This window comes from Mytilus edulis, chromosome 12, assembly GCF_963676685.1.
Source record: "Mytilus edulis chromosome 12, xbMytEdul2.2, whole genome shotgun sequence".
Lineage (NCBI taxonomy): Eukaryota > Metazoa > Mollusca > Bivalvia > Mytilida > Mytilidae > Mytilus > Mytilus edulis.
The window spans coordinates 2,418,623-2,706,980 of record NC_092355.1 but is presented as its reverse complement, the minus strand read 5'-3'; the positions used below and the strand labels follow the sequence as shown (position 1 = coordinate 2,706,980).

Below are 288,358 nucleotides of genomic sequence, written 5' to 3'. Positions count from 1 at the left end.
AAATAAATCTAAAGAACTTCTGGGTAATTTCATTTCTCGATCTATTACAGATATTTGTTCTACCAAAAATTTTGATTTTTTTAACCCTGTATACCGTCATTCCCCATGTGAAATTGAAAAATCGTCGAAATAATCCACAATGCTTTTCAACATTGAAATCATAGCAAAATTTGGAAATCTGTACTACATATTGTTATAATAGTTAACAAAAAGTTAAAACATGCTACACAGAGGAACACGTGATCAGTATACTGGAGTTCTTTCATTTAATTTTATATTCAAATATATCGATGATGTTCTTTCTATTTGCGTTCCAAACTTGTTTGATTGGATTCAATAAATTTGTATCGACGAACTAGAAATTAAACAAACAACAAATACGGCTTCCTCTGTCTTTTTTACTTAAACATCGAATTTAAAATACGCGGTCATCTAAGTACCAGAATCTATGATACAAGAGACGATTTTAATTTTGAAATAATCAATTTCCCTAATTAGGTCTTTCCACTTTTCTGTGGAAAGACCTATTGTTTTTCTTCTGATTATTAGGTCTTTCCATTTTTCTGTGGAAAGACTTATTGTTTTTCTTCTGATTATTAGGTCTTTCCACTTTTCTGTGGAAAGACCTATTGTTTTTCTTCTGATTATTTTTTTTTCTTCCGCCAAATTTTGTTCTTGCGATAAACATTTGTTTCGCAATATGTCGCTTAGATATTTGGTATATGATATCGAACAGTTTATGCGCTTTTGAAATTTACCCTGCGTAACCGAATACTTTTCTTTGTAGGAGTTATCTCCTCAAACACTGTTTTCCTTGTGATCACAACTCCTTCGCAACCGTGAAAGATTACGACAAATTTATTTTATAAAATTGCTCGTTATATTCTTCGCATGATTTGTCCAATTTTGACCGAAGCAATATGAACGCTCCATATGAGAGTTATTTCCCTTTTTGTATTTGAAATTTTGAAATGTATTTTAAACTGGAACACCATAAGTGATAGAGATCTAGGATCTTTTGATTTGAGGTCCTTGGTCCAAAAAAAAATGAAATTTAGGTCAAGGTCAAGGTCATATTCTATTTTTTGAATTTGTCTTATTTTCACTCATTTTCATTAACCTTATAAGACATCGACAAATTATTTTGTATAAATTGTTAGTTGCGACATGTTGTAACTAAATAATTTTAGTCTCTGAACAATTGGTTTAGAGAACAATTGGTTTTTAATTTATATTGATATTGTTATATTTATAAATTAACTGTTTACAAAATTTTGAATTTTTTGAAATGCTAAGGCTTTTCTACCTCAGGCATAGATTACTTTAGCTGTATTTGTCAACACTTTTAGGAATTTGGGATCTCAATGCTCTTCAACTTCGTACTTTATTTGGCTTTGTTTAACTTTTTTGGATTCGAGCGTCACTGATGAGTCTTTTGTAGACGAAACTCGCGTCTGGTGTATATATAAAATTTAGTCCTGGTATCTATGATGAGTTTATTTAGTAGCAATACACCGACTTCACCATCATCTAGGAAATATATTTCCAAACTAATTCGATATTCAAGAGCTTGCAGCTGCTACTCAGACCTTATTAAACCGGTTTTTTTTGTAAATGTATATTACTGTTTACCGTTTAGTCTGGGTTTTTGTGATATCCAGTTGGCGTGGCTCTCTACTTATACATCCCGTCATTGTGTTATTATGCTATGGTACAATTGTGTATTCTTGTTTTTCTTTTTTGCTAATATGCTTTGTATATATGGTTGGGTTTTTTTGGTGTCAACTGTCATGATTATCCTTCAATAGTCGCAGATGAAGAGATATTGGTACATAATGTATCTTTAATGTCCAGGATTGTAAACATGTTGGTCTTTTTTGTATATGAAGAAAGCATAGAACACAGTTTTTCTTTATCAATATATGGTGGTATGATTGCCAATGAGACAACCCTCAACTAGAGAACAAATGACATAGAAGTCAAAACCATGTGTCATTGTTCGGCCTTCAACGATTATCAACACTCATAATATATAGTAATCTTTTCCAGTCCCTAAATTGACAAATTTAAAACAATTCAAATGAACCTTTGTGGTTACTCGTCCAAACAAAATATGTGTAACGTTTGGAGGACGTGTTTTGCAACAGACTGTGGGCATTCAAATGTTAACCAATTGTGCCCCTCTTCTTGCCGACGTGTTCCTTTATCAATATGAGGCTGACTTTATACAGGAACTTCTTCGGAAGAAAGATAAAAAGTTAGCAATATCCTTTAACTTTACGTTCGCTATATAGATGATGTTTTCTCGCTAAATGATTCAAAATTGTGTAACTATGTTGAACGCATCTCTCCCATCGAGATAAATGATACAACATATACAGTAAATACATATAGGAAGTTGTGGTATGAGTATAAATGAGATAACTCTACATTCAAGTTGCAATTTATAAAAGTAAAGCATTATAGGTCAAGGTACGGCATTCAATACGGAACAGTGGCTTATATCGAACAGCAAGCTATAAAGAGCCACAAAAAAATACTTGTTTAAAACCATTCAAACGGAACAACCAAATACAGTTACGTCTGCCTCATTTCCTGATATATATATGCAGAAATTGACAATGAGGGTAGATTGAAAACAAAAGGGATGATTTTAGCTGCATAAGTGTGAACTTTCCATTTTAATGTAGCACCATTCCATACCAACAGCGCCTGCATTCGGAGAATATATCTCCCAATTGATACGATATTCACGGGCTTGTAATTTCTATCATGATGTCCTTGAAAGCGGGTTGTTGCTCACAAGAAAGCTATTAAACCAGGAGTTCCAATTGGTGAAGTTGAAATCATTCCTTCGTAAATTTTATTGACGCCATTTCTAGCTGTTGACTGTTGTGAAATAACCGTTTCACAGATGATATCGGATATGTTGCTCATGTCGTTACTTCAATTCCTTTGACGTTTTACGAATGTGACCTGCCGAATTGAATTATATACCGGTTTTCCAATAACATGAGCACAACGACGGGTGCCACATGTGGAGCAGGATCTCATTACCCTTCTGGAGCACCTGAGATCAACTCTGGTTTTTAGTGGGGTTTGTGTTGCTTAGTTTTTAGTTGTCTATGTTGTGTCTTGTGTAATATTGTTGGCCTGTTTGTCTTTTTCTTATTTTAGCCATGACGTTGTCAGTTTTTTCTCGATCTTTGATTGTCCCTCTGATATTTTAAGCCACGCTTTCATATTAACTTCCATCCACAATATAACCATATGGGAATTACCTATAATATGCCATATAGTTACAATCAATTATTTCATGCATTGTAATGATATCAACAGTTATGGGTCAATATCCCATACGCACTTACATCATAGCTATAAGACGATGTGGTATGAGTGCAAAACAGACTGCACTTGTCTGTACTTCACCGAGCGTAACCATTTAAAATTATTTGAAGGGAAGGAAACTTTATATTAATGATGTAAAAACTTTGAACTGGTTTGTGAAGATTTATATTTCCATAAAAATGTTTACCGCATTGAGAAAAGGTATTAGTGTTGAAGTCAGTGAAAATGCATATCTAAGTCCACAATATGAATAGAAGGCGTGACAGACTGCCATTGTCTTCTACCTGAAAGCAATTGTTCCAATTTGTGTACCTACAATTAGAGATTGTTTGTTTCATAGGCAAATGTTTCCAATTACCTCATCATAATTAGAAATTCAAGATTTGTTTATTTTCATAAATTCCATTACATTTGGGAATATTCTTTATGTTCATGGATTAATACCTTTAATTATCTTTAAAACCAGGTTTCATTTACCATTTTTTACATAAGAAAGTTCCTGTAGCAATTCGGGACAATGACACATGTTATCAAGATGCTGGATTTCTTGATTGACAACATATTTGTAACGTTCGGAGGACGTGTTTTTCAACAGACTGTCGGCATCCCAATGGGAACAAACTGTGCCCCTCTGCTTGCCGACTTGTTTCTTTATTATTATGAGGCTGACTTCATGCAGGAACTTCTTAGGAAGAAAGATAAGAAGTTAGCAATATCCTTTAACTCTACTTTCCGCTATATAGATGACGTTCTTTCACTAAACAATGCAAAATTTGGTGACTATGTGGAACGCATCTATCCCATCGAATTGGAGATAAAGGATACTACAGATACAGTTAAGTCGGCTTCATATCTTGACTTACATCTAGAAATTAACAATGAGGGTCGGTTGAAAACAAAACTTTACGACAAAAGAGATGATTTCAGCTTTCCAATTGTGAACTTTCCATTTCTAAGTAGCAACATTCCAGCAGCACCTGCATACGGGGTATATATCTCCCAATTGATACGATATCCCTGCTTGCATTTCCTATCATGATTTTCTTGATAGAGGGTTACTGCCAACAAGGAAGCTATTAAACCAAGAGTTCCAAATGGTGAAGTTGAAATCATCCCTTCATAAATTTTACGGACGCCATCACGAGTTGGTTGACCGTTATGGAATAACCGTTTCACAAATGATATCGGATATGTTCCTAACGTCGTAACTACAATCCCCTTCCCTTTCATGAATGTGACCTACCGAATTAGACTATTTACCGGATTTGTAATCACATAAGCAACACGACGGGTGCCACATGTGGAGCAGGATCTGCTTACCCTTCCGAAGCACCTGAGATCACCCCTAGTTTTTGGTGGGGTTCGTGTTGTTTATTTTTTAGTTTTCTATGTTGTGTCATGTGTACTATTGTTTTTCTGTTTGTCTTTTTCATTTTTAGCCATGGCGTTGTCAGTTTGTTTTAGATTTACGAGTTTGACTGTCCCTTTGGTATCTTTCGTCCCTCTTTTATCCATTCGTTTGGTGTGTTTGATCTTTTGATCGGAGTTCAGTTTTTTGTGATTTTACTTTTTATCAAATACCTTTCAACCCCGACAAATGAGACTGTAAAAATTGGGGCCCCCTTAGTTGCTTCCCTGGGCAACTGAGGGTTGATGTAACAGGTGATTGTTAATAAAATATGTTTAATATTAAAAAAAAAAAAAAAAAAAAAAACCTTTCAACCAAAAGTTGTTCCATACCGATATTTTCACTGATGTTAGCCTCTGTACAAAGCAAGAGTAAGGGTCAAAGTTAATCATAAGGAGACACTTTGAAAGCATTCGGCATTAATATTATGGAAAGTAGTAGCCTCACATATCATGCAACAATTTGAGAATGTTACATTTTAAGTGTATATGGCATAACAAGTACATAAATATGCCCCCATAATACAAAAAAGTAAAAATCAAAACATATTGAACTCTGAAGAAATTCAAAACGGGAAGTCCATAATCAAATGGCATATGGTAAAACACATCAAATGGATAGACAACAACTGTCATAGTTCTGAATTGGTAAGGGACAATTGAAAAATAAAATGAAGTATTCCGTAAAAGTATCCTACATTATAACGAATTAAATAGACAATTGTGATCAATTATAAGTAGCCAGACACTTAAACTAAGAAACAAACTAAACAATCATACAAATAAAGGTTGGGATTGTTTCAATGATTTATTTCCTACTTTAAGAACAAGCAACATTAGCACGATCTCCCAGTGGGGACTTCATAACAATACATGCGCACAATGGATCAAACATCTCTTCCATGTGTCCTACACAGCTTCCATCAGGATTCATACATTCTGTTAAATAGAAAAGATAACATAGCATTCAAATCATCATAAATACCCAGTCAAATAAATGGTATAAAGTCTGACGTTTTACTTCGTATGTTTTTATGGACATTCACTTTTTGAATGGTTTGTGAAAATACGGGGAAAACATATGGCAAAATCAAAGGTACTTTATTCAAATGATTTGCACCACGAACCTTTGTCCCTTTTGATCGAATAACTTCCCTTCGCTTAAGATTGAAAATATAAATATAATTTATTTTAGATTTGCGGATAATTCAGTCCTTTTCCGTCATGTAACTAAAACTAATGTATCTTTAAAAACTTCCTTTGGCGGATATTTTCAAAAATGTTTGTTTAATTCTAAGGGCAAATGCTTAAAATTGAGAAAGTTGAAATCATCAAGTTTTTTAAAGAAATTTGGCCGAAAACTTTAGAAAGCAGGTAAGTCAAAAGTTATTTAACTTTAAAATTCAAACTACAAGGTGTTTTCGTATATTCGCATAAATCATGATCAATATCTTCTTGCATATGTATTTCTGTTTGAATCTTGCTATTTTACGATTTTCCGGTATTTTATATGATGTTATATAGCAATCATACTATGGTTACGTTTCCGATTTTTAAACTAAAAAGGCCGAAAGATATCACAGTAGACAATGTTCATTTGTACACAGACAGAAGCCTAAAAACATGTACAATTCACCTATATGCAAACAAATTGTTCATTCGACATAGGTATTGGCATATTGACATTTTTATTGTAGGGGCTTTGTATAATCCTATTGTAATGGCTGCCGTTATGATGAAGCAAAATGGCCGCTATTCAAATTAGATTGCAATATGACAAAAATTGGCAGTTTAGCAAAAGCGCTTCGTTTTTTGCCATATTTTACCTCGGACTTGTTCTTTTGTCGCTGTTTTATTACTCATTTTCGTTCAAGACGAAAATTACGGTAGAGGTGAACCCGTAGTTATATCTGCAAACGTTCAAGCTTCATGATTAGTATCTATTATCATAGGACAAATACAGCAATTTTTTGGGATGGAAGCGATTGAGGTGAGGACAAACATATGTTTCTCCCGTTCATATACCCATTATATTCTAGACAAGATGCTTTAGTATTGAATACATTTTAAAATTATCCCAGTCATAGATGACCTTAGCCGTATTTGGCACAACTTTTTGGAATTTTTGATACTCAATGCTCTTCAACTTTGTCCTTTTTTGGCTTTATAAATATTTTGATATGAGCGTCACTGATGAGTCTTAAGTGTATAAAACGCGCGTCTGGCGTACTAAATTATAATCCTGGTACCTTTAATAACTATAGACAAGGAATTCGGTGTAAATTTCTGATGTTTTAAAGATAAATTTGTAATATATAATTCAGTCTTTGGACAATCATGTAAAAAATAGTGTTATATATTTATTTTTCGTACATAAATTAGGCCGTTAGTTTTCTCGTTTGAATTGTTTAACATTGTAATTTCGGGGCTTTTTATAGCAGACTATGCGGTATGGGCTTTGTATGTGGTTGGAGGCCGTTCGGTGGGCGTAATGTCTGAGTCATTTGGTCCTTTGTGAAGAGTTGTTGCATGGGCAATTATACCATATCTTCTTTTTTATATGTCAACATTGGCAAATAATTCTTTTATGAATGACTATGCGGTATGGGTTTTGCTCGTTGTTGAAGGCCGTATGGTGCCCGTAACTGTGTCATTTAATCCCTTGAGAAGAGTTGTCTCAGGGCAATTATATCATATCTTCTTTTTTAATAAGTAAACATTGGCAAATAATCTTTGTTGATACATACTTGCTTCCACAACTTTAGCCGAATAACCACTACAAGTCATTCGATTACAATTGTCCGTCCACACTTCTCCGTATGGTTTACATTCGTTTTCATAGCTACAACCAGAAGGTACGCAAGTACCATTGAAGTCTTCGCATCCAGAACATGCACCACTTTGGCAAGGCAGACAAGCTGTAAAATGATAATAAATTATTTCTATATAACTCAGACTTAATGTACATCGATGCTCGTTGCTGTTTAACTGCGAAGTTTATTTGGCCGTTTTACCTTTTAGTTCGAACATAACTGGGGAGCCTTATGTAGAGTCTCAAGTCGTGATTTGGTGTAGAAAATTATACGTTTGATATCGTGATTAGTTATCTTGTAGGAAAATTTAATTAACCATTTTAACAAGACTCCAAACAAACACAGAACATGTTAACATTACAGGCTTCTGATTGGATGACTTTTAGTTTGATATGCATATTCAAAATATCATAGGAATTATTACATTTATTAATAACACGGAAATTCGTCAAATCTTACCATGAGGCAACAATGGCATTGACCTTGTGAGCACTTCCGGAACAATCAGTACAGTCAAAACAGTCAATAAAACAAAGTAAGTCATCTACAATATATAAGATATATTCCTTTGAGTACAATGTCATAGTTTTGTATTTCAAAGAAAAACATAGGTACATGTAAACATATTATGGTTTGATTTATTGTTAGACCTAAGGAATTGCAGTATTTTTCTCAGTCGTCTTATTCTGACGCAAGAGGCTTTTTATGCCACTCGTGGGAGTATCAAATAAATGACATAATCACAACTTTTGTTGCCACCAGAATGACGTAATTTTGTTTTAAACAAGGTATTCATATAATCAAGTCTTAGATGATTAAATATTTATGCAATGGTTGGTCAGGTTATCAAATAATCGCTATAGAATAACTGCTAGGCTACCACAAAATCAAAACACCAATGTAGAGGCGCTTTCTGTTGACTGTGTTGATTTGATTATGTTAACCCTTCAATATCATGTAGATGACAAGCATAAGTAATCATTAAATTGCAAACGTAATGGAATATTGATCATAAAAAAAGACATGTTTTGCCAAATTGAAATCTATAGAAGATGTTACTGTACTTGTTTGGCTATATAAATAATTTGATAAGAGGGTCACTGATGATTCTTATGAAGACGAAACGCGCGTTTGGCGTACTTAATTAGAATCCTGGTACCTTTGATAACTATTTACATGACTGGTACCTTTGATATCTATTTACATGACTGGTACCTTTGATAACTATTTACATGACTGGTACCTTTGATAACTATTTACATGACTGGTACCTTTGATAACTATTTACATGACTGGTACCTTTGATAACTATTTGCATGAAGCTAAACCTGAAGATTGTCATGAACAATTTACAATAATTTCTTATAAGTTCAAACGTAAAATGAATGAAAGCATTTTGTAGAATTAATTAATTTCATATATGCAGGGAAAACATACAGCAGTCATTTGAACATGCTTAAATCATTTTAACAAGAACAATTATACAAAAAACAAGTCCTAAAAGAACGCAAATAACGATTTAAGGGTACTTTCCGTTATGAAAATTTAAAGCCTAATTTTAAACAAAAGATATTCGAAAATTTCATAAACAATAAGTCAAGAATTTCATTTCACAGTTTTTTTCTAAATAAAAATAAAAACACACGAAATATGAGCCGTAGCTATTTAAGGTCATAAGTTGAATATTGGAACGTAGACAATGCTGAAAGTGTTTGCAGTTTTTTCCTAAAATATAAAATACAAAAAATAGATTAAATTTGATATTGTTAGACTGTTTTTTGCTCTAATACATTTATACATTCATAAACCCTATATCATGTGTATATGATCGCCAATTTACGAAATGTTCCCTTAGTCTATCTGAGTGATAATTTCCTTTCTCAGCACAACAAAAGTGATATGAAAAATCATCGCTAGAAACTAAAGGTACACATGCCGTTATCAATGTAATTAACAACGACGTCATAGCTAAATAAACTCATAATAGATACCAGGACTAAATTTTGTATATACACCAGACGCGCGTTTCGTCTACAAAAGACTCATCAGTGACGCTCGAATCAAGGCCAAAAAAAGTACAAAGTTGAAGAGCATTGAGGACCAATATTCTCAAAAGTTTTGCCAAATTCAGCTAAGGTAAAATAGCGATAAAAAGATTGTCACTGTTCATCTCAACTCGATTGCTTTTCTCACTTTCTCCGGACCTGTTCAAGCGAGAAAATCAATCTTGTTGAGATGACCAACAATAATATATAAGTATCTGCATCTGTCAATACATCTTTCATTGTTTTTACTAATTGATTCACAACTGAAAATGATAAAAAAAAATAAAAAAAAAATATGTTACTTCACATACCTTCAACCGTTTATTTTCCTACTTGAAGACTGGAAATTTTCCCATAAGCCTTTTATATGAAATATGACAGGATATTAAATATCACAATGAACCATAATTACGAAAATTATTCTGGTTTATTTTTTTCAAAATCAATTACATGTACATTACAAAATATCACAATTACATAATCTGATTATAATATGTTGAAAAACAACCCAAAGTGCTGATATTTATAATAATGAATGTGTCAATAGGACAATTATATGAATAAAGGTTGATATTCATGTAAGGCTATAGGAAAAAACGGTACTATTACATTTCCCAGAATTAGGTTGCCTTTGTGTACCCAAGGCAGGTGAAGATAGTCAACTTAGGAGGGCTGTGATTGGATGTAAGGGTATAATATATGTTTTGATTTATCTATGAATAACTGCAACTGTGTATATTTACAATATAGATTTTTAAACCTATTGAAATATTTTCTAGAGAATTATTCGAAAAGACTTCCAAAATTTCATAAATTTGGTGTAAAATGACGTAGGGCATAGATAACATAAACAAACTCCGTTGGAAGTTGGTCATGATACTATATGGCTTCAATTTTTAAAACAGAATAATAAAGTTCTAACACCACGCATCTGTTTTATCCAGGTTTCGTGTTGAAGTCCGTACCTTGACCTATAATGGGTTACTTTTATAAATTGTTATTTGAATGGAGAGTTGTCTCATTGGCACTCATACCACATGTTCCTAATTCTATTTTTAGTACAAAAAGTGGTAAATTTAAAACATGTTAGTATTGTCGCCTATTTGAGAATACTTAGCACCGTTTTCCCTATATGGCAATGCAAATGTAACAAAACAACGAAAACGTATTTGATGTTAGTCAAAACAAATATAAGTGTTCCATTGGACTAAGTGCAATAACCATATTTATCAACTTATATACATTGTGAATACAATTGTAATTGAATTATATTTTAAATGGTATATATGCAGTAAATAAAGGCAACAGTAGTATACCGCTGTTCAAAACTCATAAATCCAGGGACAAAAAACAAAATCGGGGTAACAAACTACAACCGAGGGAAACGCATTAAATATGAGAGGAGAACAACGACATAACACCGAAACGTAACACACAGAAACGGACCAAGCATCAGACAAAACACCACGAGAATAACAAATATAACATGAAAACCAAATACATGAATTTGTGATAGACAAGTACCGTGCCACGTCTGATCTCAATATCTCAAAAATAAGAGAAAACACAAACGACTCAACGTTAAAATGCAACACACACAGAAACGAACAATAATATAACAATGGCCATCTTCCTGACTTGGTACAGGACACTTTTAAAGGGGAATAAAAGTGGTGGGTTGAACCTGGTTTTGTGGCATGCCAAACCTGGCACTTTAATGGCAAAGTTAAATATAACATTGAAATGACAACATAATATTACAGGACTACAATACAAATAAATAGGAGAACATATTAGACAAAGAAAAACATGATTAATAGATAACAAAAAGCATCAGGTTTAAAATTCAATACGCCAAAAACGCGCCTTGTCCACACAGGACTTACAAGTGACGCCCAGATATAAAAGATCGAAAGTGAAAAAAGTACAAAGTTGTACAGCACTGGAGATAAAAAGTTGAAAAGGTTTCGCCAAATACGGCATTGTTTTTATGCCCGGGATAAGAACATTCTTATTATATAGAACAATTCATGCTATTGCAAACAGTAAATTTTATCAAATGAATATGAAAGAGATATACATAAAGAAACTGAAGTATTAACTAATTACAGAAAACTAAACCCGAATACATAACGCCCAGATATAAAAGATCGAAAGTGAAAAAGGTACAAAGTTGTACAGCACTGAAGATCAAAAGTTGAAAAGGTTTTGCCAAATACGGCATTGTTTTTATGCCCGGGATAAAACAAAGCACTTTATCAAGGTAGGTTTTAAATTCACAAGTTGTTTACTATATGCCTGTGGATAGTCTCATTATGTAAAAATAGGGTGGATTAAACCAAGGTTTATAGCAAGCTAAAAGCTCGCACTTGTTTGACAATTGATTATAGTTATGTAACATTAACAAAATCAAGAGAGCAAACCCAATCAGATATGAAAGATTAATGTGACAAAAATTAGGATCGAACAAAGATTAGTGGTTTATCTACAAATGACTCAACAGTTTTTGTAAAGTAACTCATCATGGCTACCAGAACTGAAAATTTGCATCTACGCCAAATGCACGTTTCGTCTACCAGAAACTCATAATTGACGCTCATATAAAAAACAAAAGATAAAAAGGCCAAATAAGGCACAAAGTTGAAGAGCATTGTGAACCAAAACATCTTAAAGGTATTGCGAAATACAGACTATGTGTCACAATACCAATATATGTGAGTGATGATAGTTCATACCGTATATAACATACACTATCTCGATAAAGTAAAAACTTTGTAAACATTCCTTTTTTATATAAACAAGGCCGTTCGTTTTCTCGTTTGAATTGTTTTACATTGTCATATCAGGATCTTTTATAACTGACTATTCGGTATCGGCTTTGCTCATCGGCCGTAAGTTGTTAATGTCTGTGTCATTTTGATCTCTTTTGGACAGTTGTCTCATTGGCAATTATACCTCATCTTCGTTTTTATATTAATACCAGTGTAATTAAAAAAATACAAATAACACTGAGAAAGCCGTTTGTGTTTGAATCTCTCTTCATGCACCAGTAATGTCCAAAGTTATATCCTAGAAAAACCTGATGGTGGGATACCTAAATACTGCTTTCAAAAAGTTACGTCAAAGACATATGATTAAAAAAAAGCAAACTTGATTATTTAACAATAATTTAATTTTGGATGTAACGCGTTCTCTGATTGTCTGAAGTTGTTTTGTTTATCAGCTCATAGACATTATTTTGTCATGTGAACGTGACGTCATCAACGTTTTTTCATTATTTACTCAAGTTTAAAATGGAATAAGGAATTTAATTATAAGGAATGACTGCATATTTTTTCTGCCTATTCAAAATAACATGACAAATGTGGCGCTATGTGGGTTATTCAGTGTGCACAACATTTTTGATGTCATTTCTACATAGACAGAAAAAAATATTACAGTCATTCCTTAAATAAATAAAATTCCGCAAAACTTTATGATTGATGTTAGAGCAGATAGGAAATGGCCGAACGTATGTGACGTCATGCAAATGAAACCTACCAACATAGAATACTATTACGTTAATATTCTATTAAATACCGAGTTTATCATATCCACATGGTATGGAAGTTTAAAATAAAAATGATAGAATGTGTTCATACTTTGCCTAAACGTAGTATATATAGATATATTATTTGTTCAAAAATATACTCAAAATGAAAGGTCACCGCGCATTTTCTCAAGCTACAGGTTGTGACAAAATAACACATTTTGTATGGATTATACAGAAAAATACACCATTTTGTGATTAGAAACTAAACAAAATGATAGAATTGTAAAATAAATAAGGAAAAGATAGCTTTCAAACAATGCTTTGAGAATATCGAAAGAAAAGATGAGGTCACCTTACGTTTTTTCCCGCCTAAAATACAAAATAGGAAAATTCGATGAAGATACCTTCAGAAAATGTACTGTTTTAGAGTTATCTACCCTTAAAATGCCAATTTGAAGATATTTTAAATCAACCAAAAATAATCTACACTTGTACAAATATTAATGTTTATAAGTTATATTCTTCTAAATTGATTCTTTTAAATGAAAATTCACATTAAATATCTGCATTTCTTTATCAAATTTTGCTAACTTAATAGAAAATCTGGACCTTCTATTCTCTGTTTTTTACAATCCAAGATGGCGAAAGACACCCATACCTCCTTAATGTATTTTTTTTTAATCATATTGTAGAGAATGTACATCCAAGCAATTTTTATTGCTCATTCCTCATACGGCATATCATTTATGAATATTTTCAGAAAGTATATGTTACAAAGTTAGGAATATGGCAGTTGTTTTCACTTGTTCTTGGGAGTTAATAGCGTTGGATTTTGTCATTTCGTATGCCATTTCTCTTTTTGTATTTCAAATTTCATTATATTTTTGTTTAACCTTTATGAAGTTTGAACTGAGCAAATGGAAAAATACATTGTTACATCAAAACTGCACGACAACTGTAAAAACTGTTGTTTTTTTTTATGTTATTCATTATTTTGAAGGTCGATCCTGTGTATTTCTACGGCGTATAAAACAGAATTATATGGTTTATGATAAAACGTATTTTATTTTAATGTCAAATGTAATATTCAACATGGATTGGTTGTAGGATATGGCCCTTTGATGATTAGTACACAATGCGATTACAATAATAACTAGTACTCATAGGTAATAATGTCATCATTTTTTTTTAAATCTTTTCAGAATAATTGTTTTATCTCTTATTCCTGTCAATACAATAATTTCTACAAAAATTATGAGAAAGATTCAAATATCCTTCATCTAAAATAAGAACATTTTGTCATTTAACTGTATTTATTTTACCAGAATAAACGAAGGACAGGATTGGTTCTGTCTAAACAATGTTTAAGATAGAAAGCTGTACAGAAAAAACTTAATTGGTAACAACTCACGTATTTAACATGGTCTAGTTTTTTGTAGTTTTCTTTTTAATTATGGTACCAAACGACCTTACGTAGGTCACATTATTTTGTTTATTAGTACAAAGTTTAAATACTCTATAAAAACTTTATACTTTAATGTAGAATACAGAAAACGTGTAAATGGTAATATGACTGAATGGTTAAACGTTGATTCCCGGGTTGAAACAAAATTATATTTTGTCATCTATAACATTTAATATATAAATACGTAATTTGGTTGATGATATTAAGGCGTTGAATGTGGGTTTTAACATAGATAAAGAAAGATGTATTACAAGGAATTCATTTCAACATCAGTGAAAATTGTACTTCCGGAGAGACAATCAAGCATCAGAACGAATAAATTTACATTGGCAAAAAATATATCATTGAAAAATGCGATTAAAAAAAAAATAATTGAATTATATACCTTTACTAATATTATCAAAACTGGGTAAAACGGAACAGCCAAAACAGTATCGTAGTTATAGGGCTTTCGTTGTAAACAAAATTACCGAATTTGTCTGATTAGAGTCGAAGTAATTCATGGCAGCCGTAGATTTGTTTTTATTTAACCATGGGTTTGGAATTTATATTCGAATTTTACCCCTCCTTAACGCTCAGGGTGAAATACTCGAATATAAATGCCTTACCTATGGTTAAATGAAAAAAATCTACGGCTGTCATGTATTAGTTCTTAAGAAAGCTATAACTATCTCTCTTCTACATTAGCATATGAAGAAGCCGATGATCATCGTCGAACACTAACACACACTATTTGCCTCCAATATAGTTCTTGTGTTCTCCTATTTATTTATATTGTAGTCCTGTAATGTTGTTTTGTCATTTTAATGTTTTATTTCACATGGCCATAAGAGAGGGAGGTTTGGCATGCTACAAAACCATATTCAATCCACTGTTTTCCTTTAAAAATGTCCTGTACCAAGTCAGATATATAGCCATTGTTATATTAAATTTCGTTACTGTGTGTGTTACATTTTAACGTTTTGTTTCCGTTGTGCGTGACGTAATATTGTGCCTTTTCACCACTTCGTATGTAACGTCAGGCCTGGACTGAGTCGGGTGTGTCTATTTTCTGTGTTGGTCTCCAATGTATTATGTATTCGGGTTTTGTTTTCTGTAATTAGTTAAGACGTCAGTTTTATCATGTAAATCTTTTATATTCATTTGATAAAATTTACTGTTTGCAATAGCATAAATTGTTCTATATAATAAGGATGTTCTCATCACAAGCAGAAAATCCTAGCCGTATTTGGCACAACCTTTTTCAACTTTTGATCCTCAGAGCTGTACAACTTTGTACCCTTTTTTTGACTTTCGAACTTTTATATCTGGGCGTCACTGGTATGTCTTGTGTGGACGAGGCGCGTTTTTGACGTATTTAATTTTAAACCTGATGCCTTTTGTTATCTATTCTTCATGTGTTTCTTTGCCTAATACGTTCTCCTATTTATTTGTATTGTAGTCCTGTATTATTATGTTGTCATTTTAATGTTATATTTAACAATGCCATCAAAGTGCGAGGTTTGGCATGCCACAAAACCAGGTTCAACCCACCATTTTTTCTTTAAAAATGTCCTGTACCAAGTCAGGAAAATGGCCATTGTTATATCATAGTTCGTTTCTGTGTGTGTAACATTTTTACGTTATGTTTCCGTTGTGTCGTTTGTTTTCTCCTATATTTAAGTGTGAATTCACATTAATAAAAGACGTGTCACGGTACTTTTCTATCCCTAATTCATGTATTTGGTTTTGATGTTATATTGGTTATTCTCATCGGATTTTGTCTAATGCTTAGTCCATTGCTGTGTGTGTTACATTTTAATGTTGTGTCGTTGTTTTCCTCCAATATTTAATGCGTTTCCTTCAGTTTTAGTTTGTTACCCCGATTTTGGTTTTTGTCCATAGATTTATGAGTTTTGAACAGCGGTATACTACTATTGCCTTTATTTGAATAGCGGTATACTACTGTTGCCTTTATTTGCCAGAAAGAAGGATAACATACCTTGACATTTTCCTCAATATTGACACAGATGGACGACTTTACACGAAAATCTATGATAAACACGACGATTCCAACTTCACAATTTTCAATTTCCCATTGTTCAGCAGTAACATACCCTCTGCCCCTTGTATGGTGTTTACAATTTACATTTCTCAATAAATACGTTATTTTCGTGCATGTTCACAATATACGGACTTCATATACAGGACTGTGCACCTAACGCATAAACTGCTCCAAAAAAATTATGAGGAGGACAGATTAAACATGACACTCCGTAAACTTTACGGACACCATCACGAATTGGTTGATCCATACAATGTATCTTTGTTTAAACTAACTATGGACATTTTTACCACGTGGTAGATTACAGTTTGGCATTAAGTCGTCTGATCGTTTTATTACCGAACGTGAATTCTTCCCGATTGTGACTCTTTTACACCGACATAGCTGAATGATACAATTAATTATCAATTTACTACTACAATTTGATATCAATTAGTATTGTAATTTTTACTGTTTATAATAATCGTTAGAGAAGTCATACAAATCTAATCTTGAACTCCATCTAAATTCTTTCTTTATTTTAGGAAGTCGTTTTAGAAAATCACTGAACGTAACACTGGTTATGGCTAACAAGGCTGTGAATTCTGTAGACCACTTCGGTTTGGTCGTGTATATCTATTTGCAAAGGGATGTATTGTTCTAAATGGTAGGGATGTTCTTGTCTAAGATGGATAAACTTGTCCGTATTGGTCACAGCTTTTTGGAACTCTTGGTGGTGCTTTTTGGCTGTGTGCTTGTTTTGGCTTTCAGACTTTTCTCGTCTGGGCGTCACTTTTTTGTCTTGTCTGGACGTGGCGCGCGTCTGACGTATTAATTTTAAAACTAGGTACCTGTTGTTGGCTTTTATTAATCGTTTGTATCTCTGTCCTGTATTTTCTCTCATTTGTTTGTGTTGTAGTCCTGTCATGTAATATTCTCATTTTATTGTTATAAGTGACATTGCCATTGGGGCAGGAGGTTTGGCGTGCCACAAAACTAGGTACAACCCACCATTTTTGTCTTAAAATGCCATGTGCCAGGTCAGGGAAATGGCCATTGTTGTATTATGGTTCGTTTTTGTGTGTGTTGTATTTTGGTGTTGTGTTTCGTTTGTGTCGTACATGGAGTTCTCTTGTGTTTGATACGTTTTCCTCCGTTTTGGTTTGTATTGTCTCTATAGGTTAATTTCGAACAACGGTATAGGACTGTTTGGTAATTGCCCAAATAATTAGAAATTAGGGGAATAAAAGAAGCCAAAAACAAGAATTTTTCTAGTTTCCAGACGATAACTTATTGAACTCCTTCATCAAGTAGTTCATCTGTTTATATGCTCTGTGTAATCTTTTTCTGCTCAGTGATGTAAGTAATTTCCTTTTCAGATCGTATCTTGTTGAAGGTTCTGATTCGACTAATTTTTGCAGTTTTGGTTATTGTCTTGAATATTATAAAAGATATATTATAAAAGATAAACTGTGAACAGCAAAATTGTTTAGCAAAGTAAGATCTCAGTTTCAGTTTTAAGTATTTATCTACAAATAAGTCAACATGATCACAATGGTAATCTCATTAAGAGTTATTGCCATTTAAAGACGACTTTGCACGACTTATCGTCAATTTTTAAAAGTTTTTACAAAAATGTTCTCCTGTGAAACCATCCGGTCAAATCTAACTCAACTGTGCCTAAATCGAGATAAAATAAAATGTATCCAATAATAATATAAAAATAAGGAGATATAAATTATATTAATTGAACCACACGAGTCAAAGGTTCAATTCACAAACTAATCAGATTTGAACATGTTGAAGTCATTATAACAACCGATCAATTACTGTTTTCGTAATCTCTTTGGAAGGGTATATAAACCTTTATGATTGGATTGACAAATATAATATTATTGTGTCACATTTAACATCAATTTATTTTACTGCTCGAAACAGCGTCCTCTTTTCCAATAAAGAAATCAACATATGATGATGATGATTAGTGATTTTTTGGCTGCTATAATTTGTCTTTTTTATGTCTTCTTTCTATTTGAGTCATAATGTTGTCGGGTTTTCTGTGTTTTGATAGCTGTTATTTTTCTTTTTTGTGTCTTTTGTCTTCATTTTAGTCAAAATGTTGGCTTTTTTATTTATTTCTTCCTTTGTATATTATCTAGGTTCGTGTAGTAAGTACAGTAAATACAAAAGTATTGTTAAGATTTCTTGTTGTCATCATTAGTGATTGAAATGTCCACTCTTGAACTTTTATTTTTCGGGAAACAACACATAAATGGAGCAGAAAGGTAAGCAGGATTTGTATCTGTATATCCAAGTCATGAATATGTCAATTGTTATCCATTCGTTTGAACGTGTTTTGATCTTTTCATTTTGCCATTCTATTACGGACTATCCGTTTTGACTTCTCCTCTGAGTTCGGTATTTTTGTTTTATTACGTTTTGCTGACTGTACATGAAGCTGTAACTAAGTTTAATAATAACTTATTTTCAGGTTGATAATTATTCAGTACAATTAATACAATATTTTATTTTGAGTGAAATAGAATTGGTTATGTAGAATGTTCTATGTATGACAAATTACACATAATTTGTCATACACATTTTGTATGATATTTTGTTATGAAGATTTCTTTTCTAGATAGTTCAAACCTAAGGACGCTTATTTTCAAAACTTGTTTGTATGTTATTGTCACTACATTTATAAAAACGTTTAGCTACCGCTTTACAAGCAGAACCTTACAAATATAGATTTATTTCGTCTTCAAGCCATTGTTCCACTACTAAATTGTCTATTATGTTTACCAGTACACTTGGTAAAATCAAAAACCTGATAATAAATTGTTCAAATAAGGCCTTCGAAAATAGTGGTTTTAATTACTTTTGGAGTGTCAAGAACTCGTTGGAAGTACTTGATAAATTGAATACTTATGTTGGTGATTTTGAATCTGTTCAAAGTTTGATTTTTCTACCCTATATACCACATTGCATCACATTCTCATTAAGAAAAAAATCACACACCTAATTGAATGGCTATTTTAAAAGTCAGAATGTGAATATATATGTTCAAACTCTTTTCGGTAATTTTTAGTAGCAATAAACAAAAGAACTATGTCGATTGGACATGCTTTGATACTATAGCTGCCCTTGAATTTTTACTAGATAACATTTGTGTTCGCGCTTTGGAGATTCCGTATATCGTCAGGTTATCGGAATTCCAATGGGGACTAACTGTGCACCACTTATTGATATTTTGGCGTTAATGTTGAATTACTTATAGGGTCTTTGCATCGAAACTAAACACCTTTATTTAAAAACCAGTGGTTGGCATGATACAGGTTACTTAACTCTCATATATGTTATGATGGTATGATACTGAACCCCTAAAGGGAAGGATTGTGCCTTATATTTTTATGATGAAGACAAAATCTTTCAATCAGTTTAATTGAGGTCTGGAGCTGGCATGTCAGTTAAATTCAGTAACTTTACAAAAATAAATCTGTTTTTGATAAAGTTCTTAAAAACGCTGGTAAAATTCTGATAAAAACAAAAAGATAATTATAAACATGACTCATAACATATCTGATTAAAACAAATAAATGTCCAAGTATGTACTAATGACTCTGTATATATTATATATATGTAAGAATATATTCTAAATCTTCTAAATATTTCTATCGTGGATCTGTAGTGTGACCTTCTGTGCAGGTGAAGTAAAAGTACGGTGAACTGTTTTAATCTCTGATACTCCAGGTGGCATTGAAATCTCAAAGTTTTGAATAATCTGTAAAAACAATAAGACAGACAATTATTTATCCAAGTATAATATACACGGAATATATTCCCCTGGAAACTTTCATCAGGTATAATATACACGGAATATATTCCCCTGGAAACTTTCATCAGGTATAATATACACGGAATATATTCCCCCTGGAAACTTTCATCAGGTATAATATACACGGAATATATTCCCCTGGAAACTTTCATCAGGTATAATATACACGGAATATGTTCCCCTGGAAACTTTCATTAGGTGTAATATACACGGAATATATTCCCCTGGAAACTTTCATCAGGTATAATATACACGGAATATATTCCCCTGGAAACTTTCATCAGGTATAATATACACGGAATATATTCCCCCGGAAACTTTCATCAAGTATAATATACACTAGTCTCGATCATCCAGCCGCTTTATTTTTCAAAGTAGAGCGTCTGGATGAGAAGTGATATAAAAATGGTAATTTATAACATTCGGAATAGTATCGGGTTTTTTAACTTGTTATTAGAGATAATGTCCAAGACGAATAACCAAGAAGTTGGTTATTGACTTCGGAAGAAATGACAATACGATAATATTATTTCAAACCCCGAGTGTACCGATTGTTGTTGAATGCTATTTATATATTTTTGTGACGACATACAATTCATGGAAAACACCATACAGCATGGCTCACATGGGCATGGACGCGAAGGAAAAACCAGCACATCCAACCTTGGTAAGATGTTATAACAACACACATTGTAACATAAATTGCAATTCAACCTGATACACCGAGTAGTTATATTCTTTCATGCATGTCCGTGCAACGAAAACGAGTGTATAATTATACAATAAATGTCAATTGTTATGGGACCACTCGAACAGTCGTATACGTTATAAATACATTTTGGGCTGATGTGTAGTATCGTTCACTTTATAAATACTTGATGGAAAACTGCTATGACGCCGAAATATCACATTCATCCAAGATAAGTTCGTTGTTTCTATGTAAAAAAGGGGATTTGCATCTTGATATGTGTAAAAAAAAAGGGGGGGGGAGATACATAATGATGTACACATTCAAAGAAAAACAAAGACTAAGTGTATCTAGAAGATACCAGTTTTTACATAGTACACTAAACGGTCAAAATGAATAAAACATTCGATTTTCTGAAAAACAAGACAATTAAACAATATATTCAGCATCAATGAAAAGAGGTGTCAATGAGGCAGCAACCAGTGAATGACATAAATTACGAAAAGTAGACATCATCATGATTAAGAGTTTATCATGTAGACTAAAACAAAAATTGAAGATAAAATTGCTAAAAGCTCAACATTACACAAATTAGGAGATGCGGTATGAATACCAATGAGAACTATCCATCAAAGTTCAAATGAATTGAATGTGAGAAATTATAAGCAACTGTATGGCCTTCAACAATGAGAAAAATCCATGCATGTTATGGATAAAGAATAAAAACAGGGAATGTGTCAAAGAGATACTGGGCAACCCAACCAAAGAGCAGTAAACAGCCCAATGTCACCAATGGGTCGGGTCTTCAACGCAGCGAGATAATCTTGCACCCTGAATCTGGATTCAGCTTTCCCCAGGACAATAATTTATACAATATATTTCTATGATGTTTTTTTAAACAATTTGTTTTTCATATATATGCTATGCTGGTGACTAAAATTGATATGATTTTAATATTTACTTTCTTTTGTAGACAAACCAATGATGATTTATGGACACAGATTTTATGTGTAAAATGTGAAAATTTTAAAAAATGTATATACTCAGAATTTTAATTGTCTCATGAACATAAACAAGATTCAAACTGAAAGATTTTTTTTAATTACTGAAGCATTAATCAGTATAAATAGATCACAGTACCAAAAATGTTGGGTATACTTTATTTTGACAGCCGCCACAAAACGAGAAAAAAAAACACAGACGTATACTGATTAAATGTAACAAATATCAAGAAACTCATTGTTGTCAGATATGTTAGGGAAATTAGATTTGCATTAACAAATTAATAAAAATCATATGAACAATTAAACAGTTAGTGTTTACGGTTGAATTGTATCTCATTTTCATGTCGGGCCCTTTTATAGTTGACTATATGGTAGGGAGTTTTCTTAATATTGAAGGTCATGCAGTGATCACATTTGCGTATATCCATGTTATTTGAACTCTGCTGGGTTGTTGCCTTGTGAGCAATCATACCAATTTCCTTATTTTTTTATATAAAAGGTTCACAGTTATTGTTCTTGTGAAGCTGTCCTTTATTGCATGCTTATACATGATGGAAATTAGAAGAGTTGGAGAAGTAGAATACACTTTTGATCATGAGTTATTATCTTTTTTTACAAGTTACTATGCAGTGTGGGATCAATCCCATTCCATCTTTTCCATGTGAATGATTCAAACATGCATTCAAAGAGTTTTAGGTTTCATGACTGACTGGTTAAGTTCTGTATTTCTCCATGGACACGGGCTACACTGGCAAAGTTGTTTTGTGTGAAGGTTGGTTCCTTAATATTTTCTTCCCAAAAGGCAGTTATTAGTGTAATAGCTAAGAAACATTCAGACTATTCTGTCGTTTGCAGTTTTAAGATCAGTTAATTTTGTAAATGGAAATTGAGTTGACTCATTGTGTGATCTCGCTGATATGCCAGTTATACTTGTTAAGGGAGTTTTCTACATATATGCAATCTTAGTATTTGTATGAGATGTTTTTCTTTACATAGACGTAGCTTGGTGTGTGCTTTTTTGTAAAGTAAGTGCGTCAGATATATATATAAAAAAAAGGAACTGAGAATAATGAGACAAAATAATAGATAAATGGATAAAAAAAAAATAAGAATAGAGACTAACGGTGACACAATATACGGATGGTTGGTTGCTTAACGTCCAGTGACAAATATTTCATGCATGTTTAGGACGATGTGATACAGTAAAAAGAACAGAATAGAAGCTGGAGAATGGTGGTATTTCATAGTATGAAGATAAGCGAGTGGACAGGTGTGCAATAATATAAGAATAGTTTGATCTTGTGGTAAATAATGGTAATGTTCAGGACGAAAAGAAATTAACAATAATTATAAAAAGTAGGTCCTAATTTATAGTTCGTTCGGGATACACTGAGGTTGGAGAAATTACGACTCACTAAAAAATAAGGGTATATTGTATTGAAGCAGAAATATAGATTTAAGTATAACGGTCTACCTATGACGAGTGCTATAGCCGGGCCGTAACTAGGCCTCAAAATAAAACGAGGCAGGCGTTTGGGTGTCGCCGTCTGCGGTACCCAGGTAATGGGGAAACCAGGGGTGACACAACCGGCCGAAAACTAGAAAAGTATAGTTAATGATCAATAAAAAATTAGATAAAAACATGACAAAAAAAAAGAGTAAAACTTATATAAAGTACTTTTAATAAACGAAAAAAATATCAAAAGTACGGCCAATTAAAGCTTAATTTTGACTAGATCTTTATTACATGTTTATAAATCATTCAGTTTCAGCTGTTCAGACAAGAACTCTGAGAACATGAATACGTGTGAAATGTTTTTTTAAGCAGTTCTATTTATTTGACTTCACGTTTGTATTAAAATTCCCCATCAGCAAGTTGGCCAACATAGATCAACATAGAGTGAGCTACAAGATATATTGGGGATAACTGAAGTGCTATTTATATTATGATCTATATTTAATCATTTGTTACGCCCCCTATAAATATTTTACCAGTCCGGTTAATCACCCCAGACGCTATATTTAAATATGCGTCTGGGTAATCGAGACTAAATATACACGGAATATATTCCCCTGGAAACTTTCATCAGGTATTAAGGTGGTATCTAACACTACAGGGAGATAACTCTGTAAAGTCAGCTAAACGTTTTAATTACGTTGTGTTGTAAAGGGAATAATAAGCTTCTCAAAGATCAAAATTGGTGTTTGTCAAACTGCTATATAACCAGTGTAATTTTTCTGACAAAACGGTTGGTTCAAAATCTTTGAAATTTTTATATTTTTATTAAAGGGTCAAAGTAAGTACTTTGTTAAAATCTTATCAAAATTAAAAGAGCCAAATTAATTTTAGTGAAAGTGTTAGGTACATGTACCACCTTAACAGGTGTTAAGGATGTTGCTACGTTTACTAAAGAAATCTATAATTTAGAATTGATGTTAGTCAGAAGAGCAATAGTTGAGGAATCAAACAACCGAAAAGAAATGATAGGTTAAGGAACTCAATTTTTTTGAGATATTCGATTGTTTTTACTTTATTTAGCATTGGCTTTATTTAGGTCTCAAATCGTAAGAAAAAATCCAGAATGTGTTTATATTTTGGTAATTACCTTTTTATGACCGTTTTAAGTTTTCTAAGAAAGTATAGTGAGCGATATGGAGGATAGATTTTATGCTGTATCAAAGGAAAACCGAGTGTAAATATTTAAAAGAAATACAAAAGATGACATGCCAGCTTAAAAGTCGTGAATAAACTCATAACGCCATGCCATAAAAGGAAAAGACAAACAGACACCCAACAGTTAACAAACACAAGAAAAAGAATCGATGATACCTTTTTGCTTGGTTAAGAATTATCTATACATGATATATGCAACTATATTTTCAGATGTTTGCATTCCTTTTTCAATTGAAATAGTATTCGAGCTTATTGTAATAAATTCTTCTACTCATTGTGACTGTGAGATGAAAAACTGCAAAAAAAAAGTGGCATTTTCTCATATGTTTTAGTAGATTAAGCAACATTTGTGTCATAATAAAATAATAAACAATATTCATTTTCTCATTGGTGAAACTACAGTGTAACCTGTGTAATTCGACACATGGGTACCAGAAAAAAATTGATTGAGCAGGGTGTCGGAATACTCAGGTTTTTTCTACAGGGACCACGAAAAAATGTCGGTTAAAGCAGGATGTTCGAAAAATCATGTGTCAGATAAGTGAGGTTGCCCTGTACCTTTGTTATTCCTATTTGCATCTCCATTTCAGCAAATCTTTGACCAATGCAACCCCTTGGTCCAAATCCAAATGGCTTAAAAGCGAAAGGGAACTCCTGGCCTTTAGTGATATCATCATTGACATTTCTTAGCCATCTCTCTGGGATATATTCTTTCGCCTTCGGAAAAAATCGTTCGTCCTTCACCATGGCTGCCATATCAGGACTTACCAAAGTCTGTAATGAAAATTAAGTTCAAATTCTTCTTTGGTAAATAAACATATTTTTCTTTCAGTAAAAGTTACATCGTAGCATTTCATATTTTATATCATAATTCACTTAATAATAGGTTAAACCCGATTTTAAAGATAGATTCACATCCTACTTGTATGACAGTTGTAAATGTTGTCTTTATATCTACAAACCAATTCGAGCAACGATAACAAACATAAGTGGTGACTTCCGGTTTAATTTTTGTTGTTTTGTAAATGTTTACTAATCAACCTTTGATCAAAACAACATTTTAATGTGAATCATTCTTCCTTTAAATGTTTACCTCGTTCGCAATATTTTTTTGGCAAAACATAAAACAATGACTGGGCACTTTATTTTCCTTTTGACTTTCACATGAATTCATCTTTTCATATGTATCCAGGAAGTCAACTTTTTATTCCACTTTTAATATTTATGTAACATTTTATTCATGTACAAATGGTTTTTTTATGGTAAGGGATAATACCAATTCAAGTTTTTGATAGCAAATGTTAAATATATAGTTGACAGATCAGATTTACTATAACTATATCTGATCCGTTAGTTCAATGTTCAATTAGAAACAAATATAGAAATTATGTTAAGGGCCTATTGCTTAGAAACGGTGAGATACTCGTTTCCTTATGTGTCGGTATGTCTTGAAGAAACCAATTGGTCTGACAAAAATGCACGCTCAAAAGTTACAAAAGGTTTTTCAAAATTGAGAATTATTGTGGAAGTCTAAGTTAGTAAACATTTTGCCAAAATTTGAGCACCATCTGTTTTTTATGAAATCATTGTATTTTTTTTCATTTAAAAAATTAAGTTATTCTACGAAAAAGAGAAAACATTCATGTAGCAATTTTGCTAACATAAACCATAATGCATAACATAACCTTAAGGTTGGTCACTTATGCAGGTTCTATGCATTTAAATTTGGCGTCCATATAAATAGTGCAAATTACACAAATCAGAAACGGAATTTAAGTTTCACTGTGATTTTAATTTTTTACAACAACTAATCATCCAATATCATTAAAATTTCTACAAATAATCTTCGGTATGTTCGGCCAATTTAATGATAATATTTGAGTCAATAATATGTGTAACCCCTCTCTACCGGTCCAGTTCCATAACACGGAGTCTCATACTCTGTGCAAGCATTCTGAATTTAAGTTGAGAAAATCTGTTTCATTCATCAACAATTGCCACATTGGTGGATCTCTGAGATTGAGATTTCTGCCAATAGCATCAAACACATGTTCGATTGGATTCATGTCTGGAGACATGGAAGGTCAAAAGACTGTGTCAATGGCCTTTTTCTTTTTATACTAGGTTACTTTCCTTGCCCTGTGTGGTCTAGCGATGTCACCTGTATATGGGGCTTGCCGCAAGTGGATGATTGTCAAATGAGGGACTATATTTTTCTAAGCACTCAATACCAGTATGGCTGTCCGTTCCTTAAACCCTGCAGAATATGCTTACCGAGCTTACAACGATATGAGAATCAATCCCAAACCGCCTGCCGGTTGGAAAAGAAAAAGACTCTCATGTGACCAATGTTATTTTTTTTGTCAGATTTTCATGTTCCAGCGTTGGTGGTCATTAGCCCTAGAAACTTGATTATACTGTGCCTGGTTGGAAGGACAGGTCTCTTGACAACACTACATGCTCATAGGTTGCCTCTATGAAATCGATGGACCAATGTTCGAAACTAACACGACCACCTGAATCGGGGCAGAAGTAAATGGGCTGGCTTTAGCACGAAGAATAAGTTATCTGTCATCACGACTGGTTGTTAAACGGGGTCTTCCGGACCTTGGTCTATCATTTACAGTGCTTGTGTGGGGTCTTTCGGACCTTGGTCTATCATTTACAGTTGTTGTGTCAACATGATTAACATTGAAATTGTTACCTATGCTTCTAGTACTCCTACCCGAACTTAACATGCCAATTGCTTGCCAAGGTTCAACCGCAGACATCTAACGCCTTCCTATATTACACAATGACAAGATGAAGGTCAAATTTTACCTGTACGCGTGACATTAGGAATATGATTTAAAGGTATCGAATAAAGGCAACAGTAGTATACCGATGTTCAAAACAGTGTATTTTTAAAAGTGCAGATGACATTTAATAGAAAGTTGCAAGACGGGTTTATCGGAGTACATTTTTTTTGTCGCAATGAATTTTCTTAGTGTATGTTAAATGCGATTCCTAGCACCACACATTAAATATTTCTTAGTCAATTGTTTAAAAAATATTGTAAGATATATTTTATGGTCCTTAAATTTTGGCGGACTGAATATAATGTAAAATGGTACGTGCAAAAAAATTACACTTTATAATTATGTGTTGAAATTTGTTGAAATTTCATTTCATTTCTTTTTTTTTTATCACACGATGTCAAATTGACAGATAGATGTCGAAAAAAAGTGACAAAAATGAAGCAGTTTTAAATTAATCTTATAAACTCTATATCAAAATATTAGATGCAGGTGATTGGCTTTTTGCAATATACTGTGGATTCACTTATTTTCGTTGGTACCAATGTTCGTGGATAAATGAAAACTTTCATTTTTGTGGACATTTATTTAATGTTGTGGTTATGACGAAGTTTGACTGTCCCTTTGGTATCTTTCGTCCATCTTGCATACAGGCCTATAAGAAATTAGTCATTCGTTGATCATTTAATTTCGTGGTTCACCTATACCCATGAAATCAACGAAAATTGATATGATACTATCCAACAAATAAAAATAAATTGGCACAATAGTACCCCATATGCATTGAAATTTTAAATGACGGGTAGATGGTAATGATAAAGATAAATCGTTTTGCGATGTAAATAGACATTCTATTGCATACTTTTAAAAACATCAGATCTAATTTTTCTGTAAAATAAAAAAATAATAACCTTTCTTGGTATAGTGTAACCACCAACAACTGTGTCCCATTCCATATACCTTGCAGGTCCTGTCATTATGGGAAACGTTAGCCTGCGCATACATATATTTTACAGTATATACAAACAATAATTATGATATAAATGTTATGAAAATTGTTCATACATCTGAAAATGTTTAAGTAAAAACGCTGTGATTCATTGTTGGTGTATTTATGTTTGATGTAATTCTTTGATGATTCATTGGCGTATGTTTAAGATTTGATTATAAAGATGGAAAGATAAAACGTCGCCAGTTAGCTTAATTTGCGACCATCAAGTTCCAAAGTGATGGCGTCGGTGCTTAAATAAAGGCAGCAGTAGTATACCGCTTTTCGAAATTCATACATCGATTGAGAGAAAACTAATCCGGGTTACAAACTAAAAATGAGGGAATTACATCCAATATAAGTGGAAAATAACAACCCAACAGCAACACTTAAATGCAACAAACACAGAAACGGAACTATACTATAACAATGGCCATTTTCCTGACTTGGTACATGACATTTAAAGAAATATGGTGGGTTGAACCTGGTTTTGTTGCTAGCCAAACCTCCCGCTTGCATTGCAATGTTAGATATAATATTAAAATGACAACATTACATGACAGGACTACAATACAAATAAATGGAAGATCATAAAGGACAGAGAAACACAGAAATAAACAATACAATTATCTCCAAAATGGTTCATTGTGTATCATAATATATTATATATGTTTATGTTCAGTATTTTCAGCATTTTCAGTCTTAAGGTCTTACATGAACATTAACTCTTTAATTCTTTGATGGTGGATTGATGTGTGGTGTGATCGTGCTTGATGTTAAAAATCAAACAAAAATACCCAATTTCAAGTAAAATAACTTAAGTAATTCATCAGCAGAATGAGTGAAAAACAACTGTCATATTCCTGACTTGGTAGAAGAATTTTTCAGAAGAACATGGTGGGTAGTACCTTGTTTAATAGTTACCTAAATCTCTAACCTGTATGACAGTCTTAAGTAGTAAATAGTTCCGTTATATTGGAAAATTTGGGTAATCAACCCAAACAGACATGATAGTTAAATGGGACAATGTTTCCGAAAGTTTACCTCCTTCAATGACTTTTAACTATTCCCTCTAGCCCTCCTTGATGTTGTAATGGTTAGGTGTGCTGTATTGTTTAAGGGTTTAAAAGGTACGTTGGAAGTCTACACAGATCAAGGACTTTATTAAACCATTACCTCTGTGATTCTTTGATGCACGCCTTTAGAAATGACATTTGAGCTAAATGTTCTTTGGTTAAATGTTTGCTATCTCCAACAACAGTCTGAATTTCCTGGTACAATTTCTGCTGCTTTTCTTGATGAAAGGCTAAATCACTCAGGGCAAATAACATACTGTTGGCAGTCTGAAAACAAAAACATTGTTTTCAAATTTATGAATGTAATTCTTATTTTCTTATACTGGGTCAGAGGAAATTTTCATTTCGTAGTATTGGGTCAAGACCTTTTCTGATGGTCTGGGTTTTTTTTCGAGTGTATCAACACTTTTATAGTCAGTGAATCGGTTTTAATTTTAGTTTCTTGTGTACAATTTGGAAATTAGTATGGCGTTTATTATCACTGAACTAGTATATATTTGTTTAGGGGCCAGCTGAAGGACGCCTCCGGGTGCGGGAATTTCTCGCTACATTGAAGACCTGTTGGTGACCTTCTGCTGTTGTTTTTTTTTCTATGGTCGGGTTGTTGTCTCTTTGGCACATTCCACATTTCCATTCTCAATTTTATTTAGACTATAATATTGCTGATAAACTTCTAGTTTCCTCGTGTATCATTACCTTAGGTGGTCAGTGATTAAGTAGCTACGTCACTCATAAAAAAAAAATTGAAAAACTTATGTAATAGGTGTTAGCAACTATGGTTGACCTAAGTAATCTTTTGCTGTGTGGACTGTTGACATAAAGCTGCTATCGCGGATCGTGAACTTTGATCTCTGATAAAAAGTCGTCTCATTTGCATCTCATTATTTCTAAATATAACAGACATTTGAAGAAAATTTAAAAACACTCAAGATTCCTATAAAGAAAGTACTAGAAGATATATTTTAATAAATTCATCATAGATACCAGGAGTAAAATTTTGTAGAGCGCAGCTTCGAAGTCACAGCAAGGAATTGAATTCTGCCGAGGAAGTAAGCCATCGGTAACCAGATGAAAAAAAACTTTCCAGTAAATTTATCCCATTCTATGTGTATAAATAAACTCATCATAGATACGTGTGTAGGTATTTTTTGGAGTCTATTTGAATGATTCGATAGTGCGTGTGTTAAAAACATAAACGGTACCATTTTTTCTTCTCCTAATGCGAAATTCGATAATTGTAATGGCCTGACCATTAAGTATAACCGACGATTGGGCTCAAGGAGAAAAGACTATCAGGTGCTGATACTTTAATTATGAACCAATCTGACATATGGTAAAAAGCTGAAAAACAAATAAAATACAACTTTACAATGTGTTCAATTAATGTTATTAAAACGAAATGTCAAAGGTAATAGATAGCACAGTCCGTTGAATCCGAGAAAATGTTGTACTTTCAAGAGCAGTTAAATTTCCAGTGTTTCACGGAGAGAATGTTCAAATATGTATAGAGTAATTTGAAGGCTTCAAAAACAATGTTGTAAAGTTAACTCACTCTGTGGTTAGCCACGAATTGTGTCCTAGATGACGTTTGTCCTTTGAAAAGTTCTCCAGAACTGGTATGACCTTGCAATGTTCGGTTTGAGATTTTTGTGAGCAGGGGAAAGGTAGCGATGATACGATGTTTTAATGTTCTTATGAGGTTAAAGATGAATAATTCTCCTAGACTGGAACACATAAATAGATTAAGAATTTAATCAAACGAACTATATAAATTACGGAACGGTGTAACAGAATACTCCCCGTCTGATGTCTATCTGATATCACTTTTCCATAAATTTTCCGAATATGTATACAAGATTTACACAAATGAATTAATCCCAATATAAATTGAATATATACAGGTGAAATGTCCACTATTTCGTGTGAGAAATATCAGATCTCAACGATTTTTCACTATAAAGGTTCCTAATAAGTACGTTCCACGTGATACTGGGTAGGCACAGTTGTTTGTCCTTTAGAAGAAGGGTGTCTCGGACGACATTGTTGTGTTCTGTAGAATGTTCTATTACTGCTGTATCGATAATGGGAACTGTTTTCTCCAACGTAGTTAGACGGCGATGACGATCGAAGATAGATCGAAGTATAACAAGAGTTAGTAGTTGGTTGTCTTCCGATTTGGCGATATGACACATCTTTGTGAGTATCAGACGAAATTAGGCGTTTCGTCATAACGTCCAATCCTGCAGATCTAGTCGCTCTATCTGTAGAGTGGCGTTCTCTATGTTTGATTTTGTCGTAGTAATGTCCAAGAAAAGCTGTTACTCTGTGACGATGTCCATATAAGACTACTGGTTCCTTTTCACTTATATTCAAGTCAGATTTGACAATACTGCTTCCTCCTCGTAGTAGACGTTGCTCATGCAATGGCAGATTGAGATTGGCAAGATGTCCTTCTTTCGGAATAGGTTTGTGAATGCTATTGATTTCCTCTCCATGAACTTTAGGTTCTGTTGATTTCGGATTGAAACTTTCTTTATCTATAGATTTTTCTATAGAAGTCACAGATTTTGCTTTTAGTGACGCGAGTGATGTCCCTTTAGATGAATTTGTGCGTTTACCAGGCTTGGTACTAGGTCCTGTACATTCAAGGGATTGCATTGAATGCGATTTAGCGACCTTGGCATTCGAATGAAAGTTTGTGTCGTTATACTGAACAACAATTGGATTCTTGTCCTTGACGGCTATTTCCGGTCTTGAGGCAAGACGTTGTTCTGATTCCGTGATTGAAACATTAGTTATCTTTGTGTTGACTTGAATAGGAGAAGTTTGCTTGTCAATGTATGTATTTCCAATTATGACCCAACCAAGTCTCAACTTTTGGGCAAATGGAGTTCGGGATGGTCCTAGGCGTTGTTCAGGGACGTGTTGTGCCTCTATAAGGTCCCTTCCAATAAGGAGAAGAATTTGACAACGTTCCTCTATTTGTGGAATGCTTCCTCTGAGTTCTTTCAGATGAGGATGATGCATTGCAACTTCAGGAGTAGGAATTTCGTCTCGATGATTGGGAATATTATTACATTCAATTAATGTAGGCAGATCAAATTGTACGTCACTATGTACAGATTTTATGACGAAATCTTTTCCTCTTTTCCCGGAAGTAGCTACTCTGCCGGAGCATGTCGTAAGAGAGTAGTTTTCAGGTTTCTCCCGAACGTTAAACAGACTGAAGAATTCAGGCGAGGCAAGAGACCGGTTGCTTTGGTCGTCAATAATGGCGTACATCCTGATAATTTTGTTTGTCTTGTCCTTGTGGTACACGTCCACAGGTAATATCTTGGCATAAGATTTCTCGCTCTTATGATCTTTGTAGATCTCTGTGCAGATCGAACTTACAGAGGTTAACTTTGTTTCAGCTGACTCTGTCTGCTCCCCGCCGTAGGCTTGTCTGGGTGAGCTAAACTGGGAACTTTCAGATTGTTGTGGTCTAGTGATGTGAAGTGCTGTGGTATGTCGTTCACTTCCACACTCGTTACAACTGATACTTGCGTTGCAGTCCCGACTTCTGTGTGTGGTTGACTCACAACACTTGTAGCACACATTGTTTTGTCTTAACAGTTCCTTGCGTTCTTCGATTGGTTTGGCTCGGAATGCTCGGCATTCATTCAAGGTATGCTTCGTCTTGTGTAGGATACACAGATTTTGTTGTTGACTGCTGTCTTCAGTTTGCTGTTCAACAGCCGTCTTATGGACGTTGACTTTAGAGTACGTCTGAGGTGTGAACCTTGGCGTAGAGTCTTTTGTATTTGGTGTTACTTTTGATCCAAAGATGAACCCAGGATCGTTCTTAATTTTGCTCATTTCCCTGATGAAGGCAGAGAATTCTGTGAATGGCGGAAAGGCAACTTCATATTTGGACTTGTATCTTGAAGCCCTTGTTATCCACTTTTCTTGGAGTCCGTATGGTAGTTTTTCCACAATAGGATTTATACCGGACGAAGAATCGAAATAAGCAAGCAAACATCCCAGCTTGGGATTTTCCTTGTGATATTCGATTTCTGATAGAATATCAGACAAGTCATAAAGACGTGCGTTATCTTTGTTCGTCAAGGTAGGAAAATTGACGAGTTTACTCGTGATAGAGGCTTCCAACATTTCTGGAGCACCATATCGCTCATCCAGTCTTTGCCATAACCTCTGTAAGCCTCTAGTAGGGTTGTTGGCATTTGATGCCCTAATACTCATGGCATGTTTACCAGACTCTGGCCCTAGCCACTTTATCAGTAGGTCTATTTGTTCCGAGTCAGAAACTTGTAATTCGTCTATGACGTTTTTGAAGCTAGATTTCCATGTATGGAAGGATTCTGCCTGGTCATTAAAATTTGTTAGCCTGGAGAATAATAGGTCTTTGCGTAAAAGAAATCTAGTTATCTCCGACGTGGGATTGATTTGTTGCTGGTATGCTACAGGGTTCTCTTCTATTACGCCTTGTTTTGGGTGTGAAACAGGGATCTCTTCTATGACGCCTTGATTTTGGTGTAAGACAGGGATCATTTCTGAAACGCCCTGTTTTCCTATGTTAGTTATTGTTCCCAGATCTGGGAATGCATTAACATCTGGTGACTTAGCACGTGTAGGCAAGACCTTAGGTGTTTGTGATGGCAAGTTCAGTGCCATAGATGGCACGAACGCTGGTGCTTCATGACTCAGCTCAATTTTAACAGGAATTTGTTTTTTCTTTTGAGGTCCTGTTACTTCCTTTACAGCAGTTGATACAGGAAGTTTATTGACGAAATCTTGCACACGCTGGAGCGGGTCTTCCTTTTCGTCAGGGAGATCGCTATACGCTTGGCTATCATCGTATTCCAGGATACGAGCCTCGGCTTCTGCGGCTGCAGCTTCTCTCTGTGCTTCAAGAAGATTAAATTTGGCTTTAAGCTCGGCCTTTTCCCGGCTTACTCGTGCGGCTTCTTGTTGCATTTGAGCCTTCCTGCGCATAGCCTCTTGTTCTAATTGCGTTTTTCTGTGAGCGGCCTCCTGTTCTAGCTGAACTGTTCTCTGTGCGGCCTCATGTTTACGTTGAGCGACTTCTTGCTCCATTTCAGCTTTTTTGCGTGCTGCTTCCTGTTCCATTTCAGCTTTTTTGCGTGCTGCTTCCTGTTCCATTTCATTTTGTCTGAACAGGGCTTGTTCTTCTAACATTGCTTCCTGTTGTAGGATAAGGGCATGTTTTTCGACAAATGCTATCTTAGACTTTGCAGCCTCTGCCTTGGCTCGCTTTCTCCGTGCCAGGCTTGACATGTCTGACACGTTAGAGCTACCGCTGTGCGAGGTTTTCTTACCCCTTGAGGTCTTTGTTTTAGTGGATTTGGCCTTTGTTAGAGCGAGGCGATGCTCGTGTAAAGAGTCCATGGCCAGTTCCACTTTGGACAGACGGAGATCCAATGTAAGGTTACATGCGTCTATGTCTTTTTGACTGTCCAACGTTCTGGTCCTTTTTAGAAAGTCCAGATATTCGTCTGTGAGCCTACGATAATTTGTACAGGCTTTTACAAGATTGTCCTGGGCTGTTAAGACTTGCTGAAGTTCATTGGGAGGTGTGGTGATTTCCAATAACTGGGTCGTTATATCTGACCAAAGGACCTCTAATTCCTCACAGAACTTGTTACGTTTTTCTGTGTAGGCTCCTTTACCTTTTTCGGTGAGATCCCGTACTCGCCTAGTCTCGGGATTTTCATCTAAATGTGTGGTCTTAGACGGATTTTGTAAGAGTTCTAGATCTGGGACATTTCCCTCTGGGGCATGTATCTCTTCTTGTTGTTCCACATGACTTGGATCCATGTTGACTCAACGTTGTTGGGTTGCTGCCGAGTACGCACAAGCTGTGTTGCGTAGTGTCAAGGTAACAGCTACGAACGATGCTCCGTTGTATTTCCTGTTCAGGAGATGGGTAGACAAGTTGTTGTCAATTTACTGTACGTCAAGGGATGACGCGTACATGCAGGGCTCAACAGGTAGGTTGTTATGTAGCTGTATAACTAACGTGGAGTGGCGTTATCTGTGAGACACAACAGGCAAGTCACAGACTTTTTACTGTAATGGCCTGACCATTAAGTATAACCGACGATTGGGCTCAAGGAGAAAAGACTATCAGGTGCTGATACTTTAATTATGAACCAATCTGACATATGGTAAAAAGCTGAAAAACAAATAAAATACAACTTTACAATGTGTTCAATTAATGTTATTAAAACGAAATGTCAAAGGTAATAGATAGCACAGTCCGTTGAATCCGAGAAAATGTTGTACTTTCAAGAGCAGTTAAATTTCCAGTGTTTCACGGAGAGAATGTTCAAATATGTATAGAGTAATTTGAAGGCTTCAAAAACAATGTTGTAAAGTTAACTCACTGTGGTTAGCCACGAATTGTGTCCTAGATGACGTTTGTCCTTTGAAAAGTTCTCCAGAACTGGTATGACCTTGCAATGTTCGGTTTGAGATTTTTGTGAGCAGGGGAAAGGTAGCGATGATACGATGTTTTAATGTTCTTATGAGGTTAAAGATGAATAATTCTCCTAGACTGGAACACATAAATAGATTAAGAATTTAATCAAACGAACTATATAAATTACGGAACGGTGTAACAGAATAATAATCAATACTTGTTTTTAATGAATATATTCTTATGTAAGATGTTTTCGTTGAATTAAGTTCAATATTTCCACATGCAAAACTTTAAAATAAAGGGGCTTAAATACTTACAGAGTCTATCCCTGCATTGATTAACGTTGTCACTATACTAGTAATTTTCCCAAGTGTCATTCTAGAGTCTGCCAACAATGAGTACATAAAGTTGGGATCTTTTTGTAAGTAATCATCTAACTGATTTTCTTTTTTCAGCTCATTCAAGACATCAAGCTGTGCTTTCAACTCTTTTTCTACAATACTGAATAAGATCAATATAAGTATTGTATATATCGTCGAACACTTTGCATACAATTAAGTTAGTTTGAAATAAGTGTAGCTGTAATTATTTCAGAATAATCAAATTGATTATATAATGACAACTTAAAATCATATAAATGATAATTTCATATTTCCAATTATAAATTTAACTGAGGATTGATTTGCATGGTTAGTGATACATAACAGGAAAATCTCATACCAGGTTCGACCCACCATTTTTTCCTTAAATTGATGCATAACAGGCAGGTTCGACCCACCATTTTTTCTTTAAATGTCCTGTACCAAGTCAGAAATATTGTAGTTGTTACGTTTCTTACAGTTGATGTTCAAATCTCATTGTGATCAACAAACCAACTTCAGAGGGGGAGGACAGGGGTAAGGGAGACAGGGAGAAAGGGGGTAGGAGAAAGGAGAAAGGGTGTGGGAGAAAGGAGAAAGGGGGTAGGAGAAAGGAGAGGAAGGCTGGGAGAAAGGAGAAAAAGTTGGAGAAAGGAGAAAAAATAAAATATCTCTCCTTTTAAATTTTTTTCTAATATTTCAAGAAAAAATATCTCAAAAGGAGATGTTTTATTCTAATGGGAGAAAGGAGAACGGGGGTGGGAGAAAGGAGAAGAGGGGCGGGAGAAGGGAGAAGGGTACCCCCCTGTCCTCCCCCTCACTTCAACTTGTCTTTTATCGAAGATTCCTTATTTAATTAAACATAAAAACAATACCCAACTTCGAGGAAATTCAAACAGAAATTCCCTAATCAGATAGCAAAATAAAAAGCTGAAACAATCTAACGAATGGATAACAACTGTCATATTCCTGACTTTGTACAGGCCTTTTCTGATGTAGAAAACCTAGTTTTATAACTTGCTAAACCCCTCACATGTAAGACAGTCAAATAAAATTCCATTAAATTGACAAAGGTTTGGTACCATTACAACGTTTAATCCCGATGCAATTGATTGCACCTGTCCTAGTTTAGTTTAGTAGTTGTCGTGTGTTGATGTGGTAGATACCGTATAGTGAGTTATTTTTGTGGGTGTAAAATTTCGTGATTTCCTTAAATAAGTGTTTCTCGCTTTCCGTTTTTATATATATCAGACCGTTGATTTTTCCGTTTGAATGGTTTTACGCTAGTAATTTTTGGGGCTCTTCATAGATTGTTATTCAGTGTGAGCCAATGCTCCGTGATGAAGACCGTACCTTGACCTCTCATGGTTTACTTTTATAAATGGATGGAGAGATATCTCATTAGCACTCTTACCACATCTATCTTAAAACAATATGAAAACATTTACTTTTATGTTTATCAGAAGTATCATTACAATTAACTGTACTAGTAGCTTCTGACCTATGATCAATGTTTAATAAACATCGAAAATGTGTACTTACTTTTGGATACGTAGTCTAACCATTTCGGCTTGCTTGTACAACGGTGTTTTAAAATATTTAAAGGTCTTAAAGGGCATTATCATAGATTTTTGAAGCAATGTGAAAACCTCCGAAACACATTTGACTATCTCGGCTGGTTCTTCACTAGCGATGCTTCCTAGTCTTCTGTTAAAGCACAACATTGCAACACCTGGAATAAATGTATATGCATCTAAAATTGGAACAATACAATTATAATGCCGTATGTGTACACGTTAAAACTAAACTTCCTAACCCCTCATGCAAAATTGGCCTAGGTGGCCTAGTGGTATAAGTAGTACTACTATACTCATAAGCCAGTCAACACTGAGGTTGTGAGTTCGAACCCTGCTCGTTTTCTTCGGGAAAGGTAACCCAAGCGTCCTCCACCAATAAAAACGAAATAGCCCAAAATCGGAGCTAAAAAGTTGCGTTAAGACACAAAAATTAAAATTCCACCAAATTGACCTTACATGAATTTGGCTATTTGTGTATGTCCCTTTTTGATTTCAAATGTTTGGGTCGGGTGCTCCTTATGAGGTAAATTCGGTCAGAGACATATATCTGACTCGATGGATTGAAGGTTTTGCCATCTTTCTTATTATTCATTTGTTCGTTTATTTTATGATTGATCTTTTATTAGATCGTTCTTAGAACGTCGGTGATTAATTTAGACATATTGTGTATCTCTAAAAGTATTCCATGCAGTTACTCGTATATATATATGTTTAAAACTAAAACATCATTAATCTATATTTAATTTAGTATTTTTCAATTATTTAAACTGTAAGGAAGGATTATTTCCGCTGATTTATTTTCAAAAATTTTTAACTGAAGAAGAAATCTAGGTTTTACTCGTCCTCCGTCAAACGTTTGGGAAATTATAGAAAGGAACAAAAAAATGCGAAAATAGAATATTGCAAACAGATTTGGTTCTTGAAATTTTGAAATATAAACTCCGGGAAAATTAATATTTGAGTAACACAAATATAAAGAAAGAAAATATTTTGTTTTTCTTTATTTTATTTGAATTTTACATTTGTTAGAGATATATGAAGTACCGGTACCTTATCCCGGCCTCGTTTCAGTGATAAATAATCTTACTTACTCTCAGTAGTATAGTTACTTAATGTCATCTGTAAATCATCAATCGTTTTCTTTCGTTTGAGTATATCAATAAAATCATCAGTAACCTGTTCTATCAAGGGGCCGTAACTCGCAACCACTGCTGGACGTAGCATCTTTTCTTGAGCTGGTTTTCGAAGCTCCTTCCACTCCTTACCTTCCCTATTATTCGTATATAGAAAAAAAACATCTCACGGAGTATATATCTCACAATTGATACGATATTCCGGGGTTTGTATATCCTCTTATGATTTCTTTGATAGAGGGTTGCTCCTCACAAGGAAGCTATTAAACCAAGAGTTCCAAATGATGAAGTTAAAATCATCCTTTTATGGACTCCATCACGAGTTGGTTGACCGTTATGGAAAAATCGTTTCACAGATGATATCGGATATGTTCCTAACGTCGTAACTACAATCCCCTACTTCCCTTTTCATGAATATGACCTACCGAATTAGACTATTTACCGGGTTTTTAATAACACAAGAAAACAAAGGGTGCAACATTTGGAGCAGGATCTGCCTACCCTTCCGGAGCACATGAGACTGATCATCCCCAGTTTTGTTGGGGTTCGTGTTGATTAGTCTTTAGTTTTCTAAGCTGTGTTGTGTGTACATTATTTGTCTGTTTGTCTCTTTCAATTTTAGCCATGGCTTTGTCAGTTTGTTTTTTATCTATGAGTTTGACTGTCCCTCTGGTATTTTTCGCCCCTCTTTTATTGGCTTCTTATAATTTTTATCCCATCATAACTCTATTCATATAAAGAAGAAAACTTGAGGTATAAATTATGAACCTAAAGGTGTTAAGTTCTAATAATAAAATGAGAAACTAAATGTATACACATCAATAAACGAAGAATAATATGAATCAAATTTAAAACGCAACTTGTCGCCAATTTATGTTTGCAAGAGCAACACACAACGGATAACACCAACAGAGGCAAGGCATTACCCCCGAACCACCAAATCAACTGTATTGGGAATTAGTGTTCATCTTTTTTCAATTATAATTGTGGTTTCATGCGACCGTTAAAGCTGAACTGATACGGCCCCCAGTGTAATAACTGCAAATGATACGTTCTAAATAATTAAGTGGCCTTGGTGGCCGAGTGGTCTTAGAAGTTAATCATTAATGATTGCATTAAATGTCAATTTCACACTGGTTTTACACTAGTAATTGTTGGTGCCATATAAGATTGCTGTTCGGTGTGAACCAAGGCTCCGTGTTGAAGACCGTATTTTGACCTATAATGGTTTACTTTTACGATCGAATTGTGACTAGGACATATAGAGAGTTGTCTCATTGACACTCATACCACATCTTGTCATATCTATAAGAGAACAACAAATTTACATGTTCCATGAAGTGCTTTTTTCTATATATATATGCAATAAAATGTTGGCAACACCTCGATATCAAGTATCCACGAAAATGCAATGTTTCCTCCAACAAAAATTTATACCATCGAAAATAAATTCATCCAGACCACAGTAGCTTAAACTTACATTAATGTTAAACTCTTCGGTAGTCCCGTTCTTTTCGTTAATACTTCAAGTAGATCCAGTTGGTAAGCAAAAAATTCTTTGTACGGGAGCTGTAGTACTGTTTTTGTGTAGTCCGGATCAAATATATACACAACATAGTTTCTGCCGATACGCATCTTTACTATGTCACCATATTGATCCCTCATATTAGTCAGAATTTCTGGTAGGTCATTTAATTCGTAGTTTGCTGTTTTAAATATGTAGGTCATTTAGTTCATAGTTTGCTGTTATAAAGGAGGGGGAGGACAGGATGGTACCCTTCTCCCTTCTCCCACCCCTCTTCTCCTTTCTCCTACCCCCGTTCTCCTTTCTCCCATTAGAATAAAACATCTCCTTTTGAGATATTTTTTCTTGAAATATTAGAAATTTTTTTAAAATGAGAGATATTTTATTTTTTCTCCTTTCTCCCAGCCTTCCTCTCCTTTCTCCTTTCTCCCACCCCCTTTCTCCTTTCTCCCACCCCCTTTCTCCTTTCTCCTACCCCCTTTCTCCCTGTCTCCCTTACCCCTGTCCTCCCCCTCATAAAGACGGCATATACATGTACTAGTAGTTCAAATATAATGCTCAACCAATTTTTTAATATGACGAAACTATAAATAATTTCCTTACAAGTTGCAGGTTTAGCGAGGTATATAACTTGGACTTAAAATTAACCATTTTTTTGTTTTAATTTACCTTGGTGGAATTCAGTATTTTTTTTATATTGATAATTTTTTGCAATCTGTTGATTCGAGCTGTTTAACCTTGAAATAGACAAATGGAAGTGTGGGGAACATAAACCAAATAGAGATCACATCAAATCCGACAAAATTAAAACTTATCATACCATATAATAATGTGTTACTTACCAAGACTTTTATATATATACGGTTAAAGTAAAATACGAAATATATTAAATAAATGGGGAATGTTTCCATGGGCTACAGATAATGACTATTATTCATGCTTCTCATACATCTTTATCTTTAGAAAAATTAACATCTGTCTAACCTGTGGTTATTAAACATACCGCATTATTGAGATCGCACGAATTTCAGAAAGCAAAATTTCGAACAAATATTTTTTTTCTTTGTAAAACAGTTCTTTCAATCCTTGGCCACACCTAAATCAGTTACAAAATGTTGCATCTCAATACTGCCGAGACTAAGGAATAAAAAACTGAATTAACCCTTTAGAATACTGCAAACACGAAAACGTGAACGTGCAGCAACCAAACAATTTAACGTCAGAAATGTGTCCTACTGTCCTTTCGACAATGATACCGGAAGAAGGAATTTGTTGAAGACCATCAATGAAATAATCAACATGTAGTGACAATGCAAAGTCAATAGAGTTTGATTACGCAACTTCATTTGCGAGACAGATCTACGGCCGCAACGTCAAATACTTATTAAATTGCTGAATGCCATTTTACACATATGTATGCCATAAATGTTTCCCATTAACTGAACTGCCGAGGAATCGACTGCAGAAAAACATTTAAAGCCTTAAAGTTCCAACCGCATAATTGAAAAAAAACATTGTATTGGGTGGAACAACGGTAAAAACAGAAGGTGAAAAACAGAACCCAAAACGTGCCGAACAGAATTGGTTGACCTTTCTGATAATCATTTTGGCGTTTGTTACAGACAGTCGTTGCTTTTGACGGTTACACAATCATTGGTAAGGGTAAAACCAGGGTTTCAGTGTAGACCACAATATTTGAACGTTGAAAATGACGTAATCAATTCAAGTTTCGATCTGGCATTTTTTTTACAATGAAATAATGAAAGAACTGTCTGTTCATAAATTTGTTTACCAAAAAAAAGATTATTTGAAAATGGGAATTACAAAGAATAATCTAGTGTTGCGTTTCTAAAGTCGGTCAGTATATATTATAATAGTTTTGAACAAATAAAGGGACATAAATGCAAAACGGTAATAGTGACGCTACCCAAAGTACTTAGTCTAAGTTGTGTGGTTATAATAATTGTGTATAAGTTTCATAGCATAAACGTAAGTAAGAGAAACGAAAACTAAAAATTCAGAATGTTTTACGTTTATAAAATGGCATAACTGTAAATAAGTAAAGTGACATCATTAAAAATTTTAACTTGATCTGTATTTTGTAGTAATAAGCATCGTGAATAAGTTGCATAGCATTTGGTTGAGGCAATTTAAAGTAAGAGAACGGAAACCAACTTTGGAACTGACGGATGACGGACGTAAACATGGTAAACGGACAGAGATAAAACTTAATGCCCCTTCCACTACGGTGGGGACATAAACATATTAGATATATACAAAACGCAAATTGCAGATGTTATTAACATATAGCAGAAACTAAACTTAATAAACATGATATACTCAGTTAAAAATAAATGATGAGAAATTTGAAAACCGTTTCAAGTTTGAAAAATTAACCCATGTTGTCTTGTTTTAATCATTGTCTTTGCAGATAATGAGTTGTTTATGTAAAATGACATAATTCTGACTTACTGAACGGTTTAAAATGTAGGGCTGTTCCAAAATATGGAATATTGTACATTCCTTTTGGACCTGGAATTTCACTGAACGATTTTGCCCCATCTGCTACAGCTTCTGTTTCCTTGACAACAGTTGACGAGTATAACTTCGGATAGTTAATTGCAAGCCTTCTCACATGTCTGCCTATTCTGGCTGACATGATTCTCATCTTTTAATATTTTCTGCACACAAAATATCTATAAAAGGAAAAGATCGTAAACAACTGAGGTATAAAGATAGATAAACAAAGGTTCAAACAATATGTCAAAAATAAAGGATTTCAGTTAAGAACATGTGCCGATTTCTGATTCGGTGAACGAGTTGTGTGTTCCTGTGAAGGAAATTAAGATTTATTTGAAAAAATATCGATATTTTCTTAATACTCATATGGTCTGACCTGTTGAAAATGAAACAAGTAAAATACAGTCGGACCATACGCATATGATTGCACCATATATACGGTTTACATACGCATGGTCATGTCATTACGCGTATTGTCAAACTACTGTTATGATCTGATACAGATGTCACATAGATATAGGAAGATGTCGATTGAGTGCTAATGAGACAACTCTCCATCCAAACAACAATCTATAAAAGTAAACAATTATAGGTCAATGTACGGCCTTCAACACGAAACCTTGGCTCACACCGGACAAAAAGTTATAAACTGATGATTGAGTATTACGTTAGGAGTTTGTTGACAGATTTGAAGTTTAAAATATTCGAAATATGTGTATCAGCAGTGTAGAACTTTATTTCTACCAAACCACTCATCTCTATGATTGTACAGTGCTTTATATGCGTGATTTGATCAGTGCATGCCTGTGTATAGTGATTTGACATTATAGTTTTAAGAATATGTATTTATAAATCTTATAAGTTTATTTTGTCGTCATAAATAAATGATATTTGTTATACCTGTAAGTTCATTGTTTGTCATATTGGAGAGTCTTTAGAATGGATGAGGGGGCCAGACAAGTTTATAATTGTTGGGTTTTTTTTTTGGTTTTTTTTTTTAAATAAATGTGTTTATTGAAATCTGTCTTATCATGCTTATAGAATGCTTTATTGTATTGTGTATACGTAAACTAACATGTTAAACCCCGCCACATTATTTATGTATGTGTCTGTCCCAAGTCAGGAACCTGTAATTCAGTGGTTGTCGTTTGTTTATGTGTTACATATTTGTTTTTCGTTCATTTTTTTATAAAAATAAGGCCGTTAGCTTTCTCGTTTGAATTGTTTTACAGTGTCTTATCGGGGCCTTTTATAGCTCACCATATATATGCGGTATGGGCTTTGCTCATTGTTGAAGGCCGTACGGTGACCTATAGTAGTTAATGTCTGTGTCATTTTGGTCTTTTGTGGATAGTTGTCTCATTGGCAATCATACCACATCTTCTTTTTTGTATTTAGTTGTATTGTTTGTTTGTATTGCTTGACCATTATGACGATTATTGAGGAAGATTACAACAACATTTATAATATTCAAGTTTAGTTTTATTCAATAAGAAAAATTATGCTTGTTCCTAGCCGTTGGTGAATTAAAGAATAAAAGGTGCATTTGCACACGCATTGGCGGATCCAGGGGGAGGGGGGTTCCGGGGGTTGAACCCCCCCCTTTTTTGGCCGATCAATGCATTTGAATGGGGACATATAGTTGGGACGCCCCCTTTGTCCTGGGTTGGGAACCCCCATTTTTAAAATGGATGGATCCGCCCCTGACACGTTACTTGTATACATGATTTATCATATGTATATTACATGTAATATATTGATCATTTAAATTTAGCGAATAGTTTCATGAGTATAACCCGTTCTATTTACGATCATTTATTTACTTGATGTTGTTATTTGTTGACGCATGAAATAAGATAACAACATAATACCCTACCTGGTTCAATGTGTCTTGGTCACATTGCAGGCTGCAATATATGACATATATATTGTGTCTTCAAAAGTCAGTATTAAATTGCAACTACATCCGGTACATTTAGTATGTAAAATTCTATAAATAGCTATATGTTTACATGATATATATAAGTTCGTTCTTATCAACAACTCTGTGTAGGTAATCACTGTGATACATGATAAACGTGCAGTGGCAAATATTACATGCATAAACTTGATAATGCGATATGAATATTAACAGGCTAGATAGATTTATAATGTACAAATATAGTATGTTATACATACTCGTTAAATGTCGCGTGCTTAGTAGAGGTGGCATTTTACAATTCCCAAATCTTTGATTTGACTTGGTCGGGCGGGTACCAACCAAAACTTCACGCACTCTAGACGAGCCCATTACCACGAGATCACCGATGTATACCATCAACTCCGATAGAAGCGCATACCACCAACTCCGAGAGAAGCGCCTAACAATTTCAACACTTCATACATATGGAACAAATAAGGAAGAGATAGAAAGAAAACTAAATTACGATGCCAACACCATAAATAATTGGTGCCTGAACAATAGGATGGTTATAAATCCCTTAAAAACTACTTCTATGTTATTGAAACAAATAAGAAACGGACTTTGCTAGGAAATGATATGAATTATAGTATTAATGAATGGGTGTTTTTATAATGGCCCTGTTATATGTCCAAGGTCTGTAATAATGGTCGAGGAAGTCTGTAATGGCCCAAGGCAACGCCGATGGCCATTACAGACATCCGAGGCCATTATTGCTGACCAAGGACATATAACAGGGCCATTATAAAAACACCCATTTCTTAATACATTTATTAACCAACTGAACAAAAGTATATGTGTTGCTACCAACTTGATGTACTCTCTTACTCTTTTAATGACAGTTTAGTTATAAAAATAATTTGTACTTCACCATGATAAAGCTTTTAATATACCAAATTAAATATCCAAATAAAGTTGAAAGAAGTTATGTGTTGAATAACAGGATGAACAGTGATCCCTTTAAATGGTTCTTTATGACTCTTTATTGTTTGTTAATTTGCTGGTTACTAAATTAAACAAAATACAAAAAGGTATTATACTCTTTACATCTTAATTTTATTAACTTTACTAAAAATCGTAACTGGGCTTAATACTGACAAACTGGGCATTAATACAGGGTCATTACAGAAAAACAGGGCCATTACAGAAAAAACAGGGCCTTACAGAAAAACAGGGCCATTACAGAAAAAAACAGGGCCATTACAGAAAAACAGGGCCATTACAGAAAATATGTAATTTTTAATAAATAGTCATTTTTGGCAATAATGTACTTAGTTGGTTAATAAATATGTATACAATAGTTATCAAAGGTACCAGGATTATAATTTAGTACGCCAGACGCGCGTTTCGTCTACATAAGACTACAAGATAGCCCAATCACACCCGTTGAAATACAGAAACTTTTGGGTGTATATATTGACAAATATTTGGACTGGAAATTTCAAATTTACTATGTATGTAAAAACTTAAGTTCTCGTATCGCATTGCTATCTAGAATTAAGAAATTTTTGGATATAAGTAGTAGAAAGCTGTTTTATAATGCTTGTATTCTGCCCATATTTGATTTTTGTTGCTCAATATGGGGCAATTGCTATGAGGATGAATATCAAAATAAATCTTAAAATGCAGAAAAGAGCTGCAAGGAGTATAAATTTATTTCAAGAGCTAAAATGGTTGAATTTCAAATCTAGAATTTCATATCATAAACTTATTCTAAAATTCTAAACGATAAAGCACATGATTACTTAAGGGAACTCTTTTGTCCAATTGTTAACCTACATAGTAGAAATGTAAGGTCATCTGCAAATAATAGTTTAGCTGTTGTACGACCGACCGAAAATAAAGCTTCTTTAAATAAAGTCATCACCTGTCCTTGGTCAGGAATCTGATGTACAGTAGTTGTCGTTTGTTTATGTAATTTATACGTGTTTCTCGTTTCTCGTTTTTTTATATAGATTAGACCGTTGGTTTTCCCGTTTGAATGGTTTTACACTAGTATTTTTGGGTCCCTTTATAGCTTGTTGTTCGGTATGAGTCAAGGCTCCGTGTTGAAGGCCGTACATTGACCTATAATTGTTTACTTTTTTTAAATTGTTATTTGGATGGAGAGTTGTCTCATTGGCACTCACACTACTTACTTACTTACTTACTTACTTACTTACTTACTTACTTACTTACTTACTTATTTACTTATTTACTTACTTACTTACTTACTTACTTACAATTGATACGACTTGATAGAGGATTGCTGCTCACAAGGAAGCTATTGACCAAGAGTTCCAAATTGTGAAGTTGAAATCATCCCTTCGTAAATTTTACAAACGCCATCACGAGTTGGTTGACCGTTATGGAATAACCGTTTCACAGATGGTATCGGATATGTTCTTTATTGTCACACCTTTTCCTTTTCACGAATGTGACCTACCGAATAAGACTATTAATGGGATTTGTAATAACATAAGCAACACGACGGATGCCATATGTGGAGCAGGATCTGCTTACCCTTCCAGAGTTCACCTCTAGTTTCATTGTCTGTTTGTCTTTTTGTTTTAGCCATGGCGTTGTCAGTCTATTTTCAATCTATGAGTTTGACTATCCCTCTGGTATCTTTCGTCCCTCTTTTAGATAGAAATTTTATCAAATAAATGAAGTGATCTGGTGCAGAAAAACTGGTATCGTGAATGTTATGACTACCAATTGGTCGATGCCTCTGCAGGTCGACTGTTAGTCCCCAAGGGTATCACTGGGTCGATGCCTCGGCTGGTGGACTGTTAGTCCCCGAGGGTATCATTGGGTCGATGCCTCTGCTGGGTGACTGTTAGTCCCCGAGGGTATCACTGGGTCGATGTCTCTATTTCTGGTTGACTGCTAGTCCCCAAGAGTATTACCAGTATGCCTCTGCTGGTCGACTGTTAGTCCCCGAGGGTATCACTGGGTCGATACCTCTACTGGTTGACTGTTAGTCCCCAAGGGTATCACCACTGGGTCGATGCCTCTGCTGGTGGACTGTTAGTCCCCGAGGGTATCATTGGGTCGATGCCTCTGCTGGTTGACTGTTAGTCCCCGAGGGTATCATTGGATCGATGTCTCTGCTGGTTGACTGCTAGTCCCGAGAGTATCACCAGTATGACTACCACTGGGTCGATGCCTCTGCTGGTCGACTGTTAGTCCCCGATGCCGATGGTATCACTGGGTTGATGCCTCTGCTGGTCGACTGTTAGCCTCTGATGGTATCACCAGCCTATGTAGTAGTCAGTACTTTGGTACTTGCAAGAAGTACTGATTGTATTTGTCATCAAATTTTGCTGTTACAAAATGTTAGATATATTTTTTTAATTGATGAATATTTCCCCCTCATGCAAAGCTCTCATTCTTGCCTGGCTTTGGCTATACTTTTTATACCTTTCTTGGATTGTAGCTCTCCATCTTTTAATTTAAATAAGCTTTTGATTTTCAAATATTTCGGACTTGAACATCAATGAAGCTCTAGACATTTATTTCGTACGCGCATCGGGTACAGAAAATTGGTACCGTCTATGTTATTCTGACAGAAAAAAAAATATCAAATGTCCTGCCTTTCCCCTCAACCATAACACTAACATATAATAAGTGGCTCAAGTAAATATCTTTTCAAAAGGGTATATAGTAATTGTTTCATCAACTTAATTTGACCTCTGGTCGAGGGGTGTCTCATTGTCAATCATAACACATAGTTTTATCATAAGCACTTCGGGTCAGGACAATTTTTTTAGTCCTCCCTCTTTTTAAAAATCTGTTTTAGTCTTGTGTGTATGAATTTCGAGTAAATTCAATTATTTTTGCGGTTTTTTTTCTGTTTTAAAAGAACAAAGATGTGCTAAAATAACTTGTATTTGCTATTTACTATCAATAGTCATAAGTTTACTATCCACAGGTCGTAATTTAAATGTTACAGTTGATTGCATTTAAATTCTACGGTCGACCTCTGTAGGAGTTATTTCGAATACTGGGTACTTATAAGGCTGTAACAATTGAATGATAAATAAGCACCAGCGCCAAGGGCACATGCCATGCCCGTTTAGCTCATATCAGCATTGTTACAGGAATCGAAAAGAATATCGAACAGGCATTTCATCAGAAGTAAGTAAACGCCTTTATACACAGATACTTGCACGTGGATACCCTTAGGCACATAAATATGTGGAATCATCTTCGAATGAGACTTATGGATGGAGGAGGAGGAGGTCGTGTTATTTATTTTTTTATGTTGTATTTTGTACTCTACCCAGTATTATTTGTTGTAAAAACAACATATAGCTTAGAATTGTGAAACCCTTCGGTGCTAAAAAGAATATGAAGATACTAAAGAGACATACAAACTCATTAGTCAAACACAAATTGCCAAATCCGTGGCAGACAATTGGCGAAAAGACAGACACAAGTACAAAAAAGCGAAATTTCTGCCCATATATATCCAACGCATTCTCATTTAATTTGGCTATGTAAATTTTCTGCCTACACAACATATTTAAATGATTTTAAGCATGAAACAATTGCCACTGGTGATGGGGTGCTGAGCGAATCTTAAATTGTGTCATTGCTTTAGCTTTAGCTATAAATTACCAATTTGCCCAAGTAAATTTTCTTATAGTGGGGTTCGTGTTGCTTAGTCTTTAGTTTTCTATTTTGTGTTTTTTGTACAATTATTTGTCTGTTTGTGTTTTTTTAAATTTTTTTAGCCATGACGTTGTCAGTTTATTTTAAATTTATGAGTTTGACTGTCCCTCTGATATCTTTCGCCCCTCTTTTATTAGTATTTATTATGACTTAATCAAGATCCTTACCTTATAATGATATTGTGACCTGTTATCTAGATCTTTAGAAAATCTTAATTATCTATGAGGCTACAATTGGCAAAGGTTTTAGCAATGCTTTATGGTGGGTCAGGTTATCAATCATATTTTAAGGGTCAAATTTAGTCTTTGCCTGAGGCTTAATCCTAAAGGACACAGGTGTAAATAATTTCGGGTCACCATACAGCCTAAAACAATGAGCAAAACTATATAAAAAATAACGAATGCGAGTGATTCGCATTAATTCTGAATTTTCTTAGTGGCACAATTCTTACTCATCTTCTTTTAACTTTGATAAAGAAAAGAAATAGGTGATGCAAAGGTATATCTTATGATTAAGATCGTGTAATAGTTTCACAAAAATCTACGAACAGTCCAAAAGCAGTAACTGAAGCAAAAAGTAAAATAAAACGGACGAACGAACGAACGAACGGACAGACATATTAAATTAATACCGTTTCCGTCACCTATATAATTTATATAGCACTTGCTTCAATAATCGGGGGCAATGACTTAATGCAAGCATCCTTAAATCACTTACCTGCAAACATGACTCGAACTCACTTTGGCCTTAGTTACAGCGACATTAACGTTAGTTTAAACATAGTTTATTTGCCAAAGTAGCAAAAGGGATGGACACAAGTTATAACAACATTAGAGACGTCCTCTCCCAATATGAATATAAACACAAAGTACATTAGATAATGACGAACAAACATAGTAGGAATGCATGTAATACATACTACAAACGAAAATTAGAAATAAAAAGAAAAACCAATACAATATAATAAGGATTAATAATGAAACAACTGGACTGGACTGAAAGGTTGTAAAGTAGAAATTTAGAATGTTAATTGATTGTTTTAACTCTGTGTTATTCTGATATAAGATTGTACGGACTCAAAAATGTCTTTGTTTTGCTGAAAAGAAAGGTCACCGTCACCAGCAAATAGAAGCTCAATGGATATAGCATATCTTTCTAATTTTGAAAACAGTATTTCTCTTGCTTCGTTGTGAAAAGCGCACTCTAAAAAATAGTGTATACTATCCTCAACAGGGTGGCCACAGCTGCATGCGGGACTGGGTTTAATATTAACACGATGTAAATCTGAATTTAAAGAACTCCACATATTTCTCAAACGTGTATGAATGATATTAAGTTTTCTATCCCCACAACTAAAGCTGTGTCAATTTGGACTTCATCTTTCGTTTAAAAATATTTATATTTTCGGACGTACGTATGTCGGGGTTAAGGCTATTCCATTCAATAGTAGTGGATGGGAAAAGGGATTTTCTAGTTATGTCTAGTCTATAACCGGGTAGTACATAATTATTACTGTTTCGCAAATCGTAGTTAGATACTTGACCAAAAAGCGGGGGCATTAAATCACAGAGATAATCAGGGGCAGTCCCATTATGTAAAGAATAGAACATATTGAGCTTTCTTGACTTTCTTCTGTCCACAATCAATTGCCAGCCAGTTTCAAAATTAACGTTAACAGGGATCTAACTCTCAATATATATGTGAATATATATTCTCAATATATGGGTCATTTTCAAAAAATGTCGAATTTTCAGTACACCCATGCTAAAATTTTTATTTCTAATGGAAATTTCAGTTGTAATGGTATATGAAAGCTTGTCGGATTTGTGATTCAGAACATTAATGATAAACACACCTTACATCTATTTTGAAAAGATTAAACTGCATTTAAGGACGATTTGGGGGTATTTGTGTGCGTACATTGTCAGAAAAACACATTTCAAATGATTTTTTTTCCGATTTTCTGATCGCCTTGATATCTGCAAAAGGGACTTTTTAAGAACATGAAGAACGTTAATTATATTTCTAACGAAAGATCGTAGCTTCTTTATCATTGTATGTAACAGATTATCTACAAACTAAATTCAATCAGCGTACAGGAGGTTCATGTCTATCCTGTTACCGCTACTTAAATCAGTCGTTAAATTATTCTCCCTATGAATATTGAATCAGTCAGTGTTGATTTCAAAAATGCAAAGTAATCTTCACATTTAAAACGCCTTGTTTCTTGAACGACAGTGTAGAGAAAAGAAATTTGAAGACATTTAGTGAAAAAAATAGAGCGTACTTTTTTTCATGTCTATGCTGTTACCAACCATTTTGATTAATTACACTAACAGTATGGTTGTAAAAAGTGCAATAACGTGTTGGAAACCAAATTCACAATAGAAAACCATAATCACTTCACCAAAGGGAGTAGTTATTTCACAACAGCAATCAAAAACGAAGAAATTTGTATATATCCTGTTATGTCTGTCCTGTTACTATTGTTGCTATGGTTACAGTAACAGGATAGACAATTATAGACAAAAACGTCGTTAATTTTTTTATCTTAACATGTAGGTGGAAAACGAATGAAATATTTCATTGTTTGAACTCATCTTAAGGTTATAACGTCTTAATCTTCCCAATTAAGCATTTGCAGGTGCGATACTGATATCGGTAACAGGATAGACAAAAAGGTAACAGGATAGACTTTTATATAGTGATATATCAGAAACGTACGTTCCTGTTACCAACGAAATAAAGAGAAAAGTAAATTAACTTATGAGGGATTTACTTGATGTTGGGTTTATTTGAAAGGGTGAAAAAGGCCGAACAATTTAAATTGCTATCTTAGACTTGCATTACTGGTGGTAATTTTTACAACCTTTGAAAACCAATTTTTAGAGCCATTTTTCAGTACAACCTAGAAAATTGGCAAATAATCTATTATTTTACAGAATGAATATATATAGAAGTTTATTCTCTTGAAAACCATCTAATTGGTAACCATGGTAACGTAAAACAAGCTTAACATTTTATCTAAACCTTTTCTTAATAACCCAAAATTTCTTTTGAAAATGGTAACAGGATAGACAAAATATTGTACCACCGATCAAAATATGTTTCAAGATATTCTTGTATGACGTCATTAAGATTGCCTCTTTTAATATGTTGTTCTTAAAGTACTGTTTGTTTTGATTTGCTTATGTAGAGGGTTGTTTGAATAAGTAACTCTTGATAAATTTTTCAATTTCAAAATTCGACATTATTTTTAAATGACCCATATATGTGAATATATATTCTCAATATATATGTGAATATATATCCAAGTAAGATTTTATTGCATATGCAGCATTTCATTAAGCGTAATAAAACGACTTTCTTTTCGGCATAAACTGCAGTCTATTTTAAGTAACTTTGGCCTAAAATGTTTATCCCAGTCAGTATCTGCTAACTTTGAACTTGACCTTTAGCATTTTAGTGTGTTGACCTCATCTTCATCTCATAATATTCGACCACAAATTTAAGTAAGGTCACAACCCAATGTACCGGTACCCAATGTGTAATGTTTTATTTAGAATCCTAAAACCACTTTCTGCACTTTTTTTTTGTTTATTTATATATGATATTGACCTTGGGGCAGGTAACCTACACATACATAGGGATCGTCCTCTGATTATATGTGGCCAGTTATATATGATATTTTGCTATTTAAAATTGCAATCGGATGTAAAGTACATATTACCATACGATAACAAAACGAATTTTATTGATAGATTGACGGAGTGAATAACAGACAGACTGCGAACGAAAGGACGGAGGGACTGACGGTCTGGCCAAATATTATATATACCCCTGTCACATTGTAGTGTGGAATATAAAATTACAACACAACTTGTCTAAGTAATGGAAATACAACAGATCACCAACACCTGAAAAAAAGAAGAATTTACAGAACAAACAAATGATATGGACAGCCTGGTATGATACAAACAGAAATTATCCATATGCATGTTTCTAAACAAAAGGCTTAAATGGAGTCTGTATCATTTGGTCTCTAGTGAAGAATTTTCTCATTGGCAATCATACCTCATTTTCTTTTTTATAGTAAAAACGTAGCTGAGTTTATTTTTAAAACAAAAAATATTGCAACAGTTGAAAAAAAATAAGTTACGTTTTCCTGATCATCATAACTGATTCTACTGGATCTACTATAGATCCCCGATATGATTGGCAAATTCCCTGACCACGTCAAGGAGAGGCGCACAGTTCGTTCCCTTAGGAATAATAATAGTAAAATGTTTGTAAATACGTAGCTATTGATTTGAACAACACAACAAAACAAATTTTAAGTGTTTTTATTGTAATAATTGAAAAACAAGTTATATCTTTCTGATCATCATAACTGATTCTATTTGATTTTGCACAGATCCCCAATATGGTTTGTTCCCATGACCTCGGTTAAGGTCACAGGTAGCGCATTTTTTATACCACCATGCACTTTTAAGACGAGACGCACAGTTCCCCCCTGCTTGGTCATTGTCCTGATCTACTGTAGTGAATTTCATTCCGTTGTGATATGCTAAATTGTTACCTAAAACAGTTTTATAAAAAAATGTGTGAAAAATGTGATGAAGTTGTTTTGATTCAAATTAGATGATAATCAGCAATCAAGATAAAATAGATTAAGTTAGTATATTTTTTATCAATAAATTGATCAGTAAAACAAAATGAAAATCATACTGTATATCAAATTTCAATATGAAATATCTGATTCCAAATAAGGTTAAACAATAAGAGTTAACCAACACATTATTTTTATCCTTTATTTGTTAAATGCAGGAGGTCAAAATCGAAAATTTGAAGAATATACAGTAAAGGTAAATCTACAATTTTATACACATCCATATAGAATCAATAAAGGCAACAGTAGTATACCGCTGTTCAAAACTCGTAAATCTATGGACAAAAAACAAAATAGGGGTAACAAACTAAAACTGAGGGAAACTCATTAAATATAAGAGGAGAACAACGACACAACATTAAAATGTAACACTCACAGAAACGGACTAAGCAGTAGACAAAATCCGATGAGAATAACAAATATAACATCAAAACCAAATACATGAATTTGGGATAGAAAAGTACCGTGACACGTCTTATAGTAATGTGAATTCACACTCAAATATAAAAGAAAACAAACGACACAACGGAAACAAAACGTTATTCGGTGCAGAACAGTGCTGTTGAATTCAATTTCGAAACAATATTTGTCTAACTATACAAATCCTTGGCCATCTTAAGACTTTTTTATTTGGTTTCTAAAGTGTTTAGAAATCCGCCACTGTTTTGTTAACACCTCAAAGTACGCATATTAAAGTTTGTTTTAAATTGTCCTCATGTGACATAATACTGGCGGAAATGGATTTTCCTCTCTACTATTTACCTGCATTTCCCGAGTAATCACCAACAGTTAATTTGTACTTCGATGTAGCATCACCTACAACGAAGGTTTTGTACACTGCATACCACTTCTTCTTGTAGTTGTCAATCATGTCTACTCTTAACTCATACTTTCCAGTTGAAGTTATGATATGGGTATATTTATTGCCTACAAAACCAAACAATACAAATCAATTCAATTCAATATCATGATACATCACCTTTGTTAAAAAATAATCTAGACGTGATCAAAGCATGTCATCATCATCCTCTAAAACTCCCCATTTCTAGAAAATTTGAGAATGATGGAGTTGGCATAACCAGAGGCATTATTAAGCCCATGATATTCATCAATCATTTCAAAATTATGAAAAACATACTGTTTTCATTGGATATTACAATCACATTTTTCAAAGGTTACTTTACGTATCCGGAGCCTTGTATATATTTTTAAACAAACGAAAACAACACGTTAAATAATTTCTTGCGTCCGAAGCGCTTTTCTGGATTTACCTTCATCAGGAACGCTCAAAGCCAAACGTTTGAAATCCAAAAGTATATTGACGCTATGTTTCTATGTGTATAACAAAATCAAAACATCCTTACTTATGTTTTCAACACTTACCAAACCAGAATTCCTTATGGATATCTCCAAATCCATTTTCACACTCCGTCCATTTCCGATTATAACCACCAGTTCCATTTGATCGTTTATGAATAACCTTAAAACCAGATATAACTAATATACATTGCCTATCAATGAAACGAGTTTGCTTTCATAAATTGCGAGCATTTTTTTCAGGTATAATACTTGTATAGTTATCATTTCAAACCTTTAACAAGTACATATGCCAGGAATGTGTCATGTGTCTAATGTTAATGTGTTTTGTCATTTGAGAAAATGGTTTTGGTGGCATGCCAATGATAGTCGCTATTAGTTTCATACACAACCTTTACAGAATTTAGAATGATAAATTTGCCACACATATAGGATTTAAGTAAACATACAGTCCAGCCTCCTCCGTCTGTCGTCATATCACAATAAGCCTGGATCGAGCTTGTTTCTCCAAGTTGAATTGTGTACACTCCACTTTCCAGTTTTTCTTTACTTTTCTTTTTTATTTCTGTACAGTCTTTGTATTGTGGCTTCTTCTTTGGTAATACTTCACAAACTTCTACGCGATAAATTAAATTTGTATGTTGAGTTCATCTTTGTTAAATAGTAATTTAGTTAATATCATTTTTACACAATGATAATTTTTCATGTTTGAGATGACACCGACATGAATATGCGGATATCGTTTAGTTGAAAAAACTGCGAAAAACTATTAATACCACATATAAATTAAGGAATATACCTTTAGATTTACGTGTAGGTCCTATATAGTTATTCAACTTTTTATCTAAATTTAGATTTTCGAATGTTATGCCCTCGAGCATCACTAATACAGAACCGCTAATGGCCAAAAAAATATCAATATTGTGCAATTTAATTGATATTTACATTATTGAATACCAATAAGATATTTCGATTAAACATTTTAGAATTATTAAGATGCAAATTCTTTACTTTTCATTAATTAACACATGAAATGCGTAAAATGTTTTTGTTCTTACTCTGTTATAATCTAGGCTATACACAGCAAAGGTGTGCATTAACTACCTGAGTTGTACTGCACAGTTCAAAAGTACTCTGATATTTAGGGAGTGGACCCTGGATTTTGAAAGGTGTGTAATTCAATAAAGTGAAAAAACTATCACCGAGTGTAGCCAGACTAAAAACATTTTTTAACGAGATATGGTTTCCAATCAAATGGTGCGACTTGCAATATGTTGTGTTCAATGTTAATCTTAAATGAGAGTTTCGCAGTCAAACCGAATATGATTTTTTGGTAATTTCTGCCAAAAAAGACATGATATTTTAAATTAAGACATCTCTCCTCGGTTCATCTCCCTCTAAGCATATCATTGAGAGAAAGAATGGCAATTATCTATACTCAATAACCTTTTCCGTTTTTACTTTTCTTACACATTTAAAAAGTACACTAAACTGAACTAAAACTGTAGAAGGTGTAGATTATACGACAATAAGGGAACTACCATTTGATATTTACGTGGGGACTATGACGACATTTGAAAAAAAAGGTCAGGATGAGACACCAGTAAAAAAATGCAGAACAAAATTGTTCATCCTTGAATTTTTTTATTTTTTTTACCTTTTGCATCTCGTTTCAGTAGTTCAAATAATCTGTTGGTTTCACCAGGACCATTTGATTCTTAAAAATAAATATCAAAACGAACGCTTCATTTCAATAAATAAATGTTGGTATTCTTGATTAGTTAATGGAATAACAGAATTCAGGAATGTATTCTAGAAGTAATGTTAAACCAAAATATAATACTGTTTAAAATTGATGTTTGCAATGATCTGGCATTTAGTTTCAACATATTTATTTATAGTGGATTGGGAAACAAGTTTTGCAACTTATATTAATCCCTTTTCACTTTGCGAATGCGAGTGCTGCCTTGTAGCTGCATTAGCCTGCTCTTTTAGAAATCTACAAGGGTGTCTTTAACGTGGCATTTGTCTCCTGTATGTTTACAATCATATATTTTAATAAAAAAAATACCCTAAACCTTATGATATTATTTACAGGGTTATAATACTATAAATAAGTAATCTATGTTTCTTTTTAGCAAAAGCCAGGTTCATTGACTTTGCTAAAATACAACGGCATGTTTTTTAGATTGATATGTGTATCTGTAATAATACCTTTAATGTAGTTCTAGACAGAAACCGATCACATGGTTTGTATGAACATCCCACCTTGAGGAGCCCAAATGGAAGAACAAAAACCTTCTTATCGCAATGATTTTGGCATGTTATGTACATACTACTAGTATTTTCTTTATAACTAATTAACGTACCTTTAACAATCCACTTGATTTCATTTTTCAGTTGTTTATTCAATTTAACAATTTCCGTGTAAAGTCCAATGTCTTTAAAACAAAAATTCAATATATATTGTTTAGTAATTCACCATATTATATTTAAGGTAATGCTTAAAATTTTACCAAATCAGGACTATGGCAGTTGTTTTCCATTTGTTTGATGTGTTTGAGCTTTCGATTTTTCATTTGTCAAGAGACTTCCGATTTGAATTTATTTGAAGTGCGGTATTTTTGTTATTTAACTTTCTTATAATACCAAATTAGAGCTATAGTTATTTGAAAAATTAAACTTAACAAAATTAACAGAATTTAATTTTTCATTATTCGTACTGACTAGTAATTGAATGGATAATTACAATATGTAGAAGTTCGACAGAAGAAATAATTTGGATGAAACCTATAGCTACTATATTATATTTGAATCTTTTTAAAAACTTACTGTTTAAAATAGTTTGCGTATGTTTCTTCCACTGATTAACAGTTTGACCAGGGTTGTCTTGAATGCATATGCCTAGAATAGAAAATTTCATTATGCTAAACTGAAATCTGATCGCTATAATCATTAATAATGAGTATATACATGCCATTGTGTTTTTGTCATAAATAGATATAAAAAGATGTGGTATGAAGCATGAACATATATTTCTCGTAAGAGTGTTTCCCCGGTGGTCCTTGAAGATAATCTGCTGGTTCTTTTTTTATTTATATTGCAAAGTTGTAAACTTGTGTCGCTCCTTTGTAAATTTTGGGGTCAAAACCTCCGGTTCACCACTTTCCGAGAACTTCATGAATACAGCTTGTTTCAAACTATATAATGCTGGCAAAGCAACAGATTGTATAAGTAAAACTTGTTTGCTCAGCTTTAATTTGAGAATGATTCGATCTAGTTCATGCCCACCAACAAACTCATTCCAAATAGTCTTTACTTAAAAAAAAAAAGTTTTATGAAAATCACAATTGAACTCTACGATTTCTTCACATAATTATTCTAGTATTTACACCGATATATATATATATATATATAAATGTCTAAGAATATAACTAAAACACACTAATTGATACATTAAAAAGTTCTATTAGATGTTAAATAGAAATACGCAATATTTCGCTAAACAAATTAGCTTCATCAGTTAACTTTAGAAAACGGAGTCATGACAACAGACCTTCACACCAAAAAAACTGATAAACACCAATTTCTCTCTCCGAAGAGTTGTCACCCGAAACACTGCTCCCGGAGCATTCCGTACAGCCAAGCCATCAGGTTAAAACGGATTTGTTCATCGGAATCAAAGTTAAACCATCGTTTAGGGCAACTCAGACAGCAACTCAAATCAAGAGGTTATAAGAACAAAAGTATTTCAGAAGCTTTCGGAAAAGCAAACGAAAAAGAACGAACAAACCTACTTGAATACAAAGAAAAGACGGCCCAGTAAAATCCCGTTTGTTGTTAGCTTTCATCCTCATCTGACAAATATTTCATCAATTGTCCACAAACACTGGCGTCTTATTGAAAATGATCCTTCCTTAAGCGAGATTTTTCCATCACCTCCCGTTATGGATTACCGCAGACCAAAAAACCTCAAAGATATTCTAGTATCATCCAAAGTATCTAAACGGGAGATATCAACAATCGGAGGTTATAAACAATGCGGAAGGGGCAATTGTAAGTGCTGCAAAGTCGCCAATATAGAAACCCAGTTCATCAGCACAGTCACAAAGAAAAATTACAACATATTTATAACATCAAATTGCAAAACGCAAAATTGCATTTATGTTCTAACGTGTGGAACTTGCAAATTACAATATGTTGGTGAAACAGAAACCCCATTTAACATCCGACTAAATAACCATCGGTCATTTTATACAAAAGAAAGGAACTGCCCAATTACAAGACACCTTTTAAGAGCAGGACATGATTTTGAAAACATCACATTTCAAATCATTGAGAAAAATCAAAATTGGGATACACAAGGAAGACAAAAAAGAGAGAGATTTTGGATGCACCAGTTACGAACTCTTGAACCTGATGGACTCAATGAGAGAGACGAAAAAAGATTTCAAAGCAGATCAAAACCATAGTTATCTTGAAATCATACAAATTAATTTATAAAAATTCATACAATTAATCGAACATCTATAAATGTGTTAAACTTTTATTCCAACTTCATGTAGTTGTAGCTACAAACATATTTTATGACCGAATTAATATGTTACACCCATCCCTCAAATCTTGTATAGATTAAGCTACAAAAATATTTTTCTGTCATGCATCCGATTTCACCTTGAGAGATGCACACGCCTGATGAAGCTAATTTGTTTAGCGAAATATTGCGTATTTCTATTTAACATCTAATAGAACTTTTTAATGTATCAATTAGTGTGTTTTAGTTATATTCTTAGACATTTATATAATTTTAATTCAGTAACTGTATCAGTTTATTTTCACAAACTGATCCACGCTTAATTAGATTGAATGTTGATTGTTGCTATTTTTAGACATTATATATATATATATATATATATATATATATATATATATATATATATATATATATATATATATATATATATAGAGTCTATACGAATCTACCAACCAGTAAACTTGATAGGTATTCAGACTCATATATAGATAATTTAGCTGATCTGTAACAATAACATCTTCATGCCTTATATATCATGTACTGTAGTACGCCGCTAGATTAAAAACTGACGTGGAAAGGTAACACATGCCCACCGAAAGCTCTTTTTTTGAGAGCCCAGGTGGTCGTGTGGTCTAGCGGGACGGCTGCAGTGCAGGCGATTTGGTGTCACGATATCACAGTAGCATGGGTTCGAATCCCGGCGAGGGAAGAACAAAAAATTTGCGAAAGCAAATTTACAGATCTAACATTGTTGGGTTGATGTTTAGACGAGTTGTATATATATATATATATATACTATAGATAATTTAGCTGATCTGTAACAATAACATCTTCATGCCTTATATATCATGTACTGCAGTACGCCGCTAGATTAAAACTGACGTGGAAAGGTAACACACGGCCAGCGAAAGCTCTTTATTTAGAGAGCCCAGGTGGTCGTGTGGTCTAGCGGGACGGCTGCAGTGCAGGCGATTTGGTGTCACGATATCACAGTAGCATGGGTTCGAATCCCGGCGAGGGAAGAACCAAAAATTTGCGAAAGCAAATTTACAGATCTAACATTGTTGGGTTGATGTTTAGACGAGTTGTATATATATATATATATATATATAATCCTAATAATGAACTAGAGGCTCTAAAGAGCCTGTGTCGCTCACCTTGGTCTATGTGAATATTAAACAAAGGAAACAGATGGATTCATGACAAAATTGTGTTTTGGTGATGGTGATGTGTTTGTACATCTTACTTTACTAAACAGTCTTGCTGCTTACAGTTATCTCTATCTATAATGAACTTGGCCCAGTAGTTTCAGTGGAAAATGTTAATAAAAATTTACAAATTTTATGAAAATTGTTAAAAATTGACTATAAAGGACAATAACTCCTTAGGGGATTCAATTGACCATTTCGGTCATGTTGACTTATTTGTATATCTTACTTTGCTGAACAGTATTGCTGTTTACAGTTTATCTCTTTATATGATTATATTCAAGATAATAATCAAAAACAGCAAAATTTCCTTAAAATTATCGATTCAGGGACAGCAACCCAACAACGAGTTGTCCGATTCATCTGAAAATTACAGGGCAGATAGATCTTGACCTGATAAACAATTTTATCCATTGTCAGATTTGCTCTAAATGCTTTGGTTTTTGAGTTATAAGCCAAAAACTGCATTTTACCCCCTATGTACTATTTTTAGCCGTAGCGGCCATCTTGATTTGATGGCCGGATCACCGGACACATTTTTTAAACTAGATACCCAAAGATAATTGTGGCCAAGTTTGGATTAATTTGGCCCAGTAGTTTCAGAGGAGAAGATTTTTGTAAAAGATTAATAAGATTTACGAAAAATGGTTAAAAATTGACTATAAAGGGCAATAACTCCTAAAGGAGTCAACTGACCATTTCGGTCATGTTGACTTATTTGTAAATCTTACTTTGCTGAACATTATTGCTGTTTACAGTTTATCTCTATCTAAGATAATAACCAAAAACAGTAAAAATTCTTAAAATTACCAATTCAGTGGCAGCAACCCAACAACGGGTTATCCGATTCATCTGAAAATTTCAGGGCAGATAGATCTTGACCTGATTATCAATTTAACCCCATTTAGATTTGCTCTAAATGCTTTGGTTTTTGAGTTATAAGCCAAAAACTGCATTTTACCCCTATGTTCTATTTTTAGCCGTGGCGGCCATCTTGTTTGGTTGGCCGGGTCACCGGACACATTTTTGAAACTAGATACCCTAATGATAATGATGATTGTGGCCAAGTTTGGTTTAATTTGGCCCGGTTGTTTCACAGGAAGAGATTTTTGTAAAAGATTACTAAGATTTACGAAAAAATTGCTAAAAATTGACTATAAAGGGCAATAGCTCCTAATGGGGTCAACCGACCATTTCGGTCATGTTAACTTTTATGTAAATCTTACTTTGCTGAACATTATTGCTGTTTACAGTTTATCTCTATCTATAATAATATTCAAGATAATAACCAAAAACCGTAAAATTTCCTTAAAATTACCAATTCAGGGGCAGCAACCCAACAACGGATTGCATGTCCGATTCATCTGAAAATTTCAGAGCAGATAGATCTTGACCTGATAAACAATATTACCCCATTTTAGATTTGCTCTTAATGCTTTGGTTTTTGAGTTATAAGCCAAAAACTGCATTTTACCCCTATGTTCTATTTTTAGCCGTGGCGGCCATTTTGGTTGGTTGGCCGGGTCACCCGACACATTTTTGAAACTAGATATCCCAATGATGATTGTGGCCAAGTTTGGTTTTATTTGGCCCTGTTGTTTCAGAGGAGAAGATTTTTGTAAAAGATTGCTAAGATTTACGAAAAATGGTTAAAAATTGAGTATAAAGGGCAATAACTCCTAAAGGGGTCAACTGACCATTTCGGTCATGTTGACTTATTTGTAAATCTTACTTTGCTGAACATTATTGCTGTTTACAGTTTATCTCTATCTAAGATAATAACCAAAAACAGTAAAAATTCCTTAAAATTACCAATTCAGTGGCAGCAACCCAACAACGGGTTATCCGATTCATCTGAAAATTTCAGGGCAGATAGATCTTGACCTGATAAACAATATTACCCCATTTTAGATTTGCTCTTAATGCTTTGGTTTTTGAGTTATAAGCCAAAAACTGCATTCTACCCCTATGTTCTATTTTTAGCCGTGGCGGCCATCTTGGTTGGTTGGCCGGGTCACCCGACACATTTTTGAAACTAGATATCCCAATGATGATTGTGGCCAAGTTTGGTTTAATTTGGCCCTGTTGTTTCAGAGGAGAAGATTTTTGTTAAAGATTACTAAGATTTACAAAAAAATGGCTAAAAATTGACTATAAAGGGCAATAACTCCTAAAGGGGTCAACTGACCATTTCGGTCATTTGACTTTTTTGTAAATCTTTCTTTGCTGAACATTATTGCTGTTTACAGTTTATCTCTATCTATAATAATATTCAAGATAATAACCAAAAACAGTAAAATTTCCTTAAAATTACCAATTCAGGGGCAGCAACCCAACAACGGGTTGTCCGATTCATCTGAAAATTTCAGGGCAGATAGATCTTGACCTGATAAACAATTTTACTCATGTAAGATTTGCTGTAAATGCTTTGGTTTTTGAGTTATAAGCCAAAAACTGCATTTTACCCCTATGTTCTATTTTTAGCCATGGTGGCTATCTTGGTTGGTTTGCCGGGTCACCGGACACATTTTTTAAACTAGATACCCAAATGATGATTGTGGCCAAGTTTGGTTAAATTTGTCCCAGTAGTTTCAGAGGAGAAGATTTTTGTAAAAGTTAACGACGACGACGGACGACGACGGGCGACGGACGCCGGACGCCAAGTGATGGGAAAAGCTCACTTGGCCCTTTGGGCCAGGTGAGCTAAAAAAGGATATGGGGCATCCATAAAAATATCCCAAATACACATGTTTCATATGGTGTATCCATACAATTATTCCAAATAAACATATTTGATTTGATGTATCCGTACTAATTTTCCAAATCAGCACGTTTGATATGGTGTATCAATATATATAATCATGCGTACCTTGTAAAGTTTGTACCATACTGTCAATCTTTGAATCCATTTCTGACGATTCACGGTCATCTACAACAGATCGTAATAAGTGTGATGTAAATTGTTTCAACATATAGTTGAGGGACTTGAAAGATTTGTGTTGTTCTTAGATAGCTTTAATGAACTCGTCTAAATTTTTCTAATTCTACTCCATAGATTTTTCTTTAAAACAATATATGATGTTGATACATAGATTTCCGTTATAATGGTGCAAAATAAAGATAATCTGAGGATCACCGACTTCGTTTTCAAGGTAAACATCATTCAAAGTTGTGTTTCTTTGTGAAAAAATTCATAAGGGTTCCGCTGAACCCAGTGTCTCGCCTACTTTTGCTGTTAATTGCAGGCTCAATAAAAATGAGGGAAAAAAAATGATAAAATATTCCTCTTGATACTATATTTTAATTGTAAGAAGCTTCTGTCCAAGTTTGGTAAAAATCCAGGACAGTTTATGAATCTAATAAATGTTTTCAATACTTTAACTGCAGACTGATGTAATGTTAACCGGAAGAAAAACTAAGTCCATTTATAAGTAAAATACAGATACACAGGTACAAAATATTAACAAAATTTCCTTCCAGATACTAGCTTTTGATCATAAACAAGCTTCTGTCCAAGTTTGGTACAAATTAAAAATAGTATAAGAAAGTTATTATAATTTCTAAAAATGTAACCACAGAGTGAATGTGTTGTTTCCTGGCAGAAATTATAAGTCCATTTAAAAGTAAAATACGGAAAAATAGATTTATTTTTTACAAACTTTACTTCTGGATACTATCATATGATCATAAACAAGCTTCTGTCCAAGTTTGGTAGAAATCAAGGATAGTTTAAGAAAGTTATTAAAATTTCAAAAACTTTAACCACAGAGTAAATATTTGTGGACGCCGCCGCCGAAGGAATGTAGGATCGCTTAGTCGCGCTTTTTCGACTAAAGGCTCGACAAAAATGGAATAAAACGTCGATATAATTAATTGTAACGTGACTGCGTTGCAGTCCGTAAAACGTTGATTTTTGACGTTTTGTTTACTACCGACAAGGTAACAGATTGATCTTTAGACAAAAAACAAAGTTGGTGACCATATGATTATTTAATATCATTAAAACAGATAGTTACATGTCAACAACACATATTATATAGTATTTAAGAAAATTCTATGGAGTAGAATTGATGATTTTAAGACACATTTTTGAAGGGTTTTCACTGATTTTAAGTGTTTTCTATACAAACGTTCACCCGTATTTAAAGAATTTCAGGTTATAAAAGAGATAAATGCATTATGTTTTCGATTTTCATTTGTAGTTCAATGAGTCAAGGTTGTATACCAAATTTAAGTAAAATCTGCGACATAGCTCAATTACTGTATTTGACCTTTTAAAAATATAATTCGTCGACGGAATCGGAAGTTCCTATATATATATATATAGTAAAGCTTTAAAGTATGTCGGAAAATCAATGTATAGAAAAAGGTCAAAATACGAAATGGTATAAACAATTGATTTTACCATCTCACTAAAAATATCATTATTATTTTACAGAAAAATTATTCTTTTCAATTATTGAAGAACAAACAGACCATTTCATAGTTATAAATCAAAACATGTCCAGAAATAATGTGACAAACAGTGCAATTTGGTCAATATATTAAACAACGTTTTACCTGTGTACAATAAAAAAATATACTAGTATTCAATTGATCTCTTCTGAAATAACAAACATAACCTAAAGAATTATTTTTTTAATGTTTTTATGCAGTTTCGATTTACGTGTGAACTCAGCATATATATATGATATATGTGACAGAGTTTACCTTAAAATTTCGGAACGAAAGAATAAAATTAAACAGATAAAAACAAATATATTGCTTCTTTCTGAATCGTCCATAATTTCTCACTACAACCAATTTATTTGAAATATTAGTATTTGTTTTATTTTGATATTTCACTTCGTTAAAAGTTTTATTTGAAATTATTGACATTATTTAACATGATGTTATGTAAAAATAATGGGACGGTTTAAAAAAAAATACAGACATTATGTTAACTGAAATCTGCCTTTAAAGTTTCTTTTCATATACATGTTTGACTATTTTAGGCATAAATGTTTGTGGAGACATGCCAAGTTGTCCGCCAGACTGCCTGGTGAACGCGAATAAAAATGATCAATGACGTAAAGTTGTTTTTGGAGTACATATATAACACTATCAGGAGATAACTCTGAAAAATCAGCTGAAAGTTTTAATCACATTCCTTTTAAGCTTCTCAATGATCAAAATTATTTTGTCAAACCGCTATATATGTTCAATGAAATTTTGCCGATAACGTGTGTGGTTCGAATTTTTAGAAGTACTTGTATTTCAGTCAAAGGGTCAAAGTAAATATTTTGTCAAAATTTTACAAAATTAAAAGAGCCAAATTAATTTGAACCAAGGCGATTGGTACCATCTAAATGCTGTGTACAAAAAAATGACATATTTTCCTTACCTCTGGCAAAAGTAATCTCTCCACAAAAACAAACAAATAAGAAGATATTCACCAAGACGTCAATTGCAGTCATTTTACTATTAGAAATAACGGTGGCCTGTTAAACGGCAAAAAACAAATTGAAGGATGGGGTCTACAGTTTTTTTTATACACATTGATACATTCATAAGTACCTGTTTTAATTATTACTTTGCATGTATGATAAAGTCAAAAGTATATTGTTTCACAAGGCAACTGTAAGTGTTTTGTTACTCAAATTCTTGGAATTTTGATAGTAACAAATGTAAGAACTATGCACACCATTCATAAGGGAATCATACTGGCCTTCTGTTATAAGAAACAGTTTGGACACTAAGAATTATTCTTTGAAATTTTATTGTTAGAAATGTATTTTAGAGAAACACCATTTAACCTCCAAAAAGGGGGTATTTGTTTTCCTAAAGGAAATACTCTAATCACCAATTAATTGATGAGAGAAAAAATATCGTGGTCATGCAGGTGACAAACATTTTTATTCTGAATCCAGATTTCCGCCATACCTTATATAGATATAGGAAGATGTGGTATGAGTGCCAATGAGACAACTCTCCATCCAAATAACAATTGAATTTAAAAGAAATTGATTGGATTGATAGCGGATAGCGTCGAAAAATAAAAATCTGACCCAGACAAAAAAAAACGTAACCCCTTCGCTTGAAGTTAAATGGTTTATCCCTTACTATAGAAGAATGCTGCACACCATTTATCAGGGACATTAGATTAAAGAAACATTTTTAACACTCAAAATAACAAGTGTTTTATAAATTCCTTTCAATATTTCGATAAGATTTTATCGCAATTGCAACAAATATCGATTTCTGGTCAATATATAACGCATCTATAATTAAAAAAAAAAAATCTTTAAAGTCATCGTCTCGTGCACGAGCGTGTGTGTTTTTGAATAGGTTTAACTTGGTTATCATCCAAAATTACTAACTGCTTTCACAACCTACACCAGTTCCATGATAGCACATCTTCGCTACCCAAAGCTTGGTGGATAAAAGGGAACTGGATCGTAACCCTTTGCCTTAAATGTCCCTCTTGTATCTTTCGCACCGTTTTGCTAGCGAAGATCATGACAGTCGTTAAACACCAAGCATTTTAGTGGTTCAGATTCAAAATGAATGGCAATGGCAAACCATCTAATTCACTTGCTGTGTTATAATCTGATAATGGTCTACCATCTCGTGCTTGATCATCATGATATTACGATACTTTTAGAAATATAAAATCACCTAACACTTCATTTATTCCAACTTCTACCATCATGATACATTGTTAAAAAAAAACGTGCATAATTCTCGTCCACACTTTTGCATCAATCATTACTGTTTTTAATTTTATAATGTACGACAGACAATCGACAAAAAAATCAGAATCTTTTGTCCTCTTAAAGATCATAGGCGATGGAGAGATGGCTGTTATTTTACGCGTCGATCCAAGAAACTTATCTGAGCAATCCTACAAAAAATGAAGTTTGTGCATAACTCCTCTACTTTCATTTTGAAAAACTATAACGCCAGTAGTGCACAGAACTTGTCTCGGAAAAAAATCCTATATACTAGTAATATAGATATAAAAAGTCGTAGTATTAGTGCCAATGAGACAACTCTCCATCCAAGTCACAATTTGTAAAAGTAAACCATTATAGGTCAAAGTACTGTCTTCAATACGGAGCTTTGGCGCACACTGAACAGCAAAAGTTACTAGTGTAAAACCATTCAAATGGGAAAACCAACGGTCTGATCTTTAACGAAAAACACCAGAGAAACACTTATAAACCACATCAACAAACGACAACTACTGAACATCAGATTCCTGATTTAGGACAGTTGCAAACAATTGCAGCGGGGTTATATGTTTTATTGGTACCAAACCTTCACCCTTATCTGAAACAAGAGTGTAACATCACAACATAGACTGGTCAAAATGGAGACACTACATCCGATGTAGAAAGCCTCTTACAAGGCTTAATTTCTGTCTCAATCCAAAATTCGAATTTTACATGCATTGGCATTCCTAAATTTCCATCCATCCTTAAGGTCGGATCCCACTACATAACCTTTATGTTGTATTCATTGTTTATTTGTTCTCGTCCTAAACATGCATGGGATATTTGGCACTGGACGTTAAGCAAAAAACAATGAATCTATCTGTCTATGACACAGATTAAACCACAAAAACTTGACATTGGCCAATGAACCAGTACGTGATGTCAAGGTCAAACAAAACACTTCCATACAAACATGTACACCTAACTATTATTCCATACAAACATATACACCTAACTATTATTCCATACAAACATGTACACCTAACTATTATTCAATACAAACATGCACACCTAACTATCATTCCATATAAACATATACACCTAACTATTATTCCATACAAACATGAACACCTAACTATTCCATACAATCATGCACACCTTACTATTATTCTATACACACAAATACACCTAACTATTACTTCATACAAACATTTGCACCTAACTATTGTTCCACAAAACATGCACACCTTACTATAATTCCATACAAACATATACACCTAACTACTATTCAATACAGACATGTACACCTAACTTTTATTTCAGACAAATATGTACACCTAACTATTATTCCATACAAACATGTTCACCTAACTTTTATTCATTACAAACTTATTCATCTAACAATTATTCCATACAAACATGTACACTTAACTATTATTTCATAGAAACACACACATGTACACTTAACTATTATTCCATACAAACATATACACCTAACTATTATTCCATACAAACATGTACACCTAACTACTATTCTATACAAATCATGTAAAACTAACTATTATTCTATACAAACATGTACACCTAACAATTATTCCATACAAACATGTACACCTAACTATTATTCCATACAAACATGTACACCTAACTATCATTCCATACACACATGTACACCTAACTACTATTCCATACACTAAAAATGAATTGACCCTTTGTTTCTAGGATATGCACAACAAGAGTTTGATCTGTATTTTGTGATTATAAGCATTGCGTAGAAGTTTTATACCCTTTGGTTGAGGGAAACTAAAGTTAGAGAACAGAAACCAACTTTGGGACGTATGGACGGATGTACACGTGTACTGACGTACGTTCAAACTGACAAGGGTAATACTAAATGCTTTTAAAAGCTCTGCCGTCAAGCAAACGAAAGGGCCATTGAATGTAGTCAACATTAACCCCACGGGCGTAAATTTTATCATCTTTGTATATCAAAGACCCCTGTAAATATATATATGTTACAGTAAATAGGTGAAATTAGGAATTACACGTAATTACTAAACATTTCAGTAAATACCTGTAATTACTAGCCAATTTAGTAAATACATATATTTACTAGTTGTTTCAGTGATTACTGGTAATTACTGATTTTTTTTGTCATTTTTACAGCTATTTACTAACTTGATGTTTTTGTTTTAAAATGAAAAACATAATTCAAGATACCAAATAAGAAAGTAAAGGGTAGGGATTTTAAGGGAGCTTACTTAAGGATGTAGGAATATAAGGCACATCAAAAGTGCATACTCTTTAGTATTTGTGAATTGAATCTGGAAAATGGTTGTTTTATAGGTCTTGTAACTCCGTCACTATATGCATTTATATATGCAAGACAATGATATCAATCCAAAATTGATTTTCATAATTTTGTTATACTAAAATCTCAATCATGCACTGTGGTTTAAAACTTTAAAATAACTTTCTCCAAATATCCTGGATTTCTACCAAACTTGGACAGAAGCTAAATGTTTATGATCATAAGATAATATCCGCAAGTAAAGTTTGTAAAAAAAAATCCTTTTTTTCCCTATATTACTTATAAACATCATAAATGGCCTAGTTTTTTTCCCAGTTAACATTACATATACTCTGCAGTTAAATATTTTAAAACATTAGATTTTATAAACCATCCTGGATTTTTACCCAATTTTGACAGAAGCTTCTTAAAGTACTTAAGTCAAAAGATAGTATCTAGAGGAAAATTTTAATATCTTTTCCTCATTTTTGTTGAGCCTGCGATTAACAGCAAAAGTAGGCGAGACTATTTGTTCTGCAAAACTCTTACAATTGTAATAGCTTAATACAACGATAACCCATCTCCAGCTAGGGGTTGAATTGAAGGTCACATGAATACGTATTCAATGAGGTCCAAATATTCACTAGCAAGTGCACAACTCATCAACCTTGTTTCACAGCTAATTTAACAAAATAGAACCAGATTGGCTGCTAACAGTGAATTATAATTTCACTATATCATTTTTATTAATGATTTAACAATAAAAAAATATATATATATTTTTTTTATATCTGGAAGCTAATGCACATAACAGTTCATTCCAGTTCTTAACCTACATAACATTATCTTATCATTATAAGTTAATAAGTCTAAATATTCTTCAAACTCAAAGTTTTTTTTTTAAAAGTTAAAACATAATGATTTGGGAGAATTTTCCATTTCTGATTTCCATGTCTGCTGAAATTGGTCAAAAATTCTCTGTTTAATGCTCATCTTTAACCATTTTGGATTAAAACTAAAGTTACTCTGATTTAACCAAATATTTGAAAGTCCATATTTATTCAAGATATTTTTAATACAAATCAACTATTCAATATTTTAAACGTACTAACTGATCTTCTAATTAGTATTACCATATAACTTTTGATCATCTGACCATAATACAACATTGTTTTAGCAGTCAGTAAATAGGTGTAATAATTCATTTTAAAATTAGTAATTACTGGTAATAACTGGGCCGTTTAAGGAATTACTTGTATTAACTAAGTGCATCGGGAATTACCTGTAATTCCTAAATTTTAGTAATTACATGTAATTCCTAATTTCACCTATTTACTGTAACATATATATAATCTAATCATAAAAAACATGCATTTGGCTGTTTTCTGCTCTTTGGTCGGGTTGTTGTCTCTTTGACACATTCCCTATATATATTCTCAATGATATCAAAAGTAGGAAAAGTTTTAAGAGCAATAGACTATGACTGAGGGGACAATGCCAAATAATCTGGAAATCAGTTGTACCACTGCTTATATCTTATGTAATATTCTTACCATTAGTCATTATTTCCCATTAACAAATCACACTGCCCAAGTCCTGTTTTTCTACCTGATGAAGAGACAATAAATTGCTTCGCTGGGCACAGCTGGATACGACTGCAGAGGTCCAACCATGAACAGTTTAAACAAAAATGCACACAATATTCGTGCTTAATATAGGTCTAAATTTGGATTGTAATTTTTTTTTTTTAATTTTTGACAAATAATAGGTTTCTGAGACAGAATATCTGTAGTCAAGGAACTTAGAATTGGTTATGTGATTTGAATATATATCATTTTTACTTTTGAGCAATACACTATGCTGTTGTGAATTGATTCCCCTCCTGGGAGTCCCCAACACACAAAAAAGGATAACCGCCCCTTTATTTGCTTTTGTGCAATACACTATGCTGTTGCGAATTGACCACCACCGCTAACCCACCCCTAAAAAAATGTTTACCCCTGTTTTGCTTTTGTGCAATACACTATGTTAATGCCTTTTTAACCCGCCCTCTCTGATTTTTTTTTTATTTATCTCCCTTTTCTTTAGAAATAGTCCAAAACCTGACATTTCTTTATACATAATTTACAAGTAGTGTAAGGGAGGTAAATCCAAACATACACAACATTGTATTTTAATGTATTTGGATTAGCACCCTTACACTGCTTTTCAAAAATTGTCTCAATTTTCCATGAACCAGAAAATCCTACTATTCCCCCTTAATTCATAAATGGTTTGAACCATAACCCCCAAAAGCAATCATAGCCATCCCTTTGTGGTATGGAAACTAGTGGTATAATTTCAGAGAGATTCATACACTTAAACACAAGTAATTGTCTGGAAACTACAAAATTGCTTTTTTGAGCCCCTACTTTTTTAACTGTTGGGACCATAACCCCCAAAATCAATCCCAATCTTCCTATAGTGATATTGAACCTTCTGCTGAAAATTTATAGAGATCCATTTGCTTAAACTTAAGTTATTGTCTGGAAACTAAATGTGTCTTCGGATGACGACACAGACAAAGACATGATAGCATAATACGATGCACAAAAATATTTGCGGTTGTATCAAAACGAGGAAAAAGAAAACAACTGACTGTCTACAAAACACTTTACAGAAAAATAATGATTGAGTAACACAAATCCAAACTAAGGTGGTTAGAATGGTAAGTAATGCTCACTAATCGAGTGGCACATGTCATGTCAGTCGTGGCTATAACAAGTGAAACATCCATGATCATCTGTGTTAACATACATAATTTTTGGGGCCCTTTATAGCTTGCTGTTCATTGTGAGCCAAGGCTCTGGTTTGAAGACAGTTCTTTGACCTATAACGGATTACTTTTACAAAATGTTATTGGCATTCATACCACATCTTCTTATATCTATGTTTTTCATAACATTCAACCAAATCAAGATTGCATTGGTAAAATGTTTGAATGGATGACTACAAATTTTAAAATAATTTGAACCCATGGCTTGATAACTTCCAAGTAAGCAGCAAAACTCTATCAAGCCAATCAATACTGATAGGAATCTCAAGCTATTGAATATGGAATGAAGTTGAGGATAGTTCATGAGCAACACGAAGGGTGCCACATGTGGAGCAGGATCTGCCTACCCTTCCGGAGCACCTGATATCACCCCCAGGTTTTGGTGGGATTCGTGTTGCTTATTCTTTAGTTTTTTATGTTGTTTCCTGTGTACTATTTGTCTTTTTCCTTTTTAGCCATGGCTTAAATGTCAGTTTATTTTCCATCTACTAGTTTGATTGTCCCTCTGGAATTTTTTGCCCCTCTTCAAATACATAGCTAATAAGACTAAACTTTATAACCTTAAAATTAAAGTTAAATATAGACATCTAAATATGATCTGGGAGGTCAAAGAAAGATATTTTGCATTTCATATTCTATTTATTTATACAGAATAGCACTATATTTCATGCTTTATGGCATAATGACTAGTTACAAAGTAATTTATAACATTATTCAATACAGATACATTAACTTTAAAGTGCAAACAAATATTTCCCTAATTTTTGTGCTATTTTAACATTTTTTGAATGGTTTGAGAAAAATATTTCTCCTCACTAGTGAAATATCTATTCTCTGCAAATGATTAGTCGAAATTTAATTACATGTCCAATTTTCTTTGTTTTTTCAGAATTTTCTATTTTGACATCATGAAAAAGGTAACCATGTTTGATGACCTAAAGACAAATAAAGAACTGACCTTTCTTCAAATCTTTGAAAATGAAGGATAAAAATCATTAGAGAAACCACTACTCAGATATTACGATATTTCTCCATTCTCAACAGTTAAATTTTAATTATTGACGACAAGCTAGGCAAGCCTCACGCTTTAAATATTAAAATTTAACTGTCTCCAGTGGAGAAATATTGTAACACACTTGTTATAATGGTAGAATCTATATTTCTCTGCTCACCACAGCCTCCCCACAAAAAGTACAAAAAATTATCTTTGTTTTTGAAGTTACAATTTTAATAAAACAATTTTGAAATAATTGAATCTAAATTCAAAATAATTGTTAAGGAAAATCATTATTTTGAAAGATAGGAATATGTAAAAAGAAATGAAAAACAATTCGGAAAACAGTTGAAGTTTCAAAAGGTAAATCAACAAGAATCATTAGTTAACAAATTATCACAAACATGTCAAAAAAATACAAATCAACTCAGTTTCTCGTTTAAACACATACATATATAATGATTACAATTGCAAGCAGAATGAATACACAATGTGAAGGGAAATAATATTTACAGAAGAAACATTATATAAAATGATAACAATTGCAAGCATAATGATATGAATACACAATGTGAGGGGACATAACTCTATGCAATTTTCTTTTCTTTTATAACTGCTATGAAATGTACAAAAAAGCCAGTTCAATACAAAGAAAGAGGTATTTATCAATGGTCAAGTTACTGTTAATTCAAAATATTTTGTGATGTTATTATCTTTCCAAAAACGCTAGTGTATCAGATTTTCACAATGTTATGATATAAGCATGTCATTCATAAAATTTAATAATCACAAAAATAAGTTTTTACATTTTTGCTAATGGTCAATGACTCAAAATAAGTTCTGAATTGACAATATATAGAAAATATTACATGCCTTTTCAATATCATGGTCATGTCAACCGGAAACAACAAAATGTGATAGCTCTGCACATGGGCTTAGGGTTGATATTGAAAACACCATATCATATATATACTTATTACAGATGTTTTTCTAATGGGGTTTGAGAAAGCCTATGCAAAAGAAAGAATACTTTGATTGCAACACATATAAACATCTCACTTGTACTTACAACTATAATAAAGCACAAAAAAGATATAAATATCAGTTGAATTATATTCAGAATCACAAAATTTGGAAAAGTATTTTTGGAGACATATCATGGAATTTTGAAAAATTAAAAAGTTTATATTTTCTCATTTTTGCAAAATTTTCCTTTGTCCTACTAGAACGAATAAACAGGTTTGTGAGCCAACTTTAACAAGACATCAATACTGCAAACTAATTATTAATGCAGTCTTCAACAAAAGACAAGTGATTGTGGATTGGATCAACCCTTAATCATACTGAGTAAAACAAATATTGAATGAATCGGCCATTCCATTAAATCATTCATGTGAATATCAAAAAATAAAAAATAACAGAAATGGCAGTATGTTTTGGCTATTAACCAGAAACTAATTTCTTTAAAAAAAAAAGTAATTTAATTTTGGATGTTACATGTCTTCCGATTGGCTAAATAAAAGTGTTTCATCTATAATCTCATAGACATAGTTTTGTCATGCAATTGATGTCACCAACATTTTTTCTAATTTACTCCTTACTAATAGAATTTATAATAAAATTATAAGTAATGATGTAATATTTTTTCTGTCTCTTCCAAATAACTTAAAAATTAGGGTGCACACCTTTAAATAACACGCTACTCAGTTGTTCATTCAGGGTGCATCACATTTTTAATGTTATTTCTTCATAGACAGAAGAAATATTACAGACATTCCTTCAATGTTTTATAATAGCATCAGTATCAATCTATCACAGAATTATTACAAAAATACTCATATCATAATTTGTTATTAGATCCTTAGGCCAAATAAAAATATATGTGTGGTTCCAGTAACCTTACTGTTCCTACTTTTTCGGCTTAAAAAAAGCCTACCCTAAAGATTTTATTGTCATTTTTCATTTAGCCCTGTTAAAAACAGAATGTTGCTCCCATAGACTCAATGTAAAAAAAAACCCATAAAATTAAAAAAAAACCCTACCTACCTTAGTACCCTCACTTTTTTTCAGATGTAACTGGAACCACACATACTTTTTTTATTTGGCCTTAGTTGAGAATTAAGTTACAAGTTTCACCAAAATCATTTTAACAAACCATTCAAAACATTATGTAATCAAATTGTGTGAGGTAAAATACTCCTAATTTCGTTACTTTTTTGAAATTAATTTAGATGGCTATATATCATGTATATAGGAAATTATCACAAAACTCGAATTGGCATACACTTTCTAAAGTTCACAGCATCACAAACAAGTTTCAAATTGATGTGAATGTAAAACATAAAGCCTCTTTAGCCAGGCATATCTGAAGTTCAACAAACCCATAGCAACAAGACTTAATTTAATAAAAAAAAGAAGATGTGGTATGATAATATTACAACTCTCCTTAAAGACCAAATGATGTTGAAGATATCAAATATAGGTAACAGTTACTTCTAAAGCATATAGGACTTTTTTGGAAGTTTCATGTTTGTAAATAGTTTACTTGTAAAATATAGGTATAGGACAAGATAATTATATGAAAAGATAATCTTAACATTAAATTTAATTTGACATAAAACAACAAAGGTGAAATTCATATTCTTAGTAAATATTTAATCAGTCTACTTAAGTACAAAAGATATTATGTATAATGTCATTACATACAACAGATCAATATAAAAAAAAATATATGTACATCATTTACATGGGAAGAAGATACATTGCACTTATTAAGAAATCACTCGGAGGGTATGTGAGAGTGTCTGTCTACACTGTGTAGCATCACAGATGGACATAGGAACCCTCGAAATCGTCAGAATCGGCCCAGAGTTGGTACTAGTTAAGAGAAGCATGTGACGAGTTTAAAACTGGTTGAACTATTTATTTGATTTTTTGGTAGAAGAAAGTTATATCATATTTAAGCTAGAACGACCCTGCATTTAAAAAATAAACTGTTGTTTTCAGATACATTCGTGTAAATTAATGGCAAATAATTTTTTACAGTACAGTGAAAAGAATATGAACTTTTTGCTATTATTGTTTCTTTGCTTCAGGGGGTACTTATATCTGGTAGTGATGCTATACAGTGCTATCTTTTCATAAAATATAGCTGAATATACTGTGAATTAATTTTTATTCGATGGATACCAATTTTCTTGGATTAGTGGGTTAGGTTAACCACCAAATCAAATGTTCAAAGAATGACAAATTTCCTAAAGGCTTGTATGCAAACTTCGGCAAAACCATGAGAGAAAATGCCAACAAACATGCAAGTATTCTTTTATCCACAAAAATTGGTAGCCATGAAAATAAGTGAGTCCACAGCATATGGTGATCATGGTGATTTCGATGATGAAAGTTTGCCATTTCTTTAGGGAGCAATCATTCTTAATTCAATGTTTATCAAAGTTTACCTTTGAACTTGTTAAGTTTGAACTATTAAAAAATGACTTTCAGGCGAATGAAAAAAGAAACATGAAAAAAATCAGATCTAACATGCAATAAAACATGAATTTTTATGTGAATCTGAATAAATCAGAAAACCTAACTAAGTTAAATTTCTAAGCAATAATGTAAATATAATGTAAATTCAGTTATTTTAATACTGTGGATTCATTTATTTTCGTGGGTATCAATTTTCGTGGATTAAGGAAAATTTGCATGTTCGTGGATATTTGATTTCGTGGTTTTGCAGAAATCTGCTTACTAGACTATAAAAAAATGTGATATTCGTTGAACATTTAATTTCGTGGTTTACCTGTTCCCACGAATACCACGAAAATTGATATCCAACGAATAATAGTGAATCCACAGCCTGTTTAGAATATCAAAATGGACGAGATATCAGAAAAACAAAGACACTTGCATTTTGAATTTTGATTGCATTATTGTAAATAGCACTTCCTGAAATAAAAATAATTACTCACTTTTGTTCATTGCACAACAATGACAATAATAAATTTACATGTAACCAATAATTTTTGAATTTACTGTATTAAATATGTCATTTATATATTCCTGAACTAAATAAAGAATCACAAGAAACAAGTTAAGTCTGACATTGTCTTCCTATACAGCTGTGTTTTCTTTTTTAGATTGTTCTGAGTCCTGTTTTGTTTCTTCACCTGATTTTGTTATTTCTTCTTCGCACTTTGGTTCAGTTTCTTCCTTAACATTGTCAGCACTTGGTTTTACAATTTCACTATTAACTTTTTTAGGATCAATTTCATCTGATTTTATTGATACCGCATCTGATTTTACTGATTGCACAACTGATTTCACTGATTGTACATCCGATATTACTGATTGTACATTTGATTTTGGTGATTCCACATCTGATTTTACTGATTTCACATTTTCCTCCTCTGAAGACTGCTTGTTTCCTTTTATATCATTTTCTTCCTCCTTATTTACAGAAAAATGTTCCATATCAGTACATTCCTCCTCTACATTTGTGGTAGATTCAGTTTTCTTACTTTCTTCACTACTTTTCATTTCTGACGATTCCTTTTCCTTTTCCTTTATCTCGGTAGTTTTTTCATCTTTTGAAAGAGTTTTATTCTCTGTTGATTCACTTAGTAATTTCTCAGACTTTTCACTCGAGACTGTTTTATTCACTGTATTCTTAGCAGTGGATTGTGGATTTTTTGGAGATTCCTCGACAGTATTATCCTCCATTTGTTCCTTTTCTTTTTCTATAGTAGAATCTGAGTTTTTATTCACATTGTTATCTAGGGGAGATGACTCTTCATTGTCATCCTTCAATGAACTTGTATCTTGATCTATAGATTCATCTGTACTAAGACGGGAATATTTACGAAGTGGAGGACTAAATTTACGAAGACCTCCCCGGCCTCGCTTCCCTCTTGAGAACTTTGTGGCTCTTGCCTCCTCAAGTGTGGCCATCATTAATGCCACATTCGCATTCATTTTTGTCCATGTAGGTGAGACAACATTTCTCGGTGGTGGATCGTTATTATCCTCATAATCAGAAACACTACGCAGTTCTTCTTCCAAGTCATCTAAATTATCATCCATAGTCTTACTTAAAGAATCAGATTGTTGTTTAGACAGTTCAGATTCTTGAGATGTTGACATTGGAGTCAAATTATCTCCCTTTGTTTCCATAGCTACACCTTCTTCACTGATTGCTCGTTTTCTCTTACGTGTTAATGCAGCCTCATTATCAGTAGACTCGGATTCCAGGGAGGTGGTTGCCTCAGGAGGTCCAGAATTAGATCTTGATCTACTAGCAGGCAGATTTTCTGTGACTAAAGTTACCGATTTTTCAGACTTGCTGTTTGCAGATTCCCCTGCCTGACCATCCACTGTAATGCTTTTCCTTGAAGATTTTCTCAATGTTCTTGGACCTATATCAGAAACTTTTTCTGACTTCTTTTCAGCGATAGTTTTCTTTTTCATTGTTGATTTCTTTTTTCTGTTACGGACATCAGACGCTTCTTTATTCAGGTCTATAATGAATGATGACAATGGAGACGAGCTGGCAATGAGTTTTTCTGCATGACGTCTTTTTATATGAGAGTTGCATTCCGACCTGTTGAATCCAGTGTACGCACAGAGCCTACATTTATACCTCTTCCAACCTAGATGCCGCACCGCATGCCTACGTAAACTAGAAATATCTGTAAGTTCAAGGCCACATTGTAGACATTTGTTGTTTTTGTAATCCACCAAATGATTTATTCGGCTAAAATCTAAACATTTTGATTTGTCAGGATCAGTGTCGGCTGAATCAACGACATACATCCTCCCAGCTTTTGACTTTTTTGGCGACTCTATAATCGTTTTTTTACATTTGACACTTTGTAATGGTTGACCTATTTCTTTGCTGACCCATATTTCCTCTATAATTTTGACTCCTTCCATATCTGAAGCAATCCTTGGTCTGTGGGAGTACACAGTCACTTCACCGGCTTTATCTTCATTGCTTGTTCCAACATTCTCTTCCTTTACATCTTTGCTTTCTGTCGACTTAACAGATGCTTTTTCGCTTTCAACACACTTTATTTTTATTTCCGGAGATGTTAGAGTTTTACCTACTGATTTCCTTTGATTATTTTTTTCTGGTGTTTCAATTTTACCTTTCTGTTTAGAAGCTGGAGAAGTTTTAACAGTTTTTATCTTTTTATCACTAGCAGGAGACATTTTTACTTCCTCTTTAAGCTTCCCTTTTACATTTTTCTCCACATCTTTTGGATTGCACTTTTTATCTGAATTTGGTGTGGTTTGACTTTTGCCAACAGGCTTCTGTTGACTAATGTTATCTTTGTTTTTATCAGAATTTGTAGGTTTTACTACTTCAGCCACATCTTGAGATTTAGTATCATCGTCATTTTTCTTTGCTGATATCCTAGTCGACTGCCTCTTTTTCAATTCACCTATTTTCTTGGCTGTCTGTATGCGAGTCTTCATTGACCTAGTGGTATACCTGGCTTTAGATTTCATTACTTTATGTTTTGTTACTCCTTTTAATTTTCCCTCATTTTTTAAAATCTTCCCTTTATTCGCACGTTTTGTTCCAATCTTCAGAGTGTCCAAAGGATCAACAGGTTTTCTATCAGTCCAGTTTTTCGTGGACCATTTAGGTTTCATTTTCTGTCCTTGGTCCCCTTGCTTTGTTCCATCAATTTCATCTTTTCCTGTACTTTTCTTAGACACTGTAACTTTGGGTGGATTTTTAGTAGTTGGAGAAGATTTTTTACCATCAGACTTTTGTATCGGTGAATTCTTGACATTTTTTCTATTCAACTTTTCATCAGGTTTACTCTCAGCATTTTTTAATGAAGATGATTTTTGCAATGTATCGTCTGATGTTTTTGTTTGTAGCGACTCTGAGGTTTTACCTTCTGACTGTTTTATGGTAACATTACTTTGACCTGGTGATTTGATATCAGTTACATTTTGATTGGTTGAATCCTGTGAATCCTTTATAGCAGACTGACGTGTTGAAAGACGAGATCTACCTTTTATGTCAGACTCTTTCTCATCTCCCTTTCCTACGGCTTTCTCTGTAATTAATTTTCCTCTGGATAAACTTCTTGTACTTTGACATGATCGGACACTTTCTACTGACAAATCTCTGGATGTATCTCTTTGTGTTCTGATACTTTTCCGAGATCTAACACTTTCTACAGATAAATCTCTAGATGTATCTCTTTGTGTCCTAGTACTTTTCCTGGACCTAACACTATCAATAGATGAATCCCTTGATTGAGGCAGCTTTCTATCAGAACTTACACCAGGTTTTTTAATGCCATCAGTTGAACCATCCCTGGATGGCGTGCTCTGTGACCTTCTGCTAACTGACCGTGATCGTCCAGTCTCTGATACAGCTAATTTTTTACCACTTGGTATTGCGGTACTTCCTTTTTTCACTGGAGATCCTGTTTTTTCCGTTGTGTTTTCATCGTCTTTCATCTGGCCTTTTTCTATTGCTTGTAATAGATTACGTCTTGCAAGCTCAAGTTCTGACTTCTGCTCAGGTGATTGTTTCGTAGAAGACTCAGAACCAGATTCAAACATTTTTTCACATGCTTTCCTGGGCGATTTACTTGGCGAATCCTTCTTTGGACTGGACACGACTGCCCTCCTTTTGTCATGAAACCGTGTCCTCTGGGCAGGTGAGTGATAAAATTCAGCTGACCTTCTTGTACTGATGAATCTCTGAGCAGGAACAAAGTTACGAGACTTTTCCTTCAGTTTTTTCACCATTTTATTTTGACTAGTATTTGATTTATTTTCAGTCATTTTTTCATTAGTTTCTGTTTCTTTCTTTAAGTTTTCCTGCATCTTCTGCTGGAACTGCTTGGAAACAAATTTCCCGCCAATTCTGAGTCTGTTTGCCGATGCTGCTTTTCTTCCCTCCATTGATCTTCCTCCATTATCAACCTCTGATGTATTGTCACAAACGTCATCTTCAGTGTCTTTCGTGTCCCTACTTTCTGCCAACTTTTGAAGGGTCTTTTTACGACGAGATGCTACTGATGTGGTAGAAGGTGACTTAGAATGCTCTTCTTTCGTAGGGCTGTTTTTCGTAACTTTTTTCTGTGATTGGTCAGCAGCCAGGAAACCACATTGTTTTGCATGCTCTTCGTAGTTTTTCTTTTGCCAGAATGATTTATGACAACCATCACATGTATTCATTTTCACAATCGTTTTCGTTACTTGATTCCTACGTGCAGTTTTCATGGTACTTTGATTTTTGTCTGTGGTACGTTCAGAATCTTCTATTTTACTAAGTTCGTTAACTGTATATGCAAGACCCCGTAATTCAGGTCTCATTCGATCAATTTCCTCTTTAGATTTCTTGTGATTCAACAAAAGATGACGTGTCAGTCCCCAAAAATAGTCAAATGTTTTTTTGCACATAGTACAAGGATATTTTCTCTTTGTGTCGGAATGAATTACATGCATGTGTTGTAGTAGTGTTTTCTTCTGTGTATACTGTAAGTTACAAATGAGGCATTTCAGTTTATCTAGGTCACAGTGACCTAACTGACTTAGTTCAGACAATTCTGATCCATTTTGTGTTTTGACAGGCCTTAAATCATTGGATGATACAGATATTTTTGATGTTTGAGATTTATCTGGAGATTTATCTGGAGATTTCCCAGTTTTGACTACATCAGCATAAGAAGATGAACCACTTGATTTTTTTGACAATTTGTCCACAGTTGAGTCTTTTTTCTCAGAAATTTGTGCTTTATCTGGCAACTGGGTCAAAACAACTTTTACTGATTTAGTTGGTTCTGTTTTTCCTGATTTCACTGTAGACGATGTGTTGTCTACTTTTTCTTTTAGTTTCTGTACTACAGCGCCATCTGTTTTAGTTTGTGTTTTGTTACTTTTACGTTTTGACTCCAAGACTGGTTTGACCACTGTCGCAACAAATTTATTCTGAACTTCACTGGCATTATCTCCAGTAGCTTTCTTATCTATGATCTTTTTGGGTGATGAACTTGATTCTGAATTTGAAGAAGTGGCAGATTTTTTCAGGCCATCTACGATTTTTGTTAGAGCCTGTTTTTTTGCTTTTTTTGCTTTTTCTAAAATAGCTGTAGCATTAGACACCACTTCCTTCCCTAATGTCAGTGGTTTCTCAATAACATTAACATTGACTGCATTTTGTGTGTTTTTTATTGCACTGGTGACTACAGCTGAGGAAGATTGAATCATGTTTTGTTTTTCCACATGAGTAGCAGCTTCTGTATAGTGTTTATAAGCCTCGGAGCTGCCTTGAAAAGAACCTGTCAGTATCTGTTCTAACACAGTTTTTTCTCCTTCCTTTGGAATTATTTCCACCGGAACAGATAAGGACGGAGAAACTGGACGTACAATTACAACTTCCTCCTTTTTCTTCGGTTTCTTTTTAGGAGTGTTTTGAAAAAATGACTTGTCTCCGCAATAAATTCTTTTATGAGCAATGAAGTTAGGTATGGCACGGAAAAGATTCTTGCAATGTTTACATTCAAATATGAAGTCACATGACTCCCTTAAAAGATGACGAATTTCTGGAGACCCGTAATGTACGGCATTCAGGATCTGGTCCAGTGTATTTCCTCCTGCTTCTATGGAATTACTGATCACAGAGAAATCAATATTGTCAATGGGATCTTCATCATCACTTACGTCAGACATTGTCACAGATATCTGGAAAAAAATAAATAATGTTAATTTCTTAAGGTGAAAAAAAATAAAACAATGTTAATTTCTTAAGGTGGAAAAATAAAAATCTCATGTTTAATATTTAATAATATACATGTCATGCATGTGGGCATTTTTCTTTCTTGTTTGAATTGTTTTACATTTTTCCTATTGAGAGATCTTCCATTACAGTAATATTAAATCTACTGTGGATTCTTATCATTGTGGATTTAGGAAAACCAAGAATTTAAATGTTCAATGATATATGCAAATTTGTAGTATCATTAAATGCAGACTTTTGAAAATTATGAAATTAAACATCCTTCAATATGCAAGTTTTTTTTTTTAACTTTTGATTTTTTTATTTCCAACAATTACAACATATACATGACATACATACAATATAATACATATAAGATAAATACAATGTCATTTTTATAAATAAATCTTATTTGGAAATATTTTACATTTTCTATTGAAAAGATAAAGAAATAAAAAATTAAAAAATTAAAAAATCAAAAATAAATAAATAAATAAATAACGAAGGAAAAACAAAACACAAAAAACAAAAACAAAACACAAAAGGATTATCCAGTTACATCCCTATCTATATTTTAAATATCAAATAATTATGATGAACAAAAATTGAAAATTTACGAGACATATTTCTTTCGTAACAGCCATCAACACTGATCAAGTACATAACACGACAATAATATTTTCTTTAAAAAAGATTATAATTAAGTAGTCATAATTTATTGTAACAACAACAAAAAAGACATTAGCTGGTATTCAATAACAATTTTTCAAAAACATTCCATACATTGTCAAATTCAGTTATCTTTTTATTTTTTACAGCTATCATACTCTCTAATTTATACATATCTTTCAGTTTTATTATAATTGCTTGCAATGAGAGATTCTTTTTAAAGCATCTAGAATTATACACATATTGTTTAATATAAAGAAAAATCATGTTATATGGGTTGTTGGGAAATATCTTGGATAAGTCTCCAAATAGAAAGTTTAATTTATTTATTGGGAGACTTATTCCACCGGAAAGGAATCAGTTATCAACATCCTGTAGAAAATCTTGTACAGTATTGCAATTCCAAAATAGGTGTTCTATAGACTCATTATCTGATTTACAAAATGAACATAAAGGATATGCAAGTTTACTGTAATCCACAAAAAATAGGTACCCACGAAAATAAATGAATCCACAGTATATGGATTTAATCTTATGATTTTTTTTAAAATAAGCAATACTTGGATCTCAGAATATTCAATATGACAGCATTTGGAAATTAAAAATCTATACAGATCATATTTGATTTTCATTCCTGGGTATTTCAGTATGTTTTGTTGTGTTCTTATATATATCCACTCAATTTTCAATTAGTTACAGAATTTCTCCGGAAACATGTTGTATATATAATTTATTTGCCTCCTATTGGAGAGTATGAAACAAAGCAAAGACAATTACAGTTAATCATATACAAACAACACGAGTTATGATTTACACAGAGACAGTCAAAGAAGGGATCACAACGAAAAGTTCAATTATTTACATATGTTCTTTACAGTTTGAAGATAGTTTATGTACTACTAGCAGCAGTTGCGGTTCTATAACAATTTTCAATTAGTTACAGAATTTCTCAGGAAACATGTTGTACATGTATATATGTGCCTGTCCCAAGTCAGGAGCCTGTAATTCAGTGGTGTCGTTTGTTGCTGTGTATCATATTTTATTTTGTTAATCATTTTATACATAAATTAGGCCATTTGCTTTCTCTTTTGAATTGTTTTGCATTCATTAGTTGGGAGCCTTTTATAGTTTACTATGTTGTATGGGCTTTGAAGGTTGTATGGTGACCTATAGTTGTTAATATCTCTACCATTTGGTCTCTTGTAAAGAGTTGTCTCATTGGCTATCATACCATAAAATTGAGAATAGAAATGGGGAATGTGTCAAAGAGGCAACAACCCCACCTCAGAGCAGACAACAGCAGAAGGTCACCAACAGGTCTGCAATGCAGCGAGAAATTCCCGCACCCAGAGGCATCCTTCAGCTGTCCCCAAACAAATATATATACTAGTTCAGTGATAATGAACGCCATACTAAACTCCAAATCGTACACAAGAAACTAAAATTAAAAATAATACAAGACTAACAAAGGCCAGAGGCTCCTGACTTGGGACAGTCACAAAATCTTCTTTTTTATATTTTCATAGTGATTATTTTCCATCCAAATATGTGCTTAGATTGTTTCTTTGTATAAGGTCCATATCTATCCCATGCAGCCTGTATGGTTAAGTACAAAAGATTAAATTTGGTTTACTAATACAAGGATAATTTAATCAGTTCAAATTAAAATCATAAAAATACTGAACTCTGAGGGAAATTCAGAAAGGAAAGTGCCGAATTAAATGGCAAAATCAAAAGCTCAAACAAATCAAACGAATGGATACCAACGGTTATGTTCCTGACTTGGTACAGGCATTTTCTTATGTAGAAAAATGGTGGATTAAACCTGGTTTTAAAGCTAGCTAAACATCTGTAAGAACATTCTCTATGAGATGGGATGCCATTTTCTATGCAAACTGAAGAAATGTTTTTTGCAAATCAGTGAATATCAATCACAAGAAATGTTATAAACAAAACAACTCAAATGATGAAATGGGATGAAAATACGATGATTTGTCAAAAAGGAGATTTTTACCTCATTAGCAGGTGATACAATGTAGGTACAACTGGATAGATTTTAAATGTTTTCAGAAACAAATGTAACAGTAACCCCACCAAAATTCAAACTTTATCTGTATTTTGTGGTAATAAGCATTGTGTATAAGCTTCATAATATTTGCTTGAGACAAACTCTAGTAAGAGAATAGAAACAAAACATTCAGCATTTATTTTCATTTGAATTGGGGCATAGTCCTAAAACTCTTACATTTGTCTTAGGGTGCTACCATTGGATTTTCACATGGGGCTAGGATAAAAAATTTGGTCCTGCATTTTTTTAGTTGTAATCTCTGTCCTACGACTCCATATTTTTTCTTCAAATTTCAATATAGCCCTCCCCCCCCCCCACATGAAAAATCATATGGTAACTCCCTTACACAGCTATTGTTTTGGTTCACACTGTAAAAATCATCATGACAATACATTTAATGTCAATACTCACTGTCCAAAACTTCTATTCTATCCAAGTTAAGATCTGTTAATATCTTCTATCACGTCTATTTCACATCCCTGTAGAGAAAAAAAAAACTTGCTCTGAAATTAAACACTCTTAATTCACTTCAATACACTTGCATTAAAACAGTTATAGTAGTTTATTTATTGCCGTACTATAATATAGAATATTTAACTATCATGTTCACCATCTAATCTGATTTGTTTGCTTTTTTTATCAGCCTGATCAGTAAACATTGTTTCAATGACAAAAAAATTAAAAAACACTGGTACACATTTTTATATAGGGGGAAGCTGAAGCCTGCTCCAAGATGTAGGATTTTCTTGCTGTGTTGAAGATTCATTGGCGGCCTTGGCCTGCTTTCTGCTCTTTTGTCGGGTTGTTGTCTCTAAGACACATGCATTCTCCATTTCCATTCTCAAGAATAGAGAAAAATTCTCCGAAAAAATAAAGAATACAAAAATGAACGTGATGAAGGGTTTTAAGTATATCAAAGGCTGGCTTGTGACCACTTGACTTGACGACAATCTATTTTTTGATATTGTAAAATGTTTTTAAAACATGTGTAGTAAATATGTATTTTAAGTATACCATATTTACTGATTTGTGAATATTATAGATTATATATGATGCAGTGTTTTAGCAGTGATGTTTAGGGCATTACCGTAAATGGCAATGGAAATGGTCACCGTGTCTGTTAGTATCAGAAATAGTCCTGTCTTACTTGTATCTATTTACAGAGGTTCCAGACATTAGCCAGAACATATGTGTATTTGGACTGTACACATATATGGTATTAAGCGTAAGTGTACTTTTTCAAAATATGCATATTGTCAGACCTTCTCCTAATATTTCGAAGTTAGTCAAGTTATTAGATACAAATGAATATTACAGATGAACTTTTAAACTCTCAAACTAATTCAATTGTAATCAAAACTTTAATATTTAAACTATAATTGTCACACTTTTTATTACTGAATACTGTATAAAATATTTTTCTTCTCTGTTGAGACAAATGAAGGAAGATTTCATATCGAATATTCTATATTTGGGGTCCAACGTCCATGAACTCTTCACTCTTTGAACTTCTTTTTGGGAACCACGTAAAAGGATCAATATATGAATCTGTTATTTTTTTCCATTGTTGAAACATATAATAAAAAGATCATAACATGACATTTTTCATATCGCATGTATTATGATCAGCCCTCGGTCAATATCAGCCCTTGAGCCATGCGGCTCTTGGGCTGATATTGAACCTAGGGCGGATAATACATGCGATATGAAAAATGCCATGTAATAATCTGATAGTATCAAATACCAGAATGCAAGTTATTATTATTGTGATAGTCAACCAGTCATATAATTCACATTTATAAAAGCTTGCAATAATTTCACATATCGTTGTCAGTATAATATATATTGATGCCACTGTCATACAAATCAGAGGTTTAAGTTAGCTAGTTTTAAAACCAGGTTTAATCCACCATTTTTTACACAAGAAAACACCTGTACCAAGTAAAGAAAATGAGTTGTTACATGTACATGTATCTATTTGTTTGGTGTGTTCGTGCTTTTGATTTTGCAATTTGATTAAGGACTTTCCTTTTAGAATTTTTCCTGGAGTATTTTTTGTGAATTTACTTTTTTCTGATTTACAATTACTCCTTTTAATATAAAATTTGAATTTTACCTCTCCAGCTCTGTTTTCCTGGATGATTTTACCAATCAATGTCAGTACTTATATATATACTTTTATTCTGAAATTAGAAAAGACATGATAGATATATAAGATGTACATGTGGTATGACAATGAGAATACTCTCCATCCAAGACACAATTTGTAAAAGAAAACCATTATACATGTTTATATAGGTCAAAGTACAGTCTTCAACAAGGAGCCTTGGATAACACCGAACAGCAAGCTATAAAGGGCCCCAAAAATTACTAATGTATTACCATTCAAACAGGAAAACCGTATTTAAATTAGTTGTTAGACAACAGAAGACCCTAGTAGGATCAAACCAAAGGCTTGAAAATTGTATTTACTGCTTCTGTTAGAATCATACAGCATTTTACGATTAAAAGTAAAATCACAAAAATACTGAACTTTGAAGAAATTTCAAAATGGAGAGTCCCTAATCAAATGGCAAAATCAAATTTATGATAAAACACATCAGACCCATGGACAGTTGTCATATTCCTGACTTGGTACAGGCATTTTTAAATGCAGAAAATGGTGGATTGAACCTGGTTTTAAAGCACTTACCCTCTCATTTGTATGACAGTCGCATCAAATTCCATTATAAGAGCAGACTGGTTGGCTAGGATTCATTATACTGTGTACGGGTAAGGGGTTCCTGTGGACTGTTACAATGTACATTTTTACCTTCTAAACATACACAATAATAATATGACTTAGCGTGTCAGTCTGTAACAAAGCAGGGTTTATATTGATATCCTGTTATCAGGCTTTCGTCCTGAATATGCATTTAATTTGCCAATGGACTTTAAACAGCAATCATTCTGTATGTGCCTGTCCCAAGTCAAGAGCCTACCCCTCTAAAACACATTTTTAATTTAGTTGGGTTTTATTACTTTATTTTGCTTCACCTTAAATATGTTATCTATGTGGTGTTTGGTGGACTGATGTCTTTTTTGCTTATCTAACTTTTGTTTCGCCACTGTGTTCAGTGGCGGATCCAGCCATTTAAAAAAGGGGGGTTCCCAACCCAGGACAAAGGGGGGGTTCCAACTATATGTTCCCATTCAAATGCATTGATCGGCCAAAAAAAAGAGGAGGTTTCAACCCCCGGAACCCCCCCCCATCCCCTGGATCTGCCAATGGTGTTGCTTGATGCAGTGTTTTCTTTGTAGTGATTTGTTGACCATTCAGCATTGTTTGTCTGTTCATCTTTTACTTTTAGCCAGGGTTATGATAGTGTTTGTTTTTTTCTTCTTAAATCAGTGGTATTCGTTTTAATACCTATTTTCACAACATTCATTGACATCGCTTATTCAATATTAACTGCTTTAACATGCACAAGATAAGGATAATTAGAAGAATCACATTCAAGTTTTAACCAATTTGATGCTATCGGTAGCTGAAAAATCACCCTTTGGCTTTAACGCCCGACGATAAAGAGCATTACATATAAAATGCGAGGTAAAAATTACTAAAATATTGAAATTTTCAATAATAATGATAATTTGGCAAAACCTTTCCGATTTACACAAAATGTCAATATATTTTTATATTACATATATGATTGTCATTGAAGATGAAAAAAGGCCAAATGGTCATGAAGGCCAAAAAATAATGCAATGTATTAGTAAAATATAAAGGGTAAAAATAGAAATGTTTCTTCTATTAATAAGTGATTTTAAACATCTGTGGAATACAACATACATGTAGAGAGCATATATGTTATTTGTATTGGGTTTCAAATTATAAACTAGTTATAAAATAAAGTCTCAATAGAATCAATTGATTTAAGGAAATTTGAATTAGCATAGTCCCAAAGGACCAACCATTGACCCATATAAACTTTAAGTGGGTCAATGCATAGTCCCAAAGGACCAACCATTGACCAATATAAACTTTAAGTGGGTCAAGATGGCAATTAGAGATTCAGGAGAATAAGATTTTAATTAAGCAGCATGAGTATAAATAAACAGATGACTTAGAAACCACTTATCTGTATGTATGGATGCTATCACGACCTGTGTTAAAATATTTACATTATTAGTAACGTATAAATCTAAAATTTAAAAGCGCCTTCAGATTTAATAATAACTGTTTATATGTACATGATGTCACCAAGCAAGAAGTTACACCACTGAACTGTTTCATAAAATTGAGAATGGAAATAAGTAATGTGTCAAAGCAACAACAACCAAAGCAAAGAGCAGAAAAACAGTCCAAGACCACCAAGGTGTCTTTCACACAGCAAGAAAATCCCACACCCAGAAGTGGGCTTTAGCTGGCCCCTAAAAAAAATGTGAACTAGTTCAGTGAAAAGTAGCACAACTATTTTTAGGGTAAAAAGTAAAATAACTAAAATACCGAACTCTGAGTCTGAGGGAAATTCTAAACTGAAAGTCCCTTAAATAATGCTTATCAAATAGCAAAATCAAAATCATAAGCTCAAACACATCAAATGAATGGATAATAACATTGAGAATGGAAATGGGGAATGTGTCAAAGAGACAACAACCCGACCAAATAAAAAACAACAGCAGAGGGTCACCAACAGGTCTTCAATGTAGCGAGAAATTCCCGCACCAATTGTTATATTTCTGACTTGGTTCAGGCATGTTCTTAAATATATATATATATATGTAGAAAATGAGTATGACTATAGATTACATGGCTAAAATGAGTATGACTATTTCCATGATTTCAGGGTTAAAATAGTTTTCTTGGGTCACATCTGAATCAGACTCAGCAGCTCATTTAAGTTCAACTTTTTGTAAATATTCACAAACAGTACATGTTAAAATATAACTTAATTACCTATTCTGTGATTTAACATATAGGATTTTTGAGGAGTGTGTCAATAAATATGAGACGTGATTATTTTCCTCATGGCATTTTTCTCATGATGTGCCGACACAATTTGGTCACAAAAATAGGATTTGTTTACCCTTCTAATTATATTCTGTGTCGCTCATATGTAGATATTCTGAAGTAATAATGCACTACAATACTACTTATCTTACCACAATTTTCATTGAATTCTATAAAATATCTAATATTTTGAATTTTTGGAGCGTACTAGTCTTTCTGAAATCAGCCTGGTGACTTCGTAGGTGGCGCAACGAACTATGGGGGAATAGACATCCGGGTGCTTCCGTCAGGTCAACAAACTTGTAAACAGAAGAAAAATGAGTTTAAAAATGAAGTTTTTAGCCAGATTTTTATCGGTAAACATGAAATGAACAATTTATAATTCATAAAGACATGTTTAAAGCTATTCAAATCATTTCAAAAGTAAAAATTTCCCATAAATATTGATTTGACTCATTTGATTATCTCCCCTTCAACAGGTGCCCCTGGTTGATCTGTTAATTTCACAGTTTGAGATGCCAGAGAAATGCCTGGCTACAGCATGATAAGATGGCCACATGTGATTTCAATGATTTTTAACACATCAATATAGATAAAGTTTGGCATCCAATGAAATGTTCTAATAAAAATAAATTTAAATTCTGAGTTTTTAATTTTTACAATAAGGGAAGATTCTCATAATTTGGTATTATCAGAGACATTATAATACAATATATTATGTATTATATGTCTCTGATATTATATTATTCCTACAAATGGATATCATTTCCCTAAAACCAATGATCTGCAGTGGTAAAGCAAAAAAATGAACAGCGACATTTATTACGCTCAAAGAAACCTAGTTCAAATAATTGTGATTGAGGTCTTGAAAGGCTATTTAATTTTTTGCTTTAAAAAAAAAATCATGTTTCTTTTTGGAATTTATAAAAATAAAAATAAAAGCAGCGCTCAGAAGATTTCATCATAACCTAGAATATATCTGGTTAAAAGTAAATTTACGGATTTAATTTTTTTTATTTTGGAGGTTTTTTAATTTCAGTTCTTACATATTGTCTTATTCAAACTTTGGTTTTTCAAGTAGAAATGCTTCCGTTTACATAAATGTGTATTCCATGAGAGCTATTATAATGAAAATGTGCAATTTCAGTTTTTATCACTGTAAATTTAAACTTTCTTTGGTCTAATGCACAAAATGATCCATTGGAACCTCTAGCTCACAACCTTTATGACATGTTGATTTAGAAAAGACGAAATATTTTATACATAAAATCATAACAACACACATTGTATTAGCTCTTTATTGTCCCAAATCTATATAACGTGTGAACTAATTAAACGAAAACTAATCAAATTTTTTAATCAACACCAAATTCTCTAAATAACAAAATATTATTCAGGTGTTGTCAATGATGACAACTTGTCATTAAGTGTTCAAGTTTGTACTTTGAATTATACATTGATATACAAATAAGAAGATGTGGTATGATTGCCAATGAAATGACATAACTCTACACAAGAAACCAAATGATATAGAAGTTAACAACAGTAAGTCACTTTATGGCCGTCAACAATGAGCGAAATCCATACCATATAGATTATTGTGTGAGAAATGCTGTTCAAGGAAACCTCATACTCCCTAAACCAGAATTGTGCAAAAAATCTTTTATGTTTTCTGGACCATTCTTGTGGAATAATTTGCCAATACCGTTAAGAAATATTACAAATGACTTGATTCTTTCAAATTCCAAATTACAGATCATTTATTGAAATCCACCTATAGCTAGCTTTATGAATGATATTGAAAACTGATTATGTCATCATGTTTATTTTTTCCTAACATTTTATCAAGTTGTATTGAATGTTATTATCATACTTGACTTTTTATACTTATGTATGCAATGTATTATCAACTATATGTTTGCATTTTGTTTGATTTTTCATGATGAGGGCCTCAGGGAAGTATTAGTTATAATGCTAACCATTCTAGATGAGAGCCTCAGGGAAGATTAGTTATATAACCATGATGTGGGCCTCAGGGAAGATTAGTTATATAGCTAACCATGCTAACTGTGTAACCCTCTTAAAATAAAGTATTGTTGTTGTTGTTGTGCCAATTCTCCATTTCTTGTAGTCTTTTGAGATAGATAGAAGAAGATGTGGTATGAGTGCCAATGAGACAACTCTTCATCCAAGTCACAATTTATAAAAGTAAAACCATTATAGGTCATAGTACAGTGTTCAGAGCCTTGGCTCACACCGAGCAGCAAGCAATAAAGGGCCACCAAAAATTGCTAGTGTAAAACCATTCAAAAGGGAAAAACAATGGTCTAATCTATTATAAAAAAACAGGAAACGAGAAACACTAATTACAAACCACATCAACAAACAACAACTACTGAACATCAGAGCATAAATGTTTGAACACAATCAAACAACAAGTATATACATGTTTTTATTGTAAATTTGTTTTACAGAAGATAATCATGTAAGTAGCTTCAGAAGAAACCATACTAGCCTTAGAGATCACAGTACAATGTAGATGGCTTCTAGCATGTCCAGTGGTAAACATTTGTTAGCAGATTGGGAAATTTTCTGTCCAATTGGTCCAAGTCTTGCCTTCCATGTTGGAGCATGTATTGGTAAGAAATTATAAAAATAAGGAGATAGCAATTAATGGTAACTGTACAACCTTTAACAATGAGCAAAAACCCATGCTGTATACATGGTATAGTCAGATATAAAAGGCTCTGGATTTAGATTGAAAAATGTAAAACAATTCACAGCAGAAAACTTATGGCCTAACTTATTAAAATTCAATTTATATAAAACAAATATGACAAACATGAACAAAACAAATTATTGTCTAGTTATGGTCATGGATTAAACCAAGGATAATGATCTGACCGGTGTTTTGTTTTCCACCAATTTATAACTATGTAAAATAATTTTGTTCACATTTACCAAACTATGTTAGAATTATGGCCCTTGAACTGAGATAGGTTTAGGTATCATATGCAAAGGCAATATTTTAAGGTATCTTGCCTTTCATATAATTCTCAGAAATTTACATTTGATAAACAATTAGGCAGCAGGAGGGGACTTTCCAACATATGAAAATGTACACCACAGATAAGTTTGGCATAAGATAGGGAAGGAATAAAATTGACTGCAAACGTCCAATTATTATTATATGAATCAGAATATTTAAAGTCATTGGTTCATTATAATTGTCACTTTCTAAGCCATATATTCATATATAAAATGTCTTAGCTGTATTACATGTATAGATTGCCTTACTTATTCCAGATTAATAGCATCATTCAATTGACATTTGATTAAGGTAGATAAGTAAGGGATGTTCTCTCTATGTTCAAAACCCATTGGAGGCATTAGGCTGTTTTCTGATCTTTGCTCAGGTTGTCTTAACCACATAACACATTTCCATTCTCTATTTTATTACTCATACAGTACAGGTAGGGACTTATTTTTATGGATGCCTTAATCCGTCTAGATGTCAGACTGGTCGGACAGTTGTCCCAGTGTAATAAACACCTGCTGTGCAATATCCAAGTGGAAGGTCGTAAATCAATCTGTTCCAGCTTGATTAGAATTAAATTTTACCTGTACAGATATATTAGTATTTATGGAGGATAGATAAATGTAAAATATTGTATTGTATTCAAAGAGAAAGAATTAAAATTAAAATTAAAATTAAATATAAAAAATAAAATTAAAATTAAATATAAGAATAAAAATTAAAATTAAATATAATTTTATTTTTTTTATAATTTGAAAATGAAATAAAGACGATTTTTAACAATATATTGTGTTGCCAATTATTTCAATAGTTTTGTGCCAATAAACTATTTTGTATTTGTATTTGTAAACCGTAAATATTTCATCTAATTCAAAATAATAAGCCTAATAACAACCAAGACTGTTTTCAATAGAAGTTTAAATCAAATTGTTGAGACTTCAATCCCGTAAATTATACGAGTTTTCGTTGATGGTTATATTATTTCCCGCTTTTAACGTCCTGTTCCTTCATATGTTATTATAAGAAACTCAATTTTAAGTATAAGGCCAACATATCGTATTTATGAAATATGTATAGGCATTGTGAATTAAGTTATTTTCCTTTTGATACAACTTTCCCCGTCGGAGCCTCTACATCTATTCACACCTGTCAATCATTTCTCGCAAGTGAAACATTTTGGTCAGACAGATCACTCGTGCTTTCTATTTTGACATATTTCCCGTTAATCTCTTGGAAAGTCAAAAATTGTTTTCCCTTAATACAATATTTATAACGCCGAGATCATATTTCGATTCCTATTTTTTTTATTTTTTTTAAAATTGTTGACACTCGGATATAAATATGCCTTTCTATTTTCATGTCTGAAATATTTTATGAAAATCGCCGGTGTTATAAATATATTTTACAAATTGTATCAAATCGATACACGTAAATCAAAGTTTAACCTTATATAGTTTATTGACTAAATGCACATTTATACCCCAATGGGGTTGAAGGCTAGTCGTACTAGTCATGATCAGCTGTCTTTACTTTTTCGTCGTACTTCTAGTCATTCTAAAGCTCGCGCAGTCAGTATGATTTTTTAAATCGATGTTGTATTATTTCCGAAGTTTAAAGGAGGTCTCCAAATAGATTATTTAAATGGGAATCCGGGAAATGACTGATAAAAATAAAACAAAAAATAGTTAAAGAAGACTAAATCGTGTTTTGATTATACATGTATGTAAATCGATTAAATTTCTATTCTGGTAAATCGATCAAGAGCCTCAAAACTAAAACACAATACTGTCAATCATTCCACATCAAATTTAATCATGAATGAATTTTCCCACGGTCGGTCAGTAAGGTCACCTGTGTTTACTGTTACGACATTTCCCGCCATATAAAAATCTCGTGCAGTGGACAAAATCGATCTTAATATCTTTTATTAGCATTCAATATTATTGCGAGTGGAGTCAAGTTAAAGTTCAACCACGTGCACACGCTGTTGATCACTGATATGTGTATCATGGAATTGTCTTTTCACGGCAATTTTTTCTTTTAGATTGCTATAAAAAAATATAACATACAAGTTTCCCTTTTTACATGGATTGTGCGTAAATTAATATTATGCAATTAAGTTTGGGATTTTGGGATTAACCCTTTCGGGATCTGGGAATTCTTTTTTCGCGATGTCGGGATTTAAATTTATTTAAATTCGGGACCTTGAGACTTCGTGTTTTTAAGCCCGGGATTTCGAGATCCGGACCCATTTTACCCCCTACCCCCAAATGCAGATCAATTATATTAATTTAGCATAATGAACAAACACGGAAATCTTAAAATAAACTTATGCCCGGGAAGAACCAATATTTTCTTCTAGTGTTATTATTTGCGTTCTATTTTAGTCATACATCACCAACTTTCGGACAATATTTGTTTACAGTAAAAAGTAAAAACTACAAAGAATCATCAAGCTACTAATAATATACAAGTGTTGCTCACTGTAATTATTTTTATCTCGGAACTGACACAACAGACTGAATATTAAATACAAATTATAGAAATATTTTGCATGTGACCGCGTCAAACTAAAACGTACGCAGCAGCACTTGAGACAGCATTCTGCTAATCAATGGATTTACGTGGAAAATAAATCAGTATAAAATTAAAAATAACCGTAAGCTTCAAGAAATAGAATACATGTAAAAATATATATGTTTAAAAAATTTATGCAAACAAATAAGAAAAAGATACAAAAAAAAAAAAACCGAAAAGGAACATAAAATAAAAATAATTTTTAGGAACAAAGAAAATAAATATTAACAGTTGAAATATCAAAACCATAATTTACAAAAATAGGCTATCCCAGTACTTCACCTGTAAAAATATTTTATGTCAAATACGATGTAGAACTAATATAATCAATAAAGTGACTGAGAGGTTAAAATTACAGGTAATCTTATTCTGAAATCAGTGAACCGTAATTCTAGCAACACGGATAAAGATGAAAGGACCATTCACACCTGGATCTGTTGTTTAATGAACATACTACCTACCATAAAAATGTCGGATTATTCATATCCGACTAGACGGACTAAGGCATCCATAAAAATAAGTCCCTACCCGTACTGTATATATGTTTTTTTGTAATTTTTTATAGGTCGATTTCTGTATGTCCATGGAGGTCGGGTAGACAGAAACAGCATAGAGGCTTCAAACAAGTTACACTGCTTGAACTTTGACACCATGATCTGGAACGAGGTCCGGGTACCAGGAAGTCCGGCACTAAGTCATCATGCATGTGTTACCATTGACGACAGATACCTGCTCCTGATTGGTGGTTGGGATGGGAAGGCGAGGACATCAAAAGTCTTTATATTTGACACTTTAGAATGTAAATGGTTATATCCATCATCTGAGGGGTTTCCATCTGATGCAGGGTTGAGTTCACATACAGCAACACTGTTAAATAACGGTAAAGTTCTAGTCCTTGGTCGTGAAGGTCCGTTACGCATGCAACCAGATGATAAAAAACATGGTAATGCTTACATGTTAACTGGTAGTGTAGAATCTGGAAAATTTATTTACTCAGAATACAGCCGCGCCACAGAATCTAGGTCAGGTCATACAACAAATTTCATTGGTCCTAGATTATACGTACTTGGGGGTCGAAATGATGAACTTCTGGAAGTTCACAGCGGTTACAGAAGTGGGTCACCTGATAATGAAAAAGCAGCAGAATCATTTAAAAGAATCATCAGAAGGCTTAAACCTATGGATAAAATGCCAGGTGGACGCAGGCATCACATAGCTCTAGAATCTTCTGGTGCCATACTCATACATGGAGGGGAAACATTTGATGGGAGAAGTAAAATTGGGAAACCAGTTGGGGATATGTTCATCATGACGGACAAGCCTAGTATTAATTTTTACAAAATAGGCGAGAGTAAAATTGGGCGTTCTGGCCATATTTGTTGTGTAACCAAGGATGAAAATATTCTGATACACGGTGGCTTTGGTCATAAAATCATCCATGGTGATACTAGATGGTTAGACTTTAGAGTATAGATACTTATAGGGCTCATGATAAAATACCTGTGTTTCTGCTATGTAATAGTTGATTGGCAATCATTTCATACCTGCCAACTTTTTGAAACGCCCATGGGGTTTTTACGTGCACGATGACTCTCGTAGTCCTACAAAACCTTGAAGAGGGTCTTCAAATGTATTTTAATCATGTTTTTTGGCATCTTCATACTTTTACAAGCAATAAGCTATTGTAAAATCAGTTGTTTTGTTTAAAATTGTGAACAAAATTGCTCTTTCAAAATTTCTATTTGGGAGCCTCCATGGGGGAAATCCCAGGCAAATAGTGACAGTTGGCAGGTATGTCATTTTATTTTGTTAAATTTTTATGACTTGAAAATGACTGGTTTCAATTTGAGAAGTAGTCTACCTTTAATAGTGCTTGTTCAAAAGTGCCCACAAAAATATCTAAGATTGAAGGTAGTGTTAGCGGAAAACGGGAGTATTTTTTATTAGGCCCAACAGTAAAGTCAATGAAAATCATGTAAACAAAATTGTAAACCCAGGGTACTAAAATTTTTAATTGCAAACAATAACTTGAATAATGTAATAGTATAGATATATGTTTTCATTGCCTTCATATTTTGGCTAAGTTTAAATATAATATAAAAACAAAATTAAAAATAATGGAAAAAAATTACTTACCAAGTGTTGATATATATATGTAGAATGCTCTTTAATAAGATTTGGTCAGAATTTCATCCTCTGTTGCTTGGAGGTATGCCTGTACATCATTTTCAAAATAATGATCAAAATTTTGGTTTTTCATGTTTTTGCAATACAATGTACATTTTCTAGAAATAAGAAACTTTTTTTATTTATCCAGAGTTGTGATATATATGTTGCAATGTGTACAAGTTGTAATGTTGTACAAATTTTAAATTGTACAGTGTTTTTGTACAAGTTATCAGTATTTTGTGAATCTCTTTACATAATTGGATAAAATGAGCACAGTGTCTATGATGAAGCTTATCACTGTTTTATTTCCACAACTACATGCTACAGTTTTGTAAATAGTACTGACACAAAGTTAATATAAAAACACTAAAACATATTTTGAGGACATAGAACTTGGTATTAGTAAAAAAAGTAAAAATATAATTCAAACCAAGCAGGCGTCTTTGTTTGTGATTTTATGACATACAGGACAGTGCTTAATATTAGGTTGAAGTATATAAATTTGTGTTTTAAACACAGAACTGAATAATTATTGAAGATACACTTGTATCACCTTGTGAAAGAAAGTTTGTGTCAAAATACTTATAACTTGTACAAAAACTCTGTACAAATTATAATTTGTAAAAAAATACAACTTGTACACAACATATAAATACATATATATGTTTAACGGTACACAACATATACATATATATATATGTTTAACTGTACACAACATATACATATATATGTTTAACTGTACACAACATATACATATATATATATATGTTTAACTGTACACAACATATACATATATATATATATATATATATGTTTAACTGTACACAACATATACATATATATGTTTAACTGTACACAACATATACATATATATGTTTAACTGTACACAACATATACATATATATGTTTATATGTTTGAATCTCAGGGTATAAATGATGACAAAGCTGTGATATAAAAAGACTTTTGTAAATGTCATGTATGTGTACAATTAATTTCTAAATATATGTTTTACAATTACAGAGGTGGATTTAGGGGGGTGGGCCTTTTGAGAAAAAAATTCGGTTGCTTATATAGGGAATCACTGAAGCGTGACGAAATCGGGCCCCCTCTTAGGCAGCCAGTGGGCCCCCACATGAAAATTTCTAGATCCACCACTGAATTATTTGCTTCTGTAAAAAATGGTATGGCAAATATTTCAGCCATTGGCCTTTTTCAATTTCTTTATAACCCAATTATATAACTAGAGTCTGAAATGACTATAAAAATAATTTAATTACAACAATAATGTTTAAGTGTTTCACATTTGAATTTCTATATCACCTGAAAAAATGTATCTTCTTATTTCCTACATTCTAGCATATAAACAACTATGGTAGGTTGTTAGGTAAAATGATTTATGTAAAATATATAGGGAAGTTATAGATGAAGTCCTTATTTATTTTATTTTTAAGGCGAGATGTAAATTGTGTGTTTAATCTCCTGCATACTTTTTACATAGTGTATGTTCTCATTTTAATACTAGTCATTTTAATGTGGTACCAAAGCTAACAAAGTTAGTGAAGAGAAGTCTTGTTCCTAAAATTGAAGTGTTGTTTTGTTTTTAATGTTTTTGTCTAATACATTTTTTGTTCATTTTTGGTGTGCTGTTTTGTTGCTAGTTTCAATGTTTAAAAAGTGTATTTTTTATACATACCTATAAAATTGAGCATGTCAAGAGATTATTTAATAATTTATATTTGGAATGTAAGAGTGGAGGTGGAAGTTGTACTATTCAAAATTATATACTGTCAAACCTGAATATATATATAAAGGCTATCCTTCAGAAGCAAATCAATGGTCCAAGACAAGGCTACCAGTGTCCAAATTTAAAACTAGATGTGTCAAAGCGACAGGAATGGCCCTGTCTCAAAAAGTTGTAAAATCTGCAATTTTAATATCACATGTGGACACAAACATGATGGTAGTCTCACATATAAAAAATCTGCTCAAAATCTGGAGGCTTATAGAAAAATATCCATATAACTGCAATTTTCAACAATTTTCAAAGTTGTAAACCCTTAATTTTAGCAGAACGAAACTTAAACTTGATCTGTAACTCATCATGGTTAGCTCACATACCAAAAATCTGCCCAATATCTGAAAGCGTTTAGAAAAAGAGTCTGTATAACTGTGATTTTCAACAATTTATCAAAGTTCAAAGCCCGTAATTTCGGCAAAAGTTTGTGGAGCGGAACGATACTTAAAGTTGATTTGTAACTCATCATGGTTAACTCACATACCAAAAATCAGCCCAATATCTGAAGGCGTTTAGAAAAAAAACTCTGTATAATGGTTTGTTGCGTAATGACAGAATTACCGAATGACGGAATGACTGACAAGGGTAAAACTATATGGCACTGACAACTTCGTTGAGGGGCCATAAAAAACATTTTATATAGCAAAAATATGTTTTGCGGTCATATATTGGTATCACGATGTCGTTGTTAGAAGACACTTAGTTGCCGAACATTCTGAATCTAACCATGTATTTCAATTTGGGATATTAGACTGTAATAGGTAAATGTCCAATTTAAAATTTTTGAGTTCTTAGACTACATTCATTCTGTGTCAGAAACCTATGCTGATTCAAATATTTAATCACAATCCAAATTCAGAGCTGTATCAAGCATGAATGTTGTGTCCATTCTTGCCCCAACTGTTGAGGGTTTCGACCTCTGTGGTCACTTCAAGCTACGCCCTGCAGAGCATTTTATTTCTTATGATTTCATGCCAAAAAGAAGATATTTTTCAGATCATATGCCCTCTTCACCCCATCCCTTTGCATTCATAACTGCCCTTTGGAATAACTGATTTATAAAAGATTTTATCCCTAAATAGAGGTTCAAATTGCATAGATATTACCACATTTATGAATTACAGGGGGACAAGACAGGTTTTTGCCAAAATACAGTAGCTTTTATATAAGGTTTGACTGCTAATGTATTTACCATATATATTTATCTATTTTGTAAACTAAAAATAAACTGGAAAAACATTTAAAGAGAGTTTAATTTTGAAAACATAGCTCTTGAAAAGAAATGATAATCTTATTGCTTGTGATAATTGCAGTCATATCAGAATTAATCAATTATTTATTTTATTTATTTATCAGAAATAGACAATCCTATATATTTACTATATATTGTTTTTTACAGTCAATATTTATTTTGTATTCTTTACTCTGAATTATACCAATAAAGTTTATTTTCTATGACTATTCTTTCTTGCATATTTATTTTGCCTTTTGAGTTACAGTTGCCAATATTAAAAATGGTAAGAGTAGAGGTGTAGATCAGCCATTTTCAAAACGAGGTTTCATCTATATGTCCCTATTCATAAGCATTGATCATCAAACATAGGGGGTCCAACCCCTTGGACCCCCAACTTGAATAAAATATAATTTTGCTTTTTATATTGAATCGATGATGAAAATTAAGTGTTACAAGATTTATACATTAGGAAGATAAAGCTGACAAAATCATCAGACATGACACAAAAGAAAACAGAAAAAAAGACTAGAAACTATATATATACATATAAAGCACAACATCTAAATCTTAGGTGCACTGCTCTGGAAGGGTTTGCAAATTATGATCCACATTTGGCACCATCCAGCATGAGAAGGATGGGCTTGTATTTGGCACATATACATCTTTATCTATGAAACAGATATTTCACAACAGACAACATGTATACTCATGATGGTGTCTGTCAAATTTTGAATAGATGACCTTAACTTCACCAATTTGGACTCTGCTTTATTAGCTTTCTTCAAATCATCATTCCTCTATCAAGGACATGATAGAAAACACTGCAGACTCTAGAAGATGTAAAATTGATGTGCAATCTGCTGAAATGATGCATAATAGAATAGAACGTTTACATTGTAAAGCTGAATTCATCTCTTTTGTCACAAAGTGTTTTATTATTCAAATCACCCTTACTGTCAAAATAAATAACAAATCAGCTATACAGGCTTTAAAATAACCATGATATAAATATAATTAAGATATGTAGTATCAATGCAAATGATAGAACTGTCCACCAGTGACCAGATGAAGTAGCAGGTGCAGTCTTGCTAACAGTGACTTGTGACAGGCAAATAAAGAATGAAGCAGGGTTAAACATGTGTGTGGGCGCTCAACCTTCCCTTAGTTTATCTGTGACAGTGGTGTAGTCTTGACGTCTTTAATGTTGTGTTTCTCTGTCCATGTGTAATTCTTTCAGCATTTTTTCTTTTCGTTTGTACTACCGTATTTCTTTCAGCATTTTTTTCCTTTCGTTTGTAATACCGTATTTCTTTCAGCATTTTTTCCTTTCGTTTGTACTACCGTATTTCTTTCAGCATTTTTTCCTTTCGTTTGTACTACCGTATTTCTTTCAGCATTTTTATTTAGGGGAGGTGGTCGAGCCTAAAAATGTCGCAGAAAGCTCAACATAGGAATAGTGATCCGGCTGCGGCAGCTATGGTGGCGGCGTTAGCTTACTACTTAAAAACTTTATATTTTAGTAGGTGGAAGACCTGGATGCTTCATACTTTGAATATATAGATGCCTCGTGTTACGAAGTTTCCGTCTGTCACATGTTCATTGTAATTGTCCTCATTTTCATGGTTCAGTGACTACTTGAAACAAAAAAGTTAAGACTATTTGTAATGTTTATTTCTCTCTTATTACGAATAATAGTATAACTATATTTGATATGTGCGTACCTTGCATGGTCCTCATGCCCATCAGACAGTTTTCACTTGGCATCGATCTCATTCCATGGATCGGTGAACAAGGTTAAGCTTTTGTGGCAAAGTCCATATCTCAGATATTATAAGCAATAGGTCTCCTATATTTGGTGTATGGAGGGACTGTAAGGTGTACATGTCAAACTGGCAGGTGTCATCTGACCTTGACCTCATTTTCATTGTTCAGTAGTTATAGTTAAAGTTTTTGCGTTTTGGTGTTTTTCTTGTACTGAATGCTATACGTCTATTATATTTGGTGTATGGAATATTTGTAAAGTGAACATGTCTAGATGGCATATGTCATCTGACCTTGACCTTAATTTTATAGTTCAGTAGTCAAAGTTAAGTTTTTGAGTTTTGGTCTTTTTTTTCGAAAACTATATACAATAGGTCAAATATATTTTGTGTATAGACATATTTTATGATGTACATGTCAGTCTCCCGGTTTTATTTGACCTTGACCTATTTTTCACGGTTCATTGCTCAGTGTTTAGTTCACAGGCACTTGTCTCAATTTTTTCCCCTATATACCGTAATATAACACAGGCACTTGTCTTTAATTTTTTTCCTATATACCTTAATATAACACTGGCACAGGCACTTAATTGTCTCAAATTTTTTTCCCCTATATAATGTGTTATATTAAGGTATAGTCTATAGGAAATTTGTTTTTGAGACAAGTGCCTGTGGTTTAGTTAGTGATTGGTATGTTTTCTTAAACTATAAGCAAAAGGTTGACTATATTATATGTTTTATGGAAGAATTGGAGCTGTATATGTCTGCCTGGCATGGTTCATCTGACCTTGACCTCATTTTCAGGGTTCATTTGTCAATGTTTAGTTTTCTTGGTTAAATCTATTTCTTAGAAACTAAGCAGCAGGTCAACTATATATAGTGTATTGAATGATTGTAAGGTGTAAATGAACTCATCATAGATACCAGGACTAAATTTTGTATATACGCCAGACGCGCGTTTCGTCTACAAAAGACGCATCACATTGCATCAGTGACGCTCGAATCCGCCAAAAAGTTAAAAAGGCCAAATAAAGTACGAAGTTGTAGAGAATTAAGGACCAAAATTCCTAAAAGTTTGCCAAATACAGCTAAGGTAATCTATGCCTGAGGTGGAATAGCCTTAGTATTTCAAAAAATTCAAAATTTTGTAAGCAGTTGATTTATAAATATAACCATATCAATGATAATTCATGTCAGCACAAAAGTGCTGACTACTTGGCTGGTGATACCCTCGGGGAAATAAATCTCCACCAGCAGTGGCATCGACCCAGTGGTTGTAAATAAACTCATAAATGAATTTCTTGTTTGGTTTATATGACCTTGACTTCATTTTCTTGGATCATGTTATGTTTATGTGATAGTTGTAGTAAATATTTATATTAAGGACTATCCACATACAATCAATCTTTAGTAAAGAAAGCGACACATTTCCGTGTGTGCACTATTGTTTTTAACCTTATTTTGTCTCAAATCAGTGTGTTTTTTTTATACATCTGTAATTCTTTCAACGTTTTTTTACCTTTATTTTCTCTTTAGCTGTGTTTCTCTGTATTTTGAAATTCTATTAGCTCTTTTTTCCTGAGTTTTGTAATTAGTTGTTTTGTCGGGGTTTGTACCTTTGTCTAGGTTTAAATGTACTGAACATATATGAAATATTTGCCACTAGACATAACAATAAATTAACCTTCTTTAGTTATGTTTTTCTGTACATCTGTATTTCGTTTAACGTTTGTGTACCTGTGTCTTGTTGTTAGTTGTTTTGTCGGTACATTTGTAATTTTTTTAAACGGTTTGTACCTTTGTGTAGATTTTAATGTCTTGAACATGTATGAAATATTTGCCACTAGACATAACAATAAATCAACCTTCTTTAGTTATGTTTTTCTGTACACCCGTATTTCTTCCAATGGTTTTGTACCTGTGTCTTGTCCGGTTGGTTGTCACGTTTGTCGGCATATCCGTATTTCTAGGATGAAATTTGAAAAAATAGGCAGGACAGGAGTTTTGAGTAAAAAAAAGGCAGGATGAGACACTTGCAAAAAAAAAAAAGTCAGGACGACAATTTAGGTAAAAAAAAAAGTCAGGATAAACTAAAAAAAAAAGGCAGGACCGAACAGAGTGAAAAATAAAAAGGCAGGACAGAGATTACAGCTAAAAAAAAAATGCAGGACAAAATTTTTCATCCTAGCCCCCCCCATAAAAATCAAATGGTAGCTCCCTTAGGTTGCTTTATTTTGTTACTTTCTGAATATTTTGTTTTTTGTTTTTTTCGAACAAAAGTCATAGTTTTTTTTTAAATTTCAAAATCATTACTATATAAGGATATGGGGGGAATTGGAAAATCTGGATCCAGAATACTTGACCATACTTTTTTCTTCAAATTTTAGATCTCTTTTTTTTAAGGAAAAAATATATATATATAGTCTCCTCTCCCCCTTGAAGTTATAGAAAGCCAGCTAAGGATTGGAGCACACCTCTACTATTTGAGTTGCCAAAGAGAAACATTAAACATCTAGTTAAGAATCAGCTTCTTATTCTAAATACCATATAAATTACCTAGGTAAAAAAGTTGTACTTTAATTTTAGATGGAAGCATAATATTTGGATTCACAGACACGAAGGAGTGTACAAAATGTAATTGAATTATCTCCCTTGTCAAAAGCTCTTCAACGTCGTATCGAGTGTAAACAAGTTGAAAAGTTGAAAGACCAGATTTTATCATGGTAAATCTAAACAGGTTTATTCTGTTTTTACGTTTATCTAAATATATTATTCAGCGACAAAACTATTTTTATTCACAGCACAACATTTACAATCAAGATTCAACGAGATCTACTGAATGCACATTTGTCATTTATAACACAATTGACATGCTGACTGGGGGTCCCCACAAGATGTTATCCCTAACTCATTTTCATAGTCATTTATAATTTACAATTTTCAATTAGAAAAAAATGTTGTCATAGCTTGTAACGGAATCTGCTATTACAGGTAAACAATAATTTTTCCTCCCGAGTATGCCTCATTGACGGTTTGTTATTTACATTTCTGACTGCAGTGGTTGTAAATACCAAACTCTACTTTCTCATGGTTAAATTATATTCACATGCAGAGGCATAAACTAAAGAGCTGAGTCTATGTACCATATAATATAAAAGGTTAACTGGTTGTAAGGACCTAGTCCTTAATTAACATCCTTGTCAGATATTCCTGGCCATATGTTTTCCTTTTTGTCATATTAAGAATTGTTCTAATTTGATATGTTCGTTCGTGGCTGTCTAAAAAATGCTAACATTCCAATTTTCAATAACAGTTAACAGCAAATACATTATCACAATAACAGATAACAAAAAAACTAAAAGCCCAATAACAGCTAACAAAGAATAATACAATAACAGCTAACTGCAAATATATTTTCAGAATAACAGATAAAAAAGAATTAAAATGCCCCATAACAGCATAACAGCTAAACCCCTTGCCCCCCCCCCTCTTTACCAGATAAGTTTGTAATAACATAAGCAACTCAACGGGTGCCACATGTGGAACAGCTAGGGTCTGCTAACCCTCCTGAGCACCTGAGATCACCCCTGTTTTCGGTGGGGTTCGTGTTGCATAGTCTTTAGTTTTCTATGTTGTGTCTTCTGTACTATTAATATTTGTCTGTTTGTCTTTTTTTTTTAGCCATGGTGTTGTCAGTTTATTTTCAATTTATGAGTTTGACTATACCTCTGGTATCTTTCATCCCTCTTATAATTGAGGATCAGAGCTGGCATGTCAGTTACTGCTAGTAGTCCTTTATTAATTTATGTTTCATTGTTATTTTGTTTAGTTTCTTTTGTCACCTTTCTGACAGTGGACTCGGACAGTTTTTATACTGAGATAAACTGCAAAGTGTGTTCTTTATTCTACATTAAAGAAGTATTAGGAGGGGGGGTTGAGATCTCATAAAACATGTTCAACCGTGCTGCATTGTAGTGCTGTCCCATGAAAATTAGTAAAAGTTTAATTTTCTGCTTCATCAAATTTACAAATAAAAATTAAAAATTGCAAATCAACAAATTAAAAAACCCTGGTCTTATCAGCATTTTAAGACATGTATATGATACAACAGTTTTCAAAAATGGAAATACTACAAGTGTAGACATTTTTATACAAAATGTCTGAATAATAGCTAAAGATAAATCTTAGGGGGCAATGGATCATAAAATTATGATAAACTACACTACACAATATAATATATAATATATATGCAAGTCTAAAAGGGAACAACATTGCAAAAAAAAACATACAATCATGAACAAATGCTAAATATTTCGGATAATAGACAACCAATGGTGGCAGCAGATTTACATAACCTATAAGTTTGTTATCACATTCTTGACAAAGACTTTATCTTTAATTTCCTTGAGAAATCAGTTCGGATATATATAGAATGTGTTATTTTTTTAATGCCCTAGTAACAAAAAAAATTAAAAATCATGCAGCCTGAAAATGTACCACAAGATTTAGGTTGTACCTGTTGTTGGTGTAGACTGTAGCGACAAGTGAAGAGGGGGGGGGGGGCAATAGGGGGTCCCTTAACATCTTAACAACACCTTGATTTTGGCAAAAACAGTGAACAAAAAATGCAAAAATGCTGATAACAGTTATCAAAGTGGGTTGAAAACAGTTAACACCTTAAATTAATCTCAGGTAACAGTTAACAACACCTTAAAAAGGGCTAAAACAGGTTAACATAAAAAGTTATTGTCTCCCTCAGTGAACACAACAGGTATCCAGTTTATCATAGGTATTGAAGATTATCGCTATTTTGTGCATTTTTCTTTTGATCTTTTTTGTGATAATTTTCATATCATGCTTCTTGCTTGAGGTATTGAAGAATGATATGGTTTGAGAGCTTTGAAGTTACTATTTTATCGAATAAAGGCCTCATCTATTGTCTAACTGCATGTACAAATTATTCCTTGTTTTTTTTCAATTGCAGCATTATGTAGACATATGACCTTGAAGATGGCCTCTGGAGGAAAGTTGTTAATGGATTGGGAACTAGTATATCCTGTAGGACCAAACCTTGCCTTCCATGCGGGGTGTACAATAGGTAAATAACACACATATACATAACCTTGCCTTCCATGCTGGATGTACAATAGGTAAATCACACACATACATAACCTTGCCTTCCATGCTGGATGTACAATAGGTAAATAGCACACATATACATAACCTTGCCTTTCATGCTGGGTGTACAATAGGTAAATAACACACATATACATAACCTTGCCTTCCATGCGGGGTGTACAATAGGTAAATAACACACATAAACATAACCTTGCCTTTCATGCTGGATGTACAATAGATAAATAACACATATACATAACCTTGCCTTCCATGCTGGATGTACAATAGGTAAATAACACATATATACATAACCTTGCCTTCCATGCTGGATGTACAATAGGTAAATAACACATATACATAACCTTGCCTTTCATGCTGGATGTACAATAGGTAAATAACACACATATACATAACCTTTGCCTTCCATGCTGGGTGTACAATATTTACACACTTATGTTCTTAATTCACTGTGTTTAACTGACTATAGATTATTTATGTTTGAAATGCTGTAGTTTCAATAGCTCAATCACATCAAACAAATGGAAAACAACTTTGACTTGGTACAGGCATTTCATTATGTAGAAAATGGTTAATTAAACCCTGCTTATAGTTTATATATATATAGCTAGTTAAACCTCTCACATAAGCATATCCAGTAGTATTAAATTATATACAAAGTGAATTATTGGAGCTAATCATGAAATTTGATCGGTAGCTAAAGTGTTGACATCCATTGTGTAATGATATTCTCCATACTTAATTATATTTTTCTCCTTCAGGGAACATTTTTTTACATCACTGGTTAGTGATGATATTCATTGTGTAGTGCTATATCTCCATACTATTTTTTTGTCTTCTTCAGGGAACAATTTTTACATCCATGGTAAGTGGTGACATTCATTGTGTAGTGTTATTTCTCCATGCTTAATTATATCTTCTTCTTCAGGGAACAATTTTTACATCCATGGTGGTATAGAGAAGAAGGATGGTAAGATACCAACCAATAGATTCTACTGTCTCGATTCATCCATGACGTGGAATGAAATTACATCTCCTACGTGTCCGTCACTTAGCCACCATGCTGCCGTAGAACTCGGAAACAGATATTTAGTCCTCGTTGGAGGTTGGACTGGAAAGACTAGAACATCAAATGTCTATGTTTACGACACGGAAAAGAAGTTCTGGTCCTTCCCAACTGTGACAGGGTTCCCTGAGGGAGGAGGATTGAGCTCCCATACAGCTACACACATGGATAATGGAGTTATCTTGGTGCTTGGAAGAGAAGGAGGTTTACGCACTCAAAGAAAACATGGCAGTGGTTTTCTTCTTCACGGGTCACCAGATAACAAGCAGTTTACTTACAGTGAATATACGCAAGCTACATCATCTAGATCAGGACACACGGCCAATGTTGCTGCCTCAACTCTTTTTATAATCGGTGGCCGAGACAATGAACTTCTAGAATACAAATCTAGCTTTAAAAGTGTCGTAACAGATAAAGGAGCGACAGAGAAGTTCATAGAAGTAGCACAAAAGCTGAAACCGCTTGACAAATATCCATCGGGACGAAAAAATCATGTAACTGTTACAGGTCAAGGAGCCCTTTTGATTCATGGCGGTGAAACATTTGACGGGAAAAGCAAAGAGCCGGTTGGCGACATGTTTATTTTAACTGCTAAACCAATTAAAATGTACAAAGTAGGAACTACAGATATTAATCGGGCGGGACATGTTTGTGGAACTGTTGATGGGAAAATTATTTTACATGGTGGCGTAGGAAAGGGAAACTTAGTTTATGGAGATACACACATATTAACATTCCATATATAAGTGTAAAAGTTGAAACAATTTTTTGTATGTGCTTCAAAAATATCAAATTGCCCTCATTATTCAATCTGTTTTTCACATTTTATAGCAATAAGCTGGCAGCACAGTAAAATTGTTATTTGTATGCCTTTAACTTGCCTATGACAGTGTCAGAACTTAATTCTCTGATCTGAGCTCATTTCTATCCATTAGTTTTCCTATATCAGGATTAAGCTTAGGTTAACCAGTTTACCATGACATTTTGGGTTCGTAAACTTGAAACTTATTAGTACACATGTTCATTACTTCATTATGATGTCAACTTATTAAAAATTGTTAAATGAAAAATTCTTACCATTGATTTCATGTTTGTTTTACTGAATTTTGTTCAGATGCATATCTAAATTTTGGCATTCATATTTTTGAGTTACATAACTGTCCACCACAATCTACTCTGATGGTTTTATATCATTGAGTACAGTAAGAACACACAGATGTCATAAGCCAAAGTGATTCCTTGTCCTAGGAAAAAGAAAACACGTTTAATTATTTGACCTTTAAACTTAATGAAATTTATAGTCTACATCTCATCTAAGTAGTATCGGTCCCTTTTATTTTCAAACCATAAATACTGGTAATCTATATTTGAAAGGAGATTGTTTCTTTAGAGTTCAATTTATCAAATGTAAAAGCTTTAGGAAGAACGATGTAGTACAATATACATGATAGCAAATTTGTTCAGAAGTAAACTGCCAAAAAAAAAATCCTTAGTTGAACATTGTAAATGATCGTTAGAAATGTTTTTCAGTTTTAAGGTCTTTGAAGGGTGTTTGTCTTTATAAATCAATAAATCTTACTGTCCAGTGGCAAGTATTTCATTTAGAATGATCATTGTAAAAAAATGAGTTGTGTTATGATTGATAATAAGACAAGTCTTTGTGTTTTTTAAAAGGCAATTTATCTTTCATTGTGAGATCAACATACTAGTTACATCATTTAATAATTCTGTAAATTTGGAAATTATTGTGTGCACATATTATTGTGATTTTGTTATTTTAGACTAAAATGCAATTTTAATTTTTGCGATATTGAGAAAATTCATGTTTAATTAATTTAAAACATTTCAAAATGAGAGTTCAAATTATTGCGATTTGAACCTTGACAAATTTTTTGCAATAATAAAAGCATTGCAATAATTTCTGAATTTACAGTATTCAATTGTAGATTGGACCGACACTAAAAAATTATCAATGCATTATCTTAAAATTAAAGGTTATGAATCTCTGAACTGAAAATTTGTACACAATCCTAATGCAAATAAATGTATTAACCCGCCGCATTTTTGCACCTGTCCCAAATCAGGAGCCTCTGACCTTTGTTAATCTTGTATTATTTTAACTTTTAGTTTCTTGTGTACAATTTGGAGTTTAATATGGCGTTCATTATCACTGAACTAGTATATATTTGTTTAGGGGCCAGCTGAAGGACACCTCTGAGTGCGGGAATTTCTCGTTGCATTGAAGACCTGTTGGTGACCTTCTGCTGTTGTCTGCTCTATGGTCGGGTTGTTGTCTCTTTGGCACATTCCCCATTTCCATTCTCAATTTTATTACAAATTTTAAAACATTTTTAATTATGTTTATGTGGTCTTTATGTTATTTTCTTTATTAGTTTGCTGTTGGTTGTCTCATATTAGTTAAGTATAGCGTTTAACAAAAGTTTTAGGAATTTCATATATTTTTTTTAACAAGAGAATTTTTACATTTTGCTGTTGTTTGACTGTGTTGTTGATAGTTACATATTGTTGTTGTAACTTCTTAAAATTATACATTCCATATATGTTTTGACTAAAGAGATTTTTTTTTACATTTAATACATATTATTCAGTCTATGCAATTTTGTGCCAATTTTGTTTTATATTGTTATTGTACTAACATGAAGGAAGTTTATGACTTTTACAAATGTAGTTCTTAATTTATTAGTACCTCTTTTATTTTGTTTGTTCAGGTTGTGTTCTTTGCATACGTGTGTACATATGTATTGTGTGACATGTAGAATGAAAAAATCCCAGAAAAGATGAAATATTTTACTACCATTATTAAAGAAATGTATATATTTTCTGTTTCTAATTTTTTTTCTGGTGACCCTGCCTACCAACCAACACAACAGACATGGCTAAAAATAGAATGGAAGGGTAAAAAATGCAAGTTTTGTCATCTTTAAAATCGGTTTATAGTTGCGAGGATTTGACGGGGACAGACATATTCTAAATATTTGGATCTGCTAATGTCAATTTACATCAAAACTGTGATAACTTTCTAAAACAATAATTGCCCTTAAACAACTAATTTGTGTCTTTGTCTTGGGTCCATTGTCCTTGACATCATTTTGATGGTTCAGTGACTACTTTATATAATTTAGATGGTTTTATTATGAGTGCCATACCATAATATTTGGTGTATGCAATGATTGTAAGGTGAACATGTCCAACTTGCAGGTAATGTCTGCCCTTGACCTTGTTTTCATGGTTTATTGGACAATGTTTAAGTTTTTGTGGTTTGATCTGTAAGTAACAAGAACACTATATTTGATATATGCAATGATTGTAAGGTGTTTACATTACATGTACATGTCTGTCTGGCATTTTTCATAAGTCTGTAAACCTCAGTTTCAAAGAAAATGGATAATGTTAAGTTTGTTTGATACTAAAGTAATAAAACCTTTATATTAGACTTTCAAAATGAAATCAATAATAAGTAAAACAAGCAAAACATTTCAGCATGTGCAATCTTGTTAGTGTTTTTGCCTATTATCTTGGCAACTACAATAGATAGATACTTAAGACATCAAAATTGATCAGCCATACAAGATCTACAGATAACTCAGCATGTCAGATATCATCTGTTGACTCCTTATAAGAGTTCCTGCCCTTAAATGATGTTTTTTTTGTCTCGCCTTGGTAAAAAACAACACATAAGTATGCTGTTTCCAGTGAAGCTGGTGGCAACAATGTATTAGTTTGTGATTTGGTCTAGTTAATGGCGAATCACAAGTATCACAAGTGGTAGGTCGATGATACTTGGTATGCATTTCTATAAGCAATTTCACATCTCATTTTCATGAAAGCAATTTCATGTTTTTGAACGCACACTGTTGGGCAGCCACCCACCAGCTGTACATCCCCAAATCAATAACTGATTTTTCAAATCTGGTTAAAAATGACCAGCAAGACAAATCTTCAAATAGAATGGCCAGTAACAAAACGCATACTGCATATTCAGCTAGAAAAGGCCACAAAATGACAAATGTAAAACAATTCAAGAGAAAACTAACAGCATGAATATGTACAAAATAATGAACAAAACCAAATATGATATACAGCAACAAAAGACAACTCCTGCTTTACAGGCTCCTAATTTGGGTGGTCAGTTCAAGAAATCAAAGTGCTGGATAGCACCTCTGGAAAGTTTGCAACTGTAGCTGTGTATTATTCCAAAAAGGTTATAGATGTGTATAATTTGATATCCGGTAAACAAGCAAAGTTTTCCTTCATATTATATCAACTTTCTCGTCATATGAACGAGCACCATAATGTCCAGATAAAATGGATCCTGTTTATACAAAAAATATTTCAAGATTGTGGTTTCTCATACATATGGGAGTCACAAAATTTTGTTAATAAAGAATGGTTAAAAACTGTTATAAAGCAGAGATTGCTAGATCAATATATTCAGAACTGGAATTCCCTCATTCAAAATTCACCAAAAGGTATTAACTACAAAATTTTTAAGAAAAACTTGGAATTCGAAGAATATTTTAATATTTTGGACTTCAAAGACGCTATTGTTTTTTGTCGATTTAGAACGACTAATACTAAGCTGCCGATTGAAACAGGAAGATGGCAAAACGTGATCAGAGAAAACCGCTTTTGCAGTCTATGTAACAATCGACATGCAAATAGGTGACGAATATCATTTTATATTTGAATGCAATTTTTTCCATCAAAAACGCAAAGAGTTTTTAACTGAATATTTTACAAAACGGCAAAATACAGTTAAATTCTCTGAACTTATGTCAAGTACAAGAAAACCAGTTCTGAAGAAGCTTTGTTCTTTTATAAAAAATATAAATACTAGTGTTTGTACTCCTGGCTTGTAACTTTTGTAACCTCTCTCGCTTGTTTTGTACATATTGTAAATATTTATTGTTGTATCTGTTATCTCTGTACCGATGTAATGCATTGGCTTTATGAGAATAAAGATATATATATTATAGATGTGTATTATTTCAAAAATGTATTTCATCACAGCTTGGATGTTTTAAACTAAACCATTGTCTTGTCAGTAATTATCAAAAATCACTTTTTTCATGTTTGTCATAAAAAGTTTTGATATTTTCTATTGCAACCTAAAACTGTAGATCTAAAATATCGAAATATACAGAAATCTCTGTTAATTTCTTAAAAAAAAAAAAAAAAAGTACCCATGCCATGTCAACATCAAGAGCCTGTGAATTAGTATTTTTCTATTGGTTTAGATCCTTCATATTTGTTTTTAGTAAATTAACACGTAAGTTTTTTTGTTTGAATTGCTTCACATGTTTCCTATCGGGGCCTTTCATAGCTTTCTACATGTATATGGTACAAATATTTCTCATTATTGACAACCATATGGTGGCCTATAGTTATTAATACATTTTCCTCCTTTGAGCTCTTTTAGATAGCATTGGTTCTTTGCAAAAAATACTGCATCCATTTTTTTTTTATAAATAAGACAGTTACAGTAACTTAAATCAATACAACTGTAATGAAAGTGAATTTATATTAAAGGCTTTTATCAAAAGTAGGGAACGTTCCATTGGACACAAATGATGCCCCCGCTAGCATTAATGTTATAAAGAGTCACAACTCAAGAACTGTAAATGTGACGCTACCAAAATGTGTACTTGATCTGAGTTATGGGGTAATAAGCATTGTGTATACATTCTAATTACACAGTTTTGCGCAATAGATTTGTAAGATCTTGACATTTGTTTTGTGTCAGAAACCTATATATTATGTCAAAAATGTGATCGCAATCCAAATTCAGAGCTATATCAAGCTTGAATGTTGTGTCCATACTTGCCCCAACTGTTCAGGGTTTCGACTTCTGTGGTCGTATAAAGATGTGCCCAGCGGAGCATCTGGTTCCATTTGTAACGAGGCACAATCCTAGAGCAGTAAAAATTACTCCACCAAAATTCAAACTTGATCTTTGTTTTATTGTTAAAAGTATTACAATGTATAAGTTTTATAACATTTGGTTGAGCGAACTAAAGTTAGATAACTGAAACGAAAATATTCAGCAATTTTTTTACATATGTAAAGGGGCATAACTCTAAAATGGTATAACTATCGCCACCAAAATTCAAACTTGATCAGTTTGTGGTAATGAGCATGCAGTGTGTATAAGATTCATAGCATTTGGTTAAGACAAACTAAAGTTAGAGTTCAGAAACTAAAATTTCCAGAAACTTTCCTATTTGTAAAGTAGCATAAAACTCTAGAATGGTAAAAGTGACGCAACTAAAATTCAAACTTGACTTGTGAATTGTGGTTATACGCATTGTGTATAAGTTTCATACAATTTGGTTCAGGCAAAGTAAAGTAAGAGAACGAATTTAGGGATGTATTGAGGTACATGTACGTACAAGTAAGGGAATGACGTACATACTTACAGCAGAACAAGGATAAAACTCAATACGGTGGGAGCATAACAAGAGCAGTATGACCACAGGAATAAAAAAATTATATACACTAGATTCATAGAGGTGCTTATAACCTGTAACATAATTTAGTTGCTATTGTGAAATTAAGCATTGTCTTATGAGTAAATAACATTTGAGAATTTTTGTTTTAAGCCATTCATTTGATATATTACGGTAATCATTGCCTCTGTGTTTGGATGACAAAGCAATTGAAATCTATTTATATAGGGCATGGTATGCCTTTAAACTTTTCCAGATGCACAGGTTTGTCTGTAATCTATCTAAATTTTGAGGTGAAAATGCAGCCATTTTAGCCAAAGGGTACACATCATTAATCATTTTTACAGAGCTTGTCTTGATACCCTGAACTATAATATTCGAAGAAGTAGATGCTGACTCGGTTGCTTTTAATACGAATTTACAATAATACACCAGTGGTACGATGTAAATTATTGGAAGAAGACTGAAGAAGAACTGACGTTGGGTCAATGTTTTGTCTGCTGTCAGTTTGATCCACTTGAGCATGCTGAACGAGTAAAGTTCCTTATATCCACATTGGAATGTGAAACAATTAGTATTTAAATAACGGAATTAAGTTTTCAAATGATTTTTGGCATCAAAATCTTCCGATCGATGTTAAGACAAAAACAATGCATTTTTTAATTTTTTTATTATCCAATCCGGTATTTACCTTTACTCGTCCTTGGCGTGAGACGTTAGACATGTATAATTTAATTTTAATTATCGAGTATTTTATATTCTTCACCTATGTTTTGTTTATATCACTTATCACTTTTCAATTATCCGACGGCTTGGTCAAAATGTCAACTTGTTCTCGCATTTAATCAGTCATTCCCGATTCTTTCGATACTCTCGGGATTTTGACGTAAGTACATATAGTAAACAGGTAAAAGTAGAGCGGGAAAATGTTCATTCATGAAATATTCATGAATGAATGAAAACGCAATCTCGGGTAGATTTCTTGTGATTTTCTCTTCAGCGCATGGCAGGTCCGCGAAGTAGTGTTTGAGATACTCATTTTTAAAATGAAGTTAAATTAATCTGAATCGTCGGTGAACATTCATTTTTTTTTATTCAAGCTGTAATCTTTTCAGTCAAAACAGTAGTAACTCAAAACTTTAAAAGAATCTTCCAAGTATCAGAACTCAAACACTAGTACTACACTACCTCGGAGCAGACTATATTGCGATAATCTGTCAACCGGAAGTTTGAGGCCGACGGCTAAGGAAAGTAGCAATAGCAAGCTATAGCAAACTTTCCAAAAACCACTTACAATTGATATTCTTTAAGCTGAATCTATGCATAAAGATAACACTTTTTTCATTTGTAACTATTTTGTCAATAGTTATATGCCCCAAATGTCCTATGAGTAGTTTTCCATATACATTCATATACCTAACATTTCTTCAGTATTTACTTGTCTGGGCCAGATAAATACATAAATTTATCATCATTTATTTTTATTGTGACATTTGATAAAATCATAAATAATCATAAATATCAAAAAATCATAACACAGATAAACAGTGACCATCACGCCACACTTTCCACTCAAATAAACATTTCCAATCATGACACATTTCACTCAAATAAACATCTACAATCATGACACATTTCACTCAACTAAACATCACTCAACTAAAATAAACATAGCATATCATGACACATACTCACAATTTATTTAACATTCAACATATAATCTTATACCTTCATGACACATTCAACATATAATCTTATACCTTCATGACACATTCAACATATAATCTTATACCTTCATGACACGTTCAACATATAATCTTATACCTTCACGACACATTCAACATATAATCTTATATTCAACATATAATCTTATACCTTCATGACACATTCAACATATAATCTTATACCTTCAAGACACGTTTAACATAATATTCAAATGAAAGACTATAAGAACTCATACATTCAACAGAAATCTTAATAATTATGCAAGTCTGAACATTTTGGACAACTAATTCATAAGATTTTACACAAATGTAAACTACATAGTAACTTTGGTAACCCTGACTAAACTAGACAATAGACAATACCCAGAATATAATGCCCAATATATTGGCTGTACGTCTAAATCATATGTATAGTAGATATAAGAAGATGTGGTTTGAGTGCCAAGAGACCCAACTCTCTCATCCAATACGTCTAAACCATATGTATAGTAGATGTAAGAAGATGTGGTATGAGTGCCAAGAGACCCAACTCTCTCATCCAAGTCACAATTTGTAAAGATAAACCATTATCATGATTATAGGTCAAAGTTTGGTCTTCAACACGAATCCTTAGCTATAGGTTTATATATTCATATTACGTCAAACTATTATAATTTGAAAGTTGAGATCTAACTCCCAACATATTTTTTTTCAAGTTAAAATTTTATTCTACTTCAACGGAAAAGAAAAAAGAATAATACATATTGTTGACCTTATATATTAATGACCAAAAAACAACTGTTTATTACTTCCAGACATGACCCAGACAGCATCATAATGTGAATATTTCAGCAATGGATAAAAATGGGCAATGGAATATAAATAACACAACATGTCAGACCCTCTCATAAATCTCTCGCAAACTTAACATTTGTAAATTTTTAAGGAAAAAATATTTACAATTAAGGGTAATATTTTTTACAATGCATAGATTATATATATATATAATAAAATTCTCAAGGTGCCTAGTACTAATACAGACAAACTTATCACATTTAGGAAGATACAGCACTAATGACATAAAGAAATTCAAAAATGTGTGTATGTACATCCACTATACCATTTTGTACACAATCAGAACAAATTTTCCCCAATAGTATTACCAGCTTATCTATTGGAAATCTGATATACTGTGGATTCATTCACGTTTATTGATTTAGGAAATAATTAATTTAAATTTGTGGATATTTTATTTCCTGGTTTTGCTTATAAAGGCTTATGTATAAGAGTATACAAATTTTGTACTTTGTTGAAATTTAAATACATGGTTTATCAATTCACTCGAAAATGTGTACCCCATAAATAATATTTTATCCACAATAATCAGACTAAAGGAAATTGTGTAGTATTATTACCACAGTTACTGTTTTTCCAACATAAGTTCCTTTATTTGAACTCATTTAACACATTATCCAATACCCAAATGGTGTCCACTTGAACATGTTCAAACAACAAATGGAAGTTTTTAACGACCTTGACTAGCTATACAGCCCTTGCATGGTCGGTGTTAAAACCGAACTTCTCATATGAATATATACACTCTTTGCAAGATTTTTCAACCAATAATTCACAAGCTTATCAATTAAATATATCTAACCAATCATTTTCCTGCAATGTAGATATTAATTTTTTTTACCAATCATTTACCAGCAATATATGTATTCATATTTTTGTTACCAATTATTTACCAGCAATTTACATACCAATTATTTTTGGCCAATCATTGACCAGCAATGAATGTATCCACATATTTTTAACCAATCATTTACAAGCAATGCACATATCAATTATTGTTTACCAGTCAAAGAAAGCTATACAATACAGTATAATGATTATAATAGTGCTGTTACAAAATCTATTAGTTTGGGGAATGGAAGATATTAACAAACATTGCCTTGATAAAACCAAAAATTTAAATCAACAACCATTTTTGCTGCCTAGCAGCTGATATATTTTAATTAAATTGCTATTACAAAATTTTAAGATATTTCTATACATTTCTCGTGAGTAGACACAGTAAAATAGGACTATTTTTCATCACAAACACAACCATTCATAATTAGTGCTATCATATGACCATTTATTGCACACGTTTGAAATATCAAAACAAAATAATATCAAATCATATTTCTGTTTTTTTATTTGGCAGAATATGGTTCATTAACTTTGGAGGAGACCCTTTCAAAAGTACCGGACCGGTATGATTTGTTTCATGAGTGCATATATTTGAACACTGAGATATGTCTTTTTTAGTTTAACCTTTGTTTTTGCTGCTCATAAAAAACAGCATGCCTAGGTCTCTGTATGAAGTATTTAAACATGGATCTAAAAAAACCTTTAAGCAAGCTTTTGTGAAATAATTGCCAGTGACACATAGTCATTTCCTTTCCAAAAATAGAATTCTGACTAATATGGGCGATGTCAATAAAAAATCAAATAATTTGGCATGACCTGATTTCTATTTTCTCAAATACACAAACAAGAAGCATTTAATATATTAAAACCCTGATTTACTTTAACAATTGAGGATATTTTAACAAAAATTTTGATTGAATGTAACCATTTTCTAATTATAAACAGGAATAACATTAGTCATTACTTATCATAACTATATTTATACTTTATGAAAATATCAGTCAACAGGTATTTATAAACAGTACACTTGTAGACTCTAGAATGTTATCAAAAAAAAGTAAGCAATATAAATTTTATTCTTCCTGACTTGTGTCTATAAAAGGTACTGTGAATTCATCTATATTCGTTGGATACCAATTTTCATGGATTTTGTTGGCACGAGGGTACCACAAATTTAAATATTCAACATATTGCAAATTTTCTACAGGAATGTATGCAGACTTTGACAAAACAAGAATGTGTCCTCAGTACACAAATGCCCCACTCGTACTATCATTTTCCATGTTCAGTGGACCGTGAAATTGGGGTAAAAACTCTAATTTGGCATTAAAATCAGAAAGATCATATCATAGGGAACATGTGTACTAAGTTTGAAGTCGATTGGACTTCAACTTCATCAAAAACTACCTTGACCAAAAACTTTAACCTGGAGTGGGACAGACGGACGGACGGACGGACGCACAGACCAGAAAACATAATGCCCCTCTACTATCGTAGGTGGGGCATAACAACAAAATCAAAATTTCCACGAATATGCAAGGTTTCCTAAAACCATGAAAATTGGTACCCACAAAAATACATGAATCCACAGTAGTACCAAATCATCAATACTTTCAAAGTATTTTGTAGCAATTTAGATTCTAACTGGTTCCTGTGCACTTATTGCACAGCAGGTACCAGTATTTAATTTTAAAACATAAAAAAATGAATAAACATATCAACAATACATTCTTTATGAAAATGGGTTACTTGAATTATTTCACCATCTTTTTCAGTATTTTAATTCTATTCTTACTACCAACAAACAGTACACAAAAAGTGAATTATTTAACAAATCTTTGTTTTTTGTCAGATTTCAAAGACGTATCTATCTATCATATAAATATAAGAGAAGAGTTTCTAAATCAACATTTTTTCACTCCAAATGACCAGCAATAACAATGTGTTTTAATGTGATTCATTTAACCATGATTTTAACCTGATGCATGTTGGGAATATTTTACTGATAGGCCATAGATGAAATTTGAACCATGAATAATGCACAATTTTAAAGGACACTTGGAGAATTTTGCATATAGTAATTAGGAGAATCTACTTTTTCTGTTTAAAATACATTAAATACCACATACTTAAACAATATGGTTTTTAAAATTTATTGCTGCATCATAATTTTAGACAATAAAAACATAAATGTTGTGAAACTTGTTTAAATTGTCAAAATATTTTGATAGGTATCTCAAATAGAAATTACAAAATTACCTAAACAAAAATTATGACCATGTTTAAACCAGAAAAATAATATTTACAGATTTTATCATTTCACTGCATACCATGTAGTATAAGTCAAGACATTATAACATATTTTTCTACATGTGCGTAAAGACATATTGGTGTATACCCATTATTATCAGACTACAATTAAGAGTTTTTCACAGTTTATGATCTGTCTAAGAGAATTACATTTAAACCATAAAATCAGAATAACCTGTTAATCGAACTAACACCATCAGCAAAGAAGAAAAATTCATGTTCAGAGTCACACTTTCTTTCCATCTGATTCACATATTTGTTTTCTGATCTGTCTATCTCCATGAACCAATAGGATTTCAGGTATTTCCATGAGTGTATTTGTCCTAGAGTTGTCTCCCATGAGTATATTTGTCCTGGAGTTGTCTCCCATGATTGTTTTTCCTGTTTCAGGTAATTTTGACACATTGCTAATTTGAATACTAATGTCAATTAAGATCAGAAAATATCTGGTGATTTTTGCCAGTTTCTATCCCAATATTCACCAGTAAACAGCCATGTTTCTTTTCCAGTGTGTTGATCTTTTCCAGATTTAAACCAGCTGAAAGAAAAACAGCATCATCAACCATAATTGAAACATATTTTATTTTTCAAAAAAAACATGCATTACAACTTAACAAGGTCCGTCAACAATGGCATACACACTTTTTTTAACTAAATATTGTAAGGTTTCGGTCTCTTTAATGAATGTTCAACATTTCTATGATTTATATTCCTCTTGTGCTGAGTCAGGGAAGGGTAGAATGTTTACAGTATTTGAAATATAAGCTGTGTAATATTTTCAGTTTGTAGTTGACATTTGTGAGATAATTAATGAAGAGTTGGTTTAGAGCACAATGCTTTATCAACACAGTTCAAGCTTTGATATTGAAAAAAAACACTAAGAAAACAGATCTGAAACTGAAAGAGGTTTGATCGTTCAGGATACAAATAAGAGGTTCCAAAGAGCCTTTATTGCTCATTTTTGCATAAAGTATAAACAATGCAACACGAATATTTGTGTAGAATGGACAATTTGTGGGCCAAAGCCTTGACATGATAATCAATGTTTGCTGGACCTAAATTCAGTCTGTCCTAATTGGTTTCTAGAATATCCTTTGTACCTGGCTTATAGAAGTTTTTTTCTTGTTTCTCTTGGGTATAGAGATAACAGTTATATAATTTATGGTGTTTCACTGTTTTTTATCATTGACAAATAAGATGACTTGTAGTGCTTTTAGAATAATTCTTACGTAGGAGTCCATTCATCTTTCTTCTTTTTTCTCTCCTTCCTTGATGTTCTTTGTTTTTCTTCCAACCTATTCTTTTCTTCAGAAGCAGCATCTACAAAAATATTAAACATTACTGTGGATTCATAATATTGACAGAATATCACTTTTGGTTTTTTCCCCTTTCATGTGGCTGTAGGTGAACCACAAGTTTCAATGTTGAATGAAGTACTATAATTGTATGAGCTTGCATGCACACTGACAAAACTCAAATATGTTAAGAATTCAATTTCTCCTATAAAATCCATGCAAATTGGTATGCATGAAAATAAATGACCTTACAATTGTTTTATGTCGAGCCTGCAACAAAGTTGCAGAAAGCTCGATATAGGGATAGTGATCTGGCGGCAGCGTTAGCTAACTTCTTAAAAGCTTTATATTTAAGAAGGTGGAAGACCTGGATGTTTCATACTTTGTATATGGATGCCTCATGTTATGAAGTTTCCGCCAGTCACATGTCCAATGTGCTGGACCTCATTTTCATGGTTCAGTGACTACTTGAAAAAAAAATTAAGATTTTTTGTAATGTTAAATTCTCTCTTATTATAAGTAATAGGATAACTATATTTGGTATGTGCGTAACTTGCAAGGTCCTCATGCCCATCAGACAGTTTTCACTTGACCTCAACCTCATTTTATGGATCAGTGAACAAGGTTAAGTTTTGGTGGTCAAGTCCATATCTCAGATACTATAAGCAATAGGTCTAGTTTATTAGGTGTATGGAATTACTGTAAGGTGTACATGTCCATTTGGCAGGTGTCATCTGACCTTGACCTCATTTTCATGTTTCAGTGGTTATAGTTAAGTCTTTTGGTTTTGATCTGTTTTTCTTATACTGTATGCAATAGGTCTACTATATTTGGTGTATGGAATGATTGAAAGGTTTTCATGTCTAGCTGGCAGGTGTCATCTGACCTTGACCTCATTTTCATGGTTCAGTGGTCTGAGTTTTGGTCTTTTTTTCTAATATTAATTGCAATAGGTCAACTATATTTGGTGTATGAAAATATTTTATGATATATTTGTCAGTAGCACAGGTTTTATTTGACCTTGACCTCATTTTCACGATTCATTGTTCAGTGTTAAGTTTTTGTGTTTTAGTCTGTTTTCCTTAAAATATATGCAAAAGGTCAACTATATTTGTTGTATGAAAGAATTGTTAGCTGTACATGCCTGCCTGGCATGGTTCATCTGACCTTGACCTCATTTTCATGGTTCATTGGTCAATGTTTAGTTTTCTTTGTTAACATTATGTGACAGTTTTAATAAAGCTTTATATTTAGGACTATCAACATAATATCAGTCTTCATAACTATTAATGATAATTACCTATCTTGCCTTCCTCTAACAACCTAATGTCAGGTCTATATCGGGAGTCTGTAGGAGCTAATTTGCCGGCCACGTCTTCTGTCAGCTCATTTAATGACATGGCAAAATATGTAAAGTTAAAATACTGAAAGAAAAAAAAACAATTCAATAATTTTATATTTTTTATGGAATAACCGTTTCACAAATGATATCGGATATGTTCCTTACGTCGTAACTGCAATCACCTTACCATTCATGAATGTGACCTACCAAATTAGACTATTTACCGGATTTGTAATCACATAAGCAGCACGACGGGTGCCACATGTGGAGCAGAATCTGCTTACCCTTCCACGGCACCTGAGATCACCCCTAGTTTTTGGTGGGGTTCGTGTTGTTTATTCTTTAGTTTTCTATGTTGTGTCATGTGTACTATCGTTTTTCTGTTTGTCTTTTTCATTTTTAGCCATGGCGTTGTCAGTTTGTTTTAGATTTATGAGTTTGACTGTCCCTTTGGTATCTTTCGTCCCTCTTTTATAGAATTTTCTGGTCATAATATCATAGCAAGATTAAAAGGAAATTTTGTGAAGTGGCTGACACTGTGTGTTCTAATTTGACAAAGTTGTGACACGGTTGGAATTACAGAACTACAGAGGAGAATGACAGTGAGCTACAATAAGAACCAGTGACCTATATTGTATCCAAACCAGAATGACCTACTTGTTTCTTATCTAATCACAATAACTTATAAGGAATTGACTTAGCTATAAATAAAGGCAACAGTAGTATACCGCTGTTCAAAATTCATAAATTGATAGAGAAAAAACAAATCCGGGTTACAAACTAAAACTGAGGGAAACACAACAAATATAAGAGGAGAAAAAGGAAACAACAACGAAACGTAACACACACAGAAACGAACTATAATGTAACAATGGCCATTTTCCTGACAGGGCATTTGATCTATAAGATCTATTTGGTCAAAATTACTTGGTCCCCTCCAGCCTTCACACAGTGATTTGGTTAGCTGACCTGACTGTCACTAGGGGGCGGGGTTACTTAACATACATATCTTGATACATACATATTTTCTACTAGGGTTTCATAAATACCCCTTTTATATATTGATAAACGGGAAAATTCTTTAAATACTCATATTTATATTTTAAAAAAAAAAATAAAATCAATTTACATGCTTCCCAGATAATAGACACACAATCTGTGACATGTAAATAATATGTTAACCACATTCAAATTTATTAGATCAATACACAGTTTCAACAGACATCTTAGAAGATGAATATCTATTAGCACTCATTGACATTATAGATATCTGCCTATTATTATAAAAATATCTTTGTGAAATTGCAACCCATTGATATATCTTACTTTCTAAAAACAGAAAACCTGTCCCAGTGGTACATTGGTCATTTGCATGTGTATACCTTTACTTAACAAGAGATCGCCCTTCCTTCAGGTGTATACCTTTATTTAACAAGAGATCGCCCTTCCTTCAGGTGTATACCTTTACTTAACAAGAGATCCCCCTTCCTTCAGGTGTATACCTTTATTTAACAAGAGATCGCCCTTCCTTCAGGTGTATACCTTTACTTAACAAGAGATCGCCCTTCCTTCAGGTGTATACCTTTATGTAACAAGAGACCCCCCCTTCCTTCAGGTGTATACCTTTATTTAACAAGAGATCCCCCTTCCTTCAGGTGTATACCTTTATTTAACAAGAGATCCCCCTTCCTTCAGGTGTATACCTTTATTTAACAAGAGATCGCCCTTCCTTCAGGTGTATACCTTTATGTAACAAGAGACCCCCCCTTCCTTCAGGTGTATACCTTTATGTAACAAGAGATCCCCCTTCCTTCAGGTGTATACCTTTATGTAACAAGAGATCCCCCTTCCTTCAGGTGTATACCTTTACTTAACAAGAGATCGCCCTTCCTTCAGGTGTATACCTTTATGTAACAAGAGATCCCCTTCCTTCAGGTGTATACCTTTATGTAACAAGAGATCCCCCTTCCTTCAGGTGTATACCTTTATGTAACAAGAGATCCCCCTTCCTTCAGGTGTATACCTTTATGTAACAAGAGATCCCCCTTCCTTCAGGTGTATACCTTTATGTAACAAGAGACCCCCTTCCTTCAGGTGTATACCTTTATGTAACAAAAGATCACCCTTCCTTCAGGTGTATACCTTTATGTAACAAGAGATCGCCCTTCCTTCAGGTGTATACCTTTATGTAACAAGAGATCCCCCTTCCTTCAGGTGTATACCTTTATGTAACAAGAGATCCCCCTTCCTTCAGGTGTATACCTTTATGTAACAAGAGATCGCCCTTCCTTCAGGTGTATACCTTTATGTAACAAGAGATCGCCCTTCCTTCAGGTGTATACCTTTATTTAACAAGAGACCCCCTTCCTTCAGGTGTATACCTTTATTTAACAAAAAATCACCCTTCCTTCAGGTGTATACCTTTATGTAACAAGAGATCCCCCTTCCTTCAGGTGTATACCTTTATGTAACAAGAGATCCCCCTTCCTTCAGGTGTATACCTTTATTTAACAAGAGATCCCCCTTCCTTCAGGTGTATACCTTTATTTAACAAGAGATCCCCCTTCCTTCAGGTGTATACCTTTATGTAACAAGAGATCGCCCTTCCTGCAGGTGTATACCTTTATGTAACAAGAGATCCCCTTCCTTCAGGTGTATACCTTTATGTAACAAGAGATCGCCCTTCCTTCAGGTGTATACCTTTATTTAACAAGAGACCCCCTTCCTTCAGGTGTATACCTTTATTTAACAAAAGATCACCCTTCCTTCAGGTGTATACCTTTATGTAACAAGAGATCCCCCTTCCTTCAGGTGTATACCTTTATGTAACAAGAGATCCCCCTTCCTTCAGGTGTATACCTTTATGTAACAAGAGATCCCCCTTCCTTCAGGTGTATACCTTTATGTAACAAGAGATCCCCCTTCCTTCATGTGTATACCTTTATGTAACAAGAGATCGCCCTTCCTTCAGGTGTATACCTTTACTTAACAAGAGATCCCCCTTCCTTCAGGTGTATACCTTTATTTAACAAGAGATCGCCCTTCCTTCAGGTGTATACCTTTATGTAACAAGAGATCGCCCTTCCTTCAGGTGTATACCTTTATTTAACAAGAGATCCCCTTCCTTCAGGTGTATACCTTTATGTAACAAGAGATCCCCTTCCTTCAGGTGTATACCTTTATTTAACAAGAGATCGCCCTTCCTTCAGGGGTATACCTTTATGTAACAAGAGATCGCCCTTCCTTCAGGTGTATACCTTTATGTAACAAGAGATCCCCCTTCCTTCAGGTGTATACCTTTACTTAACAAGAGATCCCCCTTCCTTCAGGTGTATACCTTTATGTAACAAGAGATTCCCCTTCCTTCAGGTGTATACCTTTATGTAACAAGAGATCCCCCTTCCTTCAGGTGTATACCTTTATTTAACAAGAGATCGCCCTTCCTTCAGGTGTATACCTTTATTTAACAAGAGATCCCCCTTCCTTCAGGTGTATACCTTTATTTAACAAGAGATCGCCCTTCCTTCAGGTGTATACCTTTATGTAACAAGAGATCGCCCTTCCTTCAGGTGTATACCTTTATGTAACAAGAGATTCCCCTTCCTTCAGGTGTATACCTTTATGTAACAAGAGATCGCCCTTCCTTCAGGTGTATACCTTTATGTAACAAGAGATCGCCCTTCCTTCAGGTGTATACCTTTATGTAACAAGAGATCCCCTTCCTTCAGGTGTATACCTTTATTTAACAAGAGATCCCCTTCCTTCAGGTGTATACCTTTATGTAACAAGAGATCCCCCTTCCTTCAGGTGTATACCTTTATGTAACAAGAGATCGCCCTTCCTGCAGGTGTATACCTTTATTTAACAAGAGACCCCCTTCCTTCAGGTGTATACCTTTATGTAACAAGAGATCGCCCTTCCTGCAGGTGTAAACCTTTATGTAACAAGAGATCCCCCTTCCTTCAGGTGTATACCTTTACTTAACAAGAGATCGCCCTTCCTTCAGGTGTATACCTTTATGTAACAAGAGATCCCCCTTCCTTCAGGTGTATACCTTTACTTAACAAGAGATCGCCCTTCCTGCAGGTGTATACCTTTATTTAACAAGAGACCCCCTTCCTTCAGGTGTATACCTTTATGTAACAAGAGATCGCCCTTCCTGCAGGTGTATACCTTTATGTAACAAGAGATCGCCCTTCCTTCAGGTGTATACCTTTATTTAACAAGAGATCGCCCTTCCTTCAGGTGTATACCTTTATGTAACAAAAGATCACCCTTCCTTCAGGTGTATACCTTTATGTAACAAGAGATCCCCCTTCCTTCAGGTGTATACCTTTATGTAACAAGAGATCCCCCTTCCTTCAGGTGTATACCTTTATTTAACAAGAGATCGCCCTTCCTTCAGGTGTATACCTTTATTTAACAAGAGATCGCCCTTCCTTCAGGTGTATACCTTTATGTAACAAGAGATCCCCCTTCCTTCAGGTGTATACCTTTATGTAACAAGAGATCGCCCTTCCTTCAGGTGTATACCTTTATGTAACAAGAGACCCCCTTCCTTCAGGTGTATACCTTTATTTAACAAGAGACCCCCTTCCTTCAGGTGTATACCTTTATTTAACAAGAGACCCCCTTCCTTCAGGTGTATAACTTTATGTAACAAGAGACCCCCTTCCTTCAGGTGTATACCTTTATGTAACAAGAGATCCCCCTTCCTTCAGGTGTATACCTTTATGTAACAAGAGATCCCCCTTCCTTCAGGTGTATACCTTTATGTAACAAGAGATCCCCCTTCCTTCAGGTGTATACCTTTATGTAACAAGAGATCCCCCTTCCTTCAGGTGTATACCTTTATTTAACAAGAGACCCCCTTCCTTCAGGTGTATACCTTTATTTAACAAAAGATCACCCTTCCTTCAGGTGTATACCTTTATTTAACAAGAGATCGCCCTTCCTTCAGGTGTATACCTTTATGTAACAAGAGATCCCCCTTCCTTCAGGTGTATACCTTTATGTAACAAGAGATCCCCCTTCCTTCAGGTGTATACCTTTATGTAACAAGAGATCCCCCTTCCTTCAGGTGTATACCTTTATGTAACAAGAGATCGCCCTTCCTGCAGGTGTATACCTTTATGTAACAAGAGATCCCCCTTCCTTCAGGTGTATACCTTTATGTAACAAGAGATCGCCCTTCCTTCAGGTGTATACCTTTATGTAACAAGAGATTCCCCTTCCTTCAGGTGTATACCTTTATGTAACAAGAGATCCCCCTTCCTTCAGGTGTATACCTTTACTTAACAAGAGATCCCCCTTCCTTCAGGTGTATACCTTTATGTAACAAGAGATCCCCCTTCCTTCAGGTGTATACCTTTATGTAACAAGAGATCCCCCTTCCTTCAGGTGTATACCTTTATGTAACAAGAGATCGCCCTTCCTGCAGGTGTATACCTTTATGTAACAAGAGATCCCCCTTCCTTCAGGTGTATACCTTTATGTAACAAGAGATTCCCCTTCCTTCAGGTGTATACCTTTTTGTAACAAGAGATCGCCCTTCCTTCAGGTGTATACCTTTATGTAACAAGAGATCCCCTTCCTTCAGGTGTATACCTTTATGTAACAAGAGACCCCCTTCCTTCAGGTGTATACCTTTATGTAACAAGAGATCCCCCTTCCTTCAGGTGTATACCTTTATGTAACAAGAGATCCCCCTTCCTTCAGGTGTATACCTTTATTTAACAAGAGACCCCCCACCTTCTTTCAAGGATCCCCTTCCTTCAGTGATTTTGAGTTGGTCTTGGTCTACATTTCCACATCCTTTGTTGATCATGTTTAATTATATAAGATAACCCTACATTCTGTATGTATGTGACTGTCCCAAGTAAGAAGCCTGTAATTCAGTGGTTGTCATTTGTTGCTGTATATCATATATGTTTTTTGTTCACCGTTTTGATGTTTTAAATTGATTAACATTTGTCATTTTGTGGTCTTTTATAACTGGCTATGCAGTATTGGATTTGCTCATTGTTGAAGGCTATCGAATGACCTTAAGTGTTTTTTTGGTCTACTATATCATGTGGTCTCTGGAGAAGTTTTCTCATTGCCCATCATACCACATCATCTTATTTCTATAATTACCCCCCTACGACTTTTTTGGTCTAATAAACCTTATGCTCTGTTAATCACAGATATAAATGTCCAGTCTAAGCTTATCCTAACATGGATTGGTTGTGGTCTAAAATTGCTCAAACTCTGTTGATCATAAACATGATTTGATTTCTGTGTTTTAACGCCACTTTTAAGAACTGCTTTTGGGCTATTTCCTGGCGTCCAGTGGAGGAAGTTGGGAGTGCCTGGAGAAAACCATGACCTCCAATAGGAAAACTGACAATCCTAGTTAATACACCTTATTACTAATCCCGGCTGACCCAGCCGCTTGAACTCTTGACGCATACAACAATCACTTTTCCATTGTGGCGTCAGATATTTTGTTTTATGACGTCCAAATTTTACGGGAACCTGTTTGATATCAAGTAATGGGGGAATAATAGCGACATGATGTATTATGATTGGAGTTGAGTGCACCCACACGAGCAGGGTTTGTAAATATGAAATCTGTCGTCAAGCTTACCTCGTCAGAATGACTTGGACGTTGTCTACACTTCCAAACACTCTGTTGATCACGGATATGTAAATCTTACCTCATCAGAATGACTTGGACGTTGTCTACACTTCCATACACTCTGTTGATCACGGATATGTAAATCGTAGGTATGTAATACTGCATGTTTTGTTGTAACATCATCTTTTTCGTTGTTAGAACCATTCATCTGCAAATCAAAGGAAGTAAAAATAACTTAAAAACTAGATGTGTCAAAGTGACACGAATGGCCCCGTCTCAAAAAGTTGAAAAATCTGCAATTTCAATAACACATGAGGACACAAACATGATGGTAGTCTCACATATCAAAAATCAGCTCAAAATCTGGAGGCGTATAGAAAAAAAGTCTGTATAAATGTGATTTTCCACAATTTTCAAAGTTGTAAACCCTTAATTTTGTCAAAAATTAATGGAGCAGAACAAAACATAAACTTGATCTGTAACTCATCATGAGTAACTCACATACCAAAAATCAGCCCAATATCTGAAAGCGTTTAGAAAAAAAGTCTGTAAAACTGTGATTTTCAACAACTTATCAAAGTCCATAGCCTATAATTTAGGAAATCAAAGAGCTGATAGCTCTGAGGTGGAAGAAGGTGAATAAAAGGTAACCTGAATAACCACAAAAGCAGCCCCACTTACCAAGGGTGCTTTGATCCATTATCGTTATGATGGGGTTTTTTTCTTCAAACAAGAAAAGGTCATAAGTACATGGATTTCCCATCCGTACAATCATTTTCTATGTTCAGTGGACTGTGAAAATTAGGTAAAATCTTTAAATTGGCAGTAAAATTAAAAAGATCATATCATAAGGAACACATGTGCACTAAGTTTCAAGTAGTTTGGATTTCAACTTCATCTAAAACTACCTCGACCATAAACTTTATAACCAGAAGCAGGACGAACGGACAGACCAGAAAACATAATGCCCATAAATGGAGCATAAAAATAGTAAGGCTTGTTACATACCCGCCAACTTTTGAAAGTTCCCATAGGGGTTTTTAGTGCACAACAACAATTTTAAGGTTACAATTTTAAGCGAAGTATTTTGCACGATCTGTATGTCTAGAGAAAGTGTCATATTTGTATGATGAACTTACATGCCTTTTTCTTAAGTCTGTTTGCATGATTCTAGTTATTAAATCGGTGGAAGAGATGAAGCTAGCAGATCAGTGTTTATTTTCTTGCGTAAGAATATTAGATGCTTGTTGAAATTTCCCATTTTGAATTATGCACACAAAGATGGACCTTTAACAGGTTGGGAACAACACTCCAAATGAGGGGTTAATCTTATTGGAAGAACATTACAACCCACTGTAAAAAATGAGCACATTTTTATTCATATTATTTGATGAAATTTCCCCCCCCCCCAAGAACTATGCATCTATTAAGTACTAAATGGTCAAAATATGTCAAAAGAATTTTCTGTTGTTTCTAAACTTATATCTTCTTTATTAACTTGACCCCTCATTTAGAAAAGTTGTTCCAAATATAAGAATTTTCCCACTTTTGAGTTTAATAAAAATCTTAAAAATGTTCTTTCTTTTTTTTCAACAGTAAAATGACCCCTTGTTTTAGGAACAGTCCCTTATTTAAGGGACACCACTCATAATTGTGGAGGGGTCCCAACCTGAATACAAAAATAAAATATGTTACAACCAGTATTATGTCAATAAATTAGTGAAACAAAATACTATTTACTATCTTTATCATGTTTATGGTAGTACAGTAGACTCCGGACAATCGGATACCCAAAATTTCAGCTAAAAATATCCGATTACCCGATATATTCAATTAGACGATGAAAGTATATTCAATGAATATTCTACAGTAATAAGTAGATCTATTGCTTTTTAAATATGTGAAAGGGCTGGAGGATTGATGGAGTGATTTTTATCAATTACATCACAACGATGTTTGCGAGAAAAATTATCAGCTGATTATGTAGCTAATGATTAAATTTGTTTCCACTTGCAGTTTTTAAATCCTATATTTATTAAAATCAATCAAATGTCCTGAAATATTTATGTAAATTATTATCTTCCATCCATAGTTGATCATAGTTTGTCTTTACTTGTTTAGTAAACAAATTATTTACATTTTCACACAGGTAAACTAATTTGGCTATAAATAGATCACAGCATGTCTGAGTAGAATCTCTTATCTAAAATCGTAATTGTTATAATTTTATTTCTTTAAATAATCAAATTTAAATTTATGAAAATAATCATGATTGATAAAATAGTATTGCATAAAGTTTACGCTTTCAGAGACTATTCATGTTTAGGTCATGGTTCTACAGGCTTCTTCACATATTTGTAAACAAACCAATATGGCCACCACACGTGATTACCTTTGCACATGTGAAAAAAATATTTCTGACAAAAGTCAGATTTCTCTTGTCAAAAGGGATTTATATTTATATTGCAATAAATTATTCAGAAGGAGGTACGTTCAGTTTCAATTATATTTCTTATTCTATGAGCATTTAGAGTTTAATCAAATTCTCCCAACAGTAACGTACTGCTCTTGTCAACTGAGTCTTGAATAATTTTATAAATAGATTCAAACCATTTGAAGTAGAAAGGCATCTAATTCACACGACAAGGAAAACAATGAATAAAGACACCAATTTAATAAATTTTATTTATTAAAAACAAAATCGTCTTGTCTGCAAGATTGAAAATTTGTAACTTCAAGGGCGAACTTGTAAACAGGGCGAGTTGTCCCGATACCAAATTCACGCATGCGTACTACAAATATCTACAGTAAAATCATCCGGTTACAAGTAAACAAATAACGTTCATGGATTTCATGTGGATGAGATGAAATCTATTAATTTACATAAATAAAAAGGTCATATTTACGATAGTGATTGTTTTTCAATCCTAATTTACAAATTAAATGATTCAGATGCTTAATCATGTGTAAAAATCGGTGTCAGGAATCTTAAGTTGTTATGAAATTGTAATACACAGAAACGAATGCGGCATACGGAGGCTCAAATGAGTTTAAAGTCGGTCCCATAGGTCTTCAGAAGACTTGACGTCTTCTTCCACCAAAAATTAGCCGAGCGGAATGGAACTTAAACTTGATATTTAACTCATCATGGTTAACTCACATACCAAAAATCAACCAAACATCTGAAAGAGTTTAGAAAAAAAGTCTGTATAACTGTGATGTTCAACAATTTATCAAAGTCCAAAGCCCGTAATTTATGGCAAAATTTTGGGGCGTAACAAAACTTAAACTTGATCTGTAACTCATCATAGATAACTAACATACCAGAAATCAGCCCAATATCTGAAGGCGTTTTAAAAAAACCTCTGTATAATGGTTTGCTGTGGAATGACGGAATTTCGGAATTACGGAATTGCGGAATTTGGACAAGGGTAAAACTATATGGCACCGACAACTTCCAAAAATGTTAATAATCTTTTTGTATAAATTTCATAACATTTGGTTGAGGAAAACTACACTTCAGTGGAAGGGATAATAATACCCACATTCAAAATTTCAGAGGTAATTTTTTATCCAAGTTCTTTGGCAATCACATTGTTATTTAAAATCACTCAAATAAAGGCAACAGTAGTATACCGCTGTTCAAAACTCATAAATCCATGGACAAAAAACAAAATCGGGGTAACAAACTAAAACCGAGGGAAACACATTAAATATAAGAGGAGAACAACGACATAACACTAAAATGTAACACACATAGACAAAATCCCACGAGAATAACAAATATAACATATATATATACTAGGATAGTAATTCCTAATATCTCAAAATTTTGCAGTTGTCATGTTCTATTGCCACTCTATTTGAGTGGCATACTCACTTTATCTTTATGTTGACATGGCTGATGATTAACTGATTCACTCATATGCTGTTCATAAATATCTGCAGGAACACTATACATATCTAATACCCAACTTCCATATAATGCCTTTACTTTTTTTTTACTGAAAAAGTCAAAATATAATCTTTACATAATACCAAATAACCATAGTTTAGTGAAAATATTAAGATCAAAAGTGACACCCAACAAAACTGATATTAATAGGTCTCATATATATTTTCTGATATGCAGAAGAATGGTTATCAGAGGTTTAAATTCTGTTAAGTAATATTTGCATTTTTTTTTTTATATTATGTATCTGAATAAAATAATGAGATGCTATTCAGCTATGACTAGTCTTTTGATTTTTCGTATATACTTTTCTATATTTTCCCAATAAAATATCCTTTAAATCAACCAATGATGTGTTCCCCTTGCTAATATTACCTTTTTAAACAATGTTTGTCAATGGCCTGCCTGTTACCCAACTTAACACAAGAAAGATCATGAATTTGTGTTTTCCAATAGCAGTAGTTGATTTATCTGGTGAATGTTCGGTTTAACTGAGTGTCTATAAGATGCCATTACATATCTTTTCTCCATGTTATAGGGGTACAATGATCAACTTACTTGCTATCATAAATAAATCCTTCCACTTTATGTAAATCTCTACCATACTAGCCTCCCTGTTATAGGGTTAGTATGATCAACTTACTTGCTATCATAAATAAATCCTTCCACTTTATCTAAATCTCTACCAAACCAGCCTCCATGTTATAGGGTTAGTATGATCAACTTACTTGCTATCATAAATAAATCCTTCCACTTTATGTAAATCTCTACCAAACCAGCCTCCCTGTTTAAAGTTTAGTAAGGCTTTGTGTTTGGTTTTATGATTAATTACTTCCATTGGACCATACTGAAACAGAAAATAAACAGATGTTGACAAAAATATGAAGCATCAAAATAAATATAAGAACATGATGTTTAGTGGTTCTCATTTGTTGATGTGGTTCATAAATAGTTGTCTCGTTTTTTTATATAGATTTGACTGTCTTTTTCCATGTTTGAAAGGTTTTACACTTGTCATTTTTGGGGCCCTTTTTAGCTTGCTGTTCCATGTTAGCCAAGGCTCTGGGTTGAAGACCATACTTTGACATATAATGGTTTACTTTTACAAATTGTGACTTGGATGGAGAGTTGTCTCATTGGCAATCATACCACATCTTCCTATATCTATACTAAAATTTACCCAAAGTAGTAAATAAATGTTTTTAATAAATCCTAGTTTATATTCTGATATATTTCTTCAAATGAGATCAATCTAGAAATCAATGCCCTTTCTTTACGTCTCTTAATATTTTATTTTTGAAAATATAAACACTGCAAATTAAATAAGCAACTAATTTAAGATTGCTAAACTGTAGTTAAATGCCCCCCTCATCTTTGTTAAAATTTTATATTAAAATTTAAAGACAGACCAGACTGCAAAACAAAGACAGGCCGTTATCGTGTTAAAACAAGGATCACACCTCCTACACATACCCTGTTGCATGTATAGTTTGCCTAAAACATAGATTCACAGAGCAGCAAACTTACGTGCTCTATCCAGATAGTCCCCACTATCACATTATGAACACAACAGTTTATATTGGACCAAGTATATGTTTCACCATGCCTGAAAGATTGAAATATTTATTAGTGTTGGCTGGAAAATTTCATAGGAAATATTTTAATTACGTATACTATATCACGTTGCTCTTGTTGTACACAATGTGTGCCTGAGTGTATTAACAAACTTGTATTGTCTTGTCATAATGAAGAATAAAAAGTAAAGAAAACTTTATTTGATTTGGCGAAGCATAAAATAAAACACCATCAATATGATCACAAGCTCTGGTAAGCTATTTACTGAATATAAAAACGTAAAAAAAAAACATAAAAATAATAGCTTTTAAATTCTTTTCAAAGATTTGCTAATGTACACATTTAATATTTTAGTTCTGAAACAAATTTTAGAAGAAATCATACTACCAAACATTCTTAATATTGCCTAGGATTTGGTTTTGAATTGGGGGATACTAACTTTACTGAACAAAGGGAGCAGATTATAAAAAAAACAAAATTGTATTTCAATAAATAAAGTATTTATGAAAATCAGGTTTTTTTGCTAAAGGAGTATGTTCGATAAGGTCCTAAAATGGCCCCCTTTTTTAGCGTAAATTTCAAATTCAGATTTATTGACCAATATCATGATAAATTATAGCTAATACATTGACTAGATAGAATATAAGCCATTTTGTTGAAAATTTACGTTTCTGCATTTCATTATGACGTCACAAGTTGTACTCATATTGATTTTTGACGAAAAAATCAATGAAAATGGGTAAATTTCCAAAGATTATTTGACAGGAAACATAGAGCGCATACGTCGACAACAAAGATCTTTTAAAATAATGTTTTTGAAGACATTTAACATGTCTTATTTGAATATTAAGCTTGTCGACGCCTGCGCTCTATGTTTTCTGGTCCTTTATTTGGTTGAAATCCAGCTGATTTTGTCAAATTTCATCAAAATCCCTTATCTTGACCTTTTTGGGATGTAAAAATCAATGTGTTAGAATTAAACTTTGACAAAAACAGCTCTGTTTAACTTTCTCACATGTCTTTAAGGCAACTTAAAACAATTATTGTCTTGTAACCATGAACTTTATAATTGGGGCCAAATATGGCACTTACCGAACTTACTCCTTTTATATTGCTTGTTTTATGATGGGAAGTAGGTATATTCTGTATGTATGTGTCTGTACCAAGTCAGGAGTCTGAAAATCAGTGGTTGTCGTTCGTTGCTGTGTCATGTATTTGTTTTTCGTTCATTTTTTGTATATTGATTAGGCCGTTAATTTTCTTGTTTGAATTGTTAACATTTTTGTCCCTTTTATAGCTGACTATGCTGTATGAGCTTTGCTTATTGTTGAAGGCCATACAGTGACTTACAGTTGTTAATTTCTGTGTCATGTGGTCTCTTGTGGAGAGTTGGCAATCAAACCACATCTACTTTATTTTTTATATAAACCATTTTATTATATACTTAGTAGTAAATACAGATAAATTGTATGTGTAATACAATCAATGGCAAGCGTGCTGTATCAGCCACCCGTGGTGAAATCGATATCAGCACGGTTGCAAAAGCTTTATCACACCTTTAATCTGTATGACGTCACATCATCGATTGCAGTCACTGTTGCAAAGGCTTTATCAAACCCCTTATCTGTATGACGTCATGTCAAATCTTCTTATCTGTATCACTTCATGTCACATAAAAAAAACCCATCTACTTCAGGTATATGTATATAATAAAGTTTATATGATATGGCTTTTCCAATATCACACACCGTATCAACCCTCAACCAATATAATCCCTCGAGCAGAGCTCTTGGGATTATATTGGTGTTTCGGGTTGATACGCATGCGATATTGAAAAAGCCATATTATATTCTCTATTTATTAAGGTTAAATAAACAAATAAATAGCTATCTACTTACCGTAAAAGTTCTAATGTAATAAGGCCCTTTGGATTGACCTCGACTGATTTCCCCCAGAATTTTAACTTAGGATAAATGGATCCATGTATTTTAAAATGAGGTGATTCGGCATGGAATGCACTGACAGGTGGATGATGGCTGACCTGTTCACTGACTATCTTAAATCCTAAATCTGGCCTGAAACAAAGAGAGAAAGGTCATTAAATAACAAATGAGCTATATAAATCGACCTTTAGCAAGAGCATAGATAAGACTTAGATCGATTCTGGATTATTCAAATACAAAATAAAAGCTGATTGAGTGGTATGTTTTGGATAGGGTTTTTATATCATGTATATTGTCTCAATTTTCTAATAATTAATAGACTTTGCATACAGATTTTTTCCACCCAAAATAAGTAAATAGATGTACTTATATTCATTTGCATTTATGGTCGATTTCTATCTGATGCAGCTGATATATTTTATACTAATGATCTTTATTGATGATAAGACCGTTGGTTTTCCCGTTTAAATGGTTTTACATTAGTAATCTTTTGGGGCCCTTTACAGCTTGCTGTTTGGTGTGAGCTTAGGCTCTGTGTTGAAGTCCATACCTTGACCTATAATGGTTTACTTTTATAAATTGTGACTTGAATGGAGAGTTGTCTCATTGGCATTCATACCACATCTTCCTATATCTATTTCCACTGCTACTTTTCTCCATGCTAAATTTTTTTTATCAATTGTGTCTATGATTAAATGGTTTACATCAATATTTACCTAGAAGACTCATAAGTCTCCCCTAGTAAAGGATTAAATGGTTTACCTTTAGAATTCATAGGTCTCCCCTAGTAACAGATTAAATGGCTTACCTAGAGAACTCATAAGTCTCCCCCAGTAAAGGATTAAATGGTTTACCAATCCTCTCCCAGTTAGATGAGATCGATGAGACAGCAAACGCAGAAACATACTGTAAAAAGAAGACAGAATACTTCAAAAATAATTCTACAAGTACAGACCTATATAAGCTGACATCAGACTTCTCTTAAACTGAGTTTTACTGTACATATTTTGTGCTCTACATTGGCTAGAGGTATAGGGGAATGCATTGTTGAGATGTCAAAAAACATATTTAACCCTGCCACATTTTTGACCAGTTTCTTTTGTTTAATTCAGAATTAAGTATGCGTCCATTATCACATATTTGTTTAGGGGCCAGCTGAATGACTCTTCAGGGTGCGGGAGTTTCTTGCTGCATTGAAGACCCATTGGTGGACTTCGGTTGTTGTCTCTTTGACACATTCCACATTTCCATTCTTATCTCATCCATTTATGGATATATATGTAAAATTTGAACTTGACTGCAGATAACATATCAAAAAAGTATTGAGTTGTGAACTTAGTTTAATGTTCCCAAGCAAGTTTAACCCCACAACATGTTGTATGTCTTGTATGTACCTGTCCCAAGTCAGGATCACTGTTATTCAGTGGTTTTCTCAAAACGAGGTTTGATCCACCACTTTCTACATTAGAAAATGCCTGTACCAAATCAGGAATATAACAATTGTTATCCATTCGTTTGATGTGTTTAAGCTTTTGATTTTGCCATTTAATTTGGGACTTTCCGTTCTGAATTTTCATTGAAATTCAGTATTTTTGATATTTTACTTTTTCTTTTGTTGCTGTTTATCAAATTTGTTTATAGCTCATTGTTTTGTACGTAAATATATAAGTTTTCTTGTTTGATTTATTGTACATTTGTCATATCTGGGCCTCTTATAGTCGACTATGGGGTATTGGTTTTGCTCATTGCTGAAGTTACCTATAGTTGTTAATTTCTTTCATTTGTCTTTGGTACATTTTTGTTTCATTGGAAATTAATAACAACACTTCATCTTGTTTTTATATGAATTAATTTCCGAATTAACTGTACCAGGACTTTCATGTTGTATGGTGTCTATGGCTCTCAGTTTGCTCCTCAATAGTGTCTTAGTTTTGTGATGATATTGACAGAGGACTGCCAAAGCATTATGAAGTCACTGTATACCATGTATACTAGGGATTCATTAATTTTCGTGGGTTGAGGAAATCTTGTATTTTTGTGGATATTTAATTTCGTAGTTTTGCAAAAGTCTGCATACAAACCAATAGAAAATTTGTAAATCACAGAACATTTAAACTAGTGGATTACTTGTACCCACGAAATCCACGAAAATTGGTATCCCACCAATAATAATGGATCCATAGTATTATAGATATAAAGACACAAGGGATATTTCACTAAAGTCATGTTTCAAAACAGTGTTATTATGATGACCACACAGACTATGAATGCATGTCTAAGAAGTATCTAAGAAATCTTACTGAAAGTCTCTCCACTGGATCATCACTCAAGTTGGCCTGTTCTAGTAATTTGGCATATTCTAAATACTCTGATATTCTCTGTAGAAAACTTAATGGTTCATTGAACACAACTGGCATAGTAATCTTGGATAATTCCTGAAAATAGAAACAAACACTGTTGTATTATTTTTTATGTTGAAGTTTGAGTTCATACAAATTAAATTAAGCAATAACAAAAATTACAGAAACCCTGAGCATGCAATCTTGGCTTCTTCAAAATAATTAGATATGTATATATCAGGTAATGATTGAATAAAAATATTTGTTGATGTTATATTGAAAAAAAAAAATCTAAGAAAGTCTGTATTTCAGTCACAGTTGTTGTTTGTTGCTGTATATCATTTTTGTTTTCATTGGTCGTTATAAATCAGGCTGTTAGTTTTCTTCTTTAAATTGTTTTACATTTGGCTTTTTGGAGCCTATTGAAGCTTTCTATGCAGTAAAGGTTTTGCTAATTGTTAACATCATTTTGTGTCTAGTGGAGAGTTGTCTGATTGACAATCATACCACATCTCTTGACTTTATATATATATGTCCTTCTAAGACTTTTGCTTGCTAAATGCTGATGACCATGATAACTACATGGTGTCTTTATGAATACACATTCACACTTCATTGAGTTCATTCATGATAGGAAACTTTGTTCAGAATGAGTGAGTGAGTGAGTGAGTGAGTACATCCTTTATACATGAATTATTTACAATGAACCAAATTTTATATCTATTTGTTAGGATACACAGGGGAAATTTACATCATCATAAATAACAACAGCCTTATATTTATACAATCTCTTTTAATTTTTACAGAAAATATTGTCATATAACAATAAATATGCTTTAACATTGATACATTTGAGAACAAAACTTTCTAATCATTAAGTTTTTTAATTGATGAACATTAAACTATAGTAACATGACTGCATTGAATGTGTCTACTTAAATACATTCATTGTACTCTAAAGCATGATAAAATACAGGATATGCAATTAATCATGGTGTAAATGTAAATTAATTATTTAATTGCAAAAGTAATATACAGTTCAGCTCACTGAATAACAGCTTTTCAATGCTCAATAACACCACACATTTATCAAATCACTAAAAAATAATTGAATAATATGCCAATCAAAATATCATGTTTTAGTTTTGCCTTTTTTTTCTATGACTGGTTGTTGATTATACATTTAAATTTCTAATATTTACTCCATTTGTGTCCATTTTTTTTTATCCATTTCCATTTCATTTAAAAGAAGGGTGTCATCCTGTGTTCTATCTGACATTTGTTTTATATACAAGAGTAGTCCTTCAATTCTGTTCAAATACAGCACATTAAAATTCCTTTTTCTCTCCTGTTTTTCATTAATTTCACTTTTTACTCCAGGATACATAATTTTATTGATGGGTAACCTACTTGAGGTGAATTTAGAAAGGGGGGGGAACCCCCCTTTTCTGGGAAAAAATTGGATTATATAGGGATTCATAAGGGAATCACTGAAGCATGACCGGAGCAAGCCCCTTCTTAGGCAGTCAGTGGGCCCACACTTATAAAAATTTCTAGATCCGCCACTGCCTACATTGTTGTAGGACAATCTGGTACTCTGTCAAGTAAGAGCATCTAAAAGAAGCAAAAACAAGCTTATGTTGGGTGCAATTTAGGGGAAAATAGATGTTTTCTAATAATAATGATGTGTGTAGAAAAGATAAAATATCGTATTTTTCTGCATATTATACAGATTATAAGCTTGCTTTTACTTTTTAAGTAACTTTTACTAGATTACCAGAAAGTCCTACTATTGAGGAGGTAGCCTGTTGGAAAAATAGTCGATTGACCATCACATAGGATTGAAAGGGGTCAAATATAATATCCCTCGGGACAGCTTTTTTTTTCAAAAGGGTTGTTTTTTAAAATTTAGTAATTATAGATTATCATTTTTCATATCAACAAGATTGATTTTCTCGCTTGAGCCAATACAAGATGACCAATGATAGTCTGTTTATTTCTATTTTACCTATGTAAACATTGTTAATTTCATTGTGCACTATTTAGTGTCTAATTTTTCATATGACTCTACTGTGCTGAGAAAGGAAACTGTCAGTCAGCAAGCTCAAAGGAAAATGTTCGTAAAATAGCAATGACTTCTTTATTGTAATTATTTTTTGAACTGTAGACTTATTTATTATTAAGATGGTTGTCATGCTCCAAAAGCTATACAATTCATTAACCTTTTTAACCATCTTTCCACACTGAAGAAATAATGATCAAATTAAAAAGAACAAGATCAATATAACATCCTACATAAAAAATGCAAGTCTTAGTAAGGCAAATAGAGAAATTCCTGGGACGGTAGATAAACTTCCTGGATATGCATGGAACCATTTCACATATTGATTGTTAACATGGTTAAATGACATAGTAAAAGCTATTTTAGTAGTAACCGGCTCATAAATGGCCTAAACAAACATTTTACTGATATACATTTTTTTACATATTGATTGTTTAAAGACATAGTAAAAGCCATTTTAGTAGTAACTCTACTAACTGGCTCATTAATGGTCTCAACAAACATTTTACTGATGGAGGTTTTTTTCTGTCGTTGAAATCAAGATGTATAATGTTTAACGTTTATAAATTAGTGTTTTATGGTCTTTTACAGTCTTCAACAGGGATTGATTTCCGATGAGAGTTAGAAATGAATCCGCAGTAATTAACTTTCTATTCATGTTTAAGTTTAAGCTTATTCCGTTGTCGTCTTTTTCCTTAAAATCTTGTTTGATTTTTTGTACATATATATATCAATAAGAATATTACATCAGTCAAACCTACTTATAAAAGTCACCCTTGGGACCAATGAAGCTAACCTTATATTAGGGAAGTGACATATGACTAGTAGATATAAAAAGATGTGGTATGAGTGCTAATAAGATAACTCTCCCTCTAAGTCATAATTTGTATAAGTACAGCTTATAAAAGTCACCATTTGGACCAATGAAAGCAGACCTTATTAAGGGATGTGACATTTGAATTGATCTGCACTGATAACCAAAAATGATTTAAAGGCAAGATGATATACATGTTAAGTAGTGGAGTGTTAAATTATCTTATTGGCATACATATATATTTGTATTTCTATAGTAGCAGCTTAAAACAGCAGTGGGCATTTACAACAGATTAACATACTATCTTGACAAATAGTAATGTTCAGTAATGGACATGTGTCCCACCATAGGGCTAGATTATCTATGAAGAATCAGTACAAAGAACTTAAATATTAAGCACTCTAAGGGGTAGTGATATTTAGCAATCTTTCATACTAAAATACTCTAGCAGTACTATACTCTAGCAGTACTGACAGATACTCAGCTAGGTTTTCTAATTTGAATTGATTTACATTTAGTCATTGTGGGTCTTTAAAGCTTCCTATATATGGCCTCATTGTTTAAGGCAGTGACCCATAGTTGTTTACAAACTTTGTCTCAGTGGCAATTGTACCAGATCTTCTTATTTTTCAAAACTACATGATGCCTCGATCTTTCATAAATAAGCAAAGCTAACAAAAATTACATAACAAGTTTTGCTTACTTAATCTAAACACAATTTCTATTCGTTATCCTGTAAGAAATTCTCCTTTCATGACCCCCCTAAGAAATTCTACTTTCATGATCCCCTAAGGAATTCTCCTTTCTTGATCGCCTTAGAAATTCTCCTTTCATGACCCCCCTAAGAAATTCTACTTTCTTGACCCCTAAGAAATTCTCCTTTCTTGATGCCCTAAGAAATTCTCCTTTCTTGACCCCCCTAAGAAATCTACTTTCTTGATCACCTAAGAAATTCTCCTTTCATGATCCCCTAAGAAATTCTCCTTTTTTCATTGCCTAAGAAATTCTCCTTACATGGTCGCCCAAGAAATTCTTCATTATACCCTAAGAGAAGTTAATTCCATCTTTACCATCATATTTCATTTGTATTTCATCTGAGCCCTTGCTTAGTAAATGTCAAAGTTAACTTACTCATTAATTCTTAATTAAAAACATTACAGATAGAAGTTCTGTAAAGTTGGGTCAATAGAATTATCTCAATGAGAAATTTAGTAATGATCATGATGATATAAAAAGATTCCTTATTTATAAAGATTATATGAGTAAATTAATTAAAGCATATAGGTTATATGATATAAACAATGCTGTCAAATGTGATCTTTGCTAATACAGTAAAATGCCGCTATTTCCAGTTGATTACAGGATTTAAAAAAATATATAATTAGGAGTAAAATAATGAATAGCTATCATTTGGGACAGATGTTTTTCTTTTTGAAATAAGATCAAATAAAGAGTTTGAGATAATGCGTGTCAACTGTACATATATTCATAGTTTTTAGGGATAAAAGATTTACAAGAATTTTATGATTGTAGTACATACATTGACATACATGATTGTAGTACATACATTGACATACATGATTGTAGTACATACATTGACACATGATTGTAGTACATACATTGACATACATGATTGTAGTACATGTACAGTATAAAACCATAGCTAGATCAATGATGTTATTAAACTTTGCCGTATTTTTAAGCATAAATTAGCCAAAACATCAATGATACACAGATCTTGTTATATTGTAATGAAGTAGAAGTTCTTTCATAACATCAGCACTGACTGGAAGAATTATTCCACTAGAACAAAAATTACAGCATTTGTTTCCTTGCGTAATAAAAGGTAGTGAATAATTGTTCCTACAGGAATAGATCTGGCATTGTTTATAACAAAGTTTCAAGGGGAATTTCTGTTAGTAGGAACACTATGTACATTGACATTATTGCTATCTGCTAGGATGTTATGAAACTGCAGAAGCAATTAGGCATAACAGGGTTAGCCAACACATAAATGATACATAAATCTTGTTATATGATTTAAGTCAATGTTACACCATTGTATAAATATCATTATCTAAATCAATGACATCTGTATAAATACACCACCAGATAACACATCATAGGTCTGTGTGATCAATTATATCACACAATTAATAAACATTAGTTTCATTAATCCAAAAAATTTCACAGCTTACTGTGAGTTTTTGTTGTTTTTTGTTGTTTTTTTAAATTTTTTATATGAACATATGGCATGCATGACCATCATGTTAATGATAGACAAAAATATACTGGTCAAGTTGACCATCAATGCTCCATTATCTCAAAATATTTTGTAACAAGAGGCTGTCACAACGACAGCAAACCGGATTTATTAATATTTATTTGTGTCCTGGCAATATCACAAGAACCATTACTGATGAATGGTGAAAGTGAAAATCGTCAATATCAAATTTGACCTCCATTTTGTCATCAGTATCAACATCTTAAAATTTGAAAAGCTTAGATTGAATGGTTCATGAGTAAATGCAACAACGTGAATGGAAACGCCATTTCACAATCTTTCAAGAACCATAACTCCTGAACAGTAAAAGTCAAAATCGTCATAATTGAACTTGACTTTTAATTTGCCATCAGTAACAACATATACAAATTTCAAAAGCTGTGGTTGAATGGTTCATGAGAAAATGCACGGACACGACTGGAAACACCATTTTTCAATCTTTCAAGAACCATAACTCCTGAACGGTAAAAGTCAAAATTGTCATTATTGAACTTGACCTCCATTTTGTCATCAGTAACAACATATTAAAATTTGGGAAGCTTAGGTAGAACAGTTCATGCGTAAATGCACGGACACGACTGGAAACTCCATTTTTCAATCTTTCAAGAACCATAACTCCTGAACGGTAAAAGTCAAAATCGCCATTATTGAATTTGACCTCCATTTTGTCATCAGTAACAACATATTAAAATTTGGGAAGCTTAGGTAGAACAGTTCATGCGTAAATGCATGGACACGACTGTAAACTCCATTTTTCAATCTTTCAAGAACCATAACTCCTGAACGGTAAAAGTCAAAATCGCCATTATTGAACTTGACTTTCATTTAGTTGTCAGTAACAACATATTAAAATTTTAAAAGCTTTGGTTGAACGGTTCATGAGTTAATGCACGGACAACATTTGATTCCCGCCCGCCCGCCCACCCGCCGTACATCCCCAAATCAATAACCGACATTTTTGTCACAAAAATCCGGTTAAAAAGCATATATTTCAAGAGAACATTTTTAAAAGGGAAATTACCTAAGAAGACTTCATATGTGTTGTATATACATGTGTAACTCAAATTTTAACCTCACTGTCTTAAAAGAGTCAGATGTTATTAACAATGCTATAATACCTATTCCTATATGAACAAATATGCTATACATCATGCACAAAACAGAAATTGATTTGTCTCCTTGACATATATCTTATATAATATAGTCTTATATAGCAGCTGTTATTTATAAGCATTTTGTGAAACATTATTATTTCTATAAATGACTACTGACTTTTTTACTATACAATTTACAAGGTTGCAGTCAAATCTGGTTTCCTCCAGTTTTAGGTACAAACATTGAACACATACAAATGTAATTGTATTTTGATTATATATGTATCCAAATGTGCTGACTGTACGATAATGAAGAGATAAACCTTGTAGTAAGGCTTTTGGTTGGGATTTAAACTTGTGGGCTAATTTGTGGCAGTTAGTTTTTAGGGGTGGAGGAAGCCGGAGTGCCCAGAGAAAACCATGACCTTGATTGGATACTAGTCAATTCAGATTGTAATCGAGTGCAACGGCATGAGCAGGGTTAGAACTCACATCAGTGTTGACGGACTAGTAATTACAGTAGTAGAACTACATAGACCACTGCCCACTAAGGTCCCCTTAAGGCTTTTAAAATAGATCCATTTATTAAGAGCAAGTTCATATTGTTTTTGATACATGTATTTTATGATAAAGGTGAAATTGAAAGTCTATAAAGTGAACATTGTCCTTTGAGTATGTAATAGATATAAATCACACCAATTTAAAATGACATACATTTAAATGTATGACTATATTATTGTAAAAACAATTATATATAATTTTATATACAAACCTTCCCTATACATTGCTTTAGTATACTCCATATACTGAAATCATTTCTGTCAAACATCGGAACGGGAAGCTTCGTTCTGAAAAACATAAAAAAAATCTCTTTAATTATTATCATTTGCCTACATGTACTTAAAGATTATCGTTGGTCATCTCAAGAAGATTCGACAGGTTCTTGCTTGAGCCAGTATTGCAAAAGTGTGAAAAGCAAAGTTCTGAGTTGAGATGGTCAATGATTATCTGTTTGTTGCTATTTTACCTATGACAACGTTGTTAATTTCTTTGACAACAGGCACCCTCTATAGGGTTAATTAACAGTATTCCTGATAAAAAGGTACACCACTTCATGTAGGATCCTAGCTGATATATGTACAAATAAGTGTGATACTTTTATAAGAAGAATATATATCAATTTTAGACTATAGTAATTTTTAATTTCTAGTAACTTTTGCTAAGGACATAATCGATGAGTGAGATGCTGGCAGCAACCAAATATATAATTTGTTATATTAAAACTTTCAGACTCCATTTGATATTTTAACCAAGATGAAGCCAGAAGGTTGTGTGTTCAAATAACTACATTTGTAAATTCTTCCTTATTTAAATAAGCAATATCAAACTTATATATGGTTATATAGATAAGGTCAAAGACATTAAACCTAGGTTTCTTTATATAGTGGATAATAAATATTATACTCCTTCTCTAATCTTCTTATAAATCCATCAATCCTTGTATCTTAACGCTGACATGTAAACATTAGATACCAGGAAAAACTGACAATATTTTCAATCAATACAAACACTTCCTATAATCTACTGAAACACTTCAAATAAGTCAGATTTTATTCATCAAGTTTCAATTCAAGTCATCTTTACAACAAAAATCATAAAAAAACTGATAATATTTTCAATCAATTCGATAGCTTTTGATCTACATGTACATCTAATGAAACACTTCAAATAATTTAGATTTTATTCATCAAGTTTCAATTCAAGTGAACACAACAACAAAAAAATAAACAATCAACCCTAATAATGAAGCAAGCACTTCAACAGTGTAAATCTATAAATCTTTTTAATCCATGTGGGCTATATAATATTTCCACAGAGAAAATCATTTCCAATCTTTCCAAATTTGATTAATCAATCACGGTATCTGTTTGTAAATAAATGGTGACGTCAAATGACTCGTTAGATTAATGAGATACTATTTAGAACTCTTGTACGAACTTGAAACAATCAATTACCAGATATATAGTTTCAATCATAAGTATTGAGGTCTAATCAGTTTGTTTCAGACTAAAACAATGTCAACATTCATTGACATTGGGGTATAGGGTATATATTTTCCATCAGAAGTATTCAGGTTCAGAGACCTGGTTCAATGCACTAATGATTTAAACCAAAACTATATTCTTTTCCCTATCATGAAACATTATAACATTAATTTATAAATTTCTTGTAATTATTTTATTAAGGCCAAATAAAAATATATGTGTGGTTCCAGTTATATACTTTTAAAAAATAGGGTCTGTAGGTCAGCAAATTTTATTTATTTTTTTTCTAAATTTTATTTTGGATTGTCAAAATCCGGAAAAAAATAGTGTTTACCGAAATATTTCCGGTATTATACACATCAATATCGGAAGTCAGCCATTTTAAAAGTGTTTGGTGGCAAAATAAAGACAGTCATTTACCTTTTTAGTTAATTTTGTTGCATTTTGACAACAAATTGTTATGAATTCTTGCATTTTATCAATAACAGATACTTCTGATGGAAATTCAGATGACAGAAATCTACGAATTTTATTTTTTTAATTTACAATCTTCAAAATTTGATCATTTGAAAATTTATTTTTCCGAAATAAAAAAAAGTTCTAATTTCGGTCGGGTTACTGGAACCACACATATATTTTTATTTGGCCTAACATCAAAATTTGAACTTTGGACGAACAATGACAATTTTTTTTATTTTTATAAATAAATGCTCTGACGAATTCAAAAGTCTTTAGATGTCAATTGACTACTGAATTGTTGATTGATTGGTGATTCCTTTCTGCTGCATCAGCACAAAAAGGCCGTGGCAAGACTCCTAAAGAAAGACCTGGTGATGACTGATTCAAATTGACAATTTTCAATTTTTTTCCATTTTCACTGTGTATTAACTGTTTCAACAAAACATATATTATGTCATTCAGTACTTTAGGCCACACCAATTTGATTCCTTGTTCGACGGACCCGCCCGCACCTATTTTTTTCAAAACAGAATTTTTTTATTTTTTTTATATTCCCGCTTCCCGCATCCGGATATTTCCCGCATCGTTTTTTTGTGTAAATATTATAAAAAGATATCAACATTTGTTTTTAAAATCACAGTCTATTCTGTATATAACGATTTTAAACATAAAAGCACCCCACCACACTGTAAATATCTGTGAGAATATTTGTTCCAGCATGAAACCTATTTATCCAAAGTGGGACACAGCGGAAATACCTGTAAAGAACAAAACATTGGTTTCTTTCCCCCTTACTTATATTCCCTATTAAAAAATGTTCGTTATTAGAATAAAGTACAAAGAACTTTTGAAGGATTTGCCCTCAACTGCAATTATATTGAATGCTGGCGAAACAAAACTATCCATAGCCGCAGCATGCATGTTTATGCACCTGTCCTGTTTGATTCAGGGGCCTGTCGTTCAGCAGTTATCGTTTGTTGATGTTGTTCCAAAGATTAGTATTTTCCCGTTTGGATATATAAATTAGATAGTTGGTTTTCCTGTTCGAATTGTGTACGCTAATAATTTTTGGGTCCTTTATAGCTTACTGTTTGGTATGTATCAAAGCTCTGTGTAAAAGGCCGTACTTTGACTGGTGTTTGTTATTGTCAGGTTGAGACACCCCCCCCCCCCTTTTTTTCAGACAAGGAGTCATTTTACTGATGTAGAAAAGAAAATAGAAATACCAAGGATTAATTTTGTATAGTTCTTCTGTACAAAATCTTTGAAAACTTAGAACTTTGTACTCAAAAAGAGGAGAGTTACATCTGATTTTAAACAACTTTTTCTAAAAGAGGGGTCTACTTATTTTGAATAATATTAAACTGTTACATTTGTAAAGTAAATGTGTTAATTTCACATGGTTAAAGTCCAGGAATATTACAAAATTCTTGGACATGTTTTGAACATTTAATACCAGATCTATAGATATATAGTTCTTTGAGAAAATATGAGCCCTTTTGTACAAACAAATATATTATAACTTATATTGATCCCTCATAAAACTTGTAAAAGGGATATTTATAACATCAGGGGTTGCCCCCAAACTGATTATGACTTGAATGGAGAATTGTCTCATTGTCAGTCACACATACATAGACCAGATTTAATTATTTCTTGGTGAACAGGGAAAACATACTTCAAAAATTAAAGAAATGCCAAAGTACAAGTGATAAATCAAGTTTTAATATTATCAAAACTTCCTATTTTATGTTTACAAAAAAAAATTATAATCGCTCGCCTTTACTTTTCAAGCTTCGCCTCAAAAATTTACAAAATAAATATTTTTTATTAAAATTTTCAAATCGCTCGCTCGCCCCAAATTTTGGAGTCCAAAAATCCGTAGAACAAGAAATTAAATTGGTGTGGCCTTATGACCAATAAACAGTAAATAAGAGTGTCATTATCTGGTGCAATGCACTGGATAAAGATTTAAACCCAAACTATAAATTCTTTTTCCTATTATTATATATAAAACACTGACATAAACTTCTTGTAATTATTTTAACATCAAAATTTGAACTTTGTACTAACAATGACAAAAAAATTATTTTTATTTTTAAATGCTCTAACCTATTCAAAAATTTCTTTTTTGTTGTCCTGGTCAAAATTATTTATGTTTATTTAAATCTAATATGAATTTGTATGTAAAGTTAACCCATTTAAAAACATTAAATAGAAATTTTCTTTAGACCTTTTACAGGACATTATTGAATGACCATCAGTGTTTACATATATAATTCACCAAATATAGTTTGTAACAATTTGATTGACTTATGAAAACAATGTTAAATACACAAAACAGACCTTTGACCCACGAAAGATCTTACAACTAAAATTGTTAGATCGTAAGTCATGAACAATTCAGTTATATTTAGAATACATGTATCTTAAGATTAGGTTTGTGGTCAAATAATGATTTTACTACAAATAAGAATACGACCTAAACACATGATAAGACTTATTCCACAAGAACGTGAGGATTATTATTTCCCATCTTACGATAATGTATATAAATAAACACATCCAAACCTCATTTCCAGAGACATATCCACCTATTTATCAAAGGGGGTTTCAAACCGAGGATTAAGCAGACAGGATGGGGTGGTGTTCCAATTATTTGTCCAGATTTGAATGTATTGAATGTCAAATAAAAAAGGGGGGGTTGAACCACTGGAATTTCTTGCTGTATTGAAGACGGCTGTTTTCTGCTATTTGGTCAGGTTGATGTCCCTTTGACACAAATTCCCCATTTCCATTCTCAATTATATAACCATGTATTACCTAATGTCTTCGCCCATTATATTACCCAGGTTACCCATACAAATATCAATTTGTAGATAAGAAGTCTTAGATGTAATCATGGTACTGTCATGAATGTTATTCATTAAGGACATAATACAAGTCTATAATTAAACTGAAGAAATGATGAAGTAATGGCACACATTAGCCTTGACCATAAAGAGGGTAGTGATGGTGCATGATATTTAGTCGAGTGGTAAACAAGTGGAAACTAACGAAAATCTGTGTATAATGTTATTAGTAAAGGATTTTTAAAACTTACTTGTACGACATATATACATGTAAGATGAAGAACTATAGACAAATATGTTAAACAAGATTTCTATAAACCCAGGTTAAAACCCATTTTTTTTTTAAATCAAGTCAGAAATATGACACTTGTTATTTGGTATATATTTGTTCCATTGATTTGAAATTGTCAGGTTTTGTAAACCCCCTCCCCCCTTTTTTTTTATTTACCTTGGAGTTATTGCTTATATGCTAAGTTCTTGGCTCACTTGTTTACAGATGTTAAAATATAAACTAGAAAATTTCCAATTTTTTTCATCCTTCAAAATGTTCCTATGATCAATATTACAACAATATACAGAGTGAAGGGAATTTTAATCAAGGATCATATTTATAACATGGCATAACTTATAGCAATATAAATAATAATCCATTCCAATAATTGCCTTTAAAGTATAGTATACGACACCAAGTGTGGGAGGTTAGGGGTTTTTAAAATTGACATTTAAATCATCTTTGCGACTACTGAACTAGGGCACAGAATCCCATTTAAGAACAAAAGCATGGCTCAGAGATATTAATGTGTGCTGGAGGCACAAGTTAGCACATTAACAATCAGTCATATTGTGTTCTGTGATGTAAAATTGAGAATGGAAATGAGGAATGTGTCTAAGAGACCCAACCTAAGAGCTGACAACAAACGAAGGCCACCTGAATGGGTCTTCAATGCAGCGAGAAAGTCCTGCACCCAGAGTTGTTCTTCTGCTGCCACTTATAAAAATTTATACTAGTTCAGTGATAATTATCGTCATACTAAACTCTAAAATAAACACAAGAAAGTACATTGTAGTACAAAGCAACCATGTTCTGAAGACTCGTGTGGATTAATTATATTTTCCTGGGTTGAGGAAAAGTTTGTATTTCCATGTATACATATTTGTTTGGTTTCACAATCGCAGTCTTCTTGCAAGCCTAAAGAAAATGTATGCTTTGTTGATCATTTAAATTTCGGTTTACCTACACTTATGTCCCAAAAAGTCCATGGAATCAACAAAATTTTGTTCAGAGTACATGCATGTATAATATTCATTATTGGATGTGCAGCATCCATCATTCAAACAAGAAATTCCATGGTCTGTTCTTCTGATTGCCCTTTGACAAGTTATTCCAACCATATTCAGGACAAGATTTGTTTTTATAGATTGATAAGCTTTAATTTAAGGCAAGGATGTACACAAGGTATTAAGTTAGACATAAGTCCATGTTTTAGAATAATTAAAAATAGAAGAACAGATATAATTAAATTATACTAAAACTTTTACTACCAAGTTGCCAATAAAGTCATTTAACAAGTAAAATTGAGAATTGAAATGGGGAATATTATTATACATTAAACTAGGTTTGCTAATCAAGTAAATTTCAATTATGCCTTTTAGAGTGACTTGAAAGTACAGTAATTAGAGTAAAAGTTGTAACAGCATGCCACATCAGTTTATATTATCAGGAATCAATATATGGAAGTTTTTTTAATTAGATCAATACAAGGTATCATGGGTATACTATGTGTTTGTTTATTGATAGGAAATACAATATATGAATGAATATCCTCCAATGATTCATCAATGATATAGAGTTACATATAAAGTGTTTCTCGTTTCTCATTTTTTTAATGTAGATTAGACTGTTGGTTTTCCCGTTTGAATGGTTTTACTTTTACACTAGTAATTTTTTGGGGCCCTTTATAGCTTGCTGTTCGGTGTGAGCAAATGCTCTGTGTTTCAGGGTTGGCAAAGTATTACCCACCCGGGAATTCCCGGGCGGGAAAACCCGGGTTTTCCCGGGCTGGGCAATACTCCCAGAAATGGGTAAAAGTGGGCATTACTGGGCAATATGATTTTTTAAGCTTATTTTAACACAAAATAGTAAAAACTTATTATAGTTTCATAGTATAACAGCTAAATATATACTTTTTATACAGATAACCATTGACAGTCATTCTAGAAAATTCAATTTCATTCTCTTCTCTATCATGTCTATTAATTTTATAGGTAGGCAGAATACAAGATTTGCACATTTAAAGATACCTTTTAATTACCAAGTATTGTTTCAATATTCCAAACTTTGAAAAAGCATTTTATTGCAGAGTTTAAGTGAATTGTTAATTATAATTGTTATACATTCATATTGCTAAATAAACACCCTACAGGGTCATGCCATTAACACTTATAAAATTGAAAGGACTGATTATTGTTACATAAACAAATCTGTGTTCTAATCTGAATAATTACTTATTAATTAGTGACAGTACATATACATTATTTAAATGTGATGTTTCTTTAATACATGTAATTGTTAGTTCTTAATAGGAGCTATATTCATTTGAAAAGAAATGATTTACTTGCTTTCTATTTACAGTTTGCCAATCTAGACAAATGCTAAACAAAATAGGGTATAACTATCTTATTAAATGTATTGCATTTGTTTTTATCACTGATATTCTTTAAAATTCAGACAAATATTTTATATTACCCAGTATTGCCCAGTATTACCCACTAAAACCCAGTAAAACCCGGGTTTTCCCAGTATTTCCCACTGGGCTGGGCAATACTCATAAAACCCGGGTTTTTGCCAACCCTGCTGTGTTTAAGACCATATCTTGACCTTTAATAGTTTACTTTTGTAAATTGTTGGAGAGTTGTCTCATTGGCACTCATACCACATATTCCTATATATATATCTATTTACAATAGGTGAAAATATTATTATTAAAGACTTAGGTATTTTACAATTAATGGTCTGGATGACTGTGTTAGGAAATTTGAGACCTTTTAAAATGCACCCTGAACTGCTGTATATCAATTTCTATTGGAGTTGAAGTGGCTTCATCAAATCTTTATAGAATATCAAATTACCTTGACCTACATGTAAGACAAATGTTACAAAAAATATGCCTAAACATGTTGTATAACTTGGACCAGTGACAATACACATCTACATGCACAATGAACATACATAATGGAAACCTTTAGGGTTCAAACTGTGAAGCATCAGAATGAAGAGTAGCCGTACATGTGTTTACCCACATGCATGTATAAGCCAGTCATGGTTCTTAAAATCTATCACCATCCTCCATGTAGTTAAGGAAACAACAGTTCTTCTTACTTTGGTCTAAGTTTGTTTTACAATCATGGAGTTAAATACTAACTTAAAGATACAATGTAATATTCAAAAGACTTAAAAGAAATTGCATTTTCTATTTTTTTTTTTTTTATCAATAACTTGTATATGGCCTATTTTTAGGTCCAGGACCACAGTTATCCTACCTTGATTTTCACTGTCTACAAATACATGTATAATCCCTATAGATATTTTTCTATTAACCCTTCTTCAAATACCAATTAGACATGGTAGATAGATGAAATTACGATGGGGGAAAAAATGGTCAAGAATTTTAATTTAAAGCAGTGAATTGAGATATAGATTGTTCCAAAAGTACATTGTAGTCTCGAGATTGTAGTACACCACATTGTAAAATCATTATTGAGAAAGCACAGGTGCAGTTATTACAAATTTGATTATTAACAACTTATTATTGTCTAAAAGATAACTGGACTGGCCAAATGATCAACATCATAAATGTTATTGACCTTTCCAATTACCTTACTAATGTCAATATTATGGTAATTATAATAAGTATAATACATTGCATTTTTACAAGTATCTGGAATATCATACATTATGAAGCTATTTAGAAAGGTAGCGATAGAAAAAAGGGGGGTCAATCTATCCCCTTAATTTATTTCTAATTAACAGGTATTTGATCCAAAACAATAACAACAGCACTATACACTATATATCAATCTGTTGGGGTAAATAAATAGCATTAGGACGTCACACTAAGACAGTTCAGTTGTACGGTAGTCGGTACATTAAAATTGCTACTTCAATACGTGGTACTTTACAAAATAAATAAACATGATCAAGAGTTTTTGTTACCTGAATTTAGAAAAATGTTTTTCGTTGTCTGTTTCGTCGTTGATTTTAGCTGCCATCTTCATAAAAAAACAGTAAATAGTCTTCACAAATATAAGTATTTTGCAGACGAATTTTCTATGAAAAAGTCACTGATAAATTATTCCGATGCAGAAAAACATCGCTAAAGTTCGATGACAACAGACGAGATATACTCAAGGCACATAAGTTGACATCGTTGTTCATTTAACTTCGATCCACGTGTCAAATAAGAGAATTTAAAGACCACTTAACTTCATACATCTTTGCACGAAATCGAAGACTGTCAAACAGAGCGGAAATACGAAGGTAATAACAGGTTACTATATATTACGGAATATAAAAAACAAAACGAAACGATCTTTAAAAATTGCAAGTAAAACACTTCAAAAAATACATTTATGAAAAAATCATTATTTCTGGCAATGCACAATACAGTCAGTAAATGAGAGGGGAAAGACACCAATGGGATAATATTTAAACTCAAATAGCAATGCAAGAGCAAATAAAAAAAGACCAAAAAAAACCAACATTAGTATACAAAACGCAATATAGGAAACTAAACAGGCAGATCAAGGGGGAGGAGGGCTCTCTGTTTTGTGGGGGAAATAATGTTGATTATATAGGGAATCACTCAAGCCTGACTGTAGCAGGCTCCCTCTTATGGCAGTCAGTGCCCCTCCCCCTTATAAAAAGTTGTGGATCTGCCACTGCTAAAGACTGAGCCCCCTCCCCCTTATAAAAAGTTGTGGATGCACCACTGCTAAAGACTGAGTCCCTTCTTCCTTATAAAAAGTTCTGAATCCACCACTGCTAATGACTGACCCCCCCTTCCCCTTTAAATAAGAAGTTGTGGATCCGACACTGCTAAAGACTGAGCCCCCTCCCCCTTATAACAAGTTGTGGATGCGCCACTGCTAAAGACTGAGCCCCCTACCCCTTATAAAAAGTTATGGATCCACCACTGCTAAAGACTGAGCTATAAGAACCCCACCAAATACCAGGTTAATCTCATGTTCTTTGGAAGTGGAAGGGTAGGGAGATCTTGGTCCACTTCTCTCTAGGGAGCAACACCAGGGGTTAAATTAATTTTGATTTCAAATATTTTATAATTCGCAACATAAAACAACATATATACTTGTACAAGATAAGAAATCAAGAGGTTCCAAGGAGCCAAAATCAATCACCTGGCAAACTGCATAAAATTGTTACAATGCAATGAACAAACAAGAGGCTCACAGCTACTAGCCAGGTAAACATTTGCTATTTTGATATTTTTATTCACACCTTCATTGCAATGAGTACTATATTTGCTCCTTAGTAAAACTGATTTAGTAATATCTTAATTGTTCACAGTTTCTACCTCAAAATCTATTAAAGTTATTTAAAAAATCAGCAACATTTTAAAAGACATTGTCCTTTAGGGATGACATCAAAAAATCAATGAGGGATACAAAAAACATAATTCAAATAGATTGAGGGTGGGGGTCAGAATCGCTGCAAGTTTTGTTTATTTGACATTGATTTTATATATATACTTATTTACTTATTGGTCAATCAATTTTTCCCAAATTAAGTTAAGAGTCAGTGAAAAAACTATATGAATTAAGTTTTTTTTTTATCCTACATTGAACTTTTGATGTCGTCCCTTACTGGCAATAGTTGGAGTCATCTAATAATTAGGCTTATTTTGATGATCTCTTTTCTCCAAAGTTGTAACATCTTTCTAAAATTTTGACTGAAATAATCAATTGACTCCTTACAGGTGTTTAATATATACTCCTGAATGATGATTCTGCATTTTGCAATAAACTATTTCAAATATTTATCATTTTGATCTAACAGACTTGTCCTAAAATAGATTAATATAGAAGTCGCTCCTCACTATCCTACTACCTGTCGATACATTTATTTTTGGCATTGCACAAGTCATGTCTTCTCGGACTGTTCATGATGTTAAAATACTAAATCCCATGGATGTGTTTTAGTTGATTTTAGTCTCTGATGCATGATTTTTTTTATTATTAATTGTTTTAGACTTTTAACTAGCTGTCAGTAACTGCCAAATCTCAAATCATATTTTCTTGTTAATTCGACCTGTTGATACTGTTTATAATGCTTTTTTGTTATTTTATATTTATATTGATCTTGTCTATCTACCAGCTTTGATTATTTGGAATATATTCTAAGTTTCAATTCGTCTTACTACATTTGTATAAATTTCAAGATTTACCAAAACCGTTTTTTTTTCTAAAGTGAATATTTTCGAAGAGTTAAATATTTCGCAGTGGTGACTTGTCATGGCTTTGTTTGGACTTGCTTGTTTGCTTTTTGGCCTTGAATGTTTGTCTTTTTCAAATTTTGATCAAATTTATTTGTTTATAGTGTATTAATGTACGTTTTTTGATTGAGTTAAGCCTGCCAATTGATATTTTATAGTGTGTTTTTCTATGTTATGCTATTTTTTCAGAAAAAGGGAGAAGGTTTGGATCCATTTAAACGTTTAATCCTGCTGCAAATGTTTGCACCTGTCCTAAGTCAGGAATCTGATGTAAAGTGGTTGTCGTTTGTTTATGTCATTTATACATGTTTCTCGTTTCTTGTTTTTTTATTTTATCTATATTAGACCGTTGGTTTTTCTGTTTGAATGGTCTTACACTAGTAATTTTGGGGCCCTTTCTAGCTTGTTGTTTGGTGTGAGCCAAGGCTCCGTGTTGAAGGCCGTACATTGACCTATAATGGTTTACTTTTTTTAAATTGTTATTTGGATGGAGAGTTGTCTCATTGGCACTCACACCACATCTTCCTATATCTATAAAAAATAAATTGCTATGAAGTCTGAGTTTCAGTCTTTCAGTCAATTTTCAGATATTATGCACAGATCTCAGGAATTTTTTAAGCTTGCTATTTGGTATGTGCTCATCTAATCTCTGTGGTGGATCCAGAAATATTTATGCTTCAGTGATTCCCTGTATAATCAATCAAATTTTTCACAGAAAAAGGGGGGATGATCCCGCTTAATCTGCCTCTAAATCTATATGTCAATTGGTCTCTGGTGGAAAAACTGTCTCCTTTACAATCATATTAATTCTTCTGAGTTTTAAAATGTGTTGTTTATCTTGTCAGACAGGAAGTTGTCCATTTCTGGTTATTTGTTTTGAGTGATCAGTTTTCAAACACCGGTGTGTTGTGTATCTTGTTGGACAGGAAGTCGTCCATTTTTGGTGGTTTGTTTTGAGTGATCAGTTTTTAAACACCGGTGTGTTGTTTATCTTGTCAGACAGGAAGTTGTCCATTTCTGGTTATTTGTTTTGAGTGATCAGTTTTTAAACACCGGTGTGTTGTTTGTCTGGTCGGACGGGAAGTTGTCCATTTCTGGTTATTTGTTTTGAGTGATCAGTTTTCAAACATCGGTGTGTTGTGTATCTTGTCGGACAGGAAGTCATCCATTTTTGGTGGTTTGTTTTGAGTGATCAGTTTTCAAACAATGGTGTGTTGTGTATCTTGTCGGACAGGAAGTTGTCCATTTCTGGTTATTTGTTTCGAGTGATCATTGTTTTCAAACACCGGTGTGTTGTGTATCTTGTTGGACAGGAAGTCGTCCATTTTTGGTGGTTTGTTTTGAGTGATCAGTTTTCAAACACCGGTGTGTTGTGTATCTTGTTGGACAGGAAGTCGTCCATTTTTGGTGGTTTGTTTTGAGTGATCAGTTTTTAAACACCGGTGTGTTGTTTATCTTGTCGGACGGGAAGTTGTCCATTTCTGGTTATTTGTTTTGAGTGATCAGTTTTCAAACATCGGTGTGTTGTGTATCTTGTCGGACAGGAAGTCATCCATTTTTGGTGGTTTGTTTTGAGTGATCAGTTTTCAAACAATGGTGTGTTGTGTATCTTGTCGGACAGGAAGTTGTCCATTTCTGGTTATTTGTTTCGAGTGATCATTGTTTTCAAACACCGGTGTGTTGTGTATCTTGTTGGACAGGAAGTCGTCCATTTTTGGTGGTTTGTTTTGAGTGATCAGTTTTCAAACACCGGTGTGTTGTGTATCTTGTTGGACAGGAAGTCGTCCATTTTTGGTGGTTTGTTTTGAGTGATCAGTTTTTAAACACCGGTGTGTTGTTTATCTTGTCGGACGGGAAGTTGTCCATTTCTGGTTATTTGTCTTGAGTGATCATTGTTTTCAAACACCGGTGTGTTGTGTATCTTGTCGGACAGGAAGTCGTCCATTTTTGGTGGTTTGTTTTGAGTGATGAGTTTTCAAACACCGGTGTGTTGTGTATCTTGTCGGACAAGAAGTTGTCTATTTCTGGTGATTTGTTGTGAGTGATCATTGTTTTCAAACATCGGTGTGTTGTTTATCTTGTCGGACAGGAAGTTGTTCACTTCTGGTTATTTGTTTCGAGTGATCATTGTTTTCAAACATTGGTGTGTTGTTTATCTTGTCGGACAGGAAGTTGTTCACTTCTGGTGATTTGTTGTGAGTGATCATTGTTTTCAAACATCGGTGTGTTGTTTATCTTGTCGGACGGGAAGTTGTTCACTTCTGGTGATTTGTTGTGAGGGATCATTGTTTTCAAACATCGGTGTGTTGTTTATCTTGTCGGACGGGAAGTTGTCCATTTCTGGTTATTTTTCTTGAGTGATCATTGTTTTCAAGCATCGGTGTGTTGTTTATCTTGTCGGACGGGAAGTTGTTCACTTCTGATGATTTGTTGTGAGGGATCATTGTTTTCAAACATCGGTGTGTTGTTTATCTTGTCGGACGGGAAGTTGTCCATTTCTGGTTATTTGTTTCGAGTGATCATTGTTTTCAAACATTGGTGTGTTGTTTATCTTGTCGGACGGGAAGTTGTCCATTTCTGGTTATTTTTCTTGAGTGATCATTGTTTTCAAGCATCGGTGTGTTGTTTATCTTGTCGGACGGGAAGTTGTTCACTTCTGGTGATTTGTTGTGAGGGATCATTGTTTTCAAACATCGGTGTGTTGTTTATCTTGTCGGAAGGGAAGTTGTCCATTTCTGGTTATTTGTTTCGAGTGATCATTGTTTTCAAACATTGGTGTGTTGTTTATCTTGTCGGAAGGGAAGTTGTCCATTTCTGGTTATTTTTCTTGAGTGATCATTGTTTTCAAACATCGGTGTGTTGCTTATCTTGTCGGACAGGAAGTTGTCCATTTCTGGTTATTTTTCTTGAGTGATCATTGTTTTCAAACATTGGTGTGTTGTTTATCTTGTCGGACAGGAAGTTGTCCATTTCTGGTTATTTTTCTTGAGTGATCATTGTTTTCAAACATCGGTGTGTTGTTTATCTTGTCGGACGGGAAGTTGTTCACTTCTGGTTATTTGTAAAATCTGCAAAATCATATACTTGGTGTTTAAAAAGGGGAGGCAATTATTGTCTTTATTTCTTGTCTCCATTTATAATAGAATCCTTTATATTTAACTTATTTTGTTTGCTACATATATTAAAGTTCACCTTAACAAACTTAGATTCACCACAACATGTAAATATTCTCCAAAACATCTAAAACTTAACACAACATCTAAAATTTAACAGAACAGAAAGTTTAACATTCAGACAAAGGGAGATAAATCTAGTTTAAAAAGTGATCACCTACTATAGAATAATAGGAGCATATTGTTCAGCATCTTCAATCAACTTAAATTAAAACCTATTTGAGGCTATTTCTTGACTTGAATTTTTACCTGGTTTCCCTTTAGAAATCTGAAGCTTTCATATATCAGCCATCATAGTCAAACATAGCTTTGGCTTTTATAAAAACATAGGGTCTTGTAGCATTTTTGAGCTAACCACAATTGGCCTTGTTTATAATACTGTTGATTCACTAAATTCCTTCACTGACCTCATTACTTTTTTTAAATGCTGTAGTAAAATCAGCATTTAATATATATAAATATTTTTTTTTTACCCTAGTTTTGATGGATCTATCAAAATATATTTATTATAAACATTATATCTATACCAATCATTGGAGCACAGGTCTTCAGTGCTATATAGAAAGCCTCTCCCCAAAATAGGCAGTCCTTCTGAAGTTGAATAAATATATCCTTATAATCGATACCACAATCAGGATATGCATTTGTCATATTTGTCAGTAATCAATATTTTCCTTGTTTGTTTCTACGAAAAGTAGAGTAGGCAATGCATTTTTTTTAATGCATTTTTTTGCCTGATTTTTGCTGATAATGATGATAAAGATCATTTAACATAAATCAATTAACCCTATTGGGGTAGACAAACAATACTGTGGATAAGTCCACAAACTATGAAGATCAATTGAGAATCATAGAATGCAAAATTCAGTACTTAATTCAGTGCACGGCTCACCAAATACTATTGAATGAGTACAACTCAATGAATAAGTTTTCATGCAAAAAATATTTTCATAAAATTCTACATTTGTTTTTACGGTAAAAATATCTGTAGTGGCCACATGAAACCCTGATCATAGACATAGATGTGACTACCAAAACCACATAACTTGAGGCCAGCACATGACCACATTAATCTCTATTACAGAAAGCCTCTTATGTTGATCATAAAGTCAGTAGTACAAAAAAATATTGTCTTAAATTTCAATTGAAAATGCTGAATCATTCGAAAAGCTCTGCATAATTAATATGTTTAATTACTTTTTTAAAGGAAATCTTTATGCTATATAAATGTTCAATGTACAGCTAGCCAAATTGTTATAGTGTTTCAAATAATTTTATTTGTAAATGCCCTTCTGCGCATGAGCTGACCTAAAATTAAGGTGAAACAGAAAGTAAACACATGTCCCGAAAGAAAGGATGGTGGGTCTTGGAATTGTTAACAAAAGTGGAACAGCTTTTCAGAATCCAGTGCAGTGTATGTTTCTGTAAAATTATCATTACCGGTATGTCTCTCTCATAAATGAACTTCACTAGTTACAAAAACTTTTAATGATAAGTAATTTGACCATTGTAGATTTGTGTTGTATTGAACACATATATTGATTGATTGTTGATTGCTTTAAGTCCAGTGGCAAATATTTCATTCATGTTCAAGGGGATATTATGTTGTACAAGAATACAAATATACAACTTTATAAAAAAATAACATATAAAAAAGTATAAAAACATTAAAACAGATATACAATTTTCAATATCATACAAGTCAAGGATACGTGAAATTGACAATAATTATGAGTGGTATGTAATGTGCATAATTTGCCATTCATATGTGTGTTATATAATGTGCGTAATTCAGGCCATTACCTTCCATTTTTTGGTATATCACAGTTTGGCGATTTATTACAAGTAAAGTTTCCTGAGTCGGCTGACTGATAAGACATGGCGTCAAAGTTTGTTACTGATTTCATATCCATATCTGAAAAATCAAATGAAACAATTACATTTCAATTGCATATCTGAAAATTCAAGGGAGATAATTAGCTACTGATACTACCAATTGTCTGAAAATTTAAGGGAGATAACAAGCTACAGATACTTCAGATTGTCTGAAAATTCAAGGGAGATAATAAGCTACTGATACTTCCAATTGTCTGAAAATTTAAGGGTGATAATTAGCTACTGATATTTCCAATTGTCTGGAAATTTAAGGGAGATAATTAGCTACTGATACATTCAATTGTCTGAAAATTCAAGGGAGATAATTAGCTACTGATACATCTTATTGACTGGAAATTAAAGGGAGATGATACGCTACTGATACTTCCAATTGTCTGAAAATTCAAGGGAGATAACTAGCTACTGATACTTCCAATTGTCTGAAAATTCAAGGGAGATAATGAGCTACTGATACTTTTCATAAAATTAAGTTTTAAAAATGTATACCTTTTTATATATTGTGTAGGTAAAAATCTAACATTTTCCCATATTGGTCAGAATTCATGTGGTATGTTTGGAAAATTGAATACCATCATTAATAAAGTGTCAAAAGAGGGTAATTGTGTGAATAAAAACACAGCCTGATACACCAATAAAGATTACATTGCAGCATAATCAAGAAATTACCATCTTTACTCAGAGTTCAGATCTTTATTATTTACTTATACATAGAGTTTGGCTACAGAAAAATTACAGGGCTTATCATGTAACAAGTAACTGTGATTATATTTTATGTTTCTATTTTTTTAAAGGGCATTCGGTACAAGGTGATCAAACCTTACAAGAAAACAAGATTTATGGCAGAAAATGACAGATATATGTCATCATAAATTAAAATAAATCAGATAAGTCAGCATTTCTGTTTAGACATGAATTATCATTGATATGGTCATGATTACAAATAAATTGTTTATAAAACTTTGAAATTAAAACTAGATGTGTCAAAGCGACACAAATGGCCCCGTCTCAAAAAGTTGAAAAATCTGCAATTTCAATATAAACACATCTGGACACAAACATGATGGTAGTCTCACATATCAAAAATCAGCTCAAAATCTGGAGGGGAATAGAGAAAAAAATCTGTATAACTGTGATTTTCAATAATTTATCAAAGTCCAAAGCCCATAATTTCAGGGAAAATAAGCGGAGAAGATCGAAACGTAAGCTTGACCTATAACTCATCATGGTTAACTCACATACCAAAATCAGCCCAATATCTGAAGGTGTTTAGAAAAAAAGTCTGTATAACTGTGATTTTCAACAATTTCTCAAAGTCCAAAGCCCGTAATTTCGGCAAAAATTAGTGGAGCAGAACGAAACTTAAACTTGATCTGTAACTCATCATGGGTAACTCACATACCAAAAATCAGCCCAATATCTGAAGGCGTTTAGAAAACAACTCTGTATAATGGTTTGTTGCGGCATGACGGAATTTCGGAATTTCGGACAAGGGTAAAACTATATGGCACCGACAACTTCGTTGTGGGGCCATAAAAATACAAAGAATTTTCTACCACAAGAATAGAATACCTAAGCTGTATATGGCAATCATAACCTTTGTGAATTTTGGTTTCTCAAAGTCAATACAACTCTGTACTTTATTTGGCATTTTACCCTTTTTTATGGTTCAAGCACTATTGATGTGTCGATTGTACAAGAAAAGTGTGTCTGGCTTACAAAATTTAAAGCTGGTTAACCTCATTAATATCTCTAATGAGTTTTTTATCAAATATATTTTCCTTTAGGTTGTTGCACTTAGTACAGATTTGTTTTTACCGCATGTAATTTTCACATACCTTTGACCACCTTTTAGCGCTTATATATTTTTTTAACATCTATATATAACTTTTCCAATATTTTATATAGATCACAAGATGTTGAATATTAATTTGCATATCAATAATTACAAACTTAAAATATTTTCTTATTTTTATGAGCGATAGGCTGTATTCTTAAAATGAACAACATTTGCTGGCTTAAATAATCAATACATCTGATAAAAAAAACTGCAGTATGGATTATGTTTATCTAAAAGACCTTACAGTTTTGTATTTGTAATTATGAGTTAACTCCCTTTGTACATAAGCTTTTCCTGGTATTCTTATTTTCTACACAATTATATAAGAACAAGAATAATGCAAAAAAAGAAGTAGAAAAGGCTTATTAGCTTATCAATTACTATCAAAACAGAGATTGCTGTGCCGCAGTATAACCCCAATGGTTATTAACAAAAGTTGGCAGGTATAGAACTTTAAGTATTGGCAGACACATTTGCCAACAAGTGTAAATATATCTGTAGGGTGTAATATTGATGGCCACTTTATATAAATAAGATCTAAAAGATACCATATAGGTCCACTATACTATATAAAGTAATAAATGTGTTTGTCAACATCTACAGCAGGGTCAATGAAATGTGACTCTTGGCTAACAAAATGTGATTAGCATCTGTTACACTGTTGACAACAAAACAGCATTATAAATACTGTAAGTTCATTGCCAGGTTTAATAATTGCAAATAATGCAAATTGGTGACTATCATAATAATCAAAACTTGCATTCAGATATCGTGTGACGCATGCACCAGTATGTATTTTTTCTAGTTGCAATATTGTCCATTTTTCGTGGATTGAAAATATGACTAAAATGTTCGACAAAGCATTAAATTTCTTAAAGCTAATGTATGCCAACTTTGGCAAAGCCACAAAATCAAACATCCATGAAAATTCTATTTTCTCCAAATCCATAAAAACTGGTACAAACGTAAATTAATGAATCGACAGTTATATTTAAAAATTCAATTAATATAGCATATGAACTTACCAAACTCTCCGCTCTCTTCTCCATCACAGTCATAGAATTCATCATCGTCCGTATCGTAGCACCGAGGAGGAGATTTCTTTCCGCCTATCGTTCGCTCTAATTCATGATGTTCTGTGGCCAGAGCGTGCAAGGCTTCCTGTAACACTCTAGACTTTTCCATCTCTTCTTCCAACTGTTTTTGTCTCAGCTGCAAAAAACAGAAAAGCTCTTAGAAAACAACCAGGTTTACTTACATAATCTATTTTTATCCTCAGGGGGTTTCCAAATCTTCTATATGGAAACACATGGGCATAGTAATAAATAACACCTGATGACTATTCAAATGATTAATGCTTAAAATAAAATCAATTTGATAAATACTTCCTTCTGTAGTAAGGTTAAGTGACAGCTATGGTATACATCATAACATGTTTCAAAATTATAATCAAAAAAGTTTTAGTTAGTGACTGTTAATGCAAGTTGATTTTTTCAAATTTTTAATCTGATAAATGAGCTAATATGGCAGATATAAAATGCAAAAGAATATGACAATGGATATGTTATTAAAATAATAACCTATTTCAGGTCCAAAATACTCTATGCAAAGTCTGTAACTGTTTGGATAATAATAAGAGTTACTATATATAGAACCAGTACAAAACAAACCAAATTCTTCATTTATTTTAAATCTGAATGTTCCAAAATCTATCAGTCTAATACATGTACATGTAACATACACTTGCACACAGTCAATTTCTATCCAGCACGGCTCATACCTGTTGACATTAAGTCAATTGTATTTCATTATATATTAAGTTAAAAGTTTCAATATTAATTTAAACATTTCAAATTTAGGTGGGTGGAGATGAAATCTACTAGTTTTCGTCAGCCTCAGGGTAGATTTTTTTAAGATGTCCATTATATGTAACATAATCAGAATAGCCATCTATGGAGGCAATACTAAAATGTCAATTACGACGGGTATAAATATTTTTGAAAAACATATTGGAAGTTTCGATCAAAGATAATTTTTGGCTATGGTTGCAAAACCACAGACCTTCCCCACCCTATACAACCAGGTGGTAAGCAGGAGTCCTTGATTTTATAGTACACAAGAATATGTCTAAGTATATTTTAATAAATTTGATCCTTGAATCTGCCCTACTCAATACTTGAATCAATGCCATAATGTGCAAAATATGAGAATCCAACAAACATGGTTTGAATAGTCACAAGTCATGCAAGTCTAAGAAACATATTCTGTTCTGGTTTCCTCAAGAATGAATTTTATTTGGAACCACTATTAATCAAGCCTTCAACATGAGAATAAATATGAAACAATGGATACAGTGAATATTTGGTACTGGACGTACGCAACATTTCTTTATCTTGAAAAACAACAGAGATTAAGATTGAGAGCCATCATACCAATAACTTAATTTCCTCTTAATTTTTTAAGTTGGTGCAAAGTATGAATTAAAATTATTAATACAATCTTTATACCTAATATAACAAAAATATTCCTTCCATTCACAGTACAAATTTTGAACATTTTGAGTAGGAGGTTATATATATCAACCCCAATATCATTCTCCTACATATACTAATACCTTTAGCTCTGTTTTATTATACTTTTTACATTCAAAAGTTTATTAGTTGCTTTGAATTTTGTCTCACAACACTTTTAGTTTATACTCCCACATTTATGTGTATAAATCTACCACATCAAATTTATTTACAAAATAAAATTTTGTACCATTTCCTTTTATTCAATGCTATACATTATGTTTCCTTTGTTTACAAACTTACATTTTACTGAACTAAATTGATTTTAGTCTCATGTGGTATAGTTTTTTGTGGTAGTTAACCCTCATGTATAATCAAAGAGCTGAAAGCTCTGAAGAAAAATGACGCCACTGTCTCTAATATTGGGATAGTTTTTATGCAAGTCTTGATTTTCACATACCGTAATTAGTTTAACAATGCAACATGTATCGTAAGCATATAATTGATATTCGTATATGTGTGTGTGTGTGAAGTGAAGGTGACAACTGGCTGGTTTTTTAAGACAAATGAATAGGTCAAGACTAGCTGAATTGTACAAATAAATACCGTAGAAAGGCTTGTATATTTCTCACTGGTACATAGTCTGAATCTGAGTCCGTTCGCTTCCATTCACTTTGCGCCCACTCATTTTCACCCCTTTCACTTTCACACCCTACATGTTCACACCCAATCTTAATTGGTTTTGTGTTTAATAACTATGTAAGCAAGTGTTTTCTTATAAGTATAATTGTCATTGTCTCAAAATAAAGTGAGACAGCAATTTTTTTTTTGTGATGAATAAATCTTAATTATGTTTTGGATAAGGTATTGCTAAAAATAATAATAATCCTTTCTAAATAAAGTGGTATTTTGTCAACGTTTTATTTTGTGTTGAATAACTCTTAATCATGTTTTGGTTAGTGTATTGCTATAACTTGTTTCATTGACTTGTTTCAAAATGAAGTGAGATTCTGACTATGTTTGTTTCTGCGTGTTGAATAAATTTTATCATGTTTTGGTTATATTAGTGGATTGCTATATTTTGGTTTCTATGTTTTATTGTTTCGTTGTTTCAGATCAATGGGACCAAGCTGTTAAAAACAATTATCTTTTGTGTTTTTTCCTTTAAAATCTTCATTGTTTTACTCATACCAAGCTATAAATACATTCAGTATTTACACCAAAGCAATTTAAAACAACAACCATAATTTTCCAATTATTCAACTTGTATTTGAATTAAAATTGGGCGTGAATGAGTAGAGTGTGAATGTGCGAATGAGTAGAGTGTGAATGTGCGAACGTGTAGGGTGCGAAAATGTATTGGGCACAAACAGACCTGATGCCACACAGTCTGAACCCCCTTCTCCCACAAAATATTAAGTAAATAATCTTTTTGTTACTGCTATCAAAGGTCTAATGAAACTCAGATAGTTTCAAACATTTGTCAAAGAATTCTAGTCAAACTGGCACCTAGTTAAATTGGCACCTGAACGTCGTAGGAAGGCGTCCCAGAAAAATAATAAAATAGCCTTGCCAGACGTCATAATTATTTGGACTAATACATGAGATATTGTGTATTTTTCTGCATTATTTTAACCAGTTGAGCATTTTACAGGATTGTTGGTTTAATGCTGTTTAAACTTTACTGAAAAACAAACACCTTAAATTTGCTAATTATTTGGCATGAAAGTTTGATTTATTGAAAGGGACTCATAGTTTTCCATTTTATTTTAATAATTGACTTGTTTTTACAATTACACAAATTGTCTAATTGTTAAAACAACAGCTTTGGTAAGGGCTTCGTTGTTTACCTTTATACACTACATATTCACTTTCGTTTCGTGGTTTACCGAAATACACAACAACATATTCACTATGTACTTGGTAACAGTAATTAATTAATTGAATAGAAAATATTATATCAAATATTATTGGATGCCGAATTGACGTCGAATAGGTGCCGATTTGACTAGATGCCAATTTAACCAGGTGCCGACTTGACTTGTACGTTTCAATTCCTCTGCGATCGTTTGCGGTATTTTCTTGAGAAAACCTATTTTCCATCATCAAAGAGAAGAAGAAACTGCTTTAAAATGATTCTGGAACGCTTCATGATTGTTAAAATAAGTTTAATTCACTCAAAAACAATTTTAAAACTTGCGATTAAACAGGAAGTTTCCAAAGCACGTGTAAAAGAAGAAATTAACCGGTGAGAGTGGAAATCCGTATATGACAGATATCCCTATAGTACGACTTTGAAAGTAAAACAGTTCAATCCTTTTGTAAAACAATCTTTAATATACCTATCACATTAATGTTTAAATGGTCTTAAGCTTATTCAAACCATATAAGTCGGTATGAAACACCAAAACGGAATGAACAATAACCGATTACGTTTTGTAGTTTACAAATTCTAAAACTGGTTCCCGTCAAACTACAACACTTTGTTCGAGTGTAGTGGAATACAAGCAAAAACCAGTGTAAACTGGGTCCTGGCTGGTTTAATACTACACAATGATGCATAATGATAACACAAGCAGGTTCCAGTTTGTTTGGAAAATAGGAAATACGAAACCAAGCGCGGCAGGCAGAGCAATGTAATGAAGTTCAGGTCGGCAGTTATGGAACAATGACTGCGTCATTTTCCAAAAACCATAATTTATATCATTTTGTAACAACATGGATAACTTACATTTTTAAGGTCTTTCCCCTACGTGAGGAAAGACTTCTTTTTCTTTTTTTTCTTCCAACATTTTTTTGACAAGCCCGCCTCTTGTTTCTGTTGAAGTTATTAAGACCAAATATGGACCATCGCTAGACCTAACCAAGATGTATTACCAAATGACCCTGTTAAGGATTTCATAATCCCCTTTAGGAGTTATCTCCCTTTTATTGATTTTTTTCAACATGGCCCTCCCTCGTTGGTTTTAAAGATATTGTGACCTTCAATGGACATAATGTAGATCTCATCATGTTGTATTACCATGTGAGGCTGAATAGGATTTCATCGTCCCCTATGAGAGTTATATCCCCTTGAAACAATTTCTTTCCTTTGCATTTTTCTCAAAAAGTATAAGAGATAGAATCGATTTGAAAACGGCAACATGTACAGGAACAGATGGCAATATTAATGAACGTGTACAATCATTTTGTTATTAACCCTTATAAGGAGTTATTCCCCTTGAAAAATTGTACATAATTTTTGAAAAAATGTATTTCGAGAACCAGAAGTCGTAGAGACTTGGAACCTTCACCAATAACCTTTAATTCACGTGACCTTTAATATGCAGTCAAGGTCAAAGGTCACTGAGTGCAAAAAAAAAATTACACTGCAATTTCAAGCTAACATATTAGTAAAACGATAAGACTTTGCTGCATACATACAGCGTATAAAAGGTTCCTCTCGGCGAACTCTACATTTTATATGATAAGCCCAAAATTGTCCGACTGTCTGTTCAAAAGTTACAACGAGATGTTTCTTAAAAGTATAGTATTTTGTGTATATCTTTTTAAAGGTAACATATATCAACCTACTATAAACTGCAAAGATGATCAGCAATTCAAGACCTTCAATTTGAGGTCAATGTCAGGTCATGATGAAATTTCACCTTGACCTTCACAGTACACTATGACCTTGACCTTGTGATATTTAACAGGTCAAGTGGTCCTGAGTTGAATGGTAGTAGTCCCATGTCTCTACGACTTCCGGTTCTTAAGTTTGGTATTGCATCATATATTTGATGATTAATTGTGACCTTGGTGAACTTTGAAATTGTCCCAATTCTTCTTCTATAATCTTGTCCTTCAACTGTAGATCATTTATCTGTTAACAGATTAGAGATATCTATTGTCGTTCTAGAGATAATTCAGTTTGAAGTTTTGCGAGCGGAGGCATGTATTTCTGAATCAACAAGAGCTTACCACTTAAAATATTTAAGAAATTGTAGAGGTTAACATAGTTATATGTTTGACCAAATACCAAAAACATTCCATGGAAAAAAACACCAAAAATTCAATTTGAAATTTTCAAATTTTGCATTGACTTTGTAAGTTTCATAACTTCTATTTATATAGTTGATATTGCATCATTATTTGCACTTTGTCAAATGGGGTCATCTGATATATCAAATTGAAGGTCTTAATAAAATCTATTTAAAAATGAAAATTTTAAACCCCTTTTCATCACAGGGGGACGGATGGGGTCATTTAGTGCAAACATTCAAATTTCTCAGATGGAAAGGTTGTCGCATATCAAATGAAAGAACATAAAGCGTACATTTCAAATTTCAAATTGACGTCTCCCAAAAATGGGTTGGATGGGGTTATTGAGTGCAAAAACAAAATTTCTTTTAAGATAGGGTTGTTGTATATCAAATGAAAGGTCATGATGTGTACATTTGAAATATCAAATTCTAGACCTCCAAAAATTAGTTGGATAGGGTTATTAAGTGCAAAGATCAAAACTTTTTAGAACATAGCTTTGTCGCATATCAAATGAAAGCTCATCTACTCTATGTTACATATATCATACTTCCGATCTCAAAAATGTAGGCGGAAGAGGTCATTACGTGTTAAAAGCGAAAAGTTTCATAAGGTATGCTTGTCGTATATCAAACGAAAGGTCGTACAAAGTACATTACGAAAACATCAATTTTACAGGAAAGACCTTTCAATTGTTTTACAAACAATTGAGATACTAGTCTCTCATTAAACTTCTTATATGTTTACATTTCCTTCTTGTATCATGTACACCACCTTTGTTTACACACATAAACTTATATATATGTTAATAAATTTGGGTCTAATTATACATACATGTTTTTTTTTTGTAATTTACTCTCATGTAAAATTAAAACATAATTTATCAGTAACAATAGTTTTTCTCATTCAACTCCATACATGTTTACATTCCCAGTATGCAGAATGACTTACATTGTTTTTCATGGTTTAAATACTAAATGTTTCTTAATTTTTTTATGCTTCTGTATCATTTAAAGTCTTTTAATAGAGTTCAACTTACCCACTAACATGTAGTAGTACATGTATTACTAATAATTATATATACATGTATAATTAATCATAATATAAACTATACCTATACATGTAATTTTTAATCCGGTAGACACCAAATAATCCACTGTTATAAAAGTCAACTATTTTCCATACGATCGTCTACCCACTTATTTTCCAAACATGGTTTATCATGTACATGTTATACAGTGAGTAAACTGTAGAATATTTTTAATACATTCAACTATTTTAATCTACCATCCATTATTTTCTAAACAGTTTATCAAATTACGTTTCAATTTAAAATTGTTCACCTGTAAAAGTGCACTTCCGACAGTTTACTGACATAGGGTGAAGTGATTTGTGTTGATTGGTGGTAATTTCTGCCTCACAAGGACAAATAAACATGTAACTGCCGTTATTAAAGTCATTTTGTTTCTGATCATTTGAATGTTAATTTTTTTTGACTACATATATACACTGGTACATATGTATTTATCAACTAACTACAGGTGTCATACCACCAATTAAAAAGCCGGCCCTATCTGTTCAACCAAATTTTGCAATTTTCACAGCTTTCTAAATATTTTACCTAGTTTAACTTCATAGAAACCAGGTAATAATTATCCTGAATGGTACATGTATCAGCTTTCTGCATGTCAATTTTCAACAGATGTTTAAAATCATATAAAAAAGAAAAGGTCTTCCGAATAGAGGTACCACTAAAAATAACCCCTGGTTTTCTGGAAATCTTAAATTAGTATACTTATATATAATGGAGTGCATTAATCCTCAATTTTGAATGCAAACTCATAAACAATTAAATTTTAGCTCAAAATGGTCTTAATATATTTCTCTTTCACTAAAAGTTTCATTTCTGCCAATTTGTTGGTTAGTTTGGGTAAACAATGACATCAAATGCAATATTTTTTGTCCGAGTAGGCCTACTTTTACATACGTTCTAAATTGGAGGGAGTTAAATTGGTAGTTTGACACCTAAATGTATACAACGGTGGTCATTTTGTTGTTTAGAATATTTGGATGTGATGGATATAATGGATTGGTGTTAACGTCCTGCCGAAAATAACAAGGAAATGCATGATAATTCAGTACATGTTTTAAAATGTAACATGGACATTCACCCTGCTTTGAACTAGACCACAGACACTAGACGTTCTGTCAATCGTATATAAATATTGGCAGTTGGAAGAAAATAGTGTTCATATATATATATATTTATGAACCTGCTATTTCACAAATTTTTGAACCTGTTATTTCACAATGAAATAGTCTCCAGGAAGACATTAATCAGACATATTATTTTTACTCAACCAGTCTTTAGTCTTTTTCCTTTAACACCATGGGCTGTCAGAGCAGAGAAGCAGAGAAGCAGCAAATACCAAATATCAAAGTCATTGGGGGATCCAGGGGGGGGGGGGGGGTTCCGGGGGTTGGAGAACCCCTTTTTTTGGACGATCAATGCATTAAAATGGGAGCATATAGCTGGAACCCCCCCCCCCTTTTAAAATGGCTGGATCCGCCCCTGAAAGTCTTTGGTTAATTGACTTAATTAGCCAGGTTTCAACCCAATATTCAAGTCCCTTCTTAGGATTTTAAATTGAAAGCCATATATTGTTTTGCTTATAATAAGTCCCAAGTTTTATCTGAGGTAAAAGAATTATTTTATCAACAACCAACAATTTTTTTATCGATCTAATTTTAATGCATGAATGTAAACAATTTGTCCATCAAAATATTTGAACGAAACAAATTTAACCCACACAGGAATGTCTTTAAATTTTGAACAATTCAATTCATCTTACAATAATTGAATTAAAGTTGAAAGGAGGCTAAATAAATAAATCATATATTCTCCAATTCATTGAGCACCATCTAGAGTCCTTGTTGACCTCGGAACATTAAAATCTTCCTATCAAGATAAAGCAAACAGTCAAAGAAAAGAAACTACCACTTAAACACCAAAAATATGGGCTTTTACACATCAATGCATTACCAACTCACTGGAATTTAAACCACCAAAAATCAAAGTGTACAAATTACAACAAAATTGAATCATTTTGTACATAATATGATAGAAAAATAAGGTATTTGATTTAATTGTTGTGATTCAAAGATGACTTTAAAGAGATTAATTTGTATTTGAGGACAGGTGTTCCCAACAAATGTGGGTTAAAAAGCATCTAAGATATTCATCAAATTTAATAAACTGAGGACTCCTAAATATTTACATTGTGGAAAAAAGTTTAAAGCCATAAATTTACAGTAAAAATCATCAAGCTCATTTGAATTGGGCAGTTAGGACTGGGTAATGGTCAATATATGCTGGCAGAAAAGATAGGCTAAAGATACCGAAAAGGGACATTGAAACTCACATACCAAAAAATCAGCCCAATATCTGAAAGAGTTTTAAAAAAATGTCTGAGTGTATAACTGTGATTTTCATCAATTTATCAAAGTCCAAAGCCCATAATTTCGGCAAAAATTAGCGGAGCAGAACGAAACTTAAATTTGATCTGTAACTCATCATGTTTAACTCACATACCAAAAATCAGCCCAATATCTGAAAGCGTTTAGAAAAAAACTATGTATAATGGTTTGTTGCGGAATGACAGAAGGACGGAATGACTGAATTACGGAATTTTGGACAAGGGTAAAATTATATGGCACCGACGACTTCGTTGCAGGGCCATAAAAAGATGTGGTATAAGTGCCAATATGTCAATGATACAACTCTCCATCCAAGTCACAATTTGTAAAAGTAATTTAAACCAAATATATAATGTTCTTTGTCTGAAATTTAGACCAAATTTAACATATTTATTTACATTTAAATATATACTTCTGTTCAGCAGTTCATTCTGCTGTATCAATATCCTAATCTCTATTTGACATAATTATTACTGAGGTGTCATTGACCTACTACAAGTCTCATTCAGAGTCCTTTCATGCATAACCCTCAATTAAATTAATGGACCAAAACCTGAAGAAGTTGGGCTATTATGTTTACAAGGTTAAATGGGTTTGTAATTTGAAAGGATATATGAATGTCAATGAGCCACACTCAAGATTTTGATATAATTTGGGAAATCGTCTATTTTTTAAATGCTATAACAGTAAGTGTGGATTCACAACTTTTTTTGTGGGTACCATTTTTCATGAATTGAGGAGAGATTTTTTATTGAATTGTGAATATTTGATTTGATGGATTTGGCTGCATACCAGCCTATAGTGTATGGAAAATATATACTTCATTTAACATTTAAGTTCATGGCATGGCATATCTTTACCCACAAAAATGCACTAAATAGGATACCTCATGAATAATAATGAATCCATAACATATAAGAAACCTGATCATTGATTTCTACATAAGCAAGTAAAATTGGTATTCAAATATTTTAAAGAAAAAAATATCTAATCTGTATACAATTGTTTGAACAGTTTCTCATTTTTCATGTTGGTCATTATATAGCTTACGATACAGTATGAGTTTCCTTATTGTTGAAAGTTGTGCAATGATTTATGGTTGTTTAAACAATAAATCTATGTTATTTGGTCTTCAGTAATATTAGAGTTCATTGGAAATCCTATCACATCTTAAATTTTATATAAAACACCAAAATAATTTTAATTTAATAAGCAGACTTCGTTGTGAAAGCTCTCAAAGCTAAAACGTTTAGAAAATCTGCAAAACCTCCAAACTCTTTAACTCTATAAGAGATCATCATCATGCTTGTGCCAAGTCAAGCAAGTATTATATTCAATTTTTTTTATAAAAATTTAATATCTATACTACTAACTGTTTGTCATTTTTGTTCGTTGGTTAATGTTACTGGCAGACAAAGCTAACAAACTAATTATCCTGCCAGAACTCGGGTTAGATGAGTCGTTTTTGAATGTCCATAACAATTATTGCTACACTTGGACAACTGACTACTAAATAAAAGTACAGCATATGGTTTTCATGTAAACATGATTAGAAATAACTATAGCAACAAGACCAAAACACTTCCTTGTTAATTCCTTTATGAGTTTATGAGTAAGAGGTTACAGGAAAAAGTGCAAAATGGTAGAGCTCGGTCTGCAAGTTATTATTTATTGCAAGATTTTTACTTTTAATTTCTTTATGAGTTTATGAGTTGAGAGGTTACAGGAAAAAGTGCAAAATGGTAGCTGTCTGCAATTTATTATTTATTTATTGCAAGATATTTGACTTGATGTATAAGTTGTTGAACTTTTAACTGTCCTGTTGTCTATCACAGCAGAAACTACAAATATATTAAATGCTTGTTCAATGCCCCCGATTATGAATTACAGATAATATCATTTTTTTCCTATTTTGTCAATACTTAGACATCTGTGGCCACAATATAATGTCAATAGTTTATCAGTAGTGCTGAAGAGCAAGTAATGTTTGATCTAGATTGGTGACAATAGTAAAAAGTCAAGAGCAACGATTTGTTCAGATTATACAATATAATGGTTGAAATGTTAAAGTCAATATCAGAGCAACGATTTGTTCAGATAATACCAATATAATGGTAGAGCATGCAGACAACAGTTGTTTAAACTGAAACTAATTTAATGACAGGTAAAATTAACCAAGAAGAAATTACTGTCATACTGACTCTTAAATATTGCGAGTCTTTGAAAAACAAAGAATTTATGCAGATTGCTCATATTATTAAACAATCTTATTGAGGTTTATTGCATAAGCTGTATATCATGTAAATGAAGAGGGGTATATTTCATTGGGACATCAAGCCAACAACAAAATAATTCAAACAAATATCTAGAGGTCAATCAACACAAGGTCTTATATAACTGGACAGACATGTTTTCAATTTAATGTGAAATTATATAATAAGCTGTCTGACTAAGTTGTGAATTAATAATAAAGTAGCTCACATGTGACTGTAAATACATAAAATCTACTTGGAATAGGTTTTAAATAGATTTTGGTTAATAATTAAGAAACACCTCTATGTATGTGCAAAATTTTGTGCCACCAAGATAAATAAATTTACTGTATTTTGAATAGAATCTATCACATGTTCATACCAGATTTAAGAACATCAGCAACAATAGGGAGTAAATATGTATATATATCCTACTTTAGAAGTTAAGCTTGAATATTAATCTGACTAAAATAATGTCATTGATTTCAAATTTGTTGAAAAAAAACCCAACTGAAGATTATGCAGTAAATCTTAGAATAACATCAGAAGCAATATGGATTAAAGATCATTAGATATCTGAGTTTGTCTGTATACTGGAGTGTCGACTAGAACAATGTCATTATTCTAAATTTGTTGTAAAAAGACTAAACTGGAAGAATGCAGATAATCCGTACAGAAGCTACAGAAATGAGTTAATGAAGACGCCAAAGGCAAAACTGGAAGATTTTAATATAATGCAGTAAATCTTTACGTAAACTATAGAAATCGGCTAATTATGAAGACGAAAAAGGCAAAACTTGAGGAAATGCAGATAATTAATCTTTATAAACCAGAACTATGTTAATGACCACATCATACTACAAAATGACACAGTTCTGACGTACAATATCTTCACTGTTTGTTAAAAGCAAATAAATTATTCATTCAAAAATCAATCCAACAATCCCTAACCTAACATAAAGCAATCTAGTTATTCTATAATTGTGTCAATAAGTACATGTATACCTGGCATACATAATTGTATTACCTGTAAAACACTTCTTGAACGTTGAATTACTAAAGGGTTAATTTGCCCTACCAGTCTATCAGTAAAAATTTAAAAAACAACAAGGGACCAGTTGTTCAGTGGTTATCATTTGTTGATCTGGTTCACAAGAGTTACTTGTTTTTATATAGATTAGACCGTTGGTTTTCCCGTTTGAATGATTTAATTTACACTAGTCATTTTTTGGTACCCTTTAAAGCTTGCTGTTTGGTGTGAACCAATGCTCCATGTTGAAGATCGTACATTGACCTAGTATGGTTTACTTTAATAATTGTGACTTGGTTGTCTCATTGGCACCCATGCCACATCTTCTAATATCTATAGATATAGGAAGATGTGGTGTGAGTGCCAATGATACAACCTCTCCATCCAAATAACAATTTATAAAAGTAAACCATTATAGGTCAATGTAAGGCCTTCTACATGGAGCCTTGTATATATATTATATACATATTGCAATGCCTGAACTATATGACAGACAGATGTTATGTGCTGATCTAGGATTTTGTAAAATGGGGAGGGGGCTCATGCCAGCAACCTAAATTGGTAAAAGATCCCACGGTCATTATAATATATGTATCACAAAAGACATTATCAATGATCTCTCTTAAGAAAGCGCTGATTTGAAAAAAAGAAAAAAAAAACCTTTCAGTTTAATACTCTATCTTTATGACAGACAAGTATTTTTAGGGGAAGATTTAGCACCTTAAAGATCATCCCCAGTTTTTGATGGAGTTCATATTGCTCAGTCTTTAATTTTCTATTTTGTTTTTTGAGTACAATTGTTCGTCTATATATATATATGTAGGACTATAAAGTGCGATGGGGACGCTAAAATGCGATGGTCACGCTAAAGTGCGATGGCCTACGCTAAAGTACGATGGTTTGATACGCTAAAATACGTTTTCTGCAAATACATCGACGTTATAAACGTTCGACAGCATTATGACGAGAATGTTTGTCCAGATTAAGGATTTTTATTACACGAGAAAAGAAAGAAAAGAAGAGAAAAACAAATGATCACAATCTGGAATTTTTTATCGTTGCTGGAATAGGTTATATAACTTAATTTGTGAAATTGTAGAAATAACTTTAATCAAAACATTTACTTTCTAATTGAATTATTTAATACAAAAAAAAAATACTATACGGTTTGTTATTTCTGTTAAATAATAAATACTAGCATATGTCAATAAGACAGCAACCTAACAAACAGATGTGTAGTATCATCATACTATATGATTGCAAATACGACAACTATCTATCTTCGACCTAATGTCATTGGAAATATGCAACTTTAAGTATGACCTTTAACACGGGGCATTGTCTTATAACATATTATTTTATTAAAAAAACCGACTTCCACTACATTCCAGATGTACTAACAATACTTCAGTGTAACCATTACACCTTTTGAACAACTATCGTACTTTAAATAAACATAAGAAGATGTAGAAAAAACTATTCATTCAATCCCAAATGTCGTTCATGTATGCGGCTAATAATCATACGGCCGTCAACGTAAAGCATTGGTCCATGCCGCTACAAGCTATATAGGGTTATACAATAACCAGTGTAAAACAATTCAAAAGATAAAGACTACGGCTTGACACATAATCAAAACAATAAACGAAAATGTGATAGGAACTCAGCAACAAACGAAAACCATTGCCTGAACCCCATTCCCGTTACACCATCGGACTTTAGCGTGTCATACCATCGCACTTTAGCGTGATTTCTGATATAAAAAAAAACAACCATCGCACTTTAGCGTCTGATACCATCGCACTTTAGCGTAGACCATCGTACTTTAGGGTGACCATCGCACTTTAGAGTCCTACATATATATATATATTAGTCATTTTCCTTTTAAGCCATGGTGTTGTCTGTTCAACATATTTTTTTTCAATGTCTGGCCTAGCTATGGTATCTTTTGCCGCTCTTTTAAATAATATCTGCCTTACTATTTTTGTACTTGAACCTCTCAACAAATTAAAACTTTAAAGAAAATAGAAAAATAAAACAATTTATACATTTAGATGAATCATAGGGTATTGAGATTGTGGTAAAGTTGATACTGGGCTGATCTTAAATACAGTAACCCACAATGACTAGCCTACACACATATGTCAACAGGTCTTTTTTAATAAAAGTGAACCTCCTACGTGTATCTCTATCTTAATCGTATAATATTATTAAAGTAAAACTCCTACATTATTTTTAACTTTGACTTAATAAGATTATTCTGTCTACAATAACTGGATATTATATATGAAATTAACAGTTAATCACAATAATATTGTTATATCTACGCTTATAATATATCCTTTTATGTATATAATGATAATACGATTTAATTGTATTAAGTTATTAATGTATATTTCTATATACATGGAAATTAACATGACTTAACAGTAAAAATTCTGTTTTATAGATTGACACACTGTAAACAAAACAGACAACAACAAATAAAGGGATTTTATGAACAAAAGGAGATGTGGGTTATATATTGGTGTTTAGATAACACCTTCAGCACTGTTTTCAGACAACCAGTTCTTAATGATAAGTAAGCTGTGAAGTGACAAAAGAAGATTCTACAGGAAAGTTCGAAATCACAGTGGCAGATCCTAGTTTGGGGGTACATATATATAGTTGGAACCCCCCTTTTAAAAATGGATGAATCATCCCCTGAAGCACGTCAGGGTTTTAGACTAAACAGAGAAATTAGAATAAAACCAAAGCATGTAACATTTCAAAATAATTTGTAATGTATACAGATTTCATGTAATTATCTTCATTTACGAACTTCAAAGAAAAATTGATTTTTTTTCGGAATGGATTCTTACATAAACTTAATGATTTCCAATACTAATTTGATTTTTAAAAGTGTAACTAATGACATTTAGTAAAAAAAAAATGTCATTACATCAGAGAATCAAACAAGATGTAAAAGCTAAGATAATCAAACAAATTCTTAATCTACCAAGCAAACAATTTATAATCTCTCCCCAGACTTCAAAACACGGGATTAGTCTAAGTAACATGTAATCTTTTTAATACTTTTTTCAGATATCAAAATTGAATTTTTATTTCGCTAAACAGCCAAATCATAAACAAATAACAAAATGATTATAAGTTACTATATTGGTACCAGAATTGTATCACCCGTCACTCTATTCCATTTGTAGCCTTTAAGGTCAAAATGTGGGACTAAAATAATGAGGATAAAACTTCAACGATAGCGATCCACTTCCATATTTCTCAAATGTTTGGTTATCATGTGATTTTGTACCTACAAACTGTTATATCCCCCTACAGTGACATATTGTAAAATCATCGTCTTAATTATGTCAATTAGTAACACTGACATGTAGTCCCCCCCCCCCCCCCCAAAATGTCATTAGCCTGCAGTGACAATTTAATAACATCAACTTCCTTTCATCATATTTCACTTCTTAAATTTGCCATATGTGAACTTATGAAATATTTTTAATCTACATTATCATACATTGCAAATCATGATTTTTCAGGTTACAATGACATATTGTATTAAGTAAACCAGTTAGTAATGTACTGTCCCCTGAATGTCATTAGCCCAGTGACAAATTACATCAATTTCATTTAATGATATCCCAGTTCTTAAATTTGACATATGTGAACTGATATCAAATATTTTTGATCCATTTCATCAAACATTAAAAATTATGATTTTCTAAAATTCATGTTAATTTCATCAATTAATAAGTAAACGCTAAAACTTTTCCCTAAACATGATTAACCCAGTTTCCTTCTTTACCTGAATTTATGAAATAATTTTAATCCATTTTATCCTACATCCCAAATCCAGATTTTTCAGGTAACAAGTGTTTATTGGTAAATGTTATGGTAGAAACAGATGAGCACACCTTTAATGTTTTGATTTTTCTGTCGCAGGTGATTGATTTCTGTGACAAATTTAAAAAGGCACCTACAGGGGAAATAAATTTTCTAATCATACAAATCCTATTGTACTTTTTAAATCCAAGATGTTGTAAAATCAGTTATTGTTTCTTTTTATTTTAGAATTATATTAGATTACAATGAACATAGTAAAGTTAAATAAAACACATTTTATTTTTTTATTCATATAACAAATTTGAAATTGTGTAATTTTACATAAGTAGTCAATTGCAAATGATATATTATTATTAATTTAATTTGGACAGGTAAATTTATTCTTGTGACTTTATTGTACTCAATTATACATACATAAAATGAAATGAATTCAGTTTTACATTAGTGTATATTCAAAAAGTATTTTTATGTGGTTGATTGATTGAGTGATTGAATGTTAGTTGTTTAATGTTCAGTGGCTAATATTTCATGCATGTTCAGGACGATTTGAAGTCCATTTGAATCAAAAGGTAAGTTGGTTGACATGAATTGTGGTCATGTTGAAAAGTATTTTCTTTACATTATTTTTCAAAAAAAAATAATTTAAAAGTCTTAGAGAATTGCAGTCTTATTTCCTATCCATAACATTGGTTTAGATTAAGATGAAACCAGTTCATCTATACAAATAAGATGTGATATGAATACACAATGAGATAACTCTTCACAAAAGACCAATTGACACAGAAATTAACAACAGGTCACTGAACAGCCTTCAACAATGAACAAATAGTTGAATAAATGCAGTGTATGCACAGTATATTTGAAAATTATATAATCGTCAAGCATCACAGATGAATTTGTCTGTAGCTACACAATTCAATTACTGAAAACAAGCTGACACTTTTAGTTATGTTTTGGGGTTCACCATTGTACAAAAGTAGGAGATTTGTAAGATGATTATAACATCTTTTTCAACAAAAAATGATCCAATATATGATTTTTTTTCTAAATATCAATGGTCTATCATCTAACAAAACACAGAACATTTTCAAAGACTGGTTAAATGTAAAAGTCACTGACCTTGACATATAGAAACAAGGCCAAATGTGTTATTGGATCCCAAGATGCATAACTTCTTATAAAGATCAAGGATCTAATGTAATAGACATTAACATTAGGAACTAATATCCCGTTTGTAATGATAGTGTAGTGTTGTCCATGCAAAATACTTGTATCATTTACATGTAAGTACAAATGTATTTTATCACTACTATATAAACAAGAGGCTTCTGGAAGCCTGAATCTCTCATCTGTCAAAAATACATATTATTGCTGTTTACAATTCAATAATGTTTTTTCAAGGTTACTGAGTATTAAGAAATTAAAAATTAGACATACATTTTCATTCTAAGACAATATCTCTATTTTAGCCAAAGTGGCCATTGTTATATACATATTTTCGTTATAAATAATGGTTGCTAGTTCACAGTCTGGTATCTGTATCATTCTGGAATCAGAAAGAGTTATTCCGTAATCGGACTGATATTTACTCTCTCTTTTCTTGTTATGCGGACAGCAGGTGTAAATTTATGTTGAGAGCTGAATATAACAACTTAATCTATTATATGCTTATTTGTTTGTGTCCTTTACATACAAAAGTCCCCCCAAGTATACAGAACCATTACGGTCAATAAACAGAATAGAAAACTCAAACTTTACACACTATTCTCTAAGGATCATTCAATTCAAGATCAGTTAACATTTGTTCTAGCATGTCTAGAAATGTTCTGAATTGGAATAAGTCAGAAATCAGTTAGTTTGGCTCAGCAATGTGGATCAATTAGGAAATTGTTGAATTTTTTGTCCTTATCAAATCCTGAATTTTAGCATGGTTTTTTCAGGTCTGTTTCAAATGCATAGTGATACCAATTGTAATGAAAATATCAGAGGATGACAATAACAATGTCCAGCATTCAATTATCTAAGACATTACTAATTGTTTGTCTTTAATAACAGAATGTATCTGAGGACACATAATAGCCCGCTCAAGCTTTTTAATTTTTCCAATTGGAAGAGAGCATATAGCTATAGAACGGTTAATAAATACTGCTAATACTTTTATTATGTCTGTGTTTGTTCAGCGTATTGCAGTTGTAAGCATTGTGTATGAGTTTTATAAAATTTGGATGAGGCACACTTAAGTTAGGGTTTGAAAAAAAATTGCGATTTTCCAAAATATTAACTCTTGAAAGGAAATGACTCACTGTTTAAATTTGAACTCTGTTTGCAAGTTTTGGTTCTTAGCAATTTAGAGTTTCATAAAATTTCAGTGAAGAAAACTTGTCAGAGTAATGAAACTAAAATGGAATGGACTGAAGGAGAGACAAAAAAAGATGGATAGACAGAAGGACAGAATGAAAAAATCCATGAAAAGTAATATGCTAGGAAAAATAAATTACCCAGTTTTTTCATGCACAAATATTTTTTTCATCTTTTTCTGAAGCAAATGAATTTTGGAAAAGAGAAATGAATATATTTCAACAACTAAAAAAAAAGTTAAAATATTCTGAAACAAGTTTATTTTTCACCACCAGCATAATCATAGGAATGATGCTAATGCAATAAATAACTGCAGTAGATTAGATTAAATGTTGTGAGAATAAAAATGTATAAATTGTGAAGTAACTTCAACATGCTTGAAAACTTGAAACTTTAAAGAACTTCTATGAAAATGAATTACTCACAAACTGCACCTGAAAGAACAGCATTAAGGGGAGATAAGTCGAATTCATCAACCAGTAAAATATAACAGACAAAATAAATCAAACTTACAAAGTATCTTATAATTGGTTTTAATTTGTATCTTAAAACAAAACTTGGCAAATAGACTGAAAGACCTTGATGGCTGCATTACAGCTTTAACCTTTAACCTCAATTTTTCTTTATTAATCTAACATGCATAGTTATTAAACTTCTCACAATTGATATCTGTATCAGGACTACTAAGACCAGGTTAAAGATTCAGTTTTCTTGGTATTATAAGTACAATTTTGTGAGGTATTTCTGTTATAGTTAAGTTTACTCTCAATTTCCATTCATGTATTACATTTGATGATACTTTTATTTATAAACATATATGCTTATTTATCAATTATGGACTTATGACAAGATCGCTATGTCTTGGATAAGATCGCTATGTCTCGTTTTTTCTACTAAAGTCAAAGGGTCAACAAAAATAGAAACAAGGCTTTGGATACCTAAAATAACCTGTGATCTTAACATCAAGTGAAAACATTTATAATTCGTCTAAACATCAGTCCAACAATGTTAGATCTTTAAATTTGCGTGAGAAAATATTTTGTTCTTCCCTCGCCCGGATTCAAACATATACTACTGAGATAGCGTGGCACCTAATCATATTGCACTATGCTCAACGTGCTAGACCACCTGACCACCTAGGCTCTTAAAAATAGGGTTTTCGGTGGCCGGGTGTTACCTTTCCATGTCAGTGTTAATTTAGCGTCGTAACACAGTACATGATATTTCAGGCATGAAGATGGTATTGTTACAGATCAGCTGAATTGTCTATTGTAAAGGATCCTACAAATGAATGCAAGTTGCAGTCACAGAATTATGTATATGGACTTACCTCTTCTTGTTGTTTGAACTGTGTCAGACATTGTTTCAGTGACACAGTCATTTCTTTAGATAAATTCATCACATCTTCTATTTGTTCCATCATTCCCACTAATCCAGCTGAAATACAAAATTTATATTATACAGAGTGAATACATATGTGGATGTGTTCTCATATGTATGTTTTACAAAAATTAGACGGTTTTAGCATATGAATAATTTACTTTGGATTCATTTATTTTTGTGGATATTGAATTTCGTGGTTTTGCTGAAGTCTGCATACAAGCCTATAGAAAATTTGTCATTCGTTGAAGATTTAATTTCGTGGTTCCCTAGTACCAAAGAAATTCATGAAAATTGGTATCCAACAAATATTAATGAAGCCACAGTAAGTTTAAACAGAATGAATAAAAGACATACTAGGTTTTTTGTTCAATCATGACTTTCACCCAAAAAGATCGTTATTTTGCAATTTTGCATGCCTTTATGGTGACATTTACCAGATGAAAGGCTTGTCTGTATCCCTATTTCCTACACGTTTCAAGCACTTTAAAAATCATCATTCTGTAGTGTTATTTAGATGTAATTTATGTTACGTAAGTATGTAATCTTGATTCCCATACGACTGAAGGGAGGATGTCAGTCTTATTACATTTCAATACACACTAAAATGTCTCGCCTTCTTCACTAATCAATGATATTATGTTGATAGTCCTAAATATAATTTTGACAAATTCTACTAACTACCATATCTAGGAACTGGCGTATAATAAAAGATAGATTGACCTTACCTGAACTTGCTGAATTAGACTGCACATGAGCAGCCTCTTCAAACATTTTATTAATTTTCTTCTCTAACAAATTATGATGTGCTTCTGCTGTCTGTAATGTATAAATGACAAAATAGAGAAGGCTTTTTCTGAATATTCATATTGTAAAATGAAAAAAATTGTGTACTAAACTGAACAATGACCTATAAACCTTGATTATGCCCACAAATTTGTAATTAAAGATATACTGATTAGTTGATACAAAATGAGAAATATCAAATCATTTAAAAAATCAAATACTTATGTACCTCTCCTTTCTACTTTTTGGCTCTTAATTTCTAAACTATTGGCCCCATAATCCCTTAAATGATTCCCAACCTTTACTTGTGGCATTGAACATTGTGGTACAATTTCAGAGCAATCAAAGTACTTATATACAAGTTATTGTCCTGAAACTAGAAAAATGCTTGTTTTTGGCACCTTTTGGGCCCCTAATTCCTAAAAGTTTCCGACCATCATCCCCAAAATTGATACCAACCTTCCTTTTGTGGTATTGAACCTTCTTAAAAAATTTCATAGAGAACTATTCACTTAAACTAAAGTTATTGTCTGGAAACCAATGTGTCTTATACGACGCAGAGGACGATGACGACATCATACCATTATACAATAAAAAAAAAAATATTTGCAGGTTGTATAAAAAGGTAGTGATCAGTCTTGAAAGATTAAGATATCAAGTCAGTCCCATAAGGTTTTGATTACCTAAAACATTATTTAAGACAATTCAGCCACTGGCCTTCTTCAGTTTCTTTTTTCCCAAAAACACTTCAAGAAAATTGATCTGAAAAATGAGTTTACCTTGAATGAGTCTTCAATAGATCTGATGGAGATGAGTTTACCTTGAATGAGTCTTCAATAGATCTGATGGAGATGATCTCTTCATTGTTACCATCTAGTTGTTTACCCTGTGACGTGTAGTGGGTACTAAATGTGATATGCTCCTTTAGGATGTTGAACAGCTTCTATAACACAAATAATAAGAATTGGCAAAATAAGAATCTTTTATTTTTTCCATGGTTAATTTCCCTTTAAATGTAGGATTTGTTTTGCCACTTTCTTTATTATAAAGTAATCCCTATTGCCGATGAGATTGTTTGAAGCTGATTCACCCACTATTGTCCCCAAAGTGTTAAAGACAACAATTTAATTCTAAAGCTTAGCTGTGAAAATTCAAGTATATGAATATGGAATGCTTGAAATTATGAAGTTTATTCAAATTTCTATATGAAATTGTTGACTTATTCCCTTTGAACTCGTAGAGGAATGGACAGCACAGCAGATTGTTTATCATATGTAAAGGCCATTCCAAAATTCATGGGGCAGGTAAGACACTTTTTAGACCCCAACCTGTTAACACCAATTATATAGAAGTACTGGTGGGAACTGAATGTACAGATGGCAAATGGAACTCAAATTAAACATTGCACTGTATTAAGCATTGAAAGGCAGTACCATTAAATGTAGTCCCATGATTGTAGTTGGATCAATTATGTGCAAAGGAAGATAACTCCATTTATAAATGTTACAATGCCATCATTGGTATTTTTAGAACAGATACTAGATTCAGTGCACCATGTCAATTTATGTAATTTTATTGACAAGTATAGCTCATATACATATCAGTTTTCAACTTAAAAAAATACTGTATTATTGTGTACATTTATTATTGTGATTTTGTAATTTTAAACTAAAATGCAATTTTAATTTTTGCGATATTCAGAAAAATCCTGTTTGATTTATATAAAAAATTCAAAATGCAAGTTTAAATTATTGTGACTATAACACTATCACATTTTTCGCAATAATAAAAACATCGCAATAATTTCTGAATTTACAGGATTTCATTGATAAATCCTTAGAATTGTTATTGGATAGAATGTATAAAATGTTGTGTACATTGAACTATATTTTTCAAGCAACTGAAGTTTTGATGACATGAATGCAGCTTTACTTTATTTTCAATTTTTCATAAAATGCTTAGGAGCCTGTTACTCAGTGGTTGTTGTTTGTAGCTGTGTTACACATTTGTTTTTTGTTTATTATTATGTACATACAAGTGGGTCTCATTGGGGTCTAAGCGCCACGCGGGACTGCCGATTTTTTGTAAGCGTGACAAGTGAAAGTCAAATTATTGTGTCGTGAAAACGGGAAATGAGGTCTTGCGGGACCCGGGAATGACAAAATATGAGAATTGCTTACGTACATAGTGTGAGCGGGATACCGGAATCTGACAAAACAGTAAGCAGGATCTGGGATTGGAACCCCCCAATGAGACCCCCTTACAATAGGCCATTAGTTTTCTGTTCTACATTTGTGATTTCAGGAACTTTTATAGCTGACTGTAGGGTTTGAGCATTGCTATTTGTTGATAGAAGTACAGTGACCTATAGTTGTTAATTTCTGTGTATTTTGGTTTCTTGTGGGGAGCTGTCTCCTTGGGAGATACCACATCTTCTTTTTTATATTTACAGATTATTAGTTAAGTTACATCCAATACACTCCTTACAATCAATTTTGGAACAGCTATAAGCCTACAGATCTGGTATCAAGATTCATGTCTGACTCACCTGTTTGACAACAAGATCCAGTTCTTTAGGAGGAAAACTAAATGTATGCCTGGTACCGTCTGAATAATGGATAACAAACTCACTGGGTTCAGATTCTCTTCCCTACAATTAAACATCAAAGTTTAAGTAACAGAAAACCTTTCTAGTACTAACCAGAGAAAACAGAAAAAATATTTTCAAACCCGTACATAAAGATCATTCTAAGGTTCAAAGTAAACAGATCTTATAACAGTGATAACCTTATAATTAAGGTTCTAAATGGACAGCAAGAAAAAAAGTAAGGCCTGAAAAGACACAGGTATTTTTATGAAAAAGGGGTGACTGTATGTGTCTATTTGATTTACATACAATCAATAGAACACACAAAATTAGGAGATAACTGAAATATTGAATTCATAATTTTATAACCTTTGCCTTTCATACTTAAACTTTCATATCTTGTTTTATGATTAAATTCTGTAAGCTAGGATTTGCTCATTATTGAAGGTTGTATGGGGACCTATAGTTGTTAAGTTCTGTAAGCTAGGATTTGTTCATTATTGAAGGTAGTATGGTGACCTATAGTTGTTAAGTTCTGTAAGCTAGGATATGCTCATTATTGAAGGTTGTATGGTGACCTATAGTTGTTAAATTCTGAAAGCTAGGATTTGCTCATTATTGAAGGTAGTATGGTGACCAATAGTTGTTAAGTTCTGTAAGCTAGGATCTGCTCATAATTGAAAGTTGTATGAGGACCTATAGTTGTTAAGTTCTATGTCATTTGGTCTCTGATGGAGAGTTGACTCAATGGCAACCAGACTACATCTTCTTGCTTAAAAATGAAGTATAATTCAAAATTGTTTTTACAATCTTATGATACTTGTTGCATTTCCTTGTAGGAGTTAGGTGTCGGTATTATGTGTGGTTTATTGCACTGTGAAATATTTCCTGTAATATTATTTCCACATGTTCAGAAGGTAAATAAGAAGTTTTCAATGATTGTAGAGTGATTTATTTTATATCTATATTTCATAATCAAGTATATCCCTTGACCACATGAATTTTTAATGATGTTATGAGTAAATAAACATACCAGTACAGTAGCATTATCTAAATACTTCATTCCTTTTCTTTTTACTCCACTACTGGCGTCTCCCCTACAAATACACAAAATATCATCAAGATGATCTCCCCTATAAGTACACAACTGTTATTAAGGTTGCCTCCCCTACAAATACTGTAAATTCAGAAATTATTGCGAAGAATGTGACTGGATTGGTATCGCAATAATAAGAACTCGCGTTCTGATAACTGAAACACAGATGGGTGTGCATTTTTTTTTAAATTACAATAATTTAACTCATATTTTTGTCCATTCTTGAAAAATCGCAATGATATATGCATGCACGCAATAATTTCTGAATTTACAGTAAACAAATGATTATCAAAATTATCTCCCATACAAATAACACTGTTATCAAGACTCTCTCCCCTACAAGTACACAAACTTTTGTCAAAGTTATCTCCCCTACAAATAAACAATTGCTTATCAAAATTTTCTCCCTAAAAATAAACAAATGCGTTTCAAAATTTTTTTCCATACAAAAAAACAAATGCTTATCAAGATTGTCTCGCCTACAAATACACAAGTTATCATTGAGATTGTCTCCCATACAAATAAACGAAGGCCGTACATTAACCTATAATGGTTTACTTTTTTTAAATTGTTATTTGGATGGAGAGTTATCTCATTGGCACTCACATCACATCTTCCTATATCTAACACTAGTCAAAATTATCTCTTCTACAAATACACAAATCATTATCAAGATTATCTCCCCTACAGATATACAAATTATTTTAAAGGTTGTCTCCTCTACAAATATACAAACTCTTTGTCAAAAATATCTCCCCTACAAATAAACAAATTATCATCCAGATTAACCTGAATAATTCAGTCCCTCCCCGTAATCGATCTCTCCTACTTGCAAGGGCCTGAATTCCTTACACGATAAAAACTCTTCACGAATCCTGGATTTTGATTGGTGCCCTGTAGAAGAGTTGACCAATCAGCAATTAGCTCAATTTATCGAGATAGGTAAATCCCGAGCTTATTCCGAATGGTTGATTGAAGATTTTTCATTGTCTATGCATTCAGGCGTTAATGTAGTAAGTGAAATATAACGACTGAATTATTCGGGTTACATCCAGATTGTCTCCCCTACAAATACACAAATTGTTATAAAGGTTGTCTCCCCTACAAATACACAAATTATTATTAAGATTGCCCCCCCTACAAATACACAAATTATTTTTAAGATTGTACCCCATAAAAATACAAATTATTATAAAAGTTGTCTCCCCTACAAATCAACAAACACGTGTCAAAATTATCTCCCTTATAAAAACACAAACTGTTATCTACATTGTGTCCCGTACAAACACACAAATTATTATAAAGATTGTCTCACTTACAAATAAACAAATTGTTATCAAGATTGTCTCCCCTACAAATACACAAATCAAGATCAAAATTATCTCCCTAACAAATACACAAATAATAATTTAGATTATCTCCCCTTCAAATGTACAAATTATTATCAAAATTATTTCCCCTTTAAATAAACAAATTATCAAAAATTGTTTCCTCTACAAGGACATAAACTTTTTAACAAAATTGTTGCAACATTTCTAATTGAAAGCATGATATGAAAAAATTATCAAAGATACAGACATTCGTCAATATAAGAAAAATATATAAAAAAACTTATTTTCTAGTGTAGTATCAACTTGTCTCAAAATGAGCCTAGCATCCCCCAAATGAAAATTTCTCATTGCACACAAATGATGTAACTAAATTAAAAACCAATTGTTCAGAGAACAATTGTAGGTCTTTCCACTAGAAAAGATCTTTTTTGATATTGAAATATTAATCAAAGAGCTGATAGCTCTGAAGTGGAAGAAGGTGAATAAAAAGTAACTTGAATTACCATAAAAGCAGCCCCACTTACCCAGGCTGCTTTGTTCCATTATTGTTAAAATGTATTTTTTTCTTCAAACAAGAAAAGGTCATAAGTACATGGATTTCCCATCGGTACAATCATTTTCTATGTTCAGTTGACTATGAAAATTAGGTAAAATCTTTAATTTGGCAGTAAAATTAAGAAGATCATATCAAGAGGAACACATGTGTACTAAGTTTCAAGTTGATTGGATTTCAACTTCATCAAAAACTACCTCGACCATAAACTTTATAACCAGAAGCAGGACGGACGGACAGACTAGAAAACATATTGCCCATAAATGGAGCATAAAAATAGTAAGACTTGTTACATACCCGCCAACTTTTGAAAGTTCCCATATGGGTTTTTACTGCACAACAACAATTTTAAAGGTTACAATTTTTAGCGACGTATTTTGCAAGATCTGGATTGTCTAGAAAAAGTGTCATATTTGTATGATGAACTTACATGCCTTTTCCTTAAGTCTGTTTGCATGATTCTAGTTATATATTAAATCGGTAGAAAAAATATACATGAAGCTAGCAGACCAGGGTTTATTTTCCAGATTAAGAATATTAGATGCTTGTTGAAATTTCCAATTTTGAATAATGAACAAAGATGGACCTTTAACAGGTTGGGAACAACACTCCAAATGAGGGTAACCTAACTGGAAGATCATCACAACCCACTGTAAAAAATGAGCACAAAAAAAGTCATTTATATTCATATTATTTGATGAAACTTTTCCCCAAGAACTATGCATCTATTAAGTACTGAATGGTCAAAACATCATGTTTTTTTATCGACATAAATTTTGTCGTAAATGTAACCAAATGATGTAGAAATTGTGTTTTTTCTTCAAATTTCCATCAAATTGTAATGTTTATAGTTCCCTTATTGCCTCTCTATTTGAATAAAATAAAATAATAAGAAGAATCTGTTTCTTGTTTTGTTTTTGACAAATGATTGTTCACAGCTTGCAAATGATCTTATCTGTATATATTTTTGTTCATGTCTCCATCTCCTTATCATTTGTAAATGCTTAGACAAATAAGAAAGAAATAAGCTCCACACATATATTTGCAACATCGTAAATTAATTAAAAAAATAACATTCACTAACACTAGTACTGCATGGATTTTAAGCATTCAATATATGAAAGTCATATTTGTAGAAAGCTTAAAAGACTTAAAAACAGTGTAAAATGTCTTGCTATTTCTTAGCTTACACAATAAAATCTAATATATACTAACATTTACAAATTTAAATTTGAAGATTTTACCTTTTATTAGTGTAGTTGCATATATTGGATATTAACTTCAAATCAATAAGAAACAAATTTACCATATAAACTTCAATGTAATCCTTGAAAGGAGGTCTAGATTGCTAAATTAATTTATAAATTTTAATTTTTTATTTGTCCAAAATCATTTAAATTCATTTAATCAACATCATTTTATGATTATTTGATTAAATTATTAATCATTTATAGTCTTTTTACAATTTGCATTTTTAAAAGCAAAATAACTGAAAACAGGCTAAAACAAAGGGAAGTAACAAAAAAGTATTTCAATATTCCCAATACACATCGTTTTGATAACACAACGGCAGTTACCCGGAGGTAAACATCGTTGATTACCAGTATGTTTGACACCCAAGCTGTCAAGTGAAGCCATATAATTATACATCTTCTTTGATGTTCAGGTGAAATTTAACACAGGCGTCTGAAAATTTTCATTCATGAAATATTTCATACACGGGAGTTTTGTACTCCCGTCGGGAGGTTCACATGTATGTTACGAAGGGCATATAATTCACATGACAAAGGAAAACCATGAATAAAGACAACACTTTATATATCCTTTTTATTTATATAAAAACAAAAACTTCTTGTCTGCAGGATTGCAAATTCGTAACTTCAAGGGCGAACTTGTAAACAGGGCGAGTTGTCCCGATACCAAATTCACGCATGCGTAATACAAATATCTACAGTTAAAACATCCTGTTACATGTAAACAAATAACGTTCATGTGGATGAGATGAAATCTAATAATTTACATGTACATAAAAGGGTCATATTTACGATAGTGATTGTTTTACAATCGTAATTTACAAATTAAATGATTCAGATGCCTAATCATGTGTAAAAATCGGTGTCAGGAATCTTAGTTGTTTTGAAATTGTAATACACGAAATGAATGCGGCATACGGAGACTCAATGCCAAGGGTCGGCCCCTTAAGTCTTCAGAAGACTTGACGTCTTCTTCCACTAAAAATCAGTTTAAAATGTTAGTTCCTATGGCTGTATGATGTATTTATATGAATTTAAAGCAAAGGTCAAAATCTAGAACGTCATATTAACCTATGACCTTGACCTCAATTTCAAGTTCACAAACCAAGGACCTTAAATCAAAAGACCCAAGGTCTTTAATATGTTTGGTTTATTAGTAATATCACTTTACGCGTAATTCTAAATGTAAGATGGGCAAAAACTCCTATTTATTGTCTGCGCACCCTTTCAATCAAAATATACAAGTAAGGACATGTCGCAACTAACAATTTATGAAAAATTATTTGTCGATATGTCATAAGGTATTTGAAAATAAATGAAAATAAGCCAAAATCAAAATTTAGAATATGACCTTGACCTTTGACCTTGACCTCATTTTTATTATTTTCGACCAAGGACCCCAAATCTAAAGACCCTATGTCTTTATCACTTATGGTTTACCATTTAGAAATGCATATCACTTAATTTAAGGGAAAAGGGGGAATAACTCTCATATGGAGTCTTCGTAAAGCTTCGGTCCAAATGAATATCCTAATCCTGAAGATGTAACGAGCAATTTGGTAAAATAAATTTGTCGTAATCTTTAACGGTTGCGAAGGAGTAGTGGCCACAAGAAAAACAGTGTTCGGGGAGATAACTCTTACAACGTAAAGTATTTTGTTACACAGTTGTAAATTTTTAAAGCGTATAAACTATACGATACCATATTCCAAATATCTAAGCGACATCTTTTGAAACATCAATAATACGCAAGAAAAAAAATTAGGCGGAAGAAAAAAAAAAAAAAAAATAATAATAATTAAAAACCAATTGTTCAGAGAACAATTGTAGGTCTTTCCACTAGAAAAGATCTTTTTAAGGTCTTTCCCCTTCGTGAGGAAAGACCTTATTGTTTTTCTAATGTTTTTTTTTCTTTTTCTTTTTCTTTTTTTTCTTTTTTTTCTTCCAACATTTTTTTGACATGCACGCCTCTTGTTTCTGTTGAAGTTGTTAAGACCAAATATGGACCATAGCTAGACCTCACCAAGATGTATTACCAAAACACCCTGTTAAGGATTTCATCATCCCCTTTAGGAGTTATCTCCCTTTTATTGATTTTTTTCAACATGGCCCTCCCTCCTTGTTTTTAAAGATATCATGACCTTAATAGGACATAATGTAGATCTCATCATGATGTATTACCATGTGAGGCTGAATATGATTCCATCATCCCCTATGAGAGTTATATCCCCTTGAAACAATTTCTTTCCTTTGCATTTTTCTCAAAAAGTATAAGAGATAGAATCGATTTGAAAACGGCAACATGTACAGGAACAGATGCCAATGTTAATGAACATATACAATCATTTTGTTATTCACCCTTATAAGGAGTTATTGCCCTTGAAAAATTTAAAACAATTTTAGAAATTTTTTATTTCCAGAACCGGAAGTCGTAGAGACTTGGGACCTTCACCAATAATCTTTAATTCATGTGACCTTTAATATGCACCCAAGGTCAAAGGTCACCGAGTGCAAAAAAATATTACGCTGCAATTTCAAGCTTACATATTAGGAAAACGCTAAGACTTTGCTGCATACATACAGCGTATAAAATGTTTCTCTCGACGAGCTCTACATTTTATACAATAAGTCTAATAATATCCGACTGTCTGTTCAAAAGTTACAACGGGAAGATTCTTAAAAGTATAGTATTTTGTGTATATCTTTTTAAAGATAACAGATATCAACCTACTATAAACAGCAAAGATGATCAGTTATTCAAGACCTTCAATTTGAGGTCAATGTCAGGTCATGATTAAATTTCACCTTGACCTTCACAGTATGCTACGACCTTGACCTTGTGATAGTTGAAAGGTTAAGTGGTCCTGAGTTGAATGGTGGTTGTCCCATGTCTCTACGACTTCCAGTTCTTAAGTTTGGTATTGCATCATATATTTGATGATTAATTGTGACCTTGGTGAACTTTGAAATTGTCCCAATTCTTTTTCTATAATGTTGTCCTTCAACTGTAGATCATTTATCATTTAACAGATTTGAGATATCTATTGTCGTTTTAGAGATAATGCATTTTGAAGTTTTGCGAGCGGAGGCATGTATTTCTGAATCAACAAGAGTTTACCACTTAAAATGTTTTAGAAAATGAAGAGGTTAACATAGCTATATGTTTGACCAAATACCAAAAACATTCCATGGAAAAAACAACCAAAAATTCAATTTGAAATTTTCATGTTTTGCATTGACTTTGTAAGTTTCATAAGTTCTATTTATATAGTTGATATTGCATCATTATTTGCACTTTGTCAAATGGGGTCATCTGATATATCAAATTGAAGGTCTTAATAAACTCTACTTATAAATGAAAATTTTAAAGACCCTTTTCATCCCAGGGGGACGGGTGGGGTCAATTTGTGCAAAAATTCGAATTTCTCAGATGGTAAGGTTGTCGCATATCAAATGAAAGAACATAAAGTGTACATTTCAAATTTCAAATTGACGTCTCCCAAAAATGGGTTGGATGGGGTTATTGAGTGCAAAAAGTAAATTTTCTTTTAAGATAGGGTTGTTGTATATCAAATGAAAGGTCATGATTTGTACATTTGAAATATCAAATTCCCGACCTCCAAAAATTAGTTGGATAGGGTTATTAAGTGCAAAAATGAAACTTTCTAGAACATGGCGTTGTCGCATATCAAATGAAAGCTCATATACTCTATGTTACATATATCATACTTCCGATCCCGAAAATGTAGGCGGATGAGGTCATTAAGTGTAAAAAGCGAAAAGTTTCAGAAGGTACGCTCTCGGGTACGCTTGTCGTATATCAAACGAAAGGTCGTACAAAGTACATTCCGAAAACATCACTTTTACAGGAAAGACCTTTCAATTGTTTTACAAACAATTGAGATACTAGTTTGATATTGAAATATTAAAAATCAGTTTAAAATGTTAGTTCCTATGGCTGTATGATGTATTTGTATGAATTTAAAGCAAAGGTCAAAATCTAGAACGTCATATTAACCTATGACCTTGACCTCAATTTCAAGTTCACAAACCAAGGACCTTAAATCAAAAGACCCAAGGTCTTTAATATGTTTGGTTTATTAGTAATATCACTTTACGCGTAATTCTAAATGTAAGATGGGCAAAAACTCCTATTTATTGTCTGCGCACCCTTTCAATCAAAATATACAAGTAAGGACATGTCGCAACTAACAATTTATGAAAAATTATTTGTCGATATGTCATAAGGTATTTGAAAATAAATGAAAATAAGCCAAAATCAAAATTTAGAATATGACCTTGACCTTTGACCTTGACCTCATTTTTATTATTTTCGACCAAGGACCCCAAATCTAAAGACCCTATGTCTTTATCACTTATGGTTTACCATTTAGAAATGCATATCACTTAATTTAAGGGAAAAGGGGGAATAACTCTCATATGGAGTCTCCGTAAAGCTTCGGTCCAAATGAATATCCTAATCCTGAAGATGTAACGAGCAATTTAGTAAAATAAATTTGTCGTAATCTTTAACGGTTGCGAAGGAGTAGTGGCCACAAGAAAAACAGTGTTTGGGGAGATAACTCTTACAACATAAAGTATTTTGTTACACAGTTGTAAATTTTTAAAGCGTATAAACTATACAATACCATATTCCAAATATCTAAGCGACATCTTTTGAAACATCAATAATACGCAAGAAAAAAAATTAGGCGGAAGAAAAAAAAAAAAAAAAATAATAATAATTAAAAACCAATTGTTCAGAGAACAATTGTAGGTCTTTCCACAAGAAAAGATCTTTTTTGATATTGAAATATTAAAAATCAGTTTAAAATGTTAGTTCCTATGGCTGTATGATGTATTTATATGAATTTAAAGCAAAGGTCAAAATCTAGAACGTCATATTAACCTATGACCTTGACCTCAATTTCAAGTTCACAAACCAAGGACCTTAAATCAAAAGACCCAAGGTCTTTAATATGTTTGGTTTATTAGTAATATCACTTTACGCGTAATTCTAAATGTAAGATGGGCAAAAACTCCTATTTATTGTCTGCGCACCCTTTCAATCAAAATATACAAGTAAGGACATGTCGCAACTAACAATTTATGAAAAATTATTTGTCGATATGTCATAAGGTATTTGAAAATAAATGAAAATAAGCCAAAATCAAAATTTAGAATATGACCTTGACCTTTGACCTTGACCTCATTTTTATTATTTTCGACCAAGGACCCCAAATCTAAAGACCCTATGTCTTTATCACTTATGGTTTACCATTTAGAAATGCATATCACTTAATTTAAGGGAAAAGGGGGAATAACTCTCATATGGAGTCTCTGTAAAGCTTCGGTCCAAATGAATATCCTAATCCTGAAGATGTAACGAGCAATTTGGTAAAATAAATTTGTCGTAATCTTTAACGGTTGCGAAGGAGTAGTGGCCACAAGAAAAACAGTGTTTGGGGAGATAACTCTTACAACGTAAAGTATTTTGTTACACAGTTGTAAATTTTTAAAGCGTATAAACTATACGATACCATATTCCAAATATCTAAGCGACATCTTTTGAAACATCAATAATACGCAAGAAAAAAAATTAGGCGGAAGAAAAAAAAAAAAAAAAATAATAATAATAATAATAATCAGAACAAATTCAATAGGTCTTTCCACGGAAAGGTGGAAAGACCTAATAATAATCAGAACAAATTCAATAGGTCTTTCCATGGAAAGGTGGAAAGACCTAATAATAATCAGAACAAATTCAATAGGTCTTTCCACGGAAAGGTGGAAAGACCTAATTACATACCTAGTCTTGAAATATGAAAGTACACCTCTCTCCAAAACTACCCATAATGCCTGGAAGCCAAGGAATCGTGATTTCTATTAAATAAAAAAAAACATGTTTCAAAATATGACATTCTGGGGAAAAAAATAAAAATGTGGTTTCACATGAAATAAATGAAACTGCTTATTATAGACCATTATTATTCTAATAAAATGTGCTTCTAGGACAATCCATCAGTGCTTTTCCTTTTGAGAGCCCTATTAACATGCCAATGGTAGAATTTGAATCTGGTAGAAATGACTAAGGCTCATTTGAGGGGTGGTCTGAGGGGCCCTGATCCCGAAATCACGTCCGCCTGTCCCGCTTCAGGTTAAAGTTTTTGTTTTCGGTAGTTTTTGATGAAGTTGAAGTCCAACCAACTCGAAACTTAGTAAATATGGTGATTATGTTCCCTATGATATGATCTTTCTAATTTTAATGCCAAATTAGAGATTTTACCCCATTTCACGGTCCACTAAACATAGCAAATGATAGTGCCGATGTTACAGGTGGATAAAAGCGAAACATAATTGTCTCTAAGGAGGTATAATAGTTGTGGTTCTTGCGCTCTAAAAACCATGATATGGAGAACGCTCTGATTGGCTTATTCATTTTTCATTTTTGTAATCTATCATACGATTGGTTGTTCTTGTGTTTGATTAAAACCGGAAGTCTTATCTATGACTAAAAGTCAGTCTGATAACGGAAACAATATCCGGACACCTATTTTGTCGTTTTTCTCCTAAAATAACTCAATCTGAATAAACATAAGAATGGATGACAAATGTGACTATGCATGTTACCTAAAGAACACAGATGCATGATGATTAATTTATTGTGGAAGGAAGAGAAGCGACACACAAAATGAGGTCTTCTCGTTTAATAGTGTAGATAATAACTCACCTTAAGTAAGATACCCTCCCAGTGATGAGGTAGTTTGGGTATATCTTTCACTGGTGTTACAGACAGTAATTGTTTCATTGGTGTATTGTAAGCAAAATCTATGGCCGTCTGATCTACAAATGATAAGGTAAACCATAATCTACAGAAATCTATTTAAAAATGGAACTATCATTAAAGCTCTACTAGACTGACTTATGTGGTAATGTTTTCTTATTATTTGACTCTCAATAACAAACAACAGCTATACAGTTTAACATTTTACCTGTAACTATAACTAAAGCTAAGGTGACGTGATACAAAGGTAAATCGAGATTTTGCCTGTCCCTAAGTATTCTCAGCAACTTAAGAATATTTCACTAGACAATTTCAATGTATTTTAATTAGTTTAATGTTTAATGTCATATTTTATAATGTATAGATCAAGATCTACAGACAGAAATTTATTTAAAATCAGAACTTCCATAAAAAGCTTAAAAGGACTGTGTAGGAATTTTCATAGAAATTACAAAGCAACTTCAATGTAATTTATGTAAAATATCTTGAACATTTATCATTTTAGCATAATTTCTGATTATAAATTGGAACCACTACAATATAAATTAATAAAATACAGAAGTTGGCTATGGTATGGGCTTTGCTCATTGTTGAAGGCTGTACAGTGACCTATAGTTGTTTATTTTTGTGTCATTTTGGTTTCTTGTGGAGAGTTGTCTCATTGGCAATCATACCACATCTTCTTTTTTTATATTTACTCAGGATTATCGTGAATGCATAAATTAGCATCAAATTGGTAGATTGAGTAATTTGATAATAACTTTTACAACATGAAAAGAGTCCATAAAGAAACAAAAGAAACCTATAGGTCCAGATCAAGATTCCATCAGATACCAGTTTATAACAATCATTTAGTATTTTAAGCATTAATGGAGGAGTTGCGTTTTAAAATACAACTGCATGTACTGCTTGTAACTTCAGATAAATATTTGGCAAATTAATATACTATACAATACCTTTAGCATTCTTAGCTGTTACATTAACCCCACTCTGTAACAACAGAACAGCCACTTCTTTCTGATTGGATTGTGCAGCGATGTGTAAAGCTGTGTTACCAAACTCATCTGTTTTATTAACATCTGGTGGCTTCTTGCTTTTAAGCTTAAAGATGTAAAAAGTGAATAAAACATTTAGAGACTACTTAATATTTTAAAGATTGCTATGTAGGAAACTTCTTGTTTAAGCTATACCAAAATCAGTTTTTCGGTTGACTGTCAAAATTGTGCATTAATAATTTCTTCACTGCAAATGCAATGATTAAACTATTTGTTGTCAATCAAAGATAACTTGAATATTTAACTACCACAAGATGTAAGCTTTATTAAATACTTCGTAAAAAAAAATACATAAAAAGGTAACTGAATGTTAAAAAAGAACTTCTTGTTTAATCTATAGATACTAAAATTATACTTTCTCCAATTTTTGTGCTATTTTCACATTTCCTGACCGGTGTGAGAAAAATATTTCTCCTCACTAGTGAAAAATCTGTTCTCGGCAAATGATTAGTCAAAATTTTATTATGACGTCTAAATGTTTTGTTTTCTTCTGAATTTTCCTATTGTGACGTCATGAAAAAAGGCGACCATGCCTGATGACGTCGCATATAAAGAACACAAGTTTCTGAAAATCTTTGAAAAAGAAGGATAAAGATCATTAGAGAAACAGATTCCGACACTATAACTCGTGTATTACGATATTTCTCCACTCTCGACAGTTAAATTTTAGTTATTTAAAGAGCTCGGCAAGCCTCACGCTTTAAATAATAAAATTTAACTGTCTCGAGTGGAGAAATATCATAATACACTTGTTGCAGTGTAGGAATCTATATTTTTCCACCTGATTTACATTTTGATCTCTGTTGGATAGTTGTCTCATTTTAATCATTCAAACATAATAACCTGATCTTTATACTTATATTTAACAATATTTATATATAAGCAAATATAAACCTACCATGCCTTGTATGTATTCCAGGTTGCCATCTCTAACAGACGACAAGAATTCATTGTGAGTTTCAAGATTTTCATGATTCTCTGCAGCTGTAAAAATCAAATAATTATATATCATTATGTAGTTTACTATGGTATTATTTTGTTTTTGCAGTTTAACAGAAAACATAGCTTTAAATGATGTTTGAAGAGGGTGGCCATCTTGAATTAAGTTAAAATGCATTTTATCAAATGTCAAAAATGTGGCCGACTTTGTAGATTGGCAATTGCCAAGATATTTTGGCAGGACTACATTAACGAGTTAATAATATCTGGCTTAATGTTTCAAGATTCCAATATGAAAATATTTTTTATGAAAAAAAAATCATTTATAAAACAACCAAGGGGGATGCCATAAGATATCAGAAGCTCATTCTCATCTTTAAGGTAGCACAATACAAAAAAATTTTCACTCCCAATCAGACAACTTTAAACTGATGTAATTCATTTCATCCTTCTTTATATTTTATAAATGAGGTACCAAAAGAAAGAAGAAAGATTAATCTTTCAAATTGTGATAATTTCATTATGACATAATTAGTACATAATTAATTATTATGCAATTAGTTGCTCTATTGTGGTGTCCACCCTTGAATTAATTTAGCGTCTTTGTTCTTCATAGCATCCCAAAATATTTTATAGATTCTTGTTCAACACAGCTTGACCTCCAAAACCTTGTATCAGATTTCCAAAAACATCAATAGAACAAATTTTATACCCAATTAAATTTAGTGGTTTCTTATGAATTGATGTTGAAAACTTCATTGGAGATTAATGAGAGAATGAAATACAATAGGAAAAATCTGAGACATGGTTTTGGAAGTCAAATCGAGATTTGGTCTTTAAAATATCTATATTTACATGATTTATAATCTTACAGAAATTTCCATAATACATGTATAACCGAAATGACATGATACCTTCTAAAAGTTGATTGATATCTTTGTTCCTGGCCACATCTTTAGGAGAGAATCCTTCAGCATTAATAACATGTATATCAGCCTTGTGTTGTACAAGTAAGGTTACTGCTTCCTGATAAAATCATAAACTATTTATGTTGTGTACAAATTGTAATATTAATGTTATCAGTGTTTTGTGAACCACTTAACACAAATGGATGATGCTAGCACACAAGTCTTTTGTTTTCATGCTACAGTCTTATACAGAGTGCTAATTCCAAAAACATTATAAGAACACAAAAAGACTATTTAAGGACATAATATTAGTATGAGAAGAAAAATGAAAATAGAATTTAAACCATTTAGGTGTCCTTTTTCCAGTTTGAGGACAGGGGGAATAGTACTAAACAAACATTTACATATTATGTCCTCATTACTTCAAAGTTTCCTGAAACTCTGTTGTGTACTTTCAGAGGAGTTGGTATGACAAACTGTTGCAGTAGTATATTGATTACAAGTTCAAAGGGAAATAACTCATAGAAAAATTTCATGTTGAAATGCACATCTACATATATATAGTATGTCCTTATTATCTACAAAGTTCATGAATTCTGTTGTATGGTTGCAAAGGAGTTGTGATGACAAACTGTTGCAGTAGTATATTGAGGCCAATAAGTTCAAAGGGGAATAACTCCTAGAAAACATATTGAATTATAATTTCCTGTCGATACGCACATCTACAGATCTTCAATATCCATGATGTAATTTTTATATCTTTCCTTGTATGGGATATGTTCCAAATTCTATTTATCAATAGCCAATAAAACTTTAATAGCCACATTGTGAGGTAACCAATCATAACCGATGTTAGATATGCAATATTTTCAAGATGCCATGAATATCTAAAGAAACTAATAGATTTGAAGTAATATTTACATGTCTGCCTGTATAAGCTGCTCTATGTAAGGGTGTATCTCCAACACTATTCACAATGTTAACATCTGCATCATGCTGAAATGATATATGATTTAAATTTATTTACACATAATTTAATTTAATAGTATGAAAGCCTACTGTACTCTTATTTGTAAAAAAAAGGATTTAAATCGAAATTTTAAGCAATGTTAATCATATAAATTTTAATCAATTCTTAAGTCACCCCTTAAGCCATGTTCTTTTGATAGACTGCTAGCTTTGACTGTAAGTTTTGATATTCATCTGGGTCAAACATAAGTTTTTGAAATTAGTATATAAATGTATATTGGCTCTTATCCATGAAGTATGCCACTTGACCATACTGGTACTCTCGGAGTCAGAATTATGTACATCAGTTCAGTGGTCTACCTTTAACATGTTTATGCACAGTAACCTTTTAGTTGATGATTGTTAGTGTTTAGCCACCACTTTCATCACAATTGACTAAATCATGGCAGTCAGTTTTTATCAGACGCCACTTTCATCACAATTGACTAAATCATGGCAGTCAGTTTTTATCAGACGCCACTTTCATCACAATTTACTAAATCATGGCAGTCAGTTTTTATCAGACGTCACTTTCATCACAATTGACTAAATCATGGCAGTCAGTTTTTATCAGACGCCACTTTCATCACAATTGACTAAATCATGGCAGTCAGTTTTTATCAGACGCCACTTCCATCACAATTGACTAAATCATGGCAGTCAGTTTTTATCAGACGCCACTTTCATCACAATTGACTAAATCATGGCAGTCAGTTTTTATCAGACGCCACTTTCATCACAATTGACTAAATCATGGCAGTCAGTTTTTATCAGACGCCACTTTCATCACAATTGACTAAATCATGGCAGTCAGTTTTTATCAGACGCCACTTTCATCACAATTGACTAAATCATGGCAGTCAGTTTTTATCAGACGCCACTTTCATCACAATTTACTAAATCATGGCAGTCAGTTTTTATCAGATGCCACTTTCATCACAATTGACTAAATCATGGCAGTCAGTTTTTATCAGAGGAGGAAGCCAGATTGTCTAGAGAGAACTACTGACCTTCTGTAGGAATAATCCTTGTCAATTAAGGTGGTACCCAACACCTTCACTAAAATTAATTTGGCTCGTTTAATTTTCAAAAAATTTTGACAAAGTGTTTACTTTGACTCTTTGACAGAAATATGAAAATTTCAAAAAATTTGAACCAACAAATTTATCAGAAAAATTACACTGGTTACATAGCAGTTTGACTAACACTAATTTTGATCATTGAGAAGCTTGATATTCCCTAACCAACACAACGTTATTAAAACGTTCAGCTGATTTTACAGAGTTATCTCCCTTTAGTGTTAGGAACCACCTTAAGACTGGAGTTTTTAGTTTAGAGAATGTTCCTACTGGCCCTGACTTCCCATGTCCTAACTGATTGATTGATGTTGGTGTTTAACTCCACGTTTAGCACTTTTGACTATTAGTGTAGGCCAGTATTTATTGCCAGAGGAAGCTGGAGTGCCCAAAGAAAACAACATTGCTCCCACAAGATATCTGCCAATCTTAGTCAATCTAGATTGGAGTTGAACCCAGTAGACACATGTGTAAGATCTAAAAAGCTAGTGGACTGAGAAACTTACCTCTAAAAGAAGTTTTGCCACAGCTGTATGACCAAAGTATACTGCTAGGTGTAGGGGACTCCAACCTCTGTTAGATTTCTGATTCCCTGAAAACAGAAGGCTAATATATGTTAATATGTATGTTAATATTTAATCTTTGGTCACCTTTTCAGTTAAATTCAGTACAGGGTGCTAAAATGGCCTTATATGCCATCTATACTTTTACTCAGAGACTTGACAATAACTTAATTTTCTTGCGACTCCACAGTGTTGTGTCGTGTACTTAAATTTAAGCACTATGCAGTGCAAAATCTACATGTACATGTAGGGGCATAGAGGATGTACCACACATCTTTGATAGTCCCCAAAAACATGAAATAAGTATTCTTCACTAATAGCATATGAGTTTGGCACCGGTGAACAGGATCTGAATATTCTTCCGGAGCACCTGAGATCACTTCTATTTTTTAATGGGGTTTGTGTTGCTTAGTCTTTAGTTTTCTATGTTCTGTCTTGTGTATTATTGGTTTTCTGTTTGTCTTTTTCTTTTTTAACCATGGCGTTGTCAGTTGCCTTTTTGTCTATGAGTTTGAATGTCCATCGAATATCTTTCGCCCCACTTTCATGGATGTTCTCTAAAATATCTGCCAGCAATAAAGATGAACTGATGAACATAATGTAAATAACAAACACACCAACCTTTACAGTTTAGATCTAAAGAGATCTGTTTTCCATTTCTTTTCTCCAGCAGACCCTCCACACCACTAATATCTCCATTCCTGGCATACAACAGTAAGCTTTCCTCAGGAGACAAGGTATCCTCCTCTGGGTCAGACATTACCTCGGGGTCAGACTTTACCTCAGGGTCAGACTTTACCTCAGGGTCAGACTTTACCTCCGGGTCAGACATTACCTCGGGGTCAGACTTTACCTCAGGGTCAGACTTTACCTCGGGTCAGACATCTCTGTCAATCTATCATGTCTTAGTACATGTAAATTTCTATAAAATATGATCAATTATATAGATTATAAAAGTGATAATTTCATGGCGTTATTAGGTTGTAGTAGAAGCAAAGTGAAAGCACAGTACAGGTCGAGGTAAAATTACAAGTTTTTATCCATGAATCATTGTTACAAGTAGCAGAAGTGCAATTCTAGTCGGAGAGGCTGTGCTATGATCTCACAGCGACTTTAATACAAGCTCAATACTGCCATCACTGTCATGACTGTGACACAACAACTCTTTTACTATATTTTTCTGACTACACAACAGTTATACCACACTGTTCAAGATCATGGTACAATTCTAGCAATCATCATGCTCTTCTTAAACCCTGACTACGTTCATACTAAGACCATTTCCAGTTCTAGTCATGCTCATTGTCCAGTCAGGGGACAAAATTTAAAACACATAGGTTTAAATAATATCTTTTCATTAGTAAAGTTGAAAAAATGAACTTTTTGCTTCTTTTGAGTAGCCAGGTCTATGCCTTTGATGTAATCATTTAGCTGCAAATTTTATTTTAGTTGAAAAAAATGCTATAATAATGAACTAATACTTTCATCACAGATTGTTTTGTGGGAGTATTTTCCTGTAAAGTTCAAGGTTTCATCTTTGAGATTATGTAATAAAATTCTACTGTTCGTGATAAAAATTTCATTGTTTGGGGGTGTTGAAATTAGTGGGGGCTATTAAAATAATGATATACTTAAAGAAGTGATTTTTGGGAAGGAAATTGAGGTATGATACTTAAACAAGTGATTTTTATGTCATTATCCTAGATTCAGTACAAGGTCATCACCTGAAATGACCTGGTCATCCTATCAACACAGATGTTGGTTCTGATAGTTTTAGCAACATAATTAGTCCCTGGAACATTAGTATTCTATATTTATAGCTACAATAAAATTAAATCACTTCTTCTTGTGATAAATTTGTAGTACTCTTAAAAATAGGTGATTATTAAAGAAACAAAACTCTTACTTCCAACCTCAATGGACATAATATATAATGTTACTTGAATCAGTGATTAAGAAAATCACTCATTTAAGTAAGTCCCCTGACTGTTTTCACATAAAATATATAAAAGCTCTCCAGGTTTTGTATGAAACATCAATTGCCATTAAATCATGAAAATACAAGACTATTGATGGCCGTACGGTGACCTACATTGTATAGTTGTTAATGTATGTGTCATTTTAGTCTCTTGTGGACAGTTGTCTCGTTGGCAATCATACCACACCTTCTTTTTTATATGTACATGCAGCAATTTTTCATTTAATTTTGCAGTTGCTTATTACTTTCATAAGATGAAATATTAAATAGTTTCCAAAAAATAATTACACCGAAAAGAGAAAAAAAGAAAATCCAAGAACATGCAATAGTCATTGATGTTGCCTTAAAATACCTGTATTAACAATGATTAAGGTACACGTTAGCTGTTCCAAATCTTATATTAACTTAAAAATGTATTGTGATTTTCCAGCTGTGAATATAACAATACTAATGTTTTATCAAAGAAGATACTGTATACATGCTTTTAGCCAAAATACCATTTTCATATTACTGACTTTTGACTCTGGGTTCTACAATTATTCAACAAGTTACATACTCTTTGGTAGGACATCCTGGCATACTCTCTCAATTATAAGAAAAAAATTGTTATCAAATATAAGATCATGATGAGCAGTGCACACATGGTGCAAGTTTGTTTTTTTGAGGGGGTGGGGGAGGGGATTTGCTATTTGGCAAGGCACTAGATACGGTTACATGGAAATGTAACAATAATAAAAATATTATTGTTACATTGGAGACTAAATGCCAGAATGCAAAGTTGGGTGAGGAACCGATTAATTACAAATGTAACAATAATTACTGAGGCTACGGTTACATTACCTTATTGTTACATGAAAAACAGCAATGTACGTCAGATTGATTAAACTTAAATCTTCTATAGTTATATTGCTTCATTCTTTCATATGTACTAAACAATACTTGTAATTTAATATTGATAAATAATATAATATTATTATTCAACAAATGGTGTACAACTTGAATAGTTTTACTACCGGTATTAATGGTTTTGATGTTCTTACAGATACTACTCAAGATTAGGAGTGTGACTGTCAAAGGCGAAAAATATAGTTCAATGGTTTCACTTTTTTAAAGTATTTAACTGCACACCTACTCTTATTACTGTCATTATACTTTGGACCAATTTTGTTTATGGTGAAAAAAAATAAAACTTGGGATGAGTTTTAAACGAAACTGAAACAATATCAAGACATTTCATACAGCTTTATAACTTGACGCAAATTGATAATTAAAAGCAAAGTTTGCTGACTGTAACTTTAATACTAGAAATTATGTATGTACACGTATCCGTGGAGGACGTAATTTCTTTCATCAAAAATGTGTCGGACTTTAAAAACAACTTACTGGATTTGTAGAAATTGTCATTGTAAATAAAAAATTACAGTAAATAAATTGTATGTTATAAATGTATGTAATAAACGTCCTCAACTTTTATCATTTAGTACATATTACTAGTCCCATCATACATTGCTTTTTTTCATGTAACAATAACGCAATGTAACCGTAGCCTCAATAATTATTGTAACATTCGTAATTAAACAGGTCCTTACCCAACCATGCATTCCGGCATTTAGTCTCCAATGTAACAATAATATTTTTATTATTGTTACATTTCCATGTAACCGTAGCCAGTGCCTTGCTATTTTCCCATGATTTAATCATATTTAGAAAGCTTTACACAGTTAACATTGTACTGATTAAAAACTTGAATTTTCTTTTTTACATTGCTCTTGCAATTGGGTGACTGAGTACCAGGATGTCCTACCACAGAAAAGATATGGACCATAATTTGGTATTCGGCTTTTGGTTTCTTTTTGTATCCTTTTTTATAAGTTCTAAAACTTTAACTTTTATTCTGTGGGTTGTGTTGGTGTTAGAATAGTATCAGGGCTCACACTACTTCAGAATTATAGGGAGAAGTGACTTCTCTTTTTGAAACTGATAGGGAGAAGTGGTGAGATTTGAAAGAGAAGTGCTCATTCGCGCGGTGCGCTGCAATGTTTGGATTTTACAATAGTATAAAGGGCAATATGTAAATAATGTTCTTTTTATATTGTTAAATTCATATCTAAGTAAAAAAATTACAATTAAAGTTACATTTGAAATTAAAAGTTGTTTAAGTTTTACTAAAGTTCTTGTGAAAAACTACCAACTAAATATCTAGCACTTAAAAAAAAATAATTTTAAAATGTAAAGAAATTATTATATATCAATTACAATTTAATTTAAAATTATCTTGTGTATGAAATTCAGTGTTTCTAATAAAAAAATATAAAAGTTATTAAGCTGGGCCATAATATATTGATATTAGTATGATAGTCTCAGAGTTAAGCAACTTTAATCAATAGTTTGAAACAATCCATAAAAAATATAGGGAATTATATACACCAATCAATTAGATCATGTAGATGTAACCAAAAGTCTCTTTATGCGTGTGGAATGCATAATTTTTCCCTTTGGGATCAATATTCTTCTGTTAGCTGTTCCATTCGTGCGTCCGTTGTAATTATTGTAAAAGTACAGATTTCGGTCATAGCTGCTCCGGTTCAGGTCCGTAGTTTAGAAATCGGTCAATGGCGGACGAATGCAAGAAAATTTACAATCAAAGAGCTGAAAGCTCTGAAGAAAAATGACGCCACTGTCTCTAATATTGGGATAGTTTTTATGCAAGTCTTGATTTTCACATACCGTAATTAGTTTAACAATGCAACATGTCTTGTAAGCATATAATTGATATTCGTATATGTGTGTGTGTGAAGTGAAGGTGACAACTGGCTGGTTTTTCTAAGGCAAATGAATAGGTCAAGACTACCTGAATTGTACAAATAAATACAGTAGAAAGGCTTGTATATTTCTCACTGGTACATAGTCTGAATCCTGGTCCGTTCACGCCCATTCACGTTTGCGCCCACTCATGTTCGCCCCCTCTTACTTTCACACCCTACATGTTCGCACCCAATCTTAATTGGTTTTGTGTTTAATAACTCTGTAAGCAAGTGTTTTCTTATAAGTATATATATATATAATTGTTGTCATTGTCTCAAAATAAAGTGAGACAGCATTTTTTTTTGTGTGTTGAATAAATCTTAATCATGTTTTGGATAGCATATTGTTAAAAATAATAATAATCCTCTCTAAATAAGGGAGCTACCATTTGATTTTTATGGGGGGGCTAGGATGAAAAATTTTGTCCTGCATTTTTTTTTAGCTGTAATCTCTGTCCTGCCTTTTTATTTTTCACTCTGTTCGGTCCTGCCTTTTTTTTTTTTAGTTTATCCTGACTTTTTTTACCTAAATTGTCGTCCTGACTTTTTTTACCTAAATTGTCGTCCTGACTTTTTTTTTTTTGCAAGTGTCTCATCCTGCCTTTTTATTTTACTCAAAACTCCTGTCCTGCCTATTTTTTTCAAATTTCATCCTAGCCCCCCCATAAAAATCAAATGGTAGCTCCCTAAAGTGGTATTTTGTCAACGTTTTATTTTGTGTTGAATAACTCTTAATCATGTTTTGGTTAGTGTATTGCTATGATTGCTATAACTTTGTTTCATTGACTTGTTTCAAAATGAAGTGAGATTCTGACTGTTTTTTTCTGTGTGTTGAATAAATTTTATCATGTTTTGGTTATAATAGTGGATTGCTATATTTTGGTTCCTATATTTTATTGTTTCGTTGTTTCAGATCAAAGGGCCCAAGCTGTTAAAAACAATTATCTTTTGTGTTTTTCCTTTAAAATCTTCAATGTTTTACTCATACCAAGCTATAAATACATTCAGTATTTACACCAAAGCAATTTAAAACAACAATCATGATTTTCCAATTATTCAACTTGAATTTGAATTAAAATTGGGCGCGAATGAGTAGAGTGCGAACAGACCTTGGGTGCGAATGTGCGAGGTGCAAACGTGTAGGGTGCGAAAGTGTATTGGATGCCAACAGACCTGATACCACATAGACTGAACCCCCTTCTTCCACAAAATATCAAACATTTGTCAAAGAATTCTAGTCAAACCGACACCTGGACAAATCAGCACCTGGTTAAATCGACACCTGATATAGTCAATTTGTCACCCATGTTAAATATATATTTTTAACAGTATTTTAAGCAAGAAGAGTAAAAATAAGAAAGGGGTTGCCAAAATTTTTTTCAGTATTGAAGCAAAAAGAGTTAAATACTAACTTTCACATTTTTGGGTGTTCATGTACATTTTGTATACATTTATTTTTCTCAACTAAATGACTTTTTTGGTATATTTTTAATGATATAGATATGAGTAGTCCAAATAATTATTACGTCTGGCAAGGCTTTTTTAATTTTATTCTGGGACACCTTCCTATGACCGCAAGGCTATGTTAATTTTTTTCTGGGACGCCTTCCTACGACCTTCATACGAACGTCGTAGGAAGGCGTCCCAGAAAAAAATCAAAGCGCTGTAAGCGCTGAAGGCAGTTAACCAAAAACCAAGGCAACCGTAATTATGAAAACTGTGGCAATGTTGCCTCAACATTAAACATTCATATATAGTACATTCATGTTTATCTAATGATTTATTTATTAAGGCAAATAATTTATATGTTATCAAGGTTTCAAAAGCAATGCATATATCAATGTATATTTTTTATGGTGTGATTGCAGTGGTACAAGTTCTCAATGATTGCAGTTGTTCTACTTGGTAGTTAACCTTGGTTTTATTTGACTGCTAGAAGTTCAATTTGACTTAGTATGAACATGTAATAGTATGAATGGACTGGTTTCCCTGGAAAGAAAACTGAGTTTGTGTTCTATAGTACAAAAGTTATGAGACACGAATCAGACAAATGTTCACTACAACAGGGATCAAAGATGAGGTCTGACTGACTTGCCCATAGTAAATGTAAATGCTTTGTTATTTTGTCCCATACATATGAATATATATAATTTAGGGGTGGGGATCTCAACGGTTTTCAAGTTCTCAAACAGGTAGGGGTAAGCAGAGGATTTAGGGGGCAGGGGGCCCGGCCCCCCTTTTAGGGGAAAAAATTTGTTGCTTATATAGGGAATCACTGAAGCGTGACTGGAGCGGGCCCCTCTTAGGTCAGTCAGTGGGCCCCACTTACGAAAATTTCTGGATCCGCCACTGGGGGTAGGGTGACCCTAGGGACTTTCCCTACATTTCATTTTATTTGTTATATTGTCCCATACATGAATATATATGGTTTAGGGGTGGGGATCTCATTGGTTTCCAAGTTCTCAAACAGGAAGGGTAGGGTGACCCAAGGGACTCCCCTTATATTTCATTTAATCAGTTATATTGATCCATACATGAATATATATTGTTTTGGTGTGGGGATCTTGACCGTTTCCAAGTTTTCAAACAGGAGGGTTGGGATGACCACAGGGACTTCCCTTTTATTTCATTTGATTTGTCATATTGTCCCATACATGAGTATATATGGTTTAGGGGTAAGGATCTTGACCATTTCCAAGTTCTCAAACAGGAGGGTGAACAGTGACCTCAGGGACTCCCCTATCTTTCATCTGATTTGTTATATTGTCCCATACATTAATATATATGGTTTAGGGATGGGGTTCTCGACCATTTTTAAATTCTAAAACAGGAGGGGTGGGGTGACCCCTAGCGACTCTTCCTATATTTCATTTGATTTTTCATATTGTCACAAACATGAATATATATGGTTAAGGGGTGTGGATCTCGACCGTTTCCAAGTTCTCAAACAGGAGGGGGTGGGGTAACTCCAGGGACTCCCCCATATTTCATTTTTTATTTATTATATTGTCCTATACTTGAATATATGCAGGGGCGGATTCAGACGGGGGAGGGTTGCGGGCTTGCACCCCCCCTTAAATTTGCAAAGCATGGGTTGTTCTCAGCTTAATAAAGAATATTCTGATAATTTTACCTCAATTTTTTTTTAGCCTCGCTCTGCTCGGCGAAAATTTAAGTTTGCGCCCCTCCTAACCTAAAATCCTGGATCTGCCCCTCATATGGTTTAGGGGTGGGGAGCTCGACTGTTTCCAAGTTATCAAACAGGAGGGGGTAGAGTGGCCCAAAGAATGCCACCTATATATCATATGATTTACTTACATTAAGGTATATATAATATAGTTGCATTATTTGTGAAAATAAAGAATGAAACTTTCAGCTACTTTAATTGACCCTTCAAAATTGAGAAAAAAACAAATAACCCCTCGAAATTGCAGTAATATGTTTACACTTTAAAAGCATCTCACATGCATTATCATCATTTATCATTTATAAAGAAAATTTAGACTGTGACCATGAACATGTATATTGTTAGATATACTGTTCCCAGCTGTCACGTTGTATTGGATTTTTAAATTAAAATTTATCAAAAAGTAATTTTTAGTTTCTAAATAAAATATTTTTCTGCTTTTTCTTTCTTTTACATATATCTTTTGGTTTACAATACTAGTGTTTATATTCATTTACCATGCATAGATGTATTTTTTCACCTGCTTGGATTTATTTTGTAAATGATCGTCAAACCCGGAATTACCCTTATCCGCTTCCGGAATCGGATCCGATTTTGTAAAATTTTGTCTTCACGGCCGCCATTGTTATGTGTTTACAATGTTGTTTTTGTCAATCAGATACGATTTTACTCGAATTTATACAATATTTGTCGGCGATTTTCTGTATAAAGCTAGCGGTTGAACAAAATGAACATCGCCGTCATGAATAATAATGATAAAAATAAGTTTTTAGCTCGTTTAATTGGAGACTTTGGTGAACATGGTGAAAAGGTTTGCAAAGTAATTTCTTATTTTCTTTCAAATGTAAAGCGACTACGTCGGGCGTAGCTAGAAACCAACTATCCTAGTCAAAATTACGCTTGCAAAAGTGGAAGGTCGCGGACCTCGGACCACCGCTAATTTGCACACCTGCCTCCAAATTGAAAAGCTACGAAAATTTCTTTTTCTAATTTGAAATTGCCGCCAACAGCATGAACAGTTGAACTTATTATATAATAGACTACTGACGTAGTTGTACTACGTATTGATGACAAACAATATTCCTACGACTTTTGTCATTTGGGAAATATAAACTGCTTGTCTTAAGAGATTTTCGGCGATTAAATATTTCATACAATTGTTCTTTGACATCTTAGCTAAAAGCACAAGTCATAATGAACTACACAAGGATTCTTAATAAGCACTACTTCCTATGTGTAACTTTAAAACTTTTGGATAAATCGACGATCATTTAAGGTTTTTCTGGTCATTTTTTTTGTAATCCAGAATAAAAAGTATTAAAAAAGTGTTCAATTAGTTATATATAACATAGTAACAAGCTAGATAATAACAATGGCAAGTATTTCAGGATTTATTGGGTAGAACACAAATCTAGGGTGCTCGCATAATGCAGCTTAACTGCATAAAAAATAGCCTTGCCAGACGTCATAATTATTTGGACTAATACATGAGATATTGGATATTTTTATGCATTATTTTAACCAGTTAAGACTTTACAGGATTGTTGGTTTAATGCTGTTTAAACTATACTGGAAAAAAAAAACACCTTAAATTTGCTAATCTAATTGTTAAAACAACAGCTTCGGTAAGGGCTTCGTTGTTTACCTTTATACACAACAACATATTCACTTTGGTTTCGTTGTTTACCTAAATACACAACAACATATTCACCATGTACTTAGTAACAGTTATTAATTAATTGAATAGAAAATATTATAACAAATATTATTGGATGCCGAATTGACGTCAAATAGGTGCCGATTTGACTAGATGCCAATTTAACCAGGTGCCGACTTGACTTGTAAGTTTCAATTCCTCTGCGATCGTTTGCGGTATTTTCTTGAGAAAACCTATTTTCCATCATGAAACTGCTTGAAAATGATTCTGGAACGCTTCATGATTGTTAAAATAAGTTTAATTCACTCAAAACACAATTTTAAAACTTGCGATGTTTGAACAGGAAGTTTCAAAAGCACGTGTAAAAGAAGAAATTAACCGGTGAGAGAGGAAATCCGTACATGACAGATACCACTATAGTACGACTTTTAAAGCAAAACAGTTCCATCCTTTTGTAAAACAGTCTTTAATATACCTATCACATTAATGTTTGAAGGGTCTTAAGCTTATTCAACCCATATAAGTCGGTATGAAACACCAAAACGGAATGAACAATAACCGATTACGTTTTGTAGTTTACAAATTCTAAACTGGTTCCTGGCTGATTACTACACAATGATCATGCATAATGATAACACAAGCAGATTCCAGTTTGTATGGAAAATAGTAAATACGAAACCAAGCGCGGTAGGCAGAGAAATGTTATGAAGTTCAGGTCGCCAGTAATGGAACAATGACTGCGTCATTTTCCAAAAATAAACGATGTTTGACAAGTTATTTGGAAAGGAACATGACGTTTTTAATGCAATAAATGGATTTAAAATTTACTGGAGGCAACTTTTATCACGTTTAAATGAAGTAATAAACTTATTTTGCCGCCGAAATTTAGGTTGATGTACGTTTTCGAGTAACAAGCACCGGAACTTGCAGAAATGCACGAAGTGATAAAAAGTTGTATTTTTATCAAATAACCTGCTACACACTGCGAAGACAATGCTTCAACCTCTTTTCTAAAGATAATGAATCGTTTATGTCTGAATTTCTTTAATTATCAATAAAAAAACTGATGTTTCATCAACTTGGTAAAAATTGAAAATGTCCGATGACGGAAGCGACTGAAAGCGACTATCGTCATGGACAGGGCGACTTGTTTTCGCTTTTTGGGGTCGGGGAAAGCGAAGTGACGGTCGGGAAGGCGACTTCTTCGCCCAAGTCGCCTGGTAGCGTGAGCCCTGAGTATTAATGGAACAATTGAGTTTTTCAAGAAAAAAATAATACATTTTGATTCACCGTTTACATGACAGGAAACCAAACAGGAAACCAATCTTTATTTTCTTTATTTTGTACAATATATTTCAAAAGACATAAATGAACACCATTACTAGTGTTACTTGCTTCATGTTAATATTTAAAATTTATTTTCAATGTTTAATTAAAGTTTTTTTTAAACGCGACAGGAAACCATAAGAAATCGAAAGCATTTTTTTAGTTTTATTTTATTGCAAAATCTGCTTAAAATAGTCTGAACAGTATACTTTTCTTAAAATCCATCTTAAATGTAACAGTATTATAAAACTCCTAAATATGTGCTTGTTTTGAAAACAATTAGTACAATTTATTCAGAAATTTCCATATTTTCTTCATTGATACAGGATACCATAATCGTTGTATCTTGATGTTTTAGCCAAAAAAATGTATTTAAGTTTGGTTTTGAAATTCCAGTTATATACAATTTATTCCAAATCATTGGCAATGTAAAATTCTTTAAATCCAGTAAAGAAAAAAACTTTTAACTTGGAATTAAAATCTTTAAAATAGGCACCATGTGATATTTGTGACCTGTACACCATCTACATGGTTTCCACATTTTAACCTACTTTAGTGGGCTAAAATCAATAAAGCACTTCCTTTCAAATCATGCATGAAAAGTTTACTTCTCCTTTGACAAGTTTATTGCGTTTCTGAAAAGTGTTTGCAGATCGAACATGAATAAAAAAAAATAATTAAAAATTGTGACAAAGATACCAACTTTGTACACTCCAAGTGTAACGGTATATTAACATGTATTTTTTATTAAGTTATCTTTATTCACCTTAAATATCCAGTAATATTTACTGCTGAAGCAAAATCAATCCAACGAGCATCGGCACAATGATAAGAGACGTAATGTCGATTGAATTTTCCAAGGACCCTTTACATCGTTATCAGGAAACAAAGTGTGTCATAACGTCTGTCAAATCTGAAATCGAATTTGTCAAGTCATTGGGCATTTATTTTCACACAAGATCGTATGTAACATTATGCACATAGGAAAAACAATAGACCCCCGGTGCAATCTCTTTGAAAATTGTATTTTCCTTTTTTAAACAAGACGAAACAAGTCTACAGATTATGTTTGCTAACATCCCGTTGGAAACAAAAACAATGTTTAGACCTAGTATTTCATACATCCGGCCGTAAGGGCGTGATCACATGTTGGTCACATGTTTCACGTATGACCGGAAATGATTAGAACTTAACAACAAAAACAATTTTAATAAAAAAAAGGAAATAACTGGACTTCTGTTTCGTTTGAAATGTAACGCATAACGATAACTTCATTTTCTAACTTAATTATTACGAAGAACAAAACTAGAATGTAAATCATCTCTGATTTACCTGTTTAAACATCTCGCGAGAGTTCATATTTGCATATTGTTATAAAGAATTCTATTACAACAAAGCAGATTACATCATCTAAAGTTTGCGTTACGAAATTGGAAACCAAAGTAACGCTAGTGTTCTTAAACCTGCTACAGAAATACTTATACATTTGTAGTTCTCGCCATTTTCTTCTGACTATTCTTATTGGTCGATGTTCTTTATTATTTGAAAGCAAAAGTTACGAATTTGCCGGTGACGATTATCTATAAATCAGTCAGCGTAATGCACTTCGGAAGCGAAAAGTAACGCGAGAAACGACACAAAAATACTGTCGTATAATCTTTGAAATTTGTTAATTTCAATTTTTTTTCTAGGGAAGAGTAGCATACACTTGTATGTTGATAAAAATAAAGGCATCTTTAGATGTAGTTACAACTTTTCTTACAGTAATACACATTTTTATCACTTTTCTATCGTTATAGGAAACGAGCCCAATAGCAAATTATGGTCCATATCCTGTTGAAAAAATATTATTAAATTCAGGAGTGAAGTCGCCTGGTAATTTGGAAATGGACTATAAAAAAAAAAAATGTTTTAGCAATCTAACAATATAGTAAATTATAGTTATTCATTACACTATTATCAATTATTCATTACTAGAAATGCAGGTGACTATATTAATATTGAGGAAATGACTTTTAAATGACACAAGAGCTTGATTGAAGTGTGAATTGTCCTCAATTTCTTGAACACTAACCTTCAAAATATAAAATGAAATCCTTCAACAAACAAACATTGAACTTTCAAATTTTCACTTTCATAAAACACATGATCTGACAATGACTTGAGTCAACACGCCCTCCAGGCTCCAAACAGTTGATGAAAAAAAACATTATTGGAATAAAGGTTAAATTTATGGAAATTTAGAAAATACATATACAATCAAGGCACTCACATTCAAGCTTTGGGAGTAGCTGTCAGTTTTATACAAATAGCGTAGATTACTTTTTAAAAGTTATCATGTGTGTCATGTGTGGCCTGTTTATTTATATTTTCTAGAAACAGGAAGTTTAAACCATAACAAATAAGGGAGATAATAAAAAATCAAACATACAAAAAATGCGGGAAATTTGATTCTGTAGTACGAGAGACGTCAGACACTCAATAAATGTGTTCGTAGATAGTAGATGTTTTTGTGTTCTGTTAAATTGTTCCTTTTAAAATTGTTAAACGATGATGACTGATGTACCCATATTTTGACTATTATATTTATTGTGTCTGTTTATTTAACGCATCAATGTAAAAATATCGGAAATTGATGAGACTGTCATTACAAAAGTGAGAGGGTTAGCGCTATAGAACCAGGTTTAATCCACCATTTTCTACATTTGAAAATGCCTGTACCAAGTCAGGAATATGACAGTTCTTGTCCATTCGTTTTTGATGCGTTTTGTTATTTGATTTTGCCATGTGATTATGGACTTTCCCAATTGATCTTCCTCTAAGTTCAGTATTTTTGTGATTTTAATTTTTGATACTACAGATACAGTTAAGTCGGCCTCATATCTTGACTTACATCTAGAAATTGACAATGAGGGTCGGCTGAAAACAAAACTTTACGACAAAAGAGATGATTTCAGCTTTCCAATTGTGAACTTTCCATTTCTAAGTAGCAATTTACATTCCAGCAGCACCTGCATACGGGGTATATATCTCCCAATTGATACGATATTCCCGTGCTTGCATTTCATATCATGATTTTCTTGATAGAGGGTTGCTGCTCACAAGGAAGCTATTAAACCAAGAGTTCCAAATTGTGAAGTTGAAGTCATCCCTTCGTAAATTTTACGGACGCCATCACGAGTTGGTTGACCGTTATGGAATAACCGTTTCACAAATGATATCGGATATGTTCCTTACGTCGTAAGGGAGCTACCATTTGATTTTTATGGGGGGGGGGGGGGGCTAGGATGAAATTTGAAAAAAATAGGCAGGACAGGAGTTTTGAGTAAAAAAAAAAGGCAGGATGAGACACTTGCAAAAAAAAAAAAGTCAGGACGACAATTTAGGTAAAAAAAGTCAGGACGACAATTTAGGTAAAAAAAGTCAGGATAAACTAAAAAAAAAAAAGGCAGGACCGAATAGAGTGAAAAATAAAAAGGCAGGACAGAGATTACAACTAAAAAAAAAGGCAGGACAAAATTTTTCATCCTAGCCCCCCCATAAAAATCAAATGGTAGTTCCCTAACTACAATCCCCTTCCCTTTCATGAATGTGACCTACCGAATTAGACTATTTACCGGATTTGTAATCACATAACTTGAGCAACACGACGGGTGCCACATGTGGAGCAGGATCTGCTTACCCTTCCGGAGCACCTGAGATCACCCCTAGTTTTTTGGTGGGGTTCGTGTTGTTTATTCTTAAGTTTTCTATGTTGTGTCATGTGTACTATTGTTTGTCTGTTTGTCTTTTTCATTTTTAGCCATGGCGTTGTCAGTTTGTTTTAGATTTATGAGTTTGACTGTCCCTTTGGTATCTTTCGTCCCTCTTTTGATACTGTTCCCAGAGTTTTTCTGTTTTCTTATTTTCTGGAACCAAAAAATTAACAAATCGATTTCTAAATTCTTCATTTTAGAATATATCAAAGTGTTAGGAATATTACAAAAATCTTTGAAATAAACATTGAAAATTTCATTTTTTTTTTGTAATAATTAACAAAACAAAATTAACAACACGCTTAGTTTGGCTACACCAATCAATGCCATGCAGAGAAAACCAATATAACAGATAAAACATGATGGTCTTTAAGTATAGTTTCGAGGTACTGACGTTGTTTATAATCTTAATTACTCTTCTTGTCTTTATTTTTGCGTATGGGTTTTGTTTATATGCCAATTTGTTTTTCTTTGTTCAGATATCTGTTTGTTTTTTTATAGGGATTAAGATTATAAAACAGTATAAATTGCTGTTCCCATATTTTTGACAATTTTACCTTTTATTTTTGTATGTTTTGTTCACACATTGTTGTCAATTTCATGGAAATTGATGCGACAGTCATATAAGTGAGATTTAGAGGTTAGCTAGCTATAAAACCAGGGTGAAACCATCATTTTCTACGTAATGAAATGCCTGAACACAGTCAGGAATATGACAGTTGGTTTTATTCGTTTGATGTGTTTGCGTCTTTGATTTTGCTACGTAATTGGTAGGTCTTTCCGATTTGAATTTTCATCGGAAATCGGTACTAAGTCTTTTGTTATTTGACTTTTATGAAAAAAACAGTAACTCAAACGAATTATTAAATAAAACTCACAAAAATGCAATACTTAAATTCATACAGAAATTTACTGAGAAACTGAGAACTGATACATGTATATGTTACAGTGAATTTGTATAATCAGGGATTATGTAGAATCCCTAAAATTTTCAGGGATTATGTATAATTACTGGTTAGTTTAGGGATTATATATAATCACTACAATTTTCAGGGATTATGTATAATCACTAGAAAAAATGTCAGGGATTATACAGAATAACTGAAATGATACTAAAATATATAACGGTGTCTTCCCATTTATCCAACTTTTTAAATTTTTTATTTTTGTTAATTATTGGGTTGTTTGTTTAGTAATAATAAGGTGTCTTTCTAAAATTTGACAGTAAATTTGTTCCTGTATGTTTTTATATTATTTAAAATATATATATATATATATATTACATTAATGTAAACATTCATAAGATTGTCAATTCTATCCCGAATTTGTCAATTAAAACAGCAAAAGACGTAGAAATATCTGAATGTTTTGGTATTTGAGCAAGTGTAAAATCATTTGTTCCCCAGATTAATGCTATACCGACCAGAAACTTAAAATTTTACGACACTAGAGAGACAAAAGTCAATAATTTTCTTCAGTTTTACCGGTTTAAGGAAAGTAAGACAATATTAAAACATGGGAAAATACAAAAACTATGACCTCTTGTGTTTTAGAAATTGAAAGTTAAGTTAAGTTATTTAATATTATATAAATCAACCGAAGTTAAGTTAAGCTATTTATTATTATATAAATCAACCGAAGTTAAGTTAAGTTATTTAATATTATATAAATCAACCGTCGTTGCACGGGACTCGTACCGTTGCCCGGTCTGATTGCATTGATATCTGCATCGTTAGCGAGAGCCTTATCCCCACTGCTACCGGGGTTAACATTATCAATTGGCAAATCAAGCCATTTAAACTGTACTTTGAAAATGATTGAAATATATAAAATAAGTCATTAAAAATATATATTGAATAATTGATGTTTTGTTTTTAATACTGACTTTATCCGGCAGCAATAATATCAAGCGAGCCCTTTTTGATATTTACTGTATCAGTATTAATAATATCAAGCGAGCCCCCAAGGGCGGGTTGATGAAGTTAGTATTAAAATATTAACATGATTAAATGGCATAATTAAATGATAAGCACAATATAATTAAATGATAAGCAAAATATATATTGAATAATTGATGTTTTGTTTTTAATACTGACTTTATCAGCATAATAGCAAGCGAGCCCTTTCTGATATTTACTGTATCAGTATTAATAATATCAAGTGAGCCCACAAGGGCGGGTTGATGAAGTTAGTATTAAAATATTAACATGATTAAATGGCATAATGATTATTTTTTTTATCGTATTGTTTTAGCAATTGTTTTTAGGTTGAGATATGAATTAAACTGAAATTGTCATCAAAACTATTTTTACGCGTACAATCTTTTTGATAAATGTTAACTTTATGCACAATATTTTAAAAATAAACATTTGATTTACAAACTAGATTTGGCTGGCATCGACTATTACACATTTGTCCTGTTTTTTTTACATGTATATCTATTAAATTCATATTTGTTTTTACCACAATATCAACATTTAAAAAACCTTGTCCTCCATATCCAATCATATTTTACGGCACGTCTCAAAGAAATAGAGTTTTCAGCACAAACATCTGAAGGTACCAATGAAGGGAAATCAGCAACCTCAAACTGATTTCTTGTATTAAAGATCCGAGCAGGAGTCCATTGCTATATGGCAAGGATCTCCCTTTCCTGGAACCACTTGTGGAATTGGTTTGAGATATATGTTGTTTTTCCTCTGCAATTTGCATTAACTTTTGAGCATATGTTTTCTTCAACCCAAGCTACACCTGTGCCTGTGCCAAGCTTATTTGTTAGTAGCATAATGAGGTTCAACACTTGGATAGAATATAAAGGAAAAAACTCATCACTTAAGAATCAAATAGTAATGAGATCAGGAATGAAAACTGCATGTTTACTGAAACTTTCAAGGAATAAGAAAAAAATGATAATTTGTCTATGTTAATTTGTTTCATCATCTTTGGATCTTTTAATTATTGATAATCACTGAAATCATATTAGGGAATTTGTAGAATACTAATCAAAATTATCAGTGATTATGTGAAATCACTGGTAAATTTCAGGGAATCTGTATAATCACTAATGATTTTAGTGATTCTACATAATCCCTGAAAAATCAGGGATTCTACATAATCACTGATTATACAAATTCACTGTAACATATATATGACTTAATAATACAATAAACATGACATTACATGAATAAACCTTAAACACAACACCATACGATTCCTAAACACGCCCGAAACACCATAACCTGATGTTTTGGCTCATGAGTACTAAGTTCAGATGCTTTTATTGATATTTTCTTGAAATCAGGAGTTATATCCCCCCCCCCCCCCCCCCCCAAAAAAAAAAAAATAATATTATGATACGAAAAAAACGTATTTCCGGATATTAAAATAATAGTCAGTATTTTGTTTTATTTTAGAAGATAGACTGTTCGATAACATAAAAAGGAATTCTTGATATCTTATTTTTTTAATTCTAAAAGAAAAAATGAATTTCTGCCATCAAAAATTGAAGATAATTTTGTTAAATCAGAACTTATAATTCCAGTGCACAATACAGGAATGAAATAGTATCATACAACAGGACAATGGTGTGTTAAAATGCACATACAAATCGGGGGAAATGCTTCAAAAGCAAACTTTTAATATATAAATACAAAATATTAAATCATCTGGGAATGCCCCAGACTGATTGATTTTCAACAGGGTATGTATGCATGCCTTACTTCATGTGCCGAATTTAAACAGACATTATATATTATAGGAATAGCCTCAATATCAAAATGATACCCATTCAGTGCATTCAAAATGTGACATTTGTTTCGTCAGCTTTAAGATATAACCACCAAAATAAGTTGTTTTTACAAAATATTTGTAACGTTATGGAACAGACTAGATCAAATGCGCATTGTATTTCATTTTTGCGTATGTGCTTTGTCTATATGTCATTTTCATTTATTTAAAACCATATGTGTTTGTTTTAATAGTTATTGTCAATACAATGGAATGTTATGCCACTGGCATTAACGTGAGAGGTTAAGCTAGCTACAAAACCCCATTTCCATTCTCAATTTTATTAATCAACCCTTTTCTACAAAAGGAAAGGTCTGTACTTAGTCAGGAATATGACAGTTGTTTTCATTTAGTGTGATGTACTAATTTGAGCTTTTGATTCTGCCATTTGATAAGAGACTTTCATATTTGAATTTACTCTGGCGTTCGGTATTTTTTTATTTTAATTAAAAAAAAACAGGAATTTCTTCCATCAAAAAATGAAGATGAGTTTATTATATCAATACTGATAATTCCAGTAAACAATACAGGAATAAAATAGCCTTATGATGTGTTAAAATACCTACAGCAACGATATGTACGGTAAAACCATTATGAAGGATCTAGAACTACCCTTTATTCAAATCCCTGCCTATTGCATGTCCAAAAACTGATATATGATAACGTAAATCAAACCTATTGAAACATTTTAATATCTTCACCGAAAAAGCTCGGAGTTTAATTAAGATAATGACATAAATAATGGCAACAGTAGTATACCACTGTCCAAAAGTCATACATTGACATTAACAAGAATCTTATATTTTGTAGATTTATCTATATTTTAAGGGTAAAATTATAACCAAAACGAATATTCTATAACTGACCGATCCTTACTGTCAATTCTAGATTCAACTCAAGATATGAAGTAAATCAAATTGTATCTTATGTATTCTTTATTTCAAATTGCATGGGATACATGCAATAAGCATGGTATCCAAACTTTAAAGTAATCAGTGAGAGGACACAATCTATATAGTGGCAGGTGAAAAATAACGTCTCCCAAGTTGCTTCAAGCAAATAAAAAACATGTGAAAAAATAATCAAAATAACCAATACTTCGATGATGACCTTCTCAGAAACATTTTTTTGGGGGGAAACCAAGGGTGTTTCAGACAGAGTTTGATATTTATACCTTTCTTCCGCATTATACTTTCTTTTATCAGACTTATTTTAATGTAAGTAGTGCGTTTACATTATGTATACATTTGTACATGTTATTACAGTAATTATCCTATGTATAACTTTAACCAAATCTTTAAGCTGCAACATCTTGTCAAATTCGTCGAAAACAAAGTAACGTGATTATATATTCAATACATCGTGTTTTCACGTGTACCAGGAGATTTTATATTCAATACAACTTGTTTTCAAGTGTAAAAAGATTCGAAGTCTTACGTTTGAATGTATTTTAATATCCAAACGATACTTATGTGAGCGTGATATCTCGTACAGATATTTTTAAAAGATTTTTTTTTTAAATCTAAAAAAATCATTAAAATTAGGATTACTTTTAACCATGCTAATAGATCCATGTATGTGTATGTTAAGTTGAAATATACAAACAACACAAACAGATGGCAAAATCAAATAGCACATGAAAAGTACATAAACTGCTTATTATGATGAAACGTTTTATGATATTTTCATACTTTTGTGTTTTATTGTTGCACGTTTCTCACATAAACGGTGAAATATTTTCATCTGTGTATAAAATGTCTATAATATCTCAGGAGGAAGGCAAATTACTGTCAGCTTTTAATAGATACATATCTACACAAACCAGAGATCAGAAACAAATATCGTTCGAGCTTCAAAGGTAAGAACTTATTTTTACATTATCTATTATCTTTAACGAACATTTTTTTTTTTATTTCTTTCATTTTCATTGTTCATTTTTTTTTATATCTTTTTAAAATTTGCGAAAAACTCTTCACAGAAACTACCAGGCTTATAGTTTTGTACGCAAGACTCGCGTTTCGTCAACATAAGATTCACCAGTTAAGCACGAATTTGAAAAGTTTACGATAATAAAGTTCGAAAGTAAGGAGAAATAAGATTTTATCAACAGCTACTTTTAAATGCATGGGGAAAATCCCGTATCCTGCTTATCATTGTTATAATTTCGCATGTAATTTCACGTGTCCCGCCCGACTTCGTTTCACGTATTCGCGCAAATGTTTTTTACTATCACGTCATATCGGTTTAACCCCGCCGAATTTTTGCGCCTGTCCCAAGTCAGGAGCCTCTGGCCTTTGTTAGTCTTGTATTCTTTTAATTTTAGTTTATTGTGTACAATTTGGAAATTAGTATGGCGTTCATTATCACTGAACTAGTATATATTTGTTGAGGGGCCAGCTGAAGGACGCGTCCGGGTGCGAGATTTTTTCGCTACATTGAAGACCTGTTCGTGACCTTCTGTTGTTGTTTTTTCTATGGTCGGGTTGTTGTCTCTTTGACACATTCCGCATTTCCATTCTCAATTTTATATCCCGAATCACGCGTAGATTGTCCCTCTAAATGTTCCTCTTGTATTTTTCACCCCTCTTTTAGACCCAAATGAGACATAACTTCGAAAACAAAAGACTAAGCAATATGAACCCCACAAAAACGTGGGATGATCTAAAGTGCTCCGGATGTGAAAGCATATCCTGCTTCACATGTGGCACCTTTTATGTTGTTCATAATATTTCAAACCCGGTAAGTAGTATATGACATAATACAGGTTTGTAATATAATTCAAATGGATACATGCCATTTTGAATATGTGGAAGAAAGATTAGTTTTGACATTAATTCCAGATTATTAAATGACCTTGAACCAATAGTAACAGAGAGTTCGCTGGATCAAAGATATCCAGAAAATCCAATAAATGCCTTCCACCTGATTGGACGATTTGTTTATAAATGGCCAGTTGTTTACAGCAGTATATTATGTGAAGATTGTACCTTAGACGTTCCTGCATCAGGTGAGTCATAATTGGTGTTGTTGGAAGAAAGAAATTTGACAAGTGAAAACAGATCTTCGGTAAATAAACTCATCATAGATACCAGGACTAAATTTAGTATACGCCAGACTCACGTTTCGTCTACAAATACTCACCAGTATAACCATATTGTGACTATTTTACCTATTATGTCTGTTTTGTTTTCGCATCGTTGTAAATATAATGGACTGTCATACAAGTGAAAGATTTGGCGATATAAACCAAGTTCAATCTACCATTTTCTACATTTGAAAATGTCTGCACCAAATCAGAAATATGACAGTTGTTGTCCATTCGTTTGATGTGTTTTATCATATGATTTTGCCAATTGATTAGGGACTTTTTGTTTTGAAATGTCCTCGAGGTTCAGTATTTTTGTGATTTACGTTTTGCTATACAACATACTAGTATACAACGTTTTGAGATTATTAAGTATACTAGTATATCTATTTGATGGAAACAAAAGAATAGAGAAGAAGAGGGAGCAAAAGTGTAGAGAATAACAGAGAGCAAACGTATAGTGAATAACGGTGGAAAATGAAAGGATAAAATAACAATCAACGCTTACATTATTGTCATTTATACTGTTTAAGTAGTCATCAGTTTTATATTTCCTTAGCGTTATAACACCAGTTTCAAACTACATACCTTGCGAAGAAATATTAAAGCCTAAATTGATCCAATTACCCATGCAGAGTTATCGATCCGTGCTCCCTCTCGAGAGAGCAAGGACCGATAACTCTGCACGACAGAGAGCAATAGATCATATAAACCCATCTCCCTTCCGGGTCACATAAGATGATCTTTTTGTGACCTTTTTATAACTGATAATTGTCTTTAACAGTTTGAAACAATAACTGCATTTATATATATATTGTAGAATCGGATAAGCACATTTTGTATTTATTTTCAGATTTAAATGCAACTTATCAAATTGTTACTAGAAATATTGCTCACTGGCCAAATGAGTACGACGTTCAAGCATCAGCACAGGCTTTATTACGTCTGCGCACGTTTTATTATTTCAACATTGACGAGGCAATCAATGGTATTCTTTTTGATGAGCATTGTCAGCCGCTTAATCCGTCACAGGTACTGAAGATCGTTAGTATTGCTAAAGACAGCAGTATGCTGAATGAGGCAAGACTTTGGAGTGAAGCTTTACTGCGCAGACTCCCGTTTACTTCCTTCTTAGACGAAAATGTAAACGAGGTTGCGATCCTTAAAATTTTGTCGTCCATATATGAACAGGTAAGAACTACATATATCATTTATAAAACAGTCTAATTATGACCAATTTAGTTTAAACAACCATACTATATTCTATTATTAAATCAGACAATTACTGAAGGCAGGAAAATTATCATCAAGTGAGGAACGACATTGTTCATCGTTGAACGGACAGATATGAAAACAACACAGACAACTTTAAAAATAATGCATTTTGTTTTTAATAGTTATCAAAGGTACCAGGATTATAATTTAGTACGCCAGTATTAACATCTATCATGTCAAACCTCTACACAAACATGATAAACCGTCCTTAACTATAAAAGAAATCTTTTAACAATCAACAAAAATACAAAAATCAAAGGTTAATTTAAAAAGAAAAAAGTCCATAAAACCTTAAAAAGTCAAACGTTAGACTATACCAACCAGCCGAACAAATGGAAATCAAGTGTCATATTTCTGGCTGGGTGCAGACATTTTTACCGAGAGAAAACTTCATTGATGGTGAAGTCCTTTATGACGTGTCCGATTTCATAGTCCTGACTCCAACTTGATTGACAGTTGTTTATAGTTAAGTTAAATTGACAAATAGGGTTAGCAATAAAAAACAAACAGACGTAATTAAATGAGTATGGCGTTCATTATTACTGAACTAGTATATATTTGTTTAGGGGCCAGCTGAAGGACGCCTCCGGGTGCGGGAAATTTCTCGCTACATTGAAGACCAGTTGGTGACCTTCTGCTGTTGTTTTTTCTATGGTCGGGTTGTTGTCTCTTTGACACATTCCCCATTTCCATTCTCAATTTTATTAGTTTATGTAAATGAAGTTGATTAGTGTGATAAAAAGCAGACAGGGAACATTTCATGGGCGGATTTTTTATCCTAGAAAAGGGGACATTCTTGTCTAGATGTAGATGACTGCCTCATACATGTACTATAACTGCTAGTGATATCGTTATCATGATGTATTTATCTTGTAGGCAGGGTTGAATCATAAAGCATCAGCAATTTTGCGAAATTTTATCAAAGATGATAAGAAAGGTAAAATCATGATGTATATAAATTTTATACTAAAAACGTTAACATAAAACATTAGAGTAATAATTTACAGTAAGGAAATAAAACAGAAGCGTGCAAGCAGTTGACGAATAATCTCTGAGTTAGATTATTTTTATGATAATTTGAAGTCGATTATACTACATGAGGAGGCCAGTTAGTTTTTCATCAGTATAGGTGTCAGACCACCAATTAAAAATCCCTATTTGCTCAACCAAATTATGCAATTTTCACAGCTTTCTAAATATTGAACCTTAAGTTTAACTTCATAGAAATTAGGTATATCCTGAATTGTACATGTATCAGTTTTCTACATGTCAATTTTCACCTTCAAAGCCATCTCACAAAAAAATGACCTTCGAACAGAAGTACTTCAAAAATAACCCCTGGTTTTCTGGAAATCTTAAATTAGTATACAATGAAGCGATTAATCCTCAATTTTTAATGCAAACTCATAGTCAGGTAAATTTTGACTCAAAATGGTATTGCTATATTTATCTTTAACAAAAAGTTTCATTCCTGCAAATGTGTTGGTTAGTTCAAGTAAACAAGGACATCAAATGCACAATTTTGTGTTAGAGTAGGGCTATATTACATACGTTTTAAATTGGATGAGTAATTATTGTTCTGACACCTATTCCTCTGTGCGCCCCAGGTTATATCTTTAGGGGTGTATCCCTTAAAAGAAAAAAACATACTAGTCGAATATCGTTCTATGATTTTTCTAAATAAGAAATAATATTTTCACAAAAAAAAATAATTTTGAAATAAATTTAAATGTTAAAAAATAGTCCATTAATTTGAGTCACTTAGATGATCATCCAATGTTAGTTTTTTCATAGTTATATAAAGAACACATTCATTGAAGAAAAAAATCTTAAGTAACTGAGAATTTATGTCTAAATCATTTATTACATAAACATTATTCAAAGTTGTCCTTTCGCCAACACGTGTTTCATCAACAGGTCAATTAAGAATTTTAAAATTGTTGTCCTTAAAAAAGTATAACACAAATACCAAGACAAACAGAAAAAAAGCAACTCCAGGAAAACTGACAAAATCGTCTGACTTGGTAGAGGCATTTTGACGTAGAAAATGGTGGGTTAAAACCTGATTTTATAGTTGACTTACTAACAATAAGTTTGCAAAATAATTTAATCTACTTTATTTGAATACAAAAGTATTGTTAATTATATATAAATTGTGTGTACATGTATATATTAATTAGGACACAGCGAAGTCTTAAACGAGAATGAACAAAATGATATAAACGAGGAGGAGGAAGCCGACATATCGTTTGTTAGGGAAGAATATGACGATAATTATAAACAGTTGTGTAGAGAAAACCGAAAGGTATGTACAAGGAACCGACATATCATTTATAAGAAATGAAAATGAGGATGATTATAAATAGGTATATGGAGAGAAACAAAAGTCAAAAGTCAAGAAATTCCACATAAATGAGAATATGAATACGATCAGGAAGAGAAAAATTGGCGGATTGATACTTCGATAGACAGCCAGTATTTAAACGGGTTCTAACTATGCATGTCTACTAGAAAAAGTAAAACACAAAAAAAAACCCTACAAAAAGCCTCATATAAAAATTTAAAAGCAAATGGCAAAATCAATGCTCAAACATATACAACGAATGTTAAAAAAAACCCTGTTATCTTACATGTACCGACTTGGTACAGGCATTTCCTACTGCAGAAAATGGTGGATTATCCATGATTTTAAAGCTACTTGATTGAATGCGTGTCAGCTACATGACATTTCATGTAATGCAGTCCAGTGGTGTTTTGTTAGAAAAACATTCTGCACATAGACTGAACAGATATAGGTTAAATTGTGTGCACTGCATTTACAGCCGTGGGTATTTCTGAATAAAGACCGAACAGAACTTAACTGTCAAAATAGTACTGTATTTACTACATGTACTACAGTGAGTAAATCTGGATTGAAAAACGGAACATAACTGAACAATTAATGGTGAAGTCTTTTATGACATATCCGAATCAAATTGATAGATCACATTTTGACTACTATGATATCATTTGACTTTGTTTGTTGGCTCATTTACGTGTTGACGCGCACCTCTTAATGTTTTGTATCATTTCTATATACAATATGATTTTATTGACTGCTCAGTGTTGGTGTTGCATACTAATTTTTTTGTAGACACCAAAAGAGTCATCGAAACTCTACTGTTATCTAAGTGAAACCGTTATACCATATTATAAAGGGAAGGTAGAAATTGCAAATCTTCAACCTAAAATATTTCTATTCCATGACGTCATCTCAGAGGGAGAAGCCCTGCATCTACGTAATGAAGGCAGCAAAGAGGTATCTGACCAGTTTTTTCAATAAATCGTTCTTTGTAAAATTTGAAATCGGTGTTCATCAATATTCAAAATGTAATTGCACTAAATATTATTATGTATTTGAATAGACGAAAGATCCTATGTAGACAATTCTGACAACAGCTCAGTACCTCGAAATGACAAGTATCTAGAAATATTTTACTGGTTAATTTTACTCAATTTCAGGAGAAGCGACCGATACTAAAAGTACAACCAAACGCATAAACTGAAAACAAACAGACAGCGACATTACAAAAGCAAAAACAAAAATGACAGAAACACAAGCAACATTTTACAAAGCACAACAACATTAATAAGCGAAAAAAAGGCAGATAGACAAGCAACATTCTACAAAGCACACAACAGAAACACGAACCCCAAAAACATAAGAATTATATGGGAAGATCAGCTTATCCTGCTCTACAAGTGGCAGCTGTCAACACAGTAAATCATTGTTAATTAGGTAATGCGTTGAATCCTTATAGTCATTTATCCCAAGAATAAGAGTAACGACATACAATTGTCTTTCAATTTAAGTTTCATAGATCCAAGCTTGGTCAGGGTCAACTCAGTGGTTCAGAGATAGATAGAACAAGAGTGAGTGAAACGTATGTATACAAAGTTGGTTAATAATTCTGTATTGGTTTATATTGGTTTAAATTGAAGTCTTGTTTATTTAAAAGACATATCTATCAATCATATATGCTTGAGGTTCAATATTCACAAACAAAGAACGAACATTACAAGGTATTGTCAGTTTACAATTTGACAATTTATATACATTTTGTGTTTAATGACTACAATTTCAGAAACAAATGACGAAAATAGCAGTACATGCAGATTTGATTAAAATCGTTAATTTGTTGACAACAATTAAGAGGAACTCCGATATCATATTATATTTCCAAAGCAAAATAAAAACAGTTTTGATTCTAAGTGCTATCCATGACTACATTATTGAATTGGAAAACAAACGAAAAAAATGATATAAATCCATGGATATTGGATAAAAACGTAATTATAAGAATCAAATGCTTATTTAACTTGCTCATTTAACCTCCCAAAAAATATAAAAATATATAGAAAGGTTTCTGGTTTACACCATGTGACTTCCTGTTCATATGATCTTAAAGATATATGGTTTCTTATATCTAACATGCATTCATTGTAACTAATGTGTTTTATTTTGCATTTGTATAGGGTCACTTGTTTTTCAACCGACATGTATTGCATTTTGAAGGCATGTTCCAAAAAATACTAGTTTTTATTATCATTCTCTCTTTTCTACAAGTGTAAAATAACGGGCTATAGGTTGTCATTGTGTGATAAGAAAATCCATTTATTAGATATACCATTTTAGAGCATGGTTGCATGATAAACCTGGAATAGTAAAAAGGGCTACACACAGAGTTGGATTGCTTACAGGATTAAAAACTAAATCATCTCCATTGCTAAGCAACACCGAACCATTTCAGATCGTGAATTATGGGATAGGAGGAATGTATAACCCACACTATGATACTTTTGTAAGTGGAGTTTATAAATATAAATCAAAAATCAATGCCGAGGGCAAATACGATTCTCTAGTCGAAGAAGAGACCAATGCAACATTTAGAAAAATAAGGACTTGGTATTGTTCGAACATGCAAAATATCCGGTGGTAAAATATGGGTGCCTTTCTTTTATGCTGCAATTGTCCTGTCGAATTTTTCGATTTTCTAATTAACATGATGTATTTAGATAAGGAATGATCCAAGTTCTACATATTCCCGATGATTTAAATTCGCGTTATTTTTCTACTCGCGAAAGTCGCGAAAATAAATCACTCTCGAAAATCAGTTGATTTACAGTTTGTTTTGAAATTAAGTATAACGTCCATTTTCACTGAACTAGTACATCACTTTTTTAAGGGGCCAGATTAAGACCACCTCCGGGTGCAGGATTTTCTCGCTCCGTTGAAGACCCAATGTTGGCCTTTAGCTGTTTTTTAGTCAAATTGTTGTCTTTTTGACAAATTCCGTATATCCATTCTAAAATTTACGTATTCATTCGGAAGAAAAAGAAAACAAAACATATTCTGAACTGTTGAAGTCCATTGATTTTTAGGAAAAACCATTGTGGGGCCCAATAAGTGAAGATGAACCTGATGACTTAAGAGGAACAGGTGATAGAATAGCTACCTGGCTTTTTTATGTAAGTAATTCTTGAATGGTCATTTCCGTAGTTTTAGTAAATGGAATCTTTTAATTTTAAGAAAGTCGTATCCTCGACAAAAGTCAATTTGAATGTGTTTATAGATGAAAACGAAACGTATTGTTCTGGTATTCATAAAATACTGCTATTTATAAAACAACATTTCATACAAAACCTCCGAGACCAAATGTAGAAGAGAAAAGAGAGAACCGGTTAACACTTTAACCCTTAGGTGTCTTCCTTGAAATGCATGGCACTACTCGAGAGAGTCTAGCCAATTGATGCTCAACTACCCCCATTTGCTATATCAATCAGTTCCTGTGGAATATGAAACGGTCCAGGCTAAAGAAATCAAGTTTACAAATTGACCTTTAAAGCTTAAAAGTTGAAGAGAAACAGACGATGTTCTGACAAAAATAAACCTATCAAAACGCAGATGATAACGTTATAAAACGAAGAAACATTACATACAAAATGAAGACTGAGCAACGGCAACATCGCCTAAAACTAAGTGGTAATATTAAGTGCTCATGAGGTACGTAAGTGTATTCTGATCAACCAATAAAGAATTCCAGTTTTACAGACAACAAAATGGCCAAATTAACAAATAAAACAATCGAAATAAAATGATACCAAATACTGCACGCCGTGACTGAATGTAACGAATTAAGCTATGCTCTTATATATAAATCATGCCTTCTGTAACCGATTTTTCTTTCAGTTGAATGACGTTAAAGTTGGTGGAGCAACAGTATTTCCAAATATAAATACGCGGATTCCTGTTATTCAGGTAAAACGTCATGTAATCCTTATTTAAACCCATCATTCATAATCTCAATCATTTCAAGTCTGAAGACAGCAACAAACCTTATCCCTGACAGTGGACTTACAACAATGATTTTTTTCCAAATACATATTCATGAGATACATGTTTAACTACAGATTCTTTTTTATAATATAAACTTTTAAAATATGTTGTTTGTCTACCTTGCTCCTGTGATACATATTCCTTGCATATTCAGAATGAATAATTGTTTCATAGCATACGTTGCAAAATTGCTAAATTAAAAATGAATTTGAAGACAGGCAAATCTCCCTTTATAAAAGTTCCTTTGCAGCAAATAAAATGAAAACACAAAACAATAATTGCGGTCTATTTAGATACGTATGATCATGTAATACATGAAAAAACACATATATACGTTCCAGAATGGTACAAGAAACGCATGTAAACTTCCTTCCAATCCACTGATAGTAAACCAAATATTCTAAGGGTCTTCGTTATCAATATTGCATAAGCAAATTATATGTTATTTGTTCGTCGTACTAATGACATTTACGTGTAAAGTGACTTATACACCAAAAGGGTTGGGTGTTTTGATTATTGCTTTCATATTTCAATATATCATATATTTTGTAAAAAAGGGTTTCACTATAAATAATATAATTAAATACTTATATAACATTGCCCTGTAGTTGAAGTTTTGTCGAATAATTGCAATACAATTCAAACTATTAGATGTACTATTTAGTAGATGGGTATTTAATGTTCTTGTAAGGGAAGTATGCTATCTAACATAACTACCTAACATCTGTTCAGGGAGGTGCTGCCTTCTGGTATAATTTACTACCGAGTGGAGTAACTGATAACAGAACAATGCATGCAGGCTGTCCAGTTGTAATTGGATCTAAATGGGGTGAGTTGATAATATATTGATTCTATTCAGTTTATATATTTGTTCCTTGAAACATCGAAGATATAAAAAGAATCGATTTTTGAAAGAAAGGTAAAACGACAAAAATTCAAACAGATAATCATCTTGTAGGTTTGCAAAATGACATAGTCATAGTGGCTGGTTAACACCATTTTGCTGTTTTCGCCATTCATAATCTATAGGGTGAGAAAGTAAAAACAATAAACGAGACATATCTTTCTTTTTGAATTCGCGTTTTTGACGTCGCGTTTTTGCGTATTCGCCTATAAAATATAAAGGGCAAAAACACAGACAATCGCGAAAAAATGGCTATACATATTAAATATTTTAAATAGTTACTTGTATAATTCTTTATTAAAATAGAGTTGACAATACAATCATGTGCTTTACGTCTAGTAAAACTGTATCTATAAGAAAAGTATTCATAGCGTTTAAAAGAGGTTTTTATATAAAAAATGTTTTTGATCAGAAACAGACTGGGGGACAAAGAAATGTAGTCCGATATTTAACTCATTGTCATAACAGTTCTCATCGGTTTTTAAAAGCATATACGTCAAAAATTTACATCAATAATATATCGGATCGGTTGAACAGTAAGCGCCGCCAATTAATGAAATGCTCTCTCGGATTGATATTACTAGTCATCATTGTAAGTGCTCTGACGTCAACCTATTTATTTGGAGGTTGATGAACATACTGTAAAACATTAAATGAACATAATCTTTAAAATGTTAACAAATTAGTTCTTTATATTCCCAGAATGATATTTCTCTTTTAAAATTCTTTAAGGCAACAGTGTATAAAGCGGATCGAAAGCAACACATCGGTTGCGAGAATCCGGGTAACAAATTAAAACCGAGGGAAACGCATCAACCATAAGAGGAAAACAACGAAACAACAGAACACCGAAGTACAACAATGAAAAGGTCAATGCAACATACATCAACGCAAATGTTATTGGAAGAAAGCGCGCAATTTACAATTTCTTTTATTAATGTTCAATGACATCTATGACATCTCGCATCTGCAGAAATTTAGACACAAACATCACCGAAGAGACATTAATTGTGGAAATACGAATTTAGTGTAGTAAAATTGGTAGGGTGTATGTAATGAATTCATAGCCTAATATAGGTATGAGTCAAGTAGAAATTCCGACCTGAATATGCATGGACTTTTTTTCACAATATGTAAATAAAAAAAAACAATCAATCAGATGTATTCCCTTTGTCTGTTTTAGTTGGTAACAAGTGGATACGTGAAGCTGGTCAGATGTTCAGAAGACCATGCGATCTACTGCCGTAATAGTCTTTCAATTATCAATAACAGTTGTCTGCACAATGCTAGTTAATGGTGTTGTTTAGTGAAACTAGAATTCATTTGGAACTGCATACTTTGTATATAATGTAATGTTGAATAAGATTGATTTTTTTATAAACATTAACTAGTTGTTGTACTAGAGCAAGTGAAGAAAGATAAGAACATTATTTTTTTTCCCGTTTTGATACTGATATTGTTTGTATAACCGACTAGAAATATCCTTCCTTGTTAAATAATTGAATAGATTTGAAACATGAGTTATGCCATATGAAAATGAAGTTTTATTTTGATATGAATAGAAAGTAAATGTATTTGCTTCGTTTTGAGAAGTCGATTTTGATTTTACTTGCATTACCTTTCTTAATAGATGAATACAGCAAATACTGTACATATGCTTCATTTGTCATAAAATTATATGCAAAAAGTTTCAATATATGCATGTTAGCAGAAGAATTCCGATAACATTTTGTGATTATTATACACACACGCATTCATTTAACATCAGTTTGAATTTACTTGAATCTTATGTGAAAATAATTGCAAATCTGACTTGTAAAAATTGGCTACCGGCAATCAATGCGTGTTCTGTTAACATTTAATTGTAATGAAATTTTCAGGATATGTAAGTATTTACAATTACATATTCTATAAACATTTAGTAAAAACAGTTCGACTTAAAAGAGGGACGAAAGATACCAGAGGGACAGTCAAAATCATAAATCGAAAATAAACTGACAACGCCACGGCTAATAATGAAAGAAGACAAACAGACAAACAATAAAACACATGCCACAACATAGAAAACTAAAGAATAAGCAACACGAACCCTACAAAAACTAGGGGTAATCTCAGGTGCTCCGGAAGGGAAATTAATGTGTATAAATATTGCATAAAGAACCCCAATTTTACCTGGACTGTAGATGCGTTGATTAAACAGTACATTATAAAGGTTCAACAAAACAAAACTAGACAATGTTCACAACCGACCACCTATATTTAGCCTGTCAAAAGTCAGGAGCCTCTCTGGCCTTTGTTAGTCTTGTATGATTTTGAATTTTTGTTTCTTTTTTATATTTCGGAGTTAAGTATTACGTTCATTATCACTGAATAGTATAATTTTTGTTTAGGGACAGCGGAAGCACGCACCCGGGTGCGGGATCTTAACGCTGTATTAAAGAACCATTATGGCCGTTTGCTGTTTATACTCTTTTGACACATTACCAACTTCCATTCTCGATGATATTTATTATTATACTTAATTGTAGCAACCACTAGTAAAATCATTAAGTTTTCTCTTTAGTTAAAGACAAAACAGTAGGTAACTTTTCCGACGCACTTTTCTCGATTGCCGTTTATACGGAACGCTTAAAGTCGAGAATTTGAAAATTAAAGATGTATACGAACCAAACCCATTAAGAGCGATATAGCCTTAAAATTAGCAAGTTATGTCTCAGGCCAACATTTTATGAGGACATTGAAGCATAAATGTCTTTGTAATTTCAAAATTAAGCCACTTTCTCTTATTGTCCAATTACTGAGTATATTTTTTAAGAAGTGTCAAAACGTGGAACGTAATCGTAGTATTTTAATGTGCTATATTTTGCACTTAGCATTTTTATTTACATTTTGAGAATATAAAGAACTGAGAAACAAATAACATATATGTAGATTCGTGACTGACAACTATTATAATTTCCTTTGATTGAGGCTCCAATTGGTTGTCACAATGAAAAGAAAAACTAGTTATTCGATCATTCGGCAATACATTGGTATTGTTAAAAAGATATGTAATATTATCCCCTTCACCTGGACCTCTTTTCGACTTTTATAAATAACAAGATTTCGGAGATTTAATTTATATTTTCAACCCACCATTTTTTTATTATTATGTGCTGTACAAAGTCAGGAAAATGCCATTGTTATATTATAGTGTGTTTCTGTGTGTGTTGCATTTTAGTGTTTCCTTTGTGTCGTTGTTCTCCTTTTATATGTGATGTGTTTCCCTCATATTATGAATTTATGAATTTCGCACATCGGTATACTTCTGTTGCCGTTATTTGAAACTTCCTTATCATTAATGTTACCAAGCAAAATTGTCGGCCCTCTTTGGGGTCTTTGAAAGTGATGGTTAGGTTTTTTTAAAATCAAGTTGGGCATGCCTAGATCATTTCAAATGACAACTCACGGGGAGGTCTGTGGATATGTCACTGTCTTTAACAGATGTAGTTGTGTCCAAGAAAATATTGTAATTTCATATGTGAATTTGATTGACTGGTTGACGATCGTGGTCATTTTTTTCATTTGTTCATGATTTTATTTTTGTGATAGTATACCCATTTAGACTTTCCTGTAATATATGTGTTCTACTCAGATCGACGTCCGACCTCTAATCGACGTTCGTTCCTCAAATCGAAATCCAAATATGAAAACAAATATTTAGGTCAAGCAGACGAAGAAAAAATTGAATCCAAATTATCCCAAAAACTTATAGCCTAAGATGTTTGGTATCTTTGATGAAATTTCTGAATGTGTGGGATACATGAATACACAGCCGCGCCTGATGGGGACTTTCAGTAGTATATGGAGAATCACGCTGTATGTACAGTTAAGAAACATTGCTCACAAAAGTTTGTTTGTTGTATTCAAGACCGAAGTTCTGTTCCTATTCAAAACAGTCCAAATTTTGCGCCCTGTATACCAGCCGGACTCTCTAGCTGAATACATTTATAGTAGTATTTGCAAACTTAAATTGTCCTAAATATGTATGCAATGGTTATGACACTAGACGTTAATGAAAACACAATCAACATCAGTTTGTATATGCACTATATCTTCTTTTTTTAATCTATAATTTTTGAACAATTTAACTTCATGTATATGATAATTTCGTCCTGTTGATAAGGTCTTCGAGAACATTCAATATGCCAAACTTGATTCGATAACATTTAGAGCAAGAAATAGTATATTTCCATAATGTAAAAACGATTGTTATACAAGAAGATCACTTTGCCCTTTACTATGCATTTTAGGCTTTCGATCCGATGTTGCTCTTGGTGTTTAAAAAAAATTAATTTTAGTGCTAATGCATCTATTGATTTTATGTAAGTTATGTTTGTACTTAGTTCCAATCTTATGAACGCTAAATTATGTATATGCCTGTAGATCGGTTGGTGAAGACCATGGGGTTGCCTATAATATAAATAACATCCGATTCATTTGAAATTTGGTTGTAGTTTTCTCATTGGCAATCATACCATATCTTCTTATTTATATATCGTGTAGTGAGACGACGAAACTTTTTGCAAGTGACAATGTTAAAAGTGAAATCGTCGTGTAGGTAAACTTCAATTGCAAAACCTACTTATTGAGTTTATCTCGCAATAAATATGCATGAACCATTTTCCACTGGGTGTTAATCAGATGGCATATAATCGATCCATGAAGAATTGCAAATGGTGTTTTTGTCAGGTTGAACCTTTTCAATATCTATGTACTCTAGATAGTAGGTGTTTGTTTGACCCAGTGTAATTATTTCATATATATATATTTTACATTAAAGTTAATATAGGATTTATTCTAAAATAGTATGTACAGACTTAACAACGAAATCTCCACCATTTTAAATAATATACTTGTTACTTATACAGTTATGTTAAATTAAACCACACGTTAGTAAAATACTTTTAAAAAGTACATAGGAAATAAATAACAAGTTGCTATTAAGGAAGCTCGAGGGTACAAAAAATTCAGCAAATATTTAAACTTTTTTTTTTCAATTCAAATTTCATTTATTACCACTGATTACACTATTACTTGTAATTTTATGATATGGTACAAAAATCAACCAAACCAAAACAATAGACACTTTAACGTTCGTGGAATTTCCGTCAAAAACTTTGGTTTAAGTGAATGTCACTAGTGCGTTTAGGGGCGTCGTCATTTCCGTTTTAATGTTGAGCGAGTGGTTGGAAAACTATAAAGCTATGTTGAGCGAATTATTCGGCAAATTACATTCTCATAATTGACAATCTGCACCGCTGTCATTAGAAAATTGTGATTAAGTACCTACTGAACAAATTTTAATTTAAGTATATCCTGCACAATTAGGATCACTTAGACGCTTGATGAACATTTACAGTGCAGGGATACAGGCGATCCCCTCTATTGGATAAATGACGTCACAAAGGCGCGCATAGTTGACGAGTTTTTTCCGGTGACAGATAAACTCGAAAGCGGTCTATTACTTTTGGTTCCAGATGACTTTAAAAAATGTTTATATCATTGAAAAAGCTCCAAATTATATCCGTTTGAAGAAAAAATCCATTTTGTTTGCATTAAAATTCAAATACCTTTTTTTACTCATCGATGACCTATATTTTTTATTTTTTTTCAAATAAGCTGTACCTAAAACTAAACTATTGTAAAATTTAGTTCTTTTTTTATTTTGATATTACCTTTTTTGTCTCCTATTAGTTCAACAAAAATGCATGCTACTTTCGAAGGCAGATTGTGAGCTTAAATAAACGGTGACCCCATTTTTTTAAATTTTATTTCTTTATTAGGTAAAGGATAAAGTTTATTTATAGAAAACACATTGCGAAATCTTATAATAGACAAAAAAATTGATTTATACCCGCGAGCCACCTTAACACGTAAAAGGAACTAATTTTGTCATATTTACAAATTTTTACAACTTATGAATGCCATCCTGCGATTTTAATCTTTGTGATATTGAGAAAAAACCTTTTTCTTTAGTTTTAACCATATTTTATTAACAAGCCCCTGTTACATCAACCCTAAGTTGCACAGGGAAGAAACTAAGGGAGCCCCAATTCTTACAGTCTCATTTGCAAAGGGAAAAGAAAATGATAAAAAAAACTCTAAAAAACCTGTTTAATGCATATAATATATTTCAAAATGCGACTTTGAATTATTGCGGTGGTAGCCCTGTCACATTTTTCGCAATAATAAAAATTTCGCAACAATATCTGAATTGACAGTTTATAAGAACTTTCCTCATTGAGGAATGTACCAGTCTTGTATTACAACTCTTGTTCCCGGTGCATGTCAAAACATGGAGGGAAACAAAATAGTGCATTTTTTTCTGAATTTTTTTCTGAACTCAATTTTTTCTGCTTCATTATAGGTTTATGCTGAATTGAAAAATATATCATGTATATATAGACTTTAAAAAAATCTTGCATCTTTTGGAGGATATTAATCCAGGAAAGTGGAAAGATATCATGTTTACTGGAAGTGGTGCGGCCTAGTAAAAACAGCAAACAGAAAGTAGAAAAAAAATGTTTTCACTTCAGGATTACATAACTTTTTATTTTTCGTGGCAAGACCCACTTTTTTTTTCGATTAAATCACAATTTCACATTAGTACATACATGATATGGACATGAAAAAAAATTTCTATGTAGCATTTTTTATTTTTATATTTTCAAAGATTAGCTGTTTTGCATGTAACCCTATGGAGCAGTCAATTACAAGACTGCAACCTGCATAGGGTATTTTTTCATATGTTCACTGCAAAGAAGTAGCTCATGTGGACTTTTGTGTGCCCAGAATGATAAAACATTATGATTTAAGGACTATTTAAGAGAAAAAATCATGGGTATCAAGTTACACTGAAAAAACTGAAATTATGTAATAATTATGCTTTTTTATACTAGACACCATTAACAAGTATTTATAGATATAAAGCACAACAGTTTCAGGCAAATTGAGATTCTGCTGGTATACCTTACATGATTTTCAATTAATAAGAACATAGAAACATTTTTTTTCAATGAAATCTTCTCCATGTGATGAAAATTTTAGTTGCACAGTTTTATTGAAAATTAGTCCAAAGTTGAAGAGACAGCTACATACAAAAGTAATATTTTTCTTTAGGGTTATTATTTTTATGGCTTAATTGTTGACATTTTGGTAGAATGTGTATAAAATGAACTTTTTGTGAAATGATTTTCAAAAAATGTTCATTTTTCATCAGTCTATACTTCTTTTCCTGTCTGTGGCACTGCATGGATAATTGAAATTTTCATATTTGGGTTCAAAATTTGTTTAAAAAGTAGAATTGTTCTAAAACTACCCTTCTTGACAAGGATTTTTGTGATTAGGTGTGACAAATAATCAATATTCTTACCAAAAACACCAACTTGAGTATTCATTTTGTTTTTTCTTGAATTTTATTTCAAATTTTATATGCATTGGTGTGTCAAGTACAGTCTAAAAACCATGATTTAGTAGGCATGTATAAAGACCAGTATAGTCAAAAAAGAGAAAGGTATGTTCTTTCTTGTGTTCAGATAGTTGTATTGTAGGAAATTCTTCAATATGAACAAGTTTTGGGTACTTTTTCAATTTTGACTTAAACAAGAGGCCCACTTGGGTAGATTTCATTGAAAAAAGGGGGAGGGGTAAACTATTGAATATGTTTCAATCAAACAGAAGGAAAAAAATAAAAATAATAGATATGAATACTCCTCTAGTTTCACAGTATCCAAATAATAAGAAAACATTCATAAAGATAGACTAGAATGAGATTTACAGATCATTTAATAGACATGACTGATTTCCAAATTTTGCCTGCTTTCAGAAAAGGGTACTGCTTTAATAGTGGGGTTATTTTTATTAATACAGCCAAACAGTTCTTTTAATAGCACTTTTTATGTTCAAATATGGCTACTTAATGAAACTAAGAAAATGATTTATTTTTTTAAGACATGTTATCATTGTTATAGGTACCAGTCTTGTATTACAACTCTTGTTCCCGGTGCATGTCAAAACATGGAAGGAAACAAAATAGTGCATTTTGTTCTGAATTTTTTTCTGAACTCAATTTTTTCTGCTTGATTATAGGTTTATGCTGAATTGAAACATATATCATGTATATATAGACTTTAAAAAAATCTTGCATCTTTTGGAGGATATCAATCCAGGAAAGTGGAAGGATATCATGTTTACTGGAAGTGGTGCGGCCTAGTAAAAACAGTAAACAGAAAGTAGAAAAAAAATGTTTTCATTTCAGGATTACGTAACTTTTTATTTTTCGTGGCAAGACCCACTTTTTTTTCGATTAAATCACAATTTCACATTAGTACATACATGATATGGACATGAAAAAAAATTTCTATGTAGCATTTTTTATTTTTTTATTTTCAAAGATTAGCTGTTTTGCATGTAAGCCTATGGAGCAGTCAATTACAAGACTGCAACCGGAAGACCGAACGGGGACATAAAGCCTTTTGCAAGTGGCAATGTAAAAAGTCAGATCGTCGTGTAGTGAGACTTTGAGTGCAAAACCTACTTATTGAGTTTAGCTCGCAATTAATTTGCATAACATATTTGGTGTTTACAAGATGGCATGTAATCGATCATTGAAGAATTGCAGATGGTGTTTTTTTTTTAAGTTTGTCTACAACTATGTACTCTAGATAGTCGGTGTTTGTTTGACCCTATTCAATTATTTCATATATTGTAGAATATAAGATTTATTTAAAAAAGTATGTACAGACTTAACAATGAAATTCCCACAATTTGAATTAAAATACATGTGGCATATACATTTCTGTTAAATAAAAACACACAATAGTAAAATACATTAAAAAAAAGTACATAAATAATAAATAACAAATTGATATATACACGTAAAAGGAACTAATTTTGTAATTTTTTGTAACAAAACCATGTTTTTACAACTTATCATTGTCATCCTGCGTTTTTAAATATGTTTTTTTTTAACATATTTCATTAACAATCACCTGTTATATAAACTCTAGGTTGCATAGGAAAGCAATGGGGCCCTGATGTTTTACAGTCTCTTTTGTCGGGGAGGGGGAAGCAAATGAGGAAACAAAAACTTCTATTATAAATGATCAACATCAATCTTTATAAATATCATCTATCTTTATAAATTTCATCTATCTTTATAAATATCATCTGTCCTTGTACAAATGTATATGTAATTATCATCTATCTATATATTTATATATCACATCATATGTAATCATTTGAATTCAAAGATATAGGAAGATGTGGTGTGAGTGCCAATGAGACAACTCTCCATCCAAATAACAATTAAAAAAAGTAAACCATTATAGGTCAATGTACGGCTTCAACACGGAGCCTTGGCTCACACCGAACAACACGCTATAAAGGGCCCCAAAATTACTAGTGTAAGTTTTCATTCTATTTGCATGTTTTTCTCCCACATGAGCTACCTGAATTAATCAAGAAGTTTCAATTTTATAGCACTACAACCCGTTCTTTTGTTATGCGTATTTCTATTGCATTATATTTCTGGTCGATTGATATTTTTCCACGTGCTACTCTTTAAAAATTATCTGAAGGGAAATGTGTAGTTCATTCATGAAAGTTTGATTTAAGATTTTCCCCCCAAAAAAGACTTATTTCAAAGATATGGTGTATAAATATTTGCTTATAAAAAATCTATGTTACAAGTATATAATATACATAACTAACATACACAATAGAAAATACATAGTACATAAAGGGAGTTGAGAGCAATGTATATGATAATTTAGTCACTATTGAAGAGGTCATTACTGTACACTGGCCTGACCACACAAAAAATATATATTTATATACAACAAGTGTCACTCATAGTGGACAAAGGCTTCATTATTCGTATTTGGTTTAAGATATTTGAGCAAAAATTGCATTTCATGTTTTATCATATTGAAAACCATCGATTTACGTATCCCTTTCTTTTGATATTTTGCGATGTTTCTGGTTTTCCAAATAACATAGAAAAAAACCCTTGTTAATTCCTATAAAAAAAAATGCGAGTATAAGTTATATTGTAATTGTTGCAATAACAAAAACATTGCAATAATGTCTGAATTTACAATATAAAAGAACTTTTATCATTGTTGAAGGCCGTCTGGTGACCAAGAGTTGGAATATATTTGCATGTAAACAAGGAGTAATTCAAATGTAATATCCAATACAAAGAGACGTGGGTATTTTACAATTAGATAGGTTATATAGAAGTTCTTCGTCTCAAAGTGTAACGAGGCCTTACAGTTCACATCTACAACAGGCTCTGCATGCGGCTCCGCTATAAGTCAAGGTCTCTTATTTGACTCAGATATATGCTCTGAAGATCACTCATACATTCTTCTATTTCTAGTATCATATTAAGTATTTGTTATACCCCGACCGAACTTCATTGACACCCATTTTTTGTTACTGCTCCTTTTGAATAAATTATAATATGCTCTTTTTGGTTTAAAAATAAGAAAAACCACCCACATATATGTTATCAGTAAAAAAAAAACATAGCTAGGAAATAGATCCTGGATGTGATTAATTAGGAAGAGAGACATAAATGTATCCAATACATATAAATACATTGAGATAAGATCGGGTCACGGAAAATTGAAACACAAATATTTATTTCTATTTCCAGACAAACAAATCATTAATTTTAAGCATATGACGACCAATGCTTGCATGGGTGAGCTTTAACAGAAGATTCAGATGTGTGTTTAAATTCTATTCATCTGTGATTTGTGTTAAGCGATATTTCTTTAGGATTTGTATGCAGTTAACTGGTAATTAATAATATAATCTCATTTGCATCCATGTTAGTGCTTTATAATTTTCCTTATACAGTGTTATATATACACATGACAATGATAAGACAAACCTAAATTAGTTAATTGTTGGTTGCTTAACGTCCAGGAAAAAAATTTCATGCATGTTCAGGACGATACAGCAACGTTAAACATCTAGGTTATGATGACAATATAAAAACACAGCAAACAAATAAAGCTACACTTTAGGTGCATAAGAAAAAAATATGCAATGTTAATTTCACAAATCTATTGACAAAGAATGTTTATATTTTTGTCTGTCGACAGCAATAGAGGGCACATGTTATTTGACGTCCGTACTCTTTCTTTTCTTGTTAAAACGCTTCGATCGCGCTTCCTTTTTTTGTTTTTGCATCTGAAAATATAATTATATATATTGCTTAATTCGAGTCAAATATTTGATAGATTAAAATACACAAAACGTATGCAACCTAGTTATAAATGAGTACCAAAAGTTTGTTCAAATAGAACACAAACTTTTAATGTTCGTTTGCAGTTTATCTTCTATCTGTTCAATCTATATTTTAGAATAATATAAACTGTCATATTTACGTTCCATATCTATGACAGCGATTTTTTGCAGATATTTGTTTGGAAAGGGCTCAAGTTGGGATGGAAGCGGCAATACTAACTGTATTCCTAAAATGTATAGGTCAAAGATTTGTTTTAAAAGAAACACAAAATTTTCGTAAGTACATCTTGTTATTTTCCCAATAAACGTTACGAGAACACGCTGTGTGATTAACGCATTTTAAAGTTATTTATTGGTGTGTAAACCCGACCAATTCACTCATAAAGATATAAAAGAACTTTTATGATATGGTTGTGAGTGACCTGGTCCAGTTATACACCAGTATGTTCAAATAAAAAGGCGCTTAATCCTTATAATCCTTTAAAATTATAGATAAGGAATTTATTTTCCACACTCGTGACCACTATCATACGTTAATAGCATATTTGTGTCATTTAATTGGTCTGGCGCATGAATATGATTATAAGTTGACGCAAAATTATGTACTCCTTGAAATTTGCAAAAAAATCATTTCATTGCAAGCCTCAACCTAACCCCACAACGCGGTCATGACCAATCAATAGGAACTATTTATTCATATGATATACTAATACACTTGATACTAAAGTCTTCATGTACAAATTTATTGACGAAATTATTGCAATTTTCATTAATTTCTCTATTTTTATCTGCTTGTAATTTTTATTACCTGTTTCTCTTCATTCTCCAAATCTTCCCGGAGTTTTGAAATCCGTTCTTTTGTAGAGAGAACTAATGCTGACTTAGTACCGAATAGTCGCTTTAGGAAATCAATAAATGTGTACTCAAACAGAAGAATGGCATTTGGAAATGTTTTCAAGATATTCTTAGCAAAATGCTGTTCTTTTAAGCTTCCTTCCTTCGATTTATAATTTACATCTGCCATTAGGTATGACGTTTCAATCTTATCCATTTCAATGCTTTTTTGAGCGTTAGCAAGAGCAATCTCTTCGACATACTGTTCCCAAACTGTAAAACCAAGAGATGACACACCACCGGCCAAACAGAGTGCATATCCCCCTGAAATTCCCGCAACTAATGTCACGGTAAGTGATACATTTCTCCCTTGTTTGATATGCCCTATCTTCTGAGCTGCTTCGTCTAATCTATCTTCAATATGTTTTAATTTTGTAATTGTGTTGATTCTGTTTGCAGACCATTCGTCTGTGCTTTTAAACAAATCGATTTCTACAAAAGCGACGCAATTAGAAAAAATTAGAGTGCATGTTTAGTACAATATTTGTTTTATTAATATGCAATGTAATGTCCATCTTGTTGGAAAACAAATTATTTACAGAAATCAAAGAGCTGACATTAAGAGCAATACATATGCTTCTTTCCTTTTGTGATACGAGTTTTTTTTAATGACTATGTAAATGAAGTAATAAACATCAGGAATTAATATAAACTGAGAAAAATTGTGAACAATTCTATTGCGTGATTTTTGCAAAGATATATTATCATGTTAAAAAAACTATCAACCTTGTTATAGTCAAATTTATACTGATCAAGTTATAGCTTATCTCAATCATGACTCACTGTGTCTAAACCACACCGGCAAAATTTGCTCGGACTCGATGGTATCTAACATCCGGCACAATAACGGAACACCAATAGACAAAAGAAAGGTAGGTTTCTCCTTATTTTTTTTATTTTTTTTATGATATCGAAGAATATTTATACATATACAACTATTTTCTATTGTGAGATGTAATATTTTCTACAACCGTTCTATATTAACGGAGAAATAAGTCAAAATGCATGTCAAAATGACGAATTGAGTGAACCTTGCCTCGAAATTGTTTAATTTCTCGTTAAATTGTTCACATTGTACGGAAAGAAAGGTACGGGAAGATAGATATTGACACGGATATTGCAAATTTAGTTATTATGAGCATCTCCATAATTGTATCTCTGTATATTGAACGAAAGAAATGGGTCATGTCAAAATGGAACTGGCCGGTTTCGTCAATGTATACAACCCGGTTTCGTCATAGATTTCAAAATGCATAACCCGGTTTGGTCAAATAAAAAAAATCATAATTGCATTACATTATAATTGATTATTTAACTTCAGCGTTCAAAAGGAGTTTTGTGGGTCGTTGGAAAACAAGTTCGTTCACCGGACAACGGCTTATTATTTATATGAGTCTCAGATTCTAATAAATAATAAGCAAAAACTTGAATGCCTACTCTTATAGAACACAAATGTTTTAATTTACTTTGCATTCCGAAATTTTTTAACAGCATATTGAGATTAAAGCTCTCTAAATATGCGTTTTCTATATGAGTTATGGGAAAATATGTTGAACATTTGAAATTAAAGTTTACGGTCTTAAAAATCGATTGATATGTGATTTTCTCGCACAAAAGGATGGACACCTTTATAAGTGATCTAATCATTTTATGTATGTAATCTTTTCTATAATCGTTAAAAATAAATCTTCTTAAAAGGATAAACGTTGATAATAAGACAACTGTATATGCATGCATAATGAACATAGAAAATGAATGTAGGATTACAACTACCATGCATTAAAATGATTTTTTTATCCCTTATTGTAACTATACTGCTATGTACAAATTAGTAAAATAGTCTCAGGTCATCGACAAAATTCAATAATAATTATTTTGTTAACATTAATAAAAAAAAAAACGAGTCTGTACTGTCGCCGTTGTGTTATGATGATCGTACACTGACGTTGGTCAATATATTTTGACAATATATACGGACACACGGATTCAGTTTATTTTAAAGCGGACGTAATTCGAACAACTTTTACATACCGCCCAGCGTAGCGAGTCGAACAATATTTTGATTATTTTTTGCTTTACAAAATCGTTAAATACAGGAATCAATATAGTTTTGGCAACCAAAGGTGGGGTCGGGGCGTGCAACCTATACGTCATCTAGATTCGCCACTTATCTTATAAAGTGTATACCGAATTAAAATATTGTAAGAAATGAGAAAACAGGGACACCCGGGAAATCAGATTATGTGAGTTGGATTATGTTTATTATAATAAATGCCGAATATCAAGTTCTTTTTATCGATTTCTATACATTTTTTTCAAATATATATAAAAGTTATATAGCAAAAATGATATAAGGCAGACAAATATACAAATAAATCGACTTGGCCGATATCCTAGTAAAACTTATTGACCTTTAATTACGAGTTTTTTTTTCATTTCTTGGCGTTTTTACACGCCCGTCCCAATTTTGACAGGACGTATTATTGTATACACCCGTCTGTCCGTCTGTCCTTCCGTCCGTCCTTCCATCCGTCCGTTCCTCCATCTATCAGTCATTCGGTCCGTCCGTCCTTCCATCTGTCCGTTCCTCCATCTATCAGTTATTCGGTTCGTCCGTCTGCCCGTCTATCTATCCGTCTGTCCAGCATAAACATGTCGCACCGTAACTTCAGGACAGCTTATCTTATTTTCTTAAAATTTAACATAGTTAATTCTCATAATGGTCAAACGATCTGCAAACCTTTAAGTGAAAATCAAATTAAATCTTTTTGAGTTACAGAACATGTAAGTGAAACAGGAATGTGGGTTTTTTTTAACATGTCGCGCCATATCTCAAAAACGAAGTATTATAACGGCATTAAACTTTATACACTTCTTAGTTATATAAATATTTTAAACTTCTGTTTACTTTTTGGTGATGTTTAAAATTTTGGTTTAGAGTGATTGATTTTTTTTTATAAAACAAAAAAAAGGGGGGGGTCACTTATAGCGATGTATCTCAAAACCTATTAGTTTGATAGTCTGATTATTGTTTAAATTTTGCTCACTTCTTATTAATATCTCTATACTTTTTGGTGATTATTCAAACTTTTATTTTAGAGTTATTGAGTTTTTTGTGTCAGCGACAACACTTTGACTCAGTCCATTCCCGAATCACACGCTTGTAATTCGATGGTTGTCTTTGGTTGCTTTATACCATATGCGTTTAGAACATAAAATAGGCAGGTAGTTTTCTTGTTTGAATTGTTTTACATTTATAATTTAGGGCCCTGTTATAGCTTGCTTTCATGCAGTTTGTGTGTTTTTCTCATTGTTTAAGGCATACTCTGACCTAAACTTGATTAATTCAACATAATTTTTGTGTCTAAAAGAAAGTTGTCTCATTGTCAATGTTTATGGGATAAGTGGTTACCGTTACTTCTTCTTAATAAGACCTAGATATAAATGACGGTCATGTTTTGCAAACCAACTTTTATTCACATGACATTGTAAATACAAAACTGTCAGATATTGTTTTCGAAAGTTATCTTGAAGTTTCAATTGAATTTGAACTGTAAAAATAATGTGAAAAATATGCCTATAAAAATAAATGTGCCTACCAGAAACGGGGAGAAAGTTACAAATCTCACTGCTATGTTATGGATGCTTAAGTGTGAAAACTCGCTTTAGTGCGCAAGTAACACAGTATATATAGTACCAGAAAATCTGGCAGGACTGCATGCATGATTAATTTGTGCAGAACAGTATAGACTATAGTCGGTTTGGGACTGTTCGTCAATGATTGAATGCATAAATGTATTAATAATTGATAGTAAATATTGTAAACTAAGTGTATATAATATAGTATAGTAAATTAAAATTATGGCACAATGAAAACACATCCTTTTATTTTTCATCTTTACATACTACTATTATAAACAAAGAAAATATAATAATGTTACAAAATAGTTAGATACCAGTGTTTGCTATTTAGTATTTATATTCCATTTAAAATTAGTTTGAAGTTACGGGAAATAAGGGATACGCCTTTCATTAGGAAAATGTGTATTATCATAATTAACTATGTCCAAAAGTGCCCGTTTAAAATAGATTTTAACACGCCAAGTTCACTTTACAATAAATATATATTTAAATTCTCGAAAGACAATGTTCAGATCCGTGCCAAAGTGTCTTTTCATAAATTGTTTGTTAAAAAAAACAAAAAAAAACCGGGTGATATATATAGACGAAACCGGGTGATTGTGTAGTAACAACATTGACGAAACCGGTTTATTTTAATTTGACATGACCCTTTTCTTTCGTTCCATACACAGAAATACAATTATTGAGATGCTCATATTAACTAAATTTGCAATCTCCGTGTCAATATCTATCTTCCCGTACCTTGCTTTCCGTACAATGTGAACAATTTAACGAGAAATTAAACAATTTCGAGGCAAGGTTCACTCAATTCGTCATTTTGACATGCATTTTGACTTATTTCTCCGTTAATATAGAACGGTTGTAGAAAATATTACATCTCACAATAGAAAATAGTTGTATATGTATAAATATTCTTCGATATCATAAAAAAAATAAAAAAATAAGGAGAAACCTACCTTTCTTTTGTCTATTGGTGTTCCGTCATTGTGCCGGATGTTAGATACCATCGAGTCCGAGCAAATTTTGCCGGTGTGGTTTAGACACAGTGTGACTGTTCACAAAATTATAAGGTACATTTCTTGGATGACTAATTACTAAAACAGTTCAATAACCGTGCCTTTAAATCGTTTTGATCGAATTATCCTATAAAATACATGTGAGCGGATACGACAGACAAATTGTAAACAATACGGAATGTTTATTTACCTTTTCTTTGATTTGCTTCTTTCAATGTCTGTTGGATGAAAGTATTTTGCACGTCTGTTTTGACAGAGTTGTCATTTGGTTTATTCAAACTACCAGTAGCTATAAGTAGAAAACATGCAGACAAATGAATAATATTACTTGTTCGAAATATTAAACTATATATTAAAGATTCATGAGCATTTGTATTCAAATTTAACGGCCTAGGTATATTTCTCAAGTAATTTTATGGATATCCGCCTTTCCAATTGTTCAACTTGAAAATATCGTATGATGCTACACATCACGTCTACAGAGAATTGATAACATGAAGGTTAACAAATATGTGCCAATATCCGACCTTGTACAATGAGCAATATCTATACCACATTTTAATTAATACAAGTCCCGAATATAACAAACGCGAAACGTTTCAAACCTGTTAAAACTGACGGATTGATTAATTACTGAACAATAATCGAAACACAAATATTACTAACAGCAACAATCGGCAACCCCGAATTTGGAAAAAGAAACAACAACCACCACATAACAAAAACACCTTAACATACATATTTATTACATAACTTGCAAGTCTGAGCATGATAAAAGTACCCAAAAGTTAATACAAAGCTCAAAACTATAAGAAAGAAGAAAAAACCAACAACAAATGTATGTCAGTATATACACTAAACATCAAATGAAGTAAGCTTAAAGACGTCATTAACTGGTTTAGAAAAGCATTCTCTTTTGTACTGCCTATATATGAGTATAGTTAAAATATCAAACCATGCATGAAAGTACATTTGATTACAAATTTTCCATAGGGTGATTACCGAAATTATAAACTTTAATTGCTAAGTATTTAGCACAAATGTTATTCAATTAAATGAAACGAAGTGTAGGATTCGAGACACAAATTGTTTCCATACCTCTGTGTTTGGAAATCTTCAATACAGTTGGTTTTACAGTTCTCTTGGCATCTTCTTCCACCTTTGAATTATCATTAGAAATCGTCTTAACACCAACATCAGGATTCGGTGACTCACAAAACTGATCAAATCTTTCACATTCCGATTCGTCAAAATATCCTGGCTTGTTGTTTCTTATTATGTTTTCAAGCATTTTCCTTTCGCCTTAAAGAAAATTGTAAAGTTTAATCACAAAATAAAAAAAAACATTTGTCACAATAGCGTCGATTGCCTTAAAATCTAAAAACTCTGAATTAAATATGGAGACAGTCCAATGAAATAAAGTTATCTTGAGAAAAATGAAATTACTAATGTGATATTCATGTTTACCTTGTCGCCATGGTTTTGTCGATCTCTTTTTGACATGAGAAATGATTGTTAATTTGTAATTCAACGCCTCTGTAATTTATTACAATTATACAGTCTTTGATTTGCGTCAGCTTGTATGTACTGTTTGACCGGATAAACATGGACATAAAACGGTCAAGAGAAAGCTTAACAAAAGAGTGCAATTAATGCTAATCTCACCAAGCTTATATTTAAGTATAAGGTCGCGATATGGACATATATTCAAATCAGAAAGCTCCTTGATGTTGAATTTATCAATTTATCAAAAAAAAAAAAGAAGATAGAAACTAATAAATTGATGCAAACAAATATGTCCTCCTGCTTTAATTTGGGTTTGAAAATTCTAACATGTTATAAAATATATCGTTAAAATGAATAACAAATATAAAGATTTGGAAAACTATTAAAGAATGGAACGATTTTGAGATCTAAGCAGTAATCAAATTGAAGTACTATTTAACTTTTAAATGTATTTTTCAAATTTATCCACATGGCAAAGTTTTCCTTGGAATAACTTAAGTTATGATTTGTAGTTATAATAAAATTGAGAAAGGAAATGGTGAATATGTCAAAGCGACAACCACCCGACCATAGAGCAAACAACAGCCGAAGGCAACCAATGGGTCTTCAATGTAGCGAGGATATATATATCGTGCAAGCTATCTATTCATATTTTAAAAAAAGATGTAAGTACCTTTTGTAAGTTGAGATGTAAAAGTTAATGTGTAATTGAAAGTATCTTCTTTCGACATGTCAACTTCCCCAGCCTTCAGAACCATTCCTATTACATCCCTTATTGAAGATGATAAAGATTCTTCATCAGCAAAAATGTCTGGGGACGCAATCATATCCATTAGAACACACTCTTTCTTGGCCGATAATGGTATCCAATTCTTTTTGTTAGTTTTCTTTCCCCTTGATATACTACTGTTAATGTTTTTAACTGCGAGGTCGTCATTGAGGTTTTTACCAGTGACTTTTAACTTTGCTACTATTGGTTTACGATTTTCTGAAATAACAAAACATCATGAATAGTTACCAAAGGTACCAGGATTATAATTTAGTACGCCAGATGCGCGTTTCGTCTACATAAGACTCATCAGTGACGCTCATATAAAAATATTTATAAAGCCAAACGAGTACAAAATTGAAGAGCATTGATGACCCAAAATTCCAAAACGTTGTGCCAAATACGGCTGAGGTAATCTATTCCTGGGATAAGAAAACCCTTAGTTTTTCTAAAAAAATAAAGTTTTGTGAAACATCACCCTGATTCAAACAAAAAAATATCATTACTCCTCAAGCCAAGATACAAGTACTTTTATCTACCTTAACCATCATTCTTTTATAAAAAAAAAGGTTATTTTGTTTTAATAGGGAATACTTGAGTAAAGTGTAGAGAAATCAAATGCTTTAACGTTATTGCAAGATGATATAGTCTTTAAATGTATGTACTCTTGAAGATTTTCCGAATTGTTACATCTGATTCATGTCACCTACAGCAGAGGTAGTTTCACAATAACTTGAAGGCTTTTCAGTACCATAGGCAATCTGAACGGCTCAACATCAGACAGGACGAGTGTTCCTACTGATAAATCAACTAACATTGACGTAAACTGGTAGACATTTAGTCCCTCAGTCGCCGATGGTAACATCAACAAGCAAGCAAACAGATGCGGTATGTGGATTCGATCATGAAATTACGAATAATATTCAAAAACATTTGTAAATGTAGATTTCGAAAAATTTCAAGTTTAGAAATGTATCTTCCAAATACTAGTAGTCTTAAATCTTTATTTCAAATACATCATTTAATATCCTTTTCGGAATTGAAAATAAACAACTACAATCAATTATGCTTCCATAAGTAATATTATGTGTGTGAACTTACTTGCGCCGGTTTCATTGTTTATCATTCTCATATTGGGTTTGATGCTGTGAGCTAAAAAAAGAAACATGGGCATGTTAAAATTGCAATTTCTTGATATTTCAACTCATATGTGTTCAAAGAATATACATAACCGATATTGAACGAATTAAGGAGTGCATGTTTTAAATACATATATAGGGTTTTAATGAAGATGAAACATAATGAACATTTTATGGAAATTGATGTGACTGTCATACAAGTGAGAGGTGTAGCACTATCAAACAAGGTTCAATCCACCATTTTATACATTTCAGAATGCCTGTGCAAAGTCTAGAACATGACAGTTGTTGTCCATTCGTTTGATATGTTTTATCATTTGATTTTGCAATTTGATTAGGGACTTTCCGTTTTGAATGTTTGTTATTTTATTTTGGTTACATCATAGTTATGCGCAACATTTTGTATTCTGTTTTACAGTTTTAAAAACATCAATAATAATCAATTATCTATTTTGTAGATTTGTCAGTTATTCCTTCATTGGTCCTGCACCAAAAAAAATATTACACGTCGACTGTTTACCGTAACTACATGTATTATTCATATGGCACAACATACGTATAGACAAAATGTTATTCTACAGATGTTCCCTGCCTTTTGGTTTTCAACTTTTAAGGGACCGACCACGTGGCTTGATCTGACATTATTTTTCCATGTTATTGTACGACTTTAGTACAAAAAGTTTCTTTTTTTTTCAATTATTTGTAAATTTCAACTGTAAATGATCTGCAGATAGATTTCGAAATTTATAATAACCTAAAACTATAACACTCTCATGCAAAATTTACCTGCAGTGCATTTTTCATATTTGCTTTAGGTTTATTGTAGCGATAAAGCTCCTCCAAAAAAAAACATTCACCATTAGTTTAGGTATATTAAGTTTGATCGTTCCTGATGAAGAAAAACACAAGAAGTATTTGTAACATGTCAAATGTTAATTTTTTTTTTGCAAATAACTTACAGACAGTTGACGTAGAACAGCGTCGTAGGTAATTATGATCATACTCAATATGTCTCCGCATTGATTTTGGACAATTAAGTATGTATGACCTTACAATCTTCCATTAGGCATTTCTTTGGGAAGTCATCGGTAGTATCTGAAAAACATAATTGTACACTAATATATTCAAACCATACTCTAGTATTTCTTCGAAAGAACTTTTTTCTTAGAATGAATGAGAGAACAACTATAAGCTTCATGAAATCATCAACTTAAAACGCAAATTCGTGATATAATTAAAAAGGACAACAAACATCCAAAATATTTTCAAATATACCCAGAGCAAAATATTAAAAGTCTTTATTAAAAAGAAAAAAAAAGAATTTTCTGTTGTGGATATTGACGAGTTACTTCTGTTATTTGCTTACGGATATCACAAAACCCAAACTTGTATTTGTGTGGTATGGTACCAGGGGCAAGCTGAGGGACTCCACCAGGTGCGGGAATTTCTCGCTGTATTGAAGACTTATTGGTGACCTTCTGCTGTTGTCTGTTCTATGGTCGGGTTGTTGTCTCTTTGACAAATTATCCATTTCCATTCTCAATTTTACATACATTTCATGTTCTATGCTAATAATTTCAAACCAATATGACATGCTTGTCCATGATATTTCGTGCAAATAAGTGACAACAGAGGCATTGGAAATATGTTCTTAAAGGGGCACTAGCTGTCAAATTCATTGTAACCGATTTGACTCAAATTCTCATATTTGGTTTATAACAATGTAAAACATTTATCCAAACTATCAAAAGTCTAAAATAAACAGTTCACAGAGCATGGGGTAGATAATATATAGGTTCGTTTCGTGTGTATTTTAGTCCAAACGCCATCTAATTAACTATCTATTTGACCTCAGATGACCATATAAGCGATGTAAACATAAATAAAGATATGAATAGATTAAACCAACACGTGCAATTGGTTTTTTATAGGTCTGTTTGATTTTATTTTATAGATTAAAAATTGATGTTTCTCATTGTTTTTAACCGTATAAGAATGATTTTATGTGCATCGTAATAGTAATCAAATGATTTACCGTAGTTTCACTTTCATTGTTGACATTCTTTTTCTTTAAATAACCAGTACACGTACAATGCATGCGTTGTCAATCTCTAGCTAGGGGTTAACTTGAAGTTCACATGAATACCGGTTAGAATGATGATGACGTTTTCACTTGCAAGTGAATCAGTCAAAAATTATGTTTAATCGCTTATTTCAACAAAATTAAAGGAAATTGATTGCTAAAAGCAAATTATTATTTCATTATTCCAATTTGATTAATGATTGATCTAAAAAAAATCATACTTCATTTTTTTTTATATATATCGTAGCTAGTGCCCCTTTAAACATGTGAAATATACTGAAATATCATGCCGCTATTCGTTTCAATTTTATCAATGATTTATAATTGTATCTTTACACTTTCTACATGACTTGTGAAAAGAAAGAGGAGATGAAAAAAGAGACAGAAATAAATATCTAGTCGAAGGTTTCAATAGACACGTTTCAATAGACAACGCCATGAACAATAGAAACCCTGATAAAAACGACGATAAGACTAAACTGGTGGGATAGTCTGAGGGGATCATACCTTAAATGTGGCAGCATTCATTTTGCTAATTGAATTATTTCGAAAGATTTAAAAAATCTATGTAGCGAAAATGTGTATATATTTATGTTTTTGACACAGAATAATAAGTAAATATGACTTACCATTTACATTCCCTTTGTTCTTCCCATCATTCAGAAAAAAGTTGATCAATTCTCTGTTGTTTTGATCGAACATTTCTTGAATTTCTATTTTAACTCGGTTTACAACTCTTTCGGTGTGCATCTCAATTGCTGATCCTGGCAGAATATAAAGCAGAACATATTGTACACGTTATAGTTGAACAAATTAATTGAATATAAATGTAAAGGTACAATGATTACATTCTACTCAGATAATGTACTTTCATCAACAAATATTTCAAGAGAGATTACTAGTATAGAACTGCAAACAAATTTAATTTGCAACAAAATAATTATTTGTCCTTCACCTGAGTTCATCTCATATTCTATATTTTCTGTGATATCATTTACTTTTTGGGTTTTTAGTATCAATTGCCCTTCATTAAATCTATAATTGCAAACTGTTCTTTTAAGTACTTGTGTTTGTATGTATATGCAGTAATTTCATTGTGTTAACAGTTATGTTATTCATTTCATATTTTTATCTAATAGTTTGAGCATAAAATACGTATTGGTTTATATTACAAAAATATAATTTTAAAGTAATTTTTATTTCATTCATAACGTGTAAGTCTCCCAGGGTATCACAAGCCCAGTAGTCTACACTTCGGTGTTGACATGAATATCAATAATGTGGTCATTTTTATAAATTTCCTGTTTGCAAAACATTGAATTTTACGAAAAACTAAGGATTTCCTAGGCATAGATTACTTTAGCCGTATTTGGCACAACCTTTTGAAATTTTGGATCCTCAATGCTCTTCAACTTTGTACTTGTTTGGCTTTATAAATATTTTGATATGAGCGTCACTGATGAGTCTTATGTAGACGAAACGCGCGTCTGGCGTACTAAATTATAATCCTGGTACCTTTGATAACTATGTATAAATTTGAATGATTTCTAGTTGAATAACTGTTTCATTGATGTATGCAATCATGATATTAGTGTCATAAAGTAACAGCTGTTGTACTCACCTTTTGGTAACTCTTCAACTCTACTGGTTATAGAAGTAATCATCTAGAAAGAAATTAATATTTTCAAAAAGATTTAATATATTTTTCAATAGGAATGAATTACCTTATGAATCATGAAGTCAAGATCAACACTACTGGACTGAATACAAATTTTCTTACCACTAGAATAGTAGTAATCTGACATCTACGATACATGAAGATGATTAAGTCGATCTGTAAAAATTCCATTGTCATACCTTATATATCATGTACTCTGTTAAGAAGCTGGATTAGAACTAACGAGGCAAAAGTTTAGGAAAAAGGTCTGAATCACATCAAACGAAAGGACAACAACTATCATATTTTTGACTGCGTACAGCATTTTGTATGAAGAAAGTGTTGGATTGAACCTGGTTTTATATAGATAAACTTCCCACTTGTATGATAGTCGCAACACAGTCTCTCATATTGAAAACGATGCGCGATCAAAACAAACAGACATTATAGGTAAAAATGTCAAAAATATAGGTACAGCAGTCAATATTTTGTTATAATCTTAAAACAAAGAAGCAGTTATACTATTGTTTCAGACAGGGAGAAGTTGTAGTACCATTAATCCTGCTGCGAATGTTTGCACATGTCACAAGTCCGGAATCTGATGTACAGTGGTTGTCGTCTGTTTATGTAGTTTAAAAGTGTTATCGTTTCTTGTTTTTTTTTATATAGATTAGACCTTTGGTTTTACCCGTTTGAATGGTTTTAAACCTGCAATTTTTGGAGCCCTTTCTAGCTTGCTGTTCGGTGTGAGCCAAGGCTCCGTGTTGAAGGTCATTCCATGACCTGTAATGGTTAAGGTTTATAATTGTTACTTGGAAGGATAGTTGTCCATGACACTCATACCACATCTTCCTATATCTATATATCAAATATGTATAAAAAAAAACGGCATATACTAATGGTTAGCAAATATGAAAGACTAGAATACAAAAATTATAATAGAACACTAACACAATGCAAGATGTTTAAGTACAGAGCCACGTCATATGTATCAAAGAAACACAAAAAATCACACGAAAATGGTAAATATGCAAACCTGGCAGATAAGACCAACAACACAATGACGGGATGCATATATACAGAACCACGTCAAATAGATATCACCAAAAACAGACTAAATAATAAAAGTAGTATTGATAAAGACAAACGAAAGAACACTATAACAGGTTATCAAGATGATTAACAAAGTTAACTGGTACCCAGAATCTTGAATCTTTAAAGACCATCATGTATTTTTGTGCAGTTGCTACAGAATATTTATCGACAAGGAATTGGTACCATTCGAATGATTTTTTTCTAAAAAAAAAAAAGGACGTGGACAAACACTGCGAGACTTTTTGTTTCGATTTTTCCTCTGAGTTCGTTCGATATTTTATGATTTAATTTCTTATTTGAATATAATCAAGATTAAGGGCATACGATACAGTTTTGATCCTGTATTTACAGTTTGATGAAAATTTCCATATAGGCTATTTTTTGCCGGTTTAAATCAAATATGTAATAAAAAATATACCTCCATGTGCTACTTTTTGAGTTAATTGAGGTCGAAATTTTGTATATTAGCTCAAAATTCGGATTTGTGGCCGTATTTTTCCAATCGAAAGAAAGACATAACTTTTTTGTTTTAAAAGATAAACACAAATTGTTTTTTGTTAAATAATTTGTAATTTCTGTATTTTATAAGTGTCCTAACAATTTATGCATTTTTTATTCAGAAATAACTCATATTTATCAAATGGTCATGAATTGAGAAAAAAACGTCATTTTTTGCTGTATATTTATCAAGATTAAAAAAATTGCACTATTTACAGTTTTATAAAAATTGGTCCACATAATCTCCCTGGAAAATGAAATAAAATGTCGTTTTAAAAAATAGGGGTCCATGCACTCGTTTTCAAATTAAATCAGTTTGAATGATAAAAATCAGTCGAAAATGCATCTTTTCCCGATATGTCACAGTTTGACGTCGCGAAAATAACATTTTACGTTAGCAACGTCATTACCTCTCATGTAACTGTATCGTATGCCCTTAAGTACATGTTAATTGAAAGTTAGAATGTTTCAGCATTCTGAAATGATATAGCATCACACTTATAGGCGAGTGTTGATTGACTCGATAACTATAAAAAAGTGTTTATTTTTTATCACAATAAGATAAAATTGAGACTGGAAATGGGGAATGTGTCAAAGAGACAACAACCCGACCATATTTATAACAGAGACTAGAAGATTTTCACCAATAGGTCTTCAATGCAATGAGAAACTCCCGCACCCGGAGGCGTCCTTCAGCTGGCTCCTCATAAAAAAAATATATAAACTAGTTCAGTGGTTATAGACGTCATACCAAAATCCAAATTAAGAAACTAAAATTAAAATCATACAAGACTAACAAAGGTCAGATGCTCCTGACTTGTGACAGGCGGAAAATACAGCCGGGTTAAATATGTTTTTTTAATATCTCAACCCTCCCCTATTCCTCGAGCAAATGTAAAAAAGTAATCGCATAACAATACACAAAGTTGAAGAGAAGTCCGAGTCTGATGTCAGACGAGGTAACAAAAGAAAATAAGCAAAATGCCAATAACACATCAATAATAACAGACTACTAGCAGTTACTGAATGCCAGCTCAAGACCTCAATTAAACTTATTGAATAAATATGTCTTCATCGTAGGAAAAGCAGGCACACGTTAAAGGTTTAGTATTATACCATCATAAAATATATGAGAAGAACATGACCCATGTCATGCCAATTTAAAGAAAATATACGACCATTAAACGTGAACCTTACCGTATTGTTGGTGGTAAGACGGGGACATGTAAGTAATTTTTTTGCATGGCAATTACCGAAAGAATGGTAACTACGATTTATATTGTTCAAAACGTAAGCGAGGTAAGTATTTTTAGATAAGCGATTTTGAAGATTGAAACGAAGTGTAGATACCCTTCGAACGAGTTTGGTATTTAATATTTTTCCATTGCTAAGCTTTATATTTATTTTTGGTTATGGATTTTATTAGAAAGGAGCAAAGACTGGCGTCCAGAATATGGAGCAGCCTAAATACTAAGAAATACTTTTACATGTACTCACGTTGTGCATTTCGTTTATTTTGTGTTCCATTTTTACAATAACCTCATCACTCATCCTTTCATTACGTATTGTTGAAATATGATTCCGAAACGATTTCTGGTATTTGGTATCAACTAGTTCTACAACTGCATTTTCGATGCTCGTCCACATATCTGATGGAGAAGACGTTGAACTTTGTGCTGGATGGTGACATATGTTGTTTCGAGTATTTGTGATTGTGTTTAAAGCACCTTGCTCCTTTGGTGATAATTTTCTGCTGTCCTTTAAAAAAAATGCTGCCACTGTCAGGTCAAGATCATTCACCAAAATAGCCTTTGCTTCATATTTACAAACACAGCTCGTAAGGACTGTTCCTTTCCTTATCTCACCATGACCTTCTTTTTCATTGATAGTATTTTGGTAAACTTTATTGAAAATCCACCATTCCATTTTACATACTTTGCTGACATGACATCCAGCTGGAGGACACAAACAACATGGATTTCTGAATTTGTCACATGAATGATACAATCGGTGTTTCGTGTTATCATCATTTAGATATGCTTGTAGCGAACCGCTATTTCCACTCAATCTGTCATTAACAAGTGACAAAACAACTTCTGTACAAACATCAACAGAACACTTGAAAAGCTTCACAATTTCTTCACGAGTGGTCGACATTGGTTCTGAAAATAAATTGAACAGAATGATTAATAGCCTACGTAGGTAAGTTGAAGACAAGGTGTATAATACATGCATATATGCAATTGTGTATTACAAAGTCTAGTTGTAACAGTTCTGAAATTTGCTCCTAAGTTCACAACCAATAACAGCCCATGAACAAACAATTAAGCTTTTAGAACATATGGTATAATAGCCACTGAGACAACCATATACAGGTGTCCAAATACAGTGGGTGTTACCAATCATAGGTCTGCACAGGGTCTTTAATAATGATTAAAAATTAATGATGGAACCCCATAACGGGAGGTCGACTACAAAATTGAAAAGTGTGAAACAAAAAAAAACCATTAAACAACCGTCCTTATTTACTCACAGTGGGTAAGGTTGTCATGCAAAACAAGTTCTGTGCTGGTGATTCGGTTCTGAATGGTGCTGGTGAGCATTGACAATATGTTAACAAATACAAAAATTATGATGTTTGACGTTTTCTCTCATGAAAAATTGAAGGAAACAGTTGAGATTCTTCAATTTTGTTTCTTATAGGTTCAACCCTTTAAACTGTTTCAGTAAGCGTAACACAAAAGTGTTCATTTTCAGAAAATCTAAAACTGAAAAAATAAAACAAAAAGCTCCGCTTTCTATACCTTCATACGATAACATTATTTTTTGGAAAAACAGTTCAATTTTTTTCAAAATTTTGCGTTTTCTCAGTTTACTCATGTCTTGATACTGTGCTTATGGGTCCTGATACGGTAGTAGGGATTTTGGATAAAAGCTGGTCATATTTGAAACAAATGTTACAAAATCAATAAAAGTAGGCAGATAATTGTATTCAGTCGGGTCTGTGACTCTTATTTGTTTATTTTTGTGCTTCAATTTGGCTGTTCAATAAGCGTTTTCAAATGATCGTAACTTATATTACATAAAAGGGTAACATCTTCCGTCCAATATCAGATACAAATATATCTAATTAGAATAGTTTTATTTAAGATATTAAATGCCCTTAAATTGATGATTCTCTACATAATATGTTAACTAACACGGTTTCAAAAGGTGCGTTAAGTAAAGCGATATTCATAACAACATAAAGGTTTGACTGGTTTTATTTCAGTTGAATGTACGAGGTTAGATGATAGAACTACTGGTGCCTTGATCAATACATTGTCTCCAATAATGTGTGCTTTGATAATAAAAACGACCTAGACTTGATGTTCATACATGACTGCTAAAAAAAACTAGAATGGAACAAGATGTGAACAATTGCAAATCAAATTATGACCTCCAACAACGAGCAAAAACCATAACAAATAGTAGCTATAAAAATATAAACGATTAAAAATTTAATACCAAAGGCCTGATACAAATATGATAGAAAGCAACCATCGACAACCACTTTTCTTTGGCAATCTTGACAGGGCTTACCACATAAAAAAAGAAGTTGTGGTAGGTATTGCCAAAGAGACAACTCTCCAGAAAGACCACATTACACAGACATTATCAACTAAAGGTCACCGTACACCTTCAACAATAAACAAAGCTAGTCCCGAATAGTCATTATCATGTTAAGTTGCGGTCCACAAACGGGAGTCACGTACACACCCTCCCCGCCTCCACCCAACAAACCCCTCCTCCTGTCTTCCTTCATTGGTACAGTGGCGTAACAACACAACTATTTAGCACATAAAATAATAACACGAAAACACCAATTATTTAACAACGAATACTTGCAGCTACTGAAAGCTAGTTCAAAGCCGCATTTTCAACTAATAGATAAACCATGTTCTCTTAGATAAAATTCTCAATCGTTTAGTTAAGAAAAAAAAAATTATGCAAAACTTAAGTTTTATCTTCATCAAATTCTCTTTTTCTACTAAATGCAAGTAAATTATAATTCTAACATGACGTCCTTCAAACGCTTTGAGCACACACCCGTGGTAAAATATGAATAGATTGCCAGGGCTGTGCCGATCGTACTCCCACGTCAAATGCTTTTTTTTATGTTAGAGGTGCCCGACGTCATAGAACGATGACGTAAGAAAATACGGGAAAAAAAAGTTGTGAAACCGGAAAATCATCACAACACGGAAACGTAATCAAACGATGCTAAAAAAGAGGGACGAAAGATACCAGAGGGACAGAAAAACTCATAAATCGACAATAAACTGACAACGCCATGCCTGAAAATGAAAAGGACAAACAGACAAACAATAGTACACACGACACAACATAGAAAACTACAGAATAAACAACATGAATCCCACCAAAAACTAAAGGTGATCTCATATGCTCCGGAAGGGTAAGCGGATCCTGCTGGAATAAATGTGAATTAAGCCAATTTTTTTTTATACATCTAAGACAAATAGTAAATTATAATTTAAAGTCATCCAATATATCCAAATACGTTATGGTAATTAGTTTAAGCATGTCACTTATTCAATTTACTTCATTCTTTTACACCAATTTGATAATGCGTTTATTTATGGGATCCAAAATGATTGCCTTATTTGTGCTATTGGAATCTTAAATAATGATGCTTTGCACACGAAATTTCATCTTGATATATGTTCAAAATGGTCCATCTCTAAAATTCATTGTATTTGCTGTTTTGATACTATTGCATTTTGAAAATTTCGTAATTGAAAGGCTATAGAAGGGATCATACACCATACCCGAAAAGATAATATTTATCTCAGTACTTAAGTTGCATCCCTGAAAACATTCCCCCCTCCGGCCAAAGATTTTTTTTGTGGGTAAGGGTCTAAAAATGGGCAGTTATTGCGTAAACCTTTACTACGTAAACCCTCAGGCTTTACGTAGTATATATTGGACGATGTCCGTAGTCTTTCGGAACACCGGATGTTATTCGGAATACATCTATTCTTTCTTTGTCCACCCTTCATATACATGCGCAATATATTATTAATTGACCTGTGGAATAAGCATTAGCATCTTTAAGTAGCTATAGAGCCTATAGAGATGTTACATATGATGCGAAATGTATTATGACGTAAGCTACTTTAATGAGCATTTGAATACTTCCTTGTACGCAATTACAAGCTGTCTATGCGGTATGGTCTTTGCTCATTGTTGAAGGCCGTACGGTGACATATAGTTGTTAATGTCTGTGTCATTTTGGTCTCTTGTGGACCGTTGTTTCATTGGCAATCATATCACATCTTCATTTTTATATTTAAAGTTTGATCAGAATAGAATACAGCCATACGGTTGTTATATGAAAACAATGCAATTTAACCCTGAAAATTAAGACAAAATTTAAAAGGCACATTTTGAGTGTTTTAGATCAGTGAAACATTGAAAGCGTCTGGCCAATTGAATGCTAAATTATGTCATATCAATACAGTTGATTGATGAACACGCGTTAGACAAAATCCTGTAAATTATTCTATAGATCCATATAAGACGATTCAAGAACACTGACCTCCTAAAAAATATGGTCATTGCGATAAACAAAAATGGGGTTTGATATATACCTCGATGTTTGCCATCGAAAACTATTGTAGTAACTACCGGTCAAAAAAAAAAACTATATTGTTTACGTATAAATTACTTATTTAGTGATGAAAATCTTATCAAGTCAGAGATCCGTTTTTCTTCTATTTTGTTGTTGCCTTAATTTTTTTAATTTCTTTTGGGGGGAATGGGGGGGGGGATAAATTTCAAAAGGATACCGACCTGTGTCGACTACCCTCTCCACAAATATAGTTATAAATGGAAAAATACATTATTTTGTTTTTGTCATGTGAAACCCGTCCCCAAATAAACCTAGTCAAAACATAATGAAGTAGATACATAGCTTTGCGTCTTATAAGTCTTATAACGGAATTTTGGGAATTTTGTCATTTCATTTATAAGGAGTTGCGGCAATCTGTTTTCATAAGTCAAGTTAGAGGGTCTAGTTGACAGAGGCCAACAACGTGTTTTGCGAACAATTAGGACGAAATGTTATGAGCAACAACAAAAAAAACACCTAAAAAACAACCGTTAAAAAACATCTTAGTACACATTATTTTTCTTAAAATGAAAATCAATATCCTTATTCAACGGACCAGCGATTAAAAAAACATTTTATTTTTCAATTGCATACTGGACATATGAACTACGGGAACCTCAGGGAAAATATGATACAAGCTCAAACGAAAAAATATAAACAAGTCTAAATTGCAACACGAACCCCATTAAAACTAGGGGTGATCTCAGGTGCTCTAGGAGGGTAAGCAGATCCTGCTCTACATGTGGCATCCGTCGTGTTGCTTATGAGATTACAAATGCGGTAAATAGTCTAATTCGTTAGGTCACATTCATGAAAGAGAAGGGGATTGCAGTAACGACGTAAGGAACATATCCGATAACATTTTCCAAACGGTTATTAAGCTTGCTTGGCCTTCGTCAAACTTGATTTTACTGTCGCAAATCTGCGTTTTACGAATGTTAAGCTTAAAATACAATACAGTTATCTCCTAAATCTAAAAATTCTAAAACCAAGAATTTTCACAGGTTACTTTTCTGATATATAGTCTTACCTGTCTGAAAGTTTTAAAGTCATTGTTCCGGTCTTATAGGAACCCACATATATTCATTTTCACAATGTCATATATTTCAATTGACTATACAATCACTCGGAGCTTTTCTGTTCAATCACTTGGAGATGTCCTTAGCCAAATTCATTAAAAACATTGCATATGCTTGTTTAATTGGTTGTTTCTTGTCTGTCCTATTATACTCATTTATGATATTTGCAATTAAAATGAGCACGGATTCAGTCATTTTGCCGATTAATAAAGATAGTTAAAAAATATATCACGGGCACATTTTTTAAGCTGTCTATATCAGAAACAAAATCACACAAGATAAAATAAAAGGACAGTACAAATATAAAGAAATCCCTAAAAAAAAAGAGTGCCCGTACAAAAATATATAATCAAAAAGATGACAAGGTGCTCCCAAATGGTAATAGTTTACTTTAATCAGTTTAAAAAAAATATAAATACATGTAGGTATATTAACAATACAAAAAAAGAATTATTCAGCAGAGTTTCCCTGGTTAAACTTATATGCAAAAGTTTGGTAAACAAAAACTGAAAGGAAGTAGAAATATCTTAATTGACTTAATTAGTTTGACGTGAATTAAATTATCAAAAATGTTCTATATAATAGGAGGTTATCCGTTTGAAAGGGGGCTGCACCAAGTACTAATTGGCGTATAACGATCAATCGTTTTGTCAACAATCATCTGAAGATTAATTTTGATGTGTTTGACATTGTATAGTTCGACTACAGTGAAAGTTGTAAACTGCATTTTTTCTGTACAAAAGATACTTTATTTTGTAATCACAATTGTTGTTTGAGAAATAATTCAGTTTTTTTTTCGTTTAAATGCCATTAAATATGTTTCAATATTATTTTACAAATACTGTATCATATCCTATCAGAAATTAGAGGCTGATTTTTGTAGGTTTTAAAAAATCAAGGTGTTGCAATACTTTTTTCCATGTGTATATTTGGGTTTCAACTGTGACAATGACTTTTAAACTTTCAGACAGACTATATATGAGAAAAGGTACATGTGTCAATTCTGGTAGTAACGATGGGTTTTTCGATGTTTATCTAACATTTTTGATCGCTGCGCTGTGACAGTAGTGATCAATTTACTCGGAGCCCCACTATTCTAGGGAATACGTTTGGATGCATTTGTCGTTTTTTTTTATGTTATTGATTTATATTAACATATAAAATGTTTTAATTACCAAAACTTGAGCAGAAACGTTATAGTAGCTATTTGAAATCTCCAACCTTTCCATCAAGCATTTGTTATTGGTACGGAGTGACGGAGCCTCGCTTGACAGTCTCTCGAATGACAAACCCACTACCGAACCGTACATTTCCGATCCCACACCGTGAGAGTGTGTAGGGTTTGAATAAATAATGTACTCCAACTATGAAATGTATTACTATATCGTTGAATTCAACAATAACCAGAAAATATACCACATGTATTGTAGACATTTAAAATTACAATCAAAGGTATTTAATTGTAATGAATTTTGTTGCGAAATAAAATAATGTGAAAATAGAAGAAAACAATAAAGTAATGTATCTTTTCTTAATACGAAAGATTTTCTGAAAGTCAAACATTATGATAAAGAATCTATCATTAGAATTTAAATTCCAATGCTATTTATAAGTCAGGAAATTACCTGTTGTAAATATTTGGGTCATCATGGTCATGATGGAATACATTATAATTGGCAAACATTGATTTTAGTTTTGTTTGGGACATTAATGAACACATCTTACATCCTAAATCTTTACAATGCCACATTGGGATATGTAAAACCTAAAAAAGAGGCACTTTAACACTTTTAATTTACCGTTATAGAACTTGTAGAAAGGAAACACAAAATCAATGAACTTTAAACGGAGTGTAGATACATCATGTTTTGATACAAATATGAATCATTTCTAAAACTTTGGAAGATGAATGAATACAAATTTCTTTTACATGACATATCTTTAGAAAAAAAAGGCAATCCAAAAATTGTTTCATGTGATCAATTAGTTATTCCAAAATCGTTGGTCTATACACCGTACCGCTACATTAAATCTGCGCCGGTTCACCTGAGAACTTGCAATATTTTGAACTATTGATGTCATACAAAAATCGCTTTTCCATCGTGACGACAAATATTTTGATATGACGTGCAAGTGTTGTCAACCAATCCAAATGACGGATTATTCGCAAAACATACATGTCATGTTATCTCGTTGCTCTAATAACATTGAAATTATATGAGAAGAGCAATTGTACTAAACAAGAATAATGTTGAGCAAGAGATGAAAAAGGGGAATTGCAAAATAGATTTGCAAAAATGATTGTAGTTCAAAGGTACCAGGATTATAATTTAGTACGCCAGACGGGCGTTTCGTCTACATAAGACTCATTAGTGACGCTCATATCAAAATAATTATAAAGCCAAACAAGTACAAAGTCATGAAAGTTGAAGAGCATTGGGGATCCAAAATTCCAAAAAGTTGTGCCAAATACGTATAAGGTAATCTATTCCTGAGATAAGAAAATCCTTAGTTTTTCTAAAACAAAATTATGTAAACGGAAAATTTATAAAAATGACCACATTATTGATATTCATGTCAACACCAAAGTGTTGACTACTGAAACCTAGAAAATTAGCAAATGTGTTCAAGAATCCGTGCTAATTATATTATTCATAGATTGGAACAAATAAATTAAACGAGGAATAGAAGAAGAGGTAAGAATCTCCATGATATAGTATCCGAATGTGCAACATGTGAAACGGAAACTCTGTCAAATTCCATAAAGAATATCAGAGTTTCGTTTGTGTATGGACGTTAGTTCTATCGGAAAGAAGAAATAACAAGCAATGCTGCATGTTAAAAAGAGTGAATGCAATGTTTTTTTTTATTAATTTCTATGGACGGTATTTTGTTAGAAGAAACGCAGTGTTGTACAAGTTTATTAGAAAGTATTTATTTTATCAATTGTATTTATTTATTCATTCCATTCTTATTGTCCAGCGTAAATTTTACCGCAAACTAGGTCTTACCTATATTCACTTTCCTTTGGTTGGTTTGGTATGCGTTGTTATATTTCATAGTTACAACAGAATAAGTTAATTCAAATATTACTACTTAAATTAATATCTACCTTATCACAATGTTAGATTTTTTTCAAAATCCCTCTTCTCAACTAGAAGACCATTTTTATTTACTTTAGAACTGAATTGATCGATCTAGTCTCGCTATGGTTTTCAGAAAATCTATTCAGTCTCAAATCGATCCATAAGTGGGCAATTTGAACTAATTTGAACAAACGGGAGGTGTTATAAGGTACTTATACATTGCAGGTGATTTATATTAGTAAAATACTGTTATAAATAATATCATCTTCATATAAATAGATTTTTTTTTATCTGAACAGATCATGTCTCTATTTTACAAAGTTTTGACTCTCAAAACAGTTAAATACTGTGTCATTTAGACGTACCGAATTAGACGCATTACATGGGGATGGCTGCTCAAGAAGAATCTGTTGACACTGCCGGAGATCAGGCCCAGTTTTTTATGTGCTGTTACGTGTTCTGTTAACGTTGTTTGTCTGTTTAGCTTTAACTTTGTCATTTTAATGTCGACCAATTAGTTTAAATGTCCCTTTGGTGTCGTTGGCCTCTTTTTGAAAACTGTCATTGACATTATATCTGACAGCATTTATAATATCAGTTTGCACTCAAGGTAATATACCAGAAAGAATAATGAATGGTTCTGAGCGAAACATTGTTGATAATGAATTGTGTTTTATTTACTTAACAGTATTCCTTGTATGTGTCTTAGCATTATTATTTCCATTTTTATACATCACTTTTTTCTAACTTAAATTTTGGGTATTCCGATTTGACCGTTCCAGGTACATAAAAAATATCTCCTTAACACAGGTACAAAAAAAAACGGTTTACCTTTCATACTAATTCTGTTGTCGTGATAATGATGTTGACGTACGTCCTCACCCAATTTTATTTTAGTTCATTCCCCTAACTTTTTTGTTGTTTAAATTGACATACCTTTTTTTGTTTGATTTACGAGATTCAGATGTGACCTTAAATTATGACTGTCAAAATTTTGCACCACTATAGTCATCTTCGACAGCGTTAAGGTTGCATTTCTGTAAATATTGACAATGCAATTTCCCATTTCGAATGCAAGAGTTTCTCGCTGTATTGAAGACCCATTGGTGGCCTTCGGCTGTTGTTTGCTCTTTGGACGGGTTTTTGTCCCTGTGGTACATTCCACATTTCCATTCTTAATTGTTTTTAGTAATGATGTATGTTTTAAATTACTAATGAACCCTCGGGTTCGTCACATTTTAAACACTTTCCCCTATTTGACCCTTTTATATCTTTCTTTATGAAGAAATTGTAATTTCAGATATAAGTATGAAAATCCCAGTGAGTTATATATTTTAAATGAAAAACTGATAAAAGCTGCGTTGCCGTTCCATCTTAAAAGACGATGACATTTTGGAATTTCTTTACATAATTGTTAGCAATTTTCATGTTAACAAAGCTTTGAATGCTAATAAGGTGCAAATGTCATAATGGTCGGATTTATAGCATTTATAACTAGATTCAGCTGTGTAAATAACACATTGATATAAATAAAGATTAATTGGTTTGATAAATAGCTGATGCATTTATGACTCTGGTTTAACCGCATCAAAACTAAATACCGACATCTGATTAGTTACTTAAGATATAATCAAGCAAGCAAGCAATATCAATCGGAATTTCACGCCTTTTCATATACATGTATCATTGATCATGAAGCATGAAATAGTGACTTATTCTAGCGGCTCATTCCTACCACTCATTATATAGTAAGTGCCTACCGCGAATGTACTCCAACTATATAAATGTATTACTATATCGTAGAATTTAACATTTACCATATATACCAAATATGTTATATACATTTAAAGTTTCAATGCAGATATTTAATTTTAATGAATGTAGCTGCGAAATACCTCAGAGATTAAAATAGAAAAACGAATACGATAATATATATACATTTTCCTAATACGACAGATTTTCTGAAAGTCAAAAATTATGACAAAGATTTTTAAAATTAGAATTTAAATTCCAATGCTATTTATAAGTCGATAATTTACCTGTCATAAATATCTGGGTCACGATCAATTACATTATTATTAGCAAAAAATGGATTTTAGAATTGTTTTGCACCTTTAGAATGTTGCATTTAACTTTCGAGGTTTAGCAAGGAAAGAAAAACACAAGACAATACATGCTTTATACAACAACGAAAGTATGACTTTTGAACCCACTTTTTAAAAGATGTTATAACCAGACATGAATTTCTGGCTGGCATAATGCTTCGAAAAACTCGAAAGTGTGTATTTCTTTATAAACTCAACGAGATTTTCATGAAAAATATTTAGCTAATTTGGAGGATCATGCTAGATTGCTAACAATATTAAACAAACACTATTTAAATAATCAACGCATTAAAACAGAGTACATAGCACACATTTGATTGAGTAATAGCAGCAGGAGACATGAACGACTTTCTCTCAAGTATAAAGAGTTTTTAATATAAAGCAATTAAAACAAGATTACCTAGTGGTAATAAAGCTGAAATCCTCTTTTTGAAAGTTTTCCAAACGCGTCCCGAGATTGTTGACTTTTATTGTTTATCCGTTTCACAAATGGTAGCGAATTTTTTTCTTAATGGCGCAACTACAATCCCATTCCATTTACCGAATGTGACTTACCGAATTTAATGTATTACCGTGTTTGTACTTATGTACTAATATAAGCCTAAAAGGATCTGATTACAGTTTCTGAGCACATGATATCACTTCCAGTTTTTATTGTTGTTCGGGTTGCGCAGTCTTTGGTTATCAATGTTGTGTTTTGTGTACTATTGTTTGTCTGCTGGTCTTTGTTTTGTTTAACAATGTTGTAGGCAGTTTGTTGTTGCTTGTCTTTAAAAGACAATAAAAATCAAAACCAAGGAGTAAATAATCACAAACGTTCAAGCAAATAAATAGGTAGACTTTTGGAGAGTACTAAATAATAACAAAATACGCTTGAATGTTTTTTGTATTAATGAGGGCAGTAGAATTAGTATTTTTTTTAAATAATTAGGTCATATGTACTCTGAATCAGGACATCAGACATTAAACCAGTCCAATTTTTAAGCACCGAACATTTCAATCAAATAGGATATTGTTGTGAGTAATCTGGAAACGGTTATTTTAAAATAGATTATAGTATTCTGAATGACTTACAGTAATAAGAAATAATAATCAGGTTTTATGAAACGTAGTGAAACAAATATAATAATGAAAGCCGTGGTAATCTTGGGATGTTTAAAACCTAAACAAGAGACATTTCCTTACTTTTAATTTACCGACATAGAATTTGTAGAAGGGAAACACAAAGTCAATGAAATTTAAACGAAGGGTAGATACAATATATTTTGATACAAATATGAATCATTTCTTCAACTTTGTGATGAATGAATACAAATTTCTATTACAAGACATATCTTAAGAAAAAAGGTAATCCAAAGTTGTTTCATGTGATCAATTAGTTATTCGGTTGAACTATTGACGTCTTACAAAAATCACTTTTCCAATTTTACGTCAAATATATTGTTTAATGTCGTCAACATTTTACGGGAACCTTTGTCATGCCCAGTAATGACGGACAAATAGCGATAAGGTGTATTTTATTACAGTGAGATTCTTCACACGAGTAACAGTCGGGGCACTTAGCGAACTCCATAATATTATGGAATTCCGTAATTTTTGTGGAAAATTAAAGTTGTCTCCCTTTGACTAACAGGCTAAATTTAAGATGGGAGATAACTATATTTTGAAACTGATTCTCTAAAAAAAAAAACAAGGGAGACAAATGAAATCTATTTATTGTTTTCTTAACTACAATGGAAAAAAATATATAATAACATGAAGGGATGTTACCTCGGTGAAGAGTACTCGCTCGGTAAAACATTTACAAAATGGAAACACAAAATTATATCCATTTTATGTATTGTGGGTCGTTGTCTTTTCATTGTTTTATATATGTAAACTGTATGTTATGTATAATGTTTTAAGCCATTGGCTCATACTGAGGGCTCATATGGGCGTAAAGTGCTTTTCAATAAAGAATTTAAGGACTTATAAACGTAAAACCCTCAACATTATAACAATGGACTAGATAATATGAATTATATACCATATAAATCATAATTAAAAGCTTATTTAATACATGACATACATGTTCTTATTTTATTATGTATAAAACTGACAATTATCTAATCCAGTAATAAAGTGATATCTATAGAAAAATTATTACTCAAACAACAGTATTAAGGGACCGTAAAAAACACATTTTTAAAATAATCAACAAAGGGGTGATGTTTGAACTAACTGATGATCACTGATGACTTTAATCATTTTCTGAGGATCGACATAAGGTGCATTGAATTTGTCTGATCTAAAAGTAGTATCTTGACAACTGTGCCTGGGATGAGGCTAATTCTCAACTTTATTTGTAACTAACAGTCCTGCTGATGAAAATATATGCTCTGACGGTATAAATGGAGAGGGAATGACTTAGATTAGCTTAAAGTGTAAGATTTTGAAAACTGATCTTGTTCATGGCATACCTCTGTTTGGGAGAATTTTAAATGAGAGCTAAGCGGAAATATTCGATTCGTATTTTAATTATCGAAAAATATTAGATAGTATAATTGCAGGACATAAATACAACTATTGACAAATTGTTGATGCAATCACATTGACGTATGCGTATCTGTTTCCATATGTGTGCTATAAATACATTATAATCTGCAGAGAAATATAAACTGTGTAATTATAAATCGTCTAAGCTACAAAATATTGTGTTTTATCAATGAAGTGAAATACGATACTAATACATCTGTGTACTGTAAGCTACAGTTACAAGGTATTTGATTTTTAATGGCTCAAGTGCATCAGGAAACCTCATTATAACTAATGATAGTTCAACCTCGGGGGGGCCACTTCAAACTTTTTTTGGTAGGGGTGAGCAGCTGAGACATCAAGTACCCCACCCTTTTCATATATTTTGTTAATCAAAAATATATACCTTGTCATATATTAATTAACAAAAAACAGACCTATAGATATATTTCAATATTTTTCCCGCTCATCATCACGTTCTTGATAAGAAGCAAAATAGTCGCAATAATATCACCTTCTTTTCTAATAAATTCGTCACATCTTAAACACTTTTTTCTTATTGCCCATTTTACATCTTTCATTATGAAGATATTTCAATTCCAAAATACAATACATATAAAAGACGTTTGGTCAGATCATAGATGAGGGGTGATAGGACCTTTATCAGGACTCCGGGATGTGTTTTTAAGCTCGGGATTTCGGGATTGACACTTTCGGGATCCGGGAATTCGTTTTTCGAATTTTGGGACCTCGTGATTTCGTGTTTTTATGTCCGAGATTTCGGGATATCGTGTTTTTAAGCCCGGGATTTCGGGATCAGGAGCCCTCCTACCCCCCCTCATAGATGGTATTATATCTATGGTCAGATAAAAGTAATATCACCCCAGATTGTAACACCTTCACTGATTTTAACATGTTTAAATATTAATTAAAAACTGATAAAAAGTTTTATTGCCGTTCCTCGTAAAGGGCGCTGTCACAATGGAATTTCTTTAAATAATTGTTATCATGTTTCATGTGTAGAAACCCTTGAATGTTAATCTGTTCATTTAATTAGGTGCAAATGTCAAAATAGTTGGATTTATTGCATCTATCACTGGCATCAGTGGAAATACCACATCAGAATACATAGAGTTTAATTGGTTTGACAAATAACTGATGCATTTACGACTGTGGTTTAACCGCATCAAGAATAAATACGGACATCTGATCAGTTTCAGATACTTATGATATAATCAAGCAAGTGACAATATCAACCTAATGATATATTTAATCTGAATTTCTCACCCTTTTCATATATCATAGAGCATGAAAAAGTGACCTATTCCAGCGGCTCATCCCTACCACTAAATATATAGCAAGTGCCCCCCCCCCCCCCCCCCCCCAAGAGTTCAACGATTAGACATTTCTCTTAAGCTAGAGGTCACATTGGTACGCTGATCCCTCAAATTGCACTTGCCACTTTAATATATAATATTTTGTGATAAAAGTTTAGAGATTTATAATCGCCAACTTTGAAAACAGACAACGCATCATAATACACAAGCGTAGATATTAGTTATAAATTATTATTTTTGTTTTAACTTTAATTGTTAATATGCTTCTGAAGGAAAACAAACTAATCGACGACACAAAATAAAATAAAACTAAATTAATCATTTTAAAAAGTTTATATAATAGAAAAACACTCGCAACAAATTTATGAGTTTGTTTGAATGTTAAATTCGTTTGATTTTTTTTTTTCGTATGTTCTAACTTTCACGGACTTCAACGTGAAAGGTTGCTGGAATTTAAATTAAATTCATAATCAATGCTAAAAGCTTGTGAAATACTAGAACTCTTTTCTTCTCGCGTTTGTTTGAATTATATGACTAATGTTATGGCATATTCAGCTAAACTGGGAAGCAGCGCTGTATTTTGTTTACGTGCTAATGTACATGTAGATTTAAATAGTCAACAAAACTTAATATGACTCCGCGAGCACCACAGTCTTTCCTCTGACATATAATACAGGGGCGGATCTAGCCATATTAAAAGCTTTAAGGGGGTCCCAACTCAGGACAAAAGGGGGGGGGTCCAACTATATGTTCCCATTCAAATGCATTGATCGGCCAAAAAGAGGAGGGTTCAAACACTCGGACCCCCTCCCCCTGGATCCGCTAATGTAATAGTTCTTATTAATTGCCTCGAAAAATATCACTCATACGAAAGATGTCTATGCCAGCACGAAACTGACGGGTCGGTTTGAACATGACATGACACATTTAATTATATTGCAATACATGTATTGTAATCTTTCTTTTAACATAAGCAGTATTGTTCATATGTTCAATTAATTTATTAAACTTTTCTAGGAGTTTTTGCTTAATTTCATTCTAATAATACGGTAGAGAATTAATATTTCCTGCAGGAAAAAAATGAGTAACAAGTCGACCTTCAATATTATTGCATTCATCACACAAAAGAACTACAAACAAGCTGTCCCAAGTCAGGATCATGTAATTCAGTGGTTGTCGTTTGTTGATGTATTACATATTTGTTTTTCGTTCATTTTTGTACGTAATTTAGGTTTGCATTGTTTTATATTTGTCATTTCGGAACCTATTATAGCTGACTATGTGGTATGGGTTTTGCTCATTGTTGAAGACCGTACGGTGACCTATAATTGTTAGTTTCTATGTCATTTGGTCTCTTGTGGAGAGTTGTCTCATTGGCAATCATACAACATATTTTTTATAAGATAAAGTTTAGTTCATGATTTCTGAAATCTTTCAACATCAAGAATCACTTACACAGTGAAAATTGTTTTTCTTGAACTTGAGGTGAGTGATATTTTCCCCATATCGAAGTCCTAACTAATATTTCATGTCGAGTTTTTAGCATTGCATACTGAAAGAGGAAAAAAGGAATATTGCAGCTAGACAAAGTCTTTCAATTGCAGCTAGACAAAGTCTTTCAATTTTATTTATTCATTCATTGTCTGCACTGTAATGAAAGATTCGAATTACCTCTATTTTCACTACTGTCCCGGAATATTGTGCGAGTTAAAACAACACAAAAAAACGCCAGTTTAATAATAACAGGAGGCTCAAAATAGCCTGTGTTGCTCATCTTGGTCTATATCATATTAGACAAAGACACACTTCAACATTGTAGACGAGAAAAGTATTATTAAATGACAAAAACAGATATGTTTTTTTTTATCTTATATTGGCGGTCATTTAAGTCTGTTCAGTTTCTCTCATTTATATCTTATTTAGGACTAAATGCTTAAGTTTCAGAGATATAAATCAAACACTGCATCCCCGTTTATTTACTATTTAGCCATTCTGCCATCTTGGTTGATGTTTGGTCAATGGATACATTTTTTTGAACTAGATACCCTAGGGATTGTTTATGCAAAGTTTGTTTTAATTTGGACAAGTAGTTTCAGAGGAGAATTTTTTGGCAAAGGATTACCGAAATGTAAGACAAATTGTGGGAAATTAACTGTAAAAGGCAATAACTACTTTTTGTAGACCTTGTTTTGCTGAAAAAGTTTGCTGTCAACAGTTTTTCTTCATGCATGGTAATATTCAGGATGATAGCCAAAAACTGCAAAATTTTCTTTCAACTATCAGTTCAAGGGGAAACAACACAACAACGGGTTGTCTACTGCATTGGCAGATAACTTTTGACTGAACGAACATAAGATTTGCTATAAATGCTTTAGTTTCAGAGATTTATACGCCAAAAACTGCATTTTACCCCGATGTTCTGTTTTAGCGATGACTGCCATCTCGGTGCACAAGCGTGGTCATATGCATCGGAATGATTTGTTTATCTACATACCCTAATAATGATTTAGGCCGAAATTGGTTTTATTTGGCCCAGGAGATTCAGAGTGGAATATCTTTGTACATGTAAAAGCTATCAGACGACAACGACGGACGAAGGACGACAATTGATGAGAAAAGTTTAATAAATAATCGCACTTTGTCACTTTTGGCCTGGTGAGCTTAAAAGGAGATATTGGCAATTTGTAAATTTTATATACACAGTTATACATATTTTCTTGGATTGAAAAAAAAAACAAACTAATCATAATGCATCTCGTTTGAATTGTTTTATCATTTGTAATTTCGGGGCCTTTCATATAGCAGACTATGCTGCACGAATTTTACTCATAGTTGAAAGTCGTATCATGACCTTTATAGATATAAGGAGATAACATATGATTGCCAATGAGACAACTCTCCATTAAAGTCATAATTTTTAAAGATAAACCATTGAAGGTCAAAGTACAGTCTTATATGTACCATTTACTAGTTTTCTGGATCTTGAGTTGATTAAGAGAGCATGAAACTAAAAAGACTCAATGTGTCAGTGGCAACTCAGGTGCGGATCCAGAGGGGGGAGGGGGTCCGGGGGTTTGTTGGACGAACAATGCATTTGAATGGGGACATGTAATTGGACCCCCCCCCTTTGTCCTGGGTTAGGACCCCCTCCCCCTTTTTTAAAATGGCTGGATCCGCCCCTGCAACTATTTGATACCCTTTGATAATTTGATTCACTTCATGTCAAACCACCTTTTAAAAAGTCACACTTACAATTTTGTAAATATACACGTGGCTTAAGCATAGTTTCATCAAATTTATACCGTTGGTTTTCCCGTTTGAATGGTTTTACACTAGTAATTTTGGAGCCCTTTATAGCTTGTTGATCGGTGTGAGCCAAGGCTCCGTGTTGAAGGCCGTACATTGACCTATAATGGTTTACTTTTTTTTTAAATTGTTATTTGGATGGAGAGTTGTCTCATTGGCACTGCACACCACATCTTCCTATATCTAAGAGCTGGTCTTGAGAGACTTCCCCTGGAACTACATATTAAATTTCAATCTATATTGTATGGTATACGTTTATATTCTCATGCCATTTATCCTCTTGTAAAGGAATCATTTTTTTTGTCTCAAATCTTAGACTCTGTGCGAATTTATTCTTCAGTTGGTTCTCATTTGTAAAACATGTATCAGAAGAAACTGGTATGGATTTAGACACTTTCAAGAAATATTCCTCTCATAAGATAAATAAAACTATTAGAGAACAAATAAAATTAAAATTGAAGGATTTTTATGAAAAGAGAGTAAATGATAAGATATGAAGGATAACAGCAAACTCACTATTTATAATCTTGTAAGACTAAATAATACAAATGAAAAATAATTAACTTACTCAAAATTTTAATTTAGAAAACTAATAACAAAACTAGAATAAGAGATCATAATTTATTAATAGAAAAAGGAAGATATCTTAGAAATGTAGAATGCCAATATATATAGAAGAAAGATTAACTGCAACCAATTTGAAGATGAAATTCATTTCTTTTCTATTTTGTAATAGTAACAGTAATAATAGAAAAGTGTCTTTTTATTTAAAACCCAATCCAAGATCACACATTCAGGTAAATATAACAGGTGTTCTCGTCTTTCCTGTTCTTTTTAGATTTCGGAGATAAAGCCACTGGCTAAAATCAAAACAGCTATAAGTTAAGCTTTACGATGTTTTATATTATATAACTTCCTCAATAGTGCAAAAGAATTACAATGAAAGTTCAATGGTAATGTTCCAAAAAGACAGAATAGATAGTTATTTCAGTAAGGGACGACATCAAAAGATCAATGTAAGATAAAAAACTTAATTCAAATAGTTTGGGGGTGGGGGGGGGGTTGAACGTCTGCAAGATTTGGTTATCCGACATTGATTTTTACATATATCTATATGGGTCAATCAATTTTTCCCAAATTAAGTTAAGAGGGGGGTGGGGGGATCAGTGAAAAAACTATGTGAATTAAGTTTTTTATCCTTCATTGAACTTTTGATGTCGTCCCTAAATGGGCAATACTAAATATACAATGTATACATGTATCAATGTAAATGCACGGCATCTCTTCAGCTTGCCCGCTGTTATTTTATGAACAAGTCACACTAGACCACGATCGCACCACGCTCAGCACGATCTAAAAAGTATTCAGATCGTGTTGAGGTCGCGGTATGGGCGGCATGAAAATGTAAATTTTGGATGAGTTCACGATGCTACTACGACCTCATTACTTTTCTACAACGATTCCGCCAAGAGTATACCCCGTTTTCACCACGCTTGTTCTGCGACCTCACTACGATAATCACGATCTTGCTACGCTCATCACGTTCTTACTACGATTATATCACACTTTATCCGATTAAAAAACGATCTTAGCACGTTTCTTCTGCGATTAAAGAACGATTTTATCACGATCATTCTACGATCTTACCATGTTAATATGGCGATTTTACTACGCTCTCGGTAATTTAATAACGTCAATATCATGTTGTCGGAGTCAATATAAATACTGTTCCATTCCTCCTTATTTTCATTTATACGTAAAATTCTCGATAACAACACAGACAGGCCACCAAAATCTACAATATTTTGTATTTGTGCATGATATGGATAGAGGTAGAGTCAGTGGGGCCTCTGATACGAATCCTGATCCAGATGAGATGTCGGATTAACCTATCACAACGTATATTGCTGATCTATCAAGATCAAATGAAGATATTTTATTGAACAATTAATAGTGGGATGATACAAATGTGTCAAGCATGGCTGAGCTGTTGGAGACTAGCGACATCAGGTCCAAATTATATACAGACGAATAAAACCTGGAGAGCTTTTACATGCTTTATTTGACAATGAGAATGAGCCCGAGCATGGCTATAAGTAAAAATGGTCGTAATATGAACGTAGTAAGGTCGTAAGACGTGCGTGATTAGGACGGCATGAGCGTGCTAGAATCGTTCTATGATCTTTAAAGCGGGGTTTACACAGGGCGATTATTGCTCCCGTTTGAGATCAGACTGCGCTTAGACTCGAAAAGTTAAAAAGTCGGATTACTATCCTCAATGATATGAAATGTCCTGTTATTGCATGAACGCTGTAGTATACGTTCGTAACACTAGGACTCCTACGGATCGGAGAGTTTGGACAAGCACCCCGACAGTAAGGTGCGTCCCTTAACATTCGGGAAGTCTCAATCAATCTTGTCTAGTCGAATTACAATCGTTATTATGTCGTGACATATTCTCTAGTATCGCGATGATCAAAATCGTAACATTGATCTGTGACTAAGAATTTCATTATCCCAGGAATTGATCACCTTAGCCGTATTTGGCACAACTTTTTGGAATTGTTGGTCCTCAATGCTCTTCTTTTTTGTACTTGTTTGGCTTAATAACTATTTTGGAACTTAACGTCACTGATCAGTCTTATGTAGACGAAACGCGCGTCTCCCTTAAAAAACTATAATCCTTGTGTCTTTGATAACTATTTTCTGGACAGTGTCATGTGGAACGGGCATGATCTAGAAAGATTTACCATTGCTGTTTTTTTGCCGATTGAGTCCAGATTGCATCCCGAATGCGAACAGTCCAAGATACGACTGAGTCCAGCATGCCGTCTTATGACGGAAATTGATATATGAGGTTTGAAAATTTTCAAAACTTTGTACTACAATGACGCACTGGGTCAGTTTATTAAGCGTGCTAGTTCACAAGGCAAATATAGAAAAAAGAAGAAATGGTATGATTGCCAATGCATCGACTCTTCACAAACGACCAAAAATGGCACAGAAATTAATAACTATAGGTCAACATACCGCAAAGTCAGCTATAAAAGACCCCAAAATGATAATATAAAACAATTTAAACGAGAAAAATAACGGCCTAATTTATGTACCAAAAAATGAACGAAAAACAAATATGTAACAGAAACAAACGACAGCCACTGAATTACAGGCTCCAGATTTGGGAGAGACACATACATACTGGATGTGGCGGGGTCAAACATGTTTGCGTGATCGCAACCCACTCCCTTACATGAAACAGTGGTGTAATAGTACAACATAAGAACGATCTATAAAAATCAGTTGAAAGTCTTAACTCGACAGATAATTAAAGATACAAATACTACATGAAATTACACGTGGACGTGTCCGGGTACTTGTACATCCCAAACAAAACCAAATAGACACTAAGTACAAATATGAGAGTACTCACAGTAAGCCTAATAAACTCATCGTAGATACAAGGATTTAAATTTTGTATTTGAGCCAGACGCGCGTTTCGTCTACAAAAGGCTCATCAGTGACGCTCGAATAAAGTTCGAAATTGCAGAGTTTCTACTCGAATACATTATTCTGACTCCTGACTGACAAGATTTTCTTTTACACCTGCCAAGCAGCAAATACTGATTTTAAATTTATATGTTTGATCAGGCACAAGTCTTAATCCACGATCTTTTTCCCCCAAAAAAATCTATAACTTTCAGAATAAATCATGGTAGAGCTAAACAATTAATTTTTTGTGAAAGATGCATTGATCTGTTTACTTTTCTGTTGTTTGTTTTGTAGGTGTTTTGTTACTCAGTATTTAATGTTGTTTTGTGTACTCTTTGTCTTTTTGTAGTTTTGCAACATTTCAGTACTAGGGTTTATTTCCGTTGGGCAGCCTCTTCGTGGGTGTGTTACATGCGATACGTTTTTCGTGCAGTTTTGCAACATTCAGACATTTGAATGTGTCCCTGTCGAGCTGACACAATCACAATAGCCGCCTTTCGAACGTGTCTTAAAATATTCTTGTGTTACCTATTCTAAGATCGGTTCCGGACTTCTTTTTACTTTGCATATTGCTGTGTGTTTGTTGATTCCGCATAGGAAAGATGTATACATGGGGGGGGGGGGGGGGGGGGTAAGATTTCAGAGGCCCCTCATGGGGGGGGGGGGTCCTAGTAATCACATAATCACCATTTTTTTGCCAATATAATCACATAATCATTAAATATTTGCTTATCTTTAGTAATCAAATAATCATAAACTAAAAATACAGTCCTAGGTAATCAAATAATCATGAAATATTTGGCTTAATAATCAAATAATCATTAAAAAAACGGCCAAGTAATCACATAATCAAAAACCCCATGAGGGCCCTCATTTCACTAAACAAGTTATATATAAATTGAGGTCTAGCAGGACGGCAACAGTGCAGGCGATTGGGTGTCCCGGCGAGAAAAGAACAAAAAATTTGCGAAAGCAAGTTTACAGATCTAACATTGTTGGGTTGATGTTAAGACGAGTTTTATAATTATATATATTTATACGAGTCTAAATTGAAAACTACGTTCAAACCTATGATTGCGTTGGATAAAAACCGCAATTATTATACTCGTGCATGTAAACCAAATTTCGTTGTAGAAGGGTCTAAAAACAGCACAAACAACATTTTCCAAAAGACCAAAATAGTGAAAAAGTATATTTAAACAAAACGCATTTGACTAACAGGTCGAACAACTGATGTTCTTTAACCCTGCTGACTGCCATTATATATATACATGCCGCATTTGTGCGGCTATTCTAAGTCGGGATTCTCTGGCCTATGTTAGTTTAGTATGGGTTTTTTTACTACTTATTTTGGTTCCTTTATATGTTTCGGAGATTTTTTTTTTTATTAAATTTCATATTTGCTGAACTTGGATACAAACATACTGTTTAGATGCAAGCAAAACCTCACTTGTGGGATTTCCTCACTGTGTCGAACAATTGGTGGCCCTGTGCTGTTTTCTGCTCTTTGGACGGGTTACTGTCTCTTTGACACATTCCCAATTTTCATTCCCAATTTTAAGTTCTAAAGTTTCCAATGAGAATAATGTCATGCTTTATACTATTCTAATATTGATAGACATTATATTTGTCAATATCTAAATGGTCAGAGTCAGAATTATTTCACAACAATTAAAATCGTGATGTTTAAACTCCATACAGTTGCATAAAGGACCTACATGTTGTACTTATGATTTATCTGTTCTTGTCTTGAACATGTTCGAAATATTTGTGACTGGACGTAAAGAAAATAACAATCAATTACAGCGAATCAGTTAAAAGTAATATGTAGTAATATAATAATGTTTTAGAAAAAAAATGTATAAAGCTAGTTCTTTATACAGCCTCACCCTACACCTGGCTACACTAGTAATATAATACTAAAATGAAACTCGCATTTTATAACGTCCAACACATGCATTTCTTCTTTATATAGCGGATAATTATTTCGACAGGAAATCTCAATTGTTGACAGTTTAATTGGAGCGTTTGTCTGAGATTTATTATCGGAACTCCCAGTCTGTTTATTCTAATTAGCAACGAGCCTAACTTTAACATTCCTATCTTGTTTGATAATCACATTTGATTGTTTCAACAACGCGCCTTTTTCTATCTGCGGTAAATATTGGTGAACTTTGATATATATTTTCAAGGTTGTATAAAATATGTTGTTTTAAAATGCTACACAATAAATTTGCAATGAAACCTAACATAACGTATACTTGAGAGGCGGATCCAGCCATTTAAAAAAAGGGGGGTCCAACATATGTCCCAATTCAAAT

At 32.7% G+C, this 288,358-nt stretch overlaps 10 protein-coding genes across 12 annotated transcripts; 3 read left to right on the top strand and 7 right to left on the bottom strand.

Moving 5' to 3' along the window:
- Positions 1-5,550: 5,550 nt before the first annotated feature.
- LOC139499444 (uncharacterized) lies at positions 5,551-10,056 on the bottom strand. The gene is made up of 4 exons (XM_071288123.1): positions 9,925-10,056; positions 8,028-8,112; positions 7,503-7,673; positions 5,551-5,694 (listed from the first exon to the last, which is right to left on the bottom strand). The coding sequence occupies exons 2-4, from the start codon at positions 8,110-8,112 to the stop codon at positions 5,576-5,578; spliced, it is 375 nt and encodes a 124-aa protein (XP_071144224.1). The 5' UTR covers positions 9,925-10,056; the 3' UTR covers positions 5,551-5,575.
- Positions 10,057-19,144: 9,088 nt separating this feature from the next.
- On the bottom strand, positions 19,145-45,247 carry LOC139499442 (probable cytochrome P450 CYP44). Its single transcript, XM_071288121.1, has 10 exons — positions 45,126-45,247; positions 43,202-43,425; positions 40,685-40,910; positions 39,163-39,341; positions 38,037-38,226; positions 36,453-36,636; positions 29,794-29,960; positions 28,541-28,622; positions 25,393-25,608; positions 19,145-20,414 (listed from the first exon to the last, which is right to left on the bottom strand). The coding sequence occupies exons 2-10, from the start codon at positions 43,395-43,397 to the stop codon at positions 20,295-20,297; spliced, it is 1,560 nt and encodes a 519-aa protein (XP_071144222.1). The 5' UTR covers positions 43,398-43,425; positions 45,126-45,247; the 3' UTR covers positions 19,145-20,294.
- On the bottom strand, positions 30,837-36,298 carry LOC139499441 (uncharacterized). The gene is made up of 2 exons (XM_071288120.1): positions 31,246-36,298; positions 30,837-31,034 (listed from the first exon to the last, which is right to left on the bottom strand). The coding sequence occupies exon 1, from the start codon at positions 35,529-35,531 to the stop codon at positions 31,659-31,661; it is 3,873 nt and encodes a 1,290-aa protein (XP_071144221.1). The 5' UTR covers positions 35,532-36,298; the 3' UTR covers positions 30,837-31,034; positions 31,246-31,658.
- Positions 45,248-56,168: 10,921 nt separating the features above from the next.
- On the bottom strand, positions 56,169-64,565 carry LOC139499329 (angiopoietin-2-like). The gene is made up of 5 exons (XM_071287999.1): positions 64,463-64,565; positions 58,684-58,755; positions 58,221-58,292; positions 57,509-57,568; positions 56,169-56,467 (listed from the first exon to the last, which is right to left on the bottom strand). Exons 1-5 carry the CDS (start codon positions 64,563-64,565, stop codon positions 56,169-56,171), a joined length of 606 nt encoding a protein of 201 aa, XP_071144100.1.
- A 9,447-nt stretch (positions 64,566-74,012) lies between these two features.
- On the bottom strand, positions 74,013-92,126 carry LOC139499437 (early endosome antigen 1-like). The gene is made up of 4 exons (XM_071288113.1): positions 92,015-92,126; positions 88,986-89,052; positions 87,281-87,348; positions 74,013-84,098 (listed from the first exon to the last, which is right to left on the bottom strand). Exon 4 carries the CDS (start codon positions 84,084-84,086, stop codon positions 78,498-78,500), a length of 5,589 nt encoding a protein of 1,862 aa, XP_071144214.1. The 5' UTR covers positions 84,087-84,098; positions 87,281-87,348; positions 88,986-89,052; positions 92,015-92,126; the 3' UTR covers positions 74,013-78,497.
- Positions 92,110-102,899, top strand: LOC139499438 (kelch domain-containing protein 9-like). 2 transcript variants are annotated; one of them, XM_071288114.1, is made up of 3 exons: positions 92,110-92,218; positions 94,337-94,501; positions 98,042-102,899. In XM_071288114.1, the coding sequence occupies exons 2-3, from the start codon at positions 94,402-94,404 to the stop codon at positions 98,947-98,949; spliced, it is 1,008 nt and encodes a 335-aa protein (XP_071144215.1). In that variant the 5' UTR covers positions 92,110-92,218; positions 94,337-94,401; the 3' UTR covers positions 98,950-102,899. The 2 variants fall into 2 exon arrangements, with proteins under 2 accessions (XP_071144215.1, XP_071144217.1); XM_071288116.1 differs by lacking the exon at positions 92,110-92,218 and adding an exon at positions 92,339-92,421.
- A 4,100-nt stretch (positions 102,900-106,999) lies between these two features.
- On the top strand, positions 107,000-113,475 carry LOC139499436 (kelch domain-containing protein 9-like). Its single transcript, XM_071288112.1, has 3 exons — positions 107,000-107,158; positions 109,420-109,533; positions 110,500-113,475. Exons 2-3 carry the CDS (start codon positions 109,434-109,436, stop codon positions 111,381-111,383), a joined length of 984 nt encoding a protein of 327 aa, XP_071144213.1. The 5' UTR covers positions 107,000-107,158; positions 109,420-109,433; the 3' UTR covers positions 111,384-113,475.
- An 8,937-nt stretch (positions 113,476-122,412) lies between these two features.
- LOC139499439 (oxysterol-binding protein-related protein 1-like) lies at positions 122,413-221,058 on the bottom strand. 2 transcript variants are annotated; one of them, XM_071288118.1, is made up of 28 exons: positions 220,942-221,049; positions 208,589-208,639; positions 208,339-208,516; positions 207,661-207,746; positions 205,992-206,066; positions 205,077-205,188; positions 204,122-204,207; positions 203,125-203,269; positions 202,115-202,227; positions 201,194-201,267; positions 192,185-192,248; positions 191,113-191,214; positions 189,385-189,507; positions 188,507-188,597; positions 187,729-187,835; positions 167,928-168,114; positions 164,973-165,084; positions 148,904-148,979; positions 141,839-141,973; positions 140,347-140,444; positions 139,494-139,670; positions 137,548-137,626; positions 136,749-136,867; positions 135,949-136,072; positions 132,148-132,276; positions 125,408-125,531; positions 124,042-124,132; positions 122,413-123,350 (listed from the first exon to the last, which is right to left on the bottom strand). In XM_071288118.1, exons 3-28 carry the CDS (start codon positions 208,475-208,477, stop codon positions 123,248-123,250), a joined length of 2,871 nt encoding a protein of 956 aa, XP_071144219.1. In that variant the 5' UTR covers positions 208,478-208,516; positions 208,589-208,639; positions 220,942-221,049; the 3' UTR covers positions 122,413-123,247. The 2 variants fall into 2 exon arrangements, with proteins under 2 accessions (XP_071144219.1, XP_071144218.1); XM_071288117.1 differs by having other exon boundaries at positions 208,339-208,639; positions 220,744-221,058.
- A 6,433-nt stretch (positions 221,059-227,491) lies between these two features.
- Positions 227,492-239,367, top strand: LOC139499467 (prolyl 4-hydroxylase subunit alpha-1-like). The gene is made up of 12 exons (XM_071288146.1): positions 227,492-228,068; positions 229,051-229,217; positions 230,149-230,486; positions 231,447-231,507; positions 232,751-232,875; positions 233,704-233,868; positions 234,423-234,493; positions 235,246-235,411; positions 235,992-236,078; positions 236,800-236,868; positions 237,679-237,775; positions 239,034-239,367. Exons 1-12 carry the CDS (start codon positions 227,872-227,874, stop codon positions 239,096-239,098), a joined length of 1,608 nt encoding a protein of 535 aa, XP_071144247.1. The 5' UTR covers positions 227,492-227,871; the 3' UTR covers positions 239,099-239,367.
- Positions 239,368-248,718: 9,351 nt separating this feature from the next.
- LOC139499466 (uncharacterized) lies at positions 248,719-260,961 on the bottom strand. The gene is made up of 8 exons (XM_071288145.1): positions 260,830-260,961; positions 259,077-259,212; positions 258,080-258,130; positions 256,883-257,197; positions 255,802-256,005; positions 254,894-254,992; positions 249,960-250,477; positions 248,719-249,094 (listed from the first exon to the last, which is right to left on the bottom strand). The coding sequence occupies exons 2-8, from the start codon at positions 259,135-259,137 to the stop codon at positions 249,023-249,025; spliced, it is 1,320 nt and encodes a 439-aa protein (XP_071144246.1). The 5' UTR covers positions 259,138-259,212; positions 260,830-260,961; the 3' UTR covers positions 248,719-249,022.
- Between the last annotated feature and the right edge of the window lie 27,397 nt (positions 260,962-288,358).

Excerpts from the sequence above, each read along its gene's own strand:
- LOC139499436 (XM_071288112.1), top strand. The coding sequence starts at position 109,434 with ATGACCTTGAAGATGGCCTCTGGAGGAAAGTTGTTAATGGATTGGGAA. Across the intron at positions 109,534-110,499 it reads CCATGCGGGGTGTACAATAG|GGAACAATTTTTACATCCAT; the intron begins GTAAATAACACA and ends CTTCTTCTTCAG.
- LOC139499466 (XM_071288145.1), bottom strand. The coding sequence starts at position 259,137 with ATGCGGAGACATATTGAGTATGATCATAATTACCTACGACGCTGTTCT. Across the intron at positions 257,198-258,079 it reads AAACAATGAAACCGGCGCAA|AAAATCGTAAACCAATAGTA; the intron begins GTAAGTTCACAC and ends TTGTTATTTCAG. Across the intron at positions 249,095-249,959 it reads TGGAGAATGAAGAGAAACAG|ATGCAAAAACAAAAAAAGGA; the intron begins GTAATAAAAATT and ends TTATATTTTCAG.
- LOC139499441 (XM_071288120.1), bottom strand. The coding sequence starts at position 35,531 with ATGGATCCAAGTCATGTGGAACAACAAGAAGAGATACATGCCCCAGAG.
- LOC139499439 (XM_071288117.1), bottom strand. The coding sequence starts at position 208,549 with ATGTCTGACCCGGAGGTAAAGTCTGACCCTGAGGTAAAGTCTGACCCT. Across the intron at positions 202,228-203,124 it reads AACAGCTAAGAATGCTAAAG|ATCAGACGGCCATAGATTTT; the intron begins GTATTGTATAGT and ends TATCATTTGTAG. Across the intron at positions 123,351-124,041 it reads AAAGATGAATGGACTCCTAC|CTGGTTTAAATCTGGAAAAG; the intron begins GTAAGAATTATT and ends TTTTTCTTTCAG.
- LOC139499329 (XM_071287999.1), bottom strand. The coding sequence starts at position 64,565 with ATGTTGAAACAATTTACATCACACTTATTACGATCTGTTGTAGATGAC. Across the intron at positions 57,569-58,220 it reads AATCAAGTGGATTGTTAAAG|AATCAAATGGTCCTGGTGAA; the intron begins GTACGTTAATTA and ends TTTATTTTTAAG. Across the intron at positions 56,468-57,508 it reads ACTGAAACGAGATGCAAAAG|AAGTTTGTGAAGTATTACCA; the intron begins GTAAAAAAAATA and ends TTTATCGCGTAG.
- LOC139499438 (XM_071288114.1), top strand. The coding sequence starts at position 94,402 with ATGGCTTCTAGCATGTCCAGTGGTAAACATTTGTTAGCAGATTGGGAA. Across the intron at positions 94,502-98,041 it reads CCATGTTGGAGCATGTATTG|GTCGATTTCTGTATGTCCAT; the intron begins GTAAGAAATTAT and ends AATTTTTTATAG.
- LOC139499437 (XM_071288113.1), bottom strand. The coding sequence starts at position 84,086 with ATGTCTGACGTAAGTGATGATGAAGATCCCATTGACAATATTGATTTC.
- LOC139499444 (XM_071288123.1), bottom strand. The coding sequence starts at position 8,112 with ATGACTTACTTTGTTTTATTGACTGTTTTGACTGTACTGATTGTTCCG. Across the intron at positions 7,674-8,027 it reads AATGCCATTGTTGCCTCATG|CTTGTCTGCCTTGCCAAAGT; the intron begins GTAAGATTTGAC and ends ATCATTTTACAG. Across the intron at positions 5,695-7,502 it reads GGCTAAAGTTGTGGAAGCAA|AATGTATGAATCCTGATGGA; the intron begins GTATGTATCAAC and ends TCTATTTAACAG.
- LOC139499442 (XM_071288121.1), bottom strand. The coding sequence starts at position 43,397 with ATGAGAATCATGTCAGCCAGAATAGGCAGACATGTGAGAAGGCTTGCA. Across the intron at positions 39,342-40,684 it reads CCGAAGAGTTTAACATTAAT|GGAAGGTAAGGAGTGGAAGG; the intron begins GTAAGTTTAAGC and ends TACGAATAATAG. Across the intron at positions 29,961-36,452 it reads TCAATGCAGGGATAGACTCT|ACTGCCAACAGTATGTTATT; the intron begins GTAAGTATTTAA and ends TTTTGTTTTCAG.
- LOC139499467 (XM_071288146.1), top strand. The coding sequence starts at position 227,872 with ATGATGAAACGTTTTATGATATTTTCATACTTTTGTGTTTTATTGTTG. Across the intron at positions 234,494-235,245 it reads AGAACAAGAGTGAGTGAAAC|AGCATGGTTGCATGATAAAC; the intron begins GTATGTATACAA and ends ATACCATTTTAG. Across the intron at positions 235,412-235,991 it reads ACCCACACTATGATACTTTT|GAAAAACCATTGTGGGGCCC; the intron begins GTAAGTGGAGTT and ends ATTGATTTTTAG.